General features: G+C 41.5%; 7 protein-coding genes, 2 long non-coding RNA genes and 2 other non-coding genes across 20 annotated transcripts; 7 read left to right on the top strand and 4 right to left on the bottom strand.

The window, feature by feature from the left end:
• Positions 1-20,421: 20,421 nt before the first annotated feature.
• Positions 20,422-20,493, top strand: trnam-cau. The gene has a single exon. It is a non-coding gene; the product is annotated as a tRNA-Met (tRNA).
• A 3,158-nt stretch (positions 20,494-23,651) lies between these two features.
• Positions 23,652-40,493, bottom strand: hspa9 (heat shock protein 9). The gene is made up of 15 exons (XM_034222855.1): positions 40,188-40,493; positions 39,103-39,161; positions 38,776-38,863; positions 33,856-34,037; positions 33,313-33,437; positions 33,149-33,222; positions 32,425-32,531; positions 31,718-31,973; positions 31,296-31,505; positions 30,742-30,969; positions 30,303-30,525; positions 28,341-28,435; positions 27,698-27,790; positions 25,585-25,725; positions 23,652-24,961 (listed from the first exon to the last, which is right to left on the bottom strand). Exons 1-15 carry the CDS (start codon positions 40,266-40,268, stop codon positions 24,827-24,829), a joined length of 2,097 nt encoding a protein of 698 aa, XP_034078746.1. The 5' UTR covers positions 40,269-40,493; the 3' UTR covers positions 23,652-24,826.
• Positions 40,494-42,310: 1,817 nt separating this feature from the next.
• rab33ba (RAB33B, member RAS oncogene family a) lies at positions 42,311-49,374 on the top strand. The gene is made up of 2 exons (XM_034222867.1): positions 42,311-42,908; positions 46,812-49,374. The coding sequence occupies exons 1-2, from the start codon at positions 42,681-42,683 to the stop codon at positions 47,301-47,303; spliced, it is 720 nt and encodes a 239-aa protein (XP_034078758.1). The 5' UTR covers positions 42,311-42,680; the 3' UTR covers positions 47,304-49,374.
• Positions 49,375-57,493, bottom strand: zgc:113425 (uncharacterized protein LOC541425 homolog). Of its 3 annotated transcripts, none has more exons than XM_034222869.1 (6): positions 57,182-57,493; positions 56,880-56,939; positions 53,544-53,675; positions 52,719-52,865; positions 50,810-50,867; positions 49,375-49,863 (listed from the first exon to the last, which is right to left on the bottom strand). In XM_034222869.1, the coding sequence occupies exons 1-6, from the start codon at positions 57,344-57,346 to the stop codon at positions 49,754-49,756; spliced, it is 672 nt and encodes a 223-aa protein (XP_034078760.1). In that variant the 5' UTR covers positions 57,347-57,493; the 3' UTR covers positions 49,375-49,753. The 3 variants fall into 3 exon arrangements, with proteins under 3 accessions (XP_034078760.1, XP_034078759.1, XP_034078761.1); XM_034222868.1 differs by having other exon boundaries at positions 56,880-56,969; XM_034222870.1 differs by lacking the exon at positions 56,880-56,939.
• A 6,943-nt stretch (positions 57,494-64,436) lies between these two features.
• LOC117550435 (short coiled-coil protein B-like) lies at positions 64,437-72,596 on the top strand. 4 transcript variants are annotated; one of them, XM_034222876.1, is made up of 4 exons: positions 64,437-64,570; positions 65,355-65,421; positions 65,537-65,617; positions 71,778-72,596. In XM_034222876.1, the coding sequence occupies exons 2-4, from the start codon at positions 65,406-65,408 to the stop codon at positions 71,918-71,920; spliced, it is 240 nt and encodes a 79-aa protein (XP_034078767.1). In that variant the 5' UTR covers positions 64,437-64,570; positions 65,355-65,405; the 3' UTR covers positions 71,921-72,596. The 4 variants fall into 4 exon arrangements, with proteins under 4 accessions (XP_034078767.1, XP_034078768.1, XP_034078766.1 ...); XM_034222877.1 differs by having other exon boundaries at positions 65,365-65,421; XM_034222875.1 differs by lacking the exon at positions 64,437-64,570 and adding an exon at positions 64,588-64,844 and having other exon boundaries at positions 65,365-65,421.
• Positions 72,597-76,347: 3,751 nt separating this feature from the next.
• Positions 76,348-133,546, bottom strand: zgc:154054 (uncharacterized protein LOC777616 homolog). The gene is made up of 16 exons (XM_034222880.1): positions 133,277-133,546; positions 124,378-124,529; positions 121,347-121,361; positions 115,478-115,646; positions 115,240-115,373; positions 104,995-105,041; positions 103,305-103,418; positions 101,591-101,666; positions 99,336-99,450; positions 99,112-99,242; positions 97,484-97,591; positions 94,429-94,622; positions 81,471-81,549; positions 79,272-79,338; positions 77,225-77,352; positions 76,348-76,621 (listed from the first exon to the last, which is right to left on the bottom strand). Exons 1-15 carry the CDS (start codon positions 133,506-133,508, stop codon positions 77,234-77,236), a joined length of 1,752 nt encoding a protein of 583 aa, XP_034078771.1. The 5' UTR covers positions 133,509-133,546; the 3' UTR covers positions 76,348-76,621; positions 77,225-77,233.
• On the bottom strand, positions 127,730-132,910 carry LOC117550439. 2 transcript variants are annotated; one of them, XR_004569648.1, is made up of 3 exons: positions 131,186-132,910; positions 129,556-129,703; positions 127,730-128,314 (listed from the first exon to the last, which is right to left on the bottom strand). It is a non-coding gene; the product is annotated as an uncharacterized LOC117550439 (long non-coding RNA). The 2 variants fall into 2 exon arrangements; XR_004569647.1 differs by lacking the exon at positions 131,186-132,910 and adding an exon at positions 129,843-130,176.
• Positions 133,547-134,002: 456 nt separating the features above from the next.
• Positions 134,003-134,074, top strand: trnaa-ugc. Its single transcript has one exon. It is a non-coding gene; the product is annotated as a tRNA-Ala (tRNA).
• A 37,473-nt stretch (positions 134,075-171,547) lies between these two features.
• mmp17b (matrix metallopeptidase 17b) lies at positions 171,548-189,027 on the top strand. The gene is made up of 12 exons (XM_034222856.1): positions 171,548-171,657; positions 176,445-176,658; positions 177,482-177,614; positions 178,476-178,629; positions 178,770-178,878; positions 179,084-179,261; positions 181,396-181,572; positions 182,076-182,169; positions 185,666-185,739; positions 185,837-185,986; positions 186,122-186,379; positions 187,851-189,027. Exons 2-12 carry the CDS (start codon positions 176,530-176,532, stop codon positions 188,219-188,221), a joined length of 1,827 nt encoding a protein of 608 aa, XP_034078747.1. The 5' UTR covers positions 171,548-171,657; positions 176,445-176,529; the 3' UTR covers positions 188,222-189,027.
• A 15,827-nt stretch (positions 189,028-204,854) lies between these two features.
• On the top strand, positions 204,855-211,619 carry LOC117550441. The gene is made up of 2 exons (XR_004569649.1): positions 204,855-204,912; positions 211,489-211,619. It is a non-coding gene; the product is annotated as an uncharacterized LOC117550441 (long non-coding RNA).
• A 25,603-nt stretch (positions 211,620-237,222) lies between these two features.
• LOC117550422 (F-BAR and double SH3 domains protein 1-like) lies at positions 237,223-267,516 on the top strand. Of its 4 annotated transcripts, none has more exons than XM_034222852.1 (21): positions 237,223-237,282; positions 238,070-238,167; positions 238,258-238,303; positions 239,260-239,333; positions 239,732-239,876; positions 240,615-240,751; positions 240,864-240,927; positions 243,696-243,824; positions 244,257-244,379; positions 244,992-245,087; positions 245,821-245,937; positions 246,041-246,145; positions 246,392-246,547; positions 248,000-248,128; positions 248,665-248,748; positions 260,152-260,296; positions 260,390-260,490; positions 266,571-266,681; positions 266,781-266,919; positions 267,039-267,094; positions 267,192-267,516. In XM_034222852.1, the coding sequence occupies exons 1-21, from the start codon at positions 237,262-237,264 to the stop codon at positions 267,243-267,245; spliced, it is 2,130 nt and encodes a 709-aa protein (XP_034078743.1). In that variant the 5' UTR covers positions 237,223-237,261; the 3' UTR covers positions 267,246-267,516. The 4 variants fall into 4 exon arrangements, 3 of the variants coding, with proteins under 3 accessions (XP_034078743.1, XP_034078744.1, XP_034078745.1); XM_034222853.1 differs by having other exon boundaries at positions 238,267-238,303; XM_034222854.1 differs by lacking the exon at positions 266,571-266,681.
• The last annotated feature ends 17,995 nt before the right edge of the window (positions 267,517-285,511 follow it).

Raw genomic sequence — 285,511 nt, forward strand, 5'->3', positions numbered from 1 at the left:
TAATAATATTTGTGGATCTTTAAAAACAAAAGCCTACAATATCACTCAAAAACAATTGTAAAAATAGCCCAATTAAGATCTAGATATAAACATACATGCATTTATAAAGCAATAAGAAACACCATCAGTTAGGGAAAAGCCCATAAGATAAAAGTTAATTTTAAGAAGAGATTTAAAGCAAGAAATTGAGTTTGCTTGCTTGAGGTCCTCCTCTAAAACATTATTTGGTAACTGACACATTACTTAAAGTAAAATATTTCCTTTTACAAATAAACTGGAAGAGAAGGGGGATGAGAGATCATTTGTATTTATGTTTACTTTCATATTTGCTCAAATGTTCTTATTATGGGGAAGTACTTACTGGTGCTTGAAAATCAAATATTTACTAAATAGTCAATTCTGATAACATTTTTTTGTTTAAATCATTTGACAAACACATATGTGAAAGAGAAAAATAGATTTATTTATGTTCAATACAATGTAGTAATAATAAAAACAAAACGTCACTAGCCTTAATGGCCCACAATCTCTCAATGTCGTGTTTATAATTACAAACACAAGAAATGTATATCAACTTACTGAACCATGATGTTATGAACCAAAACATTCAAGTTTCCTGTATACAATGAATATTTAGCTATTCAGGTAGCGCATCAAACTCTGAGCCGGTCGCAAGCTTCCACAGTGCGATGGCCACCCTCTTCTTTAGAGGTATACACTCGCGGAATGTTGTGTCCTGTCTCTCCATCGCTGGCCGCAGTTTGTTGCACAGGTATACGTAGGTTTCCTCAGACATCCTGAAGTTCTCCACCCACTGAGTGTGTGTGAAACATGGAACAATCACACCCCACCACTCGGTTGCTCGGTCAAGCATCCAAACACATGGTCTGCGGTGGCAACCTAACTTCTGAAATACACAAACAAAAGCATACATATTTTAATACGTAAAGTGGTAGCTACAATTAATTAAATACTTGAAACACTTTTGTCATATAATGAGCGTGAAACACTTTGGTCGTATAGTGAGCGTGAAACACATTGCTAGTTAGCGAACGTTAGCTTACCGAGTAGCGTTGTCGTTGAGTCGTCCTGGAGTAGTCTCTGCCGCGTTGTACGATTGCCATAAGTCTCCCCTCAGCTTCTTCTGTATTACGTCTTGCTATAAGCAGCCTTTTCCGAAACAAAGTTGTCCTTCTTGCTGTGGTAAAAAACCACATACCATGAAGCAAGGACACGATGGCTTCCACATCCTCCATTGTTGTTGTGTCGCATTGAAGATGACATCACGGCAGTTGTATGCAGCGTCGCTCCGCCCGCCAAAAAGTTGATCGCCCCGCCTACACTGCGTTACTATGGTAACTACCCCAGTTCCTAAACTGTAATGGAAACGCAGCATTAAAGTGAGCCGGGCTAAACCAAACCGAGCGACGCCGAGCGAGGCCTGCAGTGGAAACGCGCCATTAGTGAGCTAAAGGACTCTCTCAGTGTTATCTCAGTGGGTCTCAAACGTTTTGGTCACCATTAATGTAAACAATTATTTCCGAGGCACATGTTTATATGATCATTATAGTTATAAAAAAATACGAGAATAAATGAAAAACAGGTAGGAAATACTATATGACAGTAAAACAAGAATAAAGTTTAAAAAGGTGATTTGTAAAATATCCATTAAGAAAAAGTAAATCTGTTTACAGTTCTGTTTCATATGGGTGTTGAGAGATGCATCCATAGATCTCTTCATTTTACTCTCAAAGTGCACCAGATTGATGCTTTTAACTTCAATATTTAAAAATAAATCTTCCCGGGGGAGCTTGCCCCCGGACCCCCCTATGTGAGGTCCACACACCACCTATAAAAATAGCACTTTACCCCTGCTTACACCTATATGCAGTCGTGAGCTGATTATCGAGCCTTCATTATGACAGTCGCGGGTACACTATGCGTGGGGAGTGTTGCAGTAGAAAATTCCACTGTAGCGCCCGGTACATTAATGGGAAACCCTAAATGTTTGAGCACCCTCTATGAAACGTCAAGCTACCCCACAGCACCCCCAAAATAAATCTCTGGCGTCGCCACTGAGCCTGACTATTTGTGTTGGGGGGGCCCGACTTTTTTTTTTGTCCAAAGGGGGGGCCTGACAGAAAAAGTTTGAGAACCACTGATCTAGCGTAACATTAGAACTTAGGTTTCCGGGAGCTGTTGATAACACTATACTGGTCAAAGGCAAGAGGTCATTAATTTTGTTTCTAAGAGTAACAATGTGATCATTAAAAAATTGCTATGGGATTAGAAGGCTCAATAGAGCTGTGGCTCTCTGTCAGCCTGGCTACAGTGCTGAAAAGAAATCTTGCATTATTCTTGTTCTCATCTATTAATGAAGTAGATCTTCTTTACTTGATCATTTGCTGGTATTTTTGTGTTAGTTTTGTTCCTGTGAAGACTCTTTCCATTTGGGCAAGTTAGATTTTACATTCGTAATACTTTCCTTTATAAAAAACATATGTTCAATGGAAAAGCTAAATGTGGCTTCTTGCACATTACTGCTCCTTATATATCTATCTGTTGTATCTTAAATCCAAATAGTAAGGAGGAAGTTTGTATTTTTTACAGAAATGCTGTGAATTATCAAATTATTGGGATCTCCTTTTGCTTTATGATATACAGCAACTATTGCATGTGGAAACGTACAGGGGACACGTGACCAAAGCAACCTGTGGCCCTTTAACATGACTTGATGTTATATAGAACAAAGCAGGATATATGGAAAATAATGGAGGTGACAGAGCCCTGGTATATTTCATTAAACAAAGCTTTTCCATCCTCCTCCCTGTCCCAGGGGAGCACTGAGTAAAGTGAGCGATGTGTGAAGTTCATCTGGTAAGCAGGAGGAGCCTCATTTCTCCCTTCAGGTTTCTGTTGACGGGGCCTCAATAGACGGCTGGGATTACACGGCGACAGTGGAATAAGACAGCAGTACTTCAAGTGGAATCAGGGGTATCCTGTAGAAGTGTGCAACAATCACTCTGCCAACATAGAATCCTCCGAGTGGGCTCAGTGAAGGCAGTCTCTCAACTCTGAGCACTTTAAATTGGAAAAATAAGTCATGTACGTCTATCCCATCTTGTCCTTTCTCTTTCACACTCACACTTTTGTCTCCTCCAATTTGCAGGGACTCTGAGCAGCATACACATATAGCTCCTGACAAAGTGTCATATTTTCTTGTTTCCTCTGCTTTTGCACTATCAGATTCTTCTGGTGTTGTTACCTCTTTTCATTCCACCACTTTAATCCGCATTGTTGCAGTGTTAGCTTGTGCTATCAATATTGCATCAATATTGAAGCTCTCATTCTCCTCACTGTCTCCAATTCTTGAACTAACAGTGCCACCCAGTGGTGAGGAAGAAAAGGAGAGGCACAAAAGGAATCATGCACACGATTTAAAACATTGAAATTAAGGGGTTGATAATTCATACAATATTAAAAGGAATGGTATGAATGTGACCTTTATATAATAGCTGTCTAATTTGATTAATATAGCAGTGCTCTACATAGGCTGCTGTCACGTTCATCATCCCATGAGGCCATGATGTGTAATTAAATAGAGAACATATAGAGGTTGGCTGTCAGGAACTGTCTTGATTTTTTTCTTCTTAATACCATGGTCTACCACATGTTTCACTTACTTTAACAGCAGCATAATAATAGAAGCAATGCTGTGAGAGAGGTTTGGCAACAAAACCTTATTTTCCCCCGAATGTAGGATTGTACTATAGATAACACCCACAACTTAAAAAACATATCATTAATTTGCGGTCACACAACTTATTTTACATGTAATAAATGTAAAGCCTCTCACGCATTGACTAATGTAACTCCCTCCTAGCAGGTCTACCAGCAAGTGCCATCCGACCTCTGCAGCTAATTCACAATGCAGCAGCCTGACTGGTCTTAAACCGACCAACGTTCTCCCCTTCACTGGCTGCCAGAATACACTTTACCATGGTCTGGCTTGTTTGAAGTGAATATGTAAGCACTTTTTATGTTCTTCTGAGTTTGAATTGTTATGGTTTATTGCACGTATTGTAAGTTGCTTTGTATAAAAGCGTCAGCCAAATGCATTGTAATGTAATTTGTGTAGAAAGAAGAACAACTTATAACAGAAGTCTTCACATTTCCACATAAAGCCTCATGACCCGATAAAGTGATGTAATGCTGGAATGGAAAACCGATTTGTCAAATGTGTGAAAGGCAACATCAAAGCAGCCCTTATTACAGGTATGCTGTCAACACATCTTCAGTCATCTTCAATGGGAAAATGTGATGCCGGCCCCCCTTTGACTCCCTTGTTCCTTTTAATCTGTTCAACGTTTTCAGATGCTTACGGGGTACGTTTTATTAAATAAATCCCATATCACAGTGTTTGTAATTATAAATCCAAGTGTTCGTTAAGTGGGGTGGACACAGCGAGGTTAAACTAAACCAACACAGAGACATAACACTTTGTTATAGATGATTGCATCTTTTCTATAAATAATATTGGGAAGTGAAGGGTATTCTGATGATTTCAGAAAAAAAGGAGCACAGATATTTCCCTCAGAAGTAGGTAAAGATCAGAAACGACTAAATGAAAGTGAATATGGATACATGACGTATTTCAAGTTTGAAACCGGTTTGAAACCTGGCTAGGTCGAGGAAAAGATCACGATGTGAAGTAGCATGTGACGTTGCAACTAACATGCTACCGTTGTAAGGTAATGAAGAGAAACCTGCAAGCTAGTTGTGTCAGTCAACTCGAGCACCAACGATTCATATACATCTGAAATGCTTTAACCTCTAATACAAACAACCAAACACATTATCCTATATCTGGCTAGCTATTTAAGCTGCACGATTTGCCATCTCTCCTTGCTGATGCTGCTACTGCCCTGTTATCATCACTCTTCAATGTTCTTTGTTTAAATATTTGTGGGGAGTGTCGAGGCCGGAGCATGGGCGTCAAATTCAAACTATATGCTGCTGTTAATAAACATTAAAAGTAACTATTTTTGTTGACTTTTGGTTTCAAACGGCACACAAACTCATGCGAAGGTTCAGTGTTGTTAGGGCTGTGTAATGTATCACATTGTCATGGTGTCTAGAAATTGGCGTCAAACTAAATACGTAAATATGGGTAGTAATAAGTGTCTAGCATCGACAATCGTTTTGTACCGTGATATATGGGGCTAGATTTGTCTCAATAATATGAAGAAAAAATGATCTGTGTGTAAATGTGTAGTTTGTAAATGTAAAACACCTTCCACAAATGCATTAAAAAGATTTGCAAACTCACAAAAACATTTTGTAAATGTAAAATGGATCTGCAAATACGCAAAAACAATTCTACAAATAAAAAAAAGATTTTTTAATACTGTAATTCATTTACAAATAAAAAAAGGAATTTGTGAACATCCCTCTAACATTTACGACTTTCCACCAGGCATTTGTGAATGCACATTGTGTTTGTGGATCGAAAAACGCATTTGTGGAAATCTATTCATGTAATTCAGCTATATGTTTGGGTGATGACGTACTTGCTGCCTTTGAAATGTTTTTGTGAGTTTGAAAATATTTGTAATGCACTTGTGGAAGGTGTTTTACATTTACAAATGACACATTTAGACACAGATTACTTTTCTTTTCACACACATATTGAGACAAATCTAGCCCCATACTGTGAGGACGGCTCTGGTCTGTCGACATAAGTCATACAGGAGTAGACCCTTAGCTACCATCTATTGCAGTAAAAATTAAAGAAACTTAAGACATTAAAAGACTCACGTGGCAAAACATTTGTTTTAATTTCCTCCATTTTATCAAATGTAAAACTAGGACAGCCATGTCTGTAGCATCACTTGTAAAGGTATTTTCTCTTTAGCCTTCCTGCCTTCAGATCCACCCTGCTTCTCTACCCAAGACACAAATGGCTGTGAAATGTTTCCAAGTGATGTGGAGATAAAAAGCTCAAAACCTTCACACAGACTTTTTCCCTCTTCATTCCGACACAACAGCTGCACATGTTCACACTCCCATGAATTCTGAGATGATTGATCCTGACATGTGTTAACTTAACAGATCTGGTCAGCAATCTACAGGGTATAACAGTGTTACTGCCCAAAACTTTGTTTTAACATTTTGACAAAATGGCTACCACGTTATTTAAAAGGCATAACTAAAAGTTACTACAAGTGTAATATCCCTTATTACTCATTGCACAGGAAACACAGCTACAACACGTACAGTAGTTCAAAGTAGAACTAGGAGGTAACGAAGACTGACAAAGACAATAGAGTCCTGCTGGAGTAAGACTGACAAAGACATTAGAGTCCTGCGGGAGTCACGAGGGAGGCAAAGAGGAGGCAAATCCTACTTTGATTGAACTAAGTATCGCTGGTGTTTTATTTTATTTGGTTGTTTAGCACCTCATGCTATAATCATGTGTATTTTCTCCATTCCTGTTCATGTGTCTTCTCGCAATTATCACTGGCCTCGTGTATCTCGTAATCGATATAACCGGCCTGCTCTCGTCTATCCCACATGCTGACCACTGACATCCAACATCTAGTTTCAGGTGGCCTGTGGAACTGCCAGTCAGCTGTTCCTAAGGCCGACTTCATCTCTGGCTACGCTTCCCTGCAGTCTCTGGATTTCCTTGCTCTCACTGAGACCTGGATTACTCCATCCAACACATCCACCCCAGCAGCTCTCTCCACAGCATATTCCTTCTCCCATACACCCAGACCCACTGGCAGAGGAGGTGGCACTGGTCTCCTGCTCTCTCCCAAATGGAGCTTCTCCCTCTTCAAGCTACCTAACTTCACTCCTTCAACCTTTGAATTCCATGCCGTCACAGTAACCCATCCTATACATCTAACCATTGTTGTTCTCTACTGTCCACCAGGCGCCTTGGGGGACTTCTTGGAGGAATTAGATAATCTCCTCTCACACATCCCTGAAACTGGCCCTCCCGCTGTACTTCTCGGAGACTTCAACCTCCAGACAGGGAAGATAGACGAACTAACATCTCTGTTAACCGCCTTTGCTTTCTCACTGTCTCCATCCCCACCAACTCATAAAGCTGGCAATGTCCTTGATCTCATATTCTCAAGGAACTGCGCTACTTCTAACCTCTCTGTAAACCCACTCCACACATCCGATCACTTCTTCATTTCATTCTCTCTACCCCTTTCCAAACATAACAAACTAATCTCTTCTCATCCTGCACTTGTCCGCCGTAACCTTCGTTCCCTCTCCCCCTCTACCTTTGCCTCATCGGTGCTCTCAGCCCTCCCTTCCTCTGACTCGTTCCAACTCCTACCTCCAAACTCTGCTGCAGAAACTCTCCTCTCTACTCTCTCATCCTCTCTGGACTCTCTCTGTCCTCTCACATCTCAGCAGGCTCGTCAGTCCCCTCCTGCTCCCTGGCTAAATGACGCACTGTGTGCTAATAGAACGTCCTTCGAGCAGCTGAGCGGAAACTGTGGAAATCCAAACACCGTGACGACCTCCTAACCTATCAGGCTCTCCTCTCCTCTTTCTCTGCTTCGATCTCTCAGGCAAAAAGCACTTTTTTCAAGATAAGATCCAATCTTCCTATTCCAATCCCAACAAACTATTTTCCATCTTCTCCACCCTCTTGGACCCCCCCAAAGACCCTCCCCCCTCCTCCCTTCTGTCAAGCGACTTTGTTAACCACTTTGAAAAAAAGGTTGATGATATTCGCTCTTCTTTTTTCTGACTCACCTTTACTCACCGCTGGGTCACCAGACCCTCCTTCCACCAACACACTAACCTCCTTTTCCCCTCTCTCTCCAAGTGAGGTTCTTACCCTCATTACCTCTGCCCGCCCTACCACCTGTCCTCTGGACCCTATCCCTTCAAACCTCCTTCAGACTATCGCTCCTGATATTCTACCGTTTCTCACCCATTTCATCAACACTTCTCTAACTTCTGGTCACTTTCCAAACAGTCTCAAGGAGGCAAGAGTAAACCCTCTCCTAAAGAAACCCACTCTCAACCCGTCTGATGTTATAAACTACAGGCCTGTCTCTCTCCTCCCGTTCCTGTCTAAAACACTTGAACGCGCTGTCTTTAAACAACTCTCCTGTTATCTCCATCAGAACAACCTTCTGGATCCGCACCAGTCTGGTTTCAAGGCAGGTCACTCCACATAAACTGCCCTCCTTGCTGTTTCTGAGGAACTGCACACTGCTAAAGCAGCCTCCCTCTCCTCTGTCATCCTCCTTTTGGACCTGTCTGCTGCATTTGACACGGTGAATCATCAGATCCTCCTTCGCACTCTCCAAGAACTTGGAGTTTCAGGCTCTGCACTTTCCCTCATCTCCTCATACCTCAAAGACCGTACCTACAGGGTGACTTGGAGAGGGTCGGAGTCCGACCCTTGTCAATTAACTACAGGGGTCCCTCAGGGCTCTGTTCTTGGTCCCCTCCTCTTCTCCTTGTACACAAACTCGCTCGGATCAGTCATTAGCCCGCATGGTTTTTCTTACCACTGCTACGCTGACGACACCCAATTAATTCTGTCCTTTCCCCGCTCAGAGACCCAGGTCGTCGCACGCATCTCTGCTTGTCTAGCTGACATCTCTCAGTGGATGTCTGCTCATCACCTCAAGCTCATCCTTGACAAGACTGAGCTGCTCTTCCTCCCGGGAAAAGATTGTCCCACTCTTGACCTAACAATCAACATCGGCACCTCAGTTGTTTCCCCGACTCAGACTGCAAGGAATCTGGGTGTGACCCTAGATAACAACCTGTCCTTCACTGCAAACATAGCTGCTACAACCCGCTGCTGCAGATACACGCTTTACAACATCAGGAAGATACGTCCCCAGCTGATACAGAAAGCCACGCAGGTTCTGGTCCAGGCTCTCGTCATCTCACGCCTAGACTACTGCAACTCCCTCCTGGCTGGTCTACCTGCATGTGCCATCCGACCTTTGCAGCTCATCCAGAAAGCAGCGGCTCGTCTGGTCTTCAACCTTCCTAAATTCTCCCACACCACGCCGCTCCTCCGCTCCCTTCACTGGCTTCCGGTAACTGCTAGAATCCACTTCAAGACACTGGTACTTGCGTACCATGCTGCGAATGGATCTGGCCCTTCCTACATCCAGGACATGGTTAAACCGTACACCCCAGCACGTGCACTCCGCTCTGCATCAACCAAACGGCTCGCTGCACCCTCGCTGCGAAGGGGACCCAAGTTCCCATCAGCAAAAACACGTGGGTTTGCTATCCTGGCTCCAAAATGGTGGAATGAGCTCCCCATTGACATCAGGACAGCAGATAGCTTACACACCTTCCGGCGCAGACTGAAAACTCATCTCTTTCGACTCCACTTCGAGCAATAGAACTATTAACAAAGCACTTATATACTAATAAAGGACTGGCTTACCTAAAGCCAGTTGAGTAGCACTTGAAATGTTTTTGCTCTATGAAGCCTGATGTACTTATATGATTCTGTTTTCTTCAAGTTTGTATCTTGTTGGTCGAACGCACTTATTGTAAGTCGCTTTGGATAAAAGCATCAGCTAAATGCAATGTAATGTAAGTGTGATGAATATTTTAAATGTGCAATATTTTAAAGATCTTCTCCATCCTAAACTCTGAAAAAACTATTTGTTTCTCCGAATCGAAGGGGAAAAACACAAAATCATTGTACACCATTTAAACCAATCAATGTTGTGTAATTAACAAGGATAATCTGGTGTTTTTGAGTTGATGAGTAATGCAGATATCACTGTAAAATCAATCGACATTGGAGAGAATACTTATTTCCGGGTGTAAAATTCTCTAAAGCAACTACTGTGGCCAGAAAACATGAGATCGTGACATTCTTTTCTCTTTGTATAAACGTATAGTATCCTAATAATAATAATAAAGGCCAGCAAGATTGTTTGAATGAATAGCAGCCCCGTGCGTGGCAGGGCGCATTGTAGGAAAGCAAGATAATAAATGGCAAATATATGTAGAAAATGAACGTATTTGAGTTACGTCCAAAACAAACGTAATGTGGGAGAAAATAAGTTTCTCGCTAAACTTAATTGAGAATGCAGTTTAGTTCTGTGGGAACGTAATTTTGAGGAGACAGGGTTGATTCTTGACAATAATCTCAAAAAACAACACATGTCCAATGACAGCTGCACAAGCTATTGACAAACATGCAGGTGTTCTGTATTGGAACCAAATTGATTTAGTCTTTTTTAATCAGAGTAATCTAAATTCTCTTTGCAAAGAAAACAATTAAGACAAATTAGATTGCAGTTAAAACAATTAGGAATAACGATTCACACTAATGGTTGCAAACAGAGGGTTCCAGAACATAGCCACCAAAGCAGCAGCAGCCAGGGAGAGTGCAGATAAATAAATCCGTTGGTGGCAGAGCCTTTTCATTCCGAGCATCTGTCCATTGATTCCTTCAAAAGCAAACTAAAAACCCATCTCTTCGCATCTGTCTTCCTTGTCAGCGAGGCGAGGCAAGGCGAGGCAAGGCAAGGCGAGGCAATTTATATAGCACCTTTCAACAGGTGCCTTCAACACAAGAGAATTCAAAGTGCTTTACAAACATGAAAAACATTAAGAAAATGGCATTTAAAATCAGTCATTAAAAAGAAAAGATAATAAAATAAACATTAAAAGACAAAATACATGGATAAAAGTTACAGTGCAGTTTAAGATATGAATAGTTCAATTAAAAGCAGCGGCAAAAAGAAAAGTCTTCTTTTTCTGGGAGTCTGTTCCAGATATTTGGAGCATAATAATAACTAAATATTAATAATAACTTTACCATGTTTAGTTCTGACTCTGGGGACAGAAAGCTGACCAGTCCCTGAAGACCTGAGAGATCTGGATGGTTCATCATTTAGCAGGAGGTCAGAAATGTATTTTGGGCCTAAACCATTCAGTGCTTTATAAACCAGCAGCAGTATTTTGAAATCAGTTCTTTGACAGACAGGAAGCCAGTGTAAAGACTTCAGAACTGGACTGATCCACTTTCTTAGTGTTAGTGAGGAACCAGTGTAAAGACTTCAGAACAGGACTGATCCACTTTCTTAGTGTTAGTGAGGAACCAGTGTAAAGACTTCAGAACAGGACTGATCCACTTTCTTAGTGTTAGTGAGGAACCAGTGTAAAGACTTCAGAACTTGACTGATCCACTTTCTTAGTGTTAGTGAGGAACCAGTGTAAAGACTTCAGAACAGGACTAATCCACTGTCTTAGTGTTAGTGAGGAACCAGTGTAAAGACTTCAGAACTGGACTGATCCACTTTCTTAGTGTTAGTGAGGAACCAATGTAAAGACTCCAGAACTGGACTGATCCACTTTCTTAGTGTCAGTGAGGAACCAGTGTAAAGACTTCAGAACTGGACTGATCCAGTTTCTTAGTGTTAGTGAGGAACCAGTGTAAAGACTTCAGAACTGGACTGATCCACTTTCTTAGTGTTAGTGAGGAACCAGTGTAAAGACTTCAGAACTGGACTGATCCACTTTCTTAGTGTTAGTGAGGAACCAGTGTAAAGACTTCAGAACTGGACTGATCCACTTTCTTAGTGTTAGTGAGGAACCAGTGTAAAGACTTCAGAACTGGACTGATCCACTTTCTTAGTGTTAGTGAGGAACCAGTGTAAAGACTTCAGAACAGGACTGATCCACTTTCTTAGTGTCAGTGAGGAACCAGTGTAAAGACTTCAGAACTGGACTGATCCACTTTCTTAGTGTTAGTGAGGAACCAGTGTAAAGACTTCAGAACTGGACTGATCCACTTTCTTAGTGTTAGTGAGGAACCAGTGTAAAGATTTCAGAACTGGACTGATCCACTTTCTTAGTGTTAGTGAGGAACCAGTGTAAAGATTTCAGAACTGGACTGATCCTGTTACGAACTTGGTTACAAAAGGATAAGGACTCAAATGCACAACCCGGGAGACAGAGATAAAGTATAAGTAATATACTTTTATTTGCCAAAAGGATATACAAAAAGAAAAAATACTCTTTGCGAGGTGACAAAAATAAAGAGTTTCAAAAAGGCTCAACAAAAAATGCTCACAACGTGAGGAACAATATTTCCAAAACGTTTTCAGGAGCATGAATCAGGCATGTGTCAAGAGAATCAAAAACTGATGAGCAGAGTTCTGACATGAGGACAGGACAAGACGAACTGACACTGAACACTGGGAGACTGGGGAATTTAAACACTCAACAACAAGACACAGGTGAAAATAATCAGGGGCGGGGCTGACGCTGATGAAGGCAGGAGAACACATAAGGAAAGGGAGTCAAGGAACCTGAAATGAGACGTGACAACAACAAAACAGGAACTGAAAAACAATACAACATAAACATGAAACATGACTGACTAACACTTTTGACGCTGCACAACAGATCCACTTTCTTAGTGTTAGTTAGGACTCGAGCAGCGGCGTTCTGAATCAGCTGCAGCTTCCTAATAGATTTTTTAGTGAGACCTGCAAAGACACCATTGCAGTAGTCGAGTCTACTGAAGATAAAAGCATGGACAAGTTTTTCCAAATCCTGCTGTGACATTAGTCTTTTAATCGTAGATATATTCTTTAGGTGATAGTAGGCTGATTTAGTAACAGTTTTAATGTGACTGTTGAAACTCAGGTCAGAGTCCATGACTACACCTAGATTTCTGGCTTTATCTGTTGTTTTGAACATTGCAGACTGAAGTCAGCGCTAACTTTTATACGTTCTGCCTTGGCTCCAAAAACCATTACCTCAGTTTTATCTTTGTTTAATTGGAGAAAGTTCTGACACATCCAGTCATTGATTTGTTCAATGCACTTACTCAGTGTTTTAACTGGAGAATAGTCTCCTGGTGAAGTGGTTATGTAAATGTGGGTGTCATCCGCATAGCTATGGTAACTTATGTTGTTGTTTTTTATTATCTGAGCCAGTGGTAGCATGTAGATGTTAAAGAGAAGAGGCCCCAAGATGGAGCCTTGAGGAACCCCACATGTCATATTTGTCAACTCAGATTTTTATTCACCTATAGAAACAAAGATGTTTCTGTCCTTTAAGTAGGATTCAAACCAATTTAAAACTGTTGCCGAAAGTCCCACCCAGTTTTCTTGTCGGTCTAGTAATATGTTGTGGTCAACAGTGTCAAACGCAGCGCTGAGATCTAATAATACTAACACTGAAGTTCTGCCACTGTCTGTGTTTAAGTAGATGTCATTGAAGACCTTTACAAGAGCAGTCTCAGTGCTGTGGTTTGGACGAAAGCCTGACTGGAACACATCAAAACAGTTATTTAACCTGTTAAGCCCCAAGCCTGTTTTTCAGGCCTCAGGCTCGAAAATGACATTCCCAGAACAAATGACCATACCTTCAGTTCTGAAAGGGGTAAATTAATTAAAACAAATCTCAAAGCAATGATAAACCTGTGAGTTGGATGTAGAAAAGTCAGAATCAATATATAAGTGTTTTATTGTAAAGTCAATTCAGATTGAACATATACAAAAAAAAAAGTAAATTATAGTGTCCATCCAAAAAATAAACATTATACTTATAGTGAAAACCACCCTTGAATGATGGGATGGTAGATTAAAAGCTTTAGGAATCCAAACTATAACATATAATAAATACCCTTTATCAAGATTGATGCAAAACAAGTGACATTTGACCTTTTTAGAGAGATTTAGAAAAAAAGAACCCACCTTTGGGGTCATTTGGGTGGATTTGGATGGATTTGCCGTTTCTCTGGAACCCATTGGTCGATTTTGGTGATTGACACCTCTTTTTAACCGTTAGAGCCAATAGAATCGAAGGGGAATTTCCACATACACACACGTTACCATTGAGAAGTGAGAGCTATGCGCACGCAGTTGCCCAAAGCGAAACCTTACGCTCTGAAATCTGAAAACTGAGAAACTAGCTTTATTGCTGATGGATTATCAGAAATCATCTAACCCTAACCCCCCCCCCCCCTGGGGGGAGCAGAGGCATGACAGCGAGAGACCAGGAGGAAAAATGGTTATTTAAAAAAAATACTGAGGCTTGTCCACTTTTTGGTTTCAATTAACTCCTTTGGGTATCTGGAACCTTTATGACTTATTCAAGTAGGCCAAAGAGAGAGACTATTTGTGCTACAATAAGGCACTGCTGGGATTTGAAGCCAGGATCTCTTATTTACTAAACAGGTACTTTAACCAACTAAGCCACAGCACCCTCTTGAATATTTCTTCTTTCGAAATCAAAGTAGGGGATATTCCAGTTTGCTTTACCCGTGGAAGGAGGTAAAACAACGCGGGAAGTGTGAGGGGCTGTTCATTAATGGGTCAGTTCATTAATGAGCATTACTGAGTTTTATTTTTTCAACCATGGTGTACTGTAGAATAGCCTTTTTCAGTCAGGATGGCCGAGCGGTCCAAGGCGCTGCGTTAAGCTGGGGAACACTCTGCCGTTAAAGAAGGGGAAGAAGGGGGAAGAAGAGGGGGAGAAGGGGAAGAAGACAAAAGGGAGAAAAAAATGAGAAAGAAAAGAAAAAAGTGAAATTTGTACTTGATTGATGTGTTTTTAGCTATATGGGCACAGTGGCACACATGGGAAACTTTTAATGTTTTTTACATTTTTCGGAAACGCTGCAAGCGGGATTCGAACCCATGAAGGGAACAATATAAGTCATTTTCCATACATTTGGCATTCTGTCACAGTTTTATGTTTATTTTAAATATAGTCCCTTGTTAAACAGCACTTTGTTTTGTATTTCATTTGTGAAAAGTGCTATATAAATAGTATATTATTATGACTCAACTCAACTTAAGTCTTTCTATAATATGAATTGTTTTGAAAGTGTACATCCCTACATCTTAGACGTTTAGAGTCATAAATGTGAGAACAATTTTAAATGCATAGAAACAACATCAGAAACATATATATCAAGTGAAACACTTTTACGAGGAGTAAGCTGTCAGGTCTCAGTTATTGTTTGGGTTAAAAAGATCTTTCTGGCAGCAAGCCTTGAAAGCCTCTCCAATGTGTTTGAAAGACAGCTCATAAGAACCTTAATTACAATCATATACAATATTTGTATAAGAAAACATTTAGGGACCTTTAACACAGTGTACATTTCCAATTCTATGATTGGGGGGATAATAACCTGCTCTTGATTCTGAATGTTTAATTTCATAGAGGACATGTAAAAACTATGACTAACATATCATACCTAAGCATGGTTTCATGCTTTAATAAAACACATTGTAATATGAATTGCATTACTAAAATATCAGGCCCTGTCACCACAGACACATTTGTGTATGTAATAATAATTTCCTAATGATTTATTTGATACAAATAGCATTTTCTAATTAATGAAATGTATTTTATTGTATATAACATGGTTTTGTAGTTCCTATAAAACATATAAAAATCGTTAGGTCAATTGTAGTGAAAGGTAAGCACAGAAAACCCCTCTATTAAAAAAAAAAACACAATATAAATGTTATATATACTTGACCTTTACATTGGAGGTTTTATATAAAAAGTAAATTGTGTGTTTGAAAATATCATGAATTAGAAAAGCATTTGACTAGCGTCAGCTACCTTCTTGGGCAAGTAGCCTGTGTAAATAAAGGCCTAGTAGGCTACTTAATAATGTGTCATAACGTAGTAAATAATGTTATTTCAGCTGTTCCGCTTCCAATAAAACACATGACAACCCTTAATATATTCGGGTATCCATCTGAATGTATAGTATCGTCTAAAAATATTACGAAATGCGGTTTTTATCGCCACCTAAATAAATTACATTAACAGTAAGAGTTAGCAGTATCCGGCGGCCGGCTAACAAAGCATAAACAGAGCGTCAGATAAGGCAGTTTTTGTGACCTTAATAGTTCAATTAATCTATATGACAACACGACACCACAGTTTGAATGAATTGTAAACTTCTAGTCATATCATATACAACACTGTAATAAGAGTCACCATGTTCATAAAAACGTAAAAACTTGTAAACTTTGTTAGCGTCCGCTATTTACACAGTGGCCTCCTCTGGAGGCGTGGGTTTGAATCCCACTTATGACAAATGGTGTTCACTGTAACCTTCAGTGAGACATGATCTTGGGAAAGAAATGTCAGCAGATTGTTACAAGACAGCCCATGACCAAATCCAGTGTCGCAAGAGCTGTATCGGTTGATACCACTACGGTAAGGTGTCCAGATTTTCAAAATTAAAACCGGGGACATTTTGAGTTTTGCGGTCAAAATCTCATTAACATATCCAATTTTCTTCACTGTTAAAGAAAAAAGGGGGACAATTCTGGTTCAATTTAATTTGAACATTTTAACTGTTGGATACAAACAGAAGGACGATTGCTCATATATGAGACTTCAAAGGTCTTCTATTTTGAAACTGTACATCAGATTGTCCTGATTCTCTCTGAGTGACTAGATGGGGTGTCCTGCTATCACCCTGAAGTGAAATAAGTATTTGATTGACTTCGAATGACTCTTTGATTATGGACAGTTTCCATTAAATAATAATCAAAATATAGATGGACAATAGATCTAATTTGAGATTTTAAACAGCATACATTTTAAATTGTGCTTCATCCCCTGCAAAAGTTCGGATGTGTTACACAAACAATTACCGTTTGCCTTGTCACAGTCAATCTGCTCGACAAAATATGTTTGTCTTTTTTGTTTTCCTGCGATGATGGTTCTTCAGGACTGCTTCTTAAGCTCTAATCACACTCTCGCAGACTTTTCCGGTGTTTCTAAATTAGATGAAAATGTATGTGTGTCGCTTAAGAGGAAAAGATGCCTGTTTTTGTTGTTGTTATTACTGTCAGGAAATGTACAACCTAACCCTGGTCCGCCCAGTAGTAGTAGTCAGATCGCTACTCCTGCTGATTTTAAAGCTAGATCTGGGTTGGGTTTCATCCACTTGAATGTGCGCAGTCTGTTAGGTAAACTAGATTGTGTCCGTATCTGGGCGAGCTCAACTGACGTTGACGTCATTGTTTTATCAGAAACATGGCTAAACAAATCTATTTTGGCCTCTGACATTGCCTTAAATGGTTTTAATGTGTATCGTACCGACCGGCCTAATAAAGGTGGCGGCGTTGCCATTTATGTTAAGAATAAGTTCAGTGTAACCGCTGTAGTTTCCAAATCTATCAGTAAGCAATTTGAATTGTTAGCCTTAAATATAGAAGTGGCAAAGCGTCAACAGGTCATGGTGGTGGGCTGTTACAGACCCCCCTCAGCTGTCAAAGACTCCTTGTCTTCGCTAGCAAATCTTTTATCGCAACTAGACTACAAGGAAATAGTGCTAGATTTTAACTGGGACTGGTTAACTGCAGTGTCAGAGGATTTTAAAAACCTTTGTATCTCTTTGAATGTTACTCAGATTGTTGACAGTCCTACTCGCCCTAATATTAAGTCCCCAAATAAATCCTCCCTAATTGATCTCATTTTAACTAATGTTCCCCATAAATGATCTGAGTGACCACTGTGTTGGAGCCACAATTAGGGACACTAAGGTCCAAAAGGTTAAACCTCGTATTATCATCAAGAGAGACATAAAACATTTTGTGGAGCAGGGTTTTGTGCATGATCTGTTTGATTTTGATTGGGGAAAAATCGATCTGTGTGCTGATGTGGAAACCGCATGGTCTTATTTTTATCTTGGTTTTATGGAAATTATAGATAGACATGCACCCCTGCGTAAATTTAGAGTAAAGGGACGAGACAATCCTTTGTTTTCTGCTGAATTATCTATTCTCCTACATGAGAGAAACAAGGCCTGGGCAAAGGCTAGGAATTCAGGCTCAGAGGTAGAATGGCTGCGTTTTAGGCAGCTAAGAAATAGCTTCACTTCACATGTCAAAAGTGCTAAATCAAAGTACTATCTGTCAGTAACCACAAAGAACCTGAACAACCCTAGAAAATTCTGGAAAGCCATAAAATCTATATCCACCGGTGATATCCGTAATGAGCTACCTCCGTGCCTTACCACAGTATCTGGCACTATATCGGATAGGACCACCATACTAAATTGTTTTAATGAGCATTTTGTGTCCTGTGGCTCTCTGTTTGATTCTGTGACTAACTCTGCTTCTGTGAACACCACAGTCGGTGACTCAGAACAATGTGGTCTGGAAAACCCTTTCAGTTTTACTCCTTTTACTGTTGATGTTGTTCGTGAAGTCTTAACCAAGCTAGATCCTAAAAAGCCAGCTGGTCCGGACAACGTAGAACCTTTCTTTTTAAAGATAGCTGCAGATTTTATTGCTCCACCTCTCACTACTCTTTTTAACCTCTCCCTCAGCACGAACAAAATCCCAAAAGTATGGAAGTCAGCTTATGTCCTGCCACTACTAAAAGGAGGGGAGGCCACCTTATTAAACAATTATAGACCCATCTCTAAATTGTCAGTTCTGGCCAAGGTTCTTGAACGCCTAGTGAGTGAACAGGTAAAGGTGTTTTTATGTAACAATGACATCCTGTCTAAACATCAGTCAGGCTTCAGAAAGCAACACAGCACCATCACTGCCACAATGAAAGTGGTAAATGATATTACGAGTATTTTAGATAATAAGCAGAGTTGTGCAGCTCTATTTGTTGACCTATCCAAAGCTTTTGATACCGTCGATCATCGCATTTTGAAGCAAAGGCTGGTCAGTATTGGCATGTCCAGCCATGCAGTGGGTGGTTTGTGAATTACCTCTCTGAAAGGTCCCAATGTGTTCACTTTGATGGGCTGTCTTCTGAGTGGTTAAACATCACTAATGGTGTACCACAAGGTTCTGTTTTAGGTCCACTTTTATTCTCTATCTATATTAATAGTTTAGGTGAAAATGTCGATGGAGCAACCTTACATTTTTATGCGGATGATACCGTTATGTACTGTGCAGGTCCCTCGATTAACGAGGCTGTTGTTAAATTACAGGCTGTTTTAACATTATTCAGGCTCAGCTCTCTGAGCTTAAGCTTCTTTTAAATGTGGATAAAACCAAGGTAATGCACTTTTCTAAAGCTAAAGCTAAAAATACACCAGAGACTACTTTGGATATTGTAACTACGCAAGGAATAAAAATTGAAGTGGTTACCTGTTACAAATACTTGGGTATCTGGCTTGATGATTGTCTCACTTTTAAACGTCATGTCAATAACCTGCTTAAAAAGCTGAGGGTTAGGCTAGGTTTCTTTGACAGAAATAAGTCCTGTTTCTCGCTTGAGGCCAGGAAAAGGCTAGTCACTGTGACCTTTTTACCTGTGCTGGACTATGGTGATTTGTTATATATGAATGCACCTGCCAATTACCTGAGCAAGTTAGATGCTGCGTATCACAGTGCACTGAGATTTTTGACAAATTGTAAAGCACTTACGCATCACTGTACCCTGTATACCAAGGCGGTTTTGCCATCACTTACTGTACGGAGGCTCAGTCACTGGTACTTTTTCATTTACAAAGCCATGTTGGATAAACTACCACCTTATATCTGCTCCCTGATCTCTCTGCGAATTGAAAGTACTTATTGCCTGAGATCGCATGCTGTGGTTTTATTAAATGTGCCAAGTGCTAGGACTGTCTTAGGGAAGAAAGCTTTTAGATGTGCAGCTCCACTAACATGGAACAGTCTGCAAAAAGAATGGAAAATTACCAAGCTAGTACCACTACATGTTTTTAAAGCTCGGTTGGATGCTACAAAATCAGATGCTGTTGGTACCTGTACTTGTGGTTAAATATGTAAATTGTAATCCCTGTACATTTTGCTGTATGATGTCCTTTTGTTGTTCTGTTGTTTATGTTTTTATGTCTTCTTGTGGAACCTACTGCTGCAGGTCTCCCTTGAGAAAGAGATCATTGATCTCAATGGGATTTTACCTGGATAAATAAAGGTTTTGAATTTAATTGAATTGAAGAAAGTAATGTTATTTTAGGAGCGTTGTGAGATGGTGTCAACATCAATTGAAATTAGTCACCCAGTGGAAATGTCAGATATGTCTTCATAACTGTTATTACATTTTACATTCACTCATTTATAATGTGGTAGTTATACGTAGTTTGTTTTAAATTATTATTGATCACATTATATAGTACATATTTCTTAATTTAAGCTCCAGTATATGAATATGTTTGGTGTGTTTTTTAGGTATATTTGTTACAGCGCTTTTATTTTGAAGGCTGACTGTGTTTTCTGAAGTGGGGGCTGTCATGACATGAAACGTTTTATTTCACCTTGCTATGTGTTTTTAACATATATAAAAAAATGGATGAATATTTCTTCTTTTAAATTAAAGTAGGTGATATTCCAGTTTGTTTTACTTGTGGAAGGAGGTAAAACAACCCCGAGAAGTGCGAGGGGCTGTTAAGTAATGGGTCTGTTCTTTAAAGAGGCGAGCAGAGTGGCGCAGCGGAAGCGTGCTGGGCCCATAACCCAGAGGTCGATGGATCGAAACCATCCTCTGCTATTTGTGTAAGCTTTGGGTCAGTAGGGTCCTTGTCCTTCCCATCCTTAAGCATCCATTATCTAAAATGTTAAATTGCTTAACTCTTTAGTGCTAAAGTGGACACTATATTGGGTCGATCTCAAGTTACTTATTTGTCATTTCCTCGGTCCTCGGTCTCACCGGACGTTGATTTTTAGGATATCAGACTTCCAGCAATCAAAGGGAAACTCCGTAGGTGGGAAACTAGGGCCACCCTGCCTGTAAGTTGTGTTGAAAAAAGCCTAGCACCTCTGACTACAAGCCTAATACCAAAAGGGACATTAACAGAACAAAAATGCATGCATGTATGGAAAAATGTAAACTCACCATTCCTTTTTAATTCCCATAAGGATTTGGCACGGAAAACAGCACATAGTTGTCTCCCTACGAAAGCGTGAAAAATGCCCCATATTCAATTGTCCTTTTGAGGAAAATGTGGCTGATCTTTGGTATTGTTCCTGTGTGAAAAGTGTGTGGGGGACCGTAAGGCCATGGCTCACCGGTCTTTATAGGGGACCCAATGAGTAAGATGTACTTTACGTCGATTTAGACCCCAAGGATCCTGAAAGACACCAACGATGGTGGGCTCTAATGAATTGCTTAAAAGAAGGAATATGGAGGTGTAGGAACCGCCTTTAAGAAATGCCAGATGTCCACACACTCAGTGGTAAAGGTTGCCCTCACAATGGTCCTTGACTACATCCTCTGGCAGGGGCGGACTGGCCATCTGTAGAATCTGGAGAACCACAGAACGGCCGGTCGTCAAGGGCTGTTGACGGCCGGTCGGCCCTTTAAAAAAATGTGTTTAACGTCATCTTTTAAGTTGCGCTGACGGCCGACAGAGGGCGAAAGCGGCCGCTAATGCAGTTGTGTGGTTATTATCTGTCAAATAATCACACACGAAGAAGAAAAAAGACCGGCCACACGAAGAGAAGGGATTAGACGCCGCGGCAGACCCATGCGGCAGACAGGGAGATTGAAAAAAACATGGATACAAATCAAAGAAAACGGTGGGGTTCTTATTATACATTGTTGGAGATTTGGAGGGATAACTGGTCCGCTTTTCAAATCTCCGCGCGTTCCTATGAAGCTGGTTATAATACAGGAAGGAATCCATAGCTACAAAGTAACCGTTAACAATAATCTACTTTAATGGCAATATGACAATGCAATACAATCATTACAATACAACATGATATATTACAGTTATATTGCAATGCTTAAGGAGTAATGCCGGCTTACTCCTGCTCTAGTCCGCATACTACAGAGCTACTTTCACCCGAGGGCAGCATGTGAAGAAGAGGCCGAACGCCAGGGATCCACCGGATATATACCAGAGTAAGAAGGAGGGGTTTGGTGTTAGGTCAGCTGGTCATCTTTTCAGGTCATCTCATTGGGAGACGCAACGCAGCAGGAAACGCAGCAGGAAACCAAACAGGCTCACTTTCCAACAAAAGGTCTCAAGGCCTGCATACCTACACCTCCCCCACAGAGCCATAAAACCCTGTTTACTCCAACCAGCCCAGAATGTTTATAGCCATTTGTAGTCCTTACATTTATGAAAGGATAAAACAGAGAAATCAATATAAAACACAAACACAGGTATTGTTTGAACAGTATTCACTTAACTGCTACTATTGATAAGCACCAGAGAAACCCAAGAGACCTCTCTTAACCTCACAAACACTGCAGCTAGATCTAAGTTGAATGCAAATCAGGACATGCTCTCCCCTTCCCCCATCTTCCTTTGTCCTCAAAAACACATGTCAACAGGCCCCAAATGCAGCTCACAGTTTTACCCAAATTATTCTCATTTTAAGCTTATCCATAGTTTGCTAACATGAATAAATACAAATATAACTCTACAACATCCATGGGCGAGAAGGCAAGAGGAAAAATGGTGAAGTCACTCGCAGGTGAAGCATATAAATGTCGCAAATTGACAGATCTTTTTGGCAGCAGCGCTGCTACGAGCACTATCATCAGCAGTTTAGAACAAGTGCAAGATGATGAAGAGAATGATGATGAGGGCGCAAGTTCAGAACAGCCAGCCTCCTGCGTTCATGATGAGGGACAGAGAGTTGAGCTGGTGGAAGAACCAGCTCAACTGGCACATACAAGAGCATGGGCAAGAGCAAGAGGTGGGTGAGAAGTATCCCTTGAACTGCATTAATGCATCCTAATAAACAGCTGATTTCTAATAACTAGGCTAATTACAAATAGTACTGTATGTTTGTGTGTTTACGATGTCCCATGTGTTTAAGACATCTGAGGAGTGTCTGCCCTCTTTAGGTGAGAATTATCCCTTGAACTGCATAAATAGTAGGCTATTGTAATTTTTTGTTCTGATGCCACCGCCCCCCACCCCCCGAATGTGGCCGGTCTGGGTCAGATTCCAGGGCTGAATTTTAGTCCCAGTCCGCCCCTGTCCTCTGGGATAGAGTGAAGTTTAAGGATGCCAAAATTAAAAACGTGTAAAATTGATGACATCTTTTTAACAAAATACCTGATGGATGCACTTTAATGGTCACCTATCATGCTATTTTTAGGCAATAGCATAGGTCTCAGATATATAAAAAACATGTCTATGAAGTGTTTTGCTCAAAATACCATGATCAATACATGAGTCTAAATAACCAACATATCCCTCTATTTCACTTCCCGTTTCAAAAGTGCTGATTTTATGTATACAGCTTTAAAAAATAAAGAAATGTGTAAAAGAAAAGAAAGAAAAGGGGTTTGAGCTCATGCGGGACCCGGCAGCTACCGTCTAAACTAAATACTGCCGTGATGAAACGCCATATCATGGATTATCAAGGATTCTCTCTGAAACAGTTTGGAGCTCAAAGGATTTCTCTCTTGCCGGTGACAAGGTGAGTTCCTTTTTATTTCCTGCTTCTTCACACACGGAAGGTTTCTCATTTCCCCTCCTCGACTCCTCGAAACAGAGAGGATTATGGGACGCTGCAATGATCTGTTTGGTGTTTGGAGCCAAACCCTTCAGAGACATGTTCTGTATATATCTGAGACCTGTAATATATTGATGAAAAACAGTATAATAGGGGACATTTAAAACATAAGGACTTGACAGATTGAAGTAAACTTTAGCATGCACTAAGGAATATGAAATCACAGCAGGGTAACATTTCAAATTTCAGATGTTTTATTAGAAAAGACAGCAACTATTATCTTGGCCCTCAATTTCCACTCCATTATATAATCCCGCCCACACAAAAAGAAAACAGATCGTCCCCTAATTCAGTTCTACACGCTGCCTCACCGCTCTTTTCAAGAGTAGAGTCCAATGGAACACTATCAGGCAAGCCAGTAGCAGATGGTACACTGCACAGAGCACTTTGTGGCAGCAGGCATGACCGGGCCAGGCTCATCCTGCATTCCAGTATCTGTCTGAAGTAAACCCAGGCCTCATCCTCAATTGTTCCATTTCAAAACCAGATGATTGTGTTGCTAGTTTAGCCAGCAGATCTTTCAGACATGGTTTCAGTCAGAACGCTGAGTAAGGACGCAAATATAAAAAATAATAATTGGGGTTCTCACAAATCAAGGCTTTACATTCTTATTAAATGAGAAAAGAAAACCTAAGGTTGACCTCATCCACACACAGATTTGATTTATTTTCTGTCCTTCCCCCTTATCACTGCTTCACCAGCAGTTTAAAAATGTCAGATATGGATAAAACAAGACCCAACGTAGCAAGCCTCGTGTTGTTGAAGAAATAAGGGCAAATAGGATCATAATTCCAGATCTCCAACGTGACTAATGAATTATTATCACAGATGTGCATTGGTTTAGAACTCTTGAGAGTGAACCCAGGACAAGTGACACGTTTCTGACAGAACAAGGCTCATGTATTTAAAGTGTTTTATACAGTAACTTCCCACCTCCAGGTTGCTATGAGCGCACTTTTAAAAACAAGATGCTCCAACTGATGCAGAGCACAATATTACATTATAGACTGCATAGGGCTGTCCTCCGCTCAACTGGTACAAACATGAAATGATCAGAGCCATGGACAAGCTTCTTCAGAGGATGGAGCAGAACCACATGGAACCTACAAAACAGAACCTTCACTACCTCAGAATGTAAATCAACAGCTGTGTAAAAATAAACAGACTTTGATTTGGACAATTAAATTACAGACAGACATGGAGGAGCCTACATTGACATTTATCATTTCGCTAGAGGATTTTACTGCCAAAACACAGTAGAATAATATATTATAGTGAGAATGACTTCAGCTCGTCGCTCAAGGGTCCACCGTTGTCATGGAAACACTGACACACAAGTGAAAGATCTACTGCTGTCCCTCCTTCTTCTCGCCCTCTGAAGAGCCCGAGCTGCCGCTGCTGCCACCACTGCTGCTGCCGCCGCTACTGCCGCCGCTACTGCTGCTGCCACTGCCGCTGCTGCCGTCACGCTCTGCTGCCATCTGGAGGGGGGGGGGGAACCACAAACACTGTCACTCAAACTGCAAACACTTCATTTACAACTGATATTATAATCGTTCTCGCCAATAAGGTCAGTGAGAACCATGGCATTTGTTACTAAAATAAAGACAGCGTTTACTCTGTACTATTCCAAACATCTATTATGGAAAAATGTCAAATACAGTTTTCGTTAACAGCAACTGAATTGAAGTCTCATAAATGTGTGTATTGTGAATTAAAATCTAAAATCAAATAAAAAGGCAAACACATTTGTATAAATAGTTTTTTTTCCTGTGAAATCAAGAACTGATATAAAACTAATCAACATGACCAAAACAGGAACCAGAACCGTACCAACACCCAGGTAAGTGTTACATTGTAAGCTGCTTTTCTTTGTCTGGTGATAGTAAAAACAGGTCTAGATTAAAAGCACCCCAAAAATCGATCTTCAATAAGAGATATACCATTTGTTAGTTACTGCTCTCATTAGCAGGGACATTTAACAGTTTGAATCGAGTAGCAATTAAAACTACATTTTCCCAAACGGTATGAAAGTACAACGTTTTTTCCACAGGAATGAAATGACAGCTCTGCGCTGGGATATGTTTAGCACACATGTTCCTACCTTTTTGTAAGCCATCTCAAAGAGTTTGAGTGAGGCCTGCTGCAGGGTGGTGGCCGCCTGCTTGATGTTCTCTCCCGTTTCTGAGTCCTTGTTGGCCAGAAGGTCCCTGACCTTGGTGATTTCCTCCTTCAGCTTGGTGCACTGAGGACGGACGGAGAGGAAACAGGAATGAATAAAGATGGCTCGTGTGAAAAATACATGAGGGGTACATTACATTGTCTTTAGCTGAGGCTTTTATCCAAAGAGACTTACAATAAGTACATTCGACCAAGAAAATACAAACTTGAAGAAAACAGAATCATATAAGTACATCAGGTTTCATAGAGCCAAACATTTCAAGTGCTACTCAACTGGCTTTAGGTAAGCCAGTCCTTTATTAGTATATAAGTGCTTAGTTAGTATACAAGGGGGCTTAGCTAGTATACAAGGGGGCTTAGCTAGTATATAAGGGGGCTTAGTTAGTATATAAGGGGGCTTAGTTAGTATATAAGGGGGCTTAGTTAGTATATAAGTGCTTAGTTAGTATATAAGGGGGCTTAGCTAGTATATAAGGTATATAAGGGGGCTTAGTTAGTATATAAGGGGGCTTAGTTAGTATATAAGTGCTTAGTTAGTATATAAGGGGGCTTAGTTAGTATATAAGGGGGCTTAGTTAGTATATAAGGGGGCTTAGTTAGTATATAAGGGGGCTTAGCTAGTATATAAGGGGGCTTAGCTAGTATATAAGGGGGCTTAGCTAGTATATAAGGGGGCTTAGCTAGTATATAAGGGGGCTTAGTTAGTATATAAGGGGGCTTAGTTAGTATATAGGGGGCTTAGTTAGTATATAAGGGGGCTCAGTTAGTATATAAGGGGGCTCAGCTAGTATATAAGGGGGCTCAGTTAGTATATAAGGGGGCTCAGTTAGTATATAAGGGGGCTCAGTTAGTATATAAGGGGGCTCAGTTAGTATATAAGGGGGCTCAGTTAGTATATAAGGGGGCTCAGTTAGTATATAAGGGGGCTCAGTTAGTATATAAGGGGGCTCAGTTAGTATATAAGGGGGCTTAGCTAGTATATAAGGGGGGCTTAGTTAGTATATAAGGGGGCTTAGTTAGTATATAAGGGGGCTTAGACTAAGGGGGCTTAGTTAGTATATAAGGGGGCTTAGTAGTATATAAGGGCTTAGTTAGTATATAAGGGCTTAGTTAGTATATAAGGGCTTAGTTAGTATATAAGGGCTTAGTTAGTATATAAGGGGGCTAGTTAGTATATAAGGGCTCAGTTAGTATATAAGGGGCTTAGTTAGTATATAAGTGCTTAGTTAGTATATAAGGGGGCTTAGCTAGTATATAAGGGGCTTAGTTAGTTAGTATATAAGGGGGCTTAGCTAGTATATAAGGGGGCTTAGTTAGTATATAAGGGCTTAGTTAGTATATAAGGGCTTAGTTAGTATATAAGGGCTTAGTTAGTATATAAGGGCTTAGTTAGTATATAAGGGCTTAGTTAGTATATAAGGGCTTAGTTAGTATATAAGGGCTTAGTTAGTATATAAGGGCTTAGTTAGTATTATATAAGGGCTTAGTTAGTATATAAGGGCTTAGTTAGTATATAAGGGGGCTTAGTTAGTATATAAGGGCTTAGTTAGTATATAAGGGGGCTTAGCTAGTATATAAGGGGGCTTAGTTAGTATATAAGGGCTTAGTTAGTATATAAGGGGGCTTAGCTAGTATATAAGGGGGCTTAGCTAGTATATAAGGGCTTAGTTAGTATATAAGTGCGTTGATAGTAATTGTATTGCTCGAAGTGGAGTGGAAGGAGGTGAGTTTTGAGTCTTTAGGGTACACACTGGAGGATTAACCATCAGAATAATGATAATAATAAAAAGGCGGTACAAAAGGATAGTCCAGCAGAGAGTGTTACATGTTGGCAGGTTCTTCAGGATCATTATTCAGGGAGCTATATAAATGTTACCACCCATTTCCTCAATAATGATATCCATAAAGAAAGGTGAAGTACATCTGGAAATGTCTGTTATTTAGTATTATAGAGCAGATGCTACACTTTGTTTTCAGTGTCCTCAGAAATGCTGAGTTGTGTATTAGCTAGTTTGAACAACAAAGAGTAATGTTACCTCATCAGCAGGAAGCTGATCCTTGAACTCCTCCATCTTGGATTCTGTGTCGTGGACGATGCCCTCAGCCATGTTGACGGCCTCCACACGGTCCTGTCAACAACCAAATGAGAGTTAGAGCTAACAGATCTGTAAATGACCACAACTATGTAGAGAGATTCCAAATACTCTAACTGGAGGATTTCATGTAAGTAAACAAATGTCTAGAGTCTGACTATGGTCTAATGACAAACAATCATGGTGATTGAGCCTCTGATGAAAGTATTGCAATATTAATATATTTGCAGTACATGTAACAAAGAAAAGATGCTGTTAAAGAACCCTAGTATAGTAGTTTAAAATGTATATACACTTTAAACATTAGAATATAATACATATACTAGAGTTCTTTACATAGTGCATTGTATGATACCTGTGATATGATATATCATTATATATATATATATGATATCACAGGTATGATACCTGTGCTGATATATGCACAGTCTCCTGCCTGTAAGTGAGGGGGCAGAAATAAGGGACATTCTATGGAACTACTGAAACTCTGAGCCAAATCAACCTGGACTTGCGTCTTAAAAGCCACTTCAAAATAAATGGACTCATTGTTGTGGTGGTAATGCACTTCAGCGTTTCCGGTCTTTACCTTCCTCCTGCGGTCCTCCTCTGCGTACTTCTCAGCATTCTTGATCATGTTCTCGATGTCATCTTTACTGAGACCTCCTGATGACTGGATCACAACTGAGGAGAGAGCAGAGACGCTCAGCAAAGAGCCGCTCCACATTTACATCGGACCATTTCAACTAATAACACATTTAGCTCCCCAAATGCTCTTCTAAACCAAACTCATTAACGAACCTTTGGATTAACCAAATATTCACTGTTTGTTCATGCAGCTACATGAATGGATTGGTGCAAGAATGAGTCCTAGAACCCGGAAATGAGTCAGCATGTTACAACATCCGGTTCCATCGTCCTGACGTTTTTTGGCTAGATTCCCGAATTAAGATCTGTGGTCAACACAAGCTTGAGAGATTTTCAAGTTTTGTTCTACGATATAAATACGTAAGTAAATACCCAACAGGTGAATGTCTGAAGCTTCTAGAACGTCATAAAACAGTGGTTACTAGAAAACTGGGAGGGAGTTTCAGCAACAGCTCTAAATTGGTTTAGTACCTACTTAAAGGACAGAAAAACTTGTCATGCGGGGTTCCTCAAGGCTCCACATTTGCTTTTTAATATTTATATGCTACCTCTGGCTGAAATTATTAAAAAGAGCGATCTAAGTTATCACATCTATGCAGACGACACCCAGATTTATTTTAAAATCACACCGGGAGACTATTCTCCGATTAGAACATTGAGCACATCACTGACTGGATGACTCAGAACTTTCTCCAACTGAGCAAACAAAAAACTGAGATCATTGTTTTTGGAGCAAAGAAGGACCGATTAAAAGTAATCACAGAGCTTCAGTCGGCAGACTACAAAGTAACTCACAAAGCAAGAAATCTGGGTGTAGTGATGTACTCAGGCCTGAATTTCAACAGCCACATTACAACAGTCATTAGGTCTGCATACTACCACCTGAAGAATATATCGAGGATTAAAAAACTAATATCACAACAGGATTTAGAAAAGCTTGTCCATGCTTTTATCTTCAGTAGACTCGCCTACTGCAATAGTGTATTCACAGGGCTGACTAAAAAAATTCATCAGAAAGCTGCAGCTGATCCAGAACGCTGCTGCTCGAGTCCTCACTAACACTAAAAGAGTGGATCACATCAGTCCGGTTCTGAAGTCTCTACACTGGCTTCCAGTCGGCCAAAGAATAGATTTTAAAGTACTATTGCTAGTTTTTAAATCATTACATGGTTTAGGACCAAAGTATATTGTTGAACTCCTGCATAATTACGAGCCATCAAGGTGCCTCAGGTCTTCTGGGACGGGTCTGCTATCGGCTCCGACAGTAACAACAAAACATGGAGAGGCAGCATTCAGCTATTATGCCCCGACACTCTGGAACAAACTACCCAAATCATGCACGTCCGCAGAAACGCTTACTATTTTTAAATCCAGACTAAAAACATATCTCTTTGCCGCTGCTTTTAATTGAGCTGCTCATATTCGAACTACAGTATGCCTTTTAAACATGTATTGTATACCTGTGGTGTTTATTTGTATTATCTTTGTAATGCCTGCTGTAAGCACAGCCATAAGACCGGGATGTCGTTTGTTTATAGCCTAACGTTAGCTTTTTATTTCTGGCAATTGCATTTATGCTTCAAAAACAATCACAAAGTGGTGTTAATATGTGGAGTTCAGTATCATAAACATTACTATTTCTTTGTACATATTTTCTTCAACGTATGTTTATATCAAAATGTATTTTATGTAATATAGTGCAACTGTCATGAAACCAAATGATTGTTTGCCACAGATCCTCATTTCTTGATATTCCTAACACTTTTTGACGAGGGATCCTTGTGACGCTAACTTTCTGGTAGGCCTACAGAAATATGTCATCACTGCTCCACTCTATTCATATTCATTCTAACTGAAGACTTAGCAGTCAATTCTTAAGTTCAGCTCATTATGTGACACTCACTCTGCTGTTCGCGGCCCGTTCCCTTGTCCTTGGCGGAGACGTGGACGATGCCGTTGGCGTCGATGTCAAAGGTGACCTCCACCTGAGGAACACCGCGGGGGGCGGGTGGGAGTCCCACCAGAGTGAACTGACCCATCACCTTGTTGTCAGCAGCCATCTCTCGCTCCCCCTGACACACCTTGATCTCCACCTGAGTCTGACCGTCAGCTGCTGTGGAAAACACCTGGAGGGAGCAGTGAGATACATTAGGACATGTATACACTTTTTTTATATTTATTTATATATATATATATATATATATATATATATATATATATATATATATATATATATATATATATATATATATATATATATATATATAAAACACCTGCTAACAGCTTTTTTTAAATGGCAAAGAGGCAACAGCTCACTATAAAGCTGAAGCATCTGTCAGTACCTGGCTCTTCTTGGTGGGGATAGTGGTGTTCCTGTTGATGAGTTTGGTGAAGACACCGCCCAGGGTCTCGATACCCAGAGACAGTGGTGTCACATCCAGCAGCAGCACATCAGTGACATCACCGGCCAAAACACCACCCTGGATGGCTGCTCCGATGGCAACGGCCTCGTCGGGGTTGACTGATTTGCTGGGCGCACGGCCAAACAGATCCTGCACCGTCTGCTGAACCTGCAGGAGAAACAATGATGCATTCAGGTAAACTTCTGGCGAGTACGTTCGTCTTTGTTCCTTACAGAGCGCCATTTTTCTATGGGGAAAATCTCCTAAAATGGGTTATTTGCAAGCATGTAGGGAGCCTTTTATTTGTATTTGTTTGCATTACAAATGTTGAGAGGAAACAGATGACTTGTTTTGGTCTCCCTTAATTAACTTTGCTCTTTAATAACTCAAAAGTATTTCAACATTAGAATACTCAATATAATAATGGAAAGCTTCTGCACTAATTAGAAACAGTAGTGTTGTGGATGTAACCGCGTTGTACACGGTGTGTTTACCTTTGGCATGCGGCTCATGCCTCCCACCAGGAGCACCTCCCCGATGTCTCCCTTGGACACCTCAGCGTCCTGCATGGCCTTCTGACAGGGAGCCACTGTGCGTCGGATCAGGTCACCCACGATGCCTTCAAACTGAGAGCGGGTCAGCTTTATATTCAGATGTTTGGGGCCGGAGGCGTCCATGGTCAGGTAGGGCAGGTTGATGTCCGTCTGGAAGAGAGAATATCCAGCGTTTTAAATAAACAGGAAAACATTTTAATAAAAATAACTCACTAAAGGGGTCTTCTTGATATTTAATAACATATTAAATCAGTGAAGAATAAACCGCATGCCAAAATGTTTTTAGGTATAACTATGAATTTCTCATGGAGTGTATTTTGACTTGAGGCCTGTTGCATGAGGGACTATGAGGGTTATGTTACCTGCAGAGAAGAGGACAGCTCACACTTGGCCTTCTCAGCAGCCTCCCGGACTCTCTGCAGAGCCATGTTGTCTTTTGTCAGATCCACACCAGACTCTCTCTTGAACTCCTTGACAATGTGTCTGAGGAGGTGCTGGTCGAAGTCCTCTCCTCCAAGGAAGGTGTCTCCGTTGGTAGACTTCACCTCAAAAACCCCCTTCTGGATCTCCAGGACAGAGATATCAAACGTACCTCCACCCAGGTCATAGACGGCAATACTGGAAACGGAAAGGTCATTTCAATAACACGTCAAAAGCTGAAGAAATGACCGGACAGTGTTTCCTTATGCAGCACCATCACTTGTCCTTCAGTACCAGGCCCCTCTTGCGTCTTTATTATGATCCCCGTTAGCATGACTAATGGACGTTCTTTCGGGGGTCCACACACGCATACAATCTAAATACCCATTTACACACTAAAGCCACATACACAAAAACAGACATACAAACTTCTACTACGAATACAATAAATAGTCATTCATATGAAACATAAGTAAACTTTCCACTGAGAGGACCCTAAATTCTCATTTATCTACCCTTATTTTTCTAATTACATTCAAGAAAAATAAGTTATACATTCATTTCTACTTTTACCCTTCGATTGCTTTTTGAACAGTTCTTTGGTTTTCTCTTTAACAGGATCTGGCCCGTGAATGAATTCTCCACTCACACTTTATCCTCAGTTTTCTCCAGACCGTAGGCCAGCGCAGCGGCTGTGGGCTCGTTGATCACACGCAGGACGTTCAGACCAGCGATCTGACCCGCATCTTTGGTAGCCTAAAAAAAAACACAATAAAACATATTTGAGAATATTGTGTTTGCAAATATTTTGTCCACACTTTTAATGCAGCACCAGGGATACACAACATCTTTATTTGTCTGCCGCCCTCTCACATTGCAGTGTACATCCATGCGTGTCCTTCTTCGAAAACAATATTTTGTTTTCGTCAAAAACTCTAATTACACAACAAATATGAAAATCGTGTCAAATAAACCGCCAGACATTTGTTTTGATAAAGTTCAGAACAAATAGGGGATGGATGTCCAGTAGGTCTGCCGGCGGACGAGCGGCAGGCAGCATGCTTACACTTAAACTGTGATTTCTGAATTAGACCTTTTCTTTTACCGTCCTTTTTTCTGTAGAGGACGTAAAGAATTATTGTTGCCGTCAAAAAAATTACGGAAGTGACGTTAGCAACCTCATACTATATTTTTCTAGATAAACCCATGAGATGTCTGCTGTTATTTCTGAAAGATAATTGCTTATCGGATTGTTTTAGTGCTCACATTGATTTATGTATATATATTTATTATTATCAGTCAGACCAACTCCACTGACCAAATGGATTCAGACTGGTCCGTCAGAGCATCATGCTGAGTGTGTGTGAGCGTACCTGTCTTTGGGAGTCGTTGAAGTATGCTGGTACGGTGACCACAGCGTTCTTCACTTTGGTTCCCAGGAAGTTCTCTGCAACACAAATATAAAATCATTACTATAACCAATGCTCATGTATAGATAATAAAACATCAAAGAAACACGGGCACCGTTTGCTCATACCTGCAGTCTCCTTCATCTTCATCAGGACGAAGGCTCCAGCCTGGCTGGGGGAGTACAGTTTCCCATGAGCCTCCAGCCAGGCGTCACCGTTAGAAGCACGCACAATCTTGTAGGGGACGTTCTTCCTGTGAACAGAAAAAAGGCATATTTAACATCTTTAGGCTAATGAATCAGGTTTATTCATCTGTTTATCCGTTCAGTCATTTTGTCTTTAACCCTCTGGAGTCAAACGTTTGGCAACACTTCGGATTTTTCAAGAAAGACGGACAACTTGAAAAATCGCTCGCATTTTGTAAACGATGCCGCTTTAAAGTACACAAGTAGTACGAGGAACATAACGACGCACATAAAGAGGCGACATGGGGTTACCCTAACCCAACTTTTCTTTTTTCTCCGAAGGGGGGGCCTGACAGAAAAAGTTTGCGAACCACTGACCCAATATCACATATTGTCCTCAGGGACATTGTCCTTACACCCTGCTTACACCCTAAGGGAAACCATTCACGAGTGCAGGAGTAATGTAGAATGCCAAAGGTCACTCACATGTCGTTCTGCACCTCAGCGTCGTCATAGCGGCGTCCGATCAGTCTCTTGGTGGCGTACAGTGTGTTCTGAGGATTGGTGACTGACTGGCGTTTGGCGGGCATGCCCACCAGGCGCTCCCCCTCGCTTGTGAAGGCGATGACAGAAGGAGTTGTCCTAGCTCCCTCTGCGTTCTCCAACACCTGAGGGGAGGAGAAGTTCTTCAGTTCATTTACCCTGGCAGAGGCATTATTCCCTTGCATGGCGTACCCAAGTCTTCCGTTAAACTGCTGTAATGTATATGCATAATAGTTTCTCTTAGAGCTTTCTGATGATAAACAATTATTTATCTTAAATCAATTAAATTATTTTGCAAAATGATACATTTTTCAATGATAATAAACTGTAACCGTATCAGAATTGAGTTAATAAAAATGGAGATGTCAGAACTTGTTGAAAAGTAATTCTCCAAACACCCATGTTTGCCAAAAATAAACTTCCCTAAGCAAATATATGAGCTCTGCAATTGAGTGACACTGCAGAGTTCAGACAGCAAACTATCTTAAAAGAATGACACTTTAATAAACAAACATGGTGGCATCGTTCAAGGTGCCAACAAGGTATATTTCAACTTAAGTAAAAACTGGTGGTTCCAAACTTGGAGAATATACCGAGTCGGGGCAAGATAGGAGACTGACATAGAGAAAAACAGTGACTGGCGCTGCGTTAGAGAATCCCCGGCTCTGATTGGTTGTATTCCTGCCCTGCTAAATCTCTGAAGTGCCATTAGCACTGAGGGAAAGGCAGGTTATCCGTCTCATGCTCTTCTGTCAGATCATATACATCCCGGGCCCCGAGTGCAATTGAAATGTGTTTGTAGCAGACTTCGTGACATCTGCAAATGTCTTCCGAATAATGTATATGATATGGTGTGGTGATTTACACCTCTTATCAACGCTTTAAAATAATGTACATCAAGAAGAAACTAACATGTCAGACTAAGTTTTGTATCTCAAGCTTACAAATGTTTTTGATGTGGTGTTGGTATTAACTTTGTGGAAAAAGCTTGAACATGCTTCCCTGCTCACAAAGCATGCCGCGTGGAAAACTGATTCAAAATGGGTTGGTTTTTTTCCCCAAGCTAAAATATGTTGTCACAACATTAACAAAGATGTGTATTAGTATGTTAGAAAATGGTATGGGAGCAAACTATAACCAAGAAATTGGTTATCAATAATCAGGGATGCAAACTCATCAGGTATGAAAAAGGTGACAAGGACCCGAGCACCCCCCCGGAATATCAGCATTAAAATGAGGAATAACAGGATGTTAGCAGTCAGAGCAACTAAAGCAGCAGGTAATAATAACAGAAACGCCAAAGAGTTACATCTAATAGAAATATATAAAAGCATTTATTTTAATTGTGTAGCAGTCGGTTTATAATTCTGGCAGCACTGTTGAGCATTTTGAAAATGTATTTTCATGCCTCTGTGCAAGGCTTAGTCTTTCTATTATCCCCTCCAGAAAAACGCGATTCTGCGATCGCAGAATTTACCGCATAATCAGCAAAATGGCGCAGATTTTTAAAAGGCCGCATATTTATCAAAAGGCCGCATAATCCCCGCATTTTTCCACACAAAGTTGAGGGAAAAAAAGTTAACTCGTCTTGACGTGTAGTGATGATGATGATGACGCGACGTCACACGAGAGAGAAAACACCAAAATGAAAAAATCTAATCCATCTCATTTACCGACGAACATTTCTGCTAAAGACCGGGCAAAGCAGTGCCCCGATGTCTTACACGAAAGTGGGGGGAAACTAGGGCTGTGCAATTAATCGTATTTTAATCGCGATTACGGTTTGCGACGATTAGGAAAACAGCATAATTGACAAAATACGATTATTTTGCTGGGTGCGCTTTCGCCCCTCCCTAAAAGCCCACTCGGCCACGTGGGAGTGACATGTGTTGTGAGTGTTCAGCGCGAGCGAAGATGTCAGAACAAGAGCAGCAACTAGTTAAAAAGAAGGGTCGCGGGGAGATTCCCAGTCGATCGCGAGATGTGTCTAAAAATAGAACAATATTCTGTTTTATCGTTAATGTCCTGTAACATAATGTTCCCGTGCCAGAATAATGCACTTGAACGCATCAAAGCTTTGTGATTGGCCGGCCTCACCCCATGTGTCCGGGCGTGGCTTTGAGCAGTGCACTAGTTCGCTGACTTTGTCCGTGTCAACAGCATGGATGGTCAACAGGAGTGACAGTCCGCACACACACAAGACCGCAATTATGGCAGAAGCAAAAAAGCCCAAAATATATAATTTTCACTCCGAGTGGGAGGATCATTATTTTTGTATCTATTCCAATTCAAAGTCCATCTGTCTCATCTGCAATGCGAGCGTGGCTTTATCGAAGAAGGGTAATTTAGGAGCGGCATTTCAAAACTGCACAAACGCTACGAGACGGAATTCCCTCCTAATTCTGTCCTACGCTCCAAAAGGGGAGGGGCCTGAAAGCACAGCTAAATGCACAGCAGTCCATTTCCACCAGGCCCAACAACAAGAGCAAGGCTGCTACCAGAGCATCTTATCGTGTCAGTCACGTTCTTGAGAAACACATGAAGTCTTTCAACGACGGCGAAGTTATGAAAGAAGCATTCCTGGAGGCTGCGACGCGCTTTTGTGGGACAGTAAAAATAACAGCAGCATTTCAACAGGTTTTTGATATAATAAAAACTCAATTTGGATACCGTTATTAATCAGCTGTAAGTTTTTGTTTGTTTGAATTTATTCATGATAATTATTGTACAAAATGGTATAAGAATGCAAACATTCAGATCTGTTCTGTTTAAATTGATTATAGTCTATCAGTTCAGAAACTATTGTTGCTTGCATCCTATTTTAAAGGCATTTCTTTTTATACTCTAATAAAATGCAACAAAAAATGGGTTTGATTCTATTAATGTTGTCTTTTTTATTGCACTGTTGCTGCAGCAGATTACTGTGTAGCTTCAGATCTGAGTTGTCTTATTAGTAAGCCTCATTTATACTTTTGTAGCAACACTGTTTTTATATAATGGCAAAGAAAGGGTTCAGAGTCTTTTCTTTTTGTCCTGTGTCATATGTGGCAGCACTGCCACAAGTTCCTCTTCAGAGAGGGTCTTCAGTACAGGTGGCAATATCGTCACCTGCCTGCGCTCATCTCTGAAACCAGACCATGTAAACAGGCTGGTGTTTCTTGCGAACAATCTTTAAGAGATGAAATGAGCAGCCCTACCAGCATTTGCCATGGTGGCCAAAACATTTGTATTTGGTCTTAAATTGTAGTTCAACATTTATTTCCTGTTACTTCTGGACCATGACGGTTGGCCAGCCTTCAACGTTTAACTGAGTGGAATATGTTGAATATGTTTTACCAACATGTTGGCTATATGTTAAGGAGTTTTCAGTAGGTTGTGACAGTGGACTGCAACATGTTTGATTTCATTTATTTGGGTCTAATTTATTTTTATTTATCATATTAATATATGTTTAGTATGGTTTTGGAAGAGCGCTCCAACATATTTATTGATCTTGTTTATTGGTAAAATATTATTTGTTTTAAAGTTCAATAAATGGTCAATGAATAATCGTCAAAATAATCGTGATATCAATTATTGACCAAATAATCGTGATTATGATTTTTGCCATAATCGCACAGCCCTAGGGGAAACTATTCTGCACCCCGTGCAACTGTGTGTTGGAGTATAAGAGAAAATCCACAGTGACGACCCACTTTGATTCATTCAAACATGCTTTCTGCTGCTGCGGAGAAGAAAGCCAAACAACTGTCGTTCACCGAGGCATCAACCTCCAAAACCCTTTCGAGGGCTACAAGAAACGAGGTGAGAAGCCTACAAGATTGAAGCTGGTCAGATAACGAACGAGTAAATGAAAACAGAATGAGGCGGAGAAGTGTGTGTGTGTGTGAGTGTGTGAGAGAGTGTGATTAAAATAGCCCAATTGCTTTTACAATAAATAAACATGTAATGTGTTAAATTGAATAGTAAAGGGGTTTAACGTTAGTGGCAGGTTGTGTGTGAGAGAGAATAAATAAATAAGACATCCCAATATTTATTTTTTCCGCATATTTCACAACTTCCCGCAATTTCACCGCATAAAATCACATAAAACCCTGTTTGATCGCATAATCAAGGATTTTAGCCCGCATTTTTCTGGAGGGTATATTCTATCCGTATAGCCACTGGTGTAAAGTAACTAAGTTCATAAACTCAAGTACTATACTTGGGTACAATTTTGAGATACTTGTACTTTATTTAAGTATTTCAATGTCTTGCTACTTTGTTCTTCTGCTCCTCTACAGTTCAGAGGTAAAAGGTGTACTTTTACTCCACTACATGTATTAATACCTTTACAGATTTGGATGAATGATGTGAAATATAATCAAGTGTTAAAGGTCCCACGTCATGCTTGTCTGGTTATTACCCGTCCCCTTGTGTGTTATGTAGCTTGTTCTGCATGTAAACGGTCAGCAGAGTCACAAACCCTCAAAGTGCACCCTGTAGCGAGTAAAACTCTAACACAGAGAAGACCCGTCTGTGCTGCCCCAGATCGCCTCGTTGGACATTTCTCTTTTTCCATTTGCTTCTTCCTGGTCACAGTGACGTAACCATGCCCAGGTCCAAGTGGACCAATCCCAGAACCCCCCCCCAATTCCCCATAAATAATCCTGTCCCAAGTCATGTTGATTAAGAATATGTGTGTGTGTGTGTGTGACCACCTAAATGTGAAGGCCAGAGATTCTGAACTACACCGAGTTCACGTAAACACAAATGTAATAAACCCAGCTATTTCAAAAGCACAATTGTAACATAATTAAGGTCACAAAGTCGACATACTTTACTGTCCATGACAGTTGTGTGTTCAGTGAAGTTCATTCTCACCTTTGCCTGTTTCCCATCCATGACGGCGACACATGAGTTAGTGGTTCCCAGGTCAATGCCAATGACGGAGCCTTTGACCGCCTCTGACCTGCAACACAGAACATATACACAGTTGTTATTATTAGTAGGGATGACCAAGAACCACCAAGAACTGAGTACTTGTGAAAAACTCTTAATCTCAATAATCCATTAGTGGATTGGAACACATGTAAAGTATTTTTGATTATGTAAATAAATGACGCTTTGACTTTACGATCAGCACCAATTTATCAACTACATCTTTACAGTACACCAAGATATTATAGGTTTTGTGCTGATGTTACTCACGCATAGTCTCTTCTGGACAGAGCCCTGAGAGCATCGGGTTGGAAGCCGCTCCAGGAAGCCTGTTTAGAAACAGCAAAACAGATACAAACACATGTTAATTAGAGATCATTTAAAAAGTACACATCCATGGTTACAAATAAGTAGCAGCATTGCATAACAGTAATGAAGTAGAAACAAGTAACATTTAAGAAAGTGCCATGTAATAGTCCTAAAGTAGCAGCCATGATTATCACAATAGTAAATATTATGCATTTTACAACTGCACATGTTAAGTGGTATTGTACAACAGGGTTGTTATACAATTATGATACTCCAGTCACAAAGAAGTATGCCACAAATGACATGATATTACAATAAATGATGTTTGATTTAGACATTTCTCAGAGTAGACCACGAACAACTGTAAGCTTAAGGGATTTCATTCGAACAGGACAGACATGACATTAACCTTTAAATCTGTGGGTGATCAAATGCATAAGGAAGGTGACACTGTGCTAGAAGTCGATTAGCTCACGTACAACATAACAGCCTTTAATATGTTGATAAGCAGACGATCAAAGGCTTCTGAATGTATTAAACTTAGGAACAACATGTAACAAATGTTGCACCATGTTAGGGGGTGGGGATGCACTCATTGAAGGTCACATTAATCGTGAGCCATTCTCTTACAACACGCATGCTTAACTTAAATCTAGTAAATTAGATACTAATTCAGTCATTACTTACATCTAATAAATGACACACATACAGAAATAATTGTAACTCTTTGTAGATTGTAGTTTCAACACATGACAGGTACTGCATACGGTTACCTTAGCTCCAAACATCTGGTGTCCCTAACGCATTGTTAGCAAGTATGCACAAACTCTTAATACCGTGATTATTAAAAGGAGAGGAATAACACCGAGCCAATGTTAGCTAACTAACGCCACAAGTGACATATTGGTAGTCACGATGAGGTAAGCTAGCTCCAAGCTAACACATTTAGCATGCTAAGCTAGCCGGCAGATTGTCAAATCTTATACATACACTCGTCACTGATATTAACAACTGTTTAACCTAAAATACATTATTTTGCAACCCACCTTCTTCACCAAAGAGGAGACATTTGTTGTGGAGTTCTTTTTCGGGAGAGACCTTGAAACTATTTGGGCGACACTCAACATTTTGACAACTCGGCTAACAAGCTAATGTAAAAATAAATGCCAACGTAATAAAACGTCTAGTGTAGAAAGGAGCTCCCTGAAATGTTGAAAAGCGAAGAAAAACAAAAAGATGTCTACTCTCCGGGGTTCTTTTCCAGGGGTAGCCGCTTAGAGGGTTCGAGCTCGAGCTAAGGTCCAACACAAGAGCAACTGCGAAGCTTTTCTAGAATTATCCAACACATGTTGCACCAGCACCGCTGAAGGACCCCGAATCGGGCTTCACATTTACTGCCTGAGTGATATTAATGGTTTAAGCAACATTATATAATTCTTTATAACATGTAAGTACATTTTTTATTCTTTATATTATATGCATACGAAATTAGAAAAATGCTTGATACTCAATCGTAGCACATTTCTGCTATTTTTGCCTCTTTTTGATCAGTAACAGAAAAGGGCACACATGCGTAGTGGCCATGTGAAGGTCATGATGTAACCATGGATGTAATGTAGATGGGTGTGCGGGGACACCGGTGTCACATGTGTTGCATCAGTGAGTGATGCTGAATGAACTTACGTGTAATGGGTACAATACAATACAATTTGTGTCAGTGGTGTAACACGTTAACGATATACAACTCATTATTATGCATATATTTTTGAGAGGGAGACAATAAGACGTATAGTACAAGAATGAGGTCTAAACCCAAAAGCAGAGGACAGGACTTCAGGATAATCAGAAGGGGGTTGATCATATTATAATATTATATTGATTATAAAGGCAGGACTTGGAAATAGGATGCGATTTATAAATACGTTGTTTTAAAAATGATTACTTTGTTTTAGATAACATAATGCTATGATAGGCCTTCTACACACTCCAATACAGTTGGTGGCAGAATAGAATAATAAGACTTACCTGCTGCGTGTCTCAATTATGTATCAAGTAGAGCCAGAAGAACATACCCTGTTCACTATATCATTGTTCGTTTTATTAACTCCACCAGCAATAGAAATAGCTAGGTAGCCTACTTGAGTTCCTTTTTAAATATATAAACTAATACATGATCAAAATCTAAGGGACATACGCAGGTAGAAAACCTGCTCTGTTGTTTGTTTGGAATACTTTGTATATTTATATAGAGTGGGAAAATCATGATTATAAGGGCATTTCAAAAATGTTTAGCTTTAAAAAATATGCAATCGATTTTTTTGACAATATTGAATAGGTGTTACCTAATTCAGCAGTTGTATAATACAGGTTACATTTTGACCCTCTTTTGTCATCACTCAGCTGTTGACTCGTCTTTTTTAAGGCCATACCTCAGACTTTCAGTTTTTAAAACAAAAAATAGAAAACCTGAGACTTTGAAAGCAGACAGGGTCAATTTCCCTTATCAGTGCAATATGTGCTGTTTTAGCACTATAGCCATCTTCCAACTAAATCCTAATTTTGAGGCAGAGATTGAGAGGGAGAAGAGTAGAGAGGGGCTCGGTGCAAGTCCCTGCAGGCACCCTGAGCTTATGTTCAATGGGGCTAGGGCCAGCGTGTATAACTCATGTTCTGCTCAAATGCATGGGTGTTGCCATGTATCAACTTCAAAGGTAGGCTATAGCTGGAATAAGGCTTTGTTGTATGCAACGCGGCCTGTCTGTCAACATCTAGTCCACATTTAGAGATCCTTATTTTTAGGGACACATGTGATAAGTAAGATAGGAAGTGCATTTTGCAGTAAAATATGTTTACACTACCTTTATTTATTTATTAAACAAGACATGAAAAACGAATGAAACAAACATGGTATTTCTCTGGTCTACCCATACTATGGTTCAAGGCTCTACCTCGGGTTGAGATCAAAGAAAGGTTTAGTCAATCTTTAATCCTCCACTTAATGTAACCAGCAGATGTCGCTCTTGTTATATCCTATTTTAAACCGTCTATGCAACAGTATCCCACTGCATTCTGCCTGGCAGGGAGTTCGCTTGTATAATGCTTATTTTTGTATACAAACTTTATACAGCCAGTCTATGATATGAACCTTGTCCTACAGATTTAATTTCTAGAATCACCTACATTTTTGGTGTATGAGTTTCTTGTAGGAAGTTTGACTTGACTGTATTTACAATGGGTCAGTGAATGCTCCAAATCTTCCTCTCGCGAGAAATCTCTACGTTGAACATCATGTAGCCTACGTGGCTTCACAGCTGAGGCCTGGCAGGGTTTGTTTACAGAGAGGTGGATGTACTGTTTGTAGATTGAAAACCTGAACGTGGAGTACATGCTGTGTATTCTTTAAGTTTAGCTGTTCTCGAAAAAGCATTTTATTGACCGGCGACACAGCAGCAGCAGCGGGAGCGGGGCTGTGACGTTTACTTCCTGCTGCAGCTGCTGTAAACAAGCTTTCTGCCGACTCTCCGGTCTGCTGGACTGATATGGCGGAGAGCGGCTCGTCGGTTGAATTTTCCGGCTCTCTGACGAGCTCGAATCTTCCGCCGCCGAGGACCCGTATCTTCAAAATCATCGTGATCGGAGACTCGGGTGTCGGGAAAACCTGCCTCACGTACCGCTTCTGTGCCGGCAAGTTCCCCGAGAAGACCGAGGCCACGATCGGGGTGGACTTCAGGGAGAGGCTGGTGGAGATTGACGGAGAGAAAATCAAGGTGTGCCTGCCAGCAGACACGGGACCCTGTTAAGAAAAAAATTAGAAACGGACCAGATGCAGACCATCACTCTGGGTGTCTGTTGATGTGGAGACTATAGTCATGTACATCTCATCAAATATGTAGCTTACGTATACAGGAAGAGCAGAAACTATCCATAACAATTTGAGTAAGAGGTTATCAGCCCGTAGATATGTCAGTTGGTCTAACTATAGGAATATAGTGTTATAAATCATTATTTTCTCAGGAGAACATTGGATACAACGTAATTGATCCAGTGTTCCCATGCTGGAGATTGTCCTGATTTCCAGGTTTTAAGTATATTGTTGCTGCAGTGCTTGCAAGCATTAGAAAGACTTCTCATGGTTAGTGAGAGGACATCATCCAGTATCCAAACTGAAAACTCAAGGGGAAAGCAGCAGTAATTCCACTCACTGGTTGCATTGACTAACTGACTAAGACACAGCGGACACACAGGGCCTTTCCCAAGGCCGGATTAATACCTCCAGGGGCCCCTGGGCACTGAGAGCTCAGGGCCCCTCAACCCACGTAACAACACGCCTAGCGAACATGACCAATATTTTACATTTTCATTCCATTCGCACACCTATTTGTCAAAAGCAGGGACGCAGCTACATAGTTCAACCAAAGTAGGTCTAGCCTTTTGCCCTTTCAGTCAAACATCACAAGACAATGATACAATGGATAAGAGCTAGGTAATATCACTCAAAACCTCAGAGCAGCACCCCACTTCAAATGCCAACATATGACTGGCTGGCTGTACAAGTCCACAAGGAGTTCTGTTTGTCACAAACATCGAGAGTTACAAAAGTAAAGTGTGTGTGTGTGTGTGTGTGTGTGTGTGTGTGTGTGTGTGTGTGTGTGTGTGTGTGTGTGTGTGTGTGGTGTGTGTGTGTGTGTGTGTGTGTGTGTGTGTGTGTGTGTGTGTGTGTGTGTGTGTGTGTGTGTGTGTGTGTGTGTGTGTGTGTGTGTGTGTGTGTGTGTGTGTGTGTGTGTGTGTGTGTGTGTGTGTGTGTGTGTGTGTGTGTGTGTGTGTGTGTGTGTGTGTGTGTGTGTGTGTGTGTGTGTGTGTTTCGCCCTTTTCGTCACTGTTCCTTGTGGTTGCTGGCCTAATTCATCACGTTTAGCTTTTTTGAAAAAGCTATTTATTGTTGGGAAATGTTTTAAAGCAGCCGCCACTCTCTCTTCCTTCCTTTCTTTCCTTCCGCCGCCCCGCTGGGCGTTCGGCTGCTACCGGCACCATCCCTTCAGCTCGTGACACAATGTCAGTGTGACATGATGAGTGAAGGTGGGGTTGTGATTCGGCTATAGACTGCTGCCGCGTAGTAATAAAGTTGAGCGCATACATAGTGAGACGTACGGTACAGAGACAGTTTAGAACATATATAAATTTGACCCTCTAGAAAAGCCGAGTTATTTATTGCGAGTGAGTTTAATTTAAAACAATGTATGAGGAGTGAGGTAGTGCCAAAAAATAAATAGTTTTTCTCTTCTCACTGAGGGTCCTCTCTTGCTCAAGGGCCCCTGGGCACGTGCCCATTGTGCCCATATGGTTAATCTGGCCTTTACTATTTCCCAGTTTGGACATTCATGAGTCCTCTCCTTGTGTCTTAGTCCCCACGAGAGAGATGTGAGCCTATGAAGCGAGGAAGAGACTTGAGGAGAGAGGAGTCTAGACAACATCCTCTCCTGCAGCCCTACACCAGGGGTATTTAACTCAAATTCAACGAGGTCCAGTTAGAGAAAATGTCCCCATGCAAAGGTCCGGAACATCAAAATGTCTAACTTGCTTCATGAATTAGTGTGATATATATTGAAGTAGCTGTAGCTTTATCAACGTCTGCATGTAATCAACAACTGACTGCCAAATAAAGAAAGTACAATTCAAAAACAACAATATTTATTGTCAATTAACATTGAACTATACAGATATACAGTAAATACTGTGGATATGTGTAATGTTCCCCTCGGGCTGCATTTAAAAATAAAATAGAGAAAATAAATAAAATAGCTTTTGAAAATATGTGCATCTTAAAAGTGCTTAATTTTAGATAAATAAAATAAAGTGTAGCAGCAGCTTGAGTTTCCCTTTTTCTTTGTTAACCGTTTCACATCATGACTTAACTGTTTCAGCCGATTATAGAACAATATCAGTCTTTACACATCATAACAATTGAACCGTTTTAAAGTTTCTCATTCTTTCCCTCTTATATTGCAGTCCCTCACTCACTTTGTTCTGTTCAGTGCGAGGATTGAGCGGGAGATTGTCCTGCCAGGAGTTTAAATCTGGGCTGAAATGGTGTCAGGGCCATTCTCACACACATGCAGGTTAGCCTCGGTTAGCCTGCCCTGGAACGATATTTAGTTTTAATTTTGATCCTGGTGGACTGATCATATTGGGCTCTGAGACTGCTTATTTGTTGTGACCTCAGTTCTGACTTGAGAGGGAATGTTTGGTCAAACACTTAGTGTTTTGTCTCATAGTGGCGTTTTGGCGCTTTTAATGAGCGCCACGGTCTCTGAACAAATGAGACACACTGGTTCTGTGCTCCCAGTGGGCAGGATGGACATGAATGAGTCCACTCAGGGTTAAAAGCTCTGTTCTCACTGTCCACTTTCCTCTTCTTGGAGAGCGCAATGTGTAATTATGTGTCTCTCCCTGTCTGCCGCTAACACGCCTGTTCACTCTCCTCTCCGCTTCTCTCCCTGTATCGCTAATTATTCTCTTCACTCACTGTCCTCTCCGCTTCTCTCTGCCGCGCTCTCGTCTCTTCTTCTGTGTTTCTCTCCCTGTATCGCGCTCTCGTCTCTTCTTCTGTGTTTCTCTCCCTGTATCGCTCACTCGTCTCTTTCGCCCCCTGTCGGCCGCGGTTAAAATAGAATCGCCCCGTCAACATTTAAATCCCCTCTTAATGTATTGATTATATGTCCGGGTCCGTATAGGTCGGCGTCTGGGTCCAGATCCGGACCGCGGTCCGCCTGTTACTGAACTATGCCCTACACACACCTACAGCCCTACACACACCTAAAGGCCTATACTCACATATACACAGCCCCTGCACACACATACAGCCCCCTTCCCATACACCCACAGCCCCGACACACACCTAAAGGCCTATACTCACATATACACAGCACACACAGACACACACACACACACACCCATACGAGCATATACACACACAACACACACCTACAGCCATTACACATACTGACAGTCCCTACACACATACCTTATGCCACTACACGCACACTTACAGCCCCTACATACACACACACATACACCTAAAAGCTATATACACCTACATCCCTCCCACACACACATCTGGACCCCCTCCACACATCCACAGCCCCTACACACACATCTGGACCCCCTCCACACATCCACAGCCCCTACACACACATCTGGACCCCCTCCACACATCCACAGCCCCTACACACACATCTGGACCCACTCCAGACATCCACAGCCCCTACACACACATCTGGACCCCCTCCACATATCCACACACACATCTGGACCCCCTCCACACACATCTGGACCCCTACACACGTCCACAGCCCCTACACACACATCTGGACCCCCTCCACACGTCCACAGCCCCTACACACACGGAGGCTTGTAAACACGTAAAGTCTGACAATAAGATGGAGAAGGGTTCTCTGTGAGACACTGCCGGCCCTGTCCATGGTGCTGAATCAGCTTTTGATTTTCTTTGTGTGAAGTTTCCTAAATGATTGAACAAATGCAACATTGTGGCTCTATTACGTGTTTTCAATAGTTTCTGGACAACAATGGAGCTCTGTTCTTATTGGAATTCATTTCATTCGTGATTCGGGTGCTTTTAGGATTTGATTAATTTCCAAACTGTCCTCCTGCAGATCCAGCTATGGGACACTGCGGGCCAGGAGCGCTTCAGGAAGTCCATGGTGCAGCACTACTACCGCAACGTGCACGCCGTGGTCTTCGTTTACGATGTCACCAACGGCACCAGCTTCCGCAGCCTGCCGGCCTGGATAGAGGAGTGTAAGCAGCACGCTCTGGGCTCTGAGGTACCCAGGATTCTTGTGGGGAACAAGTGTGACCTCCAAGACTCGGTCCAGGTGGGTACAGACGTGGCGCAGCAGTTTGCAGACACCCACTCCATGCCCCTGTTCGAGACGTCCGCGAAAAACCCAAACAGCCAGGGAGACAGAGGAAACAGTGACCATGTGGAGGCTATTTTTCTGACGGTGGCACACAAGCTCAAGTCTCAGAAGCCCCTGGTACTGAGCCAGCCCCCTGTGGGGTCAGGGGGCACCATCAACCTGAGCAAGGGGGGGACAGAAGGGGGAGAGGGAGCGAGGAGCTGGGGTTGCAGCGGCGGATGCTGAGGGAGAACTTCAGGGCTGCACTACACCATGAAGCTTGCATCGAGTCGAGGTCTATAAAGGGAGAATGGATGCTGCACAATCAGAACACACACACACACACACACCTCATATAGAAGAGGATCATTTATTCGCATGCCTGTGAGTTATTTTATACATGCTTTTCAGTGTTTACAGTTTGATTGTTTTGGAGTCGTGTTCATTGGAGTGATTTTATTTTGTAGGGATGTGAAGTGTGTAATTAGATTTCAAAATGAAATCAATGTCATGCTTATGAGTAACAGAAAGTGCAATGAACACTAAGTTAGAAAATGCAACACTTGCCCAATTCCACATGATGGAAATAAAACATGTCCAGTATTCTATCCGAATACTGACTTCTCTCTACATTCCAATAATCTTCTGTTTGCATATTTATGGATAGTCAAAGCACGATCTCAACCCTCTGTTGATTACTACGCTGGTGTATTATAAGATTCTATACGTTAAGGTGAGCAAGGTTTGAATGACAGGTGTTCCTAAACATCGGTGTGATTGGGCCATTTCGTTATTGAGAGAGCTGTAACTGGCTACTGCTAGCCCTGGTGGCTACAGTGTTAGCTCCATAGCTAGTCATGGGCTGCGTCTCACTTCGGTTATTTCTCATTTCCTCGCTCCTCGGTCTCAGTATCACCGGAAGTTGATTTGTCTGCACCATCTTGAGTAGCGTCCCAGTGGCCTTTGTCACAGATGATACATATGTTTATGTCGGTAAATGTGTGTTAGCGAAAATAACGGGGACGATCAGCTGTGCGGCGTCATCACAAACGGACGTCGCTTCACGTGACGCTCCGGAGGAAAGGACGTCCCATTGCTCTTAAAACTCATTTCCTTGCGTCTCTCCATGCTTCCCTGGTGAGAGGGACTAAACGCAGGGAAACGACGAAAGTGAGGGACGCAATGATTTCATTTAACCGAAGTGAGATGCAGCCTTGGTCATTGTAACAGTTAAGGTGAATCCTTAAAATCCTATCTGTATAACAGGGAGGAGGAAGTGTCACCACAAATTGTCTGAAAGAGTCACGAAAAGGGAAGCTGTTAAGATCATGGAAATGAAATGAAGAGAATGTGATGATTTGCCTGTTCCCTCTTGTTTATGAATGCTTTGAAAGAGAGTGGTGCAGGAATGACTCCAAAAACCTGGAAATGAGTTAGCAGTTCCAGTTGCCTCATCCCAAAGATAACGATTTTTTAACGTGTTTGTTGGCAGAAGCCTGAAATGAGGTCTGTGGTTAACACAAGCTTAAGAGATATTCACATTTGTTCGTTTTTTAGGCCTAGCATTAGCTTTTTACTTATACTTAAAAATATGAGATAATCCTGTTGAACAAAACGTGTTATAAAAGTGTGTTTGCCAAATATCTGATTTTCTAAAATATTCCAAAATCCAATCGAATAATCCCATTGCTTTTTGCGAAGGAGCCCTTGCTTACTTCCAGGTGGGCCTATACAAATACATAATCACTGCAGCACTGTTTAGCTAGATTATCAAACAAGACTAAAGTACTGTGTAGGCTAGTGAATCAAACACATACCTCTTACAGTGTAAAAGAAGCCTACACCCACTATGGCTCCCGTATGCTAGCTTGTGATAAACTATTCAGCTTTGTATGATAAACGCGGACACCATTGAATCCTTCACAAGCCAAGATGCACCACAAGTTGGGCTCCATGTCATGATTGTTTGGATGTATGTTGTGGCCCCAGCTGGTCCTGTGGCCCCTCTTCTGATCACGCAGTCACATGACCTCTCAGGACTCTCAACGACCCTCTCTGCGGTGGAGGACATCACGTGGGTCTTTTTCTTAGCTTCGGGTGTTGCTTCTGTTCTTCAAGTGACCTTTGTTTTATGAATGCTATCATTTCATTTGCCTTCTCTTCACTTCAGCCATCAACAACAAATACTGTATTTCTCATTGGAGTGACAGAATGCTATGTGCACACTGTGAGTAATGAATTAATCTATCCAGGACAGGTAGTTGCAATGGTGTTAACGTGTGTAACCCTGCAATAAACTACCCTGGACATTTCAAAATGTGGTCATGTGTTCATTAGGGTTTTATTTATTAAATACACATACAAAAGAATGTATACATTGAGAAGATATCTCACTTTCACACAGCACACAGGGAATTAGGCGTTTCAGGCTGGACATTTTATATATACAGATATTCAACTTGGCAAGATTAAATGAGTTTGGCTCCAGAAATGTTAGTTTAGTCAAAAAGGAAATAAAGACTGTAGTCTAATCAGGGGTTTACAACATTCCAATATGACATCTTCAGTTGAGTCTTTAAATTCCCATAATCCACAAATAATTATTGTGAAGCTCAATTTTAAAAACATATATACATAACCAGCCCCTCCTCTCTGAGATGGAGACACACAGGACCAGGCTATGTAGTGTGGGGGTGTCAGGTCAGTCTGCTGTAAGGAGGCACTTTGGAGGGCCCCTCCTCATCCTCTGTTGGGCCCCGATCAGGGAGCGGAGCAGGAGAGTTGAACAGCCTGTCGTCTGCCCCTGCTGGATAGAAGCACACCATCACTCACTGCTGAGAGCAGAGGGTTCCTTTAAAGAGGCCCTATTCTGCTTTTGGGGTTTCCCTTTTTTCATGCCTCCATTGGACTCTTGTTTACTTCAGTAACATAATGACATCACTGGCCAGCGCCTAAGCAGCTGACCAATCACAACAGAGCCGGCCAGCTAACCAATCAGAGCAGACTGGGCTCTGGTTTCAGACAGAGGGTGAAAAGAGGTGCTGCAGCACAGGTAGTATGAGAAAAACAAAGCTTTTTGAACATTAAAGCATGGAGACATGTAGAGACACTACATACTGATATACACCTGAACATCAGCAGGAGAGGACTCTTTAAAGTAGAGACACTACATACTGATATACACCTGAACATCAGCAGGAGAGGACTCTTTAAAGTAGAGACACTACATACTGATATACACCTGAACATCAGCAGGAGAGGACTCTTTAAAGTAGAGACACTACATACTGATATACACCTGAACATCAGCAGGAGAGGACTCTTTAAAGTAGAGACACTACATACTGATATACACCTGAACATCAGCAGGAGAGGACTCTTTAAAGTAGAGACACTACATACTGATATACACCTGAACATCAGCAGGAGAGGACTCTTTAAAGTAGAGGCACTACATACTGATATACACCTGAACATCAGCAGGAGAGGACTCTTTAAAGTAGAGACACTACATACTGATATACACCTGAACATCAGCAGGAGAGGACTCTTTAAAGTAGAGACACTACATACTGATATACACCTGTACATCAGCAGGAGAGGACTCTTTAAAGTAGAGACACTACATACTGATATACACCTGAACATCAGCAGGAGAGGACTCTTTAAAGTAGAGGCACTTACTACTGATATGAACCTGGAATTAGCAGAACAGGGCCCCTTTAAAAACAACATTCATTAATAGTTCTTACTTTGCCATCTACAAGCCATCTCTGTGTCCCCAGGGTCACACTGAGGAACCAGCGTCTCCTGCAAGAAAGAAAGACAGACTTTTAATTGGAGGGGGGAAAAGGCTTTTTTCTGAGAATGGAAAGTGATACGTTAAAAGGCATCCAAATGGGATTCCTTATCTGACAGCAATATAAATTGGTGCAGGCAGGCATACAGTATTTGTCTAGGCAGAACTGGAAGTTTTTTTCAGAAATACATACGCAAAACAGTGACTAGTTTTTAGCTTGTTCAACCAATTCAGGGGGTTCATTGTAGCTTTATTAGCTAACCAGCTACAGCTGAAACAAGCTGCCAGCAACTGTTTACATTTTAGATGATATAATCAGGGGTGCACATAACTTTTTTGCCCTGGTTCTCAAAGGAGCACCTGGAGATGTTGCTTGGTGCTCATCCTTAAAATGAAATAAACTGTAACTTTTGAGGGGGTCTTGACTTTATATGCCAGACACACGGCACTGAACACAAATGCAGAGGTGAACACAGAACACACATGCAGAGGTGAACACAGAACACACATGCAGAGGTGAACACAAGACAACATTAGCACGACCAGTAATCCTACAAGCTGTCATCACTACCCTCCTCACTGTTCTCCTCACTGTCTTCCTCTCTGTCAGACATGGTAGCTGATGATGTAGGCCTACTACTTTCTCTCTGGTTGAGTCTGCGATTAGCTGCTTGCATCCACAAGTCAACAGCTGGGTTTGGGTCGAAAGTCTCTGTTGTCATCTTAGACAAGTGGATGTAATCCAATAAGTATGTGAACATAACCAATAACCTACCATAGCCAATAACAAATGAATGTAACTTATTTTATTTGTGTTGTTCATTCATATCTTATTTTACCTTAACATTTATTTATGCATTTTTTTTTATCTCTCCAGTTTTAAAGGATATTTTTGGTTACTGTCCTATAGTATACATTGGAATGATTTCAAACCTGTTTATCCCAATAATTATAAAGGAGTGCCTTGGAAATATGTGTTTACATAAATTGTGATCAAACCGTTTGAACTTAGACTAAAGTGAACTATCTAAACACTCAGAGTTCTTTACCTCACTGAGCTGTAGTTATCAGCCTCTCAGTCTGACTGGAGAGGACTCTCCCTCCACATTATTGTAGAAACATCTTCTTCTTATATCCGTTAATGCAGCTAGCACCAGATTCTAATAACAACAGCGCTGGTACCGGTGCACCCTCCCTCTCTCCCTCGCTCACTCGCATTTTGGCTGTGAGCTGCGGGCGCCAGATAAGCCAACATCCCCCATTTTCATCACTTACAGCGGCCATCATACAGGGCAAATGAAACGTGTAACCGGGGGGAAAAGGGTGTTACATTTACTTAATTGTGAATATCGTTACATCAAGGCCGAAATTTAGGATGAGCCCCAACGGTCAAAAAGGCTTTTTTCCGTCCCAGAGCTGTCAGCGCAGCGCCTCCACAGATCTGGCGCCCTAGGCGAACATCTATTACGCCAGTGCTACGGGCCGGCCCTGAGTTCATATCATAGGTTCATATGCAACTCGCAAATATATCTCTCTCTCTCTTCTCTTTCCTCTCTCTCCCTCTCTCTCTCTCTCTCTCAATGTTGGTACGCAAATGCGCCTTTTTTCAAATGACACGGTGCTCTTTTTTTGGCGGAGGTGCGCATGCGCACCTGCGCACCAGTTATGTGCAGCCCTGGATATAATGGACAATTTCAGGCTAGAACTGAGAAGCTGCTCTGGTCTATCTCTGTCTGAAACCAAGGATGTTTGGAGATACATGTGCCACCATGGTCAATGGAAACAGCGTAAGTATTGTGAGATCAGAAATCTTGCAACAGTCACTCAGTTTAAAAGGGATGTGTGATGATTGTTCTTCCTACCAGTCCGGTTCTGGCATCATAGCAGCGGCAGCCTGGAAGACTCCGGCATCCCACATAGGCGATGAGAGCGGAGAGAGCCATGCTGATGGTGCAGGTCAGCAGGATGGTGGCGTTCGCCCCCTTCACCATCCGATGAAGCACAAACGTCTGAGCGGAGACATACAGTGTAAACATCTTGTAGGTACACTGTCTAATGGCTCTGACACACCAAGCCGAGGGCCGATATCAGACGTCGGCATAGTTTGAGTGGTCGATAAGTTTCGGTCGGCCATGTTTTTTTTAGATGGGCCACACATTATTCGCTAATTCCAACTTCTTTCACCCCGATTCTGCTAAATAAACCACTCTTATAGGCTGTTTATCTTAAGTGAATAAGTGCACTCAGGATGCAAGGAAAACCAACGTGATTAAACGATTAAAGTCAAGGGGAAAAACACAAGTCTCTATCCTCTCATCTGATCGTTCTGATATACTGATATTGTAACAACGACATGTCTGTCTGGAATGCAGCTAAGTGGTAAAGTAATAACTTATCTTGCTACAGTCTGTTTTTCCTTTTTGAAAGCTTTTTGCTGTTATGGAGAGTTATTTCCTTTTATACAGGTTTAGAATGATATGATATTTGGCAGTAGGGGTGCATTCACGTTCAACTTTTTGGACAACAGTCAGCCCCGTCGCAACTAGTTATTTTATGTTGGTTCGGAGTGTCAGGGCCTTTTGGTCACACAAATATTTGAACACACACTTTACCAAACACTGAGATCACCCAAAGGATATATTTTGTGGTAGTGTGCATGTATGCATGTGTGTGTTAACATGCCTTACCACTTTGGGACTGTCGTGGTGGTGGAAGACCTCCTTATCCTCCTCCCCATAAGTGAGTGTCAGACACGAGTAGCCTGATATAAAAGCTGCCGCCACACAGGAGAGGCCGGCTGCTGCCACCATCACACTCACCTGCAGGGACAACATCACAGAGTGCGCACTTTTCTTTTTCATACTGAGAGGGTTGAGTGTACAATAGAGCTAGCCAGATAAACCTGCCCGATTTATATATCTGCCAATATTAGCTTGTTGTAAATATATCGATACTGTTGTACATGCTGGACGATAACTAACAAGAACGGCAGGAGAGAATGGTAAATAGGCTCTACGTTTTAGTCATTTAGAAAGACATTTTAAAAGTTGGCCCACTAAACAGCACTGGCAATCTATAGATCAATACATCCATTCAATGATCTACCCTGCTACACTTCCGACACAACCAAGATAGCTCAAGATGATGAATATAGTAACCAGGTTAGCCTTCATGTTAGCAACAACAGAGCCCATGCTTACTTTAGGTGGACCAGCTATTCTCATACAACACAAGGTCTAGTCTAGATGTAATGTAATTTTAATGTATGGAAGAGCTCAGTAAATAAATGACAACTTATTTTCGGGAGTTTATATAAATGTATCTGTAACTGCATCGATCTGTGCACACATTTTTCCAAATAATATAACAGGTAGGTGATCACAATGCTGAAAATGATACTTGAAAAATAAATAGAGGGTTTTATGAGATTATACATTTAGTGGCCAGTCTCAGCTTTCCTTGAAAAAGTTCACATACATAGAAAACAAGGGTGAAGGAACCCTCTCGGTCAGTGTATGTCTTGGTCATTGGATTTTGTTTTCACAAATGGATATAAAAATTTAAAAAAAGACGACTGGATATTTAATTTTCGTTTTAAAATTGAAAAAACTAAATTGAAATACAAGGCGTTTCTCTTTATCATGGTCAACACGGGATTTACTAAACTTAAAAAACGGGATGATTTTCATGTTTTACTTCTCAAAACAAAACATAAAATCACTAGAAAATAGAAACAAAAAAAACTAGTTTTTTCATATTCTGCGACCAGAAGTTACCTTACAAAAATAAGAGCGCAGATGAGGTCAGAATCTGAATCTGTGTATCTACCGTCCAATTGTTTTTCTTTATTAAACAAGTAAACGGAAGAGCGTCTGAGAGACGTTTTTGCTTTTTGCCTTACTAAATGGTCTAATGGTCATTGGAGCGAGGTGAAACTCACGGAAGTGATTTCAAAACAAAAGCACTCGTGTGCTTGGAACGGTGATACTATTATAAACAAGGGGAAACAATGTGAATTTAGCGATCACAACGAAAACGGCCAAGACATATATTGAGCCCAGAAAATGAATGTTATTAAGGGCTGTATTTATAATAGGCCTATGTCAAAAATGGACATTGTTAGGAGATTTAAACTACAGCGATTCTGCACTGCGGTCACTCAGCCGTCTCTCGAGTTTGTTTTTTCAATTCAGATGCTCTTCATTTTTTGTCCTGCTATATTTGATGATCGATGGCGATACAAATATTTGTTATCATAAGTTCTTAATAAAACTAACACTGTTGGACTCTGTACTAGTTTGACTGCTACTAGAAATAAAATGAAGTACTTTTACTGTGTACTTTGTGAGTAATCCTCTGTCAAAAGCTGCGTTCACACCGCAGTACTTTTCCCCCTTTAGTTCCGATATAGTTCCGAAATGTGGCGTTCACACCAAAAAGAGCCGGAACTAAAATTAGTTAATCAGAACTTTTCCAAAAAGGTTCCTATGTCTGATTGGCTGGGCGGAATGCAAACCACGCCCTGTCAAACTCCCAAAAAGTGTTGTGAAGCCGCCATTTTATTATCCTCGCATTAGCATTATTAGCATTAGCCCAGCACAGAAACGCAGAGACTAACTTATGGCAACACAAAAGAAAACATGGGAACGGTGGAGATGAGGAGGTGTCGGCGTTCTGGCGATTTACTCGGAAGGCTTCAGTAGAAGCTGCTGGGAGTCCCAGCAGCTTCTACTGAAGCCAGTCCCCAACTCCGTGAAGTTGTTTGCGGCCTGCCAGTAAACCCAAAGCAGAAGAAGAAGAAGTGACGTCAGCGGCTTCATTTGCCTAATCCTTCCCCAGGAACTTATTCCGGTGTGACGCGATCTGTATTTAGTTCATGAGAACTAAAGAGTTATCTCTTTGTGGGAAAAGTACTGCGGTGTGAATGCGCCTATGTTTTGTATGGCCCTACCAGTGGCGTAGCCAGGAATGATTGTGTGGGTGGGCCTGGAGAAATGTAGGTGGGCCAGGGGGAGACTTATTAAGCGTGGGGTATGAGCTGAAAATTCATTAACGATTTTTTATTTATTTTTTATGCACCAATTAAACATAAGCATAAGCCTAAACTAGCAGTGAAAACAAAAACATAGGCACGGCGGCCTCAGAATGTGTAAAACTGACATCCACATGACTGGCTCGGCGGTCACAGGTTGTTTATCCTTGACAGTCGCACGGTGGGCACACACTGAGTGTTTTCATATTCAGCACATGTGTACACGCTTCACTGCAGACCTCAAGAAGAAATAAGACTTTCATTCACTCATGGCAAAACTTACTTTACTTGCTAATTTACTCACGGTAAAAAAATACACTCCCTATTCCATTGTCATGAAGGTGGAATCTAACTATATCCAGAATAAGTTTGATTGGATCCAGGCTATAGAAACATGCTGTAAAGTTGGGGGGGGGGGGGGGGGGTCTATGGAAATTGCTCCTTTCTGCATCCACCCCCTGTCGGCCACTAGATGAACTGCAGTTTGTGGCACTTCCTTCTGGGCTTGTCAGGAACTCAAAATCGCTATGACTGCTGATTGGCTGTGGGTGGGCCAGACGTGCATGTGGGTGGGCCCAGGCACAGCTACGCCACTGGGCCCTACAATATATTTTTCCAACATAGCATAATAGGTCCACTTTAAAGAAAAACAAATGGACCGTAGATACACGGATTGACCGTCCTCATCTGCGCTCTTATTTTGTAAGGTAACTTCCGGTAGCAGAATATGAAAAAAACTGTAGTTTTTTTGTTTCTGTTTTCTAGTGATTTTATTTTTTGTTTTGAGAAGTAAAAAATGAAAATCATCCCGTTTTTTAAGTTGAGTAAATCCCTTTTTGACCATGATAAAGAAAAACGCCGTGTATTTCAATGTTGGTTTTTAAATTTTAAAACTATATATCTACTAAATCCAGTCGTTTTTTGTTTTTTAATATCCATTTGTGAAAAGAAAATCCAATGACTAAAACATACACTGACCCCTCTCACTTACCAGCACTGAGTTTTTCTTTTGGGAGGCGAACAGTGCCAGGACACCCGGAGAGCCCAGGATCTGTGCAGGAAGACTTGCAGTCTGAATAAACTGACAGGAACAAAGGCAAAGACCAGCAGCTCCAATCTCTTAGCTGAGGTTCACCTCATTATAATATTCAGGACATTTAGAGCAGACTGTAAAGTGGCGGACTGACATGTGTAAAAGATGTAACGTCATGATGAAAGTGAAGTTTACACAGGCTGCAGTGCTGCTTGAATAACTGCTAAAGAGTGTGTAATGATAGAGGATCCATATCTCACCAGTCCTCCCCACACCGGGGCCCTGGTGCCGCTCAGCTGGGTGTACTTTCGGGAAATAGCGTCCATGAAGCCACACACCACACAAAGACCCGCACAGGCGATCTGCAGGATACCGAGGACCAGAACGCTCTTCTGGTTGAAAATGAAATACCTGAACCGGTCCATCTCCAGGTTCGAACCCCAGAAGGGGGAACTTAGCTCGGTGTACTTTTCCCCGGTTAGGACAACGGATTCACCTAAATCACGTTTTCTTCCCGGAAAGGAGCACTTGTTTCCAGCTGCGGTGAGTTCCGGCTGCCGCTCAGCAGGTAGGAAGTTGGTTTCTCATTAACCTGCTGACCAGCAGCAGCAGGTGGAGAGAGGGATCTGTTGCCCAGAGTTTAGACTTGCAGGCCATGTCGGGCTCTACGAGGTTTAAACTGACTTTTAGACAAAAACTAACTAATTATCGGATTTGTGAGAAATAAGTTCTCATTCAAAACCTAGTTCTATATGTGGCCTGTAGAATGGGTAACATTACTTTGGTTTACGTGACATGTAAATTCCAGTTTCTTACCTGCAGATATCGGTACTGTGCTTTAAGGGATTACCTTTATACAGTCTATGGGGATTACATAATAAATATTAGGTTAAAGCCTTTATATTTGTATGTAGACTATGGTTAAAGCAATTCATCTGTGCAAGGCCTCATTTAAAACCGAAAGAAGGCGTAAAACACTTCTATGCAAACTTTGGGATGTATAACAAACTTGACAGCAGAAGCTGCACTTTGTACTCTGTGAAACTGGAGAAATGTGAAACTGCGCAACCAGTAGCGGAAAGATGAAAGGAGATCAAATGGGGGAAAGATCAACGATGTGAAATAAATGTAAATATTACCTTCACATATTTCATTTAAAGATTTAACAAAAGAAAAAACTAAATCGAATAAGAGCCAATTTTACAATAAATAAACAAACAAACACCTGTTTCACTTGCACTCCAATTAGTGCTCACAGAAGCATATTATATGTACTATAACTATTGAAAAGCACTTTCATTTTATGAAATGAATACCAATTGAGATGACCAGTATGACGGTATGGGTGGACGCAAAGTCTACCCATGTGCAGCCTCGAAATTTCCCCCAAACCAAGGACGCGGCCTCGGTGGAATTCCAAGTATGCTGGACATTGGAACAGTCCTTCGACGTAGCATCCTTGAAATATTGGCTTGGAAGCCAGAATCCTCGAGATTGAGAAACGGCCAGGGTGTTTCTCAATGTCGAGGAAGGCTGCTCCAGAGCCACTATTTCAAGCATACTACGTTATCGAGTCCCGCCGAAGGACTGTTCCAATGTCCAGCATACTTGGAATTCTACCGAGCCCGGCGTACTTCGTAGCGAGAAATTTCGAGGCTGCACATGTGTAGACTCCGCGGTCTTAAAATCCCCACAATGCTTTGCGCATGGACCAATTTCCCCAAATCTGTGGCGGAAAATGTAAGGCGGGGCCTCTCATATGATGCACACCTGCACACTTGCTAGCCTGTTCCACTCTTCGTTTTCTGAATGCCAGGAAGTATTCTTGCCTCGCTTCTGAAGCAAGTGACTCGGAAGACATGTGCTACCAACCAAGCGTACTCGACATTGAGAAACACCCACTAACTGGAAAAACCAGGTTGAATATACTTGTCTTCTCTATAGAGAGGCGAAGTCCCTCCCCTTCCGGGAGCCTCCATGGGACCCCGGAAGCGGAAAATTATACATTGAAGTCAATGGAAAGAGAAAGGTTATCTTTTGATCCCGTTTGAATTGTGCCACGAATGACACATATGATGTTTGTCAATTTAAAAGAACATTTTGCAAGTCAAAAAAATTTAAATGTGTCGTAAAACTGTGAAGTTACACATTTTTTTAGTGTGAAACCGCTCAGTGAACTACAGGTCTCTGGTCTCGCACAATACGCGTCACCATCACAAAGACGGCCGTCACGTTAGCAAATTTCACCTGTTTCTTTCAGAATGAGGCGAAAAGTATAAAACGAGGTGAACATCACTACAAGTCTGGGCATGTTGAGAGCTGTACATACACGAAAGGGGAGTTAGTCGGTTCTGTAAGAGCAGCGGGACCGGCTTTACAAGGTTTCGGTGAGTAATATGAGTATGTGTAACGTTAATGTCAGCTAGCTAACAAGGTACACTAACGTGTTTTGTTTTAGTAACTAGTTTTCTCCTTAAGAACTTCGTGGTCTCTGTGTATGCTGTGGATAACATTAGTGTTCACAAGAACAAGGTACACTCCCGTGTTTTGTTTGAGTTGCTCTTCAGATTGAAGCGGACAGTTTTATATCGACTATAGCTACTGTATGTGTGATCTCCTTTTACATCTCGTTGTGTCATTTGAGTTTATTTGCTGTGTGTAGATTCAAGGATGTTGGTTATCTAGGCACAGCTGTGTGTGACTCCCTCTGGTACACTGGTATGTGTTTTCCTAATGTAGAGAGCATTGATTAATTAATAAACTACACACTGAATCTAGATCCTGACCAAATCATTTTTTATTGTTGATCAAATGTTTTTCAAAAATGTATTCATACACATTTAGAAAAATACAATGTACAATCACAACCAATATAACACAAATTACAAAAAATACAGAAAAAACAAACAATAACAACAGACAAGAGGACAAAACTATGGAAAAACAAACCCTTCCACCCCCAGATCCGGACCATCCTTGTATTATTGCTCAATCTATTATAGCATGCTAACAAATGGTACTTACTTTATTTTTACAGATCTGCATGGGAGACGATGGCGCGATGCAGAGCGCTGTCTGTGATTGTGCACAGGGGATGTACAAATGCAGCCACGCTGCAGCATTGGCAATATTTGCCATGTGGCAGATCAGCTCCACAGATGTTGAGTGCCAGTGGAGGAAGCCTGGCACTTAAAAAGTAGTCCAGTCGGTGTCTCAACTTTACCAACAGCGAGAGGAGACATACAACCCACTGGCCAGAGACATCGCCAACTGTCAACTGGGGTGTTGTAAACGAGGCCGAAGGGGTGAAGGCTTTTGTGGAGGCCTATCAAGTGACAGTGTTCGAATCGAGTCTGGTCTCTTTGGGAGTGAGTCGGGTGTTTTGGGAGCATCACCCGATGGACTTGTGCAGCCATCTGCCCTGCTGGAGGTGAAGTGTCCACACAGCCAGAGGAACATGACCATCACGGAGGCAGTCCAGTTACCATCCTTCTGTCTCCGTGAGGAGGGTGGGTCATATATTCTCAAGGAGAATCACCCATACTGGCACCAGGTCCAAGGGCAGCTGCACATCACAGACCGGAGTCTCTGCTACTTTGTTGTGTGGACCACGAAGGAGGCGATCATCATCCCCATCCCCAAAGACCCTGCATGGCATGGAAATCTCCTCCTCCTGGAAAACTTCTACACCCAGCATATGCTCCCTGTGTTGGCCAGTAGAGAGGAGGACATTTAAATAAACATACTCTTAACACCCTCGGACTCTGCGTTGTGTTTCGTATGTGTGATGGGGTGTTATGCAGAGGGGAGGAAAACAGGACACAGCAGATTGGGATTGTGGTGGAGATGCTGAGCAGTTATTTAATTGTTGCATGTAATTATTATTATACTGCGTGCTTCTTAGTTATTCCATCTTTTGCTGTAACATGGATCTGTATGTAATTCTATATTTACTTGTTATCTACCACACTTCCTTCTACATCATACACCATCATTATACATGATGGTGTATATAGGATATATATATTTGTATACATATCTGTAAATTGTATAATTTTATTTAAACGTCTAGTTGATCTCTCTGTCTATAAACACAAACTGAGTAAGATTGACAAGAAAGTTGACTTTGAAAAATATATATATTCTTTATGAAAATAGTTGACTGTTGTCAAATGAATCCAAATGAAACGTTGGACTGAACTACAACTACGCCTTTAAATCTCTACGGACTGTTTTTCAGTGGGATGGCAAGTTCCTATCTTTAAACATTTATTAGTTTTTTCTCAGAACAGATTTGATTTTCTGAAGTTAATTTAACTTTGCCTACCATGTAAGGTCATCATTAAAAGGTACAATCAATTTGTTTAGGGTTGACTAAAATAATGAAAAACATTCATTTGGATAATTTACTGACAGAATAAGAAACTCAATGATGCTCTACTCACCTGTTCCCTTTTTATAAAATTGAAACAGTTGAAACGATAGATTTTAGTAAACTTAAAAACAACCTTCTCCAAAAGCTATCAAGGAATATACCGAATACTTGTTTTAGAACTTTATTACATATTTTTATATAAATAGTTTGAATGATCCATAATTGACAGAAGCTTGTGTTTACACTGACCAGTTACTCATATATTAATGTCTTTGTAACTTCAGTAAACCACTACCTCACTAATTTCTTTCATTCATCACGGTTCAGTAAACTAAGTGATACATGAACCAGTTTAATCATTATAATAACGTAGGATTGCAACTCTTTGAAACTGTAGGTGGCTCTTAAAAGAGCCGTTGTGTTTGGGTGTGCTGGTCTCAGGTCAGTCTAAGCCCTCTCTCCGCGGATGCGGCGGGCCAGCTGGATGTCCTTGGGCATGATGGTGACCCTCTTTGCTTGGTTCATCTTACTGGGGGGCAGCTACATGGATGTCGGTGCAGTCCACAATCATTGTGCAGTTGAAGGCAGAATGAATTTATTATTGACTCCGAATGAAGCACAACTTCATGTCATACAATACATTGACTATATTTGTAATTGTGTAAAAACATATGAGCATTGATTAGCAAGCAGGACCTGCAGGAACAGAGAATGGTGATGGATGGAGCTGGGAAGAGAGAAGAATAAAGAAAACAGATCAACTTTATTATCGGATATTAAAAATTCAATTTCAAAACAAGTTGCCGCTCCTACAGTTTTCTAGTATGTAAAAATGATTTCACATGACCTATGCAAAATATCACACTCAATACATGTGTGTCTCTGGGGGGTGCATTGTGCCTTTGATGTATATAAATAATATACCATAACCAAATACTATTACGTACAGTGGAAATCAGGTTGCCAGAGCAGGTCAGTGTGCATGTTCCTCAACGTCTCAGCAGTTACAGGTGAGGTAAAGAAAATAAAAGAGAAAAAGGTCAGTAACAACACTTTAAAGTAACAACACTTTGAATAATTATCTCTTCTAACAATTTTCTCTCAGTAAGCACACAACGACTGTCTTTCCAACAAACAGATTGACTCACCCTCACTGTCATCACAATGAAACACGTCCAGAAGAATGTCATGCAAAGCTCCCTGCCTGCCTTCGACTCTCCCTGAACTGCTTCCTTAGCACCCGGTGGAGGGCGCAGTAGGCTACTCTTCAAATGTTTCACAAAATACTTACCATCATGTTTGGTTACTGTTTAACATTTTGGTTTACTTCATGTAATAAAATAATAACTTCATGGTAAGGCTACTAAAAATGACAAGGCTAAGTAATGTAATGCTAACTAACGTGCTCGCTACTCGTCGCTACTAGCTAGGTAGCTAACCATGCACAACATGTATATTACCTATGATATTACCTGATATGTCTGATCCAGCGACTCCTGGTCCTTTCATCAGACGGGAAGCGATAGAACGAGCAAGTGGTATGATCACTTTTGTGATTACAACCTGGTACAAAGCACACAGGGATCTTGTAAAAGTGAACCAACCACTTGGAGCATTATCGCCGGTGACATCACTTACGCGACCCAGAATGGGATTTGGGATTTGTAGTCTTTGTAGTCGCGTATTTTTCATAGTCTTATATTTCAACAGTTTTACGACAAAATGTGACTTTTTTGACATGGAAATGGTTGTTTAAGATTGACAAACATCATATGTGTAGTTCGTGGCACAATTCAAACGGGATCAAAAGATACGTTTTCTCTCTCCATTGAATTCAATGTATAATGTTTCGCTTCCGGGGTCCCATGGACCGGAAGTAGATGGGCGTGACTTCGCCTCTCTATACATGAGAGTAACAAATGCGTCACTTCCGGGCAAAAAGTACGGCTCTGCCCATTTGAATGGCGTTCAATACAAATTCTGAAGTTTTTGCCAATCCGATCAGAAATGTAAGAAAACCGTGGATTTTTGGATCTTCAAAGAGCCCGATTACACAATGGCCAGTCAGGCAAACAATTAAATTAAGCCATTGGAAATCGACGATCGGGCTCGATATATGGTTAAATATAGCAGTAGGCTATCGATTTTCATAGATGAGAGTAACATATAAGTCACTTTACGGCCCCGCCCACTTTTGGGGGAAACAACGCTGTCATTTGAATGGCGATCGAGCCTGAAGCCACAGAGCTCTTCTTTTACTGTCCTTTGTTCTTAAGGCACGGACACACCAGGCCGATTATCGGCGTTGGTGGGCGGCAGGCCGACGATGAGCATCGACACGTCCTACTCAGATTGGTGTGTCCCGCATCGTCGGGTCTTTTCAGCCGGGCCGACGCCTTTTCCGCTGAAAACCGGCTAAAATGATGGTCGTGCTTTTTACAGTACCACGGCTTCCACAGATGACATTTTTGTATGGATTTTTTGTCAAAGCACTTAAGATATTCATTGCTATCGGGATGTTAAGAGCATTCCATGGAATATAACAAAAAGTGTATCTCGAGCCGGTTTCTCTAATGTACCTACCCCACCTTTAAACTCTTAGTTTTGCTTGATTCTGAGAAAGTGTTGCTTTATCTTTATGTCACAAAACTAATCCCATATATTCACAGCAATCATATTCCGTGAAAGAAAATGTGACATTTTTGACAAATAGTCATAATAAGCATTGAAATAAGTGTTCAAATCTTTTACTTTTATAAAAGTCTCGACACATTGTTGTCAAAATATATCATTACAAGCAATCCCATACAAAATCTTACTGATATTTGCAATATATTGGATATGTTCACCTTGTATCTCACAGTTTATCCAATGGTTTAAGCTTCAGAGATGCATTATGTTAAACGCATAACATTAATGCAACACATAGGCCTACATGCTCAAATGTAAACAGTTGAATAATAAATGGAGTGGAGTAACACATTATGCATTTGTAGTGGAGTATAACTATTTGTTTAAATACTGATATACTACAAGTAACTCAATATTTTATTTAAGTACAGTTTCTGAGTACTGAGTTTCACTCCCCTACTGACTAAAACAGACATCCATGTCTTCAGGCAGGCGTCCCCTGGCGGCTGTATGGTGTAACGTCACAAGCCATACTGAACAAAGATGGTGTCAATCACAGCTGTGAGAACATAAACACTTTCATTGTTTTATTTATTTTAACTAGTCTCTTCAGAGCAGCAGTTTTCGATCTTCGCGTCGTCAGGTTTGTATTCTGAGTTGATATTATCGTTTATTCATCTTATCCCTGGAAGCAAATCCTATATGTCTAGTGTATGTAAGCATGCTAACCGGTAGTTAGCAGCAGGCCTTGCTCAGGGTTTGTTTTCTCCGCCAGCAGGCCTCTCTCAGCCGGCTACTATAGCTAGCTAACAAGCTAACAGTCTCTCCTGTCGACGGGTTGATAAAGCAAGCTAACAAGCTAACAGTTATAACAAGACTTCCAGTTCCACCCTGCTGTATGTGTGCTGTCTGCTCAGGTCTGCTTCTCTTCAGGCTGTTTGAATTGTGTAGTGACTATTGTCATGTAACTAACGTTACTCCGCTAAAATAACGATATCTTTTTTTAAACCATCATGTTCTTAAGTCATGATGCATACCATGAACTACATCTTTGTGGACGTGTAGGCACTTTATGGAGAAATTAATGCAAATGACAGCAGCCTTCTCGCTACTGCACATTTAGGCGAAAAATATGTATGAACTCAAAATAAAAGGACATGTTTAGTTTAACTCTTAACAAACATAAACTCATAGAAGACTACAATACAAAAAATACAAACAATATAATAAATAAGTAGGTGTGAAAACGCATATTTAAAAGATTACATTATTTTGTCATTGCATGTTTTTTCATTTGTTTATTTTCAGTAGAGCATGGGTCAAAAGACACGGCCCTATGGGACCCCAGTATTTAAGACTTTGTTTCTGTTTGAATAAGAGCATTTTCAACATATTGTTAAATTGTACAATTTTGCCAAATCTTGCAGTGTTCCATAGTCGCAGCCCTGCATTCCAAAAAAGAAGACGAGTACTTCACCATGAGCTCAGAAGATGGTGAGACAAAACACACACACACACACACACACACACACACACACACACACACACACACACACACACACACACACACACACTGCATGGTGTTTAACTGTCCCTTTACCTGGTGCAGGTGAGATGGAGAACCAGGCTGAGCTGGAGGAGAAGACAAGGCTCATCAACCAGGTGTTGGAGCTTCAACACACTTTAGAGGGTACGACGAACACACACACACACACACACACACACACACACACACACACACACACACACCACACACTTTTTTCCACTTGTTGTGTGGAACCCTCCCTGAGTTTCAAAATGAGCTTTCGGCTATAATGAATTCAGCTTCAACAAGCGCGGTTCCAGTCAGTTTAGCAGGGGTTTCACTTTATTTTTTTCACCTCAAAGCTAGTCCCTGTTTCATTCTACAAAACGGCTTGTAGTAGCTAGTTCTTGTCGTGTGGCTGCATCTGCTGGGTGGCTATCTGCAAACGAAGCTAGCCAGACGTTTGCTGCTTGACTTCATGAAAACCTCAAAATAAACTGCTCAAAACCTGCCCAAAATCACTCAAAACCAGTCTCCTCGATCACCACCAGAGGGGGCACTTAGACCAATGTAATCCAACACCGAGCATATTCTTTCTGACTTTCATCCCACAATAAAACATTATAACCAGGGGTGCACATCACTTTTTTGCCCTGGTTCTCAAAGGAGCACCTGGAGATGTTGCTTGGTGCTCATCCTTAAAATGAAATAAACCGGACCTTTTTAGGGGTGCTTGACTTTATGAAGGGGGGGGGGGTGCGCTAGTGAGCACGCAGCAGGGTTACTGTGCGGAGCGCACAAAGCACACCCTTCACGCAATAGCGAGGGGTAGAGCGAGGGATCGCAGATGCCGTCGTGCTCGCGGACGGATTAAAACAATTAAACCTAAATAGCTCACGAATTATGGCGGCCGTTAATATACCTGGGCGGCCCGCCCAAGTAAAGTCTATGTCTGGGCAACCCTGCTATTGTAACGTCCGAGGTGCAACTCGCACATCTCTCTCTCTCTTTTCTCTCTCTCCCTCTCTCAATATTGGTGCGCAAATGCACCTTTTTTCAAATGATCCGGTGCTCTTGCACCTGCGCACCAGTTATGTGCAGCCCTGATTATATCCCATACACTAATGTTGCAACTTGCAAGACAGTTTAATACAAAAAACTTAAATCCGATCGAATCACAACAGTGATATATAAATCATAACAAACAAATAATAACGCTGACTTCTCCCGAGAGGGCTAAACTCCTGAATGAGTGAAACTCATGATGCTGGGTCTGGAAACTATCTGAAGGAGATTGTATAAGAACTTATGAATTGAATTGCGGCGCGAAGAGACTGCTCTTACACTGAGCGACGTAATTATGATGCGCCAGGGGTCATTATTTGTTGAGTCTGCCGTGAGGAAACATCATTTTTAGATGGCATACCAAAAGAGCATCTACAGTTTGACCTTGTTCGTTATTATCATGTTGATTCATGGGGGCTTTATACACATGGACATCAGGGAACAATATTCTATTCTATATTTGACTTAGCTTAGCTACATAGCTTATGGGCCACCGCCCAACTCGTTAAAACAACACAACTGGTGATTTGATCTAATCATTTTTGCATGAATTGGCATAACTTTCATTGTCTCATTATTGAAAGGCTGTCAAAGAAAAGAAAACACCCTTCTCTCTTTGGTTTCTCCCACGTAGGACGCAAACAAAGAAAGGCGTTTAGTTTAATTTGCTACTACTAGCTGCTCAACAGGTCTGTGGGCCTATGTAAACGATGTGGTATTTAATTGAGATGGTTAAATATTGCAGTGATTAATGAGCTCAATGTTAAAGAGCCTGTGACAGCATCCCAACAACTGTTGTGCAATGAAATATTGGGCTACTAGTCATCTCGAACCGTCAGTTTAAAAAAGAAAAAGCGATACCGTTCCGTTAAATATCAATAATTTCGAACATCGCATTTGAAGTTTTGGGGGAAGCCGGAAGTGACGTCAATGCGGGAACGCTTCACTGTGCGGCGAGAGAGCCAAACACGGACAAAGTGTGTTGTCATGCGTAGAAATGGTGAATTACTGAGTTTAGGCACGTTAATAACGTTTTAATGAAGTTGACTACAGTATATTCATATTTGTCAGTGCTTTCATGTCAATTCGGCGAACATAAACATAAATGATCGTGGTGAAGATGATGATTACATTAGGATTACAAATCGGTAGTGAGAGCTGCTGAATTTCCTCCCGTAGGATGTGATATAAAAACAAATCGATTATTTTTGTAGTTGTAAACTCAAGTGGATGAAACTACATTTATTAGTGCTTTCATGTCAATTCGGCGAACATATGATACATTAAATGATCGTGAGAATGATGATTAAAAATCGTTTGTTTGTGCCGGTCTGCATTTCCTGATGAGAAAACCACCCGATGCTTTTTGTAGTTGTAGTACACCAACATGGATTAAACGTGTGGTTTTTTCACCACAATGTTGGAGAAATTAATGGATAAAATGCACGGATTATTATTATTATTATTCCCACTCCGATCGGGACACTAGGTCCACCGTTTCCCCGCAGCGAGGCTCCCCCCGTTGACAGTTTACGTGGGCTGGGTGCAGTGAATCAGGACGAATCCCGATGGGCCGGTACCGAAGTGGGCCGGTCGGATAAGTCACTAGCGCATCCCCCATAGGCGGCGCGTGAGGCTCAGGTTTGGGAAGGCTAAATAACTTTTTTTACCTGACGCTGCCCGCCTCCGGCGTCTATAGAAAAGAGATCAACTCAGTGAAAGCACCGCCTGCTGACCAATCAGAGCTCAGTGTGCGGAGTTTAAATCTCTCAAGTCATATTACAGGATAAAGGAAATACAGTTTAAACTGCCGTATGCAGAGAAGACGCCGACGTGTCTCACTTATCATTCATATTACATCATCAATCAGATCATCGATCATATAATATCATAATATATCATATATTTCCTTATCTGCCGTGTCTGGCCGTGCAACACTTACAGTGTCACATACTGTATGCAGAAGTATTATTTTAACACATTATGTTGACGAAACACTCGAGTCAAATGTAATTAAAGTCAGATCCACTCGTGTCTTAGACGTGAACGCGCTCTCAGCTGGAGAGAGAAACCCTGGCTTGATTTACCGAGTTGATAACCAGCGTCGTAGGACCGCTTAGCGAGATCTCGTTTGTTAGTTTGTTGTTGTTAGTTAGTTTGTTACTCAAACATATCCAGGGTCTGTTGAACTGGCTTCGTAGTACACAGGGCACAGGTGGCTGGCAGCGCTAATGTCAAAGACACAGACATTATACATTATATTTGTATTTTACCAGGATGCAGTGACACAAACATTTACATATTTACATTTACTATCTACAGCACCTGCCGCCCCTGACATCCCCCACTCCCCCCGTTGACAATTTACTAGCGGTACCGAAGTGGGCCAGTCGAGAGTCCCGGGATGATTTTTAGTCCCATTCCACCACTGGCTACATGACCGTATGATCGCCCATATTGACGCACCTAATTCCTAAACTTCTAACAGATACAACATAAACCGATCCTTCAGCCTCATATGAGCTCTCAGACACGTTCAACATTAAACTGTCATCGCTGTCTGAGCTTGCTGCTGTGTGCACCATCGTGCGTTTACATGCAGATGCTTTGGATCCTGAACGGTGCAGCTGGAGCGCTGTGCCCGCAATGACGTCACACATCATTTGGCGGGACTTGAAGAATCCCCGAGAAGATCCAGAAAATGGTCAACATTGAAGGGCAGATTAATGGTTATCAAAGTACAAATATCCAAAATCAGTTCAGTAACGGTTTTCAAGGGGACAATATTTACTCAAATTGATGGGTTTGGATGATGGGGGAAACTCGTGTCACAGGCTCTTTAATGTCTGGCCTAAGCGATCAAAGAAGACAAAGCAACAAGGTTGTTATTCAGGTTCACATGAAGGTTAACAGAATCATGCATGTGTTGCCGTAATGATGATCAATATCGAGCTCTTCCAAACGTAACGTTTTGTTACACCTTTCCATTCATTAAAGCCAGTTTGAGCTCCTACTGAAGTGCATTATACAATGTCTTGCAACCCTTTCCACTGCTAAGATAGTAGAAGTAAGTAACTAGAAAATGCATTTCCTGCAGAAAATGCGTGCGAATGCTGTAAACTGTGAACATTTATGGCTGAATTTAGCTGAAAATGCAGAAAAAGCTGAATGTGTTATTAGCTGAATGGTAGCTGCTTTTAGCTAAACAAATGCAGAAAAAGCTTAATATTTCAAAAAGGTATAAACAACAACATGTATAGCCTTGATGTCCTGAAATAGCTGAATAATGTAATAGTTGAATGGTTTCTGCAGCTGAAAATAGGCTGAAGGAGTTAGATATCAGATGTAAGTAGTAGTGAATGAATTTGTATTAAGAAGAGAAAAGAAAGTAAAAAGGCTTGGGAAACTTTTGAACTAACTTGATGGTGAATGATCTGTCGCCATGGCAATGGCATTTGATGACACCCCATAATACGCTTAGATGTGTTGATGGCTGCATCGTTAACAAACCTGTGAAGTTTTGGGCCATTTCGAGTATTTTCACTGAAGTTATGAGAGAACCGTGTTTCATGGTGAGCATTGTGTTGCCATGGCAACAGCATTTGAAGAAATCTCAAAACTGTCCTGTAGATGTCTTCATGGCTGGACTGTTAGCACACATGTGAAGTTTGAGCACTCTTTCAACATTTTCATAGGAGTTATACATTACTCTCTCTCTTCTCTTGATCGCCCTCTCTCTCTTCTCTTGATCATTCATCATCATAAGTGTGTGTGTGTGTGTGTGTGTGTGTGTGAGAGTGTGTGTGTTAGAGAGAGAGAGAGAGTGTGTGTTAGAGAGAGTGTGTGTGTGTGTCTGTGTGAGAGAGTGTTTGTGTGTGTTAGAGAGAGAGTGTGTGTGTGTGTGTTAGAGAGAGTGTGTGTGTGTGTCTGTGTGTTAGAGAGAGTGTGTGTGTGTGTGTGTGAGAGAGAGTGTGTGTTAATTGTTACAGCTCAAATGCATTGCAATAACTTCCATGTAAAAAAACGACTTTAAAAAGCTGAATATTTTAAAAAGTAAAACATATTTTGAAAAATGTGAAAGTTTCCCATCATGTGTTGAAAAGGCTGAATAGTTTGATATTTGAATGGTTCCTGCAGCTGAAATTGGGCTGAAGGAGTTACATAAAGATATTAAATGTAGTTTTTTTTGGTTTTGTGTGTAAACTGTGGAGATGGGAGCAGTTTGTCTAAAGTGTACTTCATTTTGTTTAATTTTTTTTCTTAATTGTTTTTAATTTTCCAACCTAGGAGAGGTTTTCCTACGTTTTTCATGAAAGAATATGTCTGAGTGTAGGGTTTGGGAATTATGGCAAGTTTAAAATATTTTTGGGGGAGAATTTCAGGCACTGCTGCACTCTGTTTTGAAATCAAAGCACTCTAGAGTTAACGAGCTGCTCCATCCACTCTAATGTTAAAATCTGAAAAAGGCCTCTCTACCAAGCTCCAAACTAAATTCAATATCTCAAAAAGTGGAAAAGATATCAAAAAGAAAAGTCAAGTTTGAATAGCTGAAGGTCTTGTGGTCCTTTGAAAGTTGGAATGAAGTGTCTAGCTGAAAGTATGTGGAAGGAGTAGCATTTGGCGCAAGGTGTTAAAAAAATACTTTAAAAAGCTGAATATTTCAAAAGGTATGAAATATTTTGAAAAAGTTGAAAGTTTCTCATCAATTGCTGAAAAGGCTGAATAGTTTAATATTTGAATGGTTTCTGTAGCTGAAAGTAAGCTGAAGTTATGGAGAGCTAAAGTATTGGCTGATTTGAAGGCATCTCCCATTGACTTCCATGTTAAAAAAAGAGTTTAAAAAGCTGAATATTTCAAAAAGTATGAAATATTTTTTTTAAGTTGAAGGTTTCCCATCGATTCCTGAACAGGCTGAATAGTTTAATATTTGAATGGTTTCTGTAGCTGAAAATAAGCTGAAGTTATGGAGAGCCAAAGTATTGGCTGAAATAAGTTTAAGGGGAAGAATAAAGAATTGAAGAACTATAGTGGAATGCTGTAAACAGCATTCGCACTAATAATGAAAGACGCCACATATATAGCAGGTGATAGTCAAAATAACATTGTTTGAAAGAAGAAGTAATGAGTGCAAAGTCTGCTGTTTAAGACGATTGTTTATGTGGATCCCTGTTGTTTTATTAAGGGCACATGATCAACAATAAAAGCAATTTAGCTTCCATTCAGCTGTGTAACATTTCTGTGTGTGTTTCTGTGTGTTCAGACCTGTCTTCCAGAGTGGATGGCGTCAAAGAGGAGAACCTGAAGCTGAAGTCGGAGAACCAGGTTCTGGGTCAGTACATTGAGAACCTCATGTCTGCCTCCAGTGTGTTCCAGACCACTGACACCAAGAGCAAACGGAAGTAAGGAGAACCTCTGAGAGGCCAGGGGGAGAACACCCAGCCTGATGGATTATTCAAAGACATTTGAAGGGCTTTGAAATAAAGTCACTCATGGAGACCATCAAAATGACTTTACAGGTGCATCTGTACCACAGGCCACACTGATATCCATCTGTACACATGGGCCAGGCCAGACTACACAAAGTGAAGCCTCAGTGAAGGAACGTCCTACAGGCTACATAGAACCCCACTTACACAAGTAACATTAGCATGAAGAAGGTCTGTTGCTAACATGGATATGGCTATCATAGCAGTAATGCCAGCTTTGCTTCATCATTAGTAGAATGGCTAAGTGCTAACAGCTAACTATGCACCCTTAGCCTACAGGGAGCTTTCCTTACTGGGATATTAAACATTCTCCATTAGGGCTGGACCATATGGAGAAATCAAATCACTATATTTCCGATTTGAATACCTCAATATTGAAGATACTATATATATATATATATCTACCTTTAGTGCGTTCACAAAATATTTCAACATGGGAATTTTGATAAATAATCATCAGTAATTCAGATATAATGGGTAATAGGTTAAAGCTAATAATAGAACAAAAATACACCAAAAAGACAATTGTTAAGTATAACTATATCAGAAATGTATGTTACAATCTAGTAAATAATAAAAAGATATTGATACTATATTAAAATATTGCCCAGCCCTATTCTCCATTTGATGATACCCCCGTTCATTCTGTTCAAATGCAAAGTCAGCTCAAACTAATGCTGCCCGATTTGGAAAGAATAGTCAAGTCAGCAACTATTTGATTAATATTGAAATGTTGATAGCAATGACAATTTTCAACATTATTAGCAATATCAGTTAAAAAATATATTAGTATGATCATCACAATCTTTGTAAGAAGATCTGTACCAAACCAGAATTTTTTTATTAAGTCTGTAGAATACCGGAACTTAAAATGTTTACATATTGTTGGCGGGACGCTGTTCATGGACCATGGTGGGACATCATGTGTAACAGAAGTCTTCTTCCTCCCTCATTGACAGACACGGGCACAGCAGAGGCCTGTACTACGAAGCTGGTTCAACCTAACCTGGATATGTTTGAGTTAGCCGGTTGGCCTAATCCAAAACATACGCGCTCTCGCTAAACGGTACTACGACGCGGGTTATCAAGTGGATCGCTCAAGCCAGCCGTGTCCTATCTAGTTAGGTGCGCGTTCACATGAAAGGGGTGGTATTTGGATCATTCGACCAATCACAAACATGGAGAAGCGTACTGACAGCGCAGCGTCATACTTCCTGAATGAAAAGTCCACTATAATATTAGACATATGAAGAAGTTAAACTTTAAACATCCATGACTTAAACACTTTATCCAGGATAAAAGCCACATAGCTGCACCTGCAAGGTGAATACAGCTGGTTAAAGAAAAAGCGTTTGAATGCGTACATTAACAGGTTTATGATATCACTGCCCCGTCTAAGACACGATTTGACTTTAATTACATTTGACTCGAGTGTTTCGTCAACTTAATGTGTTGCTTAAAATAATACTTCTGCATATATGTGACACTGTGAGTGTTGCACGGCCAGATACGGCTCAGCTGACTCAGATAAGGAGATATATGATACATTATGAAGTGATATGCCGCGGACTGTAGGCTACTTAATGTTACTCTGATCCGGTTACTTATGTTGTGGCAGATATTTAAGTAAGCTTTCTTAACGCTAATGTTATAATAGTCAGATTGCTCTGAAGATGGAGGTGATATTCTATTAATGTTCACGTTCACACAGTCGGTGATTTTTGCCGGCCGTCTTTCCTGCGACGGCAGCTTTTCTGTATTTCCTTTCTCCTGTAATATGACTTGATCGCTTTAAACTCTGAGCTCTGATTGGTCAGCAAGCAGTGCTTTCACTGAGTTGAGCTCTGCAACCTAACCTGCTCCGGGGCAGGCTAGCCGTTCAGCATAAGTTACCATGGAGATCTACCCCGCTAAGAAGAGAACCAGCGTCGTAGGACCGGAAACCCCGAGTTTTCCCTGAAGTTAGCCGCTAAGCGAAAATCCTGCTTGGTCGTACAGGCCTCTGGTCTAACGTGTTCATGTTTTTGTAAAGGTGCTGATGTCTCAAACAGAGGCCCCAGTCTCTGTCATTTCAGTACAATGTACATTTGTGTTGCTGCTTCCGGCTAGTTTGGAGTAAATCCCACTACTAATATAGGCTGTCACAGCCTTTAGCCAACACCAGTTGTCCATTTGTATTCAAACTGAAATAATGTATTGTGTGCGTGTTTACCATTAAACTGGCAGATTCATAAATACTTCAGATAAATGATCAAACACATGTATGTCCTGTTACATTTGTGCAATGTTTACATCAGATTTGACTAATTTAATAAAGTGAGGAACATTTTTGATGAAATGCGTGTGAGGTTTCCTGAGCTGATCAGAAGATATGCCTTCACAAGTATATGCAATTGTTGTTTGAAGAAACGTACGTGATAACACAGCTTGTACAGTTCTATAAAAAAAAACTAGTTAGTTGCATTTGTGAATTTAGAGATCGACAGTAAAGAACAATGTTGAAGATATACTGTCTGTCTACCTGTTAGTGCTTATTGGGAAGTTGTTTGTGGTTTGCTGATTATTCACAATATATCAAGCATAAAGCTGAGCCAGCAGTGTTGGCAGTAAAAGCAAGTCATCTTTACCTGCAGAAATAAACTCCATTTCATTTGGGACTTTTTCGTTATTTATGCTCCTAAGGCTGGGAGTCTAACATTCAGGATGAGGATCCTAGAAGCCAGGGCCCAGGAGTTCAACACTTGTAATCCCTATCTGATCAGATCAGATCTGGATTTTGGGGAGTTCAAAACCAAAAAACAGGATTAGGATCACTTTGATATCCGATCAGATCAGGAAATCCAATCCAAGCTTTAATCTGGATCAAATCTTCAAAACGGGTAGTTCAGACCGACAACACAGGATTGGGATCAGTTTGATCCCAAAACACTGGATTATCCTGATCCCACCAGGGGGTGGGTTTCCAGTGGATTACCAGAGCAAAATGTACTGTACCATTTATTTAAAAATATGTTTCAATATAAATTAGATGGCAAAGTTTGTTAACTGAAATAACACACCATTTTTAGCCTTCATGGGAAATACATTTTATTTTTTGCTCACGTTTGTGGTGGCCTATTTTGTTTTCAACCAAATGTTGATGACATTTATGCTCATAAAAGTCAATCACAAATGTAATTTAGATTAAAGAAAAAATACCTTCAACAAAAAAAGTCCATCTGTCATCACCTTTCAAAAGTAATTGCAGACAATAGCATCTCGCCTTGCACCACCACCACTCCAATCCATAGGTGGGCCTAGATCAGCAGGTGCGAGGGGCTCTGGGGGATCATCGATGTCAGAGAGGGGGACTCTGCGATGGACAGCGATATTGTGTAGCACAATACAAGCCAGTGTTATTTGGCATGCTCCTTGGGGTTCCACTCTCAGATAGTTGAGGCGTGCAAAACGCCTCTTCAGTACTCCATTCAAGCGCTCAATGGCACACCTTGTTCTTCCATGGGCGTTGTTGTAGCGCAGCCAGGGGCGGACTGGGGGGAAAAAGTGGCCCGGGGATTAATTGACAGACAGGCCCACTTAATGCGCTGCATGTATCGGCCGGCCGGCGACGAAAGTATGTTACTTAACAAAAAACCCTGCATTTAATGTTATTTTGGACCATTATTCATATAGTAATCACATTACCTGAGCCCTTGAGTTGCCTAGAGCAAAATAGTTACAGCATATATTTAGTGATTTTAATGTTAACGCAATAACATTTGGACCCAATTTTCCTGACTTGACGCATGGAATAAAACATGGGCGTAGGAAGCATCCTCAATGTGGGTGGGACAATTTGACAGGGGGTGTGGGCAGGTGGTGGACCTCACCTCCTCTAGGGGGGTCTGGGGGCATCACTACAGAGTCACTACTGTTTTCAATGTGTGCAGAATCAGGTCAGTACCACAGATATACAACATGATCACAGACAATATTTCCAGAGACTCCATAGACTTCCTTTTTGTCGTTTTGTTAGTGAGAGCTGAAGATGGACCATGTACATCCCACTGCTGTGACATCATGAATAGTCTACTTGCTCCCCATTGAAGTGTATCGCTGCCATTGTCACAGGTACAGCAGGTCTTACAATGTGTATTTCAGGCTTATGATACACATACCATACTTGCTAGTAGAATTCCATGTTCCTTTTTACATAGGATATTTGCTAACAAGTCCTTTAATAATGCACCCTGTATCAGGAACCCGTGTACAAGTTTGTGTTGTTGTTAACATTGAGAAGTTCTTAGCAAACATGTTTTGCTGTTTGGTAAAAAAGTGAGATGAAATAAAATTCTTTAAGACAAGTTGGTACTGGAAATATTTATTTCCATTTTTATTTATATCATATAATAAATTACTTGAGATTGTCTGTTTTCATTACAAGCCCTAAGGCAAGTGGAATGTCTTAAACAGCGCTTCTGAGACAGAACTATGGCCAATCCACCAGGGCAGCTTTAGACCCTTCATGTAATCCTTGTGAATGAATGTCTTGTTCCAGCAGGGGCAGCAGTCTGCTCAGGTGAAGCAGCGTGTGTGTGTGGTTTCCTCTTTGCTGCCAACATCAAACTTGAATCAGGATCTGAAGCACAGGAACAAGAGGGGGTGTCAACAATCTGAACCTCTGAGACAAAGAGCAGCTAAAACGTGATACTTCCCCCCCCAGCCTCCCAAAAACCACTTCTCTGAGCATGAAATAAGAGGGTTGATAACGGTGTTTACATTTTTTTTTTAACTGATGAATATCTAACTGGGAATTAAAGCTCACACATTCAATGATAAGCATGAAAGTGGAACTTGTTTCATTCAGTTCTGAGGAACTCTTCTTGTATTCGTGGCTATAGAGGCATACTAATAGCAGCGTCACTGGAGAAGAGACACAAGTTGTTCTTCGATTAAATCCAGCTTTGTAAGAATATCAGCATCATGAGCACAGCTCCACACTGTCCACCATTGTTGTTATTTAAATGGTAAAGGGGTATCTGTTCCCATGTGGAGGGGATTTGGAAAGATCCTGGCTGTATGTTCTAATGAATAAGTGTCCATGTATGTATCAGGCTGTCAATGTGTTTCTATGTATTTAATCATTTCATATAACTCTTAATGTTTAGTCTTTATAATATGCACATTGCACATATCCTTCACAGCGCTGCTGTTTAGATGGGTGGTGTATATAAGAACACACACGATGCTCTCAGACCTCGCTCAGCAGAGCCCAGACGTCAGCGTCAGAGTGAACCAGCAGGCGGAGCGCTGAGATCGGCTGCAGTGATTCTTCAATGTCCCCCGCAGCCAGCCCGTCCACAAACGCACCTGCAACACAGACACGCACAGCTTTTAACTTATTTCGCTGAAGCATCATTTCCTAATCTCCTAATATTTCAATTTTTAAATATACAGGTGCCAACATGAAATGAATCTATGCTTGTAGTTTCAGAGGTGACATGCGTTGGATGCGTTGGTTAGCTTATTACATCATTCAATAATTCAAATGTCATGATATCTGCTGAACACATGATTCTATTATATAGTGGTGCAGGAATGAGTCCTAATCCTTACTTGGCCTTCTGGACTTCTAGGCTTCGTCGTCTCAAAGCCAAAACATTTAAAAACTGGTTATTGGTTTGATTTCAGACATAAGGTTGTGGTTAACAAAAGGTATAGAGATGTTCACCTTTTGTTCGACAACGTAAACTACGTCAGTAAACACCCCACTGGTGAAAGCCTGAAGCTTGTACCTGTCTTTATAACTGTTGTTGCTAACAAGTGGCTGAATGACACTTCGAAAAGTCATCTTGCCCAACATTAGCCGCCTTTAGCTTAGCAGTGTTGACATGAAGTCATGTGACCGTGCTGTAGTTCCTTTATAGCCTAGTCCTAGTGCTTTGACTTTTGCGATTGCATTTAAGCTTCAGCTATAATAAAAGTGGTGTTAATATGAAAAAAGTGTCCTTCTGAACAAAAGGAAGAAGTATGATGAATATGTGTTTTCAGATCTTATTTGTTTGCAGTATCCCAAAATCCAATGGAAAAACCCCATTGCTTTTAGTAGAGCGATCCCTTGCGATGCTAACTTCCAGGTCGTCTCCAAAAGACTCCAACGCTGCAGAACTCTATATGTGTGTTGGTGACATATAGGGTTGCCAACTTCCAGAAATGGAAAATCTTCCCCCGCGTGCACGCGTGCGAAGATTTTCGGGTTTCTGGCGGATTTAGTTACTTTTTTTTGTTACTTTATTTCGGTTTTAGGGTTAGGTTAGGGTTATGTTATTTAATTATTTTGGGGGAGCCAGCCCCTAGGGTTCGAAAATGTTTTTGGGGGTCAAACCCCCCAAAACCCTTAAAATGCATAGAAAACTATGCATACCTATAACACAATACAAACACAATGGTCTTACACCTGCATTACGCTACTACATCACATTGTACATCAGCATGTTCAAATCGGATAGGTGGGCACTAGGGACATCTGGGCACCTCGATGTACAATTGGCTATTTTGTCCAAAATGTTAAAAACTAAAATATTTGAAAAATGGTATTAAGTAATGCAAAGTATACATGTGAACATGCACGGTACATCATTATTAGACTTAATGTTATCCTTCAACCAACCATTGTTGCTCGCTTGTGCAGTTCTGTGCCAGCATGCTGTTTCAGGTTGTTTTCTCCACCGTGACCTATTGAAAACTCCCTCCGACACAAGGTGCAGAAGACCCGAGACAGATCTCCACTCACGGGCTTTACCCAACTGTATTTTTCTTCCCACTGTGTGTTGTAAGACACAAGTCTTTTCTTTTTAGAAGGGCCAGGGCCCAGAACCACATCCTCTCTCTCTTCTCCTCTTTCACTATCACCTCCACCGGCAGCGCTCATTTCCCCACACAACTGAACAGGCTGACATGCCACACACAAACAATGATGCCGCGCCCGCGAAAATCTCACACACACACACGTGCGAGCATTGTGCCTGCCCTGTCAACTGAGCGGTCCTAGCGCCCTTCCCATACAGCACACAAACACACAGGCACGCAGCCAGACACACTGCATTGCGCGCAAACAGAATATATATATATTTTTTCCCTTTACCGGGAATCCGGGACAAACAATGTCCCGTACGGGACACGCCCCTTTTGGCTCAAATACGGGACGGTTGGCAACCCTAGTGACATACACGCATGTGTGATGACTTGATTATTTGTATTATAATGTGTAATTAATTAGAAATATTTACCGATTATGATGAAACCCTTATCAGATTCTCTGTAATAAGAAGGCGAAGCAGCCACCCGCGCTGACGCCTGAAGGAAGAAAACACAACAAATCATTATTTATTGATTATTTTGATTGTGTAAAATATGTATTTTTCAATCATTATTATTATGAGGGTTTCCTTTTGGGAAAGACTGCCACACGTCCCCTCTTCTGTACCTGCTCAGTTTCTGTAGCTCTTATTTATAATAACAATATAATATGTGAAACCTCGTAGTTAATAAAAAAGCTAAAAACTGGACAAGGGAAGGGAATACAGTTACCTTTGTATCCTAGTAAAGTAATCCCCATATATCAGTTACTCCCCAAGCCTGCCTTTGAGCATGCATTGTCTGCCAGAAGCTGTCTTTGTACCACCATGTATTTTGTATATATTTTTACATGACGTCTTTCTACATCTGGGGTAAACAAACGTAGCCGTTAGCTTGTAGCTGCCATTTTCTTTGCCCACCGTGGAAACACTCGGAATATCATGGCTGTCAACACAGAGCACAGAACTATAGTTGTTTTAAGTGGGATTCTAAGATCTAACTTTTTTTTTCTTCTTCGCCTGTATCTACTTGTCTTTCATCCTTTCTGTATAACTAATGCAGTTGATGTATTGTGATTTTAAGGGTGTCCATTCATATCTGGCCGGGGACAACAGCTGCAAATTAGCAATGTTTGCTAAAGCTGCCCCATTTACTGTTGTTTGTGACAGTTGATCAATGGGGACTGTCCACGACACTATAAACAAATAAACTCAACTAAAGCTCTTAGGTTTGTAATCAACCAAACTGACGCGATACTGTGAGCATGCTTTGTCTCAGTCTGACCTTGTGGCTATCAGACCTGCTGATCCTGGTTCAGATAAGAATGTCACTTCTCACTGAAATCAACACAGCTCACAGCCTCACACACACGGTGCTGTGTTCCTATGCAATTATCATCTATTAATAATTAGCCCACATTCCAAAGTCACTATTCGACTCTTCAGAAGATGTAGATATGCACAATATAAAGAAACCCAACGCATTCTAGGAACATGAGAAGATCCTGGGCTATCTCTTGTTGAAGTGGATTCTGTAGTCCACAGTCCTGGAGTAGGTGTGCCCATCCTGGTCTGGGTGTGTTGGAAACATTCATCTGTTATCTAGAGAGTTTCTGCTGGACAGGGAGCCCGAGTTCCAGTTCCCATGGTATTATACATGTAACTGTCAGTAGTGTGGATAAAGTGATAAGTTATGAATACAAAACTGATTGTAGGGCAGAGAAAATGAAAGCCATAGAAATACATGTGGTAGTGATGTGAGGAAAAACATGTTAGTTCTTGGGTGACGATTATAAGAACGCAACATGTTGAAAGTCTAGAAAGGCAAAAACAGATATGTTGCAATTCACAATAAGCATATAATACAAATATTACACAGAGTACTTGTTACATGCTTTTGTGGCAGCGATCCAGAACTGTGAGCATGAAAGAACAAACTGTAGGCTTCACAAAAACAGTAAACAGATGGCAGATAGTGTTGGAGTCTCCTCAACTGCAGAAGCCACCAGTTCCCGAAGTGTGCTTTTTCTATCAATGACACGATCATGGTTTACATAACTCACGGAAAGGCAAACGGCACGTTCTGGTTAGTTGCTTGCACACTGTCATGAAACTGCCTCACTGGGTTTTTGTTCTGAGATGATATTCTTTATGAAAACAGGAAAGACTTGTTTTCTCTTTGCATTCATTTGAACAACCTCTGGCATGTTGGCTAGCAGTGTGGTGAATCGGAGTCCTCATTGGCCAGCAGTGGATGTGGGCGTTGGCATAGAGCTGTGACATCATGTGAAGACTATGAACTATTTCTTTCTACCCTCTTCATGCTGACCATTCCGACATCATCATTCTGCAGATATTAGCGCTTTTTTACTTTCATTAAGACTTTTTTAGACATCTGAGCTTGATCCACTTTCTTCTTGTCACTTGTCAGAAGTGGTTCTGTTGGTGTGAACCCTTGGGACTGAACCACACACACACACACACACACACACACACACACACACACACACACACACACACACACACACACACACACACACACACACACACACACACACACACACACACACACACACACACACACACACACACACACACACACACACACACACACACACACACACAACTCACATTGCTAGGCAGCACTTCCACTGTAGTGTTGTAGAATGTATCTGCACTGGTCTCAACATTTCCGCTGCGAAACAGATACCTGCAGTAAAGAGAACAGAGCGCTGTAATGAGCAGGAGTAAATGTGTGCAAACATATCGTCATCAAATGTTTCACATTCAATCATTTCATTCTGAAATGCCCTCGTGAACAATATGTGCTGCGACACATCATCAGTAGCATTAGGACAATTGCTCACTTTCACTTCTCCTATACTATAGGGCAGGGGTACTCAAACTTTTTTGTTAAAGGTGCACTTGTGAATTGTATACAAGGTCAATGGTCCGGATCAATGCCAGTAAAGTCCCCCCCCCCTCACCCCCGGAGCGGAGCAACGAAACTGAAATTAAGAAGCAGTTTCGGTGCGCTATGCATGGGGCCCCCCAACTGTTGTTGCAGTAAATCAAAGAGTGTTTCATGTTGTTGTTGCTGTGGACCTTCTTAATCTTTTTTTTTTTTTTTTTAAATTTTGAAATTGTTACGTTTATTCTGGTTTATTTTGTGTTTGTATCTTTTATTTTACATGTATTTATTTATTTAATGTTTTGTGAGCTGAGCGATTTTATATCACACACAGTATGATGGCTTGAACTAGAGGGAGAAATGGAACTGTTTGTCTGTAGCCAATGCCTTGAACCTCGGCAAAAATTGCATTAGAAGCATTAGAAAGTCGCGGTTAACTTGCGGTCTGCAATGCGTGTCACGCTCGCGCACACAAGTAAATATATATACATGTTCATTCTCACAACGCGTCGGACACAAGAAAATATACTAATATTTTTAATAATGGGACACAGTGTTCGGTCCGGATTGATTTGCAGTTCGGTCCGGATCCGGACCTTGGTCCGGAGTTGAGAAGCCCTTCTATAGGGAATGGGAACCGCGGTGCATTCTGGGGCGTATCGGCCATCTTTGGAGGATAGTGTCTATCCCTGCATAACTAGTCGATTAACTTGCATCCCGCTTCCCTCACTTACAAAGGGAGAGGACGCAAGGAAATGTGTTTTAAAGGGATAGTGGAAATGGAACCTCAAATAGTTTCGTTTTAACTTATATACAAGCATAATTACGTACCAAAACAATCACACCTGATTAAAAATATATAATAATTGCCTTACGCATGTTAGAAGCACTTTATTGCAGCTTCCCCGAAGTTTTTTAGAAACGAAATGTTCGACTCAGCCAAACCGGAAGTGACGAAAACTCAGGAAGACGATACGATAACAAACTATGGCGTCTATGCAGAATGAACGTGGAAGGGCAAATATACCAGACAAAGAAGAAGGATTGTACGAGGTATCCAGTGATGATAGCGAGTCAGAAACATCCTCTCGGCTTTCCTACGAAAATGTCGTTTTAGGAACTGAATCTGAATCCGGTTCAGTAAGCGACGATGGTGACAATATTGAGCCAGACGATGGACCATTACGTCCTTATTTGTTCGAGCCCGAGCCCGAGGTGATGGTTCACGGCATGGGCAATGGCGAGGATGACCAGGACCAGGCGCCAGATGATGCACCCCTACGCACAAATAATCTTGACTGGTAGGTCCCTAAGCATAGCTCATGCATTTTAAGATCACCTGTAGCCTTTACAAATATTAATCATTGTTAACCAGTTAATCCCGTAGGTCCCCCCAGTGGACCCCTCCCACAGTTTTTTTTTTCTCACATGTCTCAGGGCTTCTTAACATTTATGAAACTATTAATGTTTCATACCCTTTTAAAGGTAAGAAACTCCGCTAACTGACAATAAGAACAATTGTTAGCTAGAAAAAACACAAGCGTAATACCAAGCCTTTGAATTAGCATTGAGCGAAACAATGCTAACTAATGCTAACGCTTTTTTCACACAACACACGGTGGAAATGCCCTTATTACTATCTTAACTGCACAAACAAGATATACGATTTAAAGCTGAGACTCCACAGATTCCACACATGTAATGTCATCACTGTAAGACCTCGAATTCCTGGAGCTATCAGCCAGAAAAGAGAAAATAAACAACATCCGGTTCCAAAAATATTACAATAATTACGTCTTACCTTTTTTGATTTGTGATCAAAAGTTGTGTTCAACGGAATAAAAACGCATCTCAAGGTTAATCCAATGTCTTTGTGTCACGTAGAATTTTTTACTGATAATCAATCATCATATTTATGGCAATATACTCGGTATAAAGTATTGCCGTCTTACAGTCTTATAGTATTACCTATAGTGAACATTTCTGAACAAATTTCACCCACTGACGACGAATGGCTGGGTTTCTTGGAAACGCATGAGTCGATACGCCATTCTCTGCATTTGCTGTCGCACTACAGCCATACAAAACACATCTATTCACCATAATAAAGGTCGGCTATTCACATGCAAATGCTATTGAATGTCCGCCATTGTTTGTGCCCGTCTTCCTCTGCTCTCGTCATCATCCGAAGATTCCCGAAGTATTTCGTTTCATTGAGAGGGCGCAGTAAAATTGAAAATAAAATGAAACTAGGCGCATGAAATTTAAAAAAATTGTTTATTATGCTTATTTTTAATACAAATACATAAGTTAAACCCAAAATTCGCGGATTTCCACTATCCCTTTAAGAGTCCTTTCCTCGGAGCGCCACGTTAAGCGACTTCTGTTTTTGAAGACAGCTGAAGCATCTGGATCAGCTGTCAGTCGCTGCAGAGACCTCTGATGGAAGTTGTGTTTGCAGACATGTTCCCTGATCTACTACTAATAAAATCTCTGCCAGAGCAGCAGCAATGTGTTACTGTTTGTTTCAGACACACCTGCACATTAATAACTCCTGCTCTCTGTAATTATTCTCTGTACTGTGCAGTGGCGTCGCCTGGCCTGGGCATTCAGGGCTTTAGCCCCGAATGCCTTTTCTGTAGCCCCGGACAATTCTCCCTCAATAATATAATACATTAACCGTGCTTTACGGCAGAAATGCAATTTCCCGTGTTCAGTGAATGCAACAGAGGCAAGACACCAGACCAATCAGAGAGTTGCAAGGAAATAAACGTGTGCTTGTGTCATTCAAACTCGGCTCTGTGTGCAAGGGTGTAACTTTGGTTTGAGAAGTGGGGGGGACACAAAAAAGGGCGTCCTCCACAATGAAAAATGTTCTGAATTTAATTCCATTTCCTGCCTTTCTACAAATATATTAGGGACTATAGTGTTAACAAATCCAAGAAAAATATGTAGTCTATATAATGAGTGTGCACACTTATCTAGTATCCTATCCATATGAACCTGTTTTATTTGTGATGACAAATAATTCAAAGGGGCTTTATTGGCATTATTATTGATGATATATATATATACAGTAATACAATTACATTTCAACACGTGTGTGTGTGTCTCATTCACTGTCCCTCAGGTTGTGGCATGTGTATACATATTGGGCAGCAAGATGTGCCTTGTCTCCTTCTCCTAGGAGTACTCTCAGTCTTGAGAGGTCATCAACCTCCTTGAAACCTGGGATTACAGAGTTCAACTTGTTCCAGTAAACGCTCCTTACTTCGTTGAATGTTTGGCACTTCAGGAGGAAGTGCATCTCTGTCTCAGTCTCACCTGTCGTACAGTGACCACATATTCTGTTCTCTTTTGGTTGCCAGGATCTTTTGAGTCTTCCTGTTTCCAGTCTGTGGTCACTGAGCCTGTACTTGGTTAGGATCTGTCTCTGCTTTCTATCTCTGACAGTAGAGAGATATTCTGCCAGCTCATACTCTCTGTTTAGAGCCAGGTAACATTCTAATCTACTTTGGCTTTTAGTTTCTTCTTTCCAATGTTGTAAATAGTTGTCTTTACATTGTGTTATAATCAGTGCTCAAGTTGTAAAAAAAAAATCAGGGGGGATGGTGGATTTGATCACATGGGGACATAATTTGTGCTGATAACCCGCCGAGGGTGGGAGACCTACCAACATAAAGATAATTACTCCTAAAACAACATGCATGTTATGGATGTTCAGATACTCCTTTCATTGCTCTTGACCAAGGCACCTCAGAATTAGAGTAGAATAACATTTAGGGTCAAATGCAGAGGACAATTAGGGCAAAATATTTTTTTCACTTTAATTTAAAGGGGGGGAGGGAATACAAAAATGTGGTTATAATGAAGTATATGGTACAAATATTGTAGGTTAACAGTCCCTCATTTATTATTCAGATGGATCAACTGATTATACTAATAATAAAGTCAAAATAGTTTTTAGAATATTGAATTATAGTGTATTTTTTCAAAAAAGCAGTTACTGGTATACGATCAAAACTGGTATCTAAAGGGTTACATTTGTATCGTAATTAATTAAATCATTATGTAAATTCTTCATGAAATTTTTTAGGAACAGGGCATTAAGTGCAAATTGAAATTGTTTACGAAATATGAAAATATATTAAAAGATTATACAGATAATACAAAATAGGACCAATGTTGTCAATGGCTGCCTACTCCACTCTCCCCCATCTCATAGAAGTTTCCAAAGATTTTCATAATCATGCTTTTTGGTCTCAATTTTTCTGGCTCTTGCTTTCGGATTGTTAGCTAAGCAATAGCTTTGAAGCCAAGTCTTGACATATACCTCTGGTCTGAACTTGTTCAGTGGAGGGCCAACACACTTGATGAAAAGCAAGGCTGACATGCTTTTTACCTCCAGGGAGCTTCTAGTTGTGGTTAAAATGTTCATCTGACTAAACCCACGTTCACACTCAGCTGTGGAGATGACCAGAGTGTTCACTGCTTGAAGGAGGGGTTTCAGCTCTTCTGGTGCTGGTGGTATCATTCATCAACAGTTTTGAGTCTTACCAGCTAGCTAACACGAGAGAAAAACGTAGCTAAACTCCAAACTAAGTTGTTATTGCTGCTTATGTCCATAGATTCCACCTTTGGTGACTAAAGTAGTGAGTAATTACTAAGATTACTGACTCTTGACTTACCTGAAATGTTATTTTTAGTATTTTTAAATATGAAGTCCCTCAGATCGCGTTGTCCTCCTGGTCGCTTGGCCATTGTGATGACCGTTACCTGCGCTTCTGGCATCGATCAAACAGGCGCATCATGGCGCTCTCTAGGGCACTCGCATAGTATAGCGTCAGTGACTTGGTAAAAATGTCATTGCGTGTGTGCGTGCTCCCTCGCCCACAGTATTTTACTCAAAATGCGCACAATTAATGTTGAAATAGCAGTTCATTGCTAAAATTACATAAGGGATGGCAGTTTTAGAAGGGGGATGATTTTGACCGTTTTTATTTCAGGGGGGATGCCATCCCCCCTCATCTCGAGTACTGGTTATAATGCGTTTGACTGTGATTGGTGTTTGGAGAGCAGTGTTGTTGAGAGACTGGTCAGAGTGGCTCTGAGAGGGGGCAGCTAGCCTCAGCACCAGCTGACATAGGGGACTCTTCTCTGGGGTTAGCTCTTGGCTTTGGAGGGCTTTGGCGTGGAGGGTGTCTCGGGGGCTGGATCTAAGGTGGTTAAAGAATGTTAGTGCTCTCTTTTGAGTGTTAATCATCAGTGGGTATCTGCCTAATTCTGCAGTACTGGTCTACTATGTCCAGCTGTTGTTGTAGTCCTTGTTCAGTAGGAGACAGCAGAACAAGGTCATCAGCATAAAGCAGACACTTCACCTCTCTATCTAGGAGGGAGAGGCCAGGAGCAGCACAGTGATCTAACTGAACAGCAAGTTCATTTATATATATATTAAATAAAGTGGGACTTAAATTGCAACCCTGACGAACGCCTCTTCTCTGGGTGAAGAATTCAGTTTGTTTGTCTCCAATTTTAACAGCACACTTATTCCCTAAATACATTGATTTAACCAGATCGTACATGTTGCCCCCTATAGCACAATGTAGAAGTCTATAATAGAGCCCTTCGTGCCAAATAGAGTCCAAAGCTTTTTTGAAATCAATGAAACAAGTGAATATCTTACCATTTTGTGTTTGGTGTACATGTTTGTTAACTAAAGTGTGAAGGGTATATTCATGGTCGGTGGTGCGGTGTTTTGGAAGGAAGCCAATTTGATTTTAACTCAATATGGATTGTTGGTGAAGGAAATCTTGTATTCTTTTATTTAGAATGCTACAGAATAATTTCCCCAGACAGCTGCTGACACAGATGCCACGGTAGTTATTAGGGTCTGATTTGTCTCCACTCTTATGAATGGGGGAAATGAGCCCTTTGCACCAGATGAAAACATCCTGACTGCAATACGATATTGAACAGCTTGAACACTGTCCCCTGCATCTCTGGGGTGCTGCATCTGAGCATTTCGTTTATAATGTTGTCTGGGCCACAAGCTTTCCTTGGCCGGAGAGATTGTGTCTGTGTGGTCAACTCTTCCCAAGTAATTGGGAAATCAAGGGGGTTTTGGTTGTCTTTAATAGTTTCTTCTAATGTTCTCTTGTAATACATTGATTTGAATTCATTAGATTTATTGGTATGTCTTTGTACAAACTTTCTAAATGTTCTCTCCAGATGTCACCGTTTTGGATGGGTAATGCTTGTGGTTGTTTTGTGTTGAAGTTTGAGAGAGTTGTTGAAACAGCTTCTAATCTCCGTTAGCTCCGAGCTAGCACCAGATGCTAACAACAACCCCCGTCACACACACACACACAAGATGCAGAATATCAGTATGACAATACGACACCCTCTGTCCTTAAAACTTCCGGAGAAAACCCACAGTTTAAAGGGAACATGGGAGAAACCTCAGGGAGAGCAACAGAGGAGGGATCCCTCTCCCAGGACGGACAGACGTGCAATAGATGCCGTGTGTAAATCCAAGAGATAATACATTTTACAGCGTAGGTAGACCAAATGTTTGGAAATGCATGTGTCTGTAATAAGAAGATGAATCCACGAGGATGTTAACAATCTGTAGGGGGGTCCACCCCCCACTCATAAAAAATAGCACTTTACCCCTGCCTATATGCCGTGAGCTGATTATCGAGCCGTCATTATAACAGTGTGTGTGTGCGTGTGGTGTGTTGCAGTAGAAAATGCCACTGTAGCGCCGCGGCGGCCGCCACTGTGGGCTAAGCCCCGAATGTTTTCAGGTCCAGGTGACGCCCCTGGTACTGTGTCCTGCTGAGCGGACCTGTTCTACCGGCAGTATTTTCAACTTGATGATAAATAATTTGAAAGGAGTGATTCCCCTGAGTTGAATGTGTTATCTACAACATGTACGTTCACCACATTCTGTTTTCACACGGCATTAAACCACACAACACTGAGAACACTGGCTGTATGTGTGTTAAGTGGGTGTGTTTTGAAGCAACAGTAGGTAATTCAAAGGTTGAATAGAGTTCATATTCAACATGTAATAACAAAATGTGGATTTTTGGATCACCTGCATTCACACTAAAAAAAAACTTCAATATGTCCAAAACTCAGCTGCCCGCTTGCTCACCTCCACCCGACGCTCCGACCACATCACCCCTATCCTCCATGACCTCCACTGGCTCCCCATCAAACACCGCAGTGACTTTAAAATATTACTTTTCACTTTCAAAGCCCTCAACAACCTTGCCCCCCCCCCTACCTCTATGACCTCATCCAACGACACAACCCCACCCGTCGCCTCAGGCAGGGCTGGACTGGGACAGCAAATCGGCCCTGGCATTTAGACCCAGACCGGCCCAAATCCATAAAACAAACGAATAGTAGCGGTTCCTGACAAGAAGAATAACTCAGTATAATTTAAAAAAACGCTATTATTATTATCCTTTTTACGTACCAGGGGCAAACTAAACTAATACATACAACAAGTATGTGTAACTATCAATCATTAGAAATTAGACCTTCAAACCCTCTCACAAAGCGAACAGTGACCGAGCAGGGGGGTCTGATGGTGGTGGAGGCGGGGAGGGAGCGGATCAACAGCTTGAGCAGCTGTCAACTCAACATTGTAAATAACCAACCAAAAACGATCACCGGTTCATCTTGTTTTTGCCGTGACAATAGTTTGGGTAGCGTGAGAGCGTGAGATTGAGAGTGAAAGCATGTGTCACACGCTAGATGCGTGAGAGTTGGCAACCCTGGTTTACCTGCTGCAGGTGGGGCCGACCAGTTATACAAGAGGGAGATAATAGCTGTACTTATTTTGTAATGAGCCACATGCCATGATGCACCAATGTTACGTACTCCCCCCCTTTTGTTGTCCTCTTTGTTCTCTCTGCTGTGCAGGTACACCTGGCTCCGCCTTCCCCAGGTGTTCCCAGTTGCCAATCAGCCGAGCATAAAAGAGGAGGCTGAAGGAGAAGGAGGGCGCCGATCACTACTCCGGATGTCTCTGCTGTGTCAGAGCTCTTTTGCCTTTTTGTTGTGTTTCCTGGAGGACGTGTCAGTATTAGGTTTTCGCGGCTTTATTTCTCCCGTTAGGTTCTGTTGGATTTTGGGTAGCGGAGGAAGGCTCTGGATCCTACGGCCCGTGGTGTGGTTGGCCCAAGTCCCCTCCGTCTGTTTGTTGGTTTTGCCTGTCCTCCAGTGGAATGATTTAGTATTGTGGCAATAAATGTATGATCACAGTTTAGTGCCTACGTGTTGTGTACTTTTGTTTTATGTTGCGGACTGCCTCACGAGCCACTACTATTGAGTAGGGAGGCGGGTCGTAACAACCAACTTCAGACTTCCTTACAGAGCCACTCCTCCAACACACACGAACGCGCACATGACCAATGAGGGCACGAGATAAGTTTGTGCACAGATGGAAGGCTGACAGGCAGGTAGGCCAACCCAAGTTCCCATCAGCAAAAACACGTGAGTTTGCTATCCTGGCTCCAAGATGGTGGAATGAGCTCCCCATTGACATCAGGACAGCAGAAAGCCTACACATCTTCCAGACTGAAAACTCATCTCTTTCGACTCCACTTCGAGCGATCGAACTATTACCAAAGCACTTATATACTAATAAAGGACTGGCTTATCTAAAGCCAGTTGAGTAGCAATGTTTGGCTCTATGAAACCTGATGTACTTATATGATTCTGTTTTCTTCAAGGTTGTGTCTTCCTGGTGGAACGGACTTATTGTAAGTCGCTTTGGATAAAAGCCTCAGCTAAATGCAATGTAATGTAATGTCTGGGGGGTATGCCCTCCCCCCCAGAAGAAACGTTTTAAAAATAACCCCTTAAATGATGACTTCTAGTGAATTTAGGGGGGGGGGGACCCTATAGTGCCCTGCCTCCCCTTTCTATGACAACACAATAGAGATAGGACCAGATGAGTCTACAGGATGAGTCGATGGCATCTTTTCTTGGGCTTGTTTCTCCCACAGATTGACCCTCTGATATGACTCCCTGATAAACACTGCTATGTCATTGATTAGGTTGAAAAGTGTTCCACATTCGATGACAGTTTGGGAGGTTTCAGCCAGGACAAGATTAAGAACATGAGCATAGCACTACACATGGACATGAGTGGGTGACTGGGAGGTCATCAGTGCAGAAAATCCTTTGTACCGGCCTTGCATATTGGATGCTCCATCTGTTGCATTACCTATACACATGCCCTTGTCCAGTTTCAGATGCTCGAAGACCTCTGAGAGCAAGTTCACAAAGTATTGTCCGGTGGATGCATGGCACTTCACTAAAGCCACAAGCCTCTCTTGCACAGTCTCATTGACATATTTTAAGATTACTGAACACTGATCCTGAGAAGTTCTGTCTTGTGTTGTGTCCAGCTGAACAGAAAACATTCCGGCCTTCTGGACATCACTGGAGATACTTTCTTTGATTAGACAACAACAGTTTCTATTATGGAGTTAACAGTAGTTTTGGAGAGTAGGGTAATGAGAGACCCTCTACCTTTTGTTCCACTGGATTTGTGCAATTTCTTGCTCTTCTCTACGCAATCATCCAGATGCTCTTTTAAGCAGACATCATACTTTCCTAATAAAAGGATGAGCTCCAAAAAGTTACCGTGGTCCACGGTGTTGTCAGCTAGCATATATGCTCCCTCATTCTCCACCTGCCTGCACTTTCACCACATCCACCACACGCTCCAAAACCTGACGTCTCTTTCGGACTTGTTCCCTATGAGCAGACATCTGACTGCCAGCAAACAGGCTTTCGATGTCTGCTTTAGAGCACCGTAAGAAAAAAGCTTCAGCACAGGTTGAATGTGTAATGCTCTTTTCGTGCTCCTCTGTACGCTGGTGTGCGTGCCTCCAATCTGACATTCCAGTTATAAATGTGCCAGTTTCAGTCCTCTTCCCAAATGCCAGACATACAAAACAAAACAACATATGACGTCCCTTGCAATATGTAAGCCACTTTCTGCTGGTGCCATCTTTACAGGTGAATACCTTCTGCACAACTGGATTTCTGGTATGTTGTTGTGGGTGCTGTTCTAAAAACATCTGTAACATAGATGGCTCGGGGCGGGCAAAGTCATGTATGTCCTCCTGCTCTTTGCTCTCCTCACTCTCGCTGACACTCCTCCTCTGGGGATGCTACCTGGCTCAACACAATGATACAGAATGAATGGATTCCCTGATAGAGGTCCATACAAATAGGCATTGACATAACAATACCACAGTTAATGGTCAAAACTACATGTGTGCCTCCATTTTTTATCTATTTCTATATTATTCATTCTATATATTGTCAATCAAAACTACCACAAAAAGCTGACTATACAAACATTGTTCAGGTCCCAAAAGACCACTGTTGCCCTTATAACCAAATAAGTAAATAAACAAAACGAGCTGCCAGCTGACAGTAATTGTTCATGAATGTTGGTTAACTTTCAATGAGACAACGTATCAGAGTCCCATTAAGCTATATTTTAACTTGCCAGGGAAAACCTAAAAAAGCCAGCTTACTAGCTTGTAGGCTAACGAATGTTTCTCTTATAATATGTGTCTTATTAGTGCTTCATCAAAGGGATATTAATGGGTTCCAGAACTACAGAGTATCATAACCTTAATAATAATCTTTTCCTAATTTTCTTAGCTTCTGCTTACCGCGAGTTCTCCTCCCTCTCCCCACTCGCGCTGATCTCTCTCCCTCTCATCAAGGTTTGAAATGAAATGAATCATCTTCCTCACCACCAATATCGGCCACGGGTTAGAAGAAGATGGACTTGTGTACTTGTACTAAACATGTCGGTTATTTTGACACAAGTGGCAGCATCAGTACGAAGGGCCTGCTTTTTTCTTGCCCGCAATTTTTCTGCTCCCCCTTTTCGCTTGGCCTTCGCCTTCGCCTTTTCTAACTCGAACTTTTTTTTTTTCTCGAAAAAAAAGGCAGTTTGGCTTCAATGGCCGGCTCACCTCCTGGGGGCGTGATTTAATGATGCACACCGAGTGGCCAAAGGGGGAGGTGATTAAAGATTTGATTGGGCCGGCCCAGTGTCAATTATTAAAAACATTTAAACAGAGGGCCAATCTACCCGTCTTATGGGCCGGGACTTCAGAAAAAAAAAAATGACGTGTCGCCCAAAAGGCACGTCGGCCCACCGGGAAAATGCCCGGTATGCCAGATGGCCAGTCCAGCCCTGGCCTCAGGTCTGCTGAAGCTAACCTACTGCAGCCCATCAGGACAACGCTCCGGACCTGGGGTGACAGGGCCTTCGCAGCAGCCTCCCCCACACTCTGGAACTCCCTCTCCAGCCACGTCAGATCCGCCAACACTCTCACATCATTCAAACACTCCCTCAAAACTCACCTTTTCACTCTTGCCTTCAACTCCTAATCAACTAACCCCTTGCCCTTATTCCTCCTAGCTTAGCACTTTCTACTTTTGTTGTTATTTTGTTTTACTTGCTTGTAAGCGCTTTGAGCACCAGGAAAAGCGCTTTATAACTGTAATGTATTATTATTATGTGGGTCCTTGTTGCCTTGCACCAGTCATGTTTGCCTTGTCCATCAATGTGCTCAGGCCCGGAAACCTCAATGACTCTTTCCCTAAGACCATCAGGAGTATTTTGGTTTTTGGTGAAGTATCAAATATAATTGGGTTTATTGGAGTCCCAGCTTTACAGTCATACCCAAATTGTCCAATTCCAAGGCAGTGGAGGGACCAGAGTATGCAGAAACATTTAAAACACAACTTTAAAAAGAGAAGAGAAAATAGCACACTGCATGCAAAAACCTGCATTATTTTTGCCTCAAACTGATTTGAATATAAAATGAGCAGGTTTGTAAAGTCGTGGATATCCATAGAACACATTTTCATTCAGATATCTTGAGTGCATACAGTATGCCTATTCCAGTTTTTTCTTCTTCGGAGTGTTATTTAACCCACAAGCTTGCATGACATTGTTGTTGCCAATAGATTTCTTAGTTGTTGTATTTTAATTTCATAAATCATAAAGCCTTATAAAGACAGGGTAAACAGGAAGTTATCCAAGTCATAAGTCACCAACTGGATTGAACTAAGCCAATCTGTAAGAGCCTTCCATTGGATAATTACTGCTGTGATGAATATGTTTCAGCTGGCAACAAGTTATTTAGCCCTAGCTGATGCTGTCAGAAGACATATCCTGTGGTCCTGGAAAGGATGCCAATCAGTCTCAGAAGGGTCAAATGATTGACCTGCATCAAGCAAAGAAAACAACTAGAGATTGCTGAAGCTACTAATCGGGTTAAGAACTGTCAAACGCATTACTAAAACCAAATCAATTCATCCAGATGAATCCTGTTCCAGAATGATGGGCGCTTCAGTACAAGATCTTGGCGGAAAATGAATGCAATTCTGAACAGAAGTACATTTTGAGACATTGCAGCAGCTTATCGATACGACGAATGAATTTAGTTGGACCGATAAAGCTGAAGGCGGTCCAACAAAATATTAGTGGAGCAGAGATTTTAGTTTAGACTGGCTGTGTAGAAGGATATCATCTGTGAACAATGGAATGCTGTTGGAGTTTTTTTCCCGGGTTTAACTGTATGTTGAAACAGGTTAACACAGGTGTGCTTTGAAACTGACCTGGTAATGTTGATGGGCTGGGTGAAGTTGAAGAGGATGTAGTCGTTCTTGATGGGTGTTAATGCCCAGAAGAAGTCCTTTCCTGTGTACGCCCGCTCCAGACTGTGCTGCTGGTAATGTTTCAGGCTGCTGCTGACCTCTGCAGCCGGGTTACTGTGAACCTGATACAGAGTCTGCTTTCCAAAGTCTTCGTCCTGAAAACCCCACAAATGATCAATAACGATTCATTACAGAAACAACTGGATGTGGCTTACATTTAAAGAGGGCGACACCCTCTTAGTTCAAACATGTCCACACTTCTTTCATCCACACAGCAGACAAGGGCCTGCACTGCATGCTGCTCTCACACATCAGGGTTCTTATCTATAGTTATAGGCATATATGCAGTGAGCTGGTCGTTATTGCGACCAAAGGGACCCAGACAGTGTGAACAGTACATGAATCACTCTAATCCTTTTGCAATGATGGCCTGCTCACTGCACATTATCCCACTTATTACGTGAATTAATATTCCAAAATATTCTGAAGGAGTAACGCACGCAAAACACATTTGTTTCTCTGGTCTCATATGACAAAGTCAATTTAGCAGGGAGGTAATATGACTGGGCGTAGACCTGTGTTCAATCAAGTATTCAATAAGACATGTAATGATATACAGTATATGTTGAACTCTATACTATATGCATGTGAGAAGTGATGAGTTTGGGACCGGAATTCTATAAGGGTCTCAAAAATTGGAGCAAGTGTATGGGCTCAGAACAGTCTCATAATACACACATGCACACAGAAGGATTCACACTTGTGTTGTTCAATGCACACACAAATGTGTTCCCTTTCATATACATGTCAATACAATCCAAACACAGAAAAAAGTTTTACATGTGTATGTTTGATCCTCACATATTAGTTTCCCGTTTAAAACCTCTGCACCTGCAAACACAAACCGCTTTCTGTGCACGGATCGCTGTGCATTCGTGTGTGGGTTTTTTGAGACTCCCCTGACGCTCAGCCGATTCTTACTTGTAATTATTTCTATCTATAGCCAATCAGATGTCTCCTCCATTCTAAGCCAATCATATGAGCGCGCCCCCACGAGGGTAGATTTCTTGCGTTCATGAGACTTCACATACGCATTTTGCGCTGTCCGGTCAGCTCGCTAAACAGAGGGCGGAGCATCAGGTGATCATGCAGAGCTGTCAGTCTCAGCAGCTGATCTGATCTCTCTCTCGCGTCCCGTTATACTTCACTCGCGTTTGTTACCTTTTTACTAACGGTATCTCGGTGGTTTCTGACTTGGCTCGTTGTCAGCCGGTAACCAGCTGCCCAGACATTTCGAGGGGAAAAGGGATGCAAACGGGGCGTTCGGGTGCCGCGGGAAGAACCTCTGTTTATTCACGTTCTTCAGACTAATCAGTTACATTGACACTGTATTGCATAGGCCTACATACAGACTAGTTACTTTTCCCGTTCTGACCACTTTCGTCTCTCTCTTCATAACCTACACACACACACACACACACACACACACACACACACACACACACACACACACACACACACACACACACACACACACACACACACACACACACACACACACACACACACACCACACACACACACACACACACACACACACACACACACACACACACACACACACACACACACACACACACACACACACACACACACACACACACACACACACAACACACACACACACACACACACACACACACACACACACACACACACACACACACACACACACACACACACACACACACACACACACACACACACACACACACACCACACACACACACCACACCCCTTGCGGCTGCTACTCTTAAAGTGACAGGCCAAGCCTGTAACACGTTTATGTCCATATCGATCAGATCCAGCTCTCCTGATTGGCCTTTATAGAGAGCACCGATCAAACTATTAGGAGTGAATATCGGCCGATAATGACCGGCGGGGCTCCCCCCCGTTAACAGTTCACTGTCTAGCACTGGCTTCGTAGTGCACTGATCGATTAGGCTAAGCTAACCTGTAGCTGCTCCCTCCACACTCACAACAACTTCATACAGACATAAATAAAGCAGCTGTATTCGCAATTGCCATACAGGAAACACACATTTTAAAATGGTTTTGCCTGCCGTTTTTGTGTACACAAGCATTCATCAATGGTTTGGGAAGTGGCGCTGTACCTTAATAATATAAAGGTTTGTATTTGCGTGCATTTCCTGTCCGGAAAGTGGCGCTGTACCTTAATAATATAAAGGTTTGTATTTGCGTGCATTTCCTGTCCGGAAAGTGGCGCTGTACTGAGAGTGGAGGTGTCCTGAGATTAGCGCCTGCAGGCAGGCTCCATGGAGCTGTCAGCTCCGGACTGCGCAAAATGCGTACATGAAGCGCTACGTCATGAACGCAAGAAATCTACCCTCGTGGGGGCGCGCTCATGTGATTGGCTTAGAATTGAGGAAACATCTGATTGGCTATAGATAGAAATAATTACAAGTAAGAATCGGCTGACCGTCAGGGGAGTCTCAAAAAACCCACACATGAATGCACAGCGATCCGTGCACAGAAAGCGGTTTGTGTTTGCAGGTGCAGAGGTTTTAAACGGAAAACTAATATGTGAGGATCAAACATACACATGTAAAACTTTTTTCTGTGTTTGGATTTTATTTACATGTATATGAAACACATTTGAGTGTGCATTGAACAACACAAGTGTGGATCCTTCTGTGTGCATGTGTGTATTATGAGACTGTTCTGAGCCCATACAAGTGAGCCCAACTTCACTCAAAATATCGGTGTTTGAACTGCACTAAAAGATGTGTCAATCAAAAGGTGAGCAGGAGGCCTGCATGTGAAAGATGGCTCTAACAAGTGACATGTAATGTGATGTAATGTGTACTTATTGTGTGAGATGCTTTAAAAACTAATCTGCAGCATTTATTTTACAGTATCAGGCAACACTACAAACTCCTCATTATGACAGGAAAGATGCTATCACAGTTTCAGCTTCAGTCAGGAAGGCACTCACCTTCAGATACTGGACCTTCCCGGGCAGAGAGGAGTGGAGGCCCACATGCTGGAAGAGGGAGGGCTTGTATCTCTTCTTATGCAAAGCCTTCTGTTGTGTACAGTGTTGCTGGATGAGACGACCATCGTCAGAAACTCAACTTCATTATCAGTATCCTTAACTTCTCAGGTATGTACTATTTATCAAACATTTTACATTTTTTGCAAGCCGGTATCTTATGATGTACATTACTGTGTTTCATAAATACTATTGAGTATTCTTGCTGTGCTGTTGCCAACATTATTTCCCTCTCAGAGGTTGCTAAGGTTATAATGAATCTTTAAAGAGGCCCTTTTATGCAAATGTTCAGGATCATACTTGTATGTAGTGCCTCTACTGTGACATGTCTCCATGCTTTAATGTTCAGAAAGCTCTTTATTGTTCTCATACTGTCTGTGTTGCAGCACCTCTTTTCACCCTCTGTCTGAAACCAGAGCCCAGTCTGCTCCGATTGGTTAGCTGGCTGGCTTTGTGGTGATTGGTCAACCGCTTAGAGATGTCCCACCCCTTAGCCAATCACGTACAATGTGTTGGAGCGCTGGCCAATAGAAGCACAAGTGTTATATAGTGATGTCACTATGTCACAAATTGTGGGGGACTTTAGTCTTTGTAGACCATTTACATGCACAAAAACCTATATAACAAGGTTAAACATTTCCTGTTTCCTTACTACAGGAAATGGAAAACTGAATAGGGCCTCTTTAAGGAATAAACGAAGCACCTGTATAATCTGCATTCAACTGTCCCCATCTAATACTCTACACCAGGGGTGTCAAACTAAATTTCAACTCAGGCCACATTAGCATCAAGGTTGCACTCAAAGCGCCAGTTTTATATATAAGACTATATTTAATATATATAAAATAATGTATTATATAACATTATTGCCTCTGCATTGGATTATTATGGGATAAGGTAATAACTTCATAATTAACTACGTCTGAAAGCAGAAGTCTAGGGCAAACAATAGCAAGTCTCTTCAGTGAGAATGTCACAAAATGATTTTTTTTAAAAAGCCAAATTCTGGAAAATAAATAAAAATAAGTGACATTTTGAAAAAAAAGTAACATTTTTAAAAGAAAAGTCAAATTCTGAGAAAAAAGTCTAATTTGAGATGCATTGTGGGACATGTAGTTTATGGGCAATGTGCTTCTGTAAAGCGGCATGTAACCGTATAATAAACATATTATATTCTTTGCAAGCTCTTGTGGGGCCACATGAAATGAAGTCGCAGGCCGGATTTGGCCCCCGGGCCTTGAGTTTGACACCCCTGCTCTGCACCTATTTCACAATGAGGTGGGTTGATTTCAGCTCAGCTCTCAACACAATCTCCCCTTTGAAACTGAAGAAGTTAAACCAAAAGCTAGGTCCTGTTCCCGCTGTACACCCATGACTGCAGCCCTAGAAAAAAAAAATCTAAAGCAAAGTATGGAAAAGGCACTACAATCATTGGCCGGAATACAAACAAGGATGAAACCTCATGTATAGAGAATATCAAGACGAGCAGAGTGGACATAAGAGAACAACTTCATAACAAACAAAAATATCCTGTATGCTTCATCATGAGCTGGTTCGCACAACTGACTTACTGCGTCTTTCTCTGGGTTGCAAGCTTTCACCCACAGGATGTGATCCAACAGCCAGTCGACTGGTTTGTCTTTGTGGAACATCAGGAAGAACTCCGTAATCATCGGGAGGTCACCGGTTCGAAACATCTTGCCTGAAGGATGAGTGAGTGAGTGAGACAGACAGACAGACACAAAACAAGGCTCATTATGTGGAACGCCTTCCCACTTTGATAAGACACACACACCTATAAATCCGAGCTGGGAGAACTCCAGGAAGAGCCATTGCTTGGAATCATTCAGGGTGGCGAAGGTCTTCATGTTGTTGAAGTAGCCGGCCTTCGCAACAACATCGTCCTCTAACTGCAACACACGGGACACGAGAACGTTTGAAAGAGTGACTACGCCACATCATAAAACCTTTACATTCATTTCAAGCCTGCAGTCAAACCACTCTCTGTGGCAGAGAATTACTAAGTCAAATCAGACTTAATATTATTATTAGTGGATGCACTTGCAAAGATTCATAAATGTATTTTGCGATTTAAACATAAATGCTTCTATTGCCGCTTCAATTAACACAATAATTGGTAATTATTGTATATATGTGCACAATTATTAGGCAAGTGAGTATTTTTTTTAAATCTCAGAAATGTTTATTTGTACATTGAGTTGTTTGTTTATTATTCTCACTTTAACAGATGAGAATACACCAGTGAGATGGGTACATTTTCGTTGTTCCTCTAGTTGCATAATAATTCTGAACACTAATAGTTGCCCAATAATTGTGCACACATAGATTTTCTCCTTAGAAAGCCAAAACCTCACTTACTTAAATTACATTTTGCATTGACCAAGAGCACTCTAGTTGTTCAATCATAAAATGATCCTCAAAAGCACAACTTGCCTAATTATTGTGAATGCAGTGTATATACAGGGTTTGAAAATACGGTTCACAAATATATTTCCGATAAACACAAATCTTCACTATTTTCAATAAATGTAATATAAATGGTGAAGTATATGTATTTAAAAGTATTTGCATGTTGTTACAGTAGGACACACACTGTTAAACTTTGACACTACCCTGAAGTTGCTCTATTTGCAAATTACTTTTTTATCACATGAGCGCTTCAAATGTTCAAATGGCAAAGCTAGTTGGAGGCCTTACGTTCAAATCCATAGAAAGGTGTATGGCGCTGTGCTGTGACACCAATGTGCTTTCCTACGCTGTGACAAAAGTGGTTGGATAAAGAATGACGTTTTACTAATTTAGCATCTAGCTTATTACATAGCTAGTTGGATCATTCCAGCATGCGGATACTCTGGTTCGGAACCTGGAAACCAGATGGAAAGGAATCCCTCACAAACTGCTCAGTGAGATAGCTTTGGCATATTGGTCCAAAAGGTTTTGTGACCACCAGTGCTAAAATAATCAAAGGTGGGCAGATAAGTCTGTAAAGATCCCCAAAATAAGTCAAACAAAGGGATACAGCAACTTGATTGAAGGCTACATCCACAACGTGGAAGTCAAGACGCCGGCACCCAGGCTTGTTACCATTTGACTTCAGCTGAGGTAAGTTAGAATGTAGCTAACTTACTAGATAAAGTTAAAGAACACACGCCTTGGCTTACAGTCTTGACATGACAATTAAATGTTTTGTCTGCAGGTTTAGCGTTAGTCTTATTTTCCTGCGAACGGACATCAGCCAGGGGCATGCTGGGTAGTGGATCCTAGCTAGCTTAGCCCCCATCCCGGCGCTGCAGCTTCTAGGAGGTCAGAAGAGGTCTTGAGCGTGGATTGTCTTGTGTCACCTGCATTTCATCCAATCTCCATGCTTCATTTCCCAAGTTGGTGAACTCATGTGATCTTCAATCCAGTTGCTGTTGCATTTGTCTGCATTCGTTTGGGTAGCTTTACGGACTTCTATGCCTTCGTTTGATAGTTTCAACACTGCACAAGACAGAAATATGTGAAACTCATTTTTACCAAAACAGCTGTCTGACTTGTTTCTTGGGATTCCCTTGGTTCCCTTCCATTCCTGGGCATAGCGTAATAAATCATGCCGCGTAGTGGCGCACTCATCTGATTGGCTCAAATAGAATGGAAGTACACACACGACTAGCAGTTTCTAAATGCAGGCTCAACAGTTTGTGAATAGTTGAAACAACATTCAAATGTGTAGATGAACATTTTTAAAATACATGTACATTTGGATTTCTTTTACATTTGCTTGAAGCAGGAAATGTTGGTGTGTGGATTTATGACCCCATTGAAAAAGTATTTTATGATATTTTATATTGAACACTGGTGGATATTTGTTCGTTTCAAACGAACACTACCAGGAGCTGTGTTTGGTTAAGTTGAATACAGCATCTGGTCATCTGACATCAGTGTTTATCATTTAACAGTCTGAATGTTGGGTTGTATTTCCACATTATGTATTTTGTATTTACATATCATTTGAGGCACATCAATAACTATCTGACCTTTGAACCCTACCTGAACATAGAATCTTCCTTTGTCGTGAGCGTAGAGCATGAGGAAGCTGAAGTCCAGATTCTGCTTTGTTCGCCATCTGATACAAATACAGGAAAGCTACACACATGAACACACAAACATGGATCTGTCTTTCACTTTAGACCAGGGCTGTCCAAACTGTTTTCACTGAGGGCCACATACAGAAAACATACGAAGGGCTGGGTTACTTATAGAGGTGAGGTATACTCCCTCATAAGTTAAGTTATGAAATGTAGTTAAATGATGCTTGATACTTGAATATGCTTTAAGAAAACAGCCTCCATCACAGCTCTCCAGAAGGATTCATTTGTTGTGTTACTCATGCCCTTTTTCCACCAAACCGGATCCGGTTCAAGATCTGTTCTTGTTCTGTTCTTGTGCTTTTCTGGTGCTTTTCTGGTTCTTCTCAACCCTTGTACTTTTCTCCAGAGTGCCGTGGTTCATGGTTTATTCATGTGTTTCAGCGGCATTTACCGACCGCTGCAGTGCTGCTCGTCCGCCGGAGTTTAATCTACTGTTAACTCACGGCAGAGTTTAGTTTACTGTTAACTCACGGCAGAGTTTAGTTTACTGTTAACTCACGGCAGAGTTTAGTTTACTGTTAACTCACGGCAGAGTTTAGTTTACCGTTAACTCTTGGCAGCGACCGCTGGAAAGCATTCACTGTCTGACTGTCACACAAGCAGCTGATAAATATCCCCCATCCCCATAAGTGAATGTGTTTCAGTCTGTAATATGTATTGATTCCATCCGATAGCTGCTATAATACAAAACAACAGGAAAACGTCTGCCTGCTCTCCACAATGATCAATAACAGCGAACAGATGGTCATTAAAGTAAGGTAAAATGAAACAGAATCACACGAAGCCTGGTTAGTGTTGCCTGACTTTATAAAGTGTGTTTGTTTCACAAGTGTGTGGTCGCGTTCTAGTCACTTTGCTCAGGGCTGCTTGTTACAACTTTTATTTGCCGCACTCTCCATTAACTGTTATTGCTCAGGTTAATCTTGTCCCCTTCAGAAGTAAGCGTGAAGTATTGGTTCTTGGTTCTTGCCGGGCAGCCGAGTGGGGTCAGCTAAGAACCGGTATTCGGTGCTTAGAGCCGGCTCCGCTGCGGTGGAAACAGGAAGAACCAGAGCTAAATCAGGCTGTAGCCCAGAACCGGCTCTGGAACCGGTTTGGTGGAAAAGGGCATAAAAGAGTTGTAGCTCATTCCTTACAACAGGAGCCTCAGATTGGTTACAATAAGGGGAAATATGGAGGGTCTATTTCAAAATTATGGAAATAAGTTATTGTTAGAATTTTTTTTAAATTTTATCTGACTGAATTGATTTGAAAAGTGGTCTTATTAACAGATGAATACTACTGTGTAATAAAGTTGTACATATTTAAGAAGTAAAATATAAGACAAGCACAAGTTTCAGGTGTGGGCCATATTCCATTGTACTTATAACATTTGCCGAATGCCAATTCAAAATGGACCACTGGCCGCAGTTGGCACCAGGCCGTAGTTTTGACATCCCTGCTTTAGACAGACGGATGAGAAATAATACACTATAGTGCTTATTCACTGACATATTTGTATCCTATTGCAACACAGACACAACAAAGACAAGTATACCATGAAGGGGAATAAAGTTAGAAATATCAAAGTTAACAATAGCTACGATTATATATAATACAAATGGTGAACGTACTTGACTCTGTCCTTGGAGTCTCCTAAGGTCTCTCTGAGGAGGGTGAAGTCGGGGTAGTAATGCTGATGAGGAGAGACAACCTCCAGCAGCCCGGACTGCACCTGTTTGGGAAAACTACAAAAAAACACAGCTGGTTGACTATCTGACAGCAAAAGGATTCACAACAAAATACCTTAATTAAAACATGAATAAATGCCATATTATGTTCCAAACCACATCAAGGATTATTTCTGAAACAGTATGGAGCTCAAACGCTTTTTCTTTTACGGGTTTACCACAAGGTGAGTTCCTTTTTATATCCCGCTTTTTTACACATACAGTACAGTGTTAGCTCTGAGTGTTAGCTGTGCTTGCTAAATGTAAACAAAGGTCATATTACTTCCAAAACACGTCGGGCATTGTTTCTGATAGGGGACGATAGGTAGGGACGTGGGCGGGACGTTGCCAGGAGTTCAACGTTTTTTGAGATTTGACTACGGAGGAAAAGAGAAAGGGTTTTATTTTCTGACACTTTGTGAGTCTCCTTACACACTGGGGACTAGGGCTTCCCCCAATTAGTCGACTAAACGTTAGTCGGCGAAAAAAGGATTTGTCAACACATTTTTCATTAGTCAATTAGTCAAAACAAATCTGTGCACTGCATGTGCTATGACGCGTCAGCCGGAAACCCACTCAGACTTCATTCAGAGCGGAGCCTGGTCATTAAGTTAATTTGGTGGGGCAGGAAATCAAAAGTGTGGATCTTTCTGAGCGAGTAAAGGACGAGCAAACTACGACGCCAAAAAGTCTCCTCCTGCACACCATCAGAGCGCAGCTTCCTGAATGCCGGCTTCATAACAAAACATGGAGCTTCATTTTCCCAACGACAACGTGTGAAATAATGTGTGAAATCATTACTTGTTTTCCACATCATCCCACTTCCTTGTTTTCTTTTTTAGCCTAGCGCTCGTGCTCTATAGTGAACACTGCTATTCAGCTCCTATGATGCTTTGGCAGTCTTTATGTGTTTGAATCCACATCTGGAGGGTAATGCTCACATTGTCCCAATGGCTTCCCAATTGTGATCTTGTCGGTAACTTAACATTTGTTTTACTTACTCTAGAGTTGCATTACATGACACAAGGCATAAAGATGTTTGGACATTACACTTTGTGAGCCCATTCAATCCGTTTCAAATAAAGAAATCACATGTTAGTGTAAGGTCTAAAAGCACTGCTGCGGGACTGTAAATAGATCAGACAGATCACAACTGCAGCTGCTTGTACTGTGATCATGAAGTCTATGCAGTACGATAAGAGAAACAAATCTGATCACGTGAGCAAAAGCAAGATACATTTCGGATGGATTTCATAGCCAGTGGGTAACATGAGAAAGAAGAGACACGGAAATGCCTTCACTTGTTTTTTAACTTTGTTTTCAAGATGCCACTAAGAACTCAAAATGTTTTTATTTGGGGTTAGTCTTTCATAAAGTGATCACCAAGAAATGAACCCAAGTACAGGATGAGCAGGGAAAACAAGTAGAACCCTTCCAAATGTAACCAATGGGGTTATTTATTTAACTGAAAAAACTTTTAGAAACATTTCAAGTAAAACATTCTAAAGAAGCTACATTATGTAAGAGGCTAACAGAAGACATGAACCAACTTTAAGGTGGTGCCCCATATGTGAGGCATTCCAGAATCACTCACTTGGTCTTGATGGTCTCTGCTATGCTGGCCACATAGTCTGAGTCTGTCTGAGACAGGGAGAGAAACAGGAGAAAGTCAGTGATGAAGTAAATCAGGATTAAAATAAAGATGGACCTTTATTAATCCCAGAGGGGAAATTAAGTTTTTCAATCTAGTGTTAGTTTACAATTACACACATAGGCCGAAATACACACACCTGCACAAACAGGACCTACAGTATATGATGAAGAGGTGGTAGAGCAAAAGGGCAGTTCGGTGCCGGAGCAGTTGGGGGTTTGGTGCCTTGCTCAAGGACACTTCGGCAGGGCCCAGGAGGTGAACTGGCACCTCTCTAGCTATCAGTCCACACTCCGTAGGCAAAAACAACCAAAAGCCATTATTATTACTAAATAAAAAGGGTTTATTAAACTTTTTCAGAAATTGTCAAAATGCCAATACTGTTGGACGTAACAATAGAACAACACAAAGTTGAAGATTTGACCATCCTGTGTCCTGATGCACCAAGCCTATTATCAGACATCGTTCAAGCTGGAGGCATCAATGAGCGTCTGTCGGCCATGTTTTTGTGTCTGACACTTTTTTGAGTGATGCATACAGACCACCAGGCCAGAACAACAGAAAACAGATTATTCTTGGTGGTGGGGACTGTGACTCCCGATTTCCATGTCTGCCTGATTTGCACTGCGCAAGTTGTTTCTCCATATTGGACAGCTACGTACAGCAAGCAAATAGGACATTTGGCACAGCGGCGTTCCGCAAAGAAAAAAACGACAACATTCATCTGAACGAGAGAGATGAGTTACAATTGTTATTGTAATTTCCCGATTACTTGAAAATAAATCATTTTAGTAGGTTAAGTACATTCTTAGATTAAGTGAGAAATGGATTTAACTTCTGTTCAGCTATCATACTGGAGAAATAAGAAACTGTAAATGTATGCAATCATTTATGGCATTAATAATTAATATCTAATTCTTAACTGTGAATGGTTTTCATTTATTTAACATTAGAAATGTATTAGTCTGGCCAAACCTTTTCTGTTGAGATTTCTGGAAAAGGGAAATTACTTTTCATAAAAAAAGTTGATTCAAGAACAAAACGAGGGGTTACGTATGGTAACCCTTGTTATATAAACACAGGCGGAGCCCTCTACTGGACTCTATGGGTACTACTCTTGATCCTATCATGCAAGCATTCATCCACTGAGACTTTCTAGACGTAGCCGGCCCCGGGGCGGGCCTACCTGAATGCGCGTGCATCTCACCGCATAAAAGGAGGCCTCGCCTCCTGACTGTCATCCTACACTTCTCTTCAGCAAGCAGCATAGGACAGACAGGGCCCCTGAGTAGAGGGCTCCGCCTGTGTTTGTATAACAAGGGTTACCATACGTAACCCCTCATTATATCTCTCACAGGCCCGATGTATACACGCGCTGTCGTCCCACAACAAGACTTTTCCATCTCACTGTCTCTGACCGGCTTTCTGGTTAGCAGCCACTGCTCCTCACTCACCTCTCCCTCGGCCATAACCGTGGAGAAAAATTGGGGCTGCGGCTGACAGAGCACAGCCTGACGCGCTTACTCCGCAGAGGTGTGCTATGACGTGGAGGACTCCCCCCTCCTGCCCTAAGCAGGGGGAAAGAGTTCTCCAGCCCCTATGGGCCCAGCGCACGTCACGTCCCCCAGGACCGGAGGAAAACGTAAGCGCATTACGCCCGGCGAGGAGGTCAGATGCCAAATGACCCACAGCCCCCCTCCCTCCTCACCAGTCCTGCGTTGCCCCAGTAAGCACAGACGATGAAAAGGAGCCAGACATGTCCAAGAGATAAAACTTTATGGAGGGGCCTGGCGTTGACCAAGACGCCACCGTGCATATATCCTCCACACTCACACCGTTAAATAAGGCTGTTTAAATAAGGCAATTTAGCCTCCCTCGTCCCACTATGGGGTGGAAGATTAAAGCCCCCAAACTGAATAGCCCTCGACCTGAACGCACTCCTTAGGTTCTTGGGCACAAAGGAGGGGTTCGGTCTGAGTGTCGCCCCGCTCTGGTCACCCCGGATCTTCAAACAACTCGGGTGCACCAATAGAGCGGTTAACTCGGACACTCTTTTGGCTGACGTTAAGGCAAGTAGCAATGCTGTCTTCCACGACAGTGCTTTCAGAGAGGAGAGCTCCAGAGGCTCAAATGGTTCTGAGAGCAGAGCCTCGAGCACCAGCGGCAGGTCCCACTGTGGGGCGGAGGCGTGCACTACTGGGCGCAGCCTCCTGACACCCCGTAAAAACCGCAACATTAGTGGCTGAGAAAAGGCTGTCCTGCCGTCAAATCCCTCATGGCAGGACGAGATGGCTGCTGCATACACTTTCACTGTGGAATGACCAAGCCCTCTGTCCACCAATAACTGTAAGTACGACAAAATAGATCCCAACTCACAAGATAGGGACTCTATTTTCCGCTCCTCACACCATCGCTGGAATCCACGCCACTTCGGCCTGTAATAGGCTGTGGTGGATCCAGCTCTAGCTGCCTGGATAGACTGAATAACACTATCAGACAATCCACCCTGTCTTAGCCTGTCCCTCTTAGGAGCCAAGCCTGGAGAGGTTGGCCCAGAGTGGGTAACGCCCCGATTGCACCTGCCTCCAGGGAGATCACCCCCCAGAACTGGGGAAGCGCTCAGGGCTGGCCCACCTTCATCTGTATCATCTCTGAGTACCACGGCGCCCCGACGCGATCCGGCGCTACTAGGATGATTGACAGACGTTCTCGTCTCCCTCTCCCCAGAAGAGGGAGAATGAGACACAACGGTGGAAAGGCGTAGAGCAGCTTCCTTGGTCAGGGCTCGTGTGCAAACGCATCCACCCCCAAGGGCGGGTCGTCACTCAGAGCCATGGAGAACCACAGGGCACAGTGGCTGTTGCGCCGGCTGGCAAACAGATCCACCTCTGCTGTCCCGAACCGGGCCCAGATCCGCTTCACCACCTCCGGGTGAAGCGCCCACTCGCCTGGCAGGGGTCCGACCCTCGACATGAGGTCGGCCCCCCTGTTCTCCAGACGAACGGTAGTCTGTTGTACTCGTAAGCTACCCCCTGGAAGGCAAAAATGCAAATACTTTGTGTTTCGGAGCAATCTTGACATGAAAGTAAGCGTCCTTCAGGTCGATGGTTGTGAACCAATCGCCTGGCTGCACCAGTCCCAGTAACTGTTTTATAGTTAACATCCAGAATTTTCTGCGTGCAATGTAGAGATTCAGGCTGTGAAGATCCAGAATGGGTCTGAATTCGCTTGTCTTCTTGGGAACCAGGAAGTACAGGGAATAATGCTGCGACCTCTCTCCCTCCAGGCGACTGAAGCGCTGGGTGACCGAGGATATCGATCCGAAGAGCCCTTCCGTGGCAACGGGAGCCCCAAGGACATCGTCTCAGTCTTTCTTGGCCAAAGCGGTCAGACATAGCCACACGTGACACTCCGTGTCCGAGTGGCCCTGCACCCTGAGGATTCCCGCCCATGTCGCCACCGGAGCCTTCGTTCTCAGTGGCTGTCGCCACGTTGCCTCCACACACCGCCAGATGTCTGGCAGGGGGGGTGAAAAAAAGGCCGGCTGCGCCGGACGGGCCGGGCTCTAGAAGCCCTGACGTAGGCGGCTCACCGGCCTCGGTGGGGGGAGCGGTAAGCCCACATGCTCCGCCGCCATAGTCATCACCGCCGGGAAGTCCTGACGCGCAGACCTGTGCTGCTGGCCTTCCTGGCGGTCGCTGGAAACATCAGACGACGAGGTGTCGCCGTTGTCATCGTCCCTCTCCCCGAAGAGCGGACCCGCCCGGTCCACTGGTATGGCGAACACGAAGGGCACTCCCTCCTCGTGGTCCTCCATCTCCACCACGTCGAGCTCTGGGTCCTCCACCGGTGAGACGAAGCAGTCCTCAAACTGCACCAGCCGCTGATGGCGGCTGAACCGAGGGATTAGACGGCAGGCGCTGCAGACCATAAGCGGGTCCAGGTTGGCCGCCGCGTGGTCGGACCCCAGGCATTCGATGCACTGGCGGTGGAGGTCGGCGCTTGCAATGGCGCCCAGACACGAAGGACAGGGCCGTTGCTCCAGCAATGGTGAGTCCATTTTCTTCGTTTGTTTAATTGTATCCGTCTCTCTTCACTCAGTGTGTCTCTCTTGCTTGCTGAAGAGAAAGGGATGACAGTCATGAGGCGAGGCCTCCTTTTATGCGGTGAGATGCGTGCACATTCAGGTAGGCCCGCCCCGGGTTTGGCTACGTCTAGAAAGTCTCAGTGGATGAATGCTTACATGATAGGATCAAGGGAAGTACCCATAGATTCCAGTAGAGGGCAGAGCCTGTGAGAGATATAACTCTGTTATTAGATCAGTAGTCAAATGTCCTGTTTGGATTGCCGTACGTAGCTGTCCGATATAGAGGACCAACTCACACTTGCGCAGTGCAAATTGGGCAGACATGCAAATCTGTTAATCACAGGGACACCGAGAAGGGCTACTATGTGTGATGACAGCCATTTTGGACAAGATTTCAACCATTCGCTTACGACCAATGAGGGCACATTGTCATAGTGTCAGCAGACAGTTTACAACCGCTCTCTCTGAGCGAGGGTCCCAAGGGTTGTTTAGAGCTCTCTATTACATTACATGTTACTTGTTAGACGCTTTTATCCAAAGTGATTTACATACTCAATACTGTGGGCAATCCCCACAGGAGCAATTTGGGGTGAAGTGTCTTGCCCAGGGACACAACGACATGCTGACTGTAGTGGGGTTTTGAACCTGTGCTCCCTTGATCCGAACACCAACTCTCTATTCACTGCGCCTCCTCTATGATTGTGAATCCACTGATGGAAATGTTCCCGTCAACATTTCTTTTATCTCTTCTTCTGGCCACGGTAGGGTGAGACTACATGGATGATTTATTGCCATTGTACAACAGCGCTCCCATTTAGCTAAAAAGGCCCCTCTGATACTGACAATGGCAGTTCCTTCAGGCGGGAGGATGAGATCTAAAGACGCATAAAACCTGTTCGTCAGAAACAGTTGTTTTCCCTCCGACTGTGAGACCAAAATCATAGATCTAGTCTAGACGGAACCTACAGTAGTGCTGCCTCACGTTGACAGGTTATTTGTCAAAGGTTTAAGTACACACAGCAAAGACTACAGACAAGCATCACTTCAAATCAGCCGAGTGAGAAAAAGCCTCCCCAACAGCAGGCGTGGGAGACATCACTCAAAAAAGTGTCAAGTCAACTTCCGCATCAAGAATTCCCAAAATAACTTTCCCTTTACTGTTAGAAAAACTGTAATGGAAGTACTGTGAGATGTAATAACTTATAATTTAACTAGTGGACCCTTTATAGAGAAATCCTTCCGCTTTATATAAAAAAATATCGAGTCGGACTCGAGTGCCGATTTTCGGGACTCGTGACTCGACTCGGACTCGCGCAATGATTGACGCGACTCGGACTTGGAATCGTGAATTCTCGCGCACAATGACTTGGACTCGGACTTGTGAATTCTCGCCCACGATGACTTGGACTTGTGAATTTTTCCCCCCACGATGACTCGGACGATGACTTGTACATTGACGCTCCGACTTGGACTCGGACTCGAGCAAGTTTTCTCTGGAGTCTGATGTCCTCTATCCTGGCGTGTGCACCTGCGAGGCGAGTTCACGTACTGGGCCCCGCTATTCCAGTCTAGAGATGTCCAGAGACACACCCCGCATCGTGCTGTATGCTTTCACACATTCTGCTTCCACATTGGAAAAGAGCAGCGCAAAATGGTCGTTATGTGGAAAAAATATTGAAGAGAAGGCTCCGTAACACATTACTCTAGAATAGAATCATGTAATGTCATTATACATGTACAATGAGATAATAAATGATTCTCCCTTTCAAGGGTGCCATCAAAACAAAAAAACATCACAACATAAGACAACAAATACACGCAGCATACATACTTAGGAATAAGGAATAAAGGAATAAGGATTAAGTTCAGACATATAGGCTGTCTTGAACACTATCATCAGATTAACGTGATCTAATCAATAAATAAAGATTCAGCCGATAACACGAAAGCACATGGCTACTTAACATGCAGAATGTCATTTTGCATGTGCTTTCTGGGGCTTAATCTTTATTGATAGAATTTAAACATTCACTATAATATTTGTAGCGTCCCCGGCTGAATGATGGTCAGACTCTCCAACTGATGGTATCTGTTTATTGCACACCCTTGCTTGTATACAATCATTACCAACGTAAGAGCTTGTGCCCTTATCAGCCATGTGCTAAAAACCGAATGCAACTATTTAGTATATGTTAATGTATTCGTCATCTATTGTCATTATACATTATATACGTGTGTTTACACTGCTCCGTTGACCATTGACTTCCGGTAAAAGTTCCTTCAAAATAAGAGTCCTGATCGTATTACTATCAAAATAAAAGTGCAAACATTTTTGAGTTTGATACCCCTGCTTTAGGATAACCGTTTTAGAGGTGGAGTCACATTCCTCATCTATTATTGGTAAGATATTTAACCTGTTAAGCACTAAGCCTGTTTTTCAGGTCTCAGGCTCGAAAATGACATTCCCAGAACAAATGACCATATCTTCACTTCTAAAAAGGGTTATATTAATAATCTTTTTTCTCAAAGTAATGATAAACCTGTGAGTTGGATGTAGAAAAGTCAGAATCAATATAGATGTTTTTTATTTTAAAGTAAATTCAGATTGAACATGGTAAAAAACTGTAAATTATAGTGTCCGTCCAACATTTTTTTTTAACTTATAGTGAAAACTAACCTTGGATGATGGTAAGGTAGACTAAAAGCTTATAACATATAATAAGTACCCTGTATCAAGATTGATGCAAAACAAGTGACATTTTACCTTTTTAGAGAGGTTTAGCAAAAAAAACTGTGATTTGGGTAGAAATGGCCGTTTTTACCATTTAGCTGTTCACACTATCTATGTATATTTTCTACTTTTTGTAATGCTATTTTATTTCTATTTAAGATGTTTACTTTTTCGATTGTTTAATTCTAGTCTTTTAACTGTCTGATGTACAATGGCTTGTCTTTTGCTGCTGCAGCGTAAACATTTCCCCAATTGGTATCAATAAAGTACTTCTTATTTTATCTTAATCCTCAAATATTAGCTTACTTTAAAAAACAAACAAACATTGATGTAACTACATACACATATCGATATGTTGTATAAATATTACAAATCAAAACCTTTATTGACCACTAATTACCAAAAATTGCATTTCTATCCTGTTATTAATGCATTCAAATCGTGATTCAAATGGCCCGCCACGAACTTCCGGGAACTTTCTGAGTCTCTCTGAACCACGTGACGATTAAGCATTTTGGACTTCCGCTGTCGCAACTCTTCTCTCTATATATGGCCCCGGACCAGCCAATCAGAATTGACCTTCTCGAGTTCTCCGATAGGTTGGTTTTGTGGCACATTTGTAACGCTGTGACAACTTGAGTGAGCAGGCAGGCAAAGCTGAGCGCGCACAGGCTGGAGAGGTCGAGCGAGGGAGGGAGAGCGCATGCACCCAAGGGATAATAATCACAAAAAAAGATTTGAGGCATTTTACTTGAATCTGACAAATCCAGTCCAATAAAACAAAGAGATGTTGCTCGTTTGAAGATTCTGAAGTTTTGTGAGTATATGGCCAGAGGGCAGGACCTATAAACATATTTACTGAACAAGAGGACCTATTGACTATGTAAATGTAGTCTTTAAAAAAACATTTACTGACTTTTTTAGGATAGGGTGACGACCCCTCCACACCACTAGGCGTTCCGTGGTCTCTCTCTCTCTCTCTCTCTCCGTTTACAGGATCCGGTGCTATGGGGCTGGCAATTACCTGATGAGCTGCACCTGGGTCGACCTACAGGGAAGAGGGCCCAGCCGGATACGTCTCTCTCTCTCATTGCTCTCGCACACTCGCCGTGTGAGCTTCGTGTTGTGGCTGTCTTTTTTGTGTCCACAAAATAAAAGGATTGTTATACTTTCAGACCCTCGTCTCGCCTCCCAGTTCTTTGTTGCAGCCCAAGAGCCGGGTTGTAACAATAGCTTAAAGTAAGGTTGTAAAATTACAACAGTGGGCCTTACAGGGTTAAGAGAACAGCCTCCATCTCAGCTCTCCAGAGGCAGGGGCGGACTGGCCATCTGTGTGCTCTGGACAATCACAGAACGGCCGGTCGTCAGTGGGCCGTTGATGGCCGGTTCGGTTCGCTGACGGCCGGCACCGGCCTTTATTTTATTTTTTAAAGTTGCGCTGACACAGTTTCCCCGTAGCGAAACATATATATATATATATATTAGGGCTGTCAAACGATTACAATTTTTAATCAGATTAATCACAGCTTAAAAATTAATTAATCATGATTAATCACCATTCGAACTATGTCCAAAATATGCCATTTCTTTATGTATATTGTTGTGGGAATGGAAAGATAAATGAAAGAAGAAGGATATATTCATTTAACATACAGTATCTATGTTTATTATAACATTTTTCTGCGTGTCAAAATGAAAGACAACCCACACACCTATCAATCATCAAACCGTGGGGTCTTAATTCATTACGTGTTGATTTCTATCAACGGGGGAGTACTTCAGGAAAGTCGACGGGGGGGGGGGGGGCTAGTGGAAAAAAATTCTGCTGTACCGAAAACGTACCGAACCGAACCGTGACCAAAAAACCGAGGTACGTACCGAACCGAAATGTTTGTGAACCGTTACTCCCCTAATATATATATATATATATATATATATATATATAAAATATATATTAAAAAGTACAATATAAGCAGGGGTGCACATAACTTTTTTGCCCTGGTTCTCAAAGGAGCACCTGGAGATGTTGCTTGGTGCTCATCCTTAAAATGAAATAAATAAACCGGTCTTTATTTGCCAGACACACGGCACAGAACACACAGAGGTGAACACAGAACACACATGCAGAGGTGAACACAGAACACACATGCAGAGGTGAACACAGAACACACATGCAGAGGTGAACACAAGACAACATTAGCACGACCAGTAATACAAGCTGTCATCACTACCCTCCTGACTGTTCTCCTCACTGTCTTCCTCTCTGTCAGACATGGTAGCTGATGATGTAGGCCTACTACTTTCTCTTTGGTTGAGTCTGCGATTAGCTGCTTGCATCCACAAGTCAACAGCTGGGTTTGGGTCGAAAGTCCAGTTTTAAAAGGATATTTTTGGTTACTGTCCTATAGTATACATTGGAATGATTTCAAACCTGTTTATCCCAATAATTATAAAGGAGTGCCTTGAAAATATGTGTTTACATAAATTGTGACCAAACCGTTTGAACTTAGACTAAAGTGAACTATCTAAACACTCAAGAGTCCTTTACCTCACTGAGCTGTAGTTATCAGCCTCTCAGTCTGACTGGAGAGGACTCTCCCTCCACATTATTGTAGAAACATCTTCTTCTTCCGTTAGAGCAGCTAGCACCAGATTCTAATAACAACAGCGCCGGTACCGGTGCACACCTCCCTCTCACTTTGGCTGTGAGCTGCGGGTGCCAGATAAGGCAACATCCCCCATTGTCATCACTTACAGCGCCCATCGTACAGGGCAAATGAAACATGTAACCGGGGTGAAAAGGGTGTTACATTTACTTAATTATGAATATGAATATTCTCTCTCTCTCTCTCTCTCTCTCTCTCTCTCCAAATGCGCCTTTTTTCTAATGACCCGGTGCTCTTTTTTTTTGGCCGAGGTGCGCATGCGCACCTGCGCACCAGTTATGTGCAGCCCTGAATATAAGACAAGCTTTCAGGTGTGGGCCAAACTGCATTCCATTACACTTTTAGAATTAGCTGAGGGCCAATTCAAAATGAACAAAAAGCGTCGGTTGAACCCGGGCCGTAGTTTGGACACCCCTGCATTAATGCATATATAATTGTAAAAAAAAACACATCATATATATTTTATCTGTAATGGGCCAATGTTCATAATGAGTACTTAGTAGTAGTATATTTTGATGCTAATACTTTTATACTTCTACTTAATAACAGTATTCCTACACTCTGGTACTTCTAGTTTTACTCAAGTATAAGATGTGAGTACTTCTTCCACCTTTGAATTGTTTGCTTGGACAATGATCATATATGGAGCCGTGAAATAAGTGTGTGTGTGTGTGTGAGTGCGTGTGTGTGTGTGTGTGTTTTACCTCAGCAACAAAGACAATCACGAGGAGGTCTTGCTGCTGAGACGCGGTCAGGCTGTAGAACAGAGAGCCGAGAGTGCTGATCAGGTAGCTCTGCTTCTCACGCTTCACTGTGGGAATGCCCAGCACTATGGACACTGACACCACACACACAATATCAGAGTCAGCAAAATGTTTTACATTGTAAGATCAACATGATTTGATAGGAAAACTTAATAATGGTAATGGTTATATACGATACCTCCGCGGCGGCCCTGTCCCAGCAGCACATTGGGCAGCAGGCTGTCTGGGTGCAGTTTGAGGTGGGGCAGGTACAGGTAAATGTTAGGCTGAAGGAACATCTGTGGGCCAGCATTTTTTGACTGCAGCCCAATTGTTTCTGTCCACAGGAAGGAGAGATTTGGAATAATCTCAATCGCAATAATAAAGTAGCTAGCAGGTTAAATATAGAGGAAAAGCACACATTTGAAATAATCATAATGCTCGAGTCCGAGTCCACGACTCGAGTACTCCATCTCTGATTCTGTCTAAAGTGATATTAGTGCAAGCGTTCCAGTCCCCCCCCAGTATAACACACTATAACACTATATAACACATACACTAGTGTCTAGCTTGTCTTTTAATAACTGAAACACAGATACACGTGCAGGGCCCTGATTGGGTGCATACACATTAATACAAGTGAAAAAGAACACTAACAGTTCCACTTTCACCATCAAGGCTCTACCTGCCACTATCTCTGTGCTGGATCACATCTTAACATTTAGAGAGGGGGAGAAAAAAACAGCTGCTCCAGCACTAAGGTTTGAGCCATGACTGAGTACATACTGACCCCCCCACCACATTCCCCAGTCCGTCTCATTCAGGCTATCACTGTGCGTTTCCTGCAGAAATATCACATCTCATTTTTTCTGATTAAAGACACTAAAGCTATTTTCTGTGCACTTCTACCCCCGTTAATGTTTAAACAAGCAACCCTTAAAGCCTGCATTAGAGGAAGGAGACAGAGAACAGGTAGAGACACTATGGACGCGCTCGTGAACTGTCAACGGGGGGGGGGGTACACTGTGGACCTCTGTCGCCTGTCAGCGCAACATGATGCCGTTTAAAAAATATAATAATAAAGGGCGGAGCCGGCCGCCAGCGAACCGAGCCGGCCTTTCTGCGCGACTGTCACTCAAATGATAAAAATGATAAAAATGCTACACACACACACACACACACACACACACACACACACACACACACACACACACACACACACACACACACACACACACACACACACACACACACACACACACACACACACACACACACACACACACACACACACACACACACACACACACACACACACACACACACACACACACACACACACACACACACACACACACACACACACACACACACACACACACACACACACACACACACACACACACACACAAAATCATCAAGTTGCATAAATATAAATACTATGTTTTCGTCATTATCAGAACAAATACACACTTGCAACCAATAACACAGGTAATGATTTAAATATTTATTAGACTATTCAAAAAAATCATGCTTCAATAAGTGGGGGGACGGTGATCCCCCGCATCCAACGACCACTACACCACTGCCCCTTACCGTCTGTGTCCATCTCTGTCACCTCATTACTGTCTGCAGCCTGTTTAAGCTCTTTTTGCCGCCCAGAGCCAGACGGCAGCTCCTGCTGTGTGCCAACAGCCTCCACCTGTCCCGCAGCCCCGGTCCTCAACTGTCCTGCTACATCGTCCTCCACCCGTTTACCTGTTTCCACATTTTTTCCTCTCACACTCACCACACTCTCTACAGTCCCCGTTTAATCTCTCACGATATTCATCCCTACCTGGGGCAGCTGGGTCCGCATCCGCAGCCCCCGATGCGGACCCAGCTGCCCCGGTGGCCCCGGGCTCGGCTGCCCCGGGCGTATTGAAGTCAATGGCGAGAGAAAAGTTATCTTTCGATCCCGTTTGAATTGTGCCACAAATTACACATATGATGTTTGTCAATTTAAAAGATCAATTTTGCAAGTAAAAAAAAAAAGGTTTTGCCGTAAAACTGTGAAGTAAGACTTTTTTTGTGTGAAACCACTCAATGAACTACATCTCTGGTCCCGAACAACAACACACGTCACCAAGATGGCCGTCACTACTGTCTTGCCAAACAAGGGATTGACTACCCTCACTATCACCACAATGACACACGTCCAGAAGAATGTCATGCAAAGCTGCCTGCCTGCCTTTGATTCTCTCTGAACTGCCTGGTCTTTTTAATGTTTAATGTCAACCATTTGTGCAGATAGCATGAAGTAGAAAAGATCGCCGATGCTAATGTAGCGTTAGCATTAGCATGTCTCCCCCGGGGGCATCCGGGCTTAAACTGTGTATTATAGAATTATCACACCGGTGTGACAGTATCAAAGGGTTCACAAAATTCACTCCTGGTCCTTTCATCAGACGGGAAGCGAAAGAACGAGCAAGACGCTGGTATGATAACAACCTGGTACTAAGCACACAGGCATCTTGTTAAAGTTATCTTATCTTAGCTATCTCTTATATTTAGTGGAGGAAAACAATTGTGAAATCCCGTACCGACTGGGATTTGTAGTCTTTCTAGTTGCATATTTTTCATTGTCTTATATTTCAACAGTTTTACGACAAACTGTGACTTTTTTGACATGGAAATGATTTTTTAACATTGACAAACATCATATGTGTAATTCATGGCACAATTCAAACGGGATCGAAAGATACGTTTTCTCTCTTCATTGACTTCAATACATAATTTTTCCGAAATAAGGTCCCATGAGGTCCACCGGAAAGGGAGGGACTTCGCCTCTCTATAGTGGAATGCACAGCATTCGCATTTCTGAAAGGTGGGGTAGGTAAGTTTGAGAAACCGGCTCGAGATACACTTTTTGTTATATTCCATGGAATGCTCTTAACATCCCGATAGCAATGAATATCTTAAGTGCTTTGACAACAAATACATAAAAAAACGTCATCTGTGGAAGCCGTGGTACTGTAAAAAGCACGACCAATCATTAACTGGATGGCCTACCTGCCTGTCAGCAGGGGCGGCGGGTACTGTAGGCTAGGGAAGGCTAAGCCTTCCGAAATATTTGTGTCACTGCATCCTGGTAAAATAAAAAATATAATGTATAATGTTTGTGTCTTTGACATTAGCGCTGCTATGCAGCCACCTGTACTACGAAGCAGGGCTGGACTGGGACTGCAAATCGGCCCTGGCATTTAGACCCAGACCGGCCCAAATCCATAAAACAAACGAATAGTAGCGGCTCCTGACAAGAAGAATAACTCAGTATAATTTAAAAAAACGCTATTATTATCCTTTTTACGTACCAGGGGCAAACTAAACTAATACATACAACAAGTATGTGTAACTATCAATCATTAGAAATTAGACCTTCAAACCCTCTCACAAAGCGAACAGTGACCGAGCAGGGGGGTCTGATGGTGGTGGAGGCGGGGAGGGAGCGGATCAACAGCTTGAGCAGCTGTCAACTCAACATTGTAAATAACCAACCAAAAACGATCACCGGTTCATCTTGTTTTTGCCGTGACAATAGTTTGGGCAGCGTGAGAGCGTGAGATTGAGAGTGAAAGCATGTGTCACACGCTAGATACGTGAGAGTTGGCAATCCTGGTTTACCTGCTGCAGGTGGGGCCGACCAGTTATACAAGACGGAGATAATAGCTGTACTTATGTTTTAATGAGCCACATGCCATGATGCACCAACTTCAGACTTCCTTACAGAGCCATTTACTGACAGCGCAGCGTCATACTTCATTAATGAAAAGTAAACTAATATTAGACAAATATGAACTTTAAACATCTATGACTTAAACATATAATCCAGGATACACGCCACATAGTTGCACCTGCAAGGTGAATACAGAACAACTTGTTAAAAAATAAATAAACTAGAGTGTTTGAATGCGTACAACAGTTTTATGATATCACTGCCCCATCTAAAACACGAGTGGATCTGACTTTAATTACATTTGAGTCAACTTAATGTGTTGCTTAAAATAATACTTCTGCATAGCCTACACAGTATATGTGACAATGTAAGTGTTACACGGCCAGATACGGCTCGAGAAGCTGACTCAGATAAGGAAATATTGTGATATTATATGATCAATGATCTGATTGATGATGTGATATGAATGATAAGTGCGACACGTCGGCATCTTCTCTGCATAGGCTACGGCAGTTTAAACTGTATTTCCTTTATCCTGTAATATGACTTGATAGATTTAAACTCCACACACTGAGCTCTGATCCTGATTGGTCAGCAGGTGGTGCTTTCACTGAGTTGATCTTTGGTACTTTGCAGCCAATCTTATTTGTTACAGTGTACCAGGTCCTTATTCAGAATTCTCTGAGTTTTTAATAAAACAACATAGATTAGCTCCATGGCATAATGCCGAAACCCGCAAAATAAAGCAAAAGTCGAGACAACTTGAAAGGATATGGCGTTCCACTAAACTTGAAGAATCTCGTTTAATTTGGCATATTACTCTCAATGAATATAAGAAAGCACTGCGTAAAGCGAGAGCAGCCTACTACTCTTCATTAATAGATGAGAATAAGAATAATGCAAGATTTCTTTTCAGCACTGTAGCCAGGCTGACAGAGAGCCACAGCTCGATTGAGCCTTCTATTCCCATAGCACTCAGTAGTAATGATTGTATGTTCTTTTTTAATGATAAAATTGTTACTCTTAGAAACAAAATTAATGACCTCTTGCCTTTGACCAGTATAGTGTTATCAACAGCTCCCGGAAACGTAAGTTCTAATATTACACTAGATAGTAAACTAGAATGCTTTTCAGCCATAAACCTTGAACAATTAAATTCAATGATTCTCTCTTCTAAACCATCAACGTGTATCTTAGGCCCAATTCCAACTAAGCTGTTGAAGGACATTTTTCCATTAATTAGCACTTCTTTATTAAATATTATGAATATATCTTTATTATCAGGCTATGTTTCACAATCATTCAAAGTAGCAGTGATAAAACCGCTTCTTAAAAAGCACAACCTCGATCCAGAGGTTTTAGCCAATTATAGACCTATTTCTAATCTCCCGTTCCTCTCAAAAATTCTTGAGAAAGCGGTTGCAAAACAGCTGTGTGATTACTTAAAAAACAATGATTTATTTGAAGATTTTCAGTCTGGCTTTAGAACACATCATAGCACAGAGACAGCTCTGGTTAAAGTCACAAATGACATTCTAATAGCCTCTGACAAGGGACGTGTCTCTATTCTTGTCTTGCTCGATCTCAGTGCTGCATTTGATACTATCGACCATGATATCTTATTGCAAAGACTAGAGCACTTAGTTGGCATACAGGGAACTGCTTTAGGCTGGTTTAGGTCCTATCTATCTGAACACTCTCAGTTTGTACGTGTTAACGATGAATCTTCCATGCAAACCAAAGTTAGCCATGGAGTGCCACAGGGCTCAGTGCTCGGACCTATTTTGTTCACATTATATATGCTTCCGTTTATAAGGAATCATTCTGTAAACTTTCATTGTTATGCGGATGATACTCAATTATATTTATCAATCAAGCCTGATGAAATTAATCATCTAAATAAAATTCAAGACTGCCTCAAGGACTTAAAAACGTGGATGACCTTAAACTTTTTTATGTTAAACACGACCAAAACTGAAGTTATTTTACTTGGCCCGAAGAATCTACGAAACAAATGATCTAAAGATATATTAACTATGGATGGCATTAATTTGGCCTCCAGTGAGACTGTAAGGAATCTTGGTGTTATATTTGATCAGGATTTATCCTTTAACGCCCACATAAAATCAATTTCAAGGACCGCCTACTTCCATCTACGTAACATTGCAAAAATCAGGCATATCTTGCCTCAAAACGATGCAGAGAAACTAGTCCATGCATTTGTTACTTCAAGGCTGAATTATTGTAACTCCTTATTATCAGGGTGTACCAAGAAGTCAGTCAAGTCGCTTCAGCTGATTCAAAATGCTGCAGCTCGTGTACTAACCAGAGTTAGGAAAAGGGACCACATTACTCCTGTTCTGGTTGCCTTACACTGGCTCCCTATAGAACATAGGATATAATTTAAAATTCTTCTTCTCGCCTACAAAGCCCTTAATGGGCAGGGGCCATCTTACCTTAAATAACTCATTATACCCTACTGTCCTACTAGGGCATTGCGTTCCAAGAATGCAGGGTTGTTGGTTGTTCCTAGAGTCTCTAAAAGTACAATGAGAGCCAGAGCCTTTTCTTATCAAGCTCCACATTTGTGGAATCAGCTTCCAGTTTGTGTTCGGGCGGCAGACACCCTATCCATTTTTAAGAGTGCGCTTAAGACCTTCCTTTTTGATAAAGCTTATAGTTAGGGCTGATTAGATTCAGCCCCTAGTTTTGCTGATATAGGCTTAGTTTGTCGGGGGACATCTTACTTCTTCCATCTCTCTGTCTATACCTGTGTACTCTCATGTTCCGAATAACCCAGCTTCCCCAAATGTCTTTCTTTTTGGTGTCTATATACGCCGGGATCTGGAGTCATGGATGATCCTGCGGTCCTGTGTCCTGGATCGCGAGCCCTGGATCTTGAGTCGTGGCTGTGGTCCTGGATCATAAGTCCTGGATGGATATCCTCGTGGATTCATCTTCCTATTATACACACATGCATTTCCAAACATTTGGACTACCTATGTTGCAAATGTATTATCTTTTCAATGTACACACGGCATCTATTGCACGTCTGTCCGTCCTGGGAGAGGGATCCCTCCTCTGTTGCTCTCCCTGAGGTTTCTCCCATGTTCCCCTTTAAACTGTGGGTTTTCTCCAGAAGTTTTTCCTTGTACGATGTGAGGGTCTAAGGACAGAGGGTGTCGTATTGTCATACTGATATTCTGTACAAACTGTGAAGTCCACTGAGACAAATGTAACATTTGTGATGGGCTATATAAATAAACATTGATTGATTGATTGATTGATTGATCTCTTTTCTAAAGACGCCGGAGGCGGGCAGTGTCAGGTAAAAAAAAGTTATTTAGCCTTCCCAAACCTGAGCCTCACGCGCCGCCTATGCCTGTCAGCCTTCCATCTGTGCACAAACTTATCTCGTGCCCTCATTGGTCATGTGCGTATTCGTGTGTGTTGGAGGAGGGGCTCTGTAAGGAAGTAGCAGATTTTTTCAAATTCTAGCGCACTCGAGCTGGTTTCTCCAAAATTACCTACCCCACCTTTAAGCTATGAAAATCCTGATTGTATTAGTCGTTCACAGCAGAGGCCTATACTACGAAGCTGGTTCAACCTAACCTGGATATGTTTGAGTTAGCCGGTTGGCCTAATCAAAAACATACGCGCTCTCGCTAAACTGTACTACGACGCTGGTTATCAAGTGGCCAGCCGTTTCCTATCTAGTTAGGTGCGCATTCACATGAAAGGGGTGGTATTTGGAGCATTCGACCAATCACAAACATGGAGAAGCGCACTGACAGCGCAGCGTCATACTTCCTGAATGAAAAGTCAACTATAATATTAGACATATGAAGAAGTTAAACTTTAAAAATCCATGACTTAAACACTTTATCCAGGATAAAAGCCACATAGCTGCACCTGCAAGGTGAATACAGCTGGTGAAAGAACAAGTGTTTGAATGCGTGCATTAACAGGTTTATGATATCACTGCCACTAAGGCAGGGTCTATCACTAAGACACGAGTGGATCTGACTTTAATTACATTTGTCTCGAGTGTTTCGTCAACTTAATGTGTTGCTTAAAATAATGCTTCTGCATACAGTATGTGACACTGTGAGTGTTGCTCGGCCAGATACGGCTCAGCTGACTCAGATAAGGAAATATGTGATACATTATGAAGTGATATGCCGCGGACTGTACTTAATGTTATTCTGATCCGTTATGTTGTGGCAGATATTTAAGTAAGCTTTCTTAACGCTAATGTTATAATAGTCAGATTGCTCTGAAGATGGAGGTGATATTCTATTAATGTTCACGTTCACAGTCAGGCATTTTTGCCGGCCGTCTTTCCTGCAACGGCAGCTTTTCTGTATTTCCTCTATCCTGTAATATGACTTGATCGCTTTAAACTCCGCACACTGAGCTCTGATTGGTCAGCAGGCATTGCTTTCACTGAGTTGAGCTCTTAGCCTGCAACCTAACCTGCTCCGGGGCAGGCTAGCCGTTCAGCATAAGTTACCATGGAGATCTAGCCTGCTAAAAAGAGAAGCAGCTTCGTAGGACCGGAAACCCAGAGTTTTCCCTGAAGTTAGCCGGCTAAGCGAAAATCCTGCTTCGTAGTATACCCCCCTGGTCTCATGCTTATTTCACACACAACAAAGAACAGTGCAGGTTTTTGGGGGACTAATATTGTATATCAATTACTTTTCTGGGTTGAACTGAACTGCCTCCTGCAAACCAGAACTCATCATATGCAGAGATGAAAGAAGTACTCAGATCTTGTACTTAAAAAGTAGAAGTACCAGAGTGTAGGAATACTCTGTTACAGTAAAAGTCCTGGATTCAAAATGTTCCTCAAGTAAAAGTAGAAAAGTATTCTCATCAAAATATAGTGAAAGTAGCGACAGTAAAAGTAGTCGTTGTGCAGATTGGTCCATTTCAGAATAATATATATGATATGTTTTATAATGATTGATCATGAAAGTGTTCTCAAAGCTGGTGAAGGTGCAGCTAGTTTGAATGACTTTGTGTATTGCAGGGTAGCTGGTGGATTTACTCCAGGTGGAACTAAAGTCTGATTCAACACTTGATTATATTTCACATCATTCATCCACATCTGTGAAGTAACTAAAGGTATTAAATACATGTAGTGGAGGTACATGACTTACCTCTGAATTCTAGTGAAGTAGAAGTACAAAGTTATATAGAATTTAAGTACTCATGTAAAGTACAAGTCCCCCAACATTTTAAGTAAGTACAGTACTTGATTAAATGTACCTAGTTACTTTACACCTCTGGTCACATGCTTGTTAATTTGAAGTGGAACAGCACCTGTGGAGTTGGCGGTGGAGATATTACGGGGGGGGTTGGGTGGAGTTGGTGGCGTTGGCGTTGGTGGCGTTGGCGTTGGTGGCGTTTGCGGCTCTGGACATGTTCTTCAGACGTTCCACGATGCTGCGGAAGTCCTGGCCCATCTGCCCGGCCTGCTCCTCAGCCGCCAGCAGCCGCCGGTACAGGGTCTGCAGGTCCGGAGCCGCTGAGCCTGAGACATTGAATCACAACATTAACATCACAACATTAGCAAGAGCAATGACCTGATGCAAAGTTTCAACAAAACCCGATCAAGCTCAACAGCCCAATCGGAACCGTGCTAATCTTATACCCAGTGGTGGAATGTAACTAAGTACATTTACTCAAGTACTTTACTCAGGTACTTACTTTGCTGATTTAGATTATCAATACAAAATATAAATCAACTAAAACACTCAAATATAGTATTATAGGTTGAACTGCCCAGTAGTACTGTATATAAAGTGTTTTAAATTAACCCCGCCTTGAGCACATGCAACTTTGAAGTGATGAACATATTAATGTGTCAATATAATATATCAATTAAAATGATATGGTGCGGAAATTGGTGATTCTGCATAATTAAGGAGTACTTTTACTTTTATATGCTAATACTGAGACAGAGAAACAGAGTGCCACACAAACAAGTGTAAACAATTTGCATTATATATTGATTGGGTGTTTTTCAGTATTTTCTTTGTATTATTCAGAAACTCTATTGATATATATTTTCTATTTTAAATGTTGTATACATTTGCTGTTCATTTTCATTTGAGTTGTATTATATTTTTATCTTATTCTATCTTTTAAATATATATATATATATATATACACTCTTAAAACTACTGGGTTAAAAAATAACCCAATCATAACCCAGCTGCTGAGTCACTATAGGACAGAACACGCGCTGGGTTGTCTTAACCCATATGCTGGGCTGGATCATTTTAACCCATACATTGGGTTGTTTATTTGACCCAAGCTAGTGATTGAAATTAACTATATCACTGGGTTAAATAAATATAAACCATACATTGGGTTGTTTATTTGACCCAAGCTAACGATTGAAATTAACTATATTGTTGGGCTAAATAGAATATAATAATAATGTATAATAGTGTAATGAATAATCTCCAAACACACCGTATATATATATATAAAAATGCATTTATTCATAATTTGAACATCTTTGGCAAATCGTCAACATTCAGGCTGTAGAGGAAACTTCTGTGTAGCATGCAGTGGAGTCACCGACTCAGGAAGGAGACACGGGAAGAGCAGTAGCTTTGATGTCAAACACATGATGGTTTATTTGGAGTTAACGGCCGGAGGATTCACATCACAAGTCCAAGAGTCAGAGGTTCTGACTTCACGGTAGAGTTGCCACGTCAATTCTGGAGAGCCTCTCTCTTGCCAGCCCATCTAACTGGTTTCGCAGAGAGTAAACAACATATTTGAGGAGATAGCCTAAACAGTGTGGGAACACAGAGCTACTTGCCTCGGACACTTATGACCTCGAAGATTTTACCTTGGAGTCCACAAATACAGAGAAGGAAGTGTCCCAGTGTACCCACAACACAGACCATCTGTATCCCAGTATTGACCGGTCACAGAATGGAAACAATAACATTATTGGCTAAGCCGCCTGTGTCCTTAAAGAAGGTAAACAGACATCGAGGTTTGTCCTGTATGTTACTAATTGGCGTCTTATGATAATTATTTCCACAACACAGGCCACTATAAAAGAACAATGCAAATTCAACCCACCCCCCCCCCCCCCCCCCCCCCAAAAAAAACAAAGAGCCTTAAAACAAATGATATATTACAAAGTGCTGTTATCTGGACCAACTTCTCTTTCAGGTTTAAATAACATGAACATGTTTAAATATAGAGATAAAACATTTCTCTGCCCAGCAGAAACTATATACAGACACAAACATAACAAGGTAAATAAATAAATGAAGTAAATTAAATAAGTAAATAATAAGTAAATTAAATCACGTAAAGTAATACAAATAAAATTAAAATAAATGAATTAACAGGAATAGTAGGTACTGTAAACGCGGGTCAATGTTTTGACACAATTAAAGTGTGTGCCTACTGTCTTCTGCAATCATGTTTTGTGTCAATCATATTTTTAGAGAGCAGCTGTCCACTTGTTTGACACACATCACTAAAAGGCTACTTCTCTCTGTGTACCTTTAGGCCAAAGCTGCAATTGATGTCCTCATAAATTTGACATTTGAGGATTCATGTCCATCAATGTTATATACTGCCTGTTGGATAAACTCCCAGGTGGGGAGACACTGCTTTGTGTAATTTAGGTCAAACACAAAGAAAGCCTTAAAACACAGATCTACTGCACCCAGCAAAGTGTCCGTTTCAATGGCGTTGTCTGACACAATGGTGAAGGTCTGGCATGTTGTCATGTCATCACCAAGACACAAGATGTGCGGGAAGGGTTGAGTTCTCTCTGCTGTCTGTAGGTACTGTACCATGTTGGTGCCTACCTGTTAATTACACAACAGTTACTTGCAATATAACCAGCCATTTAAGTTAAGCATGTTGTTTTTATTATCTTTTTTATTGAAGTATGAAAATGCTAGTATATAAACACAGAAACACCCACCATTATTGAAGTAGAAAAACAAAAGTAAAACGTACTGGTTGGATATTAATGAAGGACTTGCGGGACTCCTCTATGGTGGGTCTGTGGACTTTTCCTCCAATCCTGTAGACCGATGGAGGACGCAGAATCGGCAGGACTTTCAAAGCTCGGTCTACGCAATATAAGAAAAATACATATTAACATCAACATTTAAATAGTATATAAAGATTGATATTTCTGAACCAATATTGACTTTTCTGCCCTGGTGTTGAATGGTAAAAACAAGGCGTGAATTGTATAGCCTATTATAATCACAGGAAGTGTTGTGACATCTTATCAGAATCTGAATCTTTATTGTCACATCACAGGTTTACAGCCAGTGTCACTTCAACAGGTAAATTATTAAATTATTACAAAGTATATACTGTAGGGTCTAAGTGGTTAAACATAAACTTGTAGTGCATTGCAGAGTATCAGTCAAATTGTCACGATCTGTCTGTGTTGTGTTTTGTCTTGTCTAGATCTGTTTTTGGTTTCCTGTTTTATTTTGAAAAGTGTTCACCCCCCCCCGTCTTGTCTGTTGCTTCCTGTCTCTGTGTTCCCTCCTGCCTGATAACCCAATTGTGTTCACCTTGTGCCTCTGTGTTTTCTCCTCCCTCCTCACCTGTGTCTTTTCTTCCTTCCTGTGTTTTCCCTCCTGTGTCTGATTGTGTTCACCTATTGCCTTTGTGTTTCTGCATTCCCTCCCTGTGTCTGCCCCTCTTTGTATTTAGTCAATCAATCAATCAATCAATGAATGTTTATTTATATAGCCCAATATCACAAATGTTACATTTGTCTCAGTGGACTTCACAGTTTGTACAGAATATCAGTATGACAATACAATTTAGTCTTGTCTTCCCCTGTGTTCCTTGTCGGTTCATTGTCTTTCCTGTCACCCTCCATGTTTGTCACTGTCGTTTTTGGCTGGATGCTACCTTGTGCTACCTGTTTATGGATTCATGGTTTTGTTTTGTTTTTTCATTGTCAACAACTTTTTGTAATTAAAGCTCACCTTTTGTTACACTTTGAAACCCGCTTTTCCTCAATCTGCATTTGGGTCCTGCCTTACCTCAAATCCTAACACAAATAGAGTATCATTCAAATAGACAAAACCGCAATAGCAAAATAATTTCTTACCATGCCAGGATTGTCTAAAAGCCTAGGGAACTCAGTCAAGATTTCCGGGAGGCTTTTAGATCCATTGCTGCGAATCCACTTGCCTCTATGTAGAGCTGTTTGATTCATGTAGTCCTCAACTTGGGACACTGGATACCTATTGACCTTCATCCATTCAACCATTTCTAGAAGTTTTTCAGGAGGCACATCATATTCTGTTGAATGATAAGTAGTGCTGGGGGGAAACGATTATTTTGAAAACGATTAATCGGGCGATTATTTGATCGATTAGTCGACTAATCGAACGATTATTTTTCTGTTGTTCAATTCATAAAAAACGTAATGTAAAAAAATTTTTTTTCACGATACTGTGTCTCAGGGGATCTTAATATTTAAGAACCTATTAATGTGTTATACCAGATTAACGGAAATAATCTCAGCTAACTGACGATACAAACCATTTTTACCAAAACAAAACACAAGTCTCATAAGAAGCATCTAAATGACCCCTGAGCGAAAAATGCTAACGGACATTGGCACAGATCTCAAGATAAAAGTACCCTTATTACTTATCGTAGCTGCACGTATACAAGATATCCGATTAAAGCTGAGACTCCATAGATTATGTAGGTACATAGTATCATCACTGAGTGATCCGGACTCGCGACAGGGGAAGCAAATACAGTCATCACAACACGTACCTTCACAGAGCTTCTAGGGAGATCGTCTCACCGCCGTAGCTGTCAATCTGATCAAAATACGTGTTCAATGGCATTCAAATGAGAAAAAACGCGGCTGAATCGGTTAATCCATAGGTTTTTAACGTCTATGTATAAAAAAATTATTGAATTTATAATCCATAATTCCATTTTAAATCGGAGAGCAAATGCTAGCTGCTAATGGTTGCCACCACAGCTATCTGCTGCTTCCGGTCAAGCAGCAGTCTCAGTGAGATATAAATATATAAATATCTTTGCGTTTTGGACTAACTTTAAAATATTCCCATGCTTTTGAAGACCTAGGGCGAGATGTTTTCGTTTGAGGGCTTCGTGCGCAATCCTGTGAGGAGGAGTTGGTAGCCGTTTCAGTCTCCATTGTGTTAGAAGTGCGATTGCGAACTGCTTGTTGCTTTGGGTGACCCACGTGTGTGTGGCGTCATACAGTCTATGGTGGCGACGCGTCGACGCGGAAATATGTCGTCGACGATATTTTGAAGTCGACGCGTCGCTACAGCACTAATGATAAGTACAGAGGTCCTCAGATTCATTATAGCTGATTTCAAACATTTGGGGTTCTGGCCCCTGACTGTGTGAAAAGTCGCCAATCGGTCCAGCGGTGCCTGAGACTAGCTTTTAGAAGATGGATGGACAGAAGAGTCATGGGACCTAAAATATAATCCCTAGCATTTGTCTATTCTAGCCTGGCGGGGATAATTAATATTGGTTATTAGTATTACCTGGTGTACTAGGGACGGTCTGTTCCTTCTGTTGTTCTTGGTGGCGTGGTCGTTTCAGCATTCTCATGCGCTTCCTGACGTTCCTCAAGCGCTCCTCCAGGAAACCTGTAGCAGGTTTGTGATTTCGGCCAGGTGTGTACCAAGCTCCCTGTAAAAGAGAAAATTAGATTCAGATTAAATTGGCCTGGCGTAAACCATGAAGATGGTTACATGGGATTTTAAGGAGCAATCCAAAAATGTGTGTGTGTATGGAGTGTTCTCCTTTATGTGTTGATTGATTAACTTACATAGCCACTGCCTGTCCAAAAGGCAAGGGAATTCATACACCAATGCCACGGCAAGGGCTTTCTTTGTGTCTGTGGATGGCCTGTTAAAATAGACAGTAGAAGTTTGTCAAAGAACGATGAGATGAGACAGTAATCATTGTTACAAATATATGACGATTCAAATCCATGAATTAAACACTGAATTGTGATGCGCTTTTAAAGTGCATTTGAGTTCTGCTGTTCACCGCATGCACTCCTTGGTTGTTGTTGTTGAAGGTGTGTGATAGCCAGTGTTGGACAGCAACATCGTACATTTACTTTACTGACATTTCTTATCTCATCTGTTTGAAAGTGTATGTTCACAGAATAATTCATATGCGGCTCACTCATTTATAACTTAACATCTCTGTCTCCTATTGATCTGAGTATATTATAAAGAATAGCCAGTTAATTGAAGCATTATAGCACAGGCCTTTGTCAGATGGTATATTACGCTGTTTTTTTCCTGCTTCGAATAGTTCTCTCTTTTTTCACCATACCTGTGTTTGCATCACTGAAACCAATGAGCACCTACGTGTGAGAATGGCCCTGACTCCATGTCAGCCCAGATTTACAAACTCCTGGCAGGACAAGCTCCAGCTCAATTCTCGCACTGAATTTAAAAAAAGTGAGTGAGGGACTGCAATATAAGAGGGAAAGAAAAAGAAACTTTAAAACTGTTCAATTGTTATGATGTAAAGACTGATATTGTTCTATAATCGGCTGAAACAGTTAAGTCATGATGTGAAACGGTTAACAAAGAAAAAGAGAAACTCAAGCTGCTGCTACACTTTATTTTATTTATCTAAAATTAAGCACTTTTAAGATGCACATTTTTAAAAGCTATTTTATTTATTAGAGGAAACTGAGTTATTTAGTTTGTTAAAGTTTCACCTATTCTGTTTACAGTTCTGTCATCACATTATTTAATACCATTTGTTAAAACACTGTTGTTTCTTTTGATGTGAAATATTATTTATTTAAATTTAAATTAAAAGCAATGTTAATTTTGTTCAAAACGTGTTTAGTTAATTTAATAATATATGTATTTTTGAATCAAGTATTCATCTTTATTGTCTTGTTAGTTTCCACATGCCTAAAACAACCTCAAGCTACATCTAAAAGTTGATGGCTAAATAAGAGCGTTTGAGAAATTGTGCAAGGCACAGTAATAGTCCGAATAGTCGATTAATCGTTTCATTAATCGATAGATTAATCGATTATCAAATTAGTTGTTTGTTGCAGCGCTACCTTGCTCTTTTTAATATATAACAAAAATATTTAATAGTAACATCTCAACATTGTCTCAATACAAATTAACTTACCTTTAAATGTGTCAATCAAGTTCTCAAGCTGCCATGCAGTCAACGTCTCTGACAAACGTGTCCATGGTGAAACCCTCTACTAGAATCAAATCAGATTAAGTACATTAGAATTTCACAAAACTGTGCAATGTTTTAACATTTATTGTAAGGTACCAAGCTACTAATGTACAGTTACTACAGGGGGTCTGCCAAATCTCTCCATGAAGACATTTTAATCATTCACGAATTATTATTATTTGCCCCTGACACGACCTAGCTGGTTGGTGTGCTATGCTAAGCTAAGCTAACCTATGGTAACACGTCGATGGCAGGGAACTAAAATGTTACATTATGTGGTTCGGTGACTCCGGTCACTCACTCCTAAAAATAACTTCAATAGTTGCTAACTTTAATGATTAATGTAATTAATAAATAACTCTAGTAACCTAAACTTACCTACATAAATGAGCTTCATTGTCGTCTGTCTGTCCGTATGTGTGAAAGCCCGCGCCCGAGCTGCATGCTGGGAAAGAGAGTTGTGACGTAAAAGCCATCTGATTTATACTGCCTTATTGTACATCTAATACTTTTGCACACAAATCCAAAGCTATAGTTCAGACCCATTTATAACTACTAGTAGAACACACGTCTTTGTAAAATAATAATTCATCGCATCACAACGTAAATTCAAGGCTCTTTCACTCATTGACAGAAATGTAAAACATTTGTAGCCGACGTTAACTGCTAATGTTATACTTTGCACAGTCTGTTAAATGCCTACAGATCCCTATTGAACTGTTATCACAACTCATTAAAAAAATATAGGTTACAGAATTGTATAATTATATAAATATAGGTAAAATATAGGTTACATACCTTGTGTTTTGAAAAAGATGATTCCAGAATGATTCAGAAGTGGGAAAATGAATAAAGCAACCTCTGGGTTAAAAAATAACCCAGGCGGGTGTTCAACTGCAATTGAAGCCCTAATAACCCCTTTGACCCAGCATGAACAACCCACCAGTGTGTTTACAGTACCCAAATAACCCATAATTATGACCCAGCCAAATCAACCCAGCAATGTGTTTATAGAAATAACCCAGCATTTTTAAGAGTGAGTGTATGTAGATAGATAGATAGATAGATAGATAGATAGATAGATAGATAGATAGATAGATAGATAGATAGATAGATAGATAGATAGATAGATAGATAGATAGATAGATAGATAGATAGATAGATACTTCATTCATCCCAAATTGTGAAATGTGTGGAAACAAGTATAAACATAACAACATTAAGTATACAAATGAAAGCAATAGACAGGAAAGTATTCATATACAGTAGAAAGGACACGATGAATATTATAACATTTAATGTTACCTTACAACTGCACTGGTAAGGTAAAACTAGGCCGATTAATAAGATGTGAAGTGCTTTGTAACTTTGACCCGCTTGACTGAATACACAAAAATGAAGAAAGTTGAACCAATAAACTAACACAAACTGACTATCACTAACATGATGATGATGGTGATGAAGAATGCATCTAACGTTCCGCTGTTCATTAAAAAAACAGCGCATTAAACAAACCATCATGCTCTGACTTTGAAAACCATGCGGAAATGTCATCAGCAGGCCATCACGTGGTTTCCGAAAATAACCGAGTGACACGGGTAGATTTTAGCCGAGACCGGCGGAAAGTTTGTCTCAGAACTCCATGTGTGTAAAAAGACGATTCACAAGCAGATACTTGAGATCCACGAGCAGAGATTTGAGATCCACGAGCGCATTTTTGGTCGACAAATACAAAATGGATTCACAAATGCCTGATCAAAAGTTGTAAATGTTAAAGAGATATTCAAAGATCTTTTTTTTATTTGTAAAAATATGTTTGCGTATTTGCAGATCCGTTTTACATTTGCAAATGTATTTGTGAGTTTGCAAATCTTTTAAATGCATTTGTGGATGGTGTTTTACATTTACAAATCACATATTTACACACAAATTATTTTTATGTTCACACAAATATAAGCCCATACGTTTGTAAAACTTGTTTAGTTTGTTTGTGGAGTTATGGCAGGAAATTAGCTCCATACACTGACAGCTCACCTTCATTACTGGGAGTCGATATAATCCAAGATATGGACGCCAAACTGAGGATCGCCAAAACACATCCAAATCTGAAGGAGTAAAGTCTCATTTCATTTCTCAGCGGCGGTCCGTCCGTGTATGAGTTCCGACCTGCAGGTGCGATGACAGCGGGCAGCAGGTGTGTGTGAGCGCTCAGGTAAAGAGCACCGAGTGACTCTACCCTATGCCAGCAACTAACAACACAAAGCATGCCTGTCTTCACACCTCTCTTTCTGTGGGCAGTACTTGTGAGCTTTCCAGCAATGAATAAGGATTCTGTGCATAACACCTGCTGCGGGACCCATTTCCAGGTGCTAACGCTGAATGAAGGAGTGCAACAGCAACTCCGGCTGGTAGAATAAGAGAAGGCTTCAGCACGAACATTAATAATGATAGAAATGCATTGATCAAATTCTCATTTTGTTTTGTTGTATTGTGTGGTAGCCTACATAGGCCTAGCTGTTTATAGCCTAAAAGCCTTGGTGGGTAGTAACGTTACTTATTTTATCAAGAGTATAGGCTACTTCGAGTTATTGGATAAAAGTCACATTATAGAAAGAATTAGGCTACCTGGGTCCTGTGTGTGTAACGCAACAACTTCCCTTGCTCATTAATAGTATAATAACCATAATTCAGCTGTTTAAACATGAGAAACAATGACCATGTACACTTAATTAGTATTGAACTTTCCCTAATCGACTATATGGGGATGTAGCTCAGTGGTAGAGCGCATGCTTTGCATGTATGAGGCCCCGGGTTCAATCCCCGGCATCTCCATGACTTTTCATTACTTTCTGTATTCCTAGCAGATTGCATTATTTAACTATCGGCTATCAGTCAGAAAAATAACAAAATGTACGGCAAGTACCTGCTCGGCGTAAGATACCTTGCGTGGCTGCTTTTATGGTAATCTTGATAGCCTTGTAATAGATACAAATGTTCTACTTCGTTTACATTTAATTTAAACTTATTTGGATGTTGTTACATTCACAAACCGCTGAGTCTGCATTAACGACCTGCTTTTCTTGTGTGAACTTCTCTGCATCTGTGTGTGGGTTTTTTGGTTTAATAGAATTGATCAGGGAAATATCTATAGCCAATCAGATGTTTACTTCATTTTCAGCCAATCACAGGAATGTGTCCCTACATTGTTATTTAATTTAATGACATCACAACATCAACATCCGGCGGTGTGCAGGGATGAGATTGAGAATGATTTGTAACCTGCCTAGTCGGTTCAGTTGTGAAGTCCATAAGCTAACACTAACAATTGCTTGATCCCTAATAAGATTTTTGGAAAATCTGTAAATAAATAGTATTATTGTTGTTTTTAAATCAATAATCCATTCCGCAAAATCCGAATTATAAATCATTATAAATTGGAAGAAATATTTAACTTAATGTAACCGCGGCTGGTTACTGGCTAAAATATTGTTTGTAAATGTGTCTATTTGATAATACATGTCATACTCCTGGGAGAAAATCCTTGTCTTAAGCCTTTTTGTTGACTGCCAACTGTATCGTGTTTTCTTTAAATTGAATCTGTGGAGTTTTTGCTGTTTGATCAAGTTGAGTCAGAGGGCAACTTTGATCAGTAGAACAGCTAAACTTTAGGCCGTGTGCGCTGCCGCGGTTACATTAAGCAAAAACACATTACAAGGTTCACTTTACATATCCTGGAAAGCAGGCTCCATTATTCTTCCAGGACCATTTCCACGTGGCCAGCTGCCTCTGCTGACAGAGATGCTCCGAGAGTCAGAGCAGTTTAACAGATATCCTTAAATCTCTCTATAGTGCCACCTATTCGTAAAAACAGGTTTGGATAAATGTAACAAAAGATGATTTATGAAAACCAAAGTGACTGATGAGGCCAATCAGCATGATGAGGTTTAATGACTTTTTGGCTTGGACAAAAAATAGTGCTGCAGGGCAATGGTTGATCAGACGATAAATGGATCATAAAATCTCAACAAGTCCTCCAACTCATATACGACCAAATGGGCCGATTGTTCAGGCCCTTATTACGACCAAATGTCGTTTGTTCAAGCGCTTAATACGTCCTATAATTACGTCCTATAGTTATGTCTTATAATTAAGTTTGAAAGTTTTCGCCCTCTAGTGCTCCCGTTGAATGCAAACGTTACAGATGGTCGTTTATTCACAAATAACCCTCTGTAAAATCCTAAATTGTAGGATAGTTTGGCTATTAAAACGCTTTTTGACCTGTCCAATTCCAGTTTTGGATAGTCTGCCGTGGTTCCATTCCATTTCATAGAGCTGTGACGCTCAGCGTAACCTTGTCGCACTGTTACGGCCCGTCCACACTACAGCTTCGACAGCTTCAAAAACGGTTTCCAACGCGTCTGCCCATTCACTTTGAATGGGGTGACGTCACTTTTCGCCGAACTGCATTGTGGGAAGCAGAGCGGAGCTTTCCTGGCGTTACAGGCTGCAAAAGTTGAGCAATGTTCAACTTTTGAAGCTTCTGAAGCTTTCGGTGGAAGCGTCAGCCAATCAAATCATATGCCAGTACAAGCTCTAGCCAATCAAACCGCTGCTTGTGTGTCAGGGGCGGGAGATTAATGTGATTGGTTGTTGGTCGAGCTTCAGACACGCCCAGCTCCAAGCTCCAACGCTCATACTAGGCCGCAAGGTGAACCTCGAAAAGTCCTTTAGAAAAGAAATCCCGCTCCACAGAAGTGGAACTACATAATCTTTAGTTCATAAAAAAGAACGAGTCATGCTTATCCACCAAAGAAAAGTTTGTCGCTAAAATTCCTGTCAATTCTTCTAGGCACGTAATTATTGGCTGAACTAGTCCCTTCAAAGCGTAATAATATCTTGGTCAAAAGTAGTGCCACGGTTCGTCACGTGATCGTGCTACACATTGGGTAGCTGCATATTGTCAACAGAAGTGAAAGATGGCCGCCTCCATGGTTACGCTAAACCAGACCAAATGGATTCTAAACAGTGCTGTATGCTTGTTTTATGTCATGTTTTGTCATATGTCTTAATACATCACTAAGTCCGAGGTATTTGCGTTATATATGCGGTATTTGTGAGAGGTTTTACTATCTGGGAACATAGTTGACCATCGAATCAAGAGAGGCGAAGTCCCTCCCCTTCCGAAAGCCTCAATGGGACCCCGGAAGCGGAAAATTATACATTGAAGTCAATGGAGAGAGAAAGGTTATCTTTTGATCCCGTTTGAATTGTGCCACGAATGACACATATGATGTTTGTCAATTTAAAAGAACATTTTGCAAGTCAAAAAAATAAAAATGTGTCGTAAAACTGTGAAGTTACACATTTTTTCGTGTGAAACCGCTCAGTGAACTACAGGTCTCTGGTCTTGCACAATACGCGTCACCAACATAAAGATGGCCGTCACGTTAGCACATTTCACCACATTCTTTCAGAATGAGAATAAAAGTATTTTACGAGGTGAAAATCACTACAAGTCTGGGCATGTTGAGAGCTGTACATACACGAAAGGGGAGTTAGTCGGTTCTGTAAGAGCAGCGGGACCGGCTTTACAAGGTTTCGGTGAGTAATATGAGTGCAATGTGTAACGTTAATGTCAGCTAGCTAACATTAGCTAACAAGGTACACTAACGTGTTTTGTTTTAGCAACTAGTTTTCTCCTTAAGAACTTCGTGGTCTCTGTGTATGCTGTGGATAACATTAGTGTTCACAAGAACAAGGTACACTCCCGTGTTTTGTTTGAGTTGCTCTTCAGATTGAAGCGGACAGTTTTATATCGACTATACTGTATGTGTGATCTCCTTTGTGTCATTTGAGTTTATTTGCTGTGTGTAGATGCAAGGATTTTGGTTATCTTGTCAATTTGTTTGGTTATCTAGGCACAGCTGTGTGTGACTCCCTCTGGTACACTGGTATGTGTGTTCCTAATGTAGAGAGCATTGATTAATTAATAAACTACACACTGAGTCTAGATCCTGATCAAATCCTTTTTTGTTGTTGATCAAATGTTTTTCAAAATGTATTCATACACATTTAAAAAAATTAGGGCTGTCAGTCGATTAAAATATTTAATCGCGATTAATCGCATGATTGTCCATAGTTAATCTCGATTAATCGGAAATTAATCGCACATTTTGTATCTGTTCTAAATGTACCTTAGAGGAATATTTGTCAACAATCAGACAAATATATGGAAAAACAAACCCTCTCACCCCCAGATCCTACTGCGGTCAACTCAGCCGTCTCTCGCATTTGCTTGGTCAAATGAGCAGCGCTTCATTTTTGAGTGCGCGATTAATAGCGTCTTTACGGTAATCGCCGAGAAGTGGCGCTGACGATAGTAAAAGTGCTTATTTGATCAATCAATCAATGATATTTGATGAGGGATCAAATTATTTTTAGCCATAAGTTCTTAATAAAATTGGTACTGTTGGACTCAGTACATGTTAGACTACTACCACAAATACAATCAAGTACTTTTACTGTGTACTTTTTGAGTAATACTCTGTCAAACTCCCCTCCAGAGTACAATAATGCATGTTTTCTGCCCTCTTTGATGAGAGATACAATCATTTTTTGCAATGAGTTCTTAATAAAATCGGTTATGCTGAATTCTGTACTACTTGGACTACTACCACGAGTACAATCAAGCACTTTTACTGTGTACTTTTTAAGTAATACTTGTTTAAACTCCTGTCCTGAGTACACAAAAGAATGTATTCTGCTATATTTGATGAGAGATAAAATGATTTTTTGCAATACGTTCTTAGTGAAATTGGTACTGTTGGATTCAGTACTACTTGGATTAGTAGCACAAGTACAATCAAGTATTTTTACTGTGTACTTTTTGAGTAATCCTTTGTCAAACTCCACCCCTGAGTACAATAATGCATGTTTTCTGCCATCTTTGATGAGAGATAAAAGGATTTTGTGCAATAAGTTCTTAATGAAATTGGTACTGTTGGATTCAGTACTACTTGGACTACTACTAAAAGTACAATCAAGTACTTTTACTGTGTACTTTTTGAGTAATCCCCTGTCAAACTCCCCTCCAGAGTACAATAATGCATGTTTTCTGCTATCTTTGATGAGAGATAAAATGATTTTGTGCAATAAGTTCTTAATGAAATTGGTACTGTTGGATTCAGTACTACTTGGACTACGTCTAAAAGTACAATCAAGTACTTTTACTGTGTACTTTTTAAGTAATACTTGTTTAAACTCCTGTCCTGAGTACACAAAATAATGTATTCTGCTATCTTTGATGAGAGATAAAATGATTTTGTGCAATAAGTTCTTAATGAAATTGGTACTGTTGGATTCAGTACTACTTGGACTACGTCTAAAAGTACAATCAAGTACTTTTACTGTGTACTTTTTGAGTAATCCTTTGTCAAACTCCACCCCTGAGTACAATAATGCATGTTTTCTGCCATCTTTGATGAGAGATAAAAGGATTTTGTGCAATAAGTTCTTAATAAAATTGGTACTGTTGAATTCAGTACTACTTGGACTACTACTAAAAGTACAATCAAGTACTTTTACTGTGTACTTTTTGAGTAATCCCCTGTCAAACTCCCCTCCAGAGTACAATAATGCATGTTTTCTGCCATCTTTGATGAGAGATAAAATGATTTTGTGCAATAAGTTCTTAATGAAATTGGTACTGTTGGATTCAGTACTACTTGGACTACTACTAAAAGTACAATCAAGTACTTTTACTGTGTAATTTTTGAGTAATCCCCTGTCAAACTCCCCTCCAGAGTACAATAATGCATGTTTTCTGCCATCTTTGATGAGAGATAAAATGATTTTGTGCAATAAGTTCTTAATGAAATTGGTACTGTTGGATTCAGTACTACTTGGACTACTACTAAAAGTACAATCAAGTACTTTTACTGTGTACTTTTTGAGTAATCCCCTGTCAAACTCCCCTCCAGAGTACAATAATGCATGTTTTCTGCCATCTTTGATGAGAGATGAAATGATTTTGTGCAATAAGTTCTTAATGAAATTGGTACTGTTGGATTCAGTACTACTTGGACTACTACTAAAAGTACAATCAAGTACTTTTACTGTGTACTTTTTGAGTAATCCCCTGTCAAACTCCCCTCCAGAGTACAATAATGCATGTTTTCTGCCATCTTTGATGAGAGATAAAATGATTTTGTGCAATAAGTTCTTAATGAAATTGGTACTGTTGGATTCAGTACTACTTGGACTACTACTAAAAGTACAATCAAGTACTTTTACTGTGTAATTTTTGAGTAATCCCCTGTCAAACTCCCCTCCAGAGTACAATAATGCATGTTTTCTGCCATCTTTGATGAGAGATAAAATGATTTTGTGCAATAAGTTCTTAATGAAATTGGTACTGTTGGATTCAGTACTACTTGGACTACTACTAAAAGTACAATCAAGTACTTTTACTGTGTACTTTTTGAGTAATACTCTGTCAAACTCCCCTCCAGAGTACAATAATGCATGTTTTCTGCCCTCTTTGATGAGAGATACAATCATTTTTTGCAATGAGTTCTTAATAAAATCGGTTATGCTGAATTCTGTACTACTTGGACTACTACCACGAGTACAATCAAGCACTTTTACTGTGTACTTTTTAAGTAATACTTGTTTAAACTCCTGTCCTGAGTACACAAAAGAATGTATTCTGCTATATTTGATGAGAGATAAAATGATTTTTTGCAATACGTTCTTAGTGAAATTGGTACTGTTGGATTCAGTACTACTTGGATTAGTAGCACAAGTACAATCAAGTATTTTTACTGTGTACTTTTGAGTAATCCTTTGTCAAACTCCACCCCTGAGTACAATAATGCATGTTTTCTGCCATCTTTGATGAGAGATAAAAGGATTTTGTGCAATAAGTTCTTAATGATATTGGTACTGTTGGATTCAGTACTACTTGGACTACTACTAAAAGTACAATCAAGTACTTTTACTGTGTACTTTTTGAGTAATCCCCTGTCAAACTCCCCTCCAGAGTACAATAATGCATGTTTTCTGCTATCTTTGATGAGAGATAAAATGATTTTGTGCAATAAGTTCTTAATGAAATTGGTACTGTTGGATTCAGTACTACTTGGACTACGTCTAAAAGTACAATCAAGTACTTTTACTGTGTACTTTTTAAGTAATACTTGTTTAAACTCCTGTCCTGAGTACACAAAATAATGTATTCTGCTATCTTTGATGAGAGATAAAATGATTTTGTGCAATAAGTTCTTAATGAAATTGGTACTGTTGGATTCAGTACTACTTGGACTACGTCTAAAAGTACAATCAAGTACTTTTACTGTGTACTTTTTGAGTAATCCTTTGTCAAACTCCACCCCTGAGTACAATAATGCATGTTTTCTGCCATCTTTGATGAGAGATAAAAGGATTTTGTGCAATAAGTTCTTAATAAAATTGGTACTGTTGAATTCAGTACTACTTGGACTACTACTAAAAGTACAATCAAGTACTTTTACTGTGTACTTTTTGAGTAATCCCCTGTCAAACTCCCCTCCAGAGTACAATAATGCATGTTTTCTGCCATCTTTGATGAGAGATAAAATGATTTTGTGCAATAAGTTCTTAATGAAATTGGTACTGTTGGATTCAGTACTACTTGGACTACTACTAAAAGTACAATCAAGTACTTTTACTGTGTAATTTTTGAGTAATCCCCTGTCAAACTCCCCTCCAGAGTACAATAATGCATGTTTTCTGCCATCTTTGATGAGAGATAAAATGATTTTGTGCAATAAGTTCTTAATGAAATTGGTACTGTTGGATTCAGTACTACTTGGACTACTACTAAAAGTACAATCAAGTACTTTTACTGTGTACTTTTTGAGTAATCCCCTGTCAAACTCCCCTCCAGAGTACAATAATGCATGTTTTCTGCCATCTTTGATGAGAGATGAAATGATTTTGTGCAATAAGTTCTTAATGAAATTGGTACTGTTGGATTCAGTACTACTTGGACTACTACTAAAAGTACAATCAAGTACTTTTACTGTGTACTTTTTGAGTAATCCCCTGTCAAACTCCCCTCCAGAGTACAATAATGCATGTTTTCTGCCATCTTTGATGAGAGATAAAATGATTTTGTGCAATAAGTTCTTAATGAAATTGGTACTGTTGGATTCAGTACTACTTGGACTACTACTAAAAGTACAATCAAGTACTTTTACTGTGTAATTTTTGAGTAATCCCCTGTCAAACTCCCCTCCAGAGTACAATAATGCATGTTTTCTGCCATCTTTGATGAGAGATAAAATGATTTTGTGCAATAAGTTCTTAATGAAATTGGTACTGTTGGATTCAGTACTACTTGGACTACTACTAAAAGTACAATCAAGTACTTTTACTGTGTACTTTTTGAGTAATCCCCTGTCAAACTCCCCTCCAGAGTACAATAATGCATGTTTTCTGCCATCTTTGATGAGAGATGAAATGATTTTGTGCAATAAGTTCTTAATGAAATTGGTACTGTTGGATTCAGTACTACTTGGACTACTACTAAAAGTACAATCAAGTACTTTTACTGTGTACTTTTTGAGTAATCCCCTGTCAAACTCCCCTCCAGAGTACAATAATGCATGTTTTCTGCCATCTTTGATGAGAGATAAAATGATTTTGTGCAATAAGTTCTTAATGAAATTGATACTGTTGGATTCAGTACTACTTGGACTAGTAGCACAAGTACAATCAAGTACTTTTACTGTGTACTTTTTGAGTAATCCTTTGTCAAACTCCACCCCTGAGTACAATAATGCATGTTTTCTGCCATCTTTGATGAGAGATAAAAGGATTTTGTGCAATAAGTTCTTAATGAAATTGGTACTGTTGGATTTAGTACTACTTGGACTACTACTAAAAGTACAATCATGCTTTGCCTGTCCAGATACGATGCTGTAGTACATGGAGAGAAGTTCCTGGAGGCTGACTCCACAGAAATTATAGGCCATGGACTCCATGAGGACTGTAGAGCCATCACAGATCAGCATGACAGGTCTTTTTTTGGCTCCCATTCCATGGAGTCTTATTACATCAGTCAGAAATGACCCAAGGAAAAAGGATATGGAGGCTATTGTGTGGTCGTTTGTGATGTAGGTGGCCACAGGGACAGGGGAGGATCCTTTGAACGGATTTCGGACCACCATCTCATACACATAAAAAGGTGAGGTTTTCCCTTTTGCCTTTTTAACAATGCTCCCTGTCGCATCCACATATACAATGTCTTCCCTGCACCTGTCATGGAAGAGGTCAATTGTTTTGTTGGACCATAGTATGACTCCTTTGGGGTGTGCTATAATTTTTTTAATGACTGCTTCCTCAGTCTCAAGCTCTTCCTCCATCATTTTTCTGAGGCTGATCATTTCATTGCTGTGTTTTCTCAGCTTCTTTCTTGCCTGCCAGGACAATGTTTTCATCACACCAGTTGATGGTACCTGGTCTCTGTTTCCAGAAGCCAACACAGTGTCATCCAGTTTATTGAGCTTATCAAGGTACACACTTCTGGGAAGTTTGCTGGTGAGGGCATTAGCAAGTGCATCCCTTTCATCTGCACGCACAGGCCGATGTTTGAGTTCTTCACAGTTGTGCCATGCTTTTTCACCTCTGAAGGTCACAACTGCCTTAAGGGATGACTCATCCTCAATGTCAACTTCGACCTCCACAGGACAGTCATCAAATCGACAGTAGCCAACACATGAAAAAAGTGACCCTTTCCTTTTTGACCCAACTGTTTGCACACTGTGAGATTTGAAGACAAAGCAACAGTGTGGGTGGACACTCCGGATGCCAGTGGCCATGACTGAAGTCCAGTTTAAAGATTTGAATCGACGCTTATGTTGTCTCATCCTCAGTTTCTTCCAGTCACTTTTAGTGACAAAAAAAAATGAAGGATTTGAAGGCAATTTAAATGAGTGTAAGAGTTGCCCATCTTTTGAGTGTGATGAGGAGTATATGTCCCTGATGAATTACACTGTAAAACACAATGAAAACATATTAGCGAAAGTGACCAAAGTTGGAATGACTCTTTACTGATGTGAATCAATATATCTGAAATTGTTTATTTGGGACGAACTATAATTTCACTCCACACAGTAGTGTGCATGTTTCATAACACACTAACACTAACTACGTGCTAATATGCGATATTTACCTCTGAAACGTCTTCTGGTTCACTCGTCTCTGTGAATGCCTGTCTAACCGACGATGGGGTAGCAGGCACTGTGCGGTCAATGTCAGTGGAACTGTGGTCACTGTCGATGGGGCAGGCCGTGTGGTCACTGTCTGTCGATGGGCTGGCAGGTGCTGCGGTCACCATCTGTGTCTTGTGTCTCATCTGCACATGACAAGGAGCAAATTAAATCCAAAGATGTAATTATTAATCAAATAATATAAAATATTATAGCACATCCAAATTAAAGTTGTTCACACAGGCAGACTGATGATGAAGATAAAAGCAAAGCAGAAATAAGAATCAATATTAGTGCAATATTTATAAAAAATGTACCTTTTTATGATGATTATAGGCATGATGAAGCCGTGTCCTATTGGTCTTGGAATCGGATATTCCAAGCTCCTGACACACCTCGCCCCAGAAAGTGTCTTTCTCGTCACCTTCATCGTTGTCTTTTGTTTTGGTTGTGGCTCGAAGCTTGTCAGTGACAGCCAAAAGGACTTCTTTTGTTATTGTTATTTTTCTTGTCTGAAATTGAAATGTCAAAGTTCCGTCATTTCTTTGTAAAAAAATATGACATTTGAGAAATCATTGAATTTTTTAATGCAATTACAATTGTGTGACAAATAAGAAACACTTGCCTTCCCAAACGTTGAGAAAACCAAGACTCTGAAAAGACATAACAAGTTAAAATCTATTATTTATAGTTAGACTTTTCACTCAGTTTAGACTTTTTTAATTAATTAGCTTGATTCCCTGACTTCTGATTTGTTGCCTATGCTATGTCGATTTGCGCTGAAAGGACAGAGGGATATATTCATAGGTGTCATTTAAGCGGGGGATGCTGGGTACATGTCCCCAGCACTTTTAAAAATGTTGTCCATACATTTTATAAAAGTATAACTTTATAACCTGTAATAAACAAGAACACTGTTTTTTTCTTATTTAAAAATAATAATAATACATGTACATCTTGAGAAAACAGTTTGTCCGTTGACAATTTCTATGGGGATTCTTAAATTTGGACATGTTCATACAATTTTAAAAGATAATGTATCACCCAGTCCCCCAGCAGGGTTTTTGTTTACAAACGTGTCATCTGTTAAACAACATGTGAGTTCAGTGTGTCGGGTGCCGCAGGAAGTAGGGGTGCTGGAGGAGCTGAATGGTGTACATTTGAAAAACTGAGCGACCACCTAAATAAAAATGATTAAACTACATATAATAGTTATGATTTGACTTAAAATAAAGTCAAATCAGAACTATAAACAATTCATATAAACATTTGTGTTTTATTTTCGAACACAATTATGTATATAACTACTTTTCTGTTGAAATACAAATATACGTACCCTCGACGAGCTTCCATTACAGATGAGGTCCATGGAAGCACTAATTGACAGGTATAGAGAACCGCAGTGACGCGTGGTAAAACCCGGAAGTAAACTTCTTCCGGTTCCTTCGTGAAAAACCAATGCAAATTCTCCATAGAATTTTGGAAAATAGCTGGAAATAAGGTCTGTGGTTGACACACATTTAAGAGAGGGATCACGTTTTGTTCAGCCGGATAATCTCCACATGTCTACCCTACTTTTATAATTTGAATCATAAATCTAGTCGCCAAAAGCGAAATGCTAACGTTATGCTATAAACGAACTACAAGTCAGTACAGCAGCAGGGTCGCACGACTTCAACGTCACGCCAACTTAAGATCGTTTCAACTGACTTGCACTGAAACTGCACTTTGAACACTTTAAATATATTAACATTTTAAACGGTATACCCCGGTTATCTAGGCCCTTTTTGTTTTGTTTAATTTATACCACGTTTATCTAGGCCCTTTTTGTTTTATGTATACATGTCACACTGTGGGAAACGATATTTCGATATTTCTGGATGTATAACACATGTATAATTTTTGCAACCATGTCTCCTAAAAATTACGTTCCCACAGAACTAAACTGCATTCTCAATTACGTTTAGCTAGAAACTGATTTACTCCCACGTTACGTTCGTTATGAACCTATTTAAAATACGTTTATTTTCTACATATCTTCTAGAAACGTATTTTCTCCCACGTTACGTTCGTTATGAACGTATCTTAAATACGTTTATTTTCTACATATATTTGCCATTTATTGTCTTGCTTATAATAATGATAATAGTCATTTATAAATATCATTTTAGAGCACACCTTTGAAATCGACAATCGGGCTCGATATATGGTTACATTAAAATCAGTAGGCGAGGCTGTAATTTCGCCAGCTGTTACACTCATGAGCGAGGCAGAAAATAATAGTTTTAACATGACAAAAAGCTGCTGTGTCGTTTACCTCAAACATTAAAACAAATCCAGAGTTCAGTGTTTCTGTACTTCCTCTAAGAAGAAAGGACAGTAAAAGAAGAGCTCTGTGGCTTCAGGCTTGATCGCCGTTCAAATGACAGCGTTGGTTTCCCCAAAAGTGGGCGGGGCTGTAAAGTGACGTTTTACTATCATCTATTATTCAAAACCATTCTATTTATTCTAACGTAAATTACATGCCAGTGTTTTATCTTTTTATTTATTTGTTTTTATTTTAAATCGTATAATGTCGGACTTTTTTTGTCGTCTGTGAGGAAAATAAATGGGGTTTAGAGCCTCAAAATACTGAAATCTGTATTTTTTTAATCTTTTCCTTCTAATTTGTTATTCTTTTCTAAATAACACACTGTTATTTACTCAACAATAACACACAATTATCCTTGTTTTTATTTATTCGTTTAATTCTATAATCTTGGGCTTTTTAGCCGTAAATAAAGTCACCAGAAACAGACGGGACATTTCGAGATTTAGGATGGCCAAAGATACTACACTACCCATAATCCCCAGCTATCATTTGGGACTACAGTCCCGTTGACAAACCCTGTGATGTTGGAGTGGCAGTGCGCCAAGGTTACGCCGAGCGTCAAGCTCTTTGAAATGGAACGAAACCAAGGCAGACTATTCAAAACTGGACTCGAACGCCCCCCGAGAAATACACATGCTGGCTATTGTGTTTCGCAACATGTTCTCTATGGCACGTATCTACTGGGAATTGTAGTTTTAAAAGACGTTTTTCCAAAAATTAGAAGTTGCCAGTAATAAACTGTGTACAGCCCTGGAGGTTTAGGCGATAGGAAACACATTGGTGTGTACACATTTAAAACATGTAATTACTAAATGGGTGAAAATTGCTTGTGTCCATAATGTGCAGCATTAATATATACCCACACGACAGCTCATTGTTACTTTGTAATTCTACTCCACTACAAATCAGAGGTTAACCTGGTATTTTTACTCCACTACATTTAGTTTAGTTACTTTGCAGATTCTGATTAATGATGTGAAATATAAACAACCCTTAAAGCAGACTTTAGTTACACCTGAGTAAAATTCAGGGAAGGTGATTGTCAAGTGCCAACAATCAGGAGAGATATTTGATAGGTGGTGCTTGAGAAGACTAAACATTTATCTGCAGATCTCTATAAAGTATATTCATTACTCGTTATTCTCTACTAATAGTTAATTAAAAACTGTATAATGGTTCTTTTGCACATCCCTTTCAAGATTTCAAGATTTTCTAAGGTGTATTGATCATATACACAACTTGGGTCGCAGGTTCCTCAACAGCGCATTACAAGACTCAAAAAGTACACAGTAAAAGTACTTGATTGTACTTTTGGTAGTAATCCAAGTAGTACTGAATCCAACTGTACCAATTTTATTAAGAACTTATTGCAAAAAATCATTTTATCTCTCATCAAAGATGGCAGAAAACATGCATTATTGTACTCAGGGGTGGAGTTTGACAAAGGATTACTCAAAAAGTACACTGTAAAAGTACTTGATTGTACTTGTGCTACTAGTCCAAGTAGTACTGATCCAACAGTATCAATTTCATTAAGAACTTATTGCACAAAATGATTTTATCTCTCATCAAAGATGGCAGCAAACATGCATTATTGTACTCTGGAGAGGAGTTTGACAAAGGATTACTCAAAAAGTACACTATAAAAGTATTTGATTGTAGTTTTGGTAATAGTCCAAGTAGTACTGAATCCAACAGTACCAATTACATTAAGAATTTATTGCACAAAATCATTTTATCTCTCATCAAAGATGGCAGAAAACATGCATTATTGTACTCAGGGGTGGAGTTTGACAAAGGATTACTCAAAAGTACACAGTAAAAGTACTTGATTGTACTTTTAGTAGTAGTCCAAGTAGTACTGAATCCAACAGTTCCAATTACATTAAGAACTTATTGCACAAAATCATTTTATCTCTCATCAAAGATGGCAGAAAACATGCATTATTGTACTCTGGAGGGGAGTTTGACAAAGGATTACTCAAAAAGTACACAGTAAAAGTACTTGATTGTACTTTTGGTAGTAGTCCAAGTAGTACTGAATCCAACAGTTCCAATTACATTAAGAACTTATTGCACAAAATCATTTTATCTCTCATCAAAGAGGGCAGAAAACATGCATTATTGTACTCTGGAGGGGAGTTTGACAGGGGATTACTCAAAAGTACACAGTAAAAGTACTTGATTGTACTTGTGCTACTAGTCCAAGTAGTACTGATCCAACAGTATCAATTTCATTAAGAACTTATTGCACAAAATGATTTTATCTCTCATCAAAGATGGCAGCAAACATGCATTATTGTACTCTGGAGAGGAGTTTGACAAAGGATTACTCAAAAAGTACACTATAAAAGTATTTGATTGTAGTTTTGGTAATAGTCCAAGTAGTACTGAATCCAACAGTACCAATTACATTAAGAATTTATTGCACAAAATCATTTTATCTCTCATCAAAGATGGCAGAAAACATGCATTATTGTACTCAGGGGTGGAGTTTGACAAAGGATTACTCAAAAGTACACAGTAAAAGTACTTGATTGTACTTTTAGTAGTAGTCCAAGTAGTACTGAATCCAACAGTTCCAATTACATTAAGAACTTATTGCACAAAATCATTTTATCTCTCATCAAAGATGGCAGAAAACATGCATTATTGTACTCTGGAGGGGAGTTTGACAAAGGATTACTCAAAAAGTACACAGTAAAAGTACTTGATTGTACTTTTGGTAGTAGTCCAAGTAGTACTGAATCCAACAGTTCCAATTACATTAAGAACTTATTGCACAAAATCATTTTATCTCTCATCAAAGATGGCAGAAAACATGCATTATTGTACTCTGGAGGGGAGTTTGACAAAGGATTACTCAAAAGTACACAGTAAAAGTACTTGATTGTAGTTTTGGTAGTAGTCCAAGTAGTACTGAATCCAACAGTACCAATTACATTAAGAACTTATTGCACAAAATCATTTTATCTCTCATCAAAGAGGGCAGAAAACATGCATTATTGTACTCTGGAGGGGAGTTTGACAGGGGATTACTCAAAAGTACACAGTAAAAGTACTTGATTGTACTTGTGCTACTAGTCCAAGTAGTACTGAGTTCAACAGTATCACTTTTATTAAGGATGCATCGATAAAAATCATTTTATCTCATCAAATATAGCAGAAGTTGCATGATTTTGTTCTCAGGAGGGGAATTTGAGAGTATTACCCAGAAAAAAGACAGTAAAAGTACTTCATTTTATTGTTGGTAGCAGTCAAACTAGGACTGAGTCAAACAGTGTTAGTTTTTTTAAGAACTCATGGTAAAAATAATTTGTATCGCATGAAGCAGAAAAAACATGCATTCTTTTACTCTTGCGTTGGTGCCGCTTCTCAGCGATTACCGTAAAGGCGCTATAAATCGCGCACTCAGAAATGAAGAACTGCTCATTTGACCAAGCAAATTTGAGAGACGGCTGAGTTGACCGCAGTCAGATCCTGACCATCCTTGTATTGCTCATTCAATCTATTATAGCATGCTAACAAATGGTACTTACTTTATTTTTACAGATCTGCATGGGAGACGATGGCGTGATGCAGAGCGGCCATCTGAGCCCATATGTGTGATGGGGTGTTATGCAGGGGGGAGGAAAACAGGACACAGCAGATTGGGATTGTGGTGGAGATGCTGAGCAGTTATTTAATTGTTGCATGTAATTATTATTATACTGTGTGCTTCTTAGTTATTCCATCTTTTGCTGTAACATGGATCTGTATGTATATTTACTTGTTATCTACCACACTTCCTTCTACATCATACACCATCATTATACATGATGGTGCATATAGGATATATATATATGTTTGTATACATATCTGTAAATTGTATAATTTTATTTAAACGTCTTTTTGAACTCTCTGTCTATAAACACAAACTGAGTAAGATTGACAATAAAGTTGACTTTGAAAAATATATATATTCTTTATGAAAATAGTTGACTGTTGTCAAATGAATCCAAATGAAACGTTGGACTGAACTACAACTACGCCTTTAAATCTCTACGGACTGTTTTTCAGTGGGATGGCAAGTTCCTATCTTTAAACATTTATTAGTTTTTTCTCAGAACAGATTTGATTTTCTGAAGTTAATTTAACTTTGCCGACCATGTAAGGTCATTATTAAAAGGTACAATCAATTTGTTTAGGGTTGACTAAAATAATGAAAAACATTCATTTGGATAATTTACTGACAGAATAAGAAACTCAATGATGCTCTACTCACCTGTTCCCTTTTTATAAATTGAAACAGTTGAAACGATAGATTTTAGTAAACTTAAAAACAACCTTCTCCAAAAGCTATCAAGGAATATACCGAATACTTGTTTTAGAACTTTATTACATATTTGTAGGGGTGCACCGAATGGGAAATTCTTGGCCGAAACCGATACCGAAAATAGGAAACAGTTGGCCGAAAACCGAATGCCGAAAGGCCGAAAATGATTAATAGAAATATATATATATATATATATAATGTATACATTTTTTACCAATGTTGTTCAGCTACCTGATTATGGAAATAGACATGATTATGGCAAAACTTAACTTAAATAATAATCACTATTATGGGTCCATAAAACATTTATTCAGCACTTTTCAATGCATACAGTACATTTATATATGTCATGTATTATTGCTAAAAAACATTATATCGCAGTCTTAGTGTCGCCAACTCGTTTCTAATATGCAAAGACAACAAATGCGTCTATGATGTATTTTCGATCAGACGAGATCTCTCTCCCCCGTCTGTGTGCGAGGGGGCGGGGCAGTTTACACACACGCAGCTGCTACATGCAGCGGAGCACACTGCGGAGATGGCGGAGAGAACGCGCTCCGAGGTGTGGTTAAACTTTACCCGTCTCGATGTGGAGAATACTTGTTACCATAAGTGCAATGAGAGTTTAGCATGTAAGCACGAGCAATTTGTCTAAACATTTAGCAAAAGTGCACCGCATGCAGACGGAGGAATGCACCGGGTTCGACCGTCTTTCTAGCAGCTCTGTAGCTCCATCACGAGTAACGTTTCCACGTCAGGTGTTATGTATGCTAGCAGCAACACACGGAGTTAACTACATGATACAAACATGGGTTAATGATTAGAGGTAACTGAGTTATTTAGTTTGTTAAAATTTCAGCTATTCTGTTTACAGTCTGTCATCAGATTATTTAATACGATTTGTTAAAGGCTCAGGGCAATCTCGATGACAAAGGTCAATGTTCCCCCCCCTGTGAGCCAGCCGCGAGCATGGTCGCCGCGTCTTTATTACGTCATCACAACAACACGTTAGGTTACCAACGTAAGCCTGTTCTGACATTCGGTGATATTTTTTCGGTGCTAAAAGCCTTTCGGCCGAAAGCCGAAAGGGCCTTTTTAACCATTTTCGGCCGATAATTTTCGGTGGCCGAATATTCGGTGCATCCCTACATATTTGTATATAAATAGTTTGAATGATCCATAATTGACAGAAGCTTGTGTTTACACTGACCTGTTACTCATATATGAATGTCTTTGTAACTTCAGTAAACCACTACCTCACTAATTTCTTTCATTCATCACGGTTCAGTAAACTAATGGCGCGTTTCCACTGCAGCGGGGTAGCCCCGTTTAAGCGTCCCTAAGCGTCCTCGCTCTGGCCTCGGGCTGCCTCGCTGGCCGGCCCAGGCCGTGGCGCATTTCCATTACAGTTTAGGACCTGGGGTAGCAACGCAGTGTAGGCGGGGCGATCGGCTTTGTTTTTGTTCACATTTCGAGTTGTTCCGTCGAGCTCCCGCTGGATTTGATCATCCCCAATGAGATGTAGGAACGTCGTCACCTCCTCGGTCGACCACGGTGTGCTTTTCTTATTAGACGTAGCCATTTTTGTAGCTCATCCGTTTACAAAATGCTGTTTATAAAAATGCTGCAAGCTTGCTTCTAGATATATATGCGACGCTAGGGATGAACTCGCGCGCAATCTTGTGACGATTCTCTCTGACCAATCAGCAGTCGAGAGTGTTGACGTCACTAGTTCAGCCCTGGCCCTGGTCTGATAGAACCACGATTTTATGAGGCCGGAAAAAGAGGGAAAAAGTACCCGCTGGCCGGTACTAGGCTATATGGAAACGCCACCAAAAACCGGCCTGGCCGCTTGAGGACGGTTAAGGACGCTTAAACGGGGCTACCCGCTGCAGTGGAAACGCGCCATAAGTGATACATGAACCAGTTTAATCATTATAATAACGTAGGATTGCAACTCTTTGAAAATGTAGGTGGCTCTTAAAAGAGCCGTTGTGTTTGGGTGTGCTGGTCTCAGGTCAGTCTAAGCCCTCTCTCCGCGGATGAACAGAGAATGGTGATGGATGGAGCTGGGAAGAGAGAAGAATAAAGAAAACAGATCAACTTTATTATCGGATATTAAAAATTCAATTTCAAAACAAGTTGCCGCTCCTACAGTTTTCTAGTATGTAAAGATGATTTCACATGACTTACCATCTTTCTGTCTCCGTGAGGAGGGTGGGTCTTATGTTCTCAAGGAGAATCACCCATACTGGCACCAGGTCCAAGGGCAGCTGCACATCACAGACTGGAGTCTCTGCTACTTTGTTGTGTGGACCACGAAGGAGGCGATCATCATCTCCATCCCCAAAGACCCTGCATGGCATGGAAATCTCCTCCTCCTGGAGAACTTCTACACTCAGCATATGCTCCCTGTGTTGGCCAGTAGAGAGGACATATAAACACACACACACACACACACACACACACACACACACACACACACACATGATATTTAACTAATAAACAATAAATCCAATGTTGTTGGAAAAGTAATAATGCTGCATGTGTACGTTTTTGTTCAAATATAGCAAGTGTTATCGTGTTATGTGTTCCTGATATCGTGCAGCCCTAATATTAAGGCCTTATTGTCACATGCACAATAACTACAGTGCAGTTTTGGGCAATGAACATGTTAAGTCTCAGGCCCCTCTAAAATAAAGGATATTTAAGACATATAAATACATAATTACTTTTACTGAACTACTACATAACTGTATTACATGGTTATATAAATAGTTTATATGACAAGGCTAAGTAAAGTAATGCTAACTAACGTGCTCGCTACTCGTCGCTACTAGCTAGGTAGCTAACTTGACTATGCACATGAACATGCACAACATGTATATTACCTATGATATTACCTGATATGTCTGATCCAGCGACTCCTGGTCCTTTCATCAGACGGGAATCGATAGAAGGAGCAAGTGGTATGATCACTTTTATGACTACAACCTGGTACAAAGCACACAGCCATCTTGTAAAAGTGAATTTATTTTTAGCGATCTATAATTTATTGGAGGGAATAAATCAGTTATGAGATCTTCTTCTTCTTCGCTTTAATTACGAGTCTTATTATAAATCACCGAGCATGCCTGGCTGTGACATCCCTTACGCGACCCAGAATGGGATTTGGGATTTGTAGTCTTTGTAGTAGCGTATTTTTCATAGTCTTATATTTCAGCAGTTTTACGACAAAATGTGACTTTTTTGACATGGAAATGATTGTTTAAGATTAACAAACATCATATGTGTAGTTCGTGGCACAATTCAAACGGGATCAAAAGATACGTGTTCTCTCTCCATTGAATTCAATGTACATTTTTCGCTTCCGGGGTCCCATGGTCCGGAAGTAGATGGGCGTGACTTCGCCTCTCCATTGGCTAGCAGCGTTTATCAGCCAACTCCAGCTACAACAACATTCCTGGACTACCATGTTCGCATCGCTAGGTTCATTGGCTGAGCTCGTGACTTTTTGTCTGTCTGTCTGTTGTTATTGTTACCCTGTACACGTTAAATTCACTCTTAAAATAAAAATGACTTGATTTCATACATAGCTGCGTCCAAGAAGAAGGTTAACTTGTTACGTTAAGTAATTTAGATCAATAAAATGCAGTACTTATACCAATGACCATTGATTCATTTATTTACTCATTCATCATATAATAATTTGATGAATTACATTATTATTATTATTATAGTTATATATAGATTATTATTATAGATATATATAATATATATATATATTATATTATTATAATTATTATTATTGTAATATGATAATATTGTATTTGTAACTTCAAAATCAATGCCACCGTTGTAAGCTTGTCCTGTACGTATTCCATCTTGTATTGGTAAAATAATCAACCTTTTCGTGCTTCACAGACGTAATATGCATGTAACAATGTTTGTGTGTTGATAATTTTGACTTTTTGAGACTTTCTGGTGCGTTTTCCTCGTCCCCGCTACTCGATGAAACCATGGCGGTCGGCATTTTTTCCAAATCTGTTTGTTGATACCGGTATATGCAGCTGGGTCAATATCACCATACGGTGCATTTGAGACTTCCCCATTTCCAAAAAAAAAAGCTGAGATTTTCCATTGAACTTCATATTCATTGTATTAAGTATATGTTATGCTGTTAGAAATGGATGTTGGTCAAGCTCCCACACTTTTTATAAATTAACAGCAAGCAGACAATGTACATGCAAACAGCAAAATGAATCCACCCTGTCATGGACACATTCAAAGTAGAGTAAATACATTGTAAACACATAGTGATTATAAAATGTACATTTTCAGAAAGCAATTTAGTCCCTTTCTCAACAATATATTTTAGTTAATGGAAAAAGTATTTGGATAATAATGAAATTATGGCAAACTATTTGTTTCTCTATAAAATCTGCGAGAGTTGCACTTTATTTTCTAAATAAAATCTAACAACAAAGTTATCTGGTTAAACTTTCAAACAATACTATTTGGCCCTCATTTGTTAGAAAGGAATCACACAAAAGGTTTTGGTAACTTTGATAAAATATTTAGTTTATTTTCATAAAACATGAAAATGACAGGGTGGACAATGACATGACAGGGTGGACCTTGGGCATGACAGGGTGGACACATTGTGAAATGTCATTGAATGGCCTCATAAATGCAATACATCTAAAGGAAATGATGTAAAAGAAAATGTCAGAGGTCCTATCCCATGTAGGGGGAAATTACCAGTTGAACAGACTGGTTTTGATCCACTCTACCTGCATGCGGCCACTGAATAAAGAACATTAATGTGGCCTTCTTGTGTTAAATTCTGTACATCATTCTGCACAGTGAAAGTCAAACATTCAACTGTAGAACAAGAAGAAAACAATTTTTAAGTGGAGAACAGTTGATTTAAAAAAGAAAAAAAAGCATGTTACAGAGAGATCAATTAGACGCGTCTCCAAAACAGTCTCTCCCTTTCTGCATGGCTCATTTCTGTAGTTGCTCTTCCACATACTTCCAAGCAGACGCTTCAATTTGTACTGAGCGCTTGTTCAGAGCCTGTGGTTCTGGTATTAGGCAAAGTATTTGCCAGTCATAGTACCAACATATGTCCTCCCGGGGACTTGGCCAATGGAACTTGTTTATGCCATTGCGGTGCATACACTTAACTTTCACACTGTGCCCTTCTGCATCCATGATGAAACCTGGGTATGCTTCATTGTCGTAATTAACGACGCACCACTCTCCAATGTGCTTCACCTCAATCATTGCTGGTCTTCTAGGGTTATCTGGTGCCTTTCCACTTGCTGGGGACTCATCAGATGAAACAGGAACATCAGCTAGAGTGACCTCTTGAAGGTTAAAGCAGGGGCAGTCCAAAACACCTTCCTCCCTTTTACACAGGCATGAAATGTCTCGGTATTTCATCTGGCCGGGTGTCAGACTGATAGCTTGGTGGATTCTTAGAGTGCCTTTTACCGCAGCTATTGCAGGTACCTATAGTGAGAGGGGGGGAGGTAATCAAACATTAATACACTTTATTTAACCACAACACATGAAAGGATCAGATTTGACAAAGGTAGTCTGTAATCTGGACGGGAGAGGGGGGACAGGGACCTGAAACCGAGGGAGAAGGACTATGGGGTGAATTGGATAACGGACTATAGCTTTTACCTGAGCCTTTGATTCAATATCCCTCTCTGGAACGAAGAACAACTCAACAGATGTGTCCAGGCTTTTCAGCTTGTCATACAAGCTCTGGGCATCAGGGATGTCTCCTCCATGGGCCACAATTCGGTCTGCTGACCTCTTGAGGGCCCCACCAACACCGTCTGGTGCCCCCTTCCCATGACTAGCCTCAAAGAAATTCCACGTTATTTCTTTGAAGCCATACTTGTAGGGTTCAGTTGAGAGGTAGAAGAAATTTCCTTTTTGTCGATACTGTGTTGCAGGCCCGTCGCTGAAAAAATGAAGTATGCTGACTTGAGGGTGTCGTTCTCTCACTACCTTCAGAATTGGATCAAGGTGGGCCCAGATGGCCACAGGGTCGTGTCTTCTGGAGGGTGATATGGAGCAGAAAGTGTGCGGCGCTTGTCCACCAGCAGTGTAGAGCACTCCAGTGTGCAGACTGGCCTGCTGGTGTGAGCCTCCAAAATGCACAGATTGTATTTCTTGGCTGTACTTGCACGAGTAATTTTCGCTCAAATCTATATGCAAAAGGGACTCGTTGTGCTTCAGGCTCCTCCTGAGCTCCCTGTAGGCATTAAACTGCCATTTAATGTTGAAGACATGGCGTTTAAAATGGAGAAGCCTCTCCTGGAAATCTGTGTTAAGGTCGTGCTGCGTTGTTGTTATCTCCCTTTTCACTGTGATTGTTGACACCTTCTCATCCTTCGTGATCTTCTCCGTCATCCACTGAGATAAACGAATGTTCTCTTCCCCAGGAATTTTCAGCATCGGGTGACAAGTTAGGAGGCATTCACTGCACTCACCGTAAGCACAGACCTTGGCTTTCGGGTCGCACATGGTTGCTTCAGACATTTCCTCAATGTTTCTTGAGGACAGCAACCCTTGGCTCTGCAAGGCATTGGCCATGAATTGCAAGTTCTCATGTTTTTTGCAGAGACATGTGTCACGGTCAGAGGAAGAGGGGGTTACCACCCAAAAGGGTCTGAGACGGCAAAAGGATGTGTATGACACCTGGTCAATGTGCTCAGAGAGAAACTTCCTATGCAAGTTCTTCCTTGTAAGCAACCTCCTCTGCATCTTTTTCTTCAGCAGTGTGACTGTTTGTTTGCAGCCGGTCGTCATTCGACTAACATCATCTCGTAGAAAAAACGATGTAACGTTCTTCCTCAACTCATTTCGACTGACGCACCTCCTCCCATGGTAGGTAAGATCCACAGGATACTTTGCTCTCTTGTTAGAGTAGCCAAAAGCAGTCTGTGCATGCTTTTGGAGCTTGTACTTCTTCTGAATGTTTCCACTGATCACTTTTGCTATCAACTGCTTATCTCTGTTTGTTTTTGCATTTTCATATTTTCTTTTAATATCTTCAATCAGGGATGTATGGAAAATAAGAGCTCTTTTGATGGGTGAATTCACTTTGTTACGTCCCAACAAAACATTGACTTTTGAACGTGGTGATTTAGACAAACTTCCTTTCTTGGCCCTATGGAGCCTCTTCTTATATTTCTCAGTTTTAGTTTTCTCTTTTGCGAGCTGTGCCTCCCTCTCTGAAGAACCAGCACCTCTCTGAAGAACCAGCACCTTACCGTGGTAGAGAGGTTTGTGTGCCCTGATGAACCTGGGGGCTGTGTTGTCTGGAACCTTGTGTTCCTGGTAGGGTCTCCCATGGCAAATTGGTCTCAGGCAAGGGGCCAGACTAAGATTGGTTCAAAAGACCTCATGAAAGAAAAACTAAGAAGTGAGGATACCCGGCCCGGAGGAAGCCCGGGGTCCCCTTCTGGAGCCAGGCCCAGAAGGAGGACTCGTCGGCGAGCGTCTGGTGGCCGGGCTTGCCACGGAGCCCGGCCGGGCCCAGCCCGAAAAGGCAACGTGGGCAACACCTCCGCTTCTCCGTCCCGCGGGCCCACCACCTACGGGAAACATCGATGGGGTCGGGTGCGCTGCCAGAAGGGTGGCAGTGAAAGCGGAGGGTCTCGACGGACCAGACCCGGGCGACAGAAGCTGGCTTTGGGGACGTGGAACGTCACCTCTCTGGGGGGGAAGGAGCCGGAGCTTGTGCGGGAGGTGGAGCGTTACCAGTTGGATCTGGTTGGGCTCACCTCTACGCACAGCGTCGGCTCTGGAACCTTACTTCTGGATAGGGGTTGGACTCTATTCTTCTCCGGAGTTGCTCAAGGTGTGAAGCGCCGGGCGGGTGTGGGGATACTCACAAGTCCCCGGTTAGGTGCTTCGTTGTTGGAGTTTACCCCAGTGGACGAGAGGGTCGCCTCCCTACGCCTGCGGGTTATGGGGGGGAAAACTCTGACTGTTGTGTGTGCTTATGCACCCAACAGCAGTTCAGAGTATACGGCCTTCTTGGAGACCCTGGAAAGAGTCCTGTATGGGGCTCCTGAAGGGGACTCTTTAATCTTGCTGGGAGACTTCAACGCACATGTGGGCAATGATGGAGACACTTGGAGGGGCGTGATTGGGAGGAACGGCCCCCCTGATCTGAACCGGAGTGGTGGTTTGTTACTGGACTTCTGTGCTAGTCATGGATTGGCCATAACAAACACCATGTTCGAACATAAGGATGCTCATAAGTGTACGTGGTACCAGAGCACCCTAGGCAGAAGGTCCATGATCGATTTCGTTATCGTATCATCGGACCTGAGGCCGTATGTTTTGGACACTCGGGTAAAGAGAGGGGCGGAGTTGTCAACTGATCACCATCTGGTGGTGAGTTGGGTCGAGTGGCGGGGGAAGCCTCTGGATAGACCTGGTAATCCCAAACGTGTAGTTCGGGTGAACAAGTTCAGGAGGCCTTCAACTCACACCTCCGGCGGAGCTTTTCGGGCATTCCTGTGGAGGTTGGGGACATTGAACCAGAGTGGTCGGTGTTCAAAGCCTCTATTGCCGAAGCCGCGGCGGGGAGCTGTGGTCTCAAGGTCCTAGGTGCCTCAAGGGGCGGTAACCCTCGAACCTCCTGGTGGACACCGGTGGTCAGGGAAGCCGTCCGACTGAAGAAGGAGGCCTTCAGGGATTTGTTATCCCGGGGGACTCCCGAGGCAGTTGCAAGGTACCGACAGGCCCGAAGGGCAGCAGCCTCATCCGTGGCCGAGGCAAAGCAGCGGGTGTGGGAGAAGTTCGGAGAAGACATGGAGAAGGACTTTCGGGCGGCACCAAAGTTGTTCTGGAAAACTGTCCGACACCTCAGGAGGGGGAAGCAGGGAACCATCCAAGCTGTGTACAGTAAGGATGGGACGTTGTTGACCTCAACTGATGGAGTGTTAGGGCATTGGAAGGAACACTTTGAGGAACTCCTGAACCCGACAACTCCGCCCTCTATGTTAGAGGCAGAGCTGGAGTATGACGGGGGATCAACACCAATCTCCCGGGGGGAGGTCACTGAGGTCGTCAAACAACTCCACAGTGGCAAAGCCCCGGGGGTGGATGAGATCCGCCCGGAAATGCTGAAGGCTCTGGGTGTTGAGGGACTGTCATGGTTGACACGTCTCATCAACGTTGCGTGGAAGTCGGAAACAGTACCGAAGGAGTGGCAGACCGGGGTGGTGGTCCCCCTTTTTAAAAAGGGGGATCAGAGGGTGTGTGCCAATTACAGAGGCATCACACTACTCAGCCTCCCCGGGAAAGTTTACTCTAAGGTACTCGAAAGGAGGGTCAGGCCGATTGTCGAACCTCAGATTGAGGAGGAACAATGCGGATTCCGTCCTGGTCGTGGAACGACGGATCAGCTTTTTACTCTCGCAAGGATCCTGGAGGGGGCCTGGGAATACGCTTATCCGGTCTACATGTGTTTTGTAGACTTGGAGAAGGCGTATGACCGAGTTCCCAGGGAGTTACTGTGGGAGGTGCTGCGGGAGTATGGGGTGAGGGGGTCTCTACTCAGGGCCATCCAATCTCTGTACTCCCAAAGCGAGAGCTGTGTCCGGGTCCTCGGCAGTAAGTCGGACCCATTTCCGGTGAGGGTTGGCCTCCGCCAGGGCTGCGCTTTGTCACCAATCCTGTTTGTAATATACATGGATCGGATTTCGAGGCGTAGTCATGGGGGAGGGGGTCTGCAGTTCGGTGGACTAAGGATTGCACCACTGCTTTTTGCAGATGATGTGGTTCTAATGGCTTCATCGGTCTGCGACCTTCAGCACTCACTGGATCGGTTCGCAACCGAGTGTGAAGCGGCTGGGATGAGGATCAGCACCTCCAAATCTGAGGCCATGGTTCTCAGCAGGAAACCGATGGACTGTCCACTTCAAGTAGGGAATGAGTCCTTACCCCAAGTGAAGGAGTTCAAGTATCTCGGGGTCTTGTTCTCGAGTGAGGGAACAATGGAGCGTGAGATGGGCCGGAGAATCGGAGCAGCGGGAGCGGTACTGCAGTCGCTTTACCGCACCGTTGTGACGAAAAGGGGGCTGAGCCAGAAGGCAAAGCTCTCTGTCTACCGGGCCATTTTCGTTCCTACCCTCACCTATGGTCATGAAGGATGGGTCATGACCGAAAGAACGAGATCGCGGATACAAGCGGCCGAGATGGGTTTTCTCCGCAGGGTGGCTGGTGTCTCCCTTAGGGATAAGGTGAGAAGTTCGGTCATCAGGGAGGGACTCGGAGTTGAGCCGCTCCTCCTTCGCGTCGAAAGGAGCCAGTTGAGGTGGTTCGGGCACCTAGTTAGGATGCCACCTGGGCGCCTCCCTAGGGAGGTGTTCCAGGCACGTCCAGCTGGGAAGAGACCAAGGGGTAGACCTAGGACCAGGTGGAGGGATTATATCTCTTCGCTGGCCTGGGAGCGCCTTGGGATCCCCCAGTCAGAGCTGGTTGATGTCGCCAGGGAAAAGAAAGTTTGGGGCTCTCTGCTGGAACTGCTACCCCCGCGACCCGACCACGGATAAGCGGAAGAAGATGGATGGATGGATGGAGCTGTGCCTCCAATATTTCAATCTGATCTTTCAGTTTCCTCTTCGACCTTCTTCGAGCTCTTGCCCCTAGACGCTGTTGCCTGAAACACAAAATATTTGTATATTATTATATATGGATTTTTAGTAAGATTTTAATTAGTTAGTTTATCAATATGTTGTTTTATGGGGGACATAAATAGTTGATAATTGTCCTTCAAATACATCTAAACTTTCTAATAAGTCATCAGCTAAACTTCCAATGATCTAACCTGGAAATCCCTGGCTCAGGCTGATTCTCAGGAGTTGCAGGGGAGTCTGGTGGTGTCTCTGACTGTAGCAAAGCACTGGCCCTGTCTCTGGCTCTGTCTCGACTTTTTGCCTCTCTCCATTTCTTTCTTTTTGCCCTCTTCGCTCTCTCACTAAGCTCATTGACACCCTTCTTCGTTCCAGTCTCTCTGTCTTTTTTCCATTTGTCCCTCTCTTTCTCAAGGTACTTTCTTCTTCTGTCCGGGTCAGCATCATGACGTTCCCGATATCTCCTCGCTATCTCAGCTCCTTTTGAGCTCATTCCTTGAAAAAGACAATTCAAAATGTTCCCTTACACACTTTAATTGGCGGTCCAGGTAAACTCGACTTGCTTTATCAAACTAGGCTTGCTGATACCGAAATTGCCAAAAAAAATCCATATTGTCCACTCCTACTATGTATAGCATGGACTGTTATAAAATGTGTGTAATAGCTATTATAATATTACACACATGTATTAGCATGTGGCATAAACTATGTGCATGTCCTTCCTGTCACGAACCATGTCCACCCTGTCATGGAAGGCTTGCTGACAGGGTGGACAATGACAGGGTGGACATTTTTGGCTAATATTAGCATTTAATGAGCACATGGTGGACCTTCAGTTAGCAACAGGATTCAGTTAGCAAGGTGACTGTGTACTGTTTAACAAATATAGTTCGAATTTCTGAAATGTTTTTATATTAATTGAAATGTAACTATGACAGAGTTTTGATTGATTGATTGAAAAGTTTATTAACAGCTTGTATATTGGGTACAGTACAGTACAGCTCAAAACATACAATTGTTAAGGGGATGCAGACCAGAGAAAGACTTTCGTCTTGTTTACATCAGGGTCCCCCATTTCCAATTCATCATGTCATTTAAGACATATAAGACATATTTGACATACAGATGGCTTATTTACAATTTACATACAGGTGGTTTTTTACATACAGATTGCTTATTTACAATTTTTATTTTAGATTTCGTTCTAATACATCCTAACCGGACATTTAAGACATACCAAGTCTACAGATATACAGTTAGTAACAGAGTCTAAAATGCGAGTATATACATAGATGGGGGGGGGGGGGGGGGAAGCTGTCCATTGTACGACAGGTTGAGATTTGTACCATTACCGGGGCCAGTTTTGCAATGCTCTCCCCCGAAGGTGCTCTTTAAGAGAGGTTTTGAAGGTAAGTATAGTTTTACTTTCCTTTACAGTTGTGGGAAGAGCGTTCCACCTTGATGTGGCATAATTGCGAAACGTGTATTCCCCCTTTTTTGTGCCAAATCTGGGTTTCACATGATTTGTGGAGCTCCCTCTGGTGTTATGATCATGGTATTCCTTGACCTTTGGGAAGAATTTTGACATGTACATGGGTACCATAGAGGTGTAGTGGATCTTGTAGACCAGGCCCATTGCAAGTAGCTGTACTCTGTCGTCTACTCTAAGCCATCCTAGGTTGTCAAAGTGGGCAGAGGTGAGGTGGGTTCTAGATGAAAGGTCAAGCAGTAGTCTGACCAGTTTATTTTGCGATGTTTGAAGTTTTATTTTTAGCGCCTTGGAGGTGCTATGGTACCATGACGTGCAAGCATAGTCATAGTACCCTTGAATGAGTGCTCCTGCCAGAGTTTTCAGGGTGTTTTTGTTTACCAGAGAGGAGATCCGGTATAGGAATCTAGTTCTTTGATTGACTTTTTTTTATTACATTGGATGCCATTTTGTCACAGGAGAGGTTTGCCTCAAGAATAGATCCTAGGTATGTAATTTCCTTCTTACTTGTGACAATAATGTCGCCCACTGCAACTGAGAAGTCGTCGGATTTGCTGAGATTATGTTTCGAACCGAAGAGAATGGACTCCGTTTTACCCAGGTGTAATGATAATTTATTATCGGCGAGCCAGGTGCAGATTCTGCCGAGCTCGGAGCTGAGGGTTTTTTCAACCTGCAACCTGTTCCTGTCAGAGACCAGCAGGGCTGAGTCGTCCGCGAACAGGAACAAGTTGCAGTCACATGCTGATGACATGTCATTTACATAAATTAGGAACAGTAACGGACCTAATATGCTTCCTTGTGGAACACCACAGCTCACTGGGAGGGGGGGGGACAGAGTACCGTTTACCTCCACCATCTGTTCTCTCCCCTCCAGGTAGGATTGCATCCAGCTCACCGATAGTTTATCAAAACCAATTGCTTTTAGCTTGTCAATCAGAATGGGGTGATTGACAGTGTCGAAAGCCTTTTGTAGGTCCAGCATCACCATGCCGCAGTACTTGCCCTCGTCCACCTCTTGTTTGATGTAGTCGCTCAAATAAAGAAGGCATGTGTCAGTGGAGTGGGATGTTCTAAAGCCAGATTGAAATTCATAGATTAGTTTCTTTTCCGCGAGGTACTTTTCGACCTGTTCATATACTATTTTTTCCATGACTTTCGAGATGGAGGTAAGTATAGAAACAGGGCGGTAGTTGCCTGGGTCCAATTTGCTGCCCTTTTTGTGCAGGGGGGGTACTCTTGCAATTTTGAAGTCTTTGGGTACTTTTCCCTGTTTTATGGAGAGGTTCATTATGTGAGCTATGACTGGTGAGATGGCAGTTGCTGAGTCTCTGAGGAATTTGGAGGGGATATTGTCATGGCCAGTGGCCTTGTTAGGTTGGAGGGCGCTCAGTTTAATGAGTACCTCTGCTGTTGTTACCCTTGCTAGAGTGAAATCATCTTTGCGTACCCCTAGGTTTTTGTAGTAGGTCATGATGTGATCTACTCCAAAAAGCCCTGAGTGGGAGGGTAATTTATTTACAAGAGTTGTGGCTATGTTTGTGAAAAAAATGTTCAAGTACTTGGCCACATCCAGTTTGTCTGTGATGAGTCTGTTATCTGTCTTTATGTTTAAGTTAGAAAATCTCGTTTTGAGTTTTTTACTGCAGCCAAGCTGGTTATTGAGTAATTTCCAAAGTTCACGGGGTTTATTTTTGTTTTCCTCAGTTTTGACATTGATGAAATTCTTTTTGGCAGTTTTAATCATGGAGCTTACGTCATTTCTTAGTCTGTTTCTTTCAATTTTGAGTTCAGTCACGTGGGCCTGGAGTTCACTGCTCGTGCTTTTGGAAAGCATTGACTGACTTTTATGAAACTCAGAGCATTTTTTGTCTCTGGTTTTCATGGCGGTCAGTATGCCGGAGTGCATCCACGGCTCAGTGCGATTTTTTACCCTGGTTGTTCTTAGGGGGGCCAAAGCATTGAGTATTGCAGAGAATTTGTTTTTGAAACCAAGCCATGTTTCTTCAACTTGTATACCACTGAGCTCATCTGACCAGTCCAGGCTCTCCAGTTCTAGGTTAAAGGCCTCGCTAGAGTAGTTTTTGAGGTCTCTAGATATGACTGTTTTGTGACAGCCGGCCCTTTGTTTTAGCTTTTTGCGGGTACAGAATATCATATAATGATCACTTAACCCGCATGCTATAACCCCTTTACTGGAGATCCTGGACTTGTCAGAGGTCAGAATGAGATCAATGGTAGTTTGTGTTGTTTCACATACCCGGGTGGGTTGGGTGAATAGCTGGCTGAAGCCGTGCAGATCACAAATCCTACTGAAGGACTTGAAGACGGACATGTCTTTACGTTGCATATCCGTGTTCCAGTCTCCAATAATAATTGTCTCTACATCCCCCACATCAGCCAAACACCCATCTAATGTATCATAAAAGTCACTCTGTTCCGGTGGTCTATAGATTGTCCCGACTATTACAGATTTAGCATTGTCAAAAAGAATTTCAACCCACACAGATTCACTATTTTCATGATGCAGGTCAGTACGGTTTTTGAAATTGGTGTCTTTATGTATGTACATGCAGACACCACCTCCATTCACGTTCCTGTCCCTTCTCACTACAAGATAATCTTCAACTTCAATCTCTGAATCTGTAATGGAATTGTCCAATTTGGTCTCAGAAAAGCATAATATGCTTGCCTTACCGTTCATGAATAGCTGCCTGAGTTCAGCCAGTTTGTGTCTCAGGCTGTTAGTGTTCAGATGAAAAATATGTAGTCCATTTTTGTTGCTTAAATGCACAATGTCGTCAGCTTGCAGATATTTGTCTTTGTCCGTTACAGCAACCGGCTTGCCGTGGTGGTGGGGGGAGGGAGGCTCCGTTGTAGCTTTAGCCGTTGATATGCTAGCAGGGTGGCTAACAACATGGCGGATATTTGTTCCCTCGGATCTCGGTTCTCTTCCTCTCGTCACTGCCTCATGCGTGTCTGTCTGCCGAGGCGTCCCCGGGGGAATCTCGAAGTCTCCGTTTATTCCTTGGTCTCCGCTGTCTCCACGGTCTCTGTTGTCGTCGCGTAGTTGTTGTTGCAGCGGAAGAGATGCTAGTTCTGATGCTAATTGAGATGCTAGCTCCTCGAGCCTGCAGGACTGGCTTCTTGTCTGCACCGGGCCCGGATTCAGATGGATGTCTCCCGCTAACAATAAGACCAAGACGATCATACTTCTTCGGTCTGGTTTGCCTGACGTACGTACGTAAGTACTTTCGCGTCGGGTTTGCAGTTAATAATGCATGAATGCTTGCACTTCCAAAAGCGAGGTGTTTCCTTTCCCAGCCGTTGAGAAGGTAAAAGTCATTGTGGTTCATTTTATCCCCGCTTTCATTACTCTCCTTCTCTAAGTGATGTTGCCTCATTGATGAGTTGAGGTAGGAGTCCATAATCCATATTGTCAGGAGGATGAAATATGTAAAAAATCGTGAGGAATAACCGCCAAAGCGGGAGCTCTCGAAAATGCGACCACTCATAGCGAAATCGGATGTTGTTTAGAGTGGACATGTTAAGCTTGACAACATCCAACTACACACATAATATGATTAAAATCACGAAATATAAGTGTACATACTTACTCTGCAACTAGCCAATGTCTCAGCCTCCACTGAAGAAAGACAAAATGGTGGTAGTGATGTCACTGAAAACATCAGATGTTTTTTTATGGGGCAGTTTCCCCATAATGACAGGGTGGACAGGAAATGTCAAGGACACATGCAAAATGTTCAATATTATTATGAAAATAGAATATACATGATCAAAATGACTTGTTTTATCAAATAACTCGTTGTGGACAATAAAACCATATTTTTTTTTTTTTTATTTAGTATCATTTAACCATTTATTACACACACTGTAGTTAGCAGAGCAGTGTGTGGGACATGCCAAAATCACGTACATCCAATTAAAAAATACGGTATAAAAGGAAGGAAACACATTTCAAGAGACTTATCATTGTACTGATAAGTGTGTAAATGTTTGGCCATTTATAATAAGACCTCAGAGTTTCATTATTCTGCTACATTTTCATGATAACTTTCGTGATTCTGATGAGGACACCAAAGTTACTTTATAGTGATATTGACTCAGCTACCCAATTGGTGTAGCACGATCACGTAACGGACCGTGGCACTACTTTTGACCAAGATATTATTACGCTTTGAAGGGACTAGTTCAGCCAATAATTACGTGCCTAGAAGAATTGACAGGAATTTTAGCGACGAACTTTTTTTTGGTGGATAAGCATGACTCGTTCTTTTTTATGAACTAAAGATTGTGTAGTTCCACTTCTGTGGAGCGGGATGAAACGATAACAGGGTTCACCTTATGGCCTATACCCATGGATGTATAATAAGAAGAACCATATTATTACCCCTCCTGTACCTGGGCCCGGTGACACGATGGAATTAAGAGAGCTCAGACCCTCACTTATATAGAGGTCGGAACATGTCATACTCATAAGTATAAATAGATACAAGCATAAATAAATGTAGGAATAAAAACATGAATAAATAAATGAATAAATACAGGAATAAATATCGTGCAGTGTTTTCAGGGAGATTCAGTGTGGGGCTCATGGAAAGCAGTTGACTCACGACCGCAGGGTCCCTGGTTCAACAACTGGTCAATAGGCCTACGTATTTTTTGTTGTTTATAAAAGCTACAGCTAAATGAGATAATGTAGTTAATAAATGTATTCTTTGATATGGTTTAGCCTTTCTCAGGCTACAACATGGTTACGTTTATGAAGGAATACAAATCCCTCTTTGCAATGTTTACCAGCCTCCTTAGGCTTTTCAATCACAATCATTCAACTGGAATAAAAACAATATTGTTGACATGAAAATATGATTTAATGTTCGTTGTTTAGAGTTATTCTAAGGCTTTAATCAATGGGAACTCGGTATGAGATAGAGCACACTGTTGAGATGTCCAATCTGCCTGTTTTACACACTTTGACCAACAGGGGGTTTGTGTTCAAATGAAGCCCATGATGAAGCCTCATGAGATGAACCCTTTTGCGAACCAATTGGCTGGAAAGCTTCAAAGCTTCATAAGGCTTCATCTCGCCATCACTACCGTTAAGGTGAGTGAAGCAGGCAGGACCCAAATGCAGAATAAACAGAAAAAATACCTTTATTTCAAGGTTTTAAGGAACAACCAGAACACCACCTCGTGAACACAGTCAACGACAAACAATGAACCAACAATGACAGACAGAGAAACCAGAACTTAAATACACACAAGACTAATCACACAAACAAGAGACAGGTGAGGAGGGAGGAGAAAACACAGGGGCACCAGGTGAACACAATCGGGTAATCAGGTAGGAGGGAAAACAGACAGAAAGCAACCGGCAAGACAGTGGGTGAAGACTTTTCAAAATAAAACATGAAACCAAAGACAGAAAAAGACAAGACAAAACACAACACAGACAGATCGTGACACGCACTGCCACTCCAACATCAAATCACAGGGCTTGATGACTAATCACGGGGTTTGTAAAGCGAGGCGGATGTTGTAGTCCCAAACGATAGCTGGGGATTCTGGGTAGTGTAGTGTCTTCGGAAACTGTAGTGTCTTAACTCCGAAAAAACTATTTGTTTCTCTGAATCGAAGGTTAAAAACACAAAAGCATTGTACACAATTTAAACAATCAATATTGTGTAATTAACAAGGATAAACTGATGTTTTTTAGTGGATGAGTAATGCAGATATCACTGTGTAATCATTTGATAGTGAGGGGAATATATCCGGTTTTATTATGAAAACTTCGAGACCGGAAAAACTGTTTTCACCCACGCTAACTTTACATGGAAGCTGCATACACGTTATCCTGGCGAGACCTCAAATCATCTTCGTAATATCTATCAAACTATAGATCCTACACATCGACTGGACGTGGATTCTAAGAGTACAATATACACTTCTCGCCAGAAATCGAATCAAAAAGCATTTTAATGGCCAAACTATTCCACAATTTAGGATTTTCCCGAGAGGGTTATTTGTGAATAAACGTCCCTCCGGAGCGTTTGCAATGAACGGGCCGGGAGCATGTTGTTTCTTACACGACCACTAGAGCACCTCTAGTGGTCGTGTAAGAAACAACATACACTTTAAAACGTGTCTCTGGGTCGTAATAAGGGCATGAACAATCGGCCTATATAATTTTCTATAGTCAACAATGCTATTTTCAGAGTGAAGCTGAGTCGGTTTACTTTACCACCATAGATATATAAAGAGAACATCCACGACAAAATCTTCCTATAAATAGTGTTTGTCCTGGCTAAACTAGCTACATAAGCTCATATAACAACTCCATACCTATAACCATTTCCTTTAAATGACACAACAGTGAGAAAACATATTTGTAAAGGGTATATTTTGTGTATCTTATATTTGACATTAGTATACCTCAGAGCAAAGACATTCTGTCTCTGAAAAGATGTCTTACACTCCAATTTCGACATTACGTTTGGAGCGTGCTTTTGCGTTTAGTTGCCTAAGTCTGTGCTCAACGGCATTATATTAAGGGGGGCGGGTTGCTTTAAATCTCCCAATTGCTTTGGTCTAGTTATTTTCGTCCGGTTGCAAATTGTCACTCCTTTCCTTTTATTATCAACTAAGGAGTGCGTAATTCCATAAATGAGACCACATGTGTAGCTCATCACTATCCTTTCAACACTGCTCTCTTTGTGGCGCTGCAGGGCGGGCCATTACCAATATCATTTGTTCAGTGTATTAGCCAGGCACATTTCTCCATGTATATTCCATCCTCTGATTTCCTTCCACTTGTAAAGATTGAATATAGTTGTGTCTTAGCAACTACAACTTCAATATGAAATGTATTTTAAAATTCTATCTGTATTGCAGATGTACAGAGGTCCCATGAGTGCATGACTTCACAGACGGTCACTTAGAGACAAGAGTCAGCATGGAGTCCAAAAAGAGCATGTTGTTGCTATGGACAACAGCAAGATGAAGCACACAGTCACAGACACACAGCCCCATTCAGATACTTTACAACACCCGCCCCCCCCCAGCCACTAACCCTTCATCTGTCATCATTACCACCAAGTGACCTTTTGACCTGTCCCAGCCGCTGAATTCATGAGGAAGTGGCCTGTTGTCATGGTGACAGAGTAAACGTTCAATCTCCCTTCACCCCAGAAAATTTGATTCATGTTTTCATATGAACTTATTTTCTGAGGAGAAACATAGCGAATCAGCAATTAGTACATTAGCATTAGCATTAGCATTAGCATTAGCTCAGGTTGGTTCTCCTGAGATTAATAGCTTGAATAGCAGCTGGTGTTTTTTGTTTGTTAGCTGCTATTTCCCAGCTAATCACTAACTTCGCCTGTTTGCTATATATCGCTGAGCAGGTTGTGAACTGTGCGTTTCTGAGAGTTTCTATACTGAAAATGTTTTAAAAGCCCTGGTGGTTTGATAAAGTAGCACATTATCAGAAGTACACACACACACACACACACACACACACACACACACCCCCACACACACACACACACACGCACACGCACACGCACACACACACACACACACACACACACACACACACACACACACACACACACACACACAGGTGAAGCAGCAGCTAACTCCGATGAACCACAGTAACATTTCAGTTTTCATTGTTGTCTTTTAGGCTTTATTACTGGAGCATTTATGGCATGTGACAAGAGATGCAGGGGTAAACAATAGAGAAGAAGGAGGAGCCTTCAGAGGGTCTCTGAGGAGGACGTCCTGCCTCCTTCCTGTGCCTCAGACACTGTGTCCCTGTGGCTACAAGGACTTGTACTATACTGTAAACTTATTATGTTTATATCCCTTTTTATTTCTTTTATGTTGCATACATTGACATAAAAGGGACTTCCATGCATCGAAAGTTTATAAAATAAAATCCTTTTGATTTGTTAATTGCACCGGGCACGCTACAATAAGTAATGTCTTATTCTAAACTTTCATTCACATGCTCAAACTTACATTAAACATAGACTACTATAAGTATGCTTACTATTAACCCACTAAACACATATTCTGACACCTTTCACCACACACACAACTCGCTGTTCAGTTAAAGGAGGCTCAAATACAGCCATTAGTCCAATCAAGCGATAGCGGCTGACACACATTTCACATTCCGATAAATGATCATATATTATCTGCATTTCGCTAGTGTACATCACTGCACGAGGCTGCTCTCGGCACTAAGGATTCCCCTGAAGGACCCCTGAGCTTCACTCGTGGTAACTCTCACTTACCTACTAGATATTCAAATGGCACATGAACATCAGAAACAGGTTAAAGAAATACAAAGAAGGTTTGCAATATGATATCATGTCTATTATCAGGCCCGATATTACTGTGGGACCCACATTTATATTCTAAAATATTACAAATACAAAACCCAATGTCCCCACCAGGAGAAATCAAGTATTTTGATTGTGAAGTCTGTATGTGTGTCTTCTGTACTATCACATCAGCCTCACGCGTGTTGGTCTTTGCGGTAAAAGAGCAGATTACAGGGAAAGTATGGAGAATATTATTCTGAACATGAATCGGCATATAGACAATATCAAGGTACTAATAATATGCACTCAGTCTTCCAAGTATGTGATTCCACTTCATGTCCTCTGCTTTTCATTTCAAGAGTGTTGAATGGAAGGCAGCTGTATTCAAAGAAACAGATCACAGTGAAAGCTGTGTTGGCTCGCAGAGAGAGAGAACACGAGGGAACACAGACAGAGAGACACATCTGTTGGTCTTCATTTGACTTTTTAATCCGCATGTTAAGAGGATTGTGTGTAAAATGTTAATACCGTCACGAGAGAAGATACACATGCAGATGTTGCACACAGGGAAACATGCACACACACACATCTAAACCCATCTTTGCTGTGTAACACTCACTAATCCTCCCGGGTCAAATACAGGATTCCAGAGAGGGCTTTCTTTCATTTTAGAAAAGCGGAATCGTGTCAAACCAACGCATCTATTATCATGTATGTTAACGATGTGTGGGGATGCAGAGCTCACAGATGGAACAGTGAGGAAACTGAGGTTGAATCTTCTGAAGTGAAGGAAAGGGACTGCTTCCACAAACGCTGACATTTGTACTCTCAGTGTGGCAGTGGGTGGGGCAGAGGGTGGGGAGTGGGGGTCTTAGGGAAGAATCAAGAGAAGAGAAAGGAGCCATCTGTTCCTATAGTGGCAGATAAAGAGGGAGTGAAGAAGAGGACGGACGCAGAGGAGGAAGGTAAAACACTCTTCCTTAATGCTGTGTGCAGCTTATCTGCTGACCTGTAAGCTTCTCTGAGGTGTGCATGCCAGATAGTGAGAATATTGCATGAGTCATATCCTGACATTTAATAATAAATAATAATAATAATGCATTACATTTTTTATTAGAGCGCTTTTACAGGTGCTCAAAGCGCTTTACAAGTACACATTACACATATTAGACATGTAAGAGTCATTACTGCGGACGTTACCCACAGGAGCAAATGCGGGTAAAGTGTCCTGCCCAAGGACACAATTTAGTGGTATATATATAGTGATTGGCTTCTGTTAAGCCTTAAGGGAAAGTTTGGCTTCAGAGCAGGACAGTAGCCGGGATATTAGACATACTTATCAGAGAAGATATTTCAATTACAGAGAATTCAATGTTTTTTTTGTTTTACCTTCTAACCCTTAACCTCGAATCAGATTCTGGAAGAGATGTGCTGATTATTTTGGGTGTGTTTTTTAATGTTGCTACTTGGTCTAAAACTAAAACATAGGTAACTATAATAAGCAAACAAAAGGCTCAGTGAGGGTTCGGGTTATTCAATAATGGCTGTGATCTCAATGTTCTCAGCCACGGCCACAAATATATCAGCTTTCTCATAGAAAACATGTTTTGAACGCACTGACATTGTGTTATACAAAGTTCGGTTTGTATTAGATTTACTTAATTGATCCCGAATTGGGAAATTGAAATGAAACTGAACAGGCTGTCAAAAAGCAGCATGTTGAATGTACTGTTAAGAAGAAGAGCTAACGTAAAATGTGTAAGCTAATGTTTCACAAAACAAATATATGTTATGAAAATGTGTTTCACAGAATCAGTTTAATATGACCTTGCATTTGAGGCTTCTTAACAGAACACCCCCGGTGACTCTTGCCCTCTTTGCCTCTTAATGTCATTGCAATCCTCGTCCTCCATTCATCCCTCCTTTTCATCCTGTCCTCTCTGCCTCCATGCTTTAACTGAAATGGTATACCCTCTAACTTAATTAAAGGAAGCCTCTGAGTGACACGGACACACACTCACATCAAACCCCTGTCCTGTACCGGGACCCTCCCCTCCGTCTTGTATGGTAATTTCTGTCCATCTTCTGATTGAATCTGGTATATTGTCCCCCAGTGGGAATACAGGATGGATGTTTCCCGTCGACTTCACCCACTGACCGCTTTAACTCATTCATGCTGTTGTGATGTTGGATGTCAAAGGGTTTTTCGTTAGAGCCAAAGAAGCTTAAAGGCATTGCATTCGCTAAAGTTAGTTAATACACTGGAGATAAGAGTCTCCTGTAGTTGTATATTTGATGGAAGATTTTGGTTAAATTGCATATTCTGACAGATTTCTGATGGATTTTGGGCATTTCAAAGAGTCGTTAATGTTTGGTTAATTTGACTCGCTTATCGTCAGTGTTGTGCTAGTTACTGAAAACCAGTAACTAGTTACCATTACTAGTTACTTCATTTCAAAAGTAACTCAGTTACTTTACTAGTTACTTACACAAAAAAGTAATGCCTTACTTTGAAAAGTAACGTTTTAGTTACTTGAAAAAGGGGCTCCCATTAATGCCCTTATAGCCTTCATTTCAGTACTGTTATTGCATTGGAGAATAATACAATCTGTTGATCAACTTGACATGCATTATATGCAATCTGGATTGCATCGATATTAGCTGGCTTTCCATTTTTGTATATTCTTTCTCCAGGTAGTTGGAAAAAGTTTTCCGTCCCATATGCCGTGTGCCGCCCGGACATGCTATCATGCTAACTAGCTCCCTGAAAGCAGGTGACTCCACTGTAGCAATAGCCTGCATGTTTTCTACAACATACCGTGCAATGGCTTTATCGACTTTTCCCTGGCTAGCAGTCCCTTGGTTAAAATCCAGCCGCTGTTGTTTAGGTGGAGGTGGAGTGGCGTCGGCTGAGTCTCTGTGGTCTTAGCTACTAGCTTCGTCCCAGCATGTTGTTTTTGCAGATGTTTTAAGAGATTTGAATTACTGGTTTGGGCAGTAGATAGGATCTTTGACCCGCCAGGACACAACTTACATTTAACTAAAACGTTCTTTTCTTTGTGCTCGACAAAAGTGAAATAGTGAGAATATCTCCAGGTGGAGAAACTAGACTTGAGCTCCGCCGCCGCCATGATAGTCTTGTTAGTAAACAACACAAACACGCCCACAGCGCGTCTCCGCATGTGACACAGGAAGTATCTAAGTACATTTACGCCTGGCTGTTGACTATATAAAAAAACTAACGGAGTAACGCACCATGTAGTAACGGTAACTGAGTTACTGAATTTGAAAAGTAATGCGTTAGAGTACTAGTTACAAATAACGGCGTTATAGTAACGCGTTACTATGACGCGTTAGTCCCAACACTGCTTATCGTACACATACCACATTTTCTACACGCTCAAATCCACTGCTGTCAATGAAGACAGACGGAAGGCGCACTTAAACGTGAAAGTGATGCCATCGTGAAGCACAAAGCCTATTTTTCCCAACAGCTGTGCCCTAATTCTAAAGTAGTTGAACTTCTTGAAGGCAGCAGCTTGCTACTCTTATCACGTGACGATGAACAAACTATCACGGCCATCTTTATTTTCTTCAATTCATATCAGTTTTCAGTTGACGTGGAGAAGAGGTTCATTGTTTTATTGTAGGATTACCCTTAACGTAAAATCTATCCAGTGTTCCAATGTATACATTTTTGGAGCAGAGGTGCTAAACTGTCCCACGTTCAATATTATTCTCCTGAAGTGTGTTTCAGGTTTCTAATTCCTGTGTGTTGGCATACACAAACACACACTGAGCATAGCGGGGTAGAGCAGAGACAAAACACTGCTTTTACCATTTGTAATAGAAACATCTTAGAAACAATGCCTGGGAAAAGATCAGCTGCTGCAGTTTGCTGGTTGGTTGCTGAGCAAAGTAACCTGAAAGAAATGGCACCAGAGCACACAGCTAGATGTGACCAGAGATGGGGTCGTTACTCAAAAAAAGTAATATATTACTTTTCAACGCGTTACTTTACTCGTTGCTTGATTCGTTGCTTTACTCGTTGCTTTACTCGTTACTTTACTCGTTGCTTTACTCGTTGCTTTACCCGTTGCTTTACCCGTTGCTTTACCCGTTACTTTACTCGTTACTTTACTTGTTGCTTTACCCGTTGCTTTACCCGTTGCTTTACCCGTTGCTTTACCCGTTACTTTACTCGTTACTTTACTCGTTGCTTTACCCGTTGCTTTACCCGTTGCTTTACTCGTTGCTTTACCCGTTGCTTTACCCGTTGCTTTACCCGTTGCTTTACCCGTTACTTTACCCGTTACTTTACCCGTTGCTTTACTCGTTGCTTTACTCGTTGCTTTACTCGTTGCTTTACTCGTTGCTTTACTCGTTGCTTTACTCGTTGCTTTATTCGTTGCTTTACTCGTTGCTTTACTCGTTGCTTTATTCGTTGCTTTACTCGTTGCTTTACTCGTTGCTTTACCCGTTGCTTTACTCGTTGCTTTACCCGTTACTTTACCCGTTACTTTACCCGTTGCTTTACTCGTTGCTTTACTCGTTGCTTTACTCGTTGCTTTACTCGTTGCTTTACTCGTTGCTTTATTCGTTGCTTTACTCCTTGCTTTACTCCTTGCTTTACTCCTTGCTTTACTCGTTGCTTTATTCGTTGCTTTACTCGTTGCTTTACTCGTTGCGTATGCTCCATATGGGGCACCTAAAGCAGTTATAATCAATATATTTTAAATATATATATAAATAAAACAAAGTATTGTGATGATCTGAAAACATTGTGACAATGTGAAGGTGCTTTGTAGTGATGACTCTACCTACTCAAAGCTTCTCTCTGTCCGGCTGCTGTCATTGTTTTCCTTCACTGGTTTTCAGCCGCAGCAGACAGCTGTGAAAAGCTGTACACTGTTTACTGCAAAGGTACATTGTCCACTACCTGCAGATGAAGAAAAGCAGCAGACAGACACAGTTAGAGACTATGGTGAACATCCTAAAGCATTTTGGACTAAAGAGACATACATTTTTCTCAGGAGTTCATGGAAACTAGAAACAGCTAAAAGAACTTACATCAGGTAGACACAAAGACCAGTCCATATGAATGACAAGGTTGCTCCATGGCCCAAACAATATTAATAACAGGTTCAATCCATAAAGATGTTGTCGGCCTGTTGAACGGCTGTCTCAACAGGAACCAGCCTCATGGAAGCTGCCTGCTGCATTTCGAGTAGGTTCCGTACTCCGACATATTAAACTTAACTGATATAAGAAACATATTTGTTTTAGCACAACCATTGATCTTTTTTTAAACATAGCAACATAGCAGTTTGGCCAGTTAGGATTAACATACTAGTAGAGAGAACATCATAACAAAATAACAGCCATTACATGGGCTGATAACACTCAATAGGGAATGTGTCTTCTGTCTTGCTTAATATTTTCCCAACAATTACTTTAACATGTTCTTGTATTACCAATATTGGACTCATTTGCAATAACATTTCCATTTCCGGGAGGCTGTGGCTCAGTGGATTATTGCGCTGATCTTCGAATCAGAGGATAGCAGGTTCAAACCCCACTGCAGTCAGCATGTCGTTGTGTCCCTGAGACACTTCACCCCAAATTGCTCCTGTGGGGATTGCCCAGAGTATTGAGTGTAAGTCGCTTTGGATAAAAGCGACTAACAAGTGACATGTAATAATTGATGTATTCACTGCTGCAATTTCATCTCCAACCTTGTTTTCCCCGACAGGGATGGAGAATGACCTCAGATGGATTTACAAATGGTGCTAAAGATTTCAAAGTAAATATTTGAGCCAAAAGAAAATGCTGCCAAGATGAAGATGTGGATTATCTTTTTGTGTCTGAGCAATGGATGGATGCAAACGTCTTCTACTGCTGATGTGACCCCCACACCCTCCTCTGCACCCGCGACACCCACTGAAGATGAGGGCACCAAACTGGTGGTAAAGAAAAGCATATAGACTTTTTGCACAACTTTTTATTTTGTATGTTTGTATTTTAATATATGTGTTGCATTGTTGGAGCTCAGGTCAGAAGAATTTCATTGCCATTTCTACACAGTAGCTTTGTGCATATGACAATAAAACCTTTGAATCATACATGCCAAGATCTTACAGAGCATTGATGCAATAATATTCATGTGTTTATAAAACAAAACACGAGTCCTGTGTGCATTCATTAATATTGAGATTGACCTTTTGATTGATTGATTGATACATTTATTTCGAACAAGTAAAATGAATAATTACAAAACAAATATTGCAGTGCATAGTCATGTAAGAGAAATCAAAACAAAAAATCACATTTACAACAACAGCATTAGCAACATAAACAGTGCCACATCTAGTGTTCGAAAAGGAGTGAGAAGAAGTATCATTTAATTAATCTCACCCCCTTGTCCCTAAATGATTTATTTATAATCTATAATCTGCAATAAATAATCTATAATCTGCAATAAACCTGACTCCATACAGAGAACATGGAAAGGTCATCTCTTTTGACACACTGTGGATACTCTGTCTGAAAAGACGGCACCTAGCTAAATTAGTTTGTTAGCTAGCTATACTGGAGAGGTATTTTTATGGCAATAAAACTGAAGAAAAAGTTTTATTTAAGAGTTTTATTTAACACAAATCCTATTCTAACAAATAAAGTGTTTCAAAATGTTGTGCATGGACATAGACATGATTATAACCCTTTGCTTTTACTACTCAATGCCGGTGCATCTATAACAGCAGTCGGAGTAACATTATTTTCTTCTCATAGGATTGGTTGATGAAATATGGCTACCTCCCACCCTCAGACCCCTCCACTGGGCAGCTGCAGGCCTGGACAGCTGTCACTAACGCTGTGAGGGCCATGCAGAGGTTTGCAGGCCTCAAAGACACTGGAGTTATAGGTGAGGTTAACACGGTGGAAGGCTAAATGCTTTGCTTTAAAGGGGTCCAATTACACTATTTTTAGGTCTCAGATATATAGAAATATATAAAAACATGTCTATGAAGTGTTTTGCTCAAAATACCAAACAGATCACCCATTGTAGCTTCATACCCCTCTATTTCAGCCCTGTTAGAGAAGTGCTGATTCTGGGTCTGTAGCTTTAAATAAATAAAAAATAAACGAGAGGAGAGGGGAGCTCATGCAGGAGAATTCTACCCAGATACTCAGCCAAATGCTGCCGTGATTAAACGCCATATCATGTTCTAAACCACATCAAGCATTATTTCTGAAACAGTATGGAGCTCAAATACTTTTTCTCTTGCGGGTTTACCACAAGGTGAGTTCCTTTATTTTTCCTGCTTCTTTACACATACTCTCTCCAGTACAGGTTAGCTCTCTCCAGTACAGGTTAGCTCTGAGTGTTAGCGATGCTTGCTCATGTAAACAAAGACAATATTACGTCCAAAAAACGTTGCGCTTTGATTCTGATAGAGACGTTTCTGATAGGGCCGTGCGTGTAAAGCCAGCCTACATTTCAGATATTACGTCATATCGGACGCAAATCTGGATCAGCTCCTCCATTTTTAGAGATTTGGGTACGGAGGAAAAGAGAGAGGGTTTTGTTTTCGACACTTTGTGAGTCTCCTTACACACCGGGGATACATATTTAGGTATAAAAGACATCGAAAAGTGCATGTTGCGTGATAGGAGAACTTTAAGATGCAACACGCTGACGGTCAGCCTCGTCCTTCCTGAATCTGGTCTTCTGTATGTGAATCATACTGTCTCCTCTGGTTCTTCTATGATTTGGTGTGTCCAGATGAGGAGACAAATGCGTTGATGAGGAGTCCACGCTGCTCCCTGCCTGACCAGGAGGACCAAGCCAAACCAGCGGCCAACCAAGAGAGAGGCAACATGAGGAGAAGGAGGAAAAGGGCCCTCTCCATGTGGACACGCAGGAGCATTAACTGGAGGTTGGTTCAAATGAAGTTATCTTAAATCATACTTATGATCTGCAAACTGGAACAAACATGTGTATTTTATAGTTATTCAAAGTCAAGTGTGTGTCTTTCCCTCTGTCTCTCTCTTACTCACACAAACACACTTTGTGCAGGTTGCGTTCATACCCCTCCTCCTCACATCTGTCCCGGGAGACCATTCGCTCCCTGGTGTTCTATGCTCTGAGAGTGTGGGCAGAGCCAACTCCCCTGGAGTTCCATGAGGTGGGTATTTATACCTGATGCTGAATTCATGACAGCATGATAGCAGGTCTCCCTTGTAAAAGAGTTCAATGATCTCAATGGGATTTATCTGGATAAATAAAGGTTTAAAAAAATAAAATAAATGACGGGTGTGAGTTTCCTACAGAGTGAGCCATGTGAGGACATTGATCACCACCATGTCCCTTCTGTTGCCCTCTGTGTTCAGGTGGGCAGCCCACATACAGCAGACCTACAGGTAGACTTCCTCCATGGTTACCACGGAGATGGCTATCCCTTTGACGGGGCAGGAGGTGCAGTCGGCCATGCTTTCTTCCCATCAGACGCTGCCCGGGCCGGAGGAGTCCACCTGGATGCAGAGGAGGAGTGGGCCTTTAGACAGCCAGGTTAGCAATATATATTTCTGCACAATTACAACAGGTTTATTCCTGCTTTTCTGCAGAAAGACAAAGACGACGTGTCACAGCTTTACATTTCTTTGTGTCTCAATGATTGTTCTTTTGTCTTTCAACTGGCAAGCTATTTCTATTGATCGCCATTTTATCTATAAAATCAAAGAATGTGTCCGTTTGTGTCAATGTGGTGGCTCACTACTCGAGGTCTGTGAGAGAGGGACCATTTTATTAACCCTCCTATTGTCTTCGTTCCACCCCCCCTTACTTTGGTGTTCGCAGTCAAATTTGACCGGTCCTGTTTTAACTGCTATTACATAAACACAAAAACCATTTGTCGTAGCAGCTTTCTAAACAGCTGTGGTCTAGAGAGAATAATCAGCAAGGTAACAAACGTACAGCAACACAATATTCGTATTAAAAGCAATAAGGATCTTTTATACGTGCAAGTATGACGTCTCCTCCAAAAGAGCACGTACTGTTCAGAGTGAAACCGGCTCTCTTTATAGGAGGACATCAAAGCAGATTTACATTACAACAACATTCTGGGAGGCCAGCTGATACCCCCTCTGGCACAGTATGCAAAACCATCACTATACAAGACAATGGGATATACAGATACCCCTCAGACACGGTATGCAAAACCTTCACTCAATACAGAGCAAAAGGGATACAGATAACACCTTATCTTAACTTCCTTCCTGTAGTGTCATAAAACCCCCTTGCAAAAACATCTGTTGATCACTCACACACATTCAAAGGTCACTCCAGGGATTTGACCTAATCAGTCAAACCGTTGACATGACATTTGCAGAATACAGCAGTTTACATTTCATTAGGTTTACACTGTATTAAGCTTTAGTACCATCATTTCCATCACACATTAATCATCACCACATTTCATTTAACACCCTTTCAAACTGTAAATATTGCATCAGACTACTGGTATACAGGAAAAACTGCAGTAAATATACAAAGAACAGACACTGAACATGTATTGCGTGTGCCAGGTGTGATCCATGTGGGGGGATGGGCACATAAGAGCGGGAAATGTGTCAAATTGTTGTGTGTGTGTGTGTGTGTGTGTGTGTGTGTGTGTGTGTGTGTGTGTGATTCACATGGGGGGGATGGGCACATAAGAGCGGGAAATGTGTCAAATTGTTCTGTGTGTGTGTGTGTGTGTGTGCGTGTGTGTGTGTGATTCACATGGGGGGGATGGGCACATAAGGGGGGGGGGAACACATCTAGGATGTGTGTGTGTGTGTTTTATCTGATCCCGATAGTTACTAATTCCTTTTCTTTATGGTGGTCATGTTTGACCGGGAACACCATGGTGTTACAAAGTTGACTAAATCATCCAAAATTCAATGAAAGTGGTGATCAGCAATTTTATATGTTCAAATGTCTACTGTGAAGGATATCATAAAGCCTTAATGCACTCGAATATAAAACAAAAAAGTTATGATTGATGAAAGTAGTAAATCGGTCAGATTTGACCCGAAGACAACAGGAGGGTTAACAGAAAGCAAATGTAACATTATACGATTAAATGACAAGTTCCGAAAAGCTTCTGTGACTGTGAATATTTATATCAATATTAATTGTGTTAAACGCTTTCATAAATCTGCTTATAAAGATGTGGTCCTGTTTGTAGTGAATCCCCATGCACTGTGTAGCTACCTTCCAAATGATCCATTTTGTACAAAGCATTATTTATGCATTGCTATTAAATGTGATGATGGTCATGGTCCAGTGGGGAATGATCGCTTCTTATTATTATCATTCTTTCACTTGCACAGCATGATTCATGATGTAATTAGCCATTTTCTATGTGAGGGGTACAATTATGCTAGCCAATAGAAACAAAGCTGCCTCAAACTTTACATTTGCTCTCTGTTTAGCAAGAAGATCCAAAGAAATGCAACACTGTCAATGTGTGGTTGATTCTGTCCAACTGCTCCATCTTGTGGTGTGTAATGAGCATTGCAACCTTGAGTATCTGATTTCTGGGGTTTTGGCCATAATAGTCACAACCTGTCACAATCGCTCCAAATCAAAAGACATTAGGACCACGATCCCCCACAGCTTCTCATTAGCTCATGGTCTTCCTCTCTTCTCCCCCCCCCAGCCTCTGAGGGTACCGACCTGTTCACAGTGCTGGTCCATGAGTTTGGCCATGCTCTGGGCCTTGCTCACTCCTCGTCTCGCAACTCAGTGATGAGGCCGTACTACCAGGGGCCCGCCGGAGACCCTCTCCACTACCGCCTGGGAGCTCAAGATCTGGAGCACATCACTCAGCTCTATGGTAAGGCAAAAGTAGACCTTTCTCACAGCTGAGTTTAAACACCAGATTGTCTACAATGAGAATAAAGGGTGCAAATGCATGGTTGGCACATGAGGATGCATATATTATATCAAGAACCAAATATAGTCTAGCATCACAACACCACCATAGAAAGAAGACATAATGAATTAATTATTAGGACTTAACATATTCAGATAGTCAAAATGGCCACATAGCGTGCATGGCTAAATGAGGACAACGTTGAACCAGTTGTTTGTTATCGAGGAAGTACAGACGGTTTTATCCTCCACAATATGCTGAAAAGTGAAAGCCATGTATTGTTAAGACTTAAGTTTCCAAAGAAAGACATTCACTGTTAGAAAATGTGTGACTGCGTTGTTTTTAGTCATTATGCTTCTCCGGGCCAATCAGCAGCTGTTGAGCATAACGTTGAGTATTTTTATGCTACATCATTATTATATATATATATATAGTATCTGATTAGATTTGATCTTCTGATTTAGGGAAAAGGAACCAGCTGCTGGCCACTGATGCTCCACGCCTCGCCCCAGACCCTCAGCTTCGCCACAGAGGTCACCACCATCATCACAAATATGGGTAAGATATTAAAACAGCCTGTCCTCCTACAAAAAACGACCATATAGGTCGATTGTTCAGCAGCTAAATACGACCCAGAGTCACGTTTTAAAGTGTAGCACCTCTAGTGGTCGTGTAAGAAACAACAAGCTCCTGTCGATTGCAAACGCTCCGGAGGGTCGTTTATTCACAAATTACCCTCTGGAAAATCCTAAATTGTGGAATAGTTTGGCCATTAAAATGCTTTTTTATTAGATTTCTAGCGAGAAGTGTATATTGTACTTTTATAATCTACGTCCAGTGGATGTGTAGGATCTACAGTTTGATAGATATACGAAGATAATTTGAGGTCTCGCCAGGAGAACGTGTATATGGGGCAGCTTCCATGTAAAGTTAGCATGGGTGAAAACAGTATTTCCGGTCTCGAAGTTTTCATAATAAAACCGGAAGTATTCCCCACACTGTCAAATGATCTCCATTACTCATCCACTTAAAAACATCAGTTTATCCTTGTTAATTACACAATATTGATTGGTTTAAATTGTGTACAATGCTTTTGTGTTTTTAACCTTCGATTCGGAGAAACAAATAGTTTTTTCGGAGTTTAGACACTACAGAGTTTCCGAAGACACTACACTACCCAGAATCCCCAGCTATCGTTTGGGACTACAACATCCGCCTTGCTTTACAAACCCCGTGATTAGCCCTCAAGCTCTGTGATTGGATGTTGGAGTGACAGTGAGACAAGGTTACGCCGAATGTCAAACAGCTCTTTGAAATGGAATGGAACCACGCCAGACTATCCAAAACTGGACTTGGACGGGTCCAGCCCAGCCCTCCCCCCCAGAATTACACATGCTGGCTATTGTGTGTTTCGCAATATGTTCTATGGCACGTCTCTACTTGGAATTGTAGTTTTATAAGACGTTTTCGTATTTCCCACAATTAGAAGTTGCCAGTATTAAACTGTATACATCCCTGGAGGTTTAGGGAATACGAAACACATTGGTGTTATCAAATTTAAAACATATAATTAATACATGGGTGAAAATTGCTTGTGCCCATAATGGGCAGCATTAATATACCCACATGACAGCTAAGGTCAGAAGAGCTTTATTTAACAGCTGGTCTTATGTCTGTGACCCCTCCTGTTGTTCATTGATAAGCCTGAAACATGCACTTGTCAAGGTTCAGATGCACATTTAGCAAATATGGCAGTAGCCATCGATCATCTTAAGATAAGATACTTTATTGATCCCAAGTTGGGAAATGTTTTTGTTACAGCAGCATGTACTACTTTGTTCTACTCCACTACAATTCAGAGGTCAACCTGGTATTTTTACTCTACTACATTTATTTTTGTTACTTTGCAGATTCTGATTAATGATGTGAAATATAAACAACCCTTAAATCAGACTTTAGTTACACCTGAGTAAAATTCAGCCTTATCAGTTTGTCTGTTTTGCACATCCTCCTGTTAATATCTTTGGACGTCCTGCACTAAACTGTTTTATTGTAGAGATCACTACAGTATCTTCTTGATATTTTCTATTCTATATTTCTATCATTGACCCCTATTTTGTATAGGCTACTCTTAATATTTAAATGTTTTCATAAAAATTAAACTTATTCAACAACTAAATTCAATAACGTGCTTTAACCACTAGGAGGTGCGGTTTAGACCAGTGGTCTAGTTAAAACATAATAATATCAAACATAATATGACTATTCACTTTATTGTGAAATTAAAACAGAACGGTAAAGGAAAATACAGTTTCAGTCTCTCAATGTGAAGCTTATGCATTGTACCATAAACTTTTATAGACCTGTAACAGTCAACTGCACGAGGAGTTGGAAAGGTAGTTCAGAAAATCAGTAATATCTTTAAAAACTACAAAAAAGTCCCTTTCTATCAGCTGTGCACCGTTATGGTGTAAATACAGACTATCTACTTATTGGATCAAATATAAAAGTCAGCCGAATTAGTGTTGATACTGCAAGGATACGTATTGTGTGAAAATAAATGGAAGATGTTGTTTAATTGTTGATATTTTATGGTCCACGTCACGTATTCAGTTTTGGCGGCATCTCTTCCAGTTTGTCAAAAGGTCTTCTGATCAGGGCTCTATAAATACATATCTACGGCAGATGTGTAATATTTAATGCAGCCGAACCGTGTATTACAATGCCGTTATGTGATGACTTTCAAAGAGAAAAGCAAGAACACTCGGAATAAAGTATTATTATTATTTTTTTAAATGTTTTCCGATTTCATATCACATAAACACCATATCCCGACGTGCATTGCGGCGTGATTTTAGCCTATCAAAACCTCTGAAAAAAGAAATGTGTCTCTCAGAATCGAAAGAGAAAACCCTATGGGAAAAACACAAAAGCATTGTACACAATTTAAACCAATTAATGTCGTATAATTAACTAGGATAAACTGATGTTTTTTAGTGGGTGAGTACTGCAGATATCACTGTTAAATCATTTGATCATTGGTTTTATTATGAAAACGTCGAGACCGGAAATACTGTTTTCAACCGGTAACTTTACATGGAAGCTTGCCGCATATACACGTTCTCCTGACGAAACCTCAAATCATCTTCGTAATATCTATCAAACTATAGATCCTACATATCGACTGGACGTGGATTCTAAAAGTACAATATATACTTCTCGCTAGAAATCTAATCATAAAGCGTTTTAATGGCCAAACTATCCTACAATTTAGGATTTTACAGAGAGGGTTATTTGTGAATAAACGACCATCTGTAACGTTTGCATTCAACGGGAGCACTAGAGGCCGACAACTTTAAAACGTAATTATAGGACGTATTAAGCGCTTGAACAAACGACATATTTGGTCGTAATAAGGGCTTAAACAATCGACCCATTTGGTCGTATGAGTTGGAGGACTTGTTGAATTAAAAACATCAACCATAGCATATTAGACCAGCTGGAAAAATGGTTAGTCCTTCTTTACTGATTTGAGGACTACTCTGTTTCTATATTACAAATCTTAGCTGTCAAATATGACATGTGAAGTTCCTCAAGGCTCCACCCTGGGTCCCCTTCTCTCCACAGGCTCAGCAAATGGATAACAGCAAAATAAGTTACCATAACTATGCAGGTGACAAGTAAAATGTCCACAACTATTTCCCAAGGGGACTATGATTCCAATACAAGCACTGAGTGAGTGCATTGAAAAAAGCAATGACTGGATATCAGAATTTTCTTTAATTAAATAAAGAAACTGAGGTATTTTTCAACTAACGACAAACGATGAAAAGTCTGAACTCAGCTCGGTCGTCAATGTTCAAACCACAGAAGAACTCTGAGGTCTTTGCCCTGGCTTCCTGTCTGTCAAAGAAGTGACTTTGTAATACTGCTGCTTCACAATGCATTGCTAATTCTCTTCCCAGTCACAGTAGATGCACTTCGAATAAGAAAAAATTAGCACAACATAAGGTTCTAATAATTGTGAAGTACTGACTGAAGGTGTCCCCCTCAGCCCCTTCATAGACCGCTGTAACACCAGCTTTGATGCAGTGGCAAGGATCCGAGGAGAGACTTTCTTCTTCAAAGGTCTGAGTGCACAAATAGAAAAAAGACATTCATTTTGTGAAGATGACAACTGTCTGGCACTGACACCTTGCATCACTGGTCCTTATTCTCCCTCCAGGTCTGACTATGTGGCGAGTCAATGGTGGGGGCTTGGTATCGAGTCAGGGGGCCTCAGTCAGGAGGCTGTGGAGGGCTCTACCTCCTGACCTGCCTCAGCTGCATGCTGTGCTGGAGAGACCCTCAGATCATGCCATTATCTTTATCAGTGGTATAATAATGTTAATACATGATATTAATTATACAGGATTATTCTTCTTACTTATGAAAAGCATGAATGAATAAATGGATCAGTTACAAAGTTGACTCATAAAAGATTGACATCTCCAACTGTGTCTTGCTGCAGGTTCTCAGTTCTGGCTGTTCAGAGATCTGTCGCTCCAGGAGGGCTTCCCTCAGCCCCTCTCCTCCCTCAGGATGGGGCTGAGCTTAGATGGAGCAGACAAAGTGGAGGAAGCAGCAGCAGAGAGGTGGGGTCTTGTCTGGGAGCCAGAGGAGGGTCCTGTGTGGGGGAACATGGCAAACGCTGAGGAAGAGAAGCAAGAAGACGACTGGACTCAGCTCCTCAGAGAGGGAGTGAGTGGCATCACCACAGACAGCGAGGGTGTGTACAGATGTGCCTACCCTTTTCCACCTGCCAGTAACAGTGAAATAAGGGTTAGGTTCAAGTAATGTGGTCACAGGTTAAAAAGGCCTTATGAGTATTTCGATTGTTGAGCTTCTATTTGCTAGCGCTCCAGCAAACATTGTACGCTAAAGGCTATGGGGCATCTCTAATACCTCATTCACACCAACGCAACTCCGGTTTTTCAGGTTCAGAACCGGTTCTTCGGTTTAGCTCCGGCTCTTTTCACACCGCCCAGAGTCCGACTGGTGCTGCGTCTTTGCGTCATGACGTAACCGTTTGCGTGCTTGCTTCATTAAGCCAAACCGCACGGAAACCCCTCACAGCTCACACCGACAACAACAACAATGGCCGATTGTGCTCCAGCTTCCTCTGTACCTCTTCGGAAGACCAGATTCCCAGTAGGTAGCTGGTCTCTTCAGTGGACCACTGCTGCTTGTTAAGTTTCTCCATCGTTGTGTACAAGCTGGATACAACACCGGCTTTTTGTTGTTGTTCAGGAGTTGATCCCGCTTCTGCCTCCGCCTCGACGTAAGCGTGACGTATGCGGTGCTTTTGCTCTAGCCGGACAATTTTTTGGTGCTCGAAATGAACCGGATTCCGGAGCTAAGAGGCTGCTCCGCTGCGGTGTGAACAGGAAAACCCGGTGCTTTTCAAGCTCCAGCTCCGAACCAGCCCCGAAACACAGTTGGTGTGAATGAGGTATAAGCGGTTGACCAATCACAACAGAGCTTTGCCGGCTAACCAATCAGAGCAGACTGGGCTCTGGTTTCAGACAGAGGGTGAAAAGAGGTGCTGCAGCACAGGCAGTATGAGAAAAATAAATAACTTTTTCAACATTAAAGCACATTTTCCAACGTCATGTTCATATTCTTCTTTTTCGATGCGATTCTGACACAGTCCGATTGTTCAAGTGGGCCAGCCATTCCTGTCATTCTGATGAGGAACCGAGTTATTTCTTTCCCTCATAAATTCAAATTTTACTACTGTGTTCAAACTAACTACCTACTAATTTTTACATACATCAATCTGCAGTTTACAGGCATGAAATACAAATCCTTATATTAGTGAACTATTATTGTCTGAACCCTTTCTTCGCTTTAAAACTTTGTTAACAAACTATAAGGCTCTATTTTCTGTAGATCTCTCTTTTATGCCATTTTATATTACATTACATGTCACTTGTTAGAAGCTTTTATCCAAAGCGACTTGAAATGTCTCAGGGACACAACGACATGCTGACTGCAGTGGGGTTTGAACCTGTGCTCCCCTGATACGAACACCAACGCACTAGGCCACTGCCTCCCTTATATGTTTAAATCGTATGCAAATCAGCAAAACATGTTGGCAAATCTGCTGCCCTTTGTAGTGACTTCAGCTTGTTGCTTATTGACTAGAACACAATCACCTTTATCTTATCCAGGCTGTTGATTCTCTCCCTCTTCTGCAGGCTCGGTCTATCTCTTCAAAGGAGACTCCTACTGGAAGTTCCTGTTTCCAGGCTCCCCAGTGCAGGACGGGTACCCTCGATCCTCCAGTGCAGACTGGCTGGACTGCCCCGACCCGTCCTCGTCCTCACCTGTGCTGGACGACCTCTCCCTGTCTCTGTCTCCACCTGCTGGCAGACAGGAGCTCAGGGAGAGGTGGAAGGGGGAGACAGAAAAGGAGAAGGAAGGAGGAAGGAGGAGAACCCATGAGAGGGACAGGCAGGACAGAGGTTTACCCGTCCTGACACAATGCTCTTGCCAAAATGGAGCTCTGTGTGGCAGCCCATCCTCTTGTCTCGCTGCCTTGTTGCTGATCACTCTGATGGCCTTGTAAAGCTGCACTAGACAGTGAAGGTCAGCTGTGTTGCCAGAGGAGAGAAACTCATCTACAAACATTCCCCAGGTGCTCTCACTAAACCAGCTCCTACTCCTGAGTGAGGGACGGGAAGATCCAATCAGAGCTGCAGTTAGCCTAACAGGATTCAGGCTCTGTGAAGCTGACCGTTGAGCGGCCCGACCAAGCAAGGAGACAGAGGCAGAACGTCCCAAATACAACCCGGTGTGGGCATTTCTTTCTCATTGTGGTACATGACACACTAACAGGAAACACAGAGCCTAAATACACACAGACTAATCAAGCCAACAAGACACAGGTGAGGGGGGAGGAGACAACACAGGGCACCAGGTGAACACAATCACCAACAATGAAGCTATACAATCCGTAACGGAGGCCGAGATCTATGGGCCCAGAGATCACCTCCGTTACAGGCTCTTTCTGTCCTTTCTGAAGCAGCTGAGCAAGATGGGAACATCTTCATGGACATCCAAATCATGATAAAAGAAATAACTCCTCTGTAATATACATTATAAGAGTAAGACAAATAATTTGAATGGATATAATGTGTGCTTTATTTGATTCAGACGGGGGAAGTGTCCTGTAAAGACATTGGGCCCTAATGAGGTACTTTAATTGTGTGAAAATGTGTTATCTCAAATCCAAGCCTTGCTCTCAGGTCCTTTTTTATGTTGTATAACGATTATGAATGAGTTATGAGTTTAAAGCACTTCTCCCCAGTCTTTGTAAAATTCTTGGAATAAAAATGTCCAGCAATAATAAAGTAGTTTACTCAGCTGAATAAACGCTTTATTTTATTTACCAAATCAATATAATGTAAATAAAATATCTCCTTTAGACAGTCATGTGAAGTTTCCCACAGTGTTTCAACGGCTATTTGCTGCTTGGCGTTACAAAGCAGCCATTCATTGAAATGATCATCATAATATTCAAAGAAAATTGAGAATTTCACATTTTTTTACTCATATACATATATACAGTATACCACTTTTCTTCTCTCTATATTACCCCCCTCTATTTGAATTAGTTTATTTCCCTTTGCCTTAATATGCTGTTGTAGTTATCTCTTTGCACAGTTTGTTCAAATACAGTTTATGTTATACACTGTATTATATACACCAAACAATCAATCAATCAATCAATCAATCAATCAATCAATCAATGTTTATTTATATAGCCCAATATCACAAATGTTACATTTGTCTCAGTGGACTTCACAGTTTGTACAAAATATTAGTATGACAATACGACACCCTCTGTCCTTAGACCCTCACATCGTACAAGGAAAAACTTCCGGAGAAAACCCACAGTTTAAAGGGAAAAATGGGAGAAACCTCAGGGAGAGCAACAGAGGAGGGATCACTCTCCCAGGACGGACAGACGTGCAATAGATGCCGTGTGTAAATTGAAGAGATAATACATTTGCAACATAGGTAGTCCAAATGTTTGGAAATGCATGTGTGTATAATAGGAAGATGAATCCACGAGGATATCCATCCAGGACCTATGATCCAGGACCACAGCCACGACTCGCGATCCAGGGCTCGCGATCCAGGACCGCAGGATCATCCATGACTCCGGATCCCGGCGTATACAGACACCAAAAAGAAAGACATTTGGGGAAGCTGGGTTATTCGGAACATGAGAGTACACAGGTATAGACAGAGAGAAGGAAGAAGTAAGATGTCCCCCGACAAACTAAGCCTATATCAGCAAAACTAGGGGCTGAATCTAATCAGCCCTAACTATAAGCTTTATCAAAAAGGAAGGTCTTAAGCGCACTCTTAAAAACGGATAGGGTGTCTGCCGCCCGAACACAAACGGGAAGCTGATTCCACAAATGTGGAGCTTGATAAGAAAAGGCTCTGGCTCCCATTGTACTTTTAGAGACTCTCAGAACAACCAACAACCCTGCATTCTTGGAACGCAATGCCCTAATAGGACAGTAGGGTATAATGAGTTTTTTAAGGTAAGATGGCGCCTGCCCATTAAGGGCTTTGTAGGCGAGAAGAAGAATTTTAAATGCTATCCTGTGTTCTATAGTGGCACTTAGTTACCTTTAAGGTTACATGTCTGTATTGACTTAAATGGAAGACTCTCCATGTTGAAAAAATTACTTTTTTTGTTACTTCACCTTAAAAGTCTCCAAGAAGAACACCACCCAATGTAGTTCCAATTTACAGAACCTCTGACTGACTGATCCAGGAACGTGGTACACGTATGCAATTCATAATCACAAATGGTAATAAGGTGAATGGACCTAAGACTATTCTCCCTAATCTTGACAGAGGGAGAAGCAGCTACTATTTTAGTGTAAGGCAGCCAGAACAGGAGTAATGTGGTCCCTTTTCCTAACTCTGGTTAGTACACGAGCTGCAGCATTTTGAGTTTTGAAACAGTTCATTTTGCCTTGCTATAATATGAACTGAGGATATACTGATAATCACATAATGTAATGTGATCTGCTCTCTTCAATCCAAATAAAGTCTGATCTTTACAGTAAATCAAATACAGAGCCCGTCCTCAGCACACGTAACAACATGTCAACAATAAATCTCTCAAATCAAGAATAGATAGATTATGAAGAAGTTACTGTACTACATGTATGGATAGAATGACATATCATGACATTAGTATGTTCAGTAGAGCATGTGCCACTGTGCACGATGTCAGCCAGCTCCTGTTAGGCTGGATAACTGATTGAACCCAAATTCAGAACCCAAAGCACTGAGAGCGGTTGAAAAAACATGTTTTAAGAATACTTAAAGGTAGAGGCAGAGGGGTTGAGCAGAGCCAGGGTGAGTCCACAGGGGGGGGATGCTTGGTCCACAGTGTGGTCTAGGTGGAGAAGGTGGGCAGGAATCCAGAGAGTTTACCAGGAGGGGACGGAGGCAAAGCTTTGGGGTGCCGGCATCAAAACTAAACCTCTAACCCAGGAGTGTCTAAACTACGGCCCGGGGGCCAAATGCGGCCCGTTGTCCATTTCTAATTGGCCCTCAGCAAATTCTTAAAGTATAATGATATATGGCCCCCACCTGAAACTTGTGCTTGTATTGTATTGTATGTGCTGTATTGTACTTCTTACAGTTTTTCTCGATTGCTAACACACTTTTTTTTTTTAATTGCTCAGTTTCTCAGAACACTAAACACAATTCACAAAACCACACACCCAAAGTGCAAAACACCACATTTCTCCTGCTAAGTGAAGAACTGCCCTCAAAACTACATAAACACTTACCAAATGCAAACTTTAGCACCAAATATAACACACTTCATTCATAATGCTAGATTGTTTGACCATCCAGCTACACACTGCTGAGCATACTCTAAAGCACTCTCATCTGTTATGGGCTATGCTCTAGAGCAGTGGTTCCCAAACTTTTTGTGCCCAAGGCACACCAAAGGATAAGTAAAAATATCAAGGCACACCTATTGTGCAAAATAGCCCTTATAACACGTGTTATCACTCATATCATGTAAAATATCTGTACATGTGCATAATTATTTACTAATGCCAAATAAAATGTGACAAAGACAACTATATTACTCGTGAAATATTTATTAACGAAATATTTCAGAAATTAATTTGAAACTTTATCAAATTAGGCTTCATCAAAGCAGCAACACACTCATTTAAACCAGACAGGTCACAACATTAAAAATGAGGCAAAGGAAACTCAGCAGAAATTCAGCACAGAAAACTGTCAATGCAAGGAAGCTGCATTGTCCATGGTCCTGAACTACAAATTATAAATGTATTACTTTAAAAAAAGTAATATATTACACTACTTCGTTACTATCTAGATAAAGTAACTCGTTACTTTTCTCGCCGAGCACGTACGAACTGCGCATGCGTGAGTGGCAATAACTTTCCTTACCAGCAGGCGGCGGTAGTGTGTATTTGTCATTCAAAACAGGCAACAACCGGAAGACAGAGAAGAAGAACAGACTACGTGATATAAACAAACAACAAATAGCGTGTGCGGTAGCTTCACCTTAGCATGTGTTCGTTGCAGGTGCTTGTTGAGGTTTGACGTGGTGTTTCCAGCAGTGGATAACAGCTTCTGGCCTGGACACAGTTTGCACCTCACCATCACATTCCTGTCTATTCTTCGGACGAACTCAAAGTAATGGGCATACCTCCTCCCCTCGACAGTTATCGCTGACTCAGCCATGTTTATGTAGCACTGCACGTGGAGATGTGGATGCGCAAGTCGCGCAGATTACGTACATATAAAGCTACAAAGTACTGATATAGTAAATTAAAAAATAATTATTTTTGTGTAGTTGTATATTGCAATAATAACGTATGGTTGTCACAAAATCCCACGGCACACCCGGACTTGCCTCACGGCACACCAGTGTGCCGCGGCACACCGTTTGGGAACCACTGCTCTAGAGGTTTCTGCAGAGATAGATTTGCTTGAGTTTACAGAAATACAGTAAATGAAGAAATACAAATGAGTTGTTGAAACAAATCACATTTTATTCAAAGATAACATTGAGCAACATCTCAGCACATAGTTACTATGCTTCAGATCTCTCTAAGTGTGATGCATTGTTTGCCCAAACCCAGTTAGTAACTGCTGCTTCCGGCCTCATTGGAAATCCTTAGCCTTCCACCTCTTTGTTTCTCAGTCCTTCAGATAAACAACAAAGACATAGTGGTCGGTCAGTGTCTGTGTTGCATAAAAGTGAGTTTACCACAGTACATTGTGCAGGATGTTTGTACAGTTATAGTCTGCAACATGCCAACAATTCAATTACAGTAATAGTAATAGTAATGCTCTTGCTCTTGCTCTTGCTCTTGCTCTTGCTCTTGCTCTTGCTCTTGCTCTTGCTCTTGCTCTTGCTCTTGCTCTTGCTCTTGCTCTTGCTCTTGCTCTTGCTCTTGCTCTTGCTCTTGCTCTTGCTCTTGCTCTTGCTCTTGCTCTTGCTCTTGCTCTTGCTTCCATGTTGGCTTCCATTGTTGCTGTAAGAGAGTACTCACCTGTGGTCTTTTTATAGTGCTAACATCCTGATTGATGAGCCAACAATGATGCTATCAGGTGTTTGGTCAGGTGGAACATGCTTCTTGCTCATTGGTCCATGTGTGAGGCATTTTGAATATCAGTGTTTTAAACCTGCTAACACGTGACTTCATGTCAGATTCCTGTGTCTTACGTGGAGAAACGTGTGCAGTGGTTTGCAGAAAGTGCCATGTTGATTTGCAAATTGTGTGAAAAGCTGAAAACGTGTTTAGAGTTTTGGAGATTTGAGCCGATGTTTTGCTCTTTGAGTGTCGGTTAAAATAATTGTGCTTTATGTAGCATTTTAGTGTGTTAGCAATCGAGAACAACTGTAAATATATATGTGAGCCTATATAACACAGTTGTCTTCATGTGTTAATAAGCCCACCTTTCAAATAAATTCAAGGTTCAAGGTTTTTATTTGTCGTACTTACATAGCTACAGCGTAGTTATGACGATGAACATCTTAGGTCACAGGCTCCTCCAACAGTGCAAACGAATAAAACAGATAAACAAAAAAATATAGTGCAAGTAAATAGTAAATAGAAAAAGAAAAATAGTTTCAAAAAGTGAAATAGTCTGTTAATCTATTCGTGAGATGATTTGCATTGAGATATGCCACCTATGCTCCATATAGTTGTGAAGCCCTCGGCTGTGTGTGTGTCCTGAAAAGAATGTCACGTTTTGACCCTCCAAATGCTTATTTACTCATTATTACTATTTCTTATTTCAATTAATATAGCTGTTTACCATTGTTTATTTGTATCACTTATTTCATTATTGTTATTATCTAGTTACCTTTTTATTTTATTTTGTATGTATATTTGTCTGTGTGTGTGTATGTATGTATGTATGTATGTATATATATATATGTATGTGTGTATATATATATGTATATATATGTGTGTATGTATGTGTGTGTGTGTGTGTGTGTATGTATATATGTCTGTCTGTGTATGTATGTATGTATGTATATATATGTATGTGTGTATATATATATGTATATATATGTGTGTATGTATGTGTGTGTGTGTGTGTATATATGTCTGTGTGTGTATGTATGTATGTATATATATATATATATGTATGTGTGTATATATATATGTATATATATGTATATATATGTGTGTATGTATGTATGTGTGTATGTATGTATGTGTGTGTGTGTGTGTGTATGTATATATATGTATGCATTTTCTTTTTTCTTATTTACATCCCCGAGCACTGCTTTTTGTTTAACCTCTTCGTGTGTAAGGTTGTTAACATACATTTAAAGTTGAAAACGCTTTGATTCTGAGGTACTTGTATCAATGTGGATTGTGGGGCTGAGATAGCAAGTGCAGGGAAGTTGATTTGCAGATGGTACGTTTTGGGGAGAGCATGCAACTGATTAACACAGTTGCTTTCTGGGGTATGGTTAATTTTATTTTGCTTTTGAGTTCTTTGGAAGCCATTTGGGGTTTTGGGACAGGGTGGGGATGTTATAATAATTGCACATTGTTTTTTTTCTCTTTACAATGGTCTGGTGTGGATAGTAAACATACAATGGTCTATTTCCTTTTTCCTAATGTTGACAGGAGTCCACACCAAACCAACCCTATTCAAAGGGTTGGTTTGGTGTGGACTCCCTATTTCTCCCAACATATGAGTCGCTCTCTTAACACTGTGAGCTGGAATGTCAAGGGTCTGAACCACCCAATTAAAAGAAGGAAAGTACTCAATCATCTGAAGCAGTTCAACGCCGGCATTATCTTCCTTCAAGAAACACATTTGCGTTCCGCAGACAATGACAGATTTCTGGCATCTTGGGCGGGGCAGCACTTTCATTCTACCTTCCAGGCAAAAGCAAGAGGGGTTTCTATCCTTGTGGCAAGGGGCGTAGTCTTTGAACCACTTGATATTACGGCTGACAAGAACGGTAGATTTGTAATCGTCACTGGGAAACTATTTAACATGAACGTTGTCTTGGCTAACGTATATGCCCCAAATATAGATGACGCTGCCTTCTTTGTCCGCCTTTTCTCTAATCTTCCCGACCTGGGCCAGCACCACTTGATACTTGGAGGGGACTTGAACTGCTGGCTGGACCAGGCGTTGGATCGCTCCTCCACCAAGCCAGGTGCAGTGACTAAATCAGCACTGCAAATTCAATCCTTTCTCTCAGAGTGTGGTATCTCAGATGTATGGAGGTTCCTCCACCCAAAAGAGAAACAGTATTCATTTTTCTCCCATGTTCATCATACATATTGTCACGATCTGTCTTTATGGTGTCTTGTCTAGATCTGTTTTTGGTTCTGTCTGCGTTGTGTCTTGTCTAGATCTGTCTTTGGTTTTCTGTCTGCGTTGTGTTTTGTCTTGTTTAGATCTGTCTGTGGTTCCCTGTCGTTAGTTTCCCTGGTGTGTCTGATTACCCGATTGTGTTCACCTGTGGCCCCTGTGTTTTCTCCTCCCTCCTCACCTGTGTCTTGTTTGTGTGATTAGTCTTGTGTGTATTTAAGTTCTGGTTTTTCTGTCTGTCTTTGTCGGTTCCTCTTGTGTCATGACTAGTTCGTCGGTGAGTGTTCTGTTTTGTCTTTGTTTATATCCCTAGCCTTGAAATAAAGGAATTTTCACGTTAATCTGAATTTGGGTCCTACCTGCTTCACACACTGTAACATTACGAACCGACCTACGAATGGACCCAGCAGATGATCCATGGGAGGTAGAATTACAGCATTTTACCTTCTATCTGGCTTGCTGCTTCGATTGGTGGAAGGGAGCGTCCAGTGTTCGGCAGAAGAGGGCCGCTCTGGTAGAGGCGCACCGGTTGGCAGCAGAGAAACTATGTTTTGTGGAGTTCTTACCTGACTCGATTTTGGACTTCCTTGAAACATGTGATTCCCGGCCTGCTAGCCCCAGGCATGCTAGCTCCCTGTCTCCCAATTTCCAACCTGGCACCATACGCCTTGGTGGGTTCCGCCTGAAGTCAACCTACGCTTCTGCCCCAGTTCCTGCTCCTGTCCAGGAGTCGTATTCCGGAACTCGTCTGGCTTATGGAGGTCCACGGAGTATTCAGGCGGCTGCTACAGAACCGGCCCACACAGCCATGGTTCCGGCCCCAGTTCTCGCCCCAGTTGCCATGGTTCCGACCCCAGTTCTGGCCCCAGCAGCCATGGTTCCGGCCCCAGTTCTGGTCCCAGCAGCCATGGTTCCAGCCTCAGTCCTGGCCCCAGCAGCCATGGATTCGACTCCAGCCCCTCGTCCCCGGCCGACGCCAGCTCCCCGTGTCCTGTCGGCGTACCGGCCGACTCCAGCACCTCGTCTCCTGCTGGCTCTCCAGCCGACGCCAGCTCCCCGAGTCCTGTCAGCATACCGGCCGAATCCAGCCCCTCGTGTTCTGTTGGCGAACCAACTCTCTCAAGTCTCCTCTCCAGTTCCCTCTCAAGTCTCCTCTCGAGCTACCTCTCGAGTCCCATCTCGAGTCTCCTCCCCAGTTCCCTCTCAAGTCTCCTCTTGAGTTCCCTCTCTAGTCCCCTTTCAAGTCAACTCTCAAGTCTCCTCTCGAGTCACCTCTCAAGTCCTCTCTCAAGTTCCCTCTCAAGGCTCCTCTCCAGTTCCCTCTCAAGTCACCTCTCTAGTCCCTCCTCTGGTCCCTTCTCTAGTCCCTCCTCTGGTCCCTTCTCTAGTCCCTTCTCAAGTTCCCTCTCGAGTCCCCCCTCCAGTCCCCCCTCCAGTTCCCTCTCGAGTTCCCTCTCAAGTCTCCTCTCAAGTTCCTACCCGAGTCCCCTCTCAAGTTTCCTCTCGAGTCCCCTCTCAAGTTCCTTCTCAGGTCCCCTTTCGAGTCTCTTCTCGAGTCTCCTCTCAAGTCTCCTCTCGAGTTCCCTCTCAGGTCCCCTCTCGAGTCCCCTCTCGAGTTCCCTCTCGAAATTCCCCTCAAGTCACCTCTCGAGTCTCCGTTCAAGTTCCCTCTCGAGATTCCTTTCAAGTCACCTCTCAAGTCAACTCAAGTTTCCTCTCGATTTCCCTCTCAAGCCCTCTCTCGAGTTCCCACTCAAGTCCCTACTCATGTGCCGTTGGAGGTTCCGCTGGGGATCCTGCCAGCATCTTGTCCTGTCCCGTTGGAGGCCCCGCCGACTACTCTCCTGCCGGGGGTCCTGCCAACCCTGTATCCTGTCCCGTTGGAGGCCCCGCCGACTACTCTCCTGCCAGGGGTCCTGCCAACCCCTTGTCCTGTCTCGTTGGAGGTCCCGCCGACTACTCTCCTGCCGGGGGTCCTGCCAACCCTGTGTCCTGTCCCGTTGGAGGCCCCGCTGACTACTCTCCTGCCGGGGGTCCTGCCAACCCTTTGTCCTGTCTCGTTGGAGGTCCCGCCGTCTACTCTCCTGCTGGGGGTCCTGCCAATCCTATGTCCTGTGCCGTTGGAGGCCCCGCCGACTACTCTCCTGCCGGGGGTCCTGCCAACCCTGTGTCATGTGCCGTTGGAGGCCCCACCGACTACTCTTCTACCGAGGTTCCTGCCAACCCCGTGTCCTGTTTCGTTGGAGGCCTCGACATCACATGTCTCGCCGGGGGTCCTGCCAACTCCTTGTCCTCTTCCGTGGGGAATCTCTCCGACACCTGTTCCACCGGCTCTGGTTACTGTCCGGTCAACACCGGCTCCTGCCCGGTCCCCTGAGAGCTGTGGTCTTCGCCCCTCCTCGAACTCTGCCTTGCCCCCTGGCCGTCCGCCCGAGAACCCCTTTTTGAACTCTGCCTTGCCCCCGGGCCGTCCGCCCGAGAACCCCTCCTTGAACTCTGCCTTGCCCCCGGGCCGTCCGCCCGAATACCCCTTTTTGAACTCTGCCTTGCCCCCGGGCCGTCCGCCCAAGGCACTGGCGTTTTAACTCATCTTTACTGTCTGATGATGAGTTTGTAAAATACTTGGGGGATCACATCACCTTCTTTCTAGAAACAAATACCACATCCGATACCTCTCCTCTCATGGTCTGGGATGCACTTAAAGCTTACCTAAGAGGACAAATAATTTCATTCACCGTTAACAAAAGGGGAAAGTCTCAAAGGGAACATTCAGACCTGTTATCCAAAATGTCTGGAAGTGATGCACAATATGCTCTGACCCCGACCCCTGAGCTATATAACACTAGACTGGAACTCAAAACTACATTTGACCTACTTACTACTCACCAGACTCAAAACATTCTACTAAAAAACAAAAGTACATTTTATGAGCATGGCGAGAAGGCAGGAAAACTGTTAGCTAACCAGCTAAAAGGACGGAGGTCGAAACAACTAATCACAAGAATTAATACACAAAGTGGCAATGTCACACTAGACCCTACAGAGATAAATACTGCATTCAAGGACTTCTATTCTCATCTGTACTCCTCCCAATTTGATGGGGACGATCCAAAAATCAAGAGTTTTCTTGACTCTCTGCCCATTCCAACTATTCCCCCGGATTTGTCAAAGGCCCTGGAGGCACCTATAACACAAGCAGAAATAACCATAGCTATATCCTCAATGCAATCTGGAAAGTCCCCCGGACCAGATGGGTTTCCCTCCGAATTTTTTAAGAAGTTTTCCACGCTTCTCTCGCCATACTTGACAACCGTTCTGGCCGAATCCTTTCAGCTGGGCTCGCTCCCCCCGTCTCTCAACGAGGCAATAATTACTCTTATATCTAAAAAGGGAAAGACCCTACCGAATGTGCCTCTTACAGGCCTATCTCATTGCTGAACACAGATGCTAAAATCTTAGCCAAGGTTCTGGCTCGCAGATTGGAAGGTGTCATCCCACTAATAATATCATCCGATCAGACTGGGTTTATTAAAAACCGCTACTCCTTCTTTAATGTCAGGCGTCTCTTTAATATAATATATTCACCAACTGGAAACATCCCAGAATGTGTTGTGGCTTTGGATGGGGAAAAGGCGTTTGATAGAGTCGAATGGAGGTATTTATTTACAGTTTTAGAGAAGTTTGGCTTTGGGCGATCGTTTATATCTTTGGTTAATCTATTATATGCTTCTCCCACTGCCGCAGTCCAAACAAACGCTACACTCTCGCAACCTTTTGCCCTGGGCCGTGGAACACGCCAAGGTTGCCCATTAAGTCCAATCCTTTTTAATTTGGCTATTGAACCGCTAGCGATTGCTCTCCGCAACAGTGCAGACGTTGCCGGTATCTCAAGGGGGGGCTCGGTGCATGAGGTGTCTTTGTATGCAGATGACCTTTTGCTATATATTTCAAACCCAACAACCTCTCTGCCAACAGCATTATCTCTGCTAGAGCAGTTCGGTTCCATATCTGGTTACAAGCTCAATTTAAACAAAAGTACTCTGTTTCCAATCAATAGTGAAGCACTCCATTTAGACTACAAAGTCTCGCCATTTAAACTTGAACGTGAGCAGTTTATTTACCTTGGAGTGACAGTTACACGAAAATTTAAAGATTTATTTAAAGAAAACTTCATGACCTTATTCGGCCAGGTGAAAACGTTGCCAGCAGTGGTCTCCTCCAACCCTGTCTCCTAAAAATTACGTTCCCACAGAACTAAACTGCATTCTGAATTACGTTTAGCTTGAAACGTATTTACTCCCACGTTACGTTCGTTATGAACGTATCTAAAATACGTTTATTTTCTACATATCTTCTAGAAACATATTTTCTCCCACGTTACGTTCCTTATGAACGTATCTTAAATACGTTTATTTTCTACATATCTTTGCTATTTATTGTCTTGCTTATAATAATGATAATAGTCATTTATAAATATCATTTTAGAGCACACCTTTGAAATCGAGAATCAGGCTCGATATATGGTTAAATTAAAATCAGTAGGCGAGGCTGTAATTTCGCCAGCTGTTACTCTCATGAGCGAGGCAGAAAATAATAGTTGTAACATGCCAAAAAGCTGCTGTGTCGTTTACCTCAAACATTAAAACAAATCCAGAGTTACGTGTTTCTGTACTTCCTCTAAGAAGAAAAGACAGTAAAAGAAGAGCTCTGTGGCTTCAGGCTTGATCGCCGTTCAAATGACAGCGTTGGTTTCCCCAAAAGTGGGCGGGGCTGTAAAGTGACGTTTTACTATCATCTATTATTCAAAACCATTCTATGTATTCTAACGTAAATTACATGCCAGTGTTTTATGTTTTTATTTATTTGTTTTTATTTTAAATCGTATAAACGTCTGTAAGGAAAATAAATGGGGTTTAGAGCCTCAAAATACTGAAATCTGTATTTTTTAAAATCTTTTCCTTCTAATTTGTTATTCTTTTCTAAATAACACACTGTTATTTACTCAACAATAACACACAATTATCCTTGTTTTTATTTATTTGTTTAATTCTATAATCTTGGGCTTTTTAGCCGTAAATAAAGTCACCAGAAACAGACGGACATTTCGAGATTTAGGATGGCCGAAGACACTACACTACCCATAATCCCCAGCTATCGTTTGGGACTACAGTCCCGTTGACAAACCCCGTGATGTTGGAGTGGCAGTGCGCCAAGGTTACGCCGAGCGTCAAGCTCTTTGAAATGGAACGAAACCACGGCAGACTATTCAAAACTGGACTCGAACGCCCCCAGAGAAATACACATGCTGGCTATTGTGTTTCGCAACATGTTCTCTATGGCACGTATCTACTGGGAATTGTAGTTTTAAAAGACGTTTTTCCCAAAATTAGAAGTTGCCAGTATTAAACTGTGTACAGCCCTGGAGGTTTAGGCGATAGGAAACACATTGGTGTGTACACATTTAAAACATGTAATTACTAAATGGGTAAAAATCGCTTATATCCATAATGGGCAGCATTAATATATACCCACACGACAGCTCATTGTTACTTTGTAATTCTTCTCCACTACAATTCAGAGGTTAACCTGGTATTTTTACTCCACTACATTTAGTTTAGTTACTTTGCAGATTCTGATTAATGATGTGAAATATAAACAACCCTTAAAGCAGACTTTAGTTACACCTGAGTAAAATTCAGGGAAGGTGATTGTCAAGTGCCAACAATCAGGAGAGATATTTGATAGGTGGTGCTTGAGAAGACTAAACATTTATCTGCAGATCTCTATAAAGTATATTCATTACTCGTTATTCTCTACTAATAGTTAATTAAAAACTGTATAATGGCTATTTTGCACATCCCTTTCAAGATTTCAAGATGTTCTGGTTTCTTGATCATATACACAACTTGGGTCGCAGGTTCCTCAACAGCGCATTACAAGACATCTATCAATATGTGTGTACCTCCACCATTAAACTGTCATATTCTGCACATTTCTTATTCTATCTACATACATAAGAGTATAATTAATGTGTATAATATCAGTTAAAATAAGTGCTTCAACATAGTTAACATTGCAGGAAAGCAATATATTAGACGTTAAGTACTTTGTCAGGCTTAATATTTATCTGTAGATCGATACCCCCAAAGCTTTTTTCTTGTTTAAAATAAGACCTTAATCTAAAGTATTCTTTAATGTGTTAATAAAGGTTAATTCGTTTTTCTGTTTTGCACATCCTCCTATTAATATCTTTGTACATCCGGCACTAAACTGTTTTATTGTAGATATCACTTATAGTATCTTCTTGACTTTTTATATTCTATATTTCTATCACAGACCTTCTACTTTCCCCCTATGAAAGTATGTACTCTTAATATTGTTTTCATCAAATAACATTATTCAACAAAAATAATTCAATAACGTGCTTTAACCACTAGGCGGTGCACACAAGGTACACACAGCATACTAATAATAACTTTGAATTATTAGTGTAGGACACTTATGTATGTATAACATCTGAAGATGTGTAGTTTTATTCATGTTTTTACATAATTTTACAGGATATTGCTATATTATTTCACATGTTTTACTTCTAACATTAATATCTGATTTGTAAAACATCACAGACAGAAAGGTATATCCGTCATTTAATGGTAAGCTATTGAAATTGTGAATCCATAGATGTGTCTCCCATCACCCAAATCCCCTGACTATTCTCTCAACTCAGTATTTACATTCTTATATTCAAAGAAAATCAGTAATATCTTTAAAAACTACAAGTCCTTTTCTATCAGCTGTGCACCGTTATGGTGTAAATATAACCTATTATCTACCAATTGGATCAAATATAAAGGTCAGCCGAATTACTATTGATACTGCAAGGAGACGTATTTTGTGAAAATAAATTGAAGATGTTGTTTAATTGTTGATATATTTATGATCCACATCAAGTATTCAGTTTTGGCGGCAGTTCCTCCTGTTTGTCTAGAAGTCTTCTCATCAGGGCTCTATAAATAAAGAACTACGGCAGATGTATAATATTTAATGCAGCCGAACCGTGTATTACAATGCCGTTATGTGATGACTTCCAAAGAGAAAAGCAAGAACACTCTGAATTAGGTATTATTTTATTTTTCGTTTTCGGATATCACAACTTATTAACACCATATCCCAGCGTGCATTGCGGCTAAAACATCCAATCAACGAGCTTCAAGCTGAGGATGTTGGGTAATCAGTTCGGTGGGTTTGTGGTGTGTATCGCTCGAAATGTCCCGTCTGTTTCCGGTGACTTTATTTACGGCTAAAAAGCCCAAGATTATAGAATTAAACGAATAAATAAAAACAAGGATAATTGTGTGTTATTGTTGAGTAAATAACAGTGTGTTATTTAGAAAAGAATAACAAATTAGAAGGAAAAGATTTTAAAAAATACAGATTTCAGTATTTTGAGGCTCTAAACCCCATTTATTTTCCTCACAGACGGGAAAAAAGTCCGACATTTTACGATTTAAAATAAAAACAAATAAATAAAAAGATAAAACACTGGCATGTAATTTACGTTAGAATAAATAGAATGGTTTTGAATAATAGATGATAGTAAAACGTCACTTTACAGCCCCGCCCACTTTTGGGGAAACCAACGCTATCATTTGAACGGCGATCAAGCCTGAAGCCACAGAGCTCTTCTTTTACTGTCCTTTCTTCTTAGAGGAAGTACAGAAACAAGTAACTCTGGATTTGTTTTAATGTTTGAGGTGCAATAAACGACACAGCAGCTTTTTGTCATGTTAAAACTATTATTTTCTGCCTCGCTCATGAGAGTAACAGCTGGCGAAATTACAGCCTCGCCTACTGATTTTAATTTAACCATATATCGAGCCCGATTCTCGATTTCAAATGTGTGCTCTAAAATGATATTTATAAATGACTATTATCATTATTATAAGCAAGGCAATACATGGCAAAGATATGTAGAAAATAAACGTATTTAAGATACGTTCATAACGAACGTAACGTGGGAGAAAATACGTTTCTAGAAGATATGTCGAAAATAAACGTATTTGAGATACGTTCATAACGAACGTAACGTGGGAGAAAATACGTTTCTAGCTAAACGTAATTGAGAATGCAGTTTAGTTCTGTGGGAACGTAACTTTTAGGAGACAGGGTTGCAGCAACACACACACATATGCCTCTGCTTATCAGCATGCACACACACACACACACACACACACACACACACACACACACACACACACACACACACACACACACACACACACACACACACACACAACACACAGCACACACACACACACACACACACACACACACACACACACACACACACACACACACACACACACACACACACACACACACACACACACACACACACACACACACACACACACACACACACACACACACACACACACACACACACACACACCACACACACACACACACACACACACACACACACACACACACACACACACACACACTTTCCCTCACTAACACACACACATGTTCTTTTTCTTTGGTCCTTGCTGGGAATAATCCGAAGCACCAATATTTCTGTGTACAATGTTTGATTGTTTTAAAAGAATAGTTTGTGTGAAATCTTCCCTGGGAAATTAAAGGAGTTAACCCAGGTATAAGATACAAAGTGATTCTGACCTTGTATAGTTCCGATGCTGTCACGCTCTGTTCAGAAGAAAGATACTTTTCCCCAGAACTCTAATTCGCTTAGGAGTAAAATGGGACGGAAGAGCCGACACATCTCCACCTCCAAATATGTCCATATATACTGTTGTTTCTTCATGCAAAATGCCCCCTGTTTCTGACTGGCTGGTCCCGATATCTGTATCGCACGGCAGTAGAGCGGGGAGCCCGGAGTGCTCTGTTTCAGGGCACTCTGTATTTCGTATTGTGTTTTTTACTGTATTAAAATCAGATTATTGTTATAACTTTTATGCCGGTGTGTTGAACTCCCTCTTTTATCAATCTGACCAGGCTCATCTAACGGACGGCGCGGAGCACAGGTGGGCTTTAAGCCACCACAATTGTGTTTGCTCCTACAATCTGGAGACCCCGACGTGATGAGTGCTGGTCTCTAGGAGTACCACCGACAGCCAGCGGACGAATTTCAGTCCAGGGAAGGACACCTGCACACCGTTCTCAGTGTCCTTAGTCATGGTAAAAAATACAATACTGAACAAAGTGTTTGTAGAGTCAGGTAGAACAGTCCGGACCTAAGGCACCGAGTTAAAGTGCTTTGTCAGGTATAGAGTCCTGCAGCTAAGGCACTGAGTGTTTGAAGAGTCTGGTATAGAGTCCAGTACCTTTAACTCACTAAAGTAAGAAGGGGCTTAGAGTCAGGTAGAACAGTCCGGACCTAAGGCACCGAGTTAAAGTGCTTAGTCAGGTATAGAGTCCTGCAGCTAAGGCACTGAGTGTTTGTAAGAGTCGGGTAAATCGCTATAAATCCCGTACCTTAATTCACTAAAAAAGAAAAAAGAAAAAGTGAACCAGCGAGAGCGTGAGGTAGTTTAGTCCGGCACGGCTGACTCGCTGGGAAAATTCTGAAGACTATAGACTGAATATTATATGTGGGTTTTCAAGAGGAGATACGCAACTTTCAAAATCAATTTGAAACGACCGGATCTCGCAAACTCTTGCTGTGGGGGTGATCTGAACGGCTAAACGTGACGATAAAGGATTTTTTTGGTTTGGGTTAATCTCCTTGTGTCGGTCGCATCTCTATATAGGGGTGTCGAAGCACCGGCAAAGACCAGAATTATCTGTTGAAATATACATCGCACAAAAAAAGCCGGACAGAATGTATAAGGGAATTAACTCTGTGTGATCTTTTTACGTTGAATCTGTGTAATAATTGAGAAAATAGAGCATAGCAGGAGATACACAAGACAATTTCAGAGCTGAGAGCTTCATCAAGACAGAGGAAGCTCATTTGTGGTCAGCTACTGCCCTCTGGTGGCGAACAGGGTGTAACAATATTCTCGGATTGGAACTCTGAATTCAGAATAGAATATAGGACGACAAGATTTGTCCAGTGTATTAATAAATACAAGTAATTTAGTCAGATAATAGATACGAAGTCAATTATGGAAGAAGAGTAGACCCTTTGTTTCAACCAGAAAAAGAGCAAGCTATTCATCACAATTGTATTTTTATGTTATGAATAAAACAAAAAGAAGTAGCCTAAGTGATAAGCAGAAGGGTTTTTGAACGCTTGTCAGTCAGAAGGAATCTATTAATGTGGAAGACAGGGGTGCTTATGCCCGCTTCGGTTTTCAATGTCCGCCATCACGTTAAAACAGAGGATTGGTGGCATTTTCAGTTCATTGCTTGCTTCCACACGCCTTTTCCCCTCCTTGTCTCTTTCATGACTTTATTTAATGCATTATAACGATTGTTATCGTAACTCTCCGTGTTTCTGGAAGTCAAACTCACTGTTCACATTACGGAGTATATTTCCGGAACGGCCTTTCAAAATAAAAGCCACAGGCCGCTGTTCACCAGAGATGCCTTCACAATAAAACAGTAATTAGCTTAACAATATATTTAACTTATATTACGTCCTTAAACATTGATTTTAATTCATTACAGTTTTCAAATACGGCGCGGATTGAATACAGTTATTTGTGTATTCTGTTACAACCTCACCATGCTTGTAACACAACTTAGATACACAATTTGAAAATGAATAGCATTAATCAAGTAGATAAAAGATTAGTATAGTGGTTAAGGAGGGTGTCCTTGTTTTGCCTATTAACTTAGAACTGAAGTAATAAAGAATAGGCAGACTACTACCATTAGTTTGTTTTAACATTCACATGTTTCAGCATTCCTGACCTCAGCCGTTTTATTTTGTAACCCGTTGGGAGAGAGATTTAAATTGAGTTTTTCTCAGTAGCTGAATGTGATTACAGCAGCATTGGATAGTCCTGCACCATCTTTTGGGTTCTCTGAATCAGTGTGTTGGTGAGGAGTTGCTCACTGCAAACAGAAGAAGTGTGCAAAGAACGCATCTCTGAGGAGATATTGACATTTTTCGTTGTCAAGGCAACAGTGGTGTGAAGAGGTACTGCGGTTTTTGGGGATTTCTGCTGTACAGAGGACAACGTGTGTCTGCCAAGTGATTCCTTCCCTCATCCCAATGCCAGGGAGAGTTTCCTTGGAGCCCACTGACCAGGGCCGGTCCTAGCTTTTTTGGGGACCCTGCCACTGACTACAGCTGCATCACTGACTGTGCTCATTATGACAGGATCTTGAGACATGCTTGCCTCAGATTGTTCAGACTCTGAAGGAATGATGCAATGATTTTACAGCATAATTGTGCAAGAGTTTCCCAGGGGGTGGTGTAGAAACCTTAATGCTTAGTGTTTAGATAAGAGGCTGCTTGTTTAAATGATGCTCTGGAATACTGAAAAGATTCAAGTTTAATATTCTTGGTTAGCAAACAAGACATCTGATTATTATGTCACACATAATAATCTTGTTATAGAAACTAGCTATGTGTAAAACGTGTGGTTGTTATACCATTGTCATCATGAACAAAAGATAAATAAGGAAATAGTATCTGCTTAAAGATGAACGGATTTCATAGAGAGGATTAGTTATTGTGAATACTCCACAAGGTATCTACTAATGTATTTTAAAGAACCACATTTAAAGAACTTGAATTGACTTGATAAATAAGTGAAGATAAGAAGATGTATTAACCATGAATTAATCAATTGGTAAATTAAAAATAGCGGTAAAGAGGAAAACTATTAAAGTGAAGTGAAAAATCATCCTAAAACACACTGATGGAACAGGGGGGGGGGGCATGATGGAAGTATGCACTAGACTTTAAGTAGTGGGTGTTTGGGAGTTAGGAGTACAGTGTAGAACCATATTCTTCAATCTTTTCATCATATTTACAAATTATTCTTTTAGAGTTTTTATTCATGTGTGAATTTGGTAGTGTTTTAATTTGTTACAGTATGGATCAGTTCAAAGGGAGAGTTTTAGTAACATCTCTATAAGATCAGACAAATATTTATTTATATTGGCCATGTTGAAGGGAAAGCTAGTTCTAAACAAAATATAGTATTTCAATTTGAGGTACTGGTTTCACCATTGTGGCATAGTTATTACCATAGGAGGGCTTTCGGATGGACATACGAAATGACTTCTGTTTTTAAATCCTTGATAAAGTAGGGAGTAATTGTTACATGTTCGGACACCCAAGGTTCCACGCACTGTTAAAGAGGGTAACATTGTTCTTTAAGTGCACCAGAATTGAAGATAAATTAATATAATGAGTTATGAAATACATAGCAGAGCTTTACAGATCCTAATAATGTTTTGACTCAAGAAAATAATTATATGCACAAGTTTCTGATCTATTAGACATTTTAATATAGATTAGGTGTTAATGAACTACAGTAGTAGAACTATAAGGAAGTGAGTTTTGTACCAAGTTGCAGGAAATGTGGGAAACAGCTGTCCCAATGAAAAGTTAGAGATATCTGGAAAATTATAGTTGTAATCGTGAATTAATAAATGATGGCGCTCCATATATGACTGATCTTTGTCGACAAAGGATACTGGCCTATGCTGAAATATCAAAGTCTCTGCAGAGCACGAAACATGGCCAAAAAGACTGAGACCAAATGACCTTTGACCCTGACCGACAGTGTGACTTGAGAAGGCACTGTCAATGACTGACTCTGGGGTGAACCTGACCAAACTTGACTTTACAACCTGACAGTGTGAGTGTGAATGTGAGTGTATGTCTGCATGTGATCAGTGTAACTGCATGATTTAAAACAATGACTAATCAAGCATGCTTTTGGCCTAACACATTATTCTGGGGCTCTGTGGGAAATGAGAGGTTTCCTAAAATGTGTGACCCGTTTCTAATCTACTTGATGATATTTCACTCCCACAGGAGGTGGCTGTTTGCCGAATGTGAAACTCAAACTAAAACATGAAGATTCTGTTTCTTTTAGGACTGAAGGATGGAGAGAAACACTTCATTTCACTGAAGTGTTTACTGTGGAAAATGATGGATGTACATTTGGGAAAAGTGTTTGGTATTTTCTTATAATCCATTATTACCTGAAGGTTTTCTTCCCATACAGGATTTTGTTACACATGAGTTCATGTGTGAAAAAGGGGGAGTGTCCGACCATTGATTGACAGTTTTAGAATTGACCTGCTCCATATCTGGGGATAAGATACTGTTTGGTGAATGTTGACATGTCTCTAATATTGATTGAGTTATAGCAGGTAACACAGATGCAGAATCAGTGGCCAAGGGGCTACTGTGAGAGATGTAATTCCAGAATGTAATACTGAAGAAGTTGACCTGTGAGTAATGTTTCAACAGGTATAAAAGTAACTGAGGTTTGAAATGTAGAAAGAACATATTACAGTTAAAACTAAAACATAGTAATGTATTGAGACAGAATTTAATTTAGACAACATCATGTAACTAGCCTGGTGAAGAAGTAAAAGCCATATACTTTATTGTTTAGGTCATTATGGGGATATACATTTCATCTAAATGTATAATAGAAAGACATTTGATGACAGTTTGTTGGAATTCTGTATTCATTTTTTCAGCGTGATAATATCTAAGCACTGACAGGTAAAAGCAGTATCACCAGGAAATCATTCACTTTGTTAGTATCGTGATTTTGGTTGTTTTTGAATCCATAACATTAGTGTGTTTCTTTACCAGAAACATTAGCAGTTCATATTATATTTAGATTTTAAATGGGATCTCAAGGATTTCATTTAAAAATAAACACAGATGCTTGTCAGATATTCAGAGCTATTGAAATATGTTATTTAGTTTACCTAAAGATGTTGGGGTTCTTATTTAGTTGGCACAGTCCAAGTATTAAGATTCTGAAGCTGCACTGGCAAATAAGAGGTCTACAATTAATTTAGAAAACCTGTTCACAGATGTCTGTTGTTTTAAGACACCCCACCAACAGACTCCAAGCGGCCTACGCAGTGGTGTGTCAAACAGCTGAGGTCCCAGGAGCCCTGAGCGTAGGCTTGAGGGATTCGTATCAGATTTCTCCACACAGGTTGCTGGCGCCAAAAGGGGGACCCAGGAGGCCGACACAGCGGAGTTCGTCTGGCTGAAGGTCATCAGGACAAAGTGGCTCAACCCCAGGCTCTCCGGCCCCGACCGAGTGACCCAGCGGATCTCTGCCGTCCGTCTAGGAGGAAAGGGGGACAGCTGGAGCCAGTGTGCGGCGGGGAAACCACCTGCTAGGACCAGGGGACGACATCAGGACGGATCTGGCTCTCGTCAAGGAGGTCGACTCGGAAGCTGTCATCAGCAGACTGGAGGAGAAGGACCTCGAGGCATCGTCAGCGGGCCGGAGCATCGGGAGGACATCATCAGCGGGCCGGAGAAGGAGCATCGGGAAGACATCTCTCTAGCAGGCAGCCCAGAAGCCGCTGTGAGCGGATCGGGGGGACAAAGACACGGCAAGCCAAGACGGCACCGGGGACTCCACTCTCCGCTGAAACAGGTGGATATAGCCGGTGTGGACTTTGTTCTAATATCCCATTTTTTGAGGAACTCTGTTTCACTATCCCATTTTTGAGGAACTTTGTTTTAATAACCCATTTTTTGAGGGAGAAGCTGCCCCTTCCCCTTCGTACCAAATGCCCTTGCTGGCTTACGCGTCGGAGGAGGACGAGCACGATGACTCAGCCGACAAGGACCATTTTTTAACATATTTTGGTCTCCCTCCATATTTTGGACTGTTCCTAAAGGTTTAAAGTGCTCTAAATCCCAGCTTCTGATGGATTTATATAAATGTTGGGGAACAGACAGTAGAAAAGAATGACAGTAGGTTATGTTTCAAATGCTGTGTATAAATTGATCTCTGAAGGTGAGATCAAAAGAGGGATTAAAGCACCCAGATATTGTTCTAAACTGTATTAAAGTCAACAGGTATTATCTTGAACTGTATTGAAGTAAACATGTATTATTTGGGACTGTTTAAAGTAATCCTATATATCTAAACCTTCTTACTTACACTCCATGACCCAGAGACCCTGACACACACACATACACCTCCTCCTGTCTTCATGCAGCACACACACATAAACTCCTCAACCCAGATATCAGCAACACACACACATATGCCTCTGCTTATCAGCATGCACACACACACACATACACTTTCCCTCACTAACACACACACATGTTGTTTTTTCAAGGTTCCTTGCTGGGAATAATCCGAAGCACCAATATATCTGTGTACAATGTTTGATTGTTTTAAAAGAATAGTTTGTGTGAAATCTTCCCTGGGAAATTAAAGGAGTTAACCCAGGTATAAGATACAAAGTGATTCTGACCTTGTATAGTTCCGATGCTGTCACGCTCTGTTCAGAAGAAAGATACTTTTTCCCAGAACTCTAATTCGCTTAGGAGTCAAATGGGACGGAAGAGCCGACACACTATTCCGCCCCAAATATGTCCATATATACTGTTGTTTCTTCATGCAAAATGCCCCCTGTTTCTGACTGGCTGGTCCCGATATCTGTATCGCACGGCAGTAGAGCGGGGAGCCCGGAGTGCTCTGTTTCAGGGCACTCTGTATTTCGTATTGTGTTTTTTACTGTATTAAAATCAGATTATTGTTATAACTTTTATGCCGGTGTTTTGAACTCCTTTTATTAAATCTGACCAGGCTCATCTAAAGGACGGCGCGGAGCACAGGTGGGCTTTAAGCCACCACAATTGTGTTTGCTCCTACAATCTGGAGACCCCGACGTGATGAGTGCTGGTCTCTAGGAGTACCACCGACAGCCAGCGGACGAATTTCAGTCCAGGGAAGGACACCTGCACACCGTTCTCAGTGTCCTTAGTCATGGTAAAAAATACAATACTGAACAAAGTGTTTGTAGAGTCAGGTAGAACAGTCCGGACCTAAGGCACCGAGTTAAAGTGCTTAGTCAGGTATAGAGTCCTGCAGCTAAGGCACTGAGTGTTTGTAAGAGTCGGGTAAATAGCTATAAGTCCCGTACCTTAATTCACTAAAAAAGAAAAAAAGAAAAAGTGAACCAGCGAGAGCGTGAGGTAGTTTAGTCCGGCACGGCTGACTCGCTGGGAAAATTCTGAAGACTATAGACTGAATATTATATGTGGGTTTTCAAGAGGAGATACGCAACTTTCAAAATCAATTTGAAACGACCGGATCTCGCAAACTCTTGCTGTGGGGGTGATCTGAACGGCTAAACGTGACGATAAAGGATTTTTTTAGTTTGGGTTAATCTCCTTGTGTCGGTCGCATCTTTATATAGGGGTGTCGAAGCACCGGCAAAGACCAGAATTATCTGTTGAAATATACATCGCACAAAAAAAGCCGGACAGAATGTATAAGGGAATTAACTCTGTGTGATCTTTTTACGTTGAATCTGTGTAATAATTGAGAAAATAGAGCATAGCAGGAGATACACAAGACAATTTCAGAGCTGAGAGAAGCCTGTAGAAGGTCAGGATCCTCTCTATGGAGCACCTGTAGAAGGTCAGGATGCTCTCTATGGTGCACCTGTAGAAGGTCAGGATCCTCTCTATGGTGCACCTGTAGGAGGTCAGGATCCTCTCTATGGTGCACCTGTAGAAGGTCAGGATCCTCTCTATGGTGCACCTGTAGAAGGTCAGGATCCTCTCTATGGTGCACCTGTAGAAGGTCAGGATACTCTCTATGGTGCACCTGTAGAAAGTCAGGATGCTCTCTATGGAGCACCTGTAGAAGGTCAGGATGCTCTCTATGGTGCACCTGTAGAAGGTCAGGATGCTCTAGAAGGTCAGGATCCTCTCTATGGTGCACCTGTAGAAGATCAGGATGCTCTCTATGGAGCACCTGTAGAAGGTCAGGATCCTCTCTATGGTGCACCTGTAGAAGGTCAGGATGCTCTCTATGGTGCACCTGTAGAAGGTCAGGATGCTCTCTATGGTGCACCTGTAGAAGGTCAGGATCCTCTCTATGGTGCACCTGTAGAAGGTCAGGATCCTCTCTATGGTGCACCTGTAGAAGGTCAGGATGCTCTCTATGGTGCACCTGTAGAAGGTCAGGATGCTCTCTATGGTGCACCTGTAGAAGGTCAGGATACTCTCTATGGTGCACCTGTAGAAGGTCAGGATCCTCTCTATGGTGCACCTGTAGAAGGTCAGGATCCTCTCTATGGTGCACCTGTAGAAGGTCAGGATCCTCTCTATGGAGCACCTGTAGAAGGTCAGGATCCTCTCTATGGTGCACCTGTAGAAGGTCAGGATGCTCTCTATGGTGCACCTGTAGAAGGTCAGGATCCTCTCTATGGTGCACCTGTAGAAGGTCAGGATGCTCTCTATGGTGCACCTGTAGAAGGTCAGGATCCTCTCTATGGTGCACCTGTAGAAGGTCAGGATGCTCTCTATGGTGCACCTGTAGAAGGTCAGGATCCTCTCTATGGTGCACCTGTAGGAGGTCAGGATCCTCTCTATGGTGCACCTGTAGGAGGTCAGGATCCTCTCTATGGTGCACCTGTAGAAGGTCAGGATCCTCTCTATGGTGCACCTGTAGAAGGTCAGGATCCTCTCTATGGTGCACCTGTAGGAGGTCAGGATCCTCTCTATGGTGCACCTGTAGGAGGTCAGGATCCTCTCTATGGTGCACAAGTAGAAGGTCAGGATCCTCTCTATGGAGCACCTGTAGAAGGTCAGGATCCTCTCTATGGTGCACCGGTAGAAGGTCAGGATCCTCTCTATGGTGCACCTGTAGGAGGTCAGGATCCTCTCTATGGTGCACCTGTAGAAGGTCAGGATCCTCTCTATGGAGCACCTGTAGAAGGTCAGGATCCTCTCTATGGTGCTCCTGTAGAAGGTCAGGATGCTCTCTATGGTGCACCAGTAGAAGGTCAGGATCCTCTCTATGGAGCACCTGTAGAAGGTCAGGATGCTCTCTATCGTGCACCTGTAGAAGGTCAGAATGCTCTCTATGGAGCACCTGTAGAAGGTCAGGATCCTCTCTATGGAGCACCTGTAGAAGGTCAGGATCCTCTCTATGGTGCACCTGTAAGAGGTCAGGATCCTCTCTATGGTGTACCTGTAGAAGGTCAGGATCCTCTCTATGGAGCACCTGTAGAAGGTCAGGATGCTCTCTATCGTGCACCTGTAGAAGGTCAGGATCCTCTCTATGGAGCACCTGTAGAAGGTCAGGATCCTCTCTATGGTGCACCTGTAGAAGGTCAGGATCCTCTCTATGGAGCACCTGTAGAAGGTCAGGATGCTCTCTATGGAGCACCTGTAGAAGGTCAGGATGCTCTCTATGGTGCACCTGTAGGAGGTCAGGATGCTCTCTATGGTGCACCTGTAGAAGGTCAGGACCCTCTCTATGGTGCACCTGTAGGAGGTCAGGATCCTTTCTATGGTGCACCTGTAGGAGGTCAGGATCCTCTCTATGGTGCACCTGTAGAAGGTCAGGATCCTCTCTATGGTGCACCTACAGGTCAGGATCCTCTCTATGGAGCACCTGTAGAAGGTCAGGATGCTCTCTATGGTGCACCTGTAGGAGGTCAGGATCCTCTCTATCGTGCACCTGTAGAAGGTCAGGATGCTCTCTATGGAGCACCTGTAGAAGGTCAGGATGCTCTCTATGGAGCACTTGTAGAAGGTCAGGATGCTCTAGAAGGTCAGGATCCTCTCTATGGAGCACCTGTAGAAGGTCAGGATGCTCTCTATGGAGCACTTGTAGAAGGTCAGGATCCTCTCTATGGAGCACCTGTAGAAGGTCAGGATGCTCTCTATGGAGCACCTGTAGGAGGTCAGGATGCTCTCTATGGTGCACCTGTAGAAGGTCAGGATGCTCTCTATGGAGCACCTGTAGAAGGTCAGGATCCTCTATATGGTGCACCTGTAGAAGGTCAGGATGCTCTCTATGGTGCACCTGTAGAAGGTCAGGATCCTCTCTATGGAGCACCTGTAGAAGGTCAGGATCCTCTCTATGGTGCACCTGTAGAAGATCAGGATCCTCTCTATGGTGCACCTGTAGAAGGTCAGGATGCTCTCTATGGTGCACCTGTAGAAGGTCAGGATCCTCTCTATGGTGCACCTGTAGGAGGTCAGGATCCTCTCTATGTGCACCTGTAGAAGGTCAGGATCCTCTCTATGGTGCACCTGTAGAAGATCAGGATCCTCTCTATGGAGCACCTGTAGAAGGTCAGGATACTCTCTATGGAGCTCCTGTAGAAGGTCAGGATCCTCTCTATGGTGCACCTGTAGAAGGTCAGGATCCTCTCTATGGTGCACCTGTAGAAGGTCAGGATCCTCTCTATGGTGCACCTGTAGAAGATCAGGATCCTCTCTATGGAGCTCCTGTAGAAGGTCAGGATCCTCTCTATGGTGCACCTGTAGAAGGTCAGGATCCTCTCTATGGTGCACCTGTAGAAGGTCAGGATCCTCTCTATGGTGCACCTGTAGAAGATCAGGATCCTCTCTATGGAGCACCTGTAGAAGGTCAGGATGCCTCTCTATGGTGCACCTGTAGAAGTCAGGATGCTCTCTATGGTGCACCTGTAGAAGGTCAGGATCCTCTCTATGGTGCACCTGTAGAAGGTCAGGATCCTCTCTATGGTGCACCTGTAGAAGGTCAGGATGCTCTCTATGGAGCACCTGTAGAAGGTCAGGATCCTCTCTATGGTGCACCTGTAGAAGGTCAGGATCCTCTCTATGGTGCACCTGTAGAAGGTCAGGATGCTCTCTATGGTGCACCTGTAGAAGATCAGGATGCTCTCTATGGTGCACCTGTTGAAGGTCAGGATGCTCTCTATGGTGCACCTGTAGAAGGTCAGGATGCTCTCTATGGAGCACCTGTAGAAGGTCAGGATGCTCTCTATGGAGCACCTGCAGAAGGTCAGGATGCTCTCTATGGAGCACCTGTAGAAGGTCAGGATGCTCTCTATGGAGCACCTGTAGAAGGTCAGGATCCTCTCTATGGAGCACCTGTAGAAGGTCAGGATGCTCTCTATGGAGCACCTGTAGGAGGTCAGGATCCTCTCTATGGTGCACCTGTAGAAGGTCAGGATGCTCTCTATGGTGCACCTGTAGAAGGTCAGGATGCTCTCTATGGTGCACCTGTTGTGTTCCAATAATGTTTTAAAGAAACGTTTTAATCTGATGTTCAAATAACCTTTTTAGGATGTTTATTTTTTCAAATAATGTTCCTATAAGGTTTAAGGTTAACTACCAGATAAAGTTTTCACTGCAACATTCAGAGGATGTTTTCAGGATGTTATTGAGGCCTGAGATGACAGAAAGTGTTTTATAAAATGTTCCTTTAATGTGATATGTTAACTAAGGTGGAACGTTTTGCATGCAACATTCTAAGGATGTGTTTTGGACGTTGTTGGGGTAACACATTAACGATGTTCTTTATAAAACGTTCCCTCAATGTTATATGATAACAAATGAAGAACATTCTCCAAGCAACATTCGGATGATCTTTTCAGGAGGTTATTCTTTTTTTATAAAACGTTCCTGTGATGGCAAATATTAACACGGTCATGGTCAACGTCAGACTTATTTCTAGAACGCTTTAAAAAACAAACTTGTTGCATTTGTTTGAAAAGTATGTTTGAAAAAATCTGATGTCACCATATTTTCCTTTTGAAAAAAACAAACAAGCACGTCATTCATGATAAGCTGTAAGCAGATATTGCATGTTTGCGGTGGCGTGTGTGAGTTCCCAGCTAGACATTTTTGGTTCTCAAAAAATTCTGAGAATGTTACCATTCATTGTTCTAGGAATGTTTTCAGTGGGACGTTTTATTTTGGTTCCCAGAATGTTCTTCTGAAAGCTAGGATAACGTTCTCTAAAAACATTCTTAACGTTTTTGATAGCGGGGTTGAGCCGAGTCTCAGTGAGAATGAACACGTTACAGTTCTTAATGTCCCGTTGAAAAGCAATCCGACTTCTGAGTTCATCTAGCTTATTTTCAATCGATTGAACATTAGCCAGAAGAATACTCTGTGTGCCTCTTCACCTATACATTTTAGTTCTTACTCTTTCACTTAAAACTTCTCTCCCTGCGTCAGGGGCGGTTCTAGGGGGGGCAGTGCCCCCCTAACACTGACCTCTGTGGCCCCCCTAAAAATGAAAAGTGAAAAAAATGAAAAATGTATGATTTATTACACGATTTATTGAATGACGGAATAGGCGGAACTAACGTTATTCGTCATTCTAGTCGGACCCATTAGAGCGGTGCACTGACTTTCACTGTCCGGCTGAAGCGCGCCAAAAACAAACACTTTTCATCTCGGATCATCAGAGGCTGTTGCATCCAAGAAAGACTGATTGAAACCTACGTTTCGAGAGACGATAATTGAAGGTGAGTTCAACTATTGTATCTGTGTAATTGTAGATGTAAAGTAGAGATGTAACTGTTCATTGCCTTTATTTTGATATAAATATGGTGTTAGTGCAAACATTGCACTATAACTTAAGCTAACAGTAATAACTATAAGATATATCTGAAATAAATAAGTGTACTGAAACAAATACCAATAACTGTATTGCATTGTTTTCTTATACGCAATTACTTCATACTGTCTAGTTCTCTTTTTCGTCCTGCATTTATTGTGCCCCCCTCAGAAAATAACTGGTCCCCCAGTGGCCCCCCCAGTCAAATTGGTCTAGAACCGCCACTGCCCTGCGTGTGCCTTTCCACCTCTGTTTCCTACTTCTTACTTGCTACCCTTTTCCCTCAACCTATCCTAAGGGAGTGCATGTATGTAGACACGTTAGTTTAGCTGCTATAGGCTTGGACTGTTGGGAGGATACCTTACTCCGTCTTTCTGGCTGTTTGTACCTGTGTACTCTCATGTTCCGATTAACCCAGCTTCCCCCAAGTCTCTTTTTTGTGTCCATATATACGCCGGGATCCTGAGTCGAGGCTAATCCTGTTGCTGTGGTCGTGTGTCCTGGATCCTCTATCCTGAGCACTGGATCTGAGTCCTGGACTTCGAGTCGTAGCTGAACCTGTCTCTGCGGTCCTGCCAGACTCTCACCATACTACTTCCCTGATGGCTCCCACAGGATTGCTGACATCCTCGTGGATTCATCTTCTTATTATACACACATGCATTTCCAAACATTTGGACTACCTATGTTGTAAATGTATTATCTCTTCGATTTACACACGGCATCTATTGCACGTCTGTCCGTCCTGGGAGAGGGATCCCTCCTCTGTTGCTCTCCCTGAGGTTTCTCCCATTCTCCCCCTTAAACTGTGGGTTTTCTCCGGAAGTGTTTCCTTGTACGATGTGAGGGTCAAAGGACAGAGGGTGTCGTATTGTCATACTGATATTCTGTACAAACTGTGAAGTCCACTGAGACAAATGTAACATTTGTGATATTGGGCTATATAAATAAACATTGATTGATTGATTGAATACTCGGAAGAGGGGGTCGGTTTTCTCGTTTCCTCAATCTGACCAGCAGCCCGGCGCGGGACCCCCGCTTGGTCTTCCTCCTGCGTCTCTCAGGTAGGACAGCAACAGGCAGCCATGGCAAATCTCCATTGTCTGTCGGTGGGCTATTGTCCACAAAGTTTCTGGTGTGAAGAAGTTCCTCTCTGCTATATTGTATAGCAGAGTTGGTGCGGTCGGCTTGCACGTTACGGACCATGTTAAAAGCAAATGGCAAAAAGTAAATAAACACTAAAAATACGAAAAAGGGCAAAGTTGGAAAGGAGCCAAAAGACAATGCGGCTATCTTCACCGGCGCATATCACAAGTCAATTAGAGCTGAGAACATGTTCTAAGAAATATTTGTTTTATTCCATAACAAGATTTAAATAGACCCTTCATATTTCCCCTTATTATAAGCAATCTGAGGCTTCTGTTTTAAGGGATGAGCTGCAACAGGAAAACTGAAACCCTATGGAGAGCTGTGATGTTTCTTAAATCATATTCAAGTAGAAAGCATAATTTACCTACATTTGATTGATTTTGCTGAATTATAAATGAACCTAAAAGGCTGTATACCTCACCTCTAGTGAGGGGCCCAGCCCTTTGATTTTTTTTCTGTATATGACCCTCAACGAAAAAAGTTTGGACACCCTTGCTCTAACCTCTCTACATCATCAGCAGAGATATGCAGCAACCCCTGGCCCCTGTCCCCCTCCCCACCTAAAGCAGTGGAGCTATTCTGCATTTATGGCCCAGCTTGCTGGCACAGTCAACCCTAACTCTACCTCTGACCTGGGACACATCAGGGTGATTCTGCACCCCCTGTGCACCTAGCTACTGTCCAGTTCATATACTTAAAACACCTTCATACTAACAGAAAAGGGAAATATTTTGTAAAAGTAGTTGTCAGTAGAATGATGTCACATGTGAAAATAATACATGACCCCATGGAATTCAAAATCATAATATGTAATATTATAAATCTTTTTTCTTAGTATTGTTAATGTATTGTTGTAGGTGTTGTTAGGGAATAATTTGCTTAGGTATTCAACCTTTGACCCAGTTCATAATTTTCTCCTCTCACTGTCTCTTTCCCATGGCCTAGTTCTACGGCCTTGGGTATTGCTGCTATCTCTCTTGAGTAGGAGCAGCTTGGGCACATTGTTGTTGCCAGTCTATGACAGAGCACAAGCCGCCATGAGGTAGTTTACTGTTCAGGGACGAAGGTTCCCTGGCGCACATTCTTTTCTATGGATGAGAGCTCTATAGATTCAGGGTCCATATTTGTTTAGTCTCACTGATGAAGATCTGATGACTGTTGATTATTACACTCCGAACTAGTTAAAACCTCGAGCTGCAGAAGAGTTCTTCAGAATTGGGTTGGCAACCGCTGTGTCAACTCGTGACACACCACCTGTCTTGTCAATTCTCCGGCCGTAACTCCAAATAAACCGTCAGTGTTTGCCATCAAAGCTCCTGCTCTCCTCGTGTCTCTCTGAGTCCTGACTCTCCATTGCTACAGAAGTTTCCCCCACAGGTGTATTTAAATGTCTCTCATTATAGATTTGTTTTTAAAGTGTGGTCATTTTTTTGAATATTTAGGGGCTCCTCAGCCCTAGAATTCATAGAATCTATCAAAGAATAATATAAACAGAAACTCCTGAATTTCCCTACGGGCATTAATAAAGCTCCATCTTACACAGTTCCAAAGTGACCTTCTCTCTTACTGTCACCCGGGATGTAATAGGGTGATGCAGAATATCGGGGGGGTCTTGGTGTGGTATGGGAACTTTGCCACCAGATCACAGAACAGTGTAAATCACACATTTGGTTACATTTAGATCGAATGCCAGGCATAATTGATAGGAATCTATATACATGTGGTTTTTACGGTATACACCCACAGTAGACTCTGCTCACTAATAAGAAGACCTTTTTTATCCATTCAGAATTCAATGATTTCTAGGTCCTGAGAAATGTGCCTTTGACTAATCTAAATGGAATTTAACCAGTTATTGACCCAATGGTCAACCACTGTGTTTGGAGAAGCCCCCCATCTGTCACCATCGAAAACAACCCTGACTAGCATGAAGTAAATCAAAGACACTTTAGTTTATCTCTGTCTGGCTTTAGGCTTGTAGTAAATTGTGGGTTTAGAGGGGACTCTTTAGGGAGATCAAATATTTGATAGTGGCTTCCAGCCCACTGCTCTGTATGGCAGTGTGGGGTCCACTGAGCTATACCCGCTGGGACAAGCAGAATGTGTACATGTAGAATTCAGCATGTACATAGAACAGAATAAGGGAAACCTGAAAATAAAGGTTCAAAAGAGCACACTTATATTTTTTTTATCCATCTTAAATCCAATACCCTCCACTCTGAAGCTCTTCATAGCCAAGGGCTGAGCCCAGAAAATAGTCCCCTATATCAGCTGGTGCTGAAGCTAACTGCCCCCCCCCCCCCTCTCAGACACAGATAACAGTCTCAAGACACTGCTCCAACACATCTATACAGAGCATGTTCATGTTGATTTGAAATGAATACTATTATACTTGAGTAATTGTATTTTGATGCTTTGGCAACACTGTTACCTGAAGCTTTCATGCCTATAAAAGTTATATTCTATGAATTCAATAAAATTAGATAATTATTTGTATACAGTAGCAGCTGAAGCATGCAGTAAAAATATACACAAAAACACCAGAGATAAATATATCAATATAGTTTTTTTTTTTAAATACTTAATATAAATCAGTCAAAAAACACTATTATACCAATATACCAAACTACTGAAGAGATGTGCAAATCTGGCAGGGTTATTGAGATTGCTAACCAGAGTGGTGTCTGGTTAAAAAAGTGACGAAATAAATGCTATAGTTGGAAGTCTTCTGCTGGCCAGAGGTGAGTTGCGTACAGGGTTATTACAGGGATACAAGCCAGGTTTTAGACGGGCTACTGTCGATCAAATGCGGGACCTTATCTCAATTTGTCGGACAAAATATAAAAATTCTGTGCGGCACAAAGTGGGACACCTGGTCACCTAGGTGGAGGTAAACAGCCATTTGACCCATGAATATATAATAAGATTTGACCTCATTCACTTCCTGATATCCAAGCCGGGCCCCTGAACAATTTGTATTCCTGTAGTGTGCTGCAGGGAGGGGGGTTCTTATGATATCATGTCGTTCAGCTATCAGAGCCGGGGGGGAAGGATAAAAACAGCTGATCAATTATATTTGGATTGAAAAAGTGCATTCAAAGAATAATCCCTAGAATAAAAGAAGCTGTACAAATCTTATGTAAATAATTTATCTCAACGGTGAGCATCCCACGCTGGAACTCCCCGGGCTGGATTATTTAATCACTGCAAAGGGGAATCCTTTGATTCCACATCATCTACGTAATTTACTGCAAGCGTAGCAGAGAGGGAGCTGTGGTTGCCCCATGACGCTCATAGACAGAGCTGTAGTAAGATAAGCTGCAATCCATCACGCTCTCTTCTACTTCAGTACTTTCAGATAACATTAAGGAAAACCGTGAGTCAATCTAAACATGGAACTAGTTTACCTAACAATTAGGTCCTTCAACTAAAGCTTTATCTCTCAACCACATATACAATTCTCCCTGCGCTTTCCCTTTATGTATTATTGCCTATTGAACAGGACAGACCAGAAATCGCTACGATCTTAAGTTCAATCACAGTGTGTGAGAAAGCTGATGTCATAAGGAGAGGCCTGGAGTGAATAGTGGTAGTTCGGAGGAACTTGGTGAATGTTCCCTTTCATAAACAGCCTGTCTAACAGTGTGCTGCTGCGCTCACTGAGATAAGCAGCCATCAGATTGGTGCTGGCCACACAAATCTCTTTGAACCATGAAATTAGTCAGCCGTCACAGTCAAACTGAAATTGAAAAGGTCTTTATTTCTGACGGTTTTTAGCTGAGTCTGAGCCAAGTCATGGCTCAGACAAGTTGTTTTTTTACCTAATCAAAGAGGCATTTAACTACACAAAAAAAGAACACATTGCTCTTTCCAGTAGCATTGAAGAATTTAAATGAAAGAGCCCTAACACTTCTATTGATTTTAAAGGTCACATTTAAAAGAAATCCACACTTCAGGGTCCTGATCTCCGCACTGTAGAAATGAAAAGAGAAAAGAGCTTATTTTATAACATGACCTTTGGACAGTGGATGTTGAATGTCCTCCGTGCTTTAGGCAATTGCAGCACAACGGCGACAGCTTTATTGCGATATCACTGTCATAAAAACATTAAAACTCTTAGCCTCTATCCAGTGCCAAGAAAAGGTGCTATGTGTACACAGGCCTTGAGAGTCCTTATTTCATCACTAATGGCGCGTTTCCACTGCAGCGGGGTAGCCCCGTTTAAGCGTCCCTAAGTGTCCTCGCTCAGGCCTCGGGCTGCCTCGCTGGCCGGCCCAGGCCGTGGCGCATTACCATTACAGTTTAGGACCTGGGGTAGCAACGCAGTGTAGGCGGGGCGATCGGCTTTGTTTTTGTTCACATTTCGAGTTGTTCCGTCGAGCTCCCGCTGGATTTGATCATCCCCAATGAGATGTAGGAACGTCGTCACCTCCTCGGTCGACCACGGTGTGCTTTTCTTATTAGACGTAGCCATTTTTGTAGCTCATCCGTTTACAAAATGCTGTTTATAAAAATGCTGCAAGCTTGCTTCTAAATATATATGCGACGCTAGGGATGAACTCGCGCGCGATCTTGTGACGATTCTCTCTGGCCAATCAGCAGTCGAGAGTGTTGACGTCACTAGTTCAGCCCTGGCCCTGGTCTGAGGGAACCACGATTTTATGAGGCCGGAAAAAGAGGGAAAAAGTACCCGCTGGCCGGTACTAGGCTATATGGAAAGGCCACCAAAAACCGGCCTGGCCGCTTGAGGACGGTTAAGGACGCTTAAACGGGGCTACCCGCTGCAGTGGAAACGCGCCATAAGATGGTTGGATTGTGAAAATGTAGACTTTGGCTGTATGTTTTCCGTGTGTTTGTGTGGCAGGTGGGGTGGGTGTTGGGTTCGTGGGACGAGGTAACTCATTCATTACAGATGATTGTGGAGTTATTGCAAACCAAAGCAACCAGTGCAGTATAATTATTGTAGTATTTTGTTGTGATCAAATGCATTGGACCTGGTCTTTAAAACGGGAGATTAAGTGTGACAGTTGGCTATCTGCAGAGCTGTCACAAACAGACTGACCGCTCAGTAGGCTGAAGTCAAGGACCCTCAGAAGAGCAGCTGAGGGCCCAGAGAACAATGCAGGTGCTGAGACCTTCTGTGGCAGAGCACCTGACTGACAGACGGACAGAGTTTGGAAAAACATACATTTAATCATCTCAAGCAGATCTCCGCTCACATTGGTTAACTTTAATGCACAGTTATCAGACCTTCATGTATCTGCCCTGATCACATGGCAGTCCATAGACTGGATCGGTCGCTTGCTGAAGACTACTTCAGTACACGTTGGTGAGGAGACAGCACTTCTTCACTTTCCCCACCCATAATTGTCAAGTGGTCCAAGGATCTGGGGCTGTATTTATAGCTGGAGGCAGGCAAAGGGAAGTCTGTCTCTGAGAGCTGGGTCCTTTAGATGAGCACATTCAGACGGTGTGGATGGGCCACAGGCCTCTCTGACGCTGCCAAGAGGATCACTGTGATTCACTAATCTTTGGTAGCTGCAATCTTCAAAAGGGAACGGCTTATCTTTTGTGTTTCGTCTGACTTTCACAATGATTGAGGAACAAGGATTTTGAGTGATTTTCCCAACGATTCTCAAAGTTTGGGAGTCTTTTGGCCCGACCAACCAGAAGAAGCGAAGTGAAAGGATTCCTCAAGCAGGGATTCAACATATACATTCTTGCATATGGAAAGCTTCATGTCAGATCCAGTGATTAGACAAGCCGAAGCCCCCTGAGAGAGTTTTGAGAAGGAGCTCATTTCACTGTTACACATTTCGTTGATTTAAGCCACCAAGAAGGCATCGATCATGGGTCTGTGCACTAGCAAGTCCACCGTCACCCTGGATCCCAGCGCTCAAACCCTGAGTGCTGACGGAGCCAGCCAGGCAGAGAGCGAGGGAGTCAGCCCTGAAGGGACCCTCATTTTCGGTAAAGGCATCCTGATGGTTCAGCCTGTCACAAGCAAAGCTGAGGGAGGAGGAGGGACAAAGAGTGGAGCCAAAGGCTACCTGGAGCTGGGGGGAAAGGGAGGAGGAGAGGGGGAGGCACAGACATCTCGGGAGGCAGAGGAGGAGGAGGAGGAGGAGGAGGAGGAGGAGGAGGAGGAGGAGGAGGAGGAGGAGGAGGAGGAGGAAGGTGATGAGGTGGAGGAGCTGATCAACTTCTCAGACAGTGTGGGGAGTCTGAAGAGTGACTGCCTGGAATAAAGAGGAGATAAAGGAAGGGGAACCATTTTGTTTTTATGTTATCTCGCCATAGCTGAATGATTTGAAATAAATCTTATTTACTACTCCTAGTGTGACTTATTTTTGTGTTTTATTTCATTATGTGTTATCCATCCACTCCGTAGAATAGCATTTATATTAATATTTTTCAAGTTGTCATTTTCTTAACGTGTTTAATTGCACACGTAACCCACACAGTATCTCGTGTGTCGAGAGCTGAGACAGGGCACTTAGCCTGGAAGCTAGCAACAAGACTAAAAACATGGTGCGGCCTGGCTTTAGAAATGTAAGAAGAAATACAAATGTAGAAGTTTCCAGAGACATAAGTCTGCATGTTTTTAATCTCTACTTTAACTATGGTGGGTGTGACGTGTCACATTTTCTTTATTTATTACGAGTTGTAAATAGGACTGTCGTTTAACAAACAGCTAGCCAGCTAACTAAACTAGCATGATTAGCACTGTTGTTTTCTGAATGTAGGCTAACAAGTGTTCTAGCTATCTATTTTAAGTCTGTATCTAAATTAAAACACAGCATGTAAATAAGAAACTCCAGAATGTAATGCATATGTACGGGTTCTATACTTCACTTTTGGTTCCAAAAGTGATGAAAGGGGGGCTGCAAAAGTGTTGGTGTTTTTATTAGGGCCGGGACTCGATTAAAAAAATTAATCTAATTAATTAGAGGCTTTGTAATTAATTAATCGAAATTAATCGCATTTTTAATCACATATAAATATTTGACCTGAGAACAGTGAGAAGCAATTTTTTTCACATGGATTTTAGTATAAGATTAGGCGCATTCACACCGCAGTACTTTTCCCACAAAGGTTCATGAGAACTTAGTTCATGAGAACTCTTTGAACCTGGGGGTGGATTAGGGAGTCCCAGCAGCCTTCCGAGTAAATCGCCAGAACGCCGACACCTCCTCATCTCCACCGCTCCCATGTTTTATTTTGTGTTGCCATAAATTAGTCTCTGCGTTTCTGCGCTGGGCTAATGCTAATAATGCTAATGCGAGGATAATAAAATTCACAAAACTTTTTGGGAGTTTTACGGGGCGTGGTTTGCAATCCGCCCAGCGATTCAGACATATAGCTCTTTTCTCACAAGAGAGCCGTACGAAAGTCCCTGCTCTCTAGCAGCTCTCTGCTCTCTAGCAGGGACTGAAAAGGGGGTAAAAAGGTTCTCATGAACTAATTTTAGTACCGGTTCTTTTTGGTGTGAACGCGATAAAACAGGCTAACAACCACGCTAGCTTCCACGCTAGCTGCTATATGTTTTGCATTGAGGTGATACTTGAGGCTTGATGTGCTGCGGTGATATGCGAATTCCTTTTTGCATAATTTGCACACAACCGTGCTCTTATCGACGCTTCCATCCGTCCGTTTTTTAAAACAACATTTCCCACTGTTGTTCACCGTGGTTTGTTGTTGTCTGAAGTCATGAACGTTAGTTGGTGCTCCAGTATAATCGGTACGCCTGAAACTCATCCAGTGAGAAACGTTCCGCGGTGCAAAAATAAGTGCGATTAAAATGCGTTAATTTTTTTAACGCGTTAATTTTTGTGTAATTAATTAATCTTAATTAACGCGTTAAAGTCCCGGCCCTAGTTTTTATATAAGAAATTCCATGATCAATAATATTAATATGAAAACAAAATAAAAATAAAATACTTACTTGTATTTATAAAATCATAAATAGTCATTGATAATAACTGGCACTACAGTAGGTGCATTAGCTCTACATTACATTCAAATTGCTATCCGGAGTAATTCATAATTATTATATTTAATATATTTAGGAAATATATCAAAAACTACCATTTACATCGAATCCCCTGTTGGGCCACCTACTATTGTTATGAAAGAAGTATGCTGGACTATGAAATAGGAAATCTGATAAACAATTAAATTGATCATTTTAAAAATAAGAATATCATGTGATAAATATGTGGGCCTGTGGAGCACCTGTACAGCAGACCAACAGCAAAGTGTGCAGGGTTTACACAAATAACCTGAAAGCCAAACTCTCACAGAGAACAACACAAACTGCTCATTTTTGATGCACTTCTTGCTTTACACACAATCTCAGGAGGACACTGAACATCTGATCTGTACGTTAAACCTTGTGTTTCTCTCTGTCTGCACTGAGCATCCTACTACTTCCACTGAGCCTCAGATGTCTCAGATGTGGCAGAGTGGTTTTACTTTCAAAGAAAAACCGCAGCAGTTATTCATGTGTAGCGTGACTAGCGTCACTGACTGATCTGCTCTGGGGCTTGCTAGCTATTGACAGTATTTAGGGAAAGCTTTGTTTTGACAGCTTGATGTGGAAATTAGTAAGATTTGCTGTTTTGGTCAATAATATTATCAGCTTGAGAAATAATTGTGACCTTTTTGAGTTGTGGTCCTGTTATCTTGTCAACTGGCACCACTTGAGAGGGAAATTCTTTTTTGTCCTTCCAGTTTTCCCTTATCTTAATGAACAAAGGTAACAGTTGAAAACAGAAGTAGTAGATTTCATCATTTATTTAATCAGTCAAATTCTCTTTGATGTTTGAACCCACACTATCGCCCACAGTAGTTTGTCATTAACTGGTCATTCCTGAAGAGTTCCTTCGAATAGTCATGAGATCACATCTTGAACCAAACAACTCTTGTTTTGATAAAGAAAGCATTGGCTCTCATGCTATACATGCATTGTACGAATCAGTTGCAACTGTCTGTGGCTGCCCTTTCTTCTTCTTGCCTAGAATGTCAATGTCCTTGTTAGAATAAACATTTTTGGTGAACAAACAAAACAAAACACAATGTTTGTTATTTAAAAAGCAACTGCAGCAGAATTGTAAATTACTGAATGAATATGGATATTTCAAAAACAATGCTGATCATATGAAGTATTGTGAATGTGTTCTTAATTCATTAACATCTTTAAAGATGTGATTGGACATGTGGTGAACACCTTGTAGTGGTTTTAAGTAATATTTAATATAAGTGTGTTTAGCCACATGATGAGTTATTGCAGCCGAGTTGCTGGACCTCTCTAAGTCTTCCTTTATAGGAAGTGTTGGATAACCATGGGCTAGTTTTGCGTCTTCAGTCTGGTATTAAACCGTCTCATTCTCAGGACGGTAAATACCTTTGTTTGCCACAGCCCTTAATGCATGATAACAAGGCAAAGCGCGTTTTAAAATAAACTATGTGTACCCATCCGCTGCAATATTAGCGCTTAGAGCAAGTGCTCCAAAAGTCAGGAGACACACTTCACTAGCAAGGACCAACAACATGTTGGTTAAGGATTTATTAACAGGTGATATGGACTGTAACATGAGAGGTGAGGTCTGTCAGGCTGGTCTGGGACAAACTGAAGGAGGGAGACTCAGGGTGAGGAATCTGTTTTAGGGGCTAAATACAAGCCCCCCATACGGTACCTAGAATTAGACAAATGCATGGAGATCAGAAGAGGAGATGAATGGTTGAAGAGGGGTATGGATGTGAAGGATGAACAGAGTGAGGGATGAGGGTACAAGTGATGAGAGGAGTAAAGGATGAAGGATGTAAGGATGTAGGGAGGGATAACTAAAGGGATGAAGGATGTAAGGATGTAGGGAGGGATAACTAAAGGGATGAAGGATGTAAGGATGTAGGGATGGATAAGTAAAGGGATGAAGGATGTAGGGATGAAGGATGTAAGGATATAGGGAGGGATAACTAAAGAGATGAAGGGTGTAAGGATGTAGGGAGGGATAACTAAAGGGATGAAGGATGTAAGGATGTAGGGAGGGATAACTAAAGAGATGAAGGGTGTAAGGATGTAGGGAGGGATAACTAAAGGGATGAAGGATGTGGATAAGGGAAATGATGAAATGAAGGGAAAAGGGAAGGTGGGTCATGAAATCTGAGACAAACAAGGTTGATTGTGTGGATAAGTAGCTCAGCAGGTGATTAGAGGTTGGGTCGAGGCGTGGTTAAATAAAGTCACTTCATGTATTTGAACCTAAACTACCTTTTCCTTATCCTAACTACGTTTTTATGTTTGATATTTTGACACGTGGGGCTACCTGGCGTGTTAAAAGGTCACAAGCGTCAGCATGTGCCGGTCCAGGGATGCAATGTTTTAAATCTTAGGGTTGTTGCACCAGGGATAGGAAACTTAGAGGGGGAAACATGACTATTTCCCTCGATATAATGGCAGGATGAAATCAGTTAAAGGGTCTGGATGAACTAACAATGATGAATCATTAGTTCATCCACACCCTTCAAACTGTGACGGAGGAGGTTTCTGGCCTGCAGTACAGTGGCGGCCAGGTCTTCACACACATGAGGAAATACCGTCACAGTCATAAGCACTCAGATCTCGCAGATATGTGGCTAGAAACACCACACACATGCTGTTTCACTCTTGCCACCATGTCAGGGTCCTGTTTGACTAAAGAATTGTGTGGGAGCATCTTGAAAAATGATCACAGCATGGCCAACAAACTGCAGGGATTCCCCAATACTTGGAAATGTCACATCCTGATGTGTTAAAAGCTGCAAACCTGCCATCCATTGCCAAAGGCTCAGGAGAAGGTTCAGGCGTGCACCACAGGCAGCAAGACTTTCTTCAAGATTCATAATACAGGTCTTTACCATCATCTGACTATAGAGGTACAAAGATCAACACTATACAATTACAATTCAATCAGTCAGGACTTCTGTAGTAATCCACAACTGGGTTCTGTAGCTTCTCGACAAGTATGCTGCCAATACTGCTGCTTCTCATCTCCTTTCCTCCGTGCTTCTCTGGAAGTATAATTCAGACGACTAAATCACCAGTCATGTCTGAGTTCATCAAAAATGTGCTGTTCATTGAAGAGAGTGTGAAGGTAAGGTGGCATCATTTCAGAGCATTTTGTGTCACATAGCTTACAGGCCAGGGAATGTGCTGGTACCATATTTGGACATAGATCAGATATTATGTTTTTACGACAAAGTAATCAGCTGTTTGTTAACGACAAAAATACATGTTTTCAGCAGTGTGTGTGTGTGTAATCAAAATAGATGTATTTAACTTGTGTCTTGTTGGTTTTGACAGGGCTGTAATGAGAACTGCAGCTCAACCCATATTACTGTAAGTCTTCCACTCTTGAAACTGTTCTATACATAGAAATGTTTTTGATTGAATGATGTTACAGCTCTTTTCGTACCTACCTCTGTAAATGACGAGGCCATGCTATCTATCCAACACCATGCACTGAGAATCATATCAAAGTGTGCACGACTGATCATGTGAGAAAATATTGACTTAATGCACGCTCTCTAGCGCGGATTAAACTCTCCCCTAAGAACGTCACAAATGGTTTGGAACACAGTGGTTTGTCGTAGATACAGATCATCCCATGACATGCGCCCTGAGTCGCATAAAGGGAGGAACATAAGTGAAATGTGTCTACAATCATGAAATCATTAATAAATATGATATCATTATTGGTAAAAACACAAGCAGATTATTTTTTACACCATTTTATGTGTGTGACACAGAAACAAATCTGACATTTTCACAATCACAATCTGTATGAAGGGTGCGCACACATGACTTACCACTTCCTCTCTGACTCGCTGTTATCTTATGTGAACCAATTTCAGTTGTTGTTTTGTGGACTGCTGAATGCATATTATGCTCTCTCTTTTCTGACTTGTCTTGTCCTTATTAAAATAAAATAGCTTTTTTACAGCTGCCTCCTAAAAAAGATTACAGTTGCAACATAGTTAGGTGTGGAAGTGATGAACTAAAACATCAATTATGTCTTCTCTTCACATTACTTCTTCAGGAACAAAAATGCAGGTGCATTAACTCCACTGTGTCACACGAGGTGAGTACAGTGTGTGTGTGTGTGCGTGTGTGTGTGTGTGTGTGTGTGTGTGTGTGTGTGTGTGTGTGTGTGTGTGTGTGTGTGTGTGAGAGAGAGAGAGAACGAGCTGATGAATTATTGCCTATAAGGAACTTCCTGACTTTATAATGTGCTTAGTCTTTTTATAATTTGCAAAAGGTAGCAGCATCTAGTTAAGTGACAGCCAATGAGACATGTTCAATTAGCTTAGCACAAACACTGGTATCAGATAGAAACTGCTAGCCTAGCTCTGTCCTTAAAAATGATTGAAAATACACCTTCCAACAACCTTAAAGTTGTCCTATTTTCAAATGTGGATGTACTACTTGACATACTACTTTCCCCAAATGCTAACCACATCCCTGTGAAGAAGCAGGAACCTGGGCATTGTGCTGCTAAGTGTTACTTTTTAAAATAAAGCCACATATAACCGTGCTTTCAAATAGCTTTCACATTCACTTTCTCCTTTCTACACAGAACTGTACCTCGCCTGGTTCTTTCATAAGCGGCCTGGAGACCCTGAAAACAAGCATTGGCCGTGAGGGAGTCATCCATAGACTGAGCAAAGCACTAAAGATGATGAGTAAAGCGGGTCAGGTAAGCGATCATAAATGATCATTGGATTTGTGTGTACATATACCTATAGATCACACTAATGCCAAGTGATGTCAGGTGTGCAATGTGTGTGAGTGTATGGGAGTGTAACTATATCATTGGCATTGCATTTAGTTTTTCTCAGCTCACTCAGTATACACTCAAAGAGGCTGTACTTATTAATAGGCAAAAAGCAGCTATTGTCATAATAACACACTATTGCATCTTCATAATATTACATTACTATAGCAATAGGCTGATCCCCATTCATCTCTGTGTGGGTGTTTGGGAAATTGACCGTGCTCTGGTTTGTGTTGTGCAATTCTCACTTCTGAGTAGTATCTGCAGAACAAATGCTCCAATATGATATAAGAAATAAAACAGTTATATAATTCATTAAAGCCTCAACTTGAGCAAATACCTTCTTATTGACCTTCAGTCCCACTATCAACAGCTGTTCACTGATGCCCATCTACAGTGCAGTACCAATTTGTACCACTAAAGGTCAGGGTTTACTCAGAATTGGAAAATCTGGTATTGCAAAATGCCATATTTATTTGTTGGGGTTTTCCCTTTCCTAAAGTGTTCTATATGTTTTTGTGAATGTAAATGGTCTGCAAAGGCTTACATCCTTGTATTCCCTCCAGAGGGAGTTTCTCTCCCAATTTCCCCTTCAAACAAATGAAAAACACTCAGATTAAACATTGATGCACTGAGAGCTGTGTTACCTGTTTGTGCTGACACTGCCTTTACTAATGGCGGCTTCAGAAAGGACTGTGTTGGCGTGGTGAGACTGAACCATTATGTCCATGTGCTTCTCCCTTCAGAATATGACCTGTCCACTGCCTGTGCCAATTTCACCAAAAGTCTTCTTTGGCAAACTGAAAATAATGGCAGAGAAGATAATATCCACGAGAAATTGACCAACGTTTTTGTCCGAGTATATTTCACTGTTTTTACATGGAGCTATTTATGAAGCATCTTCTGAAATACTGGACCATTGTATTTGTGGATTTTCAATGACAGGAACACTTGTTTGACAGCTTTGACAACCATTACATGCAACTAATTGGCAACTGCTTGATTGATTTTGGGTTAGAGTTAAATATGAAAAACCTATTAAAATGGTATTCTTAGATAAATGAAGATGTATGACAGCGGAGCTTTTATGGCTGAACATGAAATAGGATGTATGTTGGAAAATGATAACTATTATTTATTTTATTTATTCTTAATTTATCATTGTGTTAAGGTCAACTAATTGGCTCTGGTGTAACCCTTTGTTGCTTCCATGTTTTGTGATAACTTTGTCAACTGCAACTTCAATAAAATGATTACTGTCATATATCCTTCATGTTGGAACAATCATTTATTATTGTTTCTAGGATTGTTATGATAAAGGAGACTTTTAGAACTGATCACCGAATGCAGAGATTCATTTACAGAAAGACAGTCCCAAAGTGTAATGAATGAAGTCCCAGAAGCAGAAGGATTACGATGAGTGTTACCAGGCAAGATAAGAGATGAACCCAAATCTCAGTATACAAAGATGCTGTGAATGACGACCTGAACCTGTGATGTGAAAAGTCCTCCTCCTACAACACAGTGTCACTCCCTTACCGACACTGTTGGGCTCAGTACGAGTTTGACTGCTTCCAACAATACAATGAAGTACTTTTACTGTGTACTTTTTGAGTAATACTTGGTTAAACTCCTGTCCTGAGTACAATAATTCATAGTTCATATACAATACAGGAATTATTGTACTCAGGACGGAAGTTTGACCGAGTATTAATCAAAAAGTACACAGTAAAAGTACTTGTGCTAGTAGTCTAAGTGGTACTGAGTCCAACAGTATCAATTTCATGTAGAACCTTTTTCAAAAAATAATTGTATCCCTCATCAAATATAGCAGAATTCATGAATTATTGTACTCAGGAAGGGAGTTTGACAGAGTATTACTCAAAAAGTACACAGTAAAAAGTGCCTCATTGTATTTGTGGTAGTAGTCCAGTCAGGCCCCCCCTTTGGAGAAAAAAAAAAGTCGGGTCCCCCCAACACAAATAGTCACGTAATGGGCCAAGTTAACATTTATTCAAATACATCAATATGAACGTGAGCATTCCTTTAAAAAAAAATAAAAAAATCACTTTGCTAGAACAGTGATAATAAAACAATAAGTCTGTGTGCTCAAAGAAATAAATGCATAATACCATTGTGCAATCCCTTTGCTAGAAAAATAAATGATGATACTTTGCCATGCAAAATGGCTCGTTCCCCACACACACACACACACACACACACACACACACACACACACACACACACACACACACACACACACACACACACACACACACACACCCTGGTGACCGGACATCTCCTTCATAAATAGAATAATAAGGCGTAATAATCGGGCAGTTCGATGTGTTTAGGTGTGTGTGTGTGTGTGTGTGTGTGTGTGTGTGTGCGTGTGTAGAAGTGTGTGTGGCTATAACGAAGCAGTCTGCAGTCGCTCTATAGCTGTCTAATGAAGGTAAACACAGCGAAAGCTCCACTTCCTACTTGGCGAACCTGTAACTTTCTCGTGCGCACGAGAACGTATATCGATGAGCAAACCATGTCACTTGGCCCAGGTGGTTTCCACAGAACGGACAAAACATGTGTAACGACCATAAACACACTCGTACCGTCCATAGGTACCGCGGTCTATCCGCCAAAACAAACTTAAGTTTGTGTCAATCACTTGCACGTCACTTCTGGTATGATGGGCATTCCCTTTCCGGTTTAATTCTCTAGTTTGTTAAAGTGTTTCGGGAAATGTTAAAGTGTTTCGGGAAATGTTAAAGTGTTTCGGGAAATGTTAAAGTGTTTTGGGAAATGTTAAAGTGTTTTGGGAAATGTTAAAGTGTTTTGGGAAATGTTAAAGTGTTTTGGGACTTGTAAATTTGTCTCAGTTCTTGTAAAAGTGTTTCGCTAATGTAATTTTGTTTTATAAAATGTAATTTTGTTTTATAAAATGTTAATTTGTCTCTAGCTTTGTAAAAGTGTTTTTCGCATCTTGTTACTTTGTTTTTGTTAATGTTAAATAGTTTTTTCTTTAGTAAAAGTGTTTTGCTAATGTAATTTAGTTTTATAAAATGTAAATTTGTTTTATAAAATGTAAATTTATCTCAAGCTTTGTTAAAGTGTTTCACACTTTGTAATTGTCGATTGCACCTCTGAGCCACCGTACAATCTACCTGCATTGCAATTACTCTAAACGTGTAATAACGTGCTTTATCCAGTAGGATGTGCGGGTTAAAAAGCTGTCAAGTTTACAGTGTTAACAAAATAAAATATACTGCTGTTTCTGGTTTAGTTTACGACGGATATATTTAGTTATTGTTTTGATATTTGTAACACAAAAGCGATGGAAAAACCCACAGCAACACAGCAAAGATGTTCGTAACATGACCCAGCGGTCTAGTAGTTAATACAAAACAATAATATCAAACAAAATATCACTATTAATTTATTGTGAAATTAAAACAGAACGGTAAAAGAATAGTTTCCGGTCTATTCTGAGGCCCGATCTCTGTAGACAAATAAAGAACTACGATAGATGTGTAATATTTAATGCAGCCAAACCATTTATTACAATGCATTCATGTGATGACTTTCAAAGAGTAAAGCAAGCACTGCTGAATAAAGTATGATTCTATCTTTTACGAACGTTTTTTTTCATATGGAATGCAGTTGGAGGTCAACCAATCACAGAGCTTGAGGACTGATCACGGGGTTTGTCGAGCAAAGCGCATGGTGTAGTCCAGGGGTGGGGAACCTGCGGCCCCCGGGCCGTATACGGCCCGCGAGACAATTTGGTGTGGCCCTCGAGGTAATTTATAAACACACGCAACAAAGAAAAATTAAAGAAATCTAGACCGCAAACAAATTAAACAAGCGATGACGGTTTTTCCTGGCCAAGGTCGGGATCCTTGAACACAACACGAGCCTAACGTGTCATCACGTGGTATATGTCTCGTCTGACAGGGGTGCAGTTCTGACGGAGAGCACCAGAACGTCGCTCCTGCACTTCCAAACATTGCAGTACCGATAATGAGCCGTACACATGCCGCAGTTTTTGCGTGGCTGTGTCTTTAGTTGTAAGCCCAGTGGCGATCTGTTCATCTGTCATCCTGATCATACAGTCAATAACTTTGTTGTTATTAGCATCTGGTTAGCTAGCTATGCTAACGAATATAAGAAGCTTTTTCTACAACCAGTGAGGTAAAGGCACATCTTTATATGATCATTATAGTTATACAAAAATAAGAGAATAAAGTAAACAGGTATAAAATACTATATGATGGTAACAAAAAGTCGTTATTAATAAACAAGAATACAGTTTGAAAGGAGAGTGATTTGTAAAATATCCATAAAGAAAAATAAAATCTGTTTACAGTTCTGTTTCATATGTTGAGAGATGTATCCATAGATCTCCTAATGTTGCTCTCAAAGTGCAAAAATCTTCATGTCCACATGAATAGGAAACTAAATACATTTGCACACATCTTGTGACCATATATTTCTGTTTTGGTGGTCATGCCACACCGTGCACGTGCATGCATACGCGAGTCATGGTAAAATATCTGGATTATAAGGTTGCTTTTTCTTTGCACAGCATGAAATAAAGGTGAAATGAATGGGCTGTGATTTTAGTATTTTTAAGCAGAGGTCAATAATTTGTAAGGCCCTCGGAGGATGTTGAAAAAATTGAAATGGCCCTTGAGAGGAAAAAGGTTCCCCACCCCTGGTGTAGTCCCAAACGATAGCTGAGGATAATGGGTAGTGTAGTGTCTTCGACCATCCTAAACTACGACTATTTGTTTCTCAGAGTCGAAGGGGAAAAATGTACACAATTTAATCAATGTTGTGTAATTAACAAGGATAATATGGTGTGTTTGAGTTGATGAGTAATGCAGATATCACTGTAAAATCAATTGACAGTAAGGAGAATACTTATTTCCGGGTGTAAAATCCTCCGTTATCCAATGGGAATGGATGCTCACATTGCCTTTAAGTGCCGCCGAGATGGACCGATACGGTGCTTCCCTGAGCGTCAAATACCGCCGCCGATGGGAATACATTGCAATCAGTTGAAAGCTCTTTGCGTCCGTTTATGAAGCTGAAGGAGACTCAGTGCGTCACAACTGGACGCCAAAGGACCCTGACCAAGCGTCGCTATTGGACTATCAGGGAGTGAGACTGTGTTGCTACGACACAACAAACCTCCTTATACAATAACATAACCCAGGACAAGAATCCCTCCCCAACACCAAAACCCTGGTAGAAAAGGAAACTATGGTGTACATGGTCAGAAGCCTTCTCTTGGTAAAAAAAAAACGGTGAAAATAACAATAATACATTTACGGAACTCTTGTCTCATTAGAATATCTCCCATGGATGTTTTGGGATTTTGGAGACTGATATCTGTGAAGGTTGGCTTTCCACTTCCTGAAGGCTTCCATTGAATAAGATCTTACATGAGTTCACATTTGGCGCAGAAACAGTGATTTGGGCACTTACTGACATGGGGGATATTTTCATATGCAGTAGCCCCCCCAGCGGAGTTCACCCCACTGTGGTCCGCCCTGAGCAAATCTGTGTACAAGTCCAGACTCAACATCTGGTTCTTTCTGAAGTCTTTCAATTAAAGAAGAAAGTTGTAATTGCATTTATGTCCTGGCTTCTTTACAAATGTAAATGTCCCCTCTGCGGGACGAATAAAGGTATTCTGATTGTGATTGTGAGTCTGATTATGAAACATACTCGGATTTAAGCTCCTGTGGCTCTTTCTTGCATGAAAGATCAAAGCCCCTGCCTTTTTAAGTCTTATTATCATTACTTGATGATCAGTTGTAAAATGGAGACACTTACCAGGTGTCTCCAACATGTTCCACAGTGGTGCTGCGCTGCATGCCTCAGAGACAGGGACACATCTCAGAGGACGCCATCCATGCCAAGAAACACGCCTCCCTGACAGGTGAGACGGGGGTGCACCTCCTTCTTAAATGTGAAACCTCAGTGAAATAAGGAACAGTTATTCTGATTTTGCTGCAATCCCAGGTTTCAAAGAACCCGTTAAGGCATATCATGCTGCCCAATATGTATCAACATGATTATTTTTACGCTTTGGCAACAGCTACCTGAAATCGTCATGCAAAGATAAAGCCCCAATAAGAAGTGAGACCGAGAGTAGGAGAGGGAGAGGGGGGCAGTGACAGGGGGAGTGATCTGCACTATATGAAGTGCAGAGGAAGTCACAGTGCGGTAGCATATTGACAGAGGAAGTAACGGACACTATGCAGCCTCCACCCAGGAAGGTAAGATACTGCAGTCTGATATAGAGTTTATATTAATGTAGAGTTCATATTAATATATGGTTGATTTCAACACTTTGTGTCTTACTGCTTTCATCATGCTTGTATACACTTGTCTTTGAAAGTCAATACTTCTCCAATAACAGTTTGAAGAGCATATGTGTAGCAACATCTTTACAACAGCTTTGAGACATAGAGATACAGTAGGTGACATATGTTCATGTTGTATACAGTATATACTTATACTTATGGTATTTGAAATATTGAGTTTTGGATAGTAGATATATATTCTCCTCCCTGCCAGTATTGAACATGAATTGTGTCCCATTGTTTGAATGCTTATTAGAGGACATGAAGCAACTCTGCAAGGCTTTTGTGAAGGTTTTTAAATGAATGCACTGTAAAAGCTAATTTCATATTGTAAGGTATTTCAGACCTTACAGGCTTTAGAGTTAGACTTAATAATATTCAACCTAACTCAAACGTATTGCCAACTGTGTTGCATGTACAGGAAATATAGAGGATACAATTTGTGTTCTCAGACTACAGGCTGTAATACACACTGTGTTCTTTCCATATACGGATCAAATGAAAGCCTTTACTTTCCTTACTTCAGAACACTCACTGAGTCAACAGTCTCATTGTAAAGGGTGTGTGGTGTGTGTGTGTGTGTGTGTGTGTGTGTGTGTGTGTGTGTGTGTGTGTGTGTGTGTGTGTGTGTGTGTGTGTGAGTGTGTGTGTGTGTGTGTGTGTGTGTGTGTGTGTGTGTGGTGTGTGTGTGTGTGTGCAGGTTAAGGAGAGCCAGCAGGTGAAGTTGGTGTTTTCAGAACAGCTGAGCAAACTGCAGGGAAAACAGCATCAGGACACTGAGCTTCTGGAGGAAATCAGGTACACTTGGTGTGACAATTTGAAATCCCTCCATTGATTCACTGAGAAATGACTTGTCCCCTGTGTCCCCCCCCCCCCCCCCCCCCCAAGGACCTTCAGTAAGCAGCGAGCAGCCATAGAGAAAGAGTACGGTCAGGTGAGTACAGAGGGCTATTCTAGTCCACTATAAGTCCTGTTACTGGAACCATCTTTTTTTACTGGAAATGCTCATGATTTATTGATTTGAGGTCCAATATCAGTACCTGAGTGCTGTGTTGTGACAGAGTGTTGAGTGTGTGTGTGTGTGTGTGTGTGTGTGTGTGTGTGTGTGTGTGTGTGTGTGTGTGTGTGTGTGTGTGTGTGTGTGTGTGTGTTGGTATATTACAACACCAGGGTTAGGCCTTCACGACTAGACACTCGCAACAGTCAACAATTTGAATGTTGAGCCTTGGACTTTTCTCACACTCAAAGATCGCCATATTGGCTATCTGAGAGGCGAGAACATCCGTGATTGCCGGTGCTGTCAAATAAAAGTGAATAATGTTGGGTATTCTTCACTATTTATATAAGTAGGACCATACTGTTAGAAGTCATCCTAATTGTATTTGGTTGATGAGGAAGTCTGCAGGCATCATGCACCTTGAACAATAGTTCCTAGCTATCTAACTGTGGCGATCGTCGTTCTGGTAAATGCTCAGTGTTCGGTTTCAACAGAGCTACCCGGTCAACATCCAGACACTGCTCCATTGTGTTCACCGAGTACAACATGGAAGTGTACAAAGGGAGGTGAGAGGCAGCCTCAGATGTGCCAAGTTCTCACTCTCTGGAGAGCTTCATCTGTTGTTTGCATCATGGTGGAGAATGTGACACATACTGTACATAATGTTGAACTTAAGATGGTGTGTGGTTACAAAGACATGTTAGATCACACTAAGTCACTACTACTAGATAGTATTCTAAAATACCATATTAACAGATAGAGTTTAGTGAAGGAAAGTTCAGAATGAAAAGCATTGTGGGTACATCACATCATCATGAGCTAACTGCACTGATTTCATGAACAAGCCCAATGCGTGTGTTGTTTGAGACACTAAAGAGTTTCTTCCTTTGCAGGCTCTTCAGAGGTTAGCTGTCCAGTACCAGAAAAGAGACTGGCAACGAGGAAACACAGATGCCACCGCCTCTGGGTACCACACACACACACACACACACACACACACACACACACACACACACACACACACACACACACACACACACACACACACACACACACACACACACACACACACACACACACACACACCACACACACACACACACACACACACACACACACACACTCATATATACACACACACATACACACACAACGTAGCCTTCTCATCAGCAGACGTGTGTTTAAAAGCTGCATAAAATACTAGAAGCATAATATAATTTAGTGTGGTTTTGGTTTATGTTCCCATTAGTTCTTCGAAGATCGCAATCAGTTTCATTAATTTACTGAAAGGGGATCACTGATAAGTGTTGAGTGCACTTACAATGGTGATTGTCAGTTCATTGGTGTTGGTGTGTGTGCTTTCAGGAGTGTGTTTGGTGTGTGGCGGTCAGTGGTAGATGCTACAGCTCAGTCTGCCGCATCGCGACTAGCTGCTGCAGAGGAGTACCGCCGCCTGATTGGACAGGTCTCCAGAAGTCTTCGCAATGCAAAGGACATCCGAGCTAAGAGAGTGAGAGACCTGCACAGATTACACATAGTGCTCAAAAATATTAAAACTCTTAGGATCTGTTTAGTTGCATTTCATGTTACAACATACTGAAATTACTGTTTCTATTTAACTGTCAAGAACATTTTAACCAAACCTTTGACATGCACATTGAGTGCGTTTACACCAATTGGTTTTGAGAACATAAACGTAGCTACACCGTAATTCCCTCAGAAGTTGGCTCTGTAGGCTTTAATGGCTGAAATTCAAACATTAAAGGAGAAAAAGAAGTTGAGAGAACCACAAACAAGCTTTGCTAATTACCAGAGAAAAAATCTTTTGGAATGGATTTACATTTGAGAAGTTCGAATTGATATTTCATGTCAGTATTAAACGTATTTCATGCTGTCTAGAGAAGAAGACAAATATTCGCACTTCAAAATATTTGTGAGGCTGGCAATTAAATGTTCTCCACGTCAGAATGATACAAAACCGTTTTTGCAATTTAGAGTAAGAAGATTTCATCAAAATGTTCCTTTAAAAAGAAAAAAAATGTGATTACTAATATGTGAATGCGAAAACTGTTGCTGGGTGTGTGTGTGTGTGTGTGTGTGTGTGTGTGTGTGTGTGTGTGTGTGTGTGTGTGTGTGTGTGTGTGCGTGCGTGTGTGTGTGTGTGTGCGTGTGTGCATGTGTGCGTGCGACGTGCATGCGTGCACGCGCGCGTGTGTGTGTGTGTGTGTGTGTGTGTGTGTGTGTGCAGGGTCTGGAGGGGCTGCAGAGGGTCCAGGGGGAGCTGGTGGATGCTCTGAGGGAGCTGCAGCGCTTCAAGAAGAGCTACCACCAGTTGAGTCACATCACCACTGTCGCCAGAGAGAAGTCAGCTGATGCACAAACCAGGTCACACTGCATCCGTGAAGCAGTATAAACAAAAATGACTTCAAGTTAATCCATTAGAAGATAAGTAGCTTCATTTCATTGTAAATATGTTGTATTTGAATATGTCTGTCAGGGCCAGAAAGAGTGAACATGGGATCTTCCACTTTAAGACAGGACTACAAAAGATGACTGCTAAGGTATGAATGTTATCACATTTTGTATACAGAAATTAGCTACTAACACAGACCAAATTACCATGTTGTCCTGTTTGTACCCTTGATCTGATGTTTGAATATTTCCATATATAAACTGTATATGATATTCCATATAAATGTGACATAGCGGGTGCTATGCTGCAGGGGCGGTTCTAGGGGGGGGGGGGGGGGCAACAGTGGCCAGTTCCCCCGTAACACTGACCAGGGACCCCCCCATCCAAAAAAAGGTTACGATATTACAATTTATTGGAACTAAATGAAATCAGAGACCAGAATGTACAGTGGAGATTAAACTGTTCATTACCTTATTAAATTGTCACTTAGTTACTAAAAAAAATTGTCTAAATAAAAAAAACTACTGAAACAAAGAACTGTAACTTAAATTTACTAAAACAAATACCTTTACAAAAACAAATACCAATTACTGCATTTTATGTCTATTTTACACAATTACTTTATACTGTCTTTTTAACCTGCTTTTATTGTGCCCCTCTCATGAAATAACTGGCCCCAGCCTGGCCCCCGCAGTAAAATTGGTCTAGAACTGCCACTGCTATGCTGATTCATTTGGAATGCAAAATCCTGTTGTGTCAATGACTTTGGAACAGAACAACACCTAAAATGTGACAACATTTGCACTTAACCTGATTACAAATGTTATCAAAGTCCAAAATGTAATAACTTGACCAAGAATCAAAGAACATGCCCTGGCTGTAGAATGACTAGAAGGTTAACGTGCATATACTTTGAGCAGCATACATCAAAGGCACTTGAATAGAATCTCCTTTGGTCAATTATGTGAAGCTAAACAACTCTTATCTGATTATACATCCATGAGCTAAATACATGAAAAAACTCAACACTAGCTCAACACTGCATTTAAGTTTTCAATCCCCCAGGTAGAGCGCAGGGATTTGTAGTCTATCTTGTAACAATGTTGTAGTCAATCCTGGAATAATGACGGCTGGGTCTGTAATGTGATGCCACTGCATGGGTTAGAAAAAGATCTTCCCATAGATCTACAATGTCTGTTCCTGTCTTTACCACATACAACAATTTCATTCAAAATCTATTTAATTATCAGAAAATAGTTCATGATATTTATTTTAATAATTCATGGTATTTATTTTAGCGCTTTTCCAAGTGCTAAAAGCGCTTTACATTACATATTAATACTGTATATTACACAGGAGCAATTTAAAGATGGTTATATGTTGGTCCCTTTTGCATTAATAATGGGTAATATTTGTTACATGTTTCACTTTAACAAAAAAATACAATCAATAGGCGCTTTCACACCACAGTACTTTTCCCACTTTAGTTCCGATATAGTTCCGAAATATTGCGTTCACACCAAAAAAATCCGGAACAAAAATTAGTTCATGAGGACTTTTTTACCCCCTTTTCCGTCCCTGCTAGAGAGCAGACTTTCGTGGGAGAAAAAGGTTCCTATTTCTGATTGGCTGGGCGGATTGTAAACCACGCCGCGTAAAACTCCCAAATCATTTTGTGAAGCCGCCATTTTATTATCCTCGCATTAGCATTATTAGCATTTGTTAGGGAAATAATTGTCCTAGACTCCTAGATATGACGTGCATGACCAACCCTGACGTCTGTTATCTCCTTTAAGGAGATAGGCTGCTTCAGCCATAGTGTTGTTGTTCCCATTCTATGACCGGGCAACCCTAGGTCACAGATGGTTTATTGTTGTGGGTACACTGGGACACTTCCTTCTCGGTGTTTGTGGACTCCAAGGTGTGAAATCTTCGAGGTCATAAGTGTCAGACGCAAGTAACTCAGTGTTCCCAACTGTTTAGGCTATCTTCTCAAATATGTTGATCACTCTCTGCGAAACCAGTTAAATGGGCTAACGAGAGAGAGGCGCTCCAGAATTTGACGTGGCAACTCTACCGTGAAGTCAGAACCTCTGGCTATTGGACATGTGATGTGAATTCTCCGGCCGAAGCTCCAAATCAACCATCAGTGTTTGACATCAAAGCTCCTGCTCTTCCCGTGTCTCTTTCCTGAGTCGGTGACTCCCACTGCATTGCTACACAGAAGTTTCCCTTACAGCATTAGCATTAGCCCAGCGCACAAACGCAGAGAGACTGACTAATGGCAAAAGAAAACATGGGAGCGGTGGAGATGAGGAGGTGTCGGCATTCTGGCAATTTACTCCGGGGACTTCCGGACGGGGACTTCGGGTGACAGTATACGCTGTGAAGTTGTTTGCGGCCTGCCAGTAAACCCAAAGCAGAAGAAGAAGAAGTGACGTCAGCGGCTTCATTTGCCTAATCCTCCCCCAGGAACTTATTCCGGTGTGAACGCGATCTGTACTTAGTTCATCAGAACTCTTTAGTTCTGATGAACTAAAGTGGGAAAAGTACTGCGGTGTGAAAGCGCCTCTTGTGTGTGTGTGTGGACTAGCATTACTATCCTTGTGGGGACCTATATCTGTTTACACAGTCAAATGTGGGGACTCGCCTCCCTTATGGGGACATGGAGGTCCCCATGAGGGGAATCATTAATTTTAGGGTGAAGACTTGGTCAGGGTTAGGGTTAGGATTAGGGTAACAGTTAGGGTTAGGCATGTGTTGGTTATGGATAAGGTTAGGATAAGTCTCCAGGAAATGCATGTAAGTCAATGTAATGTCCCCTGAAGTGATGTATACCTGGTGTGTGTTGTGTGTGTGTGTGTGTGTGTGTGTGTGTGTGTGTGTGTGTGTGTGTGTGTGTGTGTGTGTGTGCAGCTCAGCGCCAGGTTGAGGGAGTGTGACGATCGTCTGACTGAAGCTCGTAACGAGTATCTGCTGGTTTTATCAGCAGTCAACGGCCATCACCAACACTACTATACCAACGACTTACCACACATTATGGAGGTAAAACACACACTAAAAAGGGAAGCTGTAAAACTGATAAAGCACTGACTTTTACAAACAAAACATATCACACTCTTATTCTTATAATGATCTTTCATAAATTACACTGGTAAAAAGGTCCACAGCTGATTCGCTGAAACAATGTGAAAAGTGTGTGTGCAGTACATTTTTAAACCTATTAACAAGTTAATCTTAAATGTACACAAAATAGCCAAGAGGCCCTTTAAAGATTTATGGGTATTTGATGAATTATCAATTTGTTCTTAGCTCCACTAAGCTAGACTACAACTGCATTCGTTCAGCAAACCTGTGTTGTACAGTGACAATAAATTAACCTTGATAATATGTTAAAGCATTATTAGGTGAATATGTTGTGAAAACGTTATTTGAAATATAAAAAAATGACTCATGACTCTCTATTTTCCCCCTTAGCAAATGGACGGTGATGTTTATGATGACTTGAGAGGCCACTTCACCCTGCTGTGTGGGACAGAGATGGACACTTGTCTCAGAACACACAAACAGTTCAGCACCATATGGGACAGTGTTGCTAAGGTATAAGTCCATGGAGTGTTACATTGAAGTTATCATAACTCTCAAGTTTAAATAACCAAATCGTTGACAGACGTATTGTAGGTTCTCAAATCAAATAATTCTACATGCCAAGTATCCCACGGTGCCCTCTGAAAAGCCAGACATAAGACATGTCTCACTTTGCTCTGAAAAGACGGGGGTGGGGGCAGAGGGGTCACAGGGAGGTGGGGAGACGGGAAGCAGGAATGTGGAAACTTGGAAATGAAGATAAATTAAACATGCAAGAAAACCTTTTTTTCTTTTTAGAACATGTTTGAAAATAAGGAGAACAATTTGAAGATATATTTTTTGAATAGCTTAACAAGTTTGTTCAAGTTTTAAAAGGAACAGAAGTTTACAGATTGAAATTTAACACATACTTAAAATGTCTGCACTAATGTAGCAGCTGAGTGAAATCTGAGGTTGAAGATGCGAGGGGGAAGAAAATATTTTACACCTTGGTTTTCAATTTTGTAATGTTACAAAATAATGTTGAGTGAAATATTGAGATTTTGTCCACCCACCTATAAATATTTTTGGAACAGTAGGAGGTATTGGTTTGATTGTAACATTCATTGGTTGCTGTGTTTTCAGGTGACCAGAGAGAGAAATGTGCTGCAGTTTCTCCAAGAGTCTGTCTCCTTCAACAAAACACCTGAATTCACCTTCCAGCCCGCTCCAGGTGACAAGGTGTGTGTGTTGGTCTGTGTGTATGAAGTCTCAACATTTACTTGTTCCTGCCTTTTTAGTGATAAAACACATTTTAAATCTGCTCTTTTATGCTTTTCATGGGTTTTCCTCTCCTGTTGTGTGTTAAAGGTTTTTGTTTATGTAAATGGTCTGCAAAGGCTAAAATCCCCGTGTTCCCTCCAGAAGGAGTTTCTCTCCCTTACACTCAGGACTTTAATTCCGTTATTTACTTCTGTAACATAGTGACATCGCTTTATAACTCTTGAGCTTCTATTGGCTAGCGCTCCAACACATTTTAGGCTAAGGGGCGGGACATCTCTAAGCGGTTGACCAATCACAACAGAGCCGGCCAGCTAACCAATCAGAGCAGACTGGGCTCTGGTTTCAGACAGAGGGTGACAAGAGGTGCTGCAGCACAGGCAGTGGAGACATGTCACAGTAGAGACACTACATACTGATATACACCTGAACATCAGCAGAATAGGGCCCTTTTAAGTCAAAGATGTATTTTCATCAAATATCATCATTTAGTTACATTGCACGGGTCCATGTGTGTGCATGGAGGGGTGGACCTAATCACCTTGACCGTATAAACTATAATATATTGCAGTCCAGTGCAACATCATCTGTGATATAAAATACATACACATATTCACATAGGCTGTTATATTGACACTAAGCTGATGTATACTGGAACACAGAATAGAGGGATGTGTGACTGTGGTGTGTTCAGGTGTCCACTCTACAGGAGCTCAGCGCTTCAGAAGCAGACGTCTGCCTGGTGAGGGAGGCTAAGAAGTGGGCTACAAAAGCTGCCAAAGACTACAAGATCATCACACACGGAGAGAGAGTGAGTCTTTGTTCAAACATGATTATTATTTCCTGATTCACATGCTTTGGGCAGGCCATACAAAATAAATGTATATTTACCTCTTTCTATGTTTCTCTGTCAGGCTCTGCAGACGTTAGAGAGTCGGTTGAAGCTCTTATCTGGGGACACGTGCCTCAGTGTAGAGCAGAAGATAGCAGATGTGCAGGACAGTGTGAGGAAAGCCAAGGTACTTGATTCACCCTAAACACCTAGGCTATTTAAGATGACCTTTATTATCCCTGAGGGGGAATTCAGTTCTTCAATCTGCTCAAAAAGCTCACGTAAAAATCTCATACAAAATAAGAGACTTTCCCGTCAACCTTCTCTATACAGCGCTGTATAGGTCATATATAATTTAAGCTGATGTAATAGTAGAATGTGTGTGTGTGTGTGTGTGTGTGTATTTGTGTCTAACTGGCTGTCTTCCTCTCAGCTTAGCAGGCTGAAGGCAGAGGCTCGTCTGACTCTGTTGTCAGACTGCGTCACAGGAATCGAGCAGTGGCTTCACAACGCCATGACCCAGGCAGAGGAGGAGCTGGAGAGGGAGAGACGCCTCAGTGAACAGAGGAAGTCTACTGAGGACTTTTCAGTATGCAAACTCACACACACTAAATCAATTTAGTGCCCCATTAGTTATACAGCTTATACTACTATTCATCGGAGCACCAAGTGATTTACTAAATGTTTTGTAATGTTCTTATTGTGGGTTTCGAAGGAGAGGGAATGATCGATAATGTCACCAATTTTAAGGATGGGTGTGAAAGCAGGAACAGTGGAGCCATCAATACAGAGGGAGACATTGTGGCAGAATGTAATGAGTCATTTAGGTTCCAATTGTTCACTGTTGAGTTTGTGGAAGTTAGATTGTATCCAGGTTTGTATAACTCTTAGTCAGTTTGTGAGGCCAGAGTGAGTGGCATCAGGGATATATTTGGTGGAGCTGGGTGTCGTCGGCATACCAGTGGAAATAAAGGCCATGGTGGGGTATGATGGGACCAATGACTGGTTTGTAGAAAACAAAAAGGAGGGGACCAAGCACTGAACCTTGGGGAACACCTTGAGAGGCTGGGGCTGTGTAATATAGCGTTCCCTCCACAATGTGAATATTCGCATCGCTCTAATCGCTCAAGTTTCACCACGGCTGTCAACTGTGTTTACTCGCGTCATTCAAACAAGACGCGCTGGTGAGGGGGCGGGGCTTATCTCCATGTAGATACAAAATGATGCCAAACTAATAACATACTGATACCGGTTTGTAAAAACCATGAATTGAAGCTTTGACAAGTGTGCATACAAGACGGCATACGAAACACTTTTAAAATGCGTGAATGGAGATTGGATCGATCAGGCTAAGCTAAGGTTGTACAGTAGCTGCTCCGTCCACACTCACAACAACGTCATACAGACAGAAATAAAGCACCGACTTTTCTCCAGTTTCTGAACAGATATGAGGAGCTGTGAGCTCTAAGTGCTAACACCTAACGGCTGATATTTTTGGTTTTCTGATTCAACGTCAGTGACGGCAGGCTGAGATCCTCACTACTGATTGGATTACGCGAGAACACGTCACGCAAATGTGACGCTCGAGTTGAAAAAACTAGAGCGTCTGATGGTTCGTTCACACCGACGAATGACGCGACTGTCGTGCCAATCGCGTAATTCGACGGTGTGAACGCACCATCAGAGTTAGATAGAGCTTTATGGCAAAAATATTTATATATATTTGCTGTTATATAAACTCAATACCTGTTGATAGAGACATTCAGTGTTGGATTTGTCTTTTTCGGGGATTTATTGATTAAAAGACAAAATGTATTTTTTTCAGACATTTCTTAAAATTAAGATCCTGTCTGAAAACATGAAAACCTTGGAGAGTTGAAAACATTGTGGTTGTTATTTAAATGTAATTCTTAAATGTCCTCGGCGAGTGAGGTGGGTTGTGGGTCTCTTATTTAAAAAGAAAGGGTGACAATCATATTGAGAAACATATGTGAGATACCTTGCCCACTCTCACTGATGTGTTTAATGTGTGTTTTTTTAGGAGGATGAGTTTGAGCTGACTGACTTTGAGGACTATGATGATGAGAACGGAGACATCTTTGCAGACCCAGTGTCAGCCTCTGGAGTGTGTATCTACCCGGCAGCCTGCAGAGTTATCTACAACTACCAGGTAGAAATCAGACTATCAAACAGGCTTTATAAGTGCATTTAAAATGATAACTTGACTTTTCTATATTATCTGTCACGACAGTTTAGGGAAGTAAAGTGAGGTACCAGTCCAGAAAAGGTGGAGAACCCTAAGTTACATAATAATGAAATCAGTGGGGTGAAGGAGAAACAATTATAAATCAGCGTCAGCCGGCAGATTAAAAACCATTCTTCGTAGTTTGATTTATCTAAATAGAACATATCCAGACCAGCATGTTGTTAAACAAATGTAAAAGGACTAGTTTATCGTACACAGTGTTGATCTTATTTGAAATCAGTGGAACCTGTTGGTAAATTCAGAGAAGATACAGGATGCTATATATTGATATTTTCTGAGATTATATAGATTATATTATATAGAGATATAGAGTTCATTTGGAGATTTATTTTTGCAAATGTAGTAAACCAAGGCCATAGACAGTTCTATATAATTTGTAGTACTGTAGGTGGATCATTTTAGAAACATTGATAACGAAAAAGGCATGTTATTTCCTGTAGGCTAGCCAGCTAGATGAGCTGTCAATCATTGAAGGGGAGGAGCTTCAAGTGGTTGAGGATGGAGACATGGAGGACTGGCTGAAGGTAAAATCATGTTCTAACCTTAGTTCTCCGAGAGAATAAATTATCTGTTACGTATTCCATATGCCTCATGGAACTGGTCCCAGAGCAGCCTGAAATCAGAGGCCTGTACGACGAAGCCGGTTTAACATAACCTGGATATGTTTGAGTTACCCGGTTTACCTAATCCAAAACAAACGCGCTCTCGCTAAACGGTCCTACAACACTGGTTATCAACTCGTTAACTCAAGCCAGCTTTGCCCTATCTAGTTAGTTGCGCGTTAACATGAAAGGGGTGGTATTTGGAGCATTCGACCAATTTGATCCCGCAGATCGCGTGGGGCCTCACCTCGCGGAGGGTGCTTCATTTTGCGGAGGGTGCTTCATTTTGCAGAGGGAGCCTCATCTGAAGCGCAAATGCGGCGCACCTACAGTGTACGCGCGCCACAGGCTCCACTAGCACCCCCCCCCCCCCTCCCCCCGTCGACGCTCGCGAAACAGATGGCCTCATCATATCACTTTGCGTGGGGCCACAAGTTGGCCTGGGGCGCAATGGCGCCAGCAGGGGGGGCCATGTCACGTATGCATAGTAGTTCATCTGATATTTAACAACAAATACACAGCCAGCGAATCGCTTGATTTGAGCTTCCAACGCTCATAGTGCAGCCCCTCCCTCTCCCTCTGCTACCATGGTAACACTCTGATACTCGCGCGCACCACTGATACTTGCGCGCACCACTCTGAGATTCTCACAGACAGCAGCAGGTTCCAGCAAAATGTTTATTTCTACTGACTTTTTTACTGACTTGACAAAAATCCACCAGACTTCTAGAAGGTAAGTCGTATACGTTCGTTGCCTGTTAAGCCCCACAACACTTTAGGCTTTAGTGTGTTAGCTTTAGGTAGCAAAAAACGGAGATATGCTTACCGTTAGCTGTTATTCTGATCAAAATGTGTGTTCAATGGCATTAAAACGAGACAAACGCTGGAAGACCTGGAAAACAGGCTCGGGGCTCAGTATAGGCTGGCTTGACTTCAGGTATAATTCGTCTGTAAACACACTTTGGCGGCTGGGTGATTCTCACGAACTTGGTGTAACATGAGCCAAAACAGTTCGATGCAGATTTTGAAAATTATTTTTCTCATTAGTATCAACCAGGTTCTAAATGAACTAGCCCTAGTAAAAGAAAAGTTCTGTATATGTTTTAAAACACATTTTTAGAGAGTTTTATCGAGTCATTGACCAAATAAATTCATTACCGTAACACATTTTCAATTGATGATAACTAAATATTTTAGTAAATGTTTGGCATTTTATTTTTTAACGTATGCTGCTGTCAATAGTCACAAGTAGTCACATAGTGTAATAATTCAGGTAAATATATAATAATATAATGATTTTAGTTATTAACTTCATTACCGTAACACTATTTTATGTTCCACACATTGACTTTTACTGTGGTGTAAATTGTACAATTGATTGAAAAAAGACAATTTTAAAATATGAACAGACATACCAAACATTTCCTGTACAAAATGAAAATTTGAAGGTTTTCCATATTCCTATCAAAATATTAACTTATTAAGGAAGTGTTATGGTAATGAACAGAGCATGTCGGTAATGAAAAGCTTTTGTTATGGTAATGACCTTACAGTACATGGAGAAGAGATATACTATTGCTTTATAAATACTATCGCTTTACGTATATATGCACACACACAATTTTGAATTGCACCGTTACTTTATATACTGTCTCTTTACACACACAATAGACAATAGTAACGTAACGTTTGTTACATGATACATAATGTACCTGTATACAATCACCGCTGCCGGCAGGGACATCGCTCCTTGCATGGTCCTTGGAAAATGCGGCAGTGTTTTTCCACTCTAAACTTTTCTAGGGCTCTGTAGAAGTCAAACTGTTCAATGGGTGGTCCTTCAATGCAGATTCAGTCGAGATTTTCTGCTTTTATTCTTGCCCTGGTCTTTATGCGATTTTGAATGCTGAATCCACGTCCGCACCGCACCGTGCTCATTGGAACGACCGAGATTGCAGCCAGGAGCTTTGTGGTTTCAGAAAGGAAGCCAGCATGTTGTGTAGCCATGATCTTCACCAACTCCTGGAAGGAATTTTTGCTGTAGTTTGCATGGACTAGCTCCTTAAAAGGTGACCACTCTGCGCTGCAGGTGTCCGTGTCAACGATAGGTTCCCGTCCCGCTCGGCAGAAGTGATCCCGGATGGTCCGCTGCTCATCACGTCCAAATCGCGCAGGTTCAGTGTTGTCCCGTGGCAGACACCATGGGTCAAATATGCGAAAAGCGGAAAAGAGGCCGATGTCGGGGAAACGATCTTCAATATTCTGGATGAGGGTGTCGAGGAAGCGCTGCCTTACACCATCCACGGCCTGCCGCATCGCCCTGGTAGCCTTTGTCTTTTCTCCCTTAAAATACATCCCGCCGTTTTTCTCCGCAATGTTGGCCAAGAATTCTTGGAATTTTAGGCCGCCTTCATCTCCAATCTGCATGGCTCACAGCGCATTGATCGTTGAGGTTACAGCAGGCTGAACGCCATCAGTGTCCAGGATGACATGCATTTCTTTAAGCCGTGCTTGCCGAGAGCTGCTGTTGGAGAAGTATCCATAGATACTGCCCACCGTCCTCTGGTAGCGCTGGAGGGATGGTATCGCCACAGCAGCCTGCTGGGCACAGAAGTTTAGCTTATGTGCAGCGCAGTGTGTGCCACCGATGGCTGGGTTTTCCCTTTTTAAAACGCGCCCCGAACCCATTTTCTCTTCCAGTCATAACCGCTGCCCCATCTGTACGGACGCCAGTTATGTCGTTCAGATCGATGTTGTAATTTTGGAACTGCTCCTTAATGGTTTGCGTTACGGTAGCAGCGTCGCATGCAGTATCTTTGTGTTGCACAAGTAGTGGGTTTCTAAGTCACCGTCATTTATTAGGTTAACATATGTGCAAAGAAGCTAATCCACCGAAATGTCCGTGGACTCGTCAGTCATGAGCCCCTTGAATGTTGAGTTATTTAACTTTACAATGAAATCCTCCTTCAGCACATTGTTTATGGCGCACTGCATGTCCTGCACTATGTCGTTGTGAGGGTGTTCTCTGAAACTCGCAGTTCTGCCAAGGTTTCACATCCCTGCAGAATGCACAGTTCAGTCAAGCTTTTGTTTTTGTGTGTCAGCAACAGTTATTTTGCCAGGTAATACACGTTCCTCTTGGCCGCAATTACCACCTTTGATCTGGCACAGACCATTCGATTAACGGCAACTTGAACTGTTGTTTCTCCGTAAATGCTGTGCATCTAGCACTGCTTTGTGATCCACCCCCTTTATGTGCATCTCTATAGTCTTCACCCTGAAGTTGGACGTCCCCGCGGTGAACACGTTGTGCTTTTTTTCCCTTACACATAGTGTGCAATACATTTTATGACTTTGTTTATTATAGCACAACCACGGGAACTTCATTTTCCAGGTTCCGACAAACTTCCTTTTGTTGTGGCTGACCGGTTTCTCTTCGTGGCTTACGGGTGTAGAAGTGACATTGTCAGATGGCGTAGGCTCTGGATGGGGTGGGAGGCTAGATGACAACAACATCCGGCCCCGGGGCACCTGCACGGGCGGGGGATGCTGGCGGAGACTAGGATGGCGGCAACTCAGACTCGGGCTGAGAGCCAACGGCAAGGCTCGCTGGCAGTACACTTTTTTCCGTCACAGGAACCGGCTTTGCTGGCGGTGAAAAAATCCCACCAGCCTCCTTTGCCCCTCCAACAGAGGGATGTCATTTTCCTTTTTGTCATTTAAACCAGGGGTTCCCAAAGTGTGGGAAGGTGAGCCTCCCCTCAGAGAACATAGTCACAGCCGCGCCCCCCCTCCCAATTATTATTGCTATTATTATTATTGTTGTTGTTGCTATAATGCAGGGGTATTCAATTGCATTTCAAAGAGAAAATGTAAGGTGAGAAAATGTCATAAAATGCTCTGTTTTCGCTACCTTCCTATTTTTTGATTGGTTGAGCGTCACCTCCTTAAAACATTAAACAATAGCTTTTTTAAACCTCTTTATCTTTATGTTTTAAACATGTTGAGGTTAAGGATGGCAGCTTCCTCATACGTTGCACTCGGAGAGAAATAGTTGAGACGGAGATGTCTTTAGCAGCAGGGAGGAGTAACGTTTCACCAATGTTGTGAGGTTTACCTGCCTTAGCTATCCGTAACGCCACTCGGTATGATGCTTCGGTTGCCTTTGTATTCACAGTGCTAAATGTGTCAATGACATTTTTCTGTGACTGCAATTCCTTGAGCTTCCGGTCAAAAAACTCCTGTGGCTTGGTCACCAAACATGGGTGTTTCGTCTCAATATGACGCCGGAGTTTACATGGTCTCATACTGTCATTAGCTAGCACCTCGTTGCAGATAACACACTGTGGCAGTGGAGTGTCATCAGGACCGGTCCATGAACATCCTAGCTTCAAATAATCATTGTCATACTTCCTTCGTTTTCTGACAGACGCTGTCTCCTCTCTCACTTTAGGTAACTTCACAAAAAATCTATCCATATTTTGCCGCTCGCATAAAGTTAGCTGAAGTTAACTAGCTAGATTTCACTGTTTCTCTTTATTTTTTTCTGGCGGCTGTGCCTCCGTTGAAGCTCTCTGGCGCCCCCCAGGGTAGGCGCGCCTCACACTTTGGGAACCCCTGATTTAAACGATAAAAATTGTCGATCTTCTCTCGGATACTTTTTTTTTTTTGGGCCGCCTCGGCTCGAGTTGAGGGCGTTCCGAGCTGAAAAAGGGCATCCAATGATGGCAAGACGGCCCCCTGGCGGAAACACTGGCTCAGTCTCTTTCTCTCTCTCTCTTTCTCAGTCTCTCTCTTTCTCTGTCTCTCTCTTTCTCAGTCTCTCCCTCTTTCTCACTCACTCTCTCTCTCACACACAATGTGAAGATGTCCTATTCTAACCTCTCTTTCTTTCCTTCTGTACTCTTCCAGCAGCTCTGGGTTGCTGTACACTTTCTCTCTGTGCTTCACCACCCTCACCTTGGAAGCTGCCCTTTTCCTTTCCACCTTTTCTGAACTTAATTTCAAGAGGGATTCAGTATTCATTAAATAAATTAGATTCAAATAATATATATAAATTATTTCTTTATAGTTAAAGCTCACCATACATAGCTGCACACATTTCTTTCATTACCGCAACAATTTTGTTCATTACCGTAACAGCCTCCTATATGACATGGTAATGAATGCAGAGCATTACGGTAATGAATGACCATAACACTAGCTAGCATAATAGTTAGCATAGCCATGATGCTACAAAATAAATATTTGCACTATCATTCTGGCTCTATAAAAGCAACTTTTCTATTGATTTTGGAATCAATAACTTTAAAAAAAACATTATATAATACCCCATTACGGTAATGACAGTTAGTAGTGTACACTGGGGTGTCAGTAAATGGAATCTTTAACATATCTATAGCTTGACCTTGAAAGGACATCTTACCTTGTAGCCATCTTGCATCTTCTCTTCCATGCAATGCATCATGGGTAAACAAAAAACTAATTTAAACAAACAGGAATTGTAATGGGGCCAAATAGGCAGTGCATCGGTAATGAACTTCACATGCTCCAGACACACATATTAATCCAAAAATATTTTAATTCATAAATCTTAGACCCAAAATAATTATATTACCAGTAACAATGTACCATTTCAACAATTTTTTGTATTTATGTATGTATTAAATTGTGCGGATTTATTGTGATATTTTGGGGTTAAATGTAAAAAAATAAACTCCGGACGCATTACGGTAATGAATTTCTACATGGAAAAATAGTGAAAAAAATATGAATTACTACCTCAGCTACAAAAATAGCAATAGTACCACATACAATACACAATGCAGTTTGATATAGAATTGATTATTTTGATTATTTTTGTAATTTTGTCTGTCAATTCCTCACAGACATGACCAAAGGTGGTTTCGTGAGAATCACCCAGCTATCCTAGTTAGCGTTAGTTTAGCTTGCTAAGCTAACGCTAGCTGATGTCGGTATGCTGGGCTGGTGTAATGCGTAGGCTACTATTAATCACTGCTGTGTGTAATGTCAATTTGCAGAAAATGAAGAGAAAGTCAACAGACATCTCTTCTTATTTGAAGAAGAAGAAGAGTAAAGGAGACACAGAGCTGGCAAGGGAGCAGCAGCATAGGGCTAGTGAGGAGATGGACATACATGCTAGAAAGTACATGTGGAACTCTGTTTTGTAAAAGTGAAACTAAAACCTAAGTACAGTTTTATTAATGTGATTGTGACCTTTGTAATCATTTAAGTCTTCTACACACTTTCTGCAGTTCCTTCAAAATGAAACGAGAATCGATGCAGTTTTTCCTCTTCTGTGTTCTGAGGTTATGAGCCGACCATTAGTCAAGTTTGTTTTCATAATGTTCTGTATGCTAATTAAAAAAAAAAGGGTAACCAGTTTGTTTATAAACTATAAATATACAAAACAAATGGAATACAAGCTATATGTATATATGCCACCACAGTGGCCTAATCTAAAAAAATAGAAATATGTCTCGTCACCTATTTTCTGTCTAATACTAAAAGGTGGTGTTTTGTATCATTTATAATGTTTTGAATTTGCTATAAAGATCAATAATAGATAGTGTTTTTGTGTTCAATCACAGTATGTATTTACCATGTTATACCCCTTGTGTTTTTGGGTCCTGTTGAAATAAAATAGTCATGTTTTAAAACTTGATTTAATAAAGTCATGTCAATCATCTTTGATCCCAGTGTGACACAAACAGCTTTGTTCAGTCTAAAACTATTTATAACCTAGAGACATAATATAACCGGACCTGTAGGTTTCTGGGAGTTTGTTCCAGATATTTGGAGCATACTAACTGAACGCTGCTTTACCATGTTTAGTTCTGATTCTGGGGACAGAAAGCTGACCAGTCCCTGAAGACCTGAGAGATCTGGATGGTTCATCATTTAGCAGGAGGTCAGAAATGTATTTTGGGCCTAAACCATTCAGTGCTTTAGAAACCAGCAGCAGTATTTTGAAATCTATTCTTTGACACACAGGAAGCCAGTGTAAAGACTTCAGAACTGGAGTGATGTGATCCACTTTCTTAGTGTTAGTGAGGACTCGAGCAGCAGCGTTCTGAATCAGCTGCAGCTTTCTAATAGATTTTTTAGTGAGACCTGTGAAGACACCATTACAGTAGTCCAGTCTACTGAAGATAAAAGCACGGACAAGTTTTTCCAAATCCTGCTGTGACATTAGTCTTTTAATCCTAGATATATTCTTTAGGTGATAGTAGGCTGATTTAGTAACTGTTTTAATGTGACTGTTGAAACTCAGGTCAGAGTCCATGACTACACCTAGATTTATGGCTTATCTGTGTTTTGAACATTGCACACTGAAGCTCAGCGCTAACTTGTATACGTTCTGACTTGGCTCCAAAAACCATTACCTCAGTTTTATCTTTGTTTAATTGGAGAAAGTTCTGACACATCCAGTCATTGATTTGTTCAATGCACTTACTCAGTGTATGAATTGGAGCATAGTCTCCTGGTGAAATGGTTATGTAAATGTGTGTGTCATCTGCATAGCTATGGTAACTTATTTTGTTGTTCTTCATTATCTGAGCCAGTGGTAGCATGTAGATGTTAAAGAGAAGAGGCCCCAAGATGGAGCCTTGAGGAACCCCACATGTCATATTTGTCAACTCAGATGTGTATTTACCTATAGAAACAAAGATGTTTCTGTCCTTTAAGTAGGATTCAAACCAATTTAGAACTGTTTCCGAAAGTCCCACCCAGTTTTCCAGTCGGTCTAGTAATATGCTGTGGTCAACAGTGTCAAACGCAGCACTGAGATCTAATAATACTAACACTGAAGTTCTGCCACTGTCTGTGTTTAAGTGGATGTCATTAAAGACCTTTACAAGAGCAGTCTCAGTGCTGTGGTTTGGACGAAAGCCTGACTGGAACACATCGAAACAGTTATTTAAATGCAAGAAATTACTCAACTGTTGAAAAACAACTTTTTCAATGATTTTACCTAGAAATGGCAGGTTTGATATGGGCCTGTAGTTGTTCATTACTGAAGCATCCAGATTATTCTTTTTTAAGAGCGGTTTAATGACTGCAGTTTTCAGGGCCTGTGGAAAAATACCTGAGTGAAGAGATTTGTTTACTATATGAAGTAGATCTGAGGCCATGCAAGGCAAAACATCTTTGAAAAATCCTGTTGGAATAATATCAATGCAGCAAGAGGAGGATTTCAGAAGTTGATATAATGTCCTCTAGGTTTTTATCATTAATCTGATGGAATTGTGTCATGATATCTGAATTGATGTTAAGTGGAGATAGGGACAACACATTTGCTGTTCCTGATGCAGAAGCACTGACTGCTTGTCTGATTTTCTGAATTTTCTCAGTGAAAAAGGAGGCAAAATCAGTGCACGCCCTGGTGGATAGAAATTCAGAGGCTACTGACACTGGGGGATTAGTTAGTCTGTCGACGGTAGCAAACAAGGCACGTGCGTTGTTTTTTGTTTTTGGTAATGATGTCAGAGAAGAACGATTGTCGTGCGTTTTTCAATTCCAAATTATAAAGGCCAAGTCTCTCTTTATAGATTTCAAAGTGAACCTGGAGATTTTGTTTTTCGCCACCTGCTTTCAGCTTTTCGACATTCTCTTTTTTCTGTTTTCACGCTCATGGCCTTTCTCCATGGAGATATTTTCTTGCCAGACACTTCCTTTACCTTAGTTGGAGCAATGGCATCTATAACATTTTTAATTTTTGAATTAAATTGATCTACTAGCTCATTTACTGAGATGTTAGCAGGGGCAAGTATGGAAGAAAATTCTGAGTAAACATTTCCCTAGTATTTTCAGTTAAATATCGCTTTGTGGTTACCTCTTTTTGAACATTTTGTGAACAGAAATAGAGCTCTCAAAGAAAACACAGGAATGGTCAGAGAGTGCAACATCAGTCACCACAACCTTAGAGATATTCAGACCCTTTGAGATAATTAAGTCCAGAGTGTGCCCCTTATTGTGCGTGGGCTCCGTCACATGCTGAGTCAGTCCATAGCTATCAAGAACACAAACAGTTCTTTAGCCCCTCTGTCCTGGGGGTTGTCAACATGGATGTTAAAATCACCAACAATGACTAGACGGTCAAAGTCAATACACACTATAGACAGCAGTTCAGTAAAGTCATCAAAAAGCTTGCACAGTATTTGGGTGGTCTATAGATATTTAGGAACAGAGCTTGAGAGGAGCATTTCAGCTGAAGGGCCACATATTCAAAAGAATCAAAGTTTCCATACGATGTCTTCCTGCATTGAAGGGAATCATTGAACAGAATAGCAACTCCACCCCCTTTCTTATGCATTCTTTCCTGACTCATAAAACTACAGTTGGGAGGGGTTGATTGGATCAGTCATGTTTTTTGTAACAAGCTGTGGCTGACATGGAATCACTGCTAAATTAGATAAACTCAAATAAACGTTTGAGCGCTTCCTGTTTCTAAGATGATTCACCGCTCTTAATCTATTACCTATCAACACAGATATCGGCAAAGCTACTGGCAGGCAGGGCCCCGACATGTCCTGGAAAGAGTTGAGAGTGCCATACGCCCTTGAGCCTGGACCCATCACATATCAGTAAGAATTTGTTGTGTTTTGTACACACACATCCTTATCAGGCTTCGGAGACTGCAGATGCTTTCTTGAAGGGAGGGGAGGTGGTTGACCAGGGGGGGGAGGTGGGTTGACGTAGGCGCTGGTGATGAAGACGGGGGAGATGGGCGCGTCTCTGCGGTGATTTTGGTGGGCGTTGAGGAGCGGGGGTAAAGGACAGGCCAGCGTTTTGTACACACACATCCCTATCAGGCTTTGAAGGGGAGGGAGGACCCACCACCCTGCTCCTCTCATCATAGGAGGGCAGGGTGAGGGCTACACTGTAGGAAGGGGGGTTTGGAAATCTGCTTGATAAGGGCTTGCCCAAATGACTTGATTGATAAATAACAACACTATAGGCACCACAAACTGCCTTCATCATCATCACTATCCCCGCAGAGTAAGAGCAGACTTTCCTGTCTCTAGCTCGGTCGGCAAAAAAAGGGAGGATTTTCTAGGCTGTTAGCCCTGGAGGTGTGGGCAGAGAAGGTTAGGACAGCAGAGTGTTTTTTTTCAACTTTAATACAGTGTATTTTGTCTTACAACAAAGCTTATGCCTTGTTGATGACTCAGTGTTGCAATGCAATGAAAGACAAGATTTTAGGACGTTACTGTTACAACCCAGACTAGCATATTACCTGGTGACCGCTATCGCTCCATTCAGGGTCTTACCACCTCAGGCATATAATTCTTCACATCAGAGATGCAGGCGACCTGTAAATGCACTTGCCTCTCCCGCTGTTGACTCTCCTTGTCTCTGACCAGGACAGGCCTCAGCAGGCCAGTTAGCCCAGGAGGATTCCTCAGACATATGGAATATGTAACAGCTGCTTTGCTGTTTGTTGTCATATCAGGACATTATCAGACATTTTTACACGGCTTAGTTGAATACTAGATTCTGATTGGTCAATTCAAAACACGTGACACATTGTTATACAGTAGTACAGACCGCTGTTAAGGACTATAATGACCGTTGCTAAGGAGGATCAAGGGAGAGAAAGTAAAAGAGGTTAAAAGGGGGAGTGCTGGACGTCAGATAAATCACCAGAAGAAGGCAGACAGGAAGTAAACACTAACAGGAAAACAGTATGTGCGCTCGGCTGTGGCTCAGTGGATAGTGGGCTGGACTTTGAATCAGGGGGTAGCAAGTTCGAGTCCCACTGCAGTCAGCATGTCGTTGTGTCCCTGGGCAGGACACTTCACCCCAAATTGCTCCTGTGAGGAGTGTCCACAGCACTGAATGTATGTAAGTCGCTTTGGATAAAAGCGTCAAACAAATGACATGTAATGTATGGGCTCTGCAGTGTTCAAGGACTTGTTAGTGGATCAGAAACTGTGAACAGAGTTGGACAGTGCTGCCGTAAAGTTATTGTTGTTGCAGTTCCAGCCATTGGTGCACCGTGGAACGGAGATTTATTTTCTTAGCGGAAGGAAAACGATCACTTTTAAGTCAATACAATAATTTCAATTAATATTGGGAGTTGAGTCGTTAGTTTGTTTAGTATCTGGCCATGTAAAAAGTGGGATAATGTGCTGCGACTTGGTCATTATGGAGAAAAGAACAGCCTTCAGGCTGATCAGGCAGCCCTCGCTGCACATTATCCCATACTTATCAGCTTTCAAGAGCTTCTACTTTGAAGAGTGCATGTTTTCCAGTGTGTAATCTCATCTGTATCTCTGTAACACCTGTTCATGTGTCCAGGTGTGTAACTCGTGTGGTCAGGTGGGGTATGTTCCTGAGCGCTATGTGCAGTTCCTCTGTCTACCAGCAGAAGGCGCCTCTCATCTCGAGGGTTCTTTCAGCTCCACCTTATCCAGCGGGACCAAAGAGAAGGCAGGGAGCAGAGGTGTGACAACATTGATAACCCCACAACAAGTGATTTTTAAAATGTCATGTGCTTGTGTGTTTTTCATCCAGTTTGACTTGAATCCCGTGTTAGGTGTAGCCAGAGCTCTGTACTCCTACCAGGCCCAGAGTGCAGAGGAGCTGTCCTTCCAGGAGGGAGCGCTGATTCACCTGATCCGCTGTCGACACGCAGAGGTGAGCGCATTATGTACCAGCGAGGGGCCAAGGCCTCAGAGAAAAGCAGTCCTCTTTTGCCTTCAAAACCCCACAATCCATTGTGTTCAGAAAATGTCTTCACTTCTGGGCTCGTCCCTGTTCCACACCATTCTGTAACTCAACTGAATACACATCACGTATTTTTCACAAGATATATAAATACTTCAGACTGCAGGAGTTCCTAAGGTTATGTTGATGCTTGCGCTCGAGACAGCTGATGTTCTTTTAGGCACACTGTATAACTGATTTTGTAAAAATGTGAAACGTTTATTTGAGCTTCCTCCCTACTTTAAAAAACATATTCGTACTTGAAATATGCAATGTGTGTGAGGAGTTTGTGATTGTTTGGCTTAAGATGTCTCTTTCTACCATTTATATAGCTTTGATCTCTCCCTCGTTGCAACCAATGCAACTACTTATCTTTATGCTAATGAATGTGCAATCACATCACAAATATGCCAAAGATCGTGTCAGATCCTCTGGCAACATCAAGCAACTTTAATAGCAGCAAAGACTAGTTTTAGCTCTCAACAAGTTTTTAAAGTTTATCTTACCTTTTTTCATCTAGTTAACATTTTTTTTTTTCTTTATTCATGCATATTTTACTAATCACTCCCCCTTCAAATGGAAATATGTGTTTACATAAATGGTGACCGAACCGTTTGAGACCCACAGAGAACTTAGACTAAGTTAACTATCTAAACACTCAGAGTCCTTTACCTCACCTGAGCTGAAGTTATCAGTCTCTCAGTCTGACCAAGCCCCCAGGAAGTGCGCCGGACTCAGATGAAAATATTCGTGGTGGTACTACACTTCCGTTTGGTTGCCAGGCCCGGAAACACTTTTTCCCATTGACTTACATGGGGAAAGAGTGGTCTGTAAATCGTTGGATAATTTTTTTTAAACTAAATAAACTACCCAGTATGAACGTTTGTATAGCCCTTATTAAAAACATTCGTGGTACTACTACTATGGTTTTACCTTTACCCATGGATGCACAATAAGAACGGACCCATATCGCCTTATTGCCAGCCCACGGAGCTGTAAGAATGGATATATTGCACATGTTTGCTGTAATTCATCATTTGTAAAATATTATACTACATGGGCTGTATGATGTAAATCTTGTATTAAATAAAGTTAATATTACCGACGTAGATTAACGTCCCTGTAGCTTCTTATTGCACTTGCAATATACCATTAAAAGAGTTGAACGTTGCTGTTTGCTATTACTATAATACCACGCAGAGATAAGCCAGAGTTTACAACCTTTGCATGTGGGCACAACACGTTTTGACCCAGATTAATTAGCTATACCATATGATATCGCCCGAGGAAGTCTTCATACTTATACATATATAAATAAAGATATATGTGTCAAAGCTCTAATCAAATTAACAGTTGTATTAATTATACTTGTATATGTATATATATATATATATATATATATATATATTTATATAAATGTGTAAATAGCCCGTGTTGTATATTTATACACACAAATGAACAACCTTGTGTGTGTCAAATAACAAGTTGTATTGTAGTGTTTATTTTAGTGTTGTTTTATGCTTATCCACATTTTGATTTCAGAGCACAGGAGAATGCTGGGCACAACATAAAGCTCAACAGTGAAGCTGGCAACAAAACCAACACTAGATCGTGTTACATCAGCGTAATATAAAAGTACATTAATACACTAATGGCTCGGACGCTACACTGGCTAGCCGCTAGCTGCTAACTGCCGCGGCCGCCTCGTTATTCGTTCATATCAAATCCATCATAACAATCCAGAACGCGCGGTGCTGTTACGTGTACGCAAATTGACGTGCTTGATGTGAAGATGTGAACGAGCCTTTTGGGGGGCGTGGTTAAAGTTGCGCATGCTCTATGAGCGCACATACGGGTACTTCTCAGGCATTCTGGGCAATCTGTGACGTTTCACTCTCTCAAAAGTAGGGCCATTTTGTCATCCATGCGCCAATGAGCAACTCTCATAGGAATGAATGAGGCCCCGCCTTCCACGCTGTATCCAGTTCTTATTATACATCCATGAGTGTGACAGGAGAGGACTCTCCTCCACCTTGTTGACAGCTTATTATATCCGTTAGCGCAGCTAGCTATCATCAGATGCTAACAACAATAATACACGTAACTGGTGCGCGCGCTTTCTCTCTCGCTCGCTCGCGCCACATATACACACCCTCCTGAGCTTGAATGACACACACACAGAGACCAATCGAGGGCATTAGTGTATGATCTGTATGAAAGTGGCCATGTCGGCAGGCCACATCATGTAGACAGCCAGTCACCCTCTGTGAGGCAGAGTCAGACCCACATTTGCGCAGCGTTGCGTTCACAATACATACATAAAAAAAAAATTTCCTCAGGTCAGCAGGCCACTTAACAGGCCAGGCCATCGGGAAACCTCCCGGTCCTCCCGATGGCCAGTCATCTGGCCTGGGCATATTTGTTGTCAAGCGTCATGATGTGCCGCCGGTGGCCGGCGGCTGAGAGTACCGGCATTTTACTGAGTACCGGCATGGGTACAAACAGGGGCGGACTGGGACTAAAATTCAGCCCTGGAAACTGACCCAGTCCGGCCACATCAAATGTCAAATGTTAGAAATCCGCTGTTTATTATTTAAAGTTTTACGTCCGATTCGCTCCTTTGTTCCTCTCTGTACACAACTCCAGTTTGGGCATTGGCCTGTCATCAGATTTCATTTTTAGTTGCTGCTGTAGTGGAAGTTTAGTACAATTATTTTTGATGAAATACTCCAAATCTCTACCCTCCACAATTGCACTTGCTTCAGTTGCTTGCTACTTTTTAAGGGCGGTGATGACAGTACGAACTGAAGTTGATGCGATTTGGTTGGATTGTGAGGCATGACGTGAGCCTCATCTGATTGTTCAATCCCTCAATTTTTTTTCACCAATGGAAGCCAATTTCGGCTAGCCTCCTCTCGCAACAGAGAGTGCAATCTACTGTTTCACCATAACATCTAGAGGGGCGCTGTTTCACTCTTTGTAAAATACTCAGAGAATGGGGGAGAGATGGGCCGGCAGAATAATTACCGAAACTAAACTAAGTGTTTTTATTTATTTATTAAAATTATAACTACAATCCAAAATTCAGGGGAAGCCTGGCTTCCCTTGGCCTCCAGGAGAAAACGCCACTGAGTTCAAGGGATAATTCTCACCCACCTCTTGCTCTTGCCCTGCACTTGTATGTGCCAGTTGAGCTGGTTCTTCCACCAGCTCAACTCTGTCCCTCATCATGAACGCAGGAGGCTGGCTGTATATCTGAACTCGCGCCCTCATCATTCTCTTCATCATCTTGCACTTGTTTTAAGCTGCTGCTGATAGTGCTTGTAGCAGCGCTGCTGCCAAAAAGGTCTGTCAATTTGCGACATTGATATGCTTCACCTGCGAGTGACTTCACCTTTTTTTCTCTTGCCTTCTCGGCCCCACCTTTTTCTTTTAGTTTTCTTTGATTTGTATCCATGTTTTTTCATTCTCCCTGTCTGCCGCGGGCGGCGTTTAATCCCTTCTCGTCGTGTGGCCGGTCTTTTTTCTTCTTCGTGTGATATTGACAGATACGAACCACACAACTGCATTAGCGGCCGCTGTCGCCCTCTGTCGGCCGTCAGCGCAACTTAAATGATGACGTTAAACTATTTTTTTTAAAAGGGCCGGCCATCTGTAGAATCTGGAGAACCACAGAACGGCCCTTGACGACCGGCTGTTCTGTGGTTCTCCAGATTCTACAGATGGCCAGTCCGCCCCTGGGTACAAATCAGAAGTACCGGCCCAATTCAAGCACTGGTATGTATGTAAAAGGTGAATGCATGTGTGTAAGAGTGAAAATATATGTATGTAAAAGGTGAATGTATGTTCGTGAGAGGACCAGTATGAATTACGGCCTGTACGGCCCCTCATACCAGTGGGCGTGTCTGGCGCGCGACCAACAACCAATCACATTAATCTCCCGCCCCGGACACACAAGCACACGGTTCGATTGGCTAGCGCTTGTACTGGCATATGATTTGATTGGCTGGCACTTCCGTCGACGCTTGAAAAGTTGAACTTTTCTCAACTTTCAGCGCGAGCAACGGAGGCAAAGTGAAGCAACGGAACCACAATGCAGTTCGGCAAAGGGTAACGTCACCCCATTCAAAGTGAATGGGAAGTGTCTCCGTTGAAACACGCAATGGAAACATGTGGACGATACGTAACCCTAACCCTCTAACCCAGTGCTTCTCAAAGTGTGGTCCGCGGACCACTGGTGGTCCGTGAGAGCCCCCTAGTGGTCCGTGAGTATATTGCTAAAATTTCACATTTGAAATAAATAAATGCATTTAAGTTTTCTGCACTCTCGCGGGAATATCTCCCCAAAGGAGCGAGTTTAAGTTTCACCTTTGATTGCACGATATAGCCCAGCGCAACACCTTCGTCACACATGTTGCCACTTGTTTTTTTTTTATTTCAAGAAGCATATGAAACAAACAATGGATGTCTTTTATGAACATTTATCCATGCTGGAAGTAGTATCTAATATATGCATCCAATGAAGCATTGCATGAAGTCTGTTGATGATTAGAGGCTGTTGTTGGGGCTGCAAAACTTTTTTTTTATTTTTGTTTTGTAGCCAGCCTAATGGTCACCAAGGTTCATGTTTTAATAGCAATTTTACAAAAAAAAGCCCAGGCGAGCCTAACGTGAAAAAAGGGCTTAGACAACTTGGGCCTGCGACCATAGTTTTACTGTATTTTATTTTGAAAATCCACAGCGGAGATTTGTGTCGTACTACATGCGGTGTATTTTGCATATCTCTCAGTTGCCAACGATCTGTGAGTCTGTCGGCTCGGACATAAACTCCGTAATAAATGTAGTCTACATTTCATAAGAGGTGTAAAACCTGTGAGCATTTCAAATCGCATTTGAACGAATTGCTTATATGATCTGTAGTTGTATTTGTATTGTTGATTTAATGTGTGAACGAGGCGATACAGAGAAGGTTAAGCTGTCATTATTAGGCTGTAATTTGTTATCTACTGTTGGAGTGGTAAGCAGGCCTATTGTTTTTGGATATTTGTGGAGTTAGGTGGTCCGCGAGTATTTTTTTATTGGTTAAGTGGTCCTCCTTGGTATGAAAACGTTTGAGAAACACTGCTCTAACCATAACCCTGCTGTTAACGATGTTAAAACAAAAAAATATTGTAAAGAAAATATGATTAATGTGGGGGAAACTTCTGAAGCAATTGGAAAAAGGACTCAGAGAGGCACGAGGAGAGCTGGAGCTTTGATGGCAAACACTGACGGTTTATTTGGAGTTACGGCCGGAGAATTGACGAGACAGGTGGTGTGTCACGAGTTGACACAGCGGTTGCCAAACCAATTCTGAAGAACTCTTCTGCAGCTCGAGGTTTTAACTAGTTCAGAGTGTAATAATCAACATTCTTCCTCAGCGAGACTAAACATTATGGACCCTGAATCTAACTAGAGCTCTCGTCCATAGAAAAGAATGTGTGCCAGGGAACCTTCGTCCCTGAACAGTAAATTACCTCATGGCGGCTTGTGCTCTGTCATAGACTGGCAACAACAATGCGCCAAGTTGCCCCTCCTTAAGAGAGATAACAGCAATACCCAAGGCCATAGAACTATGCCATGAGAAAAGAGACAGTGAGAGGAGAAAATGATGAACTGTGTCGAAGGTTGAATACCTAAGCAAATTATTCCCTAACAATTAAGGCCGAAAGATGTGTTCCATGGTTGGTTGACTGAGATAATATTCCCTCAGAGTTTTCGTTGGCTTTTTCCCGAGCTTTCTCCACATTTCACTGTCTTCACTAGCAAATGGAGTTTGCTCTCCTCAAGTAAATTACATTTGGTGATAAAGGCCATGATATGTGAATTAAAGTATGGGAAAAAAGCTGGTGAGTGGAACTTTAGATAAGTATTAGAACAGTATTTAAGACTTTTTTGTTGAAGCAACACATAGATGCATGAGGCAGTGCTGGACTTGCTCTTATTTCAAATGTGAATGTTCTATTTTACTGGTGGACGATGGCTTCTGGGAGGGAGAGCTGAACGGGCGGGTCGGGGTTTTCCCATCGTTGGTGGTAGAGCTGCTCCACGATGAAAGAGAGGAGGAGGATAAGGAGGAAGAGGTGAGACTACTGTGTTCTCTGTGGTCGCGGAGAATAGCTGAAACTCATCTGACAGTGTATATTTCATTTCTGACTGTCTCCCTCTTTATTCTCCTCCAGTCTCTCCTCACCCCAACCATGCCTCCCTTCTCCCCCTCCAGCCCGAGCCCCACTAACCCTGGCTGTAGCTCAGCCCTTAGTGCTACCCCCCCTAGCTGTGAGGAGGACACACAGCAGGTCTTTGCAGACAACACAGCAGGTGAGTCAAACATTGGAACAGCTAGAGAACAGTTGTGTATTTTCCTCAGCTTCAATTCTGATTTCAGTTTTCCCTAAATGAATGGATGGTAATGATTGTCAGTGTCTTTTATCCGTCAGAGCCTGAAGGCAGCAGCCACAGCTCTCCAGACTTCTCCGGCGGCCGGCTAAGACCAGTATGCACCTGTAAAAAAGAGTTCTCCATATTTGCTGATTGTAATTGTAGAAATGGTGATAATCAACTCTTCCTCTCTTCCCTATTTACTGTTCTAGTGTCGAGCGCCTCCTCCTCCTCCTCCAACACACAAGCGTTCTCCTCAGCTCTGAGACTGTGTGTTCACAGGAATACAGGACGTGTGAGGACCAGAAGAAATCTGTAGTTGTGACCTTAGTGTAGCATCTAACAAAAACTGTCATTTGTTTGTTTGTATTTGTGAGTATTTATCAGTGGTAAGGAACTTAAAGCAGGAAGACGTGTCACCTCAATGTGAGCAGCAACAATAAGCTGTTAGAAGTCTTGCTTTAAAAATGTAACTGAGTATTAACATCAAAGTATACATAATAATTGTATTTTGTATTAAATTAATTTATGCATTAATGTGTTCATTACTTTAATGTTACAGTCGGACAACAACATGTACTGCTTGTGAATTTTACCAAAGGATCTATAATGTTTATCTTTATCTATATGAACAATATTTATTATTATTTGATTATCTTGTATATGATCATTTTGTAGATAATAATTTGATCATTTGAATTTACATTTTCATAGTCCCTTAAGTTGTCAGGTTAATGTATTGCATTGAAAAGTAAAATATTTGATTTGTGTAGGAGTAGAATAATAAAGTACAGTACTTGAGTAAATGTTACCACTGCAAATATGTTCCCCAACAACCAATTTGACAGTGATGTAACGCCAACATTTCAGCAGAATTACGTTTTCTTTTCAATTTAGTAGATGGGAAGCAAAATAAATGAATATCAACATGAATGCACATGCTAAAGGTCCAGGGGTCTGCAGCAAAGCCTTATGCAACGAGGTGAAAAAGTCCATTTCAAACTTTCAAAAATGATTCAACAATATTAGAAGTTGCCAATGTTTCTCAATGGTGCACTAATGATAGTATAGTTCTGAAAACATGTTGGGTACACATATTACACCATAATACCTAATTTATTTTACAGAAAATGGCAGAATAATATGTTCCATTACATTCTGCAAGTAGTGATTTACAGAACAAGTTATAATCCAAAACACTGGGTAGTGTATGAGAGTATATGTTATTATGTGACTGCAGGGGAATCCAAACCAACACGTTCTCACTCCCAACCCGTCACATATTGACGGACGGTCAGGGCCCCTCCCCGTCACTCTATTACGGACAGGGTACCCCCTGGAAGTCAGTTTTCAACGGGCAGGGCGTCCCATAGACCTTCATAGACCTCCCTGAACGTTGGTAATAGAGGAGTTGGGTTCGCAGCTAAATGCTCTCCACAGATCCATTCTCACAGCGTTTATCAACCTTTTTCTTACTCAATATCAAGCCACACTTATTGTTTTTACTTCTTTATTTTAATTGAATAATGTAGGACTTTTGTTGCCGTCAGTTATGGGGAGAGTAGGGGCTCAGAATACTGAAATCTGTATTGTTTCATCGTTTTTTCCTTCTAATTTTGTATTCTTTTCTAAACCACACACTGTTATTTATTCAACAATAACACATAATTATCCTTGTGTTTATTTATTTGTTTGATTAATAAACACAAGTTGGAGTCCGTCAGGACCGAGGGTCGGAGCAGCTCATAGTAGTTGCTTTGAATTTTACACCCGGAAGTAAATATTCTCTCCGCTTCGCTTGACAAACCCCGTGATAGTCCTCAAGCTCTGTGATTGGATGTTTGAGTGTGCGCCGAGGGTTACGCCGAGCGTCGAACAGCACTTGAAATGGGATGGAACCACGGCAGACTGTCCAAAACTGGATTTGAACGGGTCCACCCCGTCCCCCCCTCCCCCACCCCGTCCCCAGAACTACACATGCTGGCAACATGTTCTCTATATGGCACATCTCTACTGGGAGTTGTAGTTTTAAAAGACGTTTTCGTATGTCCCATAATAAGAAGTTGCCAGTATTAAACTGTGTACATCCTGTACTGGGCGACTGTGGCTGCAAGGGAGTGCGGTCGTCTTTCAACCAGAAGGTTGTGGGTTCGATCCCAGCCCATGTAGTCAACATGTCGATGTATCCTTGGGCAAGATACTTAACCCTGAGTTGCTCCCGATGGCATGGCCAACGGTGTGTGAATGTTAGGTCCTAGAGTAAGATACACTGCTCTGTATGAATGGGTGTGAATGGGTGAATGACATGTAGTATGTAAAGCGCTTTGAGGGGTCTTAAAGACTGGGTAAAGCGCTATATAAGTACAGTCCATTTACCATTTACATCCCTGGAGGTTTAGGGGATAGGAAACACTCAAATTTAAAACATATAATTAATAAATGGGTGAAAATTGCTTGTGCCCATAATGAGCAGCATTAATATATACCCACATGACAGCTAAGGTCAGAAGAGCTTTATTTAACAGCTGGTCTTATGTCAAGGTTCAGAGGAAAATATGGCAGTAGCCATCGATCATCTTATATTACATTACATTGCATTTAGCTGACGCTTTTATCCAAAGCGAATTACAATAAGTGCATTCGACCAACAAGATACAAACTTGAAGAAAACAGAATCATATAAGTACATCAGGCTTCATAGAGCAAAAACATTTCAAGTGCTACTCAACTGGCTTTAGATAAGCCAGTCCTGTATTAGTATATAAGTGCTTTGTTAGTAATTGTATCGCTCGAAGTGGAGTCGAAAGAGATGAGTTATACTTTATTGATCCCAAGTTGGAACATTTGCGTTACATCAGCATGTGTAACAGTTGTAAATATGCAGTGGTGTTTATTTGTAAATCATTTAGTATAATCACACAAATTCTGTGTTTTATATTTAATAATTCTGTGTTCTTTATTTTTTGATTGTTCAATACCTGACAAAGCCGGAGATGAAAAACCTGGGTCGCAGGTTCCTCAACAGTGCATTACAACTTACAAGACATCTATCAATATGTGTGTATACCTCCACCATTAAATTCTGCACATTTCTTATACTATCTACATACATCTTATAAGAGTATAATACATAATATGTATAATATCAGTTAAAATAAGTGCTTAAACATACAGTAGTTAACATTGCAGGAAAGCAATATATTAGTACTTTGTCAGGCTTAATATGTATAACCCCAAAGCTTTTTTCTCATTCAAAATAAGACCTTAACCTAAAGTATTTTTTAATGTTTAAATAAAGCCTTATTAGTTTGTCTGTCTGTGTCTCCTATTAATATCTAATAATAAAAATAATACATTTCAATAACGTGCTTTAACCACCAGGTGTCCCTTTCTATCAGCTGTGCACCGTTATGGTGTACATATACCAATATACCGATTGGATCAAATATAAAAGTCAGCCGAATTAGTATTGATACTGCAAGGAGACGTATTGTGTGAAGAGAAATTGAAGATTTTGTTTGATTGCTGATATATTTATGATCCACGTCACATATTCAATTTAGGCGGCAGTTCTTCCTGTTTGCCCAGAAGTCTTCTCATCAGGGCTCTATAAATAGAGAACTACGGCAGATATGTAATATTTAATGCAGCCGATCCGTGTATTACAATGCCGTTATGTGATGAGCTTCAAAGAGAAAAGCAAGCACACTCGGAATAAAGTATTATTTTATTTTTTTAAATGTTTTCGGATTTCACATCAACAGGATGTCCGGTTAACTATAATACAGGGTTGCCAACTCTCACGCATCTGGCGTGTGACACACGCTTTCACTCTCAATCTCACGCTCTCACGCTGCCCAAACTATTCTCACGCCAAAACAAGAATACCGAAGACTAGAAACGGTTTTGAAAACTTTTGTCACGTAGTGATCGTCTTCTCAATAGAACATCTTTGATAATGTCTTCTGGCCAATCAGAATCAAGATAACGGCGTTGTGTTGCAGGAAGTCCCGACGGAGAATACTTTTGCTACAACAATACGTAATGAAATAAGACCCCACGGTTTGATGATTGATAGGTGTGTGGGCTGTCTTTCATTTTGACACACAGAACAATGGGGGCTATCCACCCTTATCCACAATGTAAAGTCATTCACACAGCCTCTTCTCTTTGTGAGGAGCAGCAGGTTCAGCTTTCAGAACAAAGTAACACAAAATTAAAATGGCATTCATTTTTTTAAATATGTCGTGTAGTAATAGATGTATTTATTTTTCTTCTCAAGAGAGTACCAGAATGTGTATTTTATGTTAGTATTTCAAAAAATCTCCTGGGGGAGAATCTCCCCAGACCCCCCTGCAGGGGTTGGGGTTTCAGCATGTCAACTCTTTCACTTGTGGGGAAATTGCAGGATTGGCTCCAGGTCGCCCTTTTTATTTACTACAAGACAAATGTGCCTTTTTATTTCATACAGTTCAATTTGGATTGAGGAAATAATCTAAACCTCACGCGTGGCGTTTCACTGTCAAGGGGAGCGTGTATGTAATTACATTGCAAATACTGACTTGAGCCCCACCATGCACTGTATGGGTTAGCCCTACCATAGATTACCCAACACAAATACTCCGACCCGTATTGCGCATGCGCAGATCTAAGATCCAGTAGAAATGATAAAAAGTAAAAGTTTGCTGCTTATTGTTCTACTAGGTCAAAATAGAGTCAAAGAGTATGAGAGTGAGAGTGTGTTAATTAATATATTTGGCAGTTTGGAGTAAGTCTGTAAATGTGTTTGTGTGTGTGTTTCATGTATAGGCATCTCACGATAATTAATTTTGTTGGATTCTTTCACACACACATACGGGTTTTGGGCCGAGGGCGACACCTTACTTCCGGTATCCGCCATTTCACACGAGGTGCAAGCAGAATATCATAGTCTATTGCCTTAATCAATATAGTTAACTCTAAAATACCACATATATGCAATGGCATGATAATATTATTGTGACAAGTGGGGTGTTTCCAGAAGATAGACGTAGATGCTGCCAAAATCGACCGAAGGCCACTTTCGAGAGTCGTTTTTCCATACATCTGCAGGCAGTCTGTAAGGGCAATCAATCCGACAACCCACACAGCTCTAGTTTACGCTGGTAACGACCTAGAGCACACCCCTCAAGTCCAGAGATGTAATCCGAAGACATGCAGCGATTTCTTCGGTCGTTAATTCAGAAAAAAAACCTACTGCGCTCTGCCTGGCTACGTTAGCTAGCTGTTTATATTAGCACCTCCAGGATATTAGCACCTCCAGGAAAATGGCGTATTTATATATATATATGGCGCGCGTTGCATTGTGGGTAGCTCGTGACGTCACTGTGTGTGAAAGAATACATTTTCCCGGAAATTATTGCAATAAAAGATAATATTGTCGGCACCGTTGAATGACCATTTTAGACCACTGACATAATGATAATATGTAATAATAATTCAAGTACATCCTTTCAAACTGCTAGTCACATCCTCATGTAAATGGCAATTTATCGAGTTCATTTTTATTTATCGTACGATAAGTCAACTAATTGCTTATCGCGACAGGCACACAATAAAACAGTGGAAACAAACATGTGTGCAACTCGATTTTGACAGGAAAGCTACTGGAGACTTCTAGAATTGTGTGAGTAACATTCTGTTTTGAGACTTCTCTGTTTCAGTGTGTGTACTCTGTATCAATGCTCTGTAGTTGATCTGACTGAAATTGTGATTTTAAATCTCAAAACCGCTACAGTATCTGTCAGGCAGAAACTTGGAAACAAGTAATTTGACTGAAACCTTAAAAGTGAACTAACTGACTGCTAGGGTTAACTTTGATTTAAACATTTGTAGAATACTAAGAGCTTTATTGAGTAGGTGTAACTGTATTAAGGGTTAAACTCATAACTTTATAACTTAGGGTTTAATGTAATTGACTTAAAAGACAATAACAAATCAGGAGGAAGCCAGTCTAGATTTCCTTTTGAGGGCCACCAGCTGCAGAGAGGTAACTAATTAAAGGGACTTGGCCCCACAGCTGTGAGAACTTAGCAATCAGGTGTCCATTTTAGGTAGCACTTACCTGGAGCGTCAGACAGACGAAGACTGGCAAAGACATTAGAGTCCTGCGGGAGTCATGAGGGAGGCAAAGAGGAGGCAAATCCTACTCTGATTGAGCTAAGTATCGCTGGTGTTTTATTTTCTTTGGTTGTTTAGCCCCTCATGCTATAATCATGTGTATTTTCTCCATTCCTGTTTATGTGTCTTCTCGCAATTATCACTGGCCCCGTGTATCTCGTAATCGATATAACCGGCCTGCTCTCGTCTATCCCACATGCTCCACTGAGATCCAACATCTAGTTTCAGGTGGCCTGTGGAACTGCCAGTCAGCTGTTCCTAAGGCTGACTTCATCTCTGGCTACGCTTCCCTGCAGTCTCTGGATTTCCTTGCTCTCACTGAGACGTGGATTACTCCATCCAACACATCCACCCCAGCAGCTCTCTCCACAGCATATTCCTTCTCCCATACACCCAGACCCACTGGCAGAGGAGGTGGCACTGGTCTCCTGCTCTCTCCCAAATGGAGCTTTTCCCTCTTCAAGCTACCTAACTTCACTCCTTCCACCTTTGAATTCCATGCCGTCACAGTAACCCATCCTATACAATTAACCATTGTTGTTCTCTACCGTCCACCAGGCGCCTTGGGGGACTTATTGGAGGAATTAGATCATCTCCTCTCACACATCCCTGAAACTGGTCCTCCCGCTGTACTTCTCGGAGACTTTCACCTCTAGACAGGGAAGATAGACGAACTAACATCTCTGTTAACCGCCTTTGCTTTCTCACTGTCTCCGTCCCCACCAACTCATAAAGCTGGCAATGTCCTTGATCTCATATTCTCAAGGACCTGCACTACTTCTAACCTCTCTGTAAACCCACTCCACACATCCGATCACTTCTTCATTTCATTCTCTCTACCCCTTTCCAAACATAACAAACTAATCTCTTCCCATCCTGCACCTGTCCGCCGTAACCTTCGTTCCCTCTCCCCCTTTGCCTCATCGGTGCTCTCAGCCCTCCCTTCCTCTGACTCGTTCCAACTCCTACCTCCAAACTCTGCTGCAGAAACTCTCCTCTCTACTCTCTCATCCTCTCTGGACTCTCTCTGTCCTCTCACATCTCGGCAGGCTCGTCAGTCCCCTCCTGCTCCCTGGATAAATGACGCACTGCGTGCTAATAGAACCGTCCGTAGGGCAGCAGAGCGGAAATGGTGGAAATCCAAACACCGTGACGACCTCCTAACCTATCAGGCTCTCCTCTCCTCTTTCTCTGCTTCGATCTCTAAGGCAAAAAGCACTTTCTTTCAAGATAAGATCCAATCTTCCTATTCCAATCCCAAAAAAACTATTTTCCATCTTCTCCTCCCTCCTGGACCCCCCCAAAGCCCCTTCCCCCTCCTCCCTTCTGTCAAGCGACTTTGTTAACCACTTTGAAAAAAAGGTTGATGATATTCGCTCTTCTTTTTCTGACTCACCTTTTAGTGAGGTTCTTACCCTCATTACCTCTGCCCGCCCTACCACCTGTCCTCTGGACCCTATCCCTTCAAACCTCCTTCAGACTATCGCTCCTGATATTCTACCGTTTCTCACCCATTTCATCAACACTTCTCTAACTTCTGGTCACTTTCCAAACAGTCTCAAGGAGGCAAGAGTAAACCCTCTCCAAAAGAAACCCACTCTCAACCCATCTGATGTTATAAACTACAGGCCTGTCTCTCTCCTCCCGTTCCTGTCTAAAACACTTGAACGCGCTGTCTTTAGACAACTCTCCTGCTATCTCCATCAGAACAACCTCCTGGATCCGCACCAGTCTGGTTTCAAGGCAGGTCACTCCACAGAAACTGCCCCTCCTTGCTGTCACTGAGGAACTGCACACTGCTAAAGCAGCCTCCCTCTCCTCTGTCATCATCCTTTTGGACCTTTCTGCTGCATTCGACACGGTGAATCATCAGATCCTCCTTCGCACTCTCCAAGCACTTGGAGTTTCAGGCTCTGCACTTTCCCTCCTCACCTCATACCTCAAAGACCGCACCTACAGGGTTACTTGGAGAGGGTCCGAGTCCGACCCTTGTCAATTAACTACAGGGGTCCCTCAGGGCTCTGTTCTTGGTCCCCTCCTCTTCTCCTTGTACACAAACTCACTCGGATCAGTCATTAGCCCGCATGGTTTTTCATACCACTGCTACGCTGACGACACCCAATTAATTCTGTCCTTTCCCCGCTCAGAGACCCAGGTCGTCGCACGCATCTCTGCTTGTCTAGCTGACATCTCTCAGTGGATGTCTGCTCATCACCTCAAGCTCAACCTTGACAAGACTGAACTGCTTTTCCTTCCGGGAAAAGATTGTCCCACTCTTGACCTAACAATCAACATTGGCACCTCTGTTGTTTCCCCGCTCTGACTGCAAGGAATCTGGGTGTGACCCTAGATAACAACCTGTCCTTCACTGCAAACATCGCTGCTACAACCCGCTGCTGCAGATACCCGCTTTCCAACATCAGGAGGATGCGTCCCCAGCTGACCCAGAAAGCGACGCAGGTTTTGGTCCAGGCTCTCGTCATCTCACGCCTAGACTACTGTAACTCCCTCCTGGCTGGTCTACCTGCATGTGCCATCCGACCTCTGCAGCTCATCCAGAATGCAGCGGCTCGCCTGGTCTTCAACCTTCCTAAATTCTCCCACACCACTCCGCTCCTACGCTCCCTTCACTGGCTTCCGGTAACTGCTAGAATCCACTTCAAGACAATGGTACTTGCGTACCATGCTGCGAATGGATCTGGCCCTTCCTACATCCAGGACATGGTTAAACCGTACACCCCAGCACGTGCACTCCGCTCTGCATCAACCAAACGGCTCGCTGCACCCTCGCTGCGAAGGGGACCCAAGTTCCCATCAGCAAAAACACGTGGGTTTGCTATCCTGGCTCCTAAATGGTGGAATGAGCTCCCCATTGACATCAGATAGCTTGCACACCTTCCGGCGCAGACTGAAAACTCATCTCTTTCGACTCCACTTCGAGCAATAGAACTATTAACAGAGCACTTATATACTAATAAAGGACTGGCTTATCTAAAGCCAGTTGAGTAGCACTTGAAATGTTTTTGCTCTATGAAGCCTGATGTACTTATATGATTCTGTTTTCTTCAAGTTTGTATTTTGTTGGTCGAACGCACTTATTGTAAGTCGCTTTGGATAAAAGCGTCAGCTAAATGCAATGTAATGTAATGTGTTTGACTTTCATTAGTGAATGAAACTGTGTGCCCTTTATAGTCTGTGTCCAATATTGTGTATTTGTATATATTGTATATATATTAGGGCCGGGACTTTAACGCGTTAATTAAGATTAATTAATTACACAAAAATTAACGCGTTAAAAAAATTAACGCATTTTAATCGCACTTATTTTTGCACCGCGGAACGTTTCTCACTGGATGAGTTTCAGGCGTACCGATTATACTGGAGCACCAACTAACGTTCATGACTACAGACAACAACAAACCACATTGAACAACAGTGGGAAATGTTGTTTTAAAAAACGGACGGATGGAAGCGTTGATAAGAGCACGGTTGTGTGCAAATTATGCAAAAAGGAATTCGCATATCACCGCAGCACATCAAGCCTCAAGTATCACCTCAATGCAAAAACATATAGCAGCTAGCGTGGACGTTAGCCTCTTTTATCGCGTTCACACCAAAAAGAGCCGGTACTAAAATTAGTTCATGAGAACCTTTTTACCCCCACGAAAGTCCCTGCTAGAGAGCTGCTAGAGAGCAGGGACTTTCGTACGGCTCTCTTGTGAGAAAATAGCTATATTTCTGATTGGCTGGGCGGATTGCAAACCACGCCCCGTAAAACTCCCAAAAAGTTTTGTGAAGCCGCCATTTTATTATCCTCGCATTAGCATTATTAGCATTAGCCCAGCGCAGAAACGCAGAGAGACTAACTTATGGCAACACAAAATAAAACATGGGAGCGGTGGAGATGAGGAGGTGTCGGCGTTCTGGCGATTTACTCGGAAGGCTGCTGGGACTCCCAGCAGCTTCTACTGAAGCCAGTCCCCAACTCCGGGGGACTTCCGGCCGGGGACTTTGGGCGGCAGTATACGCCGTGAAGTGGTTTGCGGCCTGCCAGTAAACCCAAAGCAGAAGAAGAAGAAGTGACGTCAGCGGCTTCATTTGCCTAATCCTCCCCCAGGTTCAAAGAGTTCTCATGAACTCAATTCTCATGAACCTTTGTGGGAAAAGTACTGCGGTGTGAATGCGCCTAATGGTATACTAAAATCCATGTGAAAAAAAATTGCTTCTCACTGTTCTTAGGTAAAATATGTATATGCGATTAAAAATGCGATTAATTTCGATTAATTAATTACAAAGCCTCTAATTAATTAGATTAATTGTTTTAATCGAGTCCCGGCCCTAATATATATCCTATATATATGCTAAGGTCCCGCTACTGACACGATAGCAGTCATTTCGTGCGCATATGTGTAATCAAACCCATGATACCAAAATCTCACTCCAGCCAGGTACCCAAAGTTGGCAACCCTGCTATAATGTCCGTGCGCAACAATACCCCAACCCATAGATCCGCGGGTGAATAATAATCACCACATTACACACATCCCTTCACATTTAAATTTAAATTTACATTAAAGTATTTCGTGAGGCCTTCTAAAATGTTTTAAAATATAATTAGGGTTGTAGTTGAAGAGTTTGTAAATTATTGCGTTGCACAATCGCACAACGGCACGTCCATTAATTCCACAACATGGATTAACATTGATTTAATACATTAATGTAGCCTTTGTTTCTGCTAAAAGAGGTGCCGACTGTTGTGGAAATATTTTCCAAGGCCCATAACTTTGACCCAGTGTATCAGTTCAAACTGTCCTGACTGAGCACACGCACCTCGTAACCTTGGCTGCTGTGCTCTCAGTGTTTTGTCTCCCTGTTCCTGCCTGTTGGCGTCAGCTGATAGAGGTGTTATGATTTTATCTTGTTATGAAGCAGTTTGATGATGCTCTCAGAACTAGTTAAATACATGGGTCTGAGGTAGAGTTCTTTAGAATTGACGTGGCAACCCACCCGTGCAGTCTCACCGGGACTGCTGTGATTTGTGATGTGAATGCTCCGGCCGAAACTCCAATAAATCATCAGTGTTTTGACATCAAAGCTACTGCTCCTACCGTGTCTCCTTCCTGAGTCGGTGACTCCCATTGCATAGCTACACAGAAGTTTCCTTTACACCGACCAGCTGGGGCAACAAGAAAATCGGCGAAATCGAGTGTGACTATTAAAAAATAAACAATTATTATATTAATATTGACAATAACAACCGACCGTCGGGGTAGCATTTGCCGGGAAGCGTTCTCATGGCGTCTATTATCAACGCCATGGGAGGTCTATGAAGGTCTATGGGACGCCCTGCCCGTTGAAAACTGACTCTCAAGGGGTACCCTGTCCGTAATAGAGTGACGGGGAGGGGCCCTGACCGTCCGTCAATATGTGACGGGTTGGGAGTGAGGACGTGTTAACCAAACATGAGATATAAGTATTATTTTGAATCTTATCAAATTGAACCATTTTGTTTTTGGCAACGTTATTTCAATATGTAGGACTGTTTTGTACTGGTTTTTAACATCATATTTTTAATTAAAGTAATTGTGTTGTGCATTACACCAATGGTATGAGAGGAAGTGTGATCGTTGACTGAGCTCAACAAGGACACAGCGCTCAGGTTTGAAAAGCATAGTTCTGGTATTTATTCCATTAGAGTACAATATGATACATCTGCATATTTACAAGTCATCACCAGCATGTGTAGAACACTGTACATATGTGCCAGGTCCTGCTAGAGAGGATACATTAAACATCATCAATCTGAGGATCTAAAGTGAGAATAATATGTTTTGAGGCTGAGCTGTTGATATGAGGACTTCTATAGCTGCTGGTCTGTGTAATGACTCACATTTCCACATTTTTGTAATTGTCTTTTTTAAATATTGTTTAAAAATCCTAGGGCCACAAAATGGCCAGCTGACCAAAATGTATTTTTTTGTATGGTCCCATTGTTAAAACCATGTTTATTTGCATGTGTTGACTTAAAGTTAAAATGAAGATCCAAGCAACCGATGGTACACGGTAAAGAAAAGCAACATAATCCACACATTAAGACTGCTGCTGGTGTATGAAATCATGTCCTGCTTGACACTTCATTCTGTTTATAGTTTCATAATAATATTTTAGCCACATTCGATCTCCGGTGTTTTACCATAAAGCCTTCTGATCAAATTTACTTTGTAAATTAACTAGCCTCTGAATCTAGATCTGTGTTGCACCATTCTCACATATTCATATATACATCATTTTATATTTGCAATAAAATGCACACAGAGGATACATTTAGCCATTGTTTATAGTGCATAGTTAAAAAACTAAAAAACATGGCCCTCTTTACACAGATTTATATTTAGTATGTTTCAACTAGATATGATATTGTATACATTATTTTCCTACAGGTTAATGCATGAGCACTGTTGGAAAGATACACAACAGCTTGTCAGAATAGAATACATATGTGGATGGTCTATGAAAGGTGTGTGTGTGAGGTGTTGATGTTACAAACATGAATAAATCATAAAAGCATCTTCATTTACTGCAGAGGCCTGGATACCGATAATGTATATCCAACTTAATGGTATTTTAGACGTATTGGAAGGAGACATCCGGATCATATGTCAAAGGTCACATGGTCAAAGAGTAGATGGAAGATATGGAAATGTGGACATACAGCGAGAGGAAAGCAGACGTCAGGTGTTCTGGTTAATTTCCTATAAAGGACAGGTAAGAAGCCAAATGATGTTTAATTTACTGTTTTATCCTCACAGATTTCACTCATTCTACCAAAACAAAACAAATTTAATCAAGTTTGTAAAAACTGCAATTGCTCTTAAATGTTGCACTCTGAACCAAATATGTACATTATTGCTGCAAGCTAAATCATGGTCTGGTTACTGTAGTAGTCTTTATTTTTGAAGTGACTACAGGCAGCATGGATGTGTAATAAGAGCTGGATACACTGTTGTCACTAAGCCCTGCTTCCAATTTGGTGGAATGGCAATTTGCGGTATTAGAGAAAAATCCCCTGATGGCCTGAAAAGTATTCTCCTGATGGACCACCAGGATAAAGAGACGCCTGTGAAGTGTTGATAGGACACCTCGAAATGCCAACAACATTATGACGCTTGCTGAGAAAATATATTTCAAAAACCGTGATGTCAGTTGTGTGCTATGCTATGGGCCGAGCCAGATCTGGTGCACGTAACACTGCACACGTATCAGTGTGTCAGAATGCCAGGAAGTTAACCCTGAATCTAGGAAACTTTTCAGCGGTGAGAAATTCCAATCCATTTGAGTTGGCGCCACCTTTTAGTCAGGTATTAGTGATGGGAATTATGGCTCTTTGAAGGGAGCCGGATCTTATGGCTCCATTCCTTTCCGAGAGCCGTTCAAAAGAGCCGTTTGTTTTTTAAGAGGGAAGGGTTAATTGGTTTATCTGCTAAATAATCACCAGGATAATGATTGACTGTATTGTCAGAAATCTACTTTTACTCACAGAATAAAAATGTATAACTTGCTACATCTATCAGCCAGCCAAACTACTACTCAAGCAGCATGCGTTATGCCATCATCTACGGCACATTTGCATTCAGGAAAGCAAGTTCCCATAAAGGCGAGTGGATTTATGGCAGGCAGAGAACCAACGATAAAAAGAACGGCTCTCACCGAGTACGACTCGGTTCCCTTCATTCGTACCAGAAAGCCGTTCAAAATAATCGGATTGTTCGCAAAAATAACATCACTATCATGTATACAGTTCTTATGAGATGATAGATGATAGAGATGATAGAGACCCAGTAAAGGTGAAAGGTGAAGGTGTGTGTGTATACATCCCACAACTGTAACTATGCTAGAGACCACAGCTAAACTGCCTGTAACCAAGCAGCTCCAATGTTGGAATTTGTCTTTTTAATAATGCTCCAGAATAAGGCAGGTATGATGGATATGGGAGTGAGTTCTACCCTATAATTATATGTGATATACCATATCAATGAAGGGTGCTACAGTCGTCAATGTACAATCTCGCCTGTCTCTCATCTGATGTAGAGGCTTTAGAAGTTTGACAAAAAAATACAAAACCTACTTTAAAATCCATTATCTTTTCAGTATCACAGCTTTAACGACTGCAGAGTTTATTTTGTGGAAGTTTCATGTCTTTATATTTTGAGATGTTATTTCCGACCCAGTCTCACGGCATTTCGTGTTATAGTCACGACATTTAATCTATTGATTCGTGTTCACCATTACAATTTCCCCCTTTTTTTGGTGTCACACAGAACGATTTTAAAAGCAATGTATTTCTATTGGTAGTATGTTTTGTGCCTGCACCGCGTATTTTTGTCCGGTCGGGTCTTGGAAGACCGGAAGCTGTGTGGTTCATAAAAAAAATGTCTTACTCAATATCAAGCTACAATTATTGTTTTTGATTTAAATCGTATAATGTCGGACTTTTTTTGCCATCCGTGAGGAAAATAAATGGGGCTCAGAATACTGAAATATGTATTTTTTAAATCTTTTTTTGCTTCTAATTTGTTATTCTTTTCTAAATAACACACTGTTATTTACTCAACAATAACACACAATTATCCTTGTTTTTATTTATTTGTTTAATTCTATAATATCTGGCTTTTTTCAAAATAAAGTCACCGGAAACAGACGCAGGCGATACACACCCAATGAACTGATTACCCAAGATCCTCAGCAATGGTTGAAGCTCGGTGATTGGATGTTTTAGCCGCAATGCACGTTGGGATATGGTGTTAATGCGATATGAAATAACTATCAACAGAATTGCGTTGCCAGGCAACAGCTTGGGGTGAACCCAGTATTTCCGGTCTCAAAGTTTGCATAGTAATCTGCAGTACTCATCAACTAAAAACATCAGTTTATCCTTGTTAATTACACAACATTGATTGGTTTAAATTGTGTACAATGCTTTTGTGTTTTCTCCCTTCGATTTGGAGAAACAAATAGTTTTTTAGGAGTTTAGGATGGCCGAAGACACTACACTACCCATAATCCTCAGCTATAGTTTGGGACTACAGTCCCTTTGCTTGACAAACCCCGTGATTAATCTTCAACCTCTGTGATTGGATGTTGGAGTGGCAGTGTGCCAAGGTTACGCCGAGCGTCAAACAGCTCTATTTAAATGGAATGAAACCACAGCAGACTATCCAAAACTGGACTCGAACGGGTCCAGTTTGCAGATTCTGATTAATGATGTGAAATATAAACAACCCTTAAATCAGACTTTAGTTACACCTGAGTAAAATTCAGGGAAGGTGATTCTCAAGTGCCAACAATCAGGAGAGATATTTGATAGTTGGTGCTTGAGAAGACTAAATATTTATCTGCAGATCCCTATAAAGTATATTCATTACTCGTTATTCTCTACTAATAGTTAATTAAAGACTGTATATAATTGCTATTTTGCACATCCCTTTCAAGATTTCACGATTTTCTAAGGTTTATTGACATATCATATACACAACTACGGTGTAGTTATGCAATGAATGAAAAACTTGGGTCGCAGGTTCCTCAACAGTGCATTACAAGACATCTATCAATATGTGTGTACCTCCACCATTAAACTGTCATATTCTGCACATTTCTTATACTATCTACATACATAAGAGTATAATTCATATGTATAATATCAGTTAAAATAAGTGCTTCAACATAGTTAACAATGCAGGAAAGCAATATATTAGACGTTAAGTACTTTGTCAGGCTTAATATTTATCTGTAGATACCCCCAAAGCTTTTTTCTTATTTAAAAGAAGACCTTAATCTAAAGTATTCTTTAATGTGTTAATAAAGGTTAATTAGTTTGTCTGTTTTGCACATCCTCATATTAATATCTTTGTACATCCTGCACTAAACTGTTTTATTGTAGAGATCACTTACAGTATCTTCTTGATTTTTTATATTCTATATTTCTATCATTGACCTTCTACTTTCCCCCTATGAAAGTATGTACTCATATTTTTTTCATCCAATATAACATATTCAACAAAACAATTCAATAACGTGCTTTAACCACTAGGCGGTGCGGGTTAAAAAACTGTCAAATTGAAAGTGTTAACACAACAAATTATTAGGGCTGCCAGTCGATTAAAATATTTAATCGCGATTAATCGCATGACGTTCATAGTTAATTGCGATTAATCGCAAATTAATCACACATTTTTTATCTGTTCTAAATGTACCTTAGAGGAATATTTTTCAAGTTTTTAATACTCTTATCAACATATGATTGGACAAATATGCTTTAGGCAAATGTTTGTTTATTATCATTTGAACAATGACAAATATTCTCCTGAATATTCTCAACACAACAACCTGGAACCTCTCTCTCTCTCTTATGGCGCATTTCCACTGCAGGGCCTCGCTCGGCTTAGTACAGTATAGTTAGGCCTTGTTAGGCCTTGTTAGGACTGGCTCACTTTATGCTGCGTTTCCATTAGAGTTTAGTAGTTGGGGCAGTAACTATAGTAACGCAATGTAGGTGGAGCCATGACGTCATCTTCAATGCGAACCACAGAAAAACAACATCAGCCGTTAGCGGTTAGCACTCAGAGCTCACAGCTCCTCATATCTGTTCAGAAACTAGACAAAAGTTAAACAAGTACAAACCACAAACTGTCTGTGTCATGGTGAATACAGTCGCTGGTTTATTTATGTCTGTAGGCCGTTGTTGTGAGTGTGGACGGTCGGAGCATATACTGCGTTAGCTTAGCCGATCTCCATTTAGAAAACACGCATTTTAAAAGGGTTTTCCGCCTGCCGTCTGTCTGCAGACTTGTCAAAGCATTAATTCATGGTTTTTACTAACCGGTATCAGTATGTTGTTACTTCAGCATCATTTTTGAAACGTGTATTAAAATTAAATCACGGTCAAATATGTTCATTTTGTTGTAGTTGTAGCCCCCTTGCCAGCGATTCTCTCTCTAGTTTAGCATACTCAGCCCGACTCAGCCTGGTTGTTGGCCCAGAAAGAACCTCGATTTTATGGGGCCAGAAAAACTGTGAAATAATACCCGCTAGCCGGAACTACGCCAAGTGGAAATGCAACCAAAAACGCTTAAACCGCGCTCCACGCTGTAGTGGAAGTGCGCCATTATACTCTCTCCCAAGCGTGATCTGCCGCAAGCGAGCGGCAGGAGCGGGGCTGTCAGCATCAGCTGTGTGCTTGGCTTGCTGTTTAAAACACCTTTTTTTTGTATCCATATCTCTCGCTAGAATCTCCCACCATCCAACTAACAACAACAACAACATCAAGCCTTCGGACTCTGAAACTACGGGGCGGGACGAGGACAAATACACATACGTTAATCGCACGTTAAAATAATTAGTGGCATTAAAAAAAGATTGCGTTAACGCGTTATTAACGCGTTAACTTGACAGCCCTACAAATTATACTTTGTATTATTAGTGTAGGACACTTATGTATATATAAGATCTGAAGATGTGTAGTTTTATTCATGTTTTCACATAATTTTACAGGATACTGGACACGTTTTACTTCTACACATTAATATCTGATTTGTAAAAAATCACAGACAGAAAGGTATATCCGTCATTTAATGGTAAGCTATTGAAATTCTGAATCCATAGATGTGTCTCCCATCACCCAAAACCCCTGACTATTCTCTCAACTCAGTATTTACATTCTCATATTCAAAGAAAATCAGTAATATCTTTAAAAACGACAGGTCCCTGCCTATCAGCTGTGCACCGCTACCTATCTACCAATTGGATCAAATATAAGGAGACGTATTGTGTGAAGAGAAATTTAAGATGTTGTTTAATTGCTGATATATTTATGATCCACGTCACATATTCAGTTTTGGCGGCAGTTCTTCCAGTTTGTCTAGAAGTCTTCTAATCAGGGCTCTATAAATAAAGAACTACTGCAGATGTGTAATATTTAATGCAGCCAAACCGTGTATTACAATGCCGTTATGTGATGCAAGCACACTCGGAATAAAGTATTATTATTTTTTTTTTTTTTATGTTTTCGGATTTCATATTGCATAAAGACCATATCCCAACTTGCATTGCGGCTAAAACATCCAATCACCGAGCATCAACCATAGCTGAGGATCTTGGGTAATCAGTTCAGTGGGTGTGTATCGCCTACGTCTGTTTCCGGTGACTTTATTTTGAAATGCAGTTCCTGACGGACGACAAAAAAGCCCAATATTATAGAATTAAACAAATAAATAAAAACAAGGATAATTGTGTGATATTGTTGAGTAAATAACAGTGTGTTATTTACAAAAGATTAACAAATTAGAAGGAAAGAAAGATTTAAAAAATACAGATTTCA

The sequence above is a fragment of the Gymnodraco acuticeps genome, unplaced genomic scaffold (assembly GCF_902827175.1).
Source record: "Gymnodraco acuticeps unplaced genomic scaffold, fGymAcu1.1, whole genome shotgun sequence".
NCBI classification, from domain to species: domain Eukaryota; kingdom Metazoa; phylum Chordata; class Actinopteri; order Perciformes; family Bathydraconidae; genus Gymnodraco; species Gymnodraco acuticeps.

What these genes read in the sequence shown, in the direction of transcription:
- zgc:154054 (XM_034222880.1), bottom strand. Translation starts at nt 133,508, where the DNA reads ATGCTTTGTGTTGTTAGTTGCTGGCATAGGGTAGAGTCACTCGGTGCT. An exon ending in TGATTGTCTTTGTTGCTGAG is followed by an intron (nt 105,042 to 115,239) that starts GTAAAACACACA and finishes TCCCTGTCTCAG; the next exon opens with ACAGACTCAGACTATGTGGC. An exon ending in GACTCCAAGGACAGAGTCAA is followed by an intron (nt 101,667 to 103,304) that starts GTACGTTCACCA and finishes TATTTGTATCAG; the next exon opens with ATGGCGAACAAAGCAGAATC.
- LOC117550422 (XM_034222852.1), top strand. Translation starts at nt 237,262, where the DNA reads ATGCAGCCTCCACCCAGGAAG. An exon ending in GAGTTATCTACAACTACCAG is followed by an intron (nt 248,129 to 248,664) that starts GTAGAAATCAGA and finishes TATTTCCTGTAG; the next exon opens with GCTAGCCAGCTAGATGAGCT. An exon ending in AGAGAAGGCAGGGAGCAGAG is followed by an intron (nt 260,297 to 260,389) that starts GTGTGACAACAT and finishes ATCCCGTGTTAG; the next exon opens with GTGTAGCCAGAGCTCTGTAC.
- zgc:113425 (XM_034222868.1), bottom strand. Translation starts at nt 57,346, where the DNA reads ATGGACCGGTTCAGGTATTTCATTTTCAACCAGAAGAGCGTTCTGGTC. An exon ending in ATGATGCCAGAACCGGACTG is followed by an intron (nt 50,868 to 52,718) that starts GTAGGAAGAACA and finishes TCTTTCTTGCAG; the next exon opens with GAGACGCTGGTTCCTCAGTG. An exon ending in GATGGCTTGTAGATGGCAAA is followed by an intron (nt 49,864 to 50,809) that starts GTAAGAACTATT and finishes GCTTCTATCCAG; the next exon opens with CAGGGGCAGACGACAGGCTG.
- mmp17b (XM_034222856.1), top strand. Translation starts at nt 176,530, where the DNA reads ATGAAGATGTGGATTATCTTTTTGTGTCTGAGCAATGGATGGATGCAA. An exon ending in CAAAGACACTGGAGTTATAG is followed by an intron (nt 177,615 to 178,475) that starts GTGAGGTTAACA and finishes TGGTGTGTCCAG; the next exon opens with ATGAGGAGACAAATGCGTTG. An exon ending in CTCCCCTGGAGTTCCATGAG is followed by an intron (nt 178,879 to 179,083) that starts GTGGGTATTTAT and finishes CTCTGTGTTCAG; the next exon opens with GTGGGCAGCCCACATACAGC.
- LOC117550435 (XM_034222875.1), top strand. An exon ending in CACCATGAGCTCAGAAGATG is followed by an intron (nt 65,422 to 65,536) that starts GTGAGACAAAAC and finishes TACCTGGTGCAG; the next exon opens with GTGAGATGGAGAACCAGGCT. An exon ending in GCTTCAACACACTTTAGAGG is followed by an intron (nt 65,618 to 71,777) that starts GTACGACGAACA and finishes CTGTGTGTTCAG; the next exon opens with ACCTGTCTTCCAGAGTGGAT.
- rab33ba (XM_034222867.1), top strand. Translation starts at nt 42,681, where the DNA reads ATGGCGGAGAGCGGCTCGTCGGTTGAATTTTCCGGCTCTCTGACGAGC. An exon ending in TTGACGGAGAGAAAATCAAG is followed by an intron (nt 42,909 to 46,811) that starts GTGTGCCTGCCA and finishes GTCCTCCTGCAG; the next exon opens with ATCCAGCTATGGGACACTGC.
- hspa9 (XM_034222855.1), bottom strand. Translation starts at nt 40,268, where the DNA reads ATGTTGAGTGTCGCCCAAATAGTTTCAAGGTCTCTCCCGAAAAAGAAC. An exon ending in TGGATGGGAAACAGGCAAAG is followed by an intron (nt 34,038 to 38,775) that starts GTGAGAATGAAC and finishes TCCTCCCCTCAG; the next exon opens with GTGTTGGAGAACGCAGAGGG. An exon ending in AACGGGCCGCGAACAGCAGA is followed by an intron (nt 28,436 to 30,302) that starts GTGAGTGTCACA and finishes CTCTCTCCTCAG; the next exon opens with TTGTGATCCAGTCATCAGGA.